The sequence below is a fragment of the Ascidiella aspersa genome, chromosome 1 (assembly GCF_963924565.1).
Source record: "Ascidiella aspersa chromosome 1, kaAscAspe10.2, whole genome shotgun sequence".
NCBI lineage: Eukaryota > Metazoa > Chordata > Ascidiacea > Phlebobranchia > Ascidiidae > Ascidiella > Ascidiella aspersa.
The window spans coordinates 18,047,492-18,331,205 of NC_139447.1; the positions used below are offsets into that span (position 1 = coordinate 18,047,492).

Consider the following 283,714-nt stretch of genomic DNA (forward strand, 5'->3'; position numbering starts at 1 on the left):
AAAAGTCGTTGTGAGCTGCGCTCACAAATAAATAGACATAATTGAAGGACCGAATTGCAGCAGAGTTAAAGTCGGCGGAAATTACAACTGCGATCTCACAAATGCGGTTTACGCAATCACATGCGTAAAATCTCCCCAAACAATCTATATTGGAGAAACTGGTTGAACCATCAGGAAGCGCATAAATGAGCACAAAAGTGACATAAGGCATGGACAAACCTGTTGGTGAACATTTCAACCAAGGATTACACAAAATAATTAAAGACCTTTGAGTGGTATGTTTTTGCTTAGTGATGTTTGTACTACATTTTCATTTTGTCTTACAAACATGTTTATGGTAATCCAGGCGTATGGCTGCTGGGCTTAAAACGAATTTTATGGCTAGTTAAAATGCATAGAAGGCTTTACGTCTTATATCCAATATAATTTCAAACCGACTATATTATGGGTTTGCTGGGTAAAAACTTGTGAAGCCTAAAATGAAAGCTCCTTTCTATTATTGACTGCACCGCAGTTGCCTCCTTGTTATTATTTTTCTTTTAGTAGGCCCACTGCATACGCCTACAAAACCCTAGGAATGTTTTGGTGTCATTCCGGGTTCCTAAAATTTTCCCTGTTAAGCAGCCCCTATAGTTACAAAAAAATTAACCATCTTCAGAATGTTGACACCAAATAAAGTGGTAATAATATTACTAACACTTTTATTTTTTCTCAATAAATTCTAAATTTGTAGTAGGCTGATGTTAATAGCCTAATTATTATGAAATTTTACTAGCCTATATAAAATACAACTTTCATGAAATTAGCTTAGGGCCTCGGCTACTCCCTATAAATCTTCTCAAGGACTAGGCTACTAGGAATTCACTAACCTCAGGTTAGGTAGGAATCACTATTAGAATAGACGATAGTAATGAGAAAACATACAAATCATTTTATATATCATTTTTATACATTTTATATACAATCATTTATATATATAGGCAGTCCTCATCATACAAAAAGCACCTCATTTACATGGGGACGCCCTGTCGCACCTTACGCATTCATCATCACCATATAAAGAATTGCTAGCTAGTTATGACTACAAGGTAAATAAACAAAATAACTTGTATATGTAATCCTGGTAAGCTACCCATATATTATACTAGAAAAGTAATTTTGTAGAACTTCAACCAAAACTTCATAACATATAAATAAAAAAGAAAACTAAAAATCACCAGTAATTTAGGATCTTAGGACTGTTTATTAATAATAAATAAACAGTCTTAAGATCTTTGCATACGAAAACAAGAATCTTTCTTTTACATTTTATTGTTCGCGGGAGATCCTTACTTTTCTAAAGTGTTTCAGCTCACCCCTAATTTATTTTGATTGCTAGGCTATGTTGTTGGTTGTTGTGCTAAAATGATGGCTACCACAGGGTGCTTTAAATAATAGGCATGGTCGTTAAAGTTACCTGGGCTTTACAGAGCGCGTTACCTGATCTTTACAGAGAGAGACACAGGCAGGGGCGCCCGCAGAAAAATTTCCAGGGGGGGTAATCAGGGACGTAACCAGAAAATCAAAAAGGGGGTCCTGAATTTTCAGCTTAGGGAATTCCCCTTTTTCGTCTGACGTTAATGAATAAAGACGTCACAAAACAGTGACAGTATGACGTCATAGAATGGTGATTGCAAGACGTGATAAAAAAAACTAATCAGAAACAGCCAAATACGTACAGGAAAAGCGAGCACGTGCGTCGTAGACAATCCTGTCAGGCGCCAGCTGTGGAACCACGGTGTTCAATCGTTAACTTCAGGCAAAAAAAAACAAATCAAGAGCGTGAAATATGTGTGATTAATTATGGTAGAATCACACATAATTCGACTATCAGCAGCGCAGTTTTCAAGTTCCATAAACGGAACTAGCGCTAAATTACAAGCACGCCTTTCACCATCTGCAATACTAAACGAAGATCGTTTTTCCCGAGGGTTATTATGCCACGATAAGCGCAACATCTGCGCCGAGCTGTGTGCCAAGTCAGCTAAATTACAAAAGCTGCGGTTGAGGGGAAATAACTTGTGCCCATTGCACACTTAGCACGTGGTCTTAGAGTATGCTTAAAGAGCATAACTTTGCGTTAACTATCATTACATAAAAATGGAGACTTTAAAACGCGCACGGTAGTCACCATTATACCTCCTTTTAAGAATCTGCTTCAGTTAAACAAATCCCGATGTTACAGCAACATCGGATATTAGCGCAGAGACCGAACAGCGAGGAACATACTGCGTATAACTCGACGTTTTTGGTTTCGCATTAGATTAAGAAGCGTGACCCAATTACTTAAAAAGCACGCCGCTTCGAACAGTTTGTTAAACCACGACAAAAACGATAATATCACTTACAAAAAGGGGGTAAGAACTCTCGCCCCCCTGGATACGCCCGGGCAATGAATAATGGATAATATTTTTAACCTTTATAAGTTATCATATTACACTTATAAATAATACTAATAATCGCATTTTGAAATTCCAGGGGGGGGGGGGGGGCAAGTGCCCCCCTCCGTGCGGGCGCCCATGGCCACAGGCCTAGTACATACACTATATCGAGTTTTGTAAAAAAGAATATAAAAACATGAACCACAAACCAGGTTCAACACGACGGTCTTTGACGTAACCTAACAATACCCCATATGCTGAACATCCATGGAACACGAATGGACTATTTTGGATAGCTGCCGTTCATGTAATTTTTTTATTAGACATTTAAGCCGAGCAGTAGATTGCTGCTGATCAACGGTTAGGTGATGAATGGCCTAATGCGGTCACGCCACTCTGCTCAAGCTTGCTGATTGAGCAATGAAAGTAATTTTGCTCAGCTGTGGATAGAAATGTGAATATCACTGTTCGATACCCGGTAAAATTAACTTTAAGCAAGCAACGCGTTTATTTTATGCGAACCCCTTTATTTAAACTAATTTAAAGACAACTACTATTTTGCATTTATATTGTCCATCGTTAAAATAACTTATAAAATATCATATAGGCCTACCTAGTTTTTGTGGTCAGCGTATAGGTTTGGATGATGTCAGGGTTTGTGTTATTACATTAAATTACGCTTTTAAGTGAGCGACAACATATAAAACAGATGTAGGCTTGTGTTGTTGTTCTTGGATGCTGAAGCTCAAAGGCCGGACTAATTTACTGTTCGATTCAAAAAAAAGTCTCCTCGTAGTTACCATTTCTGTTACGAACAAATATCAGGACGGGACATTTTTGTGGCACAGAGCTTTATATAATGAAATTTGATTGGCAATCACCAAATCAGGTAAATAAAAATTAAGTCTATACGCAACTGGCAAACGTAGATAAAATCAACCAACGGTGAATATAAATACACATAACAATCATAATATGGGGTGACTTAAAACAAAGAAAATGATTGAAAAATTATTGACAATAAAAGTATTAAAATACCTTTTAACAAACAACCTCGGTATAATATACCTGTATAGCGTATCTCCAACCACATAAAAACAAATATTAATTTATAAAAGTAGTTTTTTTATGTCTGTAGTTTTAGCATTTTATCTTAGTTGACAAGAATTGAAATACCGCAGTGATATACCATTGAAACATGCCTGTTGCTACGCTTAGAGTCAAAAACAAAAGATCATCAAAAAACAACAACAAAAAGAATTTGATATTAAAACAGAATTTATACTGCCAATTGGATACTGAAGTAAGACGCAAAATTTAACTAAATTGATTAGCTGTTAAACTTCAACGTATTTATTTCATCTTTCTGTAAAGCCAGTTTGTCGTTCATCATCGCAAGGTGTTCACTCATCAAGCTTAATTGTTCTTCATAATTTCTCTGAATGACTGCAAGTTCATCCTACATAATAAACAAATTTGCTGATTCGAAGTTTGGTAAAGCTGGATAAAATTAATTCCTAATGTTGATAACAAAACAAATCAGTCGCCAAGTTTAATCTAATTCATCCAGTGTTTTGATTATTTCATCACAAAGCATGTTTTGGACATTTCTGTTGAAACCACACATTTCACTATATAGCAATTTATTTTGTAATCTGGTTTGTACAGTCTCTGTAAACTTTGGTTTGAATATCGCAGGGTTTCTCAACGTGGGCGCTCCGTGTCCGTGTACATTAGGGAGCGTTCACAATATTTTTGACATCTGAAAGATTATTATTCTTGTAAAACACGATATAAGCTACAGCTTTGATTTTACACCACATTCCAAATAAACATTTTTACCTGCATCAAATCTTAATATAAAATGTAGTGTTGAGGCATGTATTTAGGATCCAGGCTTGCAATTAAATAATAAAAAATGAGCAACTGTGAACATTAAGATACTGAATTCTTGATTTCTGGGCAATAATAAATAATTTTAGCGAAAGGTTGCGTAATCTCACTGGTTTGTGACTACAGAGTAGGTGCCAAAACGCTGTTACAGCTGTTTTTGTGTTGAATTGCATTAAATGGGGGTATAGTAATTACAATTCTTAGATAATTGAGTGTATTTAACCAATTGGTTGCAAATAATGGTAAACTATATAACTGTTTTAAAACCAATAATTACAAAGGTAGCTTACAATATTTTAATTAAGCTGAGTTTGTTATAATTTGTAATTTGAAATTACAGAAAAACACAAAAAGGTTTAGTTTAAATTATACAACTTAGGTCAAGGGCCTTAAACTCAAAGCCATGCGAATTAACCCGCAATACACCAGTATAGGGTGTTTCAAAATTTTCATCCCTTAGGCTTAGGGCTACGATATTAATGCTAGTTAGTGTTTGTTTAATTTGTTACGTCACAAATCAACTAGTGCTAGAAAACAAACAACTATAGTCGAGTTTAAAATTGCCTTCATTTGATTAAAATTGGAAAAGTGGGTTAACTTTCATAGTTTATTCAGTTTATCTTAGCAAAATAAAACATGACATGTTGTGCACCACGCCTTTTGAATGAAAAGATTTACACAATGTGCAGTCACAAATGTGTTGTGTCCCTGACAGAGGAGGTGTTGTGTCTCTGACGATAAGAATCAAAATAGTATTATACTACCTGTTAATAGATGATTCCTATGTAGATATTGTTGCTTTACACGTCTTATTGTGTATTTCCATAGTAATCCAATAGGAGGAGTAGTTTTTTTTTTCAGTGTAAATATAATCACGATAACCGAGATATAAGCGGTCTGTACGAACAATGTGTAGAAACTTTTCATAAGATGACGTCACAAAGTTACGTAACTAAATATAAACTTGGCATAATAAGGAAGACTCTTAATTTGTAAACGCAAGGGAGAGTAAAAAGTATTATTCAGTTTGTAGACAAAATCAATGCGTTTTTTGAGAAGTACAAATGCAGATTTTAAGGAGAAAAACTGACTTATATTTCAAATCATATTTTACGCAACTTGATTAAAATAATCTATGACTTGCAAGATTTTTTTCGGTTTTCAAGTGAGGGAACAATGCGTTGACCTGAAAATCGACTCCAGCAAGCCAGTGTGAATGTACCTTTGAAACAGTTTTAAATGTGAAATCTAAGAAACGCAACATTCTTGAAGTTGACCACAATATTCCGCGTGCACGTTCATCAATACCAAATAATTATATCAAAGTGCCAACCCATCTGTCGTAAATGCCCATCCCTCTTTTCATCGTTACACTTCATAGATAAAAAAATGCTCATGCAACCTATATTGCTGTAGGTTCTGTACGTATCAAGGGTTGCCATTTCATCTGCTGTGGTGTTCGTAATATAATGAAAGTAGCTCAGAGACATAAAGCCATAACAAGGTTTCGGTAAACATTTTGAGAATAATAATTAAAAATAATGTATTTAAACGTGTAAAAGTTTAAACCTGTGAAAAGTTAAGAATTAAACAAATGAACGTTTACGCGAACTGGTTAGTGATTTAGTGATGTGAGATTACATTAAGTGAATAAACCTGTCATTTAAAACGAAAACGATGGTGTTATTACAAACTCCACTGGTCTGTCCAGTATTTTTTCATAATGCCCTCTTAACTTTTTCAAGTAGTCTGTATAGGTATAATGGATTTCAAGATGTTTTACAAAACCAACGATTTCACCTTTATTTAGTAAATTGGTAACATGTGCCAGATCTGTAGGTTTACAGTAAATCATTTCAAATACTCGCATGGCTATTGCGTATTGACAATTTTTCACAAATAAGGTTCTCAATAAAATCTGTCAACAACTATGAGTGTCGCAAGGCCCAAGCATTAAGGTTTGATCCTTGTATTATCTACTTGCAATTACAAATATTGTCATATATAGCAATTCAACAGCTAAAACAGTATAATTTAGGATGCGCGGTTTACCAAAGCTCTCTGTCTACAGCAGCGCTTCTCAACCGGTGCACCGCGGCGCACTGGTGGGCCATGGAAGGCTGCCAGGTGCGCAGCGAGCAAATGAATAACTAATTTAATATATAAAACATGTATTTTTACTTTTCTTTCAAGCTTAGCTCATTGATTCCGCAGTACTTTCAAGTCGAAAACACAATAAGACCTACAAAGCAACAACATCTAAATAAGATAATCTATATCCTAATACCATAGTACTAAGACCACCGACATAATAACGCCACCACGACAGAATAAGATCTAAAATAGTCTAGATAAGACCTAAACAATAAACATGTCAAATTAAGCCCAAAATTAATTCGGAGTAAGACTTAATTAGACAAAACTACGCCCAAGACTGTAGGGAAAGGGTATGGAATGATTGGGGGACACCTGTTTGGCATTTGGGCGCCGCTGTTTTGGCCCCGGATTTGTTGCCCCCGTTTGGGGTTATGGGCGGGTAGTTGGTGGTGCTAGGAATTGGGTTAGGGTTGAAAATATTCGGGGAGTTAGTGATAGTTATGGATGGTGTTTGGGGTTAGATAAAAGGTTATATAGGCCTTATTTTGGCCATTCAGGTCTGATTTCGATTTCGTCATTATTACGACTATTAAGTTTTAGTCTTGTGTACGCCCTATTCCTAACTGTCTTTTATTCCGAAGTTGAAGTTGTTCTTATTTTGATCTCAAGGCTAGAGTCTCTTTTAAGATATGCAACTAAAGCCTATATAATAAAAAATTGCAAGCAATTTAGAAATAGAAGTACACCTCAAAAATTTCGCGCTCGCTTCGCTCGCAAAGTGCGCCGCCTCGTTTTCAAATGTCTCTAGGTGCGCCCCCAAGTAAAAAAGGTTAGAAACACTGGCCTACAGTGACGGCTGTTATATGCAAACTTAAAGACTTCTTCATAAAAAAAACTTAGCAAAATCCTAAACAAATAAATGAACTATTTTAAAATTGCACTCACGACTATACACCAGCGGAAAGGGTGCAGTATTTTATTTTTTTTTGCATACACCCGTGTGGCCGTGTTTTAAGCTTTCAAAGAATTTAAGATATTTAATAAATATGTTTCAACATATATTCCTATTAGAGTTTTGTATTGGTTAATTAACTGGAAGGTGTCCACAAAGGGGTTTTACCTGATTGCGGTGGCATAAACACTATTTTACTCTTAGGGACAAAATGGTTTTGCACCGGGGTCTTTTCGGTCAAATGTTAATGACGTCAGAGTTTGACGTGATTGTTGCCAGTAGTTTTTTTTACCTAAACCATGTAATCTTTAGAAATAATGACATTGGTACATTAAATCAGGCTTAAAAGGATATTTTGTAAAATAATAGATTTGGCAAAATAGTTACACGTAAAGGCTGATTCTACGTGGCATGTCATTTTTCTATAAAACTAGTCGTATTTATAAAATAATATTCTGGTTATACTTACATTTAACTGAGAAACAGTCTGAACAGATTTATCTAACTCGTGTTGTAGTGAAGAGTTCTTCAATTGTAAAATAGCCCGATGCTTATGAAGAGAACGACACTTAAACAAATACAAATTAGTGTTAGAATGTGTATACAAACGATTTGCGAAGCCTACTTCTATTCTATAAGAAAAAATATTCACTTTAACTTGTTTCTGTTTCTTAATCCCTGGATAGTTAGGTTAAATGACTAAACATAAGTTTTTCGGTTAACGTGTTTGGGACAAACACAATTTTTGTTATTACTTTTATTGGGCGTATTTAAACATTCAGAGATTGGTCACAATAATGTGACTTTGATATTTTTTAAATGTGTTATTTAGGTATTTCTAAAGAAAAATTTTGGGTCCTTATTCGAATCCAATTTTGCCGCTCATATCAGTTAATTGGAAACGCTATCATTTTTTTGTTTTACCGTACGTAAGTGGCAAGTTTGGATAAAGGCCTGTAGCACTGGCAACACATCTATAGACATAGTGCTTGCGTTAAATGTAGCCAGGCAGTGCGACGTAGGCGATTTTCGGGCGACCAATCACTTTGCGATAACCTTCGCTGTATCATTAAGGGTCAATCAAGTGTTACTGGGCGAGCGACCAACTAACATGTAATGCCTGGTGTCGAAATTTCGTCTAATGTGTTAGGTTACAAAAAGTGTCATTTCATCGTATAACGTGCTGGGCTGCTGGTCTTAGACAAAAATTCCCTACGGGGTTACTCAAGGTCAACTTTAGGTCAATATTCAGCGAGTTGACGTACTGAAGATGTCATTGTGTTCTATTCCCCTTATTTTATGTAGTTACTAGATTAAATACCCATCGTTTTCCAGGTTAAATAGATTTTCTAACCGATAAAGGACTAATCTATAGTAGTATCTGCTATGTAAATGAATTACATCCATGTAATACGCGCCATAATTTGCGAAACCAACCTGAGATTTGCGTAGTTAAAGAAAATGAAACAATCCAATATGCTGTGAGGTCTTCGTCACTATTGCTTATTACGTTATTCTCGAGTATTTTTAATAAAAAGGTGGTAACGCAAACAGCCTTCAACATATACTGCCCTTAAAATTATCTACATAGCGATCACAGTCTAACATAATTTCAGAGTAAATTTTAAGCCACATTATAGGCTATACTAGACGAAATACCCGGCGTTGCCCAGGATAAATAGGCGTTGCCCGGTTAAATAGGATATTTAATAATAATATGTAGCCTTTTGCAATAAGCGCGACTCTTATATGTGCATGCGGGCAATGCCCCGATTTTGCGTGGTTAAAAATGTATAAAGCCATCAAGCTGTTAATAGTTGATCACCATCGCATATTATGGTGTACCATTTCCGTGTAAGTGAATGTGTAGTTTAACATGTAACCGAAAGTAATGTTCCGTATTGTGTATAAATTGGGTCGAGTAAATACTTTTCTCATTAAAGTAGGATTCGGCCTTTGTAAAAGCAGCATCAATATTAGGCCACAAATATTGGCATAACAAATGCGTATTCCCCGGGTCAAATCATTCTCGAATATAGGTTAAACAAAATGCAAGATTCCATCAAGCTGTGCCTCTTAATACCTATATTACATATTATGTCGTATACCCTGCGTCAATTATCCCTTTACTGTTGACCGCCTATTGTGCCTGAAAGGGTTTAATTTAATGCTTTTCCACAATAAGATTATCTTCTTACAAGGATGCGGCCTGTGTGGAAGCGGCATGTAATCGACTGGCGTGCTATAAAAAATTGATGAAGCCGCATGTTACAGCCGATGGTTTAAGAAATATTGCGACAATTTAATATGCAATCAAAGTGCAATGTTGTGTGTTGTTTCTGTAATAGTGAAAACCAGTGACATGTATCGATCCAGAATTACTAACAAACATACAACTTTGAAGTTGTAACAGCAATTTGTTCAGATTTGCGCGATATTCAAGGAAATACTTAAACCCGGCACAAAACTGCGTAATACGTACGTAAAAAACAATGAAAATAAAAATTGTTTAGCCGTGACCGGTTTGCGACGACGCTCGCTTAAGATGCACGACTTTATCTCATAAAAAGAGAGAAATTGTTTTCTGTGTGGAAGCACATGGCTTTCTTTCTATTTTATCCTATCGCCTCGCAGTACAAGCGTCGTTGCACTCTCCAAAGCAAATTTACAACGTTTAGGCCAAACATATGCATTATTTTGTCCCTCGATTCATTTTTAAGTACCTACGTTTAATTTATCTGGTAGCTACGTTGAATCTATCTCACAGTTGTTCCTAACAGTGGTTGCCTAACCATATGGTGAACGAACATACGTGAGGTTATACGCCAAGTGGCCTGGCGTGAACTTTTCATTGAGCTAGTGCTCCCACGCTCCCAGCGTATATAAGCACAGTGACATAACAGTAGCGGGCGAGCCTTCAAACTATTTAACAAAAATAGGATAAACATAACCATTTTAAAGGTAAAGCCAGAAAAAATAGCAATATTGATTTACAGAATCCCAACATAAATATAACGAATTTGACAACTCATCTATATATGTGGCTGTCACTATTTAAGATACAATACATGACTAACCTCACTTTCGTAATGTATAGACTTAGCTTCAGCAGCTTGAATTTTCTTTCCACCTTCTGAAATACGTGTTGCCATATGTTGTTTGATAAGCTCTTCAGTTGATTGAAAATTCTAAAAAATAAACTGGGAATACTGAAATAGGTATACTCCTTATCTGAAACTTGCAAAGTCACTAGAGTGAGCATACAGTTATAAAATATATATATATTCTTAATTTTTATATTGGGATTAAGGCTGAAATGATAATAATAAGATAGAATAAGATGTTGCACGAAGGCTCTTGAGGTTATGTGATCAAAATGATTTTGTAAGAGCCCCTCAATAAATAGTGAAATTATGCGACGCTACAGTTTCGGCAAAGAAAAAAATAGATCTAAACATTCAGAAAGCTATTTATTTCCGCAAATTCCGTCAAGCAGAAAAAGCTTTTCATCAAACATAGACAACTCAGTTGATTATATGCCAATAGTTATTTCAATTTATTAAGTGATAACAATTAAGGTCAAGAAGTGAAAGAAACAACAAGTAAAGAACACGTTTGTAGTTTAAATCTTAGTTTAAACATTACCAGGTTTGTAAAAATCTCTTTTCAAAACATTTTACGTACCAGTTGATTTTCCTGGGAAATGCTGTGTTTGGACTCTCCCAACTAAAACAAAAACTACATTTTAGATCAAACTGGAACTGCCAGTAATGCTGAAGTATATCAATACTTTTTCGTATATTGGTAAACTTTAAATAAAAAACACAAAAAAGCAGTTTAATTGCCTTTGGGATGTAATACAGTTGGATCTAATCTCTTTTCTTGATTCGCCTGTTTTAAACACAAATTAACCATATACATTTGAAACCCAAAATAAATCTTGTATTTTCTACTTGTATTCAAGTGAGCAACAAGTCTAACCAACCTTCTCAGCATTCATGTAACCCCCTTTTAATTACTACTTATTAGCAATAAGAAAGGTTTAAATTTGTGGCCAATTTTAAGGAATTGCCCAAAGATTCAAAAAGATGACAGAGCATATCTCTTTTAATAAATGGCAAAGTTTGACCGCCGGACTATTGTCGCGATATGTTTGTCCCGTCGGTCGCGGGTATGCCATCTAACAAAAGGAGCATGTAGGACACAGTGCGCTCGCTTCTCCACAGGCGCGCACGCGACATATCGTAAAACTCTTAACGTATTCGCGCAAAAATTATATTTAAGAACTTCTTGATGTCTGTTACCGCGTAAAATTTAGGTAAACTTCGCAAAATTTAGCATTTAATGCGGCGGTTTTAATACCAAACAATTTTCAGCTTCAAACGAGATTTTTGGACGCCACATGGTACCAGTAATATTTGAATGTCACGCAATGCGAACAATGGCTGCTGCAATTTAAGGTTATACGTTTGTGAGTGGTTCCCTATCGATATATGTGACGGGTTTTCGTAACGTGAAAGATGTAAAGCGATTTCAGGCACAATCAGTGAGAAATAGTCACAAATTCTGCATAAGAATTTAGGCTGCATGTTTCCACGACCGACGAAAAGCAAACAAATTCCACCTATTTTTATCGTCCACCTATTTTATACACTATACGGAACATTACCTTTCGGTTACATACAAAATTGCAACAAGTAATAAATCGTCGGACATATTGTGGGTCCAAATAAGCGGTAAAAAGCATAGGGACGACCAGCCGCCAGTGTGATTGCTGTTTTACTATTATCATCTATCCGATCATTGCGATATACCAAAAATACACCTAATATGAAATTTGTTTTATCGAAGGTGTAACCTCTACTCTACGTAGTGCAACGATTGGAGAAGTAATATGTTTTACCACTTAACACCCTATTTTTGCACTCTAGTCAGGATATTACGCTATTTGTAACATGATTTTTACACCCGATCCGTCAGAAATTAGTGCAGTTCTCAGCAAAAAAGGTCTACTACAATTAGTGCATCCAAATGATCAAAGAGTCTGACTTTTTTAGACTTTGAGGTGTTGGATAATGCACTAATTTAACTTAACAAATCTGCATAAGAAGATTAAGTTTAATAATACTTGACCCACCCTAACCCAAACGCTAACCAGCACCCTAACCCAAATAATGTGCGTTGATTTAATAATTACATAAACGCTTTAGGTCCCAATAGAGCAATTGGTGACGTAACAATCCTATATATCCTGGACGAGAAATTACATTACGCCAACCCGAGTTTGGGCTTTTTCCCCAGTGTTCAAATAATTACTACATTAACGCACATTTATTGGGTTTAGGGTTCGGGTTAGCGTTTGGGTTAGGGTGAGTCAAGTGGTATTAATTCTATCTCACACTTTTTGCTATCTTTTGTGAATTTTCAGCGATTATTTTCAATTTATCTACGCCGGGAGCTTACCTAAAGGTCCAATTGGAGCATTGTCCAAGACCTAGGGTCTAAAAGTCTGACATTATAAAAACCGCGGCTTGAATCACCGCTATTCGTAAGCGGCTTGAATCACCGCTATTCGTAAGACGAGTATAGTAGAATGAATGCGAAACGATCAAAGCGCACTATTCGGCGTTAGGTCACGCTTCAGTGGACAACGGTCACGTGTATAGTGACGTCAAAGTAGGCTAAATGCTACACTATTCATTCATATTTACCATAGTGAATAGCATAGCCTGAAATAAAAGGCAATGAACTAAAATTGAAAAAACACTAATGGTCAAAACAGTATTATGAATAAACAAGCTAACATTAGCATGGAAATAATTAAACAGACCCAAGCCACAAGGGCAGTATAATGGCATCACCCTTAACCAAATTCTCACCAATGAACTGTCCATGGGTAGAAGAGATGCTGAAATAGAACGCTGTCGGGAATCATTGGAAAAATCTTCTGAAACCTTAAAAATATATATATTTCCATTTGATGAATTCATGTTCAAATTTCAAGAGATCTTTAAAGAGCAAGAATCGTTATTTATGCGCTTAAATTTAGGATGGGTTATGTAATTCACAAACCCTCTTTGCAAAACGTTTCTTAGCAACGTCCTTAAAGATATAAATCAACATTTCATTCCTATTTCAACTAGATTTTCACAGACTAAGGCGACAATACGAAAAAAACACATTCCACAAAAGTGGTTTATTAACTTGGCTATAGGTATGCAAATAACATTTTTTTAAGTGAGTAAACAATTTGCGGGACAGGGTTTCATAATTTGAAGTTACTAGTATATTAAAGGCTTTTCTTTGGCCCCAGCTTATTGAGCATACAGTCCAACTATGAAGCCAACATAAAAATAGCACTTCAAGAGAATGCCGGATAAATTTTCCATATTTTCAAATTAGAAAAAATAATCACAGAAAACTTCATCATTATGCTAAAAAGGAACCAAATTAAATCAAACATTAACTAGACATGTATTTTAGATTAGGTTTAGATTTATGTTGATAAAACAATACTTAACAGTTTTATCAAACTTCATTTGAAGCAATTGTGTTTCCAGTTGCCAATATTCTTTTTCTTGTTCCAAATTATTCATCTTTTTTGCAGTGACTTCAAGCTATAATATATCCAGTTTTTATTTACACTTCATTCCATATCAAATGAACAGAAACAATGAGAAATGTAACCACCCATTTTAATTTAAAAACAACAAAAACAACATAGATTTGTACAACCAACCAAATCATAATAACTAGTATGATGCAAATCATGACAACTAGAATATTGTTCATATTCTGGAAATGTTTGAGATAGCGAATGTCTTTATTAAAATATCCCTACACATATATCATTGGCAAAACCTGGATTCAAATTAGAAAACAAAAACTAACACAAGGAGATATACAGTCCATAGACACATAGAGAATAATAAACAATTCCACATTATAAAGGATCTTTAAGTTTTGAACTTTTGGTGGTTAAAAACTATGCACCAGCACATACAAGAGTTAACATTTATCATTTCAAAAAGTTTGATAGTAATAATGCAAAATCTTGATTTGTGATCCATAGCACGGCACCTTTGCAAATTTTCTCAAAACGCAAACATTATGACAGTATATATAAATGACACAATTGTTTTTGATGTAGGTAATAAAACTAGTGAAAAAACATTGGAATAGCCTTGTGCATAGCTTGTAAAAGCTGTGGCGGGTTGGATAAATTACATTTGCTGCTGGATCTGGCCAGTGGCCCATAGGAGGCCCATGTCTAAACCGACCAGCCCTGCACAAGTAACCTTACAAAAAGGCTGTATCAAAATATTTGAATTAAATTAACACATAATTTTTTTCCTGAAATAGGTTTTGTACAATTTAACACGTTCACGGCGATGCAACCCATCAGTGGGTCATGCATAAAATTTATCTAACTGCGTTGTGACCCACCGGTGGGTCGTACAAAAAAATTACTGTTTTTTCACGTTCACGGCAATGCAATGTTAATTGCGCCTCAAATAGTTTTGAGGGTTTATAATCTGGTACTCATAAAGTTAAACTTTAAAACTTAACATATTCTGCTTTCTTCTTTAAAATTTATGTTTATTATGTTAATTGAGTTTATTGGTTCAAAACTGAAAGCGGGTCCTATTTTTTCGCTATAAAATAGTGTGACATTAATTTTATTGAAGTTCTCTACGCCTACCTAGCGACAGTAATATCTAGCAATATATCTCCCTTGTGTAATGTTCATCAATATGCTTTTGATGTACACCAAATCGCTAGTAAACCATAGAAATAATACCACGAATCCCTTGTTTGTTTACAGGAGTGAACAACCCAACAATCGGGTGGTTTTATGGCATATTAATACAAAAAGTTGATTTATAAGAAAACTGTTGGTTGAACTGAATTAAAATTTAAATAAAAAAAAATAAATTTTAAAAATATTGAAAACCGTAAAACAAATAAACCAAAGTGTAATATATAATATTACAAAAATTAACCTAGTAAATAACCCTATTTATAATGACCCAATTATTTAACCACCCATGAAAATAAGGCCCTGAAAAATACCCCTTGACAAAATATACGACAACCGCAACCCCACAAAACGATGCAGGATTCATTTTGCCACGAAACAGAAATTACTCACAAAATATTACTTCTGATCTATCACACAAGCAAATAGTTAAGCTTTACTCTATAAGTTGCTTAAAATTAAGCGAGCCACCCCACCGGCGTACAAACGATTAAACTGTCTGAAAGAACTCCTTAAAGTGAAGAAAACATGTCAACGAAATATGGCGAGAAAGCTCTGGCGGCAGCTAGCGGTATAGAAAGGTAAAGGTGATCTCACCACAAGAATGCAACGAAAATTTGGGATCGCAGCGAACATGTTAATACTAATTTCTTAGATTTAAAACCATGGGTTACATGGCCTTGCAAATTGACATGGATTGATCCTCTTATAATTTTACCATGACCTTATTATGGTGAAACATAATCTATATAGCAAAGAGTATATATATAAATAACTAGGTTACACCAGGAGTTAATTTTGACAATGGTAGTTTATATCAATTTATATTGATGTTTTTCACCTGGTTAAACAAATCATCTTTGCTTTTACTTGAAAAGGAATATTCATTTTGAAGAGCATCTTTATAAGGAATGTACGGAGGGGAAGTAGGAAGGATTACAGATGTCAAATATTCTGACGATTGTATTGTTGCGTTGGCAGAGCTTACACCAGATGTTGCATTGCCAGGCAACACTAATCAATAAGAAAAAATTAAATAACAGATAAGGAGATAAAAGACACAATAAATATATTAAAAATATAAATTTGAATCTTGGCATACCAAAACAGAAGTGTTTACAAAAAATCCTGCAAGGAAAAAAGTGGTTGGGATAAAAGCACATCCTTAGAACTGATTATCATTTAAGTAAGCTGAACCAGGTGGCATAGCTCAATCAGTTGTAGAATGATGAATGTAGCTTTTGGTTCAAGAAAGACAATAATTTTTTATCACAACCATAATAAATTAGCAAAACATGAAAGAACTAGACAGGGTGTGCGGTTTTTGTATATTTTGCTAGGGGGTTATAGCGCGGTTCTACTATATTATACCAGGGGGGGTATAGCGCAGTTCCACTATACTTTACCAGGGTGTTATTCCTTGGTTATTCTATATTCTTTCAACGGGTCTTATTTGTCAGTGTCCATATACTCCCAATGTTGTGCTTCCGGTTTCGGTGCTTCAGCAGGCAAAAGCGGATGTGGCCCGAAGTTGCGTGTTATAGGTTGGACATGGTGCACTTTTACAAGATTGATTGCCAGTGGTCTTAATATAAATTTGGCTACGAAGCAAACCTATAACTTGTCTTTATAATTGAAAAATATTTGACAATTTTTTCTTGCACCCCTATACGCCTCTAATTGGGGACAAAAATCAATAGTGTGATGTGTTCGATTTAGTTCTTTACAGCTATTTACTCTAATCTAGCGGCAGAAAACCTTCAATACAGAATTTGTTCATATCGCTTGCCTTATTCTGGCCGCGAAGCGGCTGGCTCCCTGCTGTGCTTTTTTTGTCCAGCGCGTGCAACATCCATTGTGCAAAGTGTCTCGTTTTAGTGAATTAACTTATTGCTCTTACAAAACAACATATTTTACCGCCGCAAGTCTAAATAAAAAATCTGCCAGGCAGTGTACACCACTTTGTTTGCAATTTTTTTTCCATCAAAAAATCACTTTAATTTCTATATTTTTGGTTAATTATTTTCCCCCATGGGTTAATTATTTTGAGTTGAAGGTCAAAATTTTGCTGTGAGGCAACCTATAATTTGTCTTTATAATTGAAAACTATTTAACAATGTTTTCTTTAGTTTTTTAGACACCTCTAAACACAAAAATGGCCGAATTTTAATTTTGCCACCCTAAAATACTCCCCTATTTTCAAGAGGTAAAATGTTTATTTTAACATCAGCTTTAAATGGTTCTCTAACATTTGTGAAATTTTCAGATTTTTATGTCATTTCCTTCTAGTGTAAATATATCATTAAAATTTCCTAAAGTGTTGTGCATTTTGACCCCCCGGATAAACAGTTCAGGGCTAATGTTGAAAATTTTGTTACTTAGCATTGTATATGTCATGTATCCATCATCCATAAATATATCAGATTTTTTTTACTTTTTTTCATCTCTGAAAAGTGCCGAAAACCAAAATTAACAAAAAATGACAGTTTTACCCCCCTAAAAACCACCCCTTAGAACCTAGGCAATTTTTTTTTATATTAGAAACAACTTTGGGAGGGTATTTAACAGTTGTGAAAATTTCATGTTCCAACTATGTTTTTTTCCTTGTCAAAAGTGAGCCATAAAAAATTGACTGAAAAATAAAAAATAATAATAACTAGACAGGGTGTGCGGTTTTTGTATATTTTGCTAGGGGGTGTATAGCGCGGTTCTACTATATTATACCAGGGGGGGTATAGCGCAGTTCCACTATACTTTACCAGGGTGTTATTCCTTGGTTATTCTATATTCTTTCAACGGGTCTTATTTGTCAGTGTCCATATACTCCCAATGTTGTGCTTCCAGTTTCGGTGCTTTAGCAGGCAAAAGCGGATGTGGCCCGAAGTTGCGTGTTATAGGTTGGACATGGTGCACTTTTACAAGATTGATTGCCAGTGGTCTTAATATAAATTTGGCTGCGAAGCAAACCTATAACTTGTCTTTATAATTGAAAGATATTTGACAATTTTTTCTTGCACCCCTATACGCCTCTAATTGGGGACAAAAATCAATAGTGTGATGTGTTCGATTTAGTTCTTTACAGCTATCTACTCTAATCTAGCGGCAGAAAACCTGCAATACAGAATTTGTTCATATCGCTTGCCTTATTCTGGCCGCGAAGCGGCTGGCTCCCTGCTGTGCTTTTTTTGTCCAGCGCGTGCAACATCCATTGTGCAAAGTGTCTCGTCTTAGTGAATTAACTTATTGCTCTTACAAAACAACATATTTTACCGCCGCAAGTCTAAATAAAAAATCTGCCAGGCAGTGTACACCACTTTGTTTGCAATTTTTTTTCCTTAAAAAAATCACTTTAATTTCTATATTTTTGGTTAATTATTTTCCCCCATGGTTTAATTATTTTGAGTTGAAGGTTAAAATTTTGCTGTGAAGCAACCTATAATTTGTCTTTATAATTGAAAACTATTTAACAATGTTTTCTTTAGTTTTTTAGACACCTCTAAACACAAAAACGGCCGAATTTTAATTTTGCTCCCCTAAAATACTCCCCTATTTTCAAGAGGTAAAATGTTTATTTTAACTTCAGCTTTAAATGGGTCTCTAACATTTGTGAAATTTTCAGATTTTTATGTCATTTCCTTCTAGTGTAAATATATCCTTGAAATTTCCTAAAGTGTTGTGCATTTTGACCCCCCGGATAAACAGTTCAGGTCTAATGTCCAAAATTTTGTTACTTAGCATTGTATATGTAATGTATCCATCATCCATAAATATATCAGATTTTTTTTACATTTTTTCATCTCTGAAAAGTGCCGAAAACCAAAATTAACAAAAAATGACAGTTTTACACCCCTAAAAACCACCCCTTACAACCTAGGCAATTTTTTTTTATATTAGAAACAACTTTGGGAGGGTATTTAACAGTTGTGAAAATTTCATGTTCCAACTATGTTTTTTTCCTTGTCAAAAGTGAGCCATAAAAAATTGACTGAAAAAAAAAAATAATAATTCGGACAAAAACAACATGTGTCCAAAAAAAAATTTTTTTTTTCGGGCCACATAACTAGACAGGGTGTGCGGTTTTTGTATATTTTGCTAGGGGGTTATAGCGCGGTTCTACTATATTATACCAGGGGGGGTATAGCACAGTTCCACTATACTTTACCAGGGTGTTATTCCTTGGTTATTCTATATTCTTTCAACGGGTCTTATTTGTCAGTGTCCATATACTCCCAATGTTGTGCTTCCAGTTTCGGTGCTTTAGCAGGCAAAAGCGGATGTGGCCCGAAGTTGCGTGTTATAGGTTGGACATGGTGCACTTTTACAAGATTGATTGCCAGTGGTCTTAATATAAATTTGGCTGCGAAGCAAACCTATAACTTGTCTTTATAATTGAAAAATATTTGACAATTTTTTCTTGCACCCCTATACGCCTCTAATTGGGGACAAAAATCAATAGTGTGATGTGTTTGATTTAGTTCTTTACAGCTATCTACTCTAATCTGGCGGCAGAAACCTTTAATACAGAATTTGTTCATATCGCTTGCCTTATTCTGGCCGCGAAGCGGCTGGCTCCCTGCTGTGCTTTTTTTGTCCAGCGCGTGCAACATCCATTGTGCAAAGTGTCTCGTCTTAGTGAATTAACTTATTGCTCTTACAAAACAACATATTTTACCGCCGCAAGTCTAAATAAAAAATCTGCCAGGCAGTGTACACCACTTTGTTTGCAATTTTTTTTCCATCCAAAAATCACTTTAATTTCTATATTTTTGGTTAATTATTTTCCCCCATGGGTTAATTATTTTGAGTTGAAGGTCAAAATTTTGCTGTGAAGCAACCTATAATTTGTCTTTATAATTGAAAACTATTTAACAATGTTTTCTTTAGTTTTTTAGACACCTCTAAACACAAAAATGGCCGAATTTTAATTTTGCCCCCCTAAAATACTCCCCTATTTTCAAGAGGTAAAATGTTTATTTTAACATCAGCTTTAAATGGTTCTCTAACATTTGTGAAATTTTCAGATTTTTATGTCATTTCCTTTTAGTGTAAATATATCATTGAAATTTCCTAAAGTGTTGTGTATTTTGACCCCCCGGATAAAAAGTTCAGGGGTAAGGTTTAAAATTTTGTTACTAAGCATTGTATATGTCATGTATCCATCATCCATAAATATATCAGATTATTTTTACATTTTTTCATCTCTGAAAAGTGCCGAAAACCAAAATTAACAAAAAATGACAGTTTTACCCCCCTAAAAACCACCCCTTAGAACCTAGGCAATTTTTTTTTATATTAGAAACAACTTTGGGAGGGTATTTAACAGTTGTGAAAATTTCATGTTCCAACTATGTTTTTTTCCTTGTCAAAAGTGAGCCATAAAAAATTGACTGAAAAATAAAAAATAAACTAGACAGGGTGTGCGGTTTTTGTATATTTTGCTAGGGGGTTATAGCGCGGTTCTACTATATTATACCAGGGGGGGTATAGCGCAGTTTCACTATACTTTACCAGGGTGTTATTCCTTGGTTATTCTATATTCTTTCAACGGGTCTTATTTGTCAGTGTCCATATACTCCCAATGTTGTGCTTCCAGTTTCGGTGCTTTAGCAGGCAAAAGCGGATGTGGCCCGAAGTTGCGTGTTATTGGTTGGACATGGTGCACTTTTACAAGATTGATTGCCAGTGGTCTTAATATAAATTTGGCTGCGAAGCAAACCTATAACTTGTCTTTATAATTGAAAAATATTTGACAATTTTTTCTTGCATCCCTATACGCCTCTAATTGGGGACAAAAATCAATAGTGTGATGTGTTCGATTTAGTTCTTTACAGCTATCTACTCTAATCTAGCGGCAGAAAACCTTCAATACAGAATTTCTTCATATCGCTTGCCTTATTCTGGCCGCGAAGCGGCTGGCTCCCTGCTGTGCTTTTTTTGTCCAGCGCGTGCAACATCCATTGTGCAAAGTGTCTCGTCTTAGTGAATTAACTTATTGCTCTTACAAAACAACATATTTTACCGCCGCAAGTTTAAATAAAAAATCTGCCAGGCAGTGTACACCACTTTGTTTGCAATTTTTTTTTCAACAAAAAATCACTTTAATTTCTATATTTTTGGTTAATTATTTTCCCCCATGGGTTAATTATTTTGAGTTGAAGGTCAAAATTTTGCTGTGAAGCAACCTATAATTTGTCTTTATAATTGAAAACTATTTAACAATGTTTTCTTTAGTTTTTCAGACACCTCTAAACACAAAAATGGCCGAATTTTAATTTTGCCACCCTAAAATAATCCCTTATTTTCAAAAGGTAAAATGTTTATTTTAACATCAGCTTTAAATGGTTCTCTAACATTTGTGAAATTTTCAGATTTTTATGTCATTTCCTTCTAGTGTAAATATATCATTGAAATTTCCTAAAGTGTTGTGCATTTTGACCCCCCGGATAAACAGTTCAGGGCTAATGTTTAAAATTTTGTTACTTAGCATTGTATATGTCATGTATCCATCATCCATAAATATATCAGATTTTTTTTACATTTTTTCATCTCTGAAAAGTGCCGAAAACCAAAATTAACAAAAAATGACAGTTTTACCCCCCTAAAAACCACCCCTTAGAACCTAGGCAATTTTTTTTATATTAGAAACAACTTTGGGAGGGTATTTAACAGTTGTGAAAATTTCATGTTCCAACTATGTTTTTTTCCTTGTCAAAAGTGAGCCATAAAAAATTGACAAAAAAAAAAATAATTCGGATAAAAACAACATGTGTCCAAAAAAAATTTTTTTTTTCGGGCCACATAATTCGGACAAAAACAACATGTGTCCAAAAAAAAATTTTTTAAATTTTTTTTTTCGGGCCACATAATAATTACAAAATATACTTTTAAAGCTTGTATATCAGGTAAGCCAACAAGTCAGAGAGCTTCATATCCAACTTAAACATATTGTGGTAACCACCACGATTCACACCATACAAAAGCAAATTAAAGTTGATTTAGATTAGTTATACTGTACACTACAAACTGTAGAATGTATTAAATCTACATGTGGCTAGCGAGCTGCAGTTTGATCCAATTCGCTCACGTATTGTGTTGCTTGAACAAAATGATTCTAAATTATATATGTAGCTTTGTTCACTGTAGCTTATTCAACTCCAAAAGAGTCTGTTTTACCCAGTGGTAAGTGAGATTTGTGTTTATACATAAAATTAGATATAGGGTGACAATAAATGGAAGATCCTACTGTAAAGTTTATAAAACTAAGAACTGTGAATATTAAGGTGATATTTATGGGGGTTATTGTAATAATCATGATTGTACAATAGAGATAGACCAATATATATTGGTTTATTGATAATGTTAGCCAATATTTTGCTTCTCCTCTGTGCAATATTACAATGTATCCGTAAATTTTGGCCAATATTCTAGTTGATTCTTATGAAAATATGATAGTTTAGGTACATGAACTAAAATCTTATTTCAATTTCCTTTTAATTACTTTAAATTTTAAATATATTACTGTATATAAAAAATCGGGAATCGATCCTAAAAAATAATAGCGTTATAGTCTCTATTATAGAGTGGGTGCCAATGGTGGATAGCTGTTATACATTAATATTGCATAGAGGCAAATTAAACATTAAAATCAATAATTGGCATGTTTTAAGAATAAACTTCAGGTGATAAACGTTTGACTGCATTTGGGCAACTAATTTTGATTTCCTGTAATCATAACTGATCATTAACACAGGCCTTGTATCGGAAAGAAAATATATTTTAGCCAATTTAAACAACACAAATTTAAATTAAATTTTGTCCTTCATGGAAATCTTGGCTTTTTGTATGTATTGTTGATGTTTGCTTCAATCTAACAAATGTATTTCTTAGTGTGTTTTCATGTATGGTATGCCATTTATTTAATGCCTGTCTGAATATTTTATTGGCAACGGCATCATTCATCTTCTGTAATTTAACTTGTTTTTTTTTCTGTTGTGAAAAAGGTTGAACACCTGCTTCATTATATTATAACATTTTAGGTATGGTTGGCTTAATGCTACAGTCTGCTATGCAGTTCAGTTTTGTTCATAGACAATGATTTCATTTTGAATCTCACTAAATATTTACCATGTATGGCAGAGCTACTCAACTATTTTTTAGCAAATCCAGTTACAAAAGTTAGAAATTTGCTTAAGTCTGTTATAACTCTCATGAAATAATTTACAGTCATACAAATGTAATACAGTATCACTATATACAAACTCCAGTAAAGCAGTATTAGCAAAATCAATAAGCGAATTGAGAAACTCTGGCCTAATATATGTACGTAGTGTATGTTAGTACGTAAAGTTTCACAGAGATTGTATTTTAAACACAAATCATCTTTTTACACATATTACCTGTGTTTTCTGAGAAAAATCCAGAAAGTATTGCAGTTGAGTTTGATAATGTTAAAAGAGCTGATAGTAAGAGCTCGTTTGATGAATGAAGAATATTTAGGCCTGAAGTTAATGGAAGTTGACACTCCAAGGATATCTTAGTATTAAAAATGATTGCTAATTCTGAAAAACAAAAAAATATGAATCACATTATTTTATAAAGAAAAACTATAAAAACTTAAGTTCAATATAAACATAATTTAAATATTTTCTACTTTTTTGAAAAATTCTTTGAAAATTACATAAATTATGAGTTAAACTTAGCACTTAAGTAGAAGATTCTAAACATTAATAATGCTAAAAGTAGTTTTATTTGTAGACTTTTGTGGGTATTTACTAAGTAACATGAGTGAAAGTTGTTTACTAAAAAAATTACTCTTTAACTGATGTTTTTCATCCACTGGATTAAACAACCATGTCTTAAAAGATAAGTTTTATTTCAAATGTTATATGCCAGCAAGTTGTAAAGGAGAACAAGGAGTGTTTGGATGTTGGAAAGAGACTTCGTTGTGTGTTATTCATTAGGAACAAACATACAATTAATAATTTTAATGAAATATGTTCAAATATTTGAGGAAAATATTGTTAAGCATGTCTGAAATGTTACGATTGTTAGCCTGATTTTAATAATCTAGTAAAAGCATTGTGGGATTACATGAATCAATGTAAGAAAAGAAGTTTAGTAAGTCCATAATTAATATAACACAACAATTTATTTTTCATACTAGTCATAACAAGTTCCCACATGATTCCTGAATGAAATGAATTCTAACTTAAATGTGATGACGTTTTTATTGTTAAATAAATCTACAGATTGTGCAATATCAGAAAGCTAAACAGAAAAGTCATATTTTAACTGAGGTGGAAGTTTAACGAATAGTGCAACATTTTGAAGAGAAATACCATTTTCCACATGTATATACATACTAATTGTATATATATATATACATACAAGTGTATTTTGTCACTTTGAGTTTTATTTACACCTAGTCAATTTGTTTGTTTTCAAAACCAAATGCTTTACTTTATATATAAAGGTGATAGGCTTCATTGATGTTTCACACACTGCAGTTAGTGCGCCTTTTGAATAAAAAAGATTATACCAATTGCAAGAGTTTAGACTTCTTTGTATTACAAGCATTTGTTGATCACAAATACTGGTATGTAAATTTGCAAGCAACAGTTTTTTATATTGTAAACAGAGTTTAATTCAATTATTAAGTTTACAAACGTAAGCATTGCATTGCCAGGAAGCAAACATAATGTATGACTTTTCAGGAACTCTTACATTGTTAAAGCAGTTGTACAATTTACCAGTAGAAAGGAATTTAACATTTTTTGCAAAATTTATAAATTGTTAAACTGTCAACATACTTTTTATGCTTTAAGTACCTGTAAATATTGATTGTGTGACGGTGATATTATCCATCTGAATCATGGCATAATCATCCATTCCACACAGCTCTACAAACTTTTTTCATCTTGTAAATTTTATTTTTTATTTTAATTATGCTATGATTCAGATGGATGGTATCACTGAAAAAGATATATTGCGTTAAATTGATGGCCGAACACAACAAAATAAAATAATCTGCATGAAGAGTTGAAAAATCAGGATGGTTCAAATTTGCTGAGAAAATGTTAATACTGTAGCGACACTACACCGACCCGGATTTATCGAAGCATTATGTTTGCCTTTTTCTTATTTTTCTTGTGCCTTTTTATCACTGGTTCTAGTGTGTTCTTTTTGATTCGGCGCACCTGGAATAAAGACTTGCTATAGCCTTATTGGTGACCCCCAAACTCTTACAAACGATATAACGGAGTGTTGCTCTTCCAGCAGAATATATAATAGATTGACGTTTCGACGTTCTATACATAGCATAGCACGTCAAAACGTCAATCTTTTATATATTCTGCTGGAAGAGCAACACTCCTTTATATATTATGCCTGGCAACAATAGCTTATCTTACAAACGATATTCGTAAGAAGCAAAATGGAGCACGCAAATGATGAAGTGTTACAACAAAACACTGTTTCGCTTAAGCTACCAATATTATGTCCAGTTACAAAAGAGCAGCAAAACGGATCAACATGCCAGAACTCGGCGACCACAAGCCATCCACATTAATGGATGATAAGTTTGCTTGGAAGTCACACAAAATATTTTCTTTTTGATTACACGTTTTAGCAAATGCCTTTCGCCTGCTCTTAGGCGCTGATTCCCTCAGAGTGCACTCGGTGTCGCAGAAATTGACTTGCTTGGGCATCACATTAGCAAGAATGGAACAGCACCACTTCATCAAAAGGTAGAAATCATCAAGCAATTTCCTGTACCATCTACCATCAAAGGACTGCAAGAATTTGCGGGAATGATCCAGTTTTATCATCGCTTTATACCGTCTGCGGCCAGCGTTATGAAACCAATTCATGAAGCTCTGGCTGGAAAACCCAAAACACTCGTTTGGACAGCTGCAGTTCAATCGGCATTTTCCGCAGCCAAACACGCTCTCGCCAATGCTTGTTTGTTAACCCATCCTCAGTAAAATGCGCGCACAGCACTAACAGTGGATGCTTCGGATAAAGCTATTGGTGGAAACCGTTAGCATTTTTCAGTCGTTATTACGGCCACCAGAAACAAGGTACAGCACGTTCGACAGGGAGCTACTTGCCCTTCACCTGCCTGTCCGACATTTTCGGTACTTTTTAGAAGGGCGTAGGTTTACAGCATTTACCAACCACAAATCTTTAACCTTTGCATTTGCAAAAGCATCGGATCCGCGGACATCTTTCTGTAATTGCTGAGTTTATGTGGCTGATGCAATTTTCCGCTTGTTGTCCATAAATCTTCGTCAAGATTATTTACTTGACATCGATTATGCATCTTTAGCAGCGGCACAACAATGTCCGGAAGTCGCTTCGGTGTTCCTGCGGACATTTCTTTAGATCGTGGCACCCAGTTCACTTCACAACTATGGTCAAGTATGATTAACACACTTGGTGTGAAAATTCATCGCACCACTTCTTATCATCCTCAGGCAAATGGACTGGTCAAGAGATTCCATCGTCATCTCAAGTCTGCGTTAATGGCTCGCCTAAACGGACTCAACTGGGTTGATCAACTTCCATGGGTGCTACTGGGCATACGGACCGCTCCAAAGGAGGACCTTCACACGTCGCTGGCACAACTGGTATATGGCACCCCACTCACTGTTCCGGGAGATTTACTAGGTGTACTATCTGCACCAAACTCAGCGCCTTGCAGCTATTCAGAGGCAGTACGTCACTTGAAGCCAACACCCATGTCACGATATACGGTTCCACAGACATCCGTGCCTGCAACATTACTAAATACCGATTATGATTTATTCGCAAGGACACACATCGCCCTACCCTTACACCGCCATACACAGGCCCGTACGGAGTGTTGGAACGAGGTGACAAAACATACACCGTACAGATTGGGCAAAGAGAGGAATGCATCTCCGTAGATCGACAGCCAGCTCAAGTGGGCGATTCCCAGCCGTAGCAACCCCACCGCGACGTAGAAGGCTGTCAGCGCGTAAAGCACGAGTTACGCAGATGCACACACACCCTTGTCGCATCACACGTCCACCTGAGCGATATGTACCTTAACTCGCTTCTGGGGGGAGCTGTGTAGCGACACTACACTGACCAGAATTTATCTTATTTTTCTTGTGCCTTTTTTTCGCCGGTTCTAGTGTGTTCTTTTTGATTCGGCACACCTGGAATAAAGACTTGCCATTGCCTTAATACCATACTATATCCTAGAACAGACATAACCAAACTACAGCCCATGGAAGAGATTGGGCATGCCAGTCTAATTCATTTGGCCCCCTGCAGGGGCTGCATATGTCCCTAATAACCTCCAAATACTGTTATAGTTGATTTATCAAGCGAAATGGTGAACTAAATGACAAAATCATAAAGCTGACTATACAAATTTACATAAATTACTGACGATTCCAAATTTGCATAATTAAGATACACTTTTAGCAGTAAAAGCAATAAAGAAAAGAAAGCAGTAAAGAAAGCAATTATGCAATGTTTCTGTTGCAAATAAAATGCTATTATTTTCTACACTAAAAAAAAACAAAATAACAAACAAAAGAAACAAATATCATTAGGGTTCTGTTCATAAATGTTTTTTTCTTCAGTAAATGCTGCACTTAACTGTATTATTGTTTAGAGGTTTACATTTAGATAACAAATGCAAAAGAATATAATAAGATAACTCTAGACAAATTTTAGGATTTCTAGTAACTACTAAGGTTAATCAGTCAGAAAAACATTATTTTATTTTACCTTTGAAGATTAAGTGAAGTTCAGTGCATGTGGCTGACAACTTGGAAATAGCAAAACCAATTACTGCTTTATTTTTTGCACCTAAAAAAATGAATTTTTCTTGTCATGTTAACGTTAACCTTCACAAACCCCAGAAAACCATTATCTTTGTTCACTTTAATTGTGTCAAATTAGTGCAAGTTTTTAATTTCATGAAGCCAAGTTTGGCTTATTTTCTTGTTGTTGAACCTTAGTTTTATCAATGCAACAAGTCAATTTTAGAATACCAGTTAGATAAAAAAACATATTCATCACACAAAAAACTTTTTCTCGTTATAATATTTAAAAAAATAATGGTTATCTTTAGTAATATTTAAAGAAAATACCAAGGTACGAATAGTAGGTTAAATCCGGAATTTTGAAACCTACACTATTTTTATTGATTTTAGAGGGTTTAATTATAACACACTCCTTGGTGTCAAAACAATGTATTTTTTAATAAAAATATTATTTTAAATGATCAAAATTCTGAACAATGGCGATTTGCAGCCATGAATAAAGATTTGCAAGAAGAAAATATATAAAAACAATAACAGGTATTTGACACAAGTTAGTTTTTTGCTTTTTTGGTCCAAATAGTGAATGCCATTCTCTTTAAAAATTGTGTCCATAATAATGTTTTTCAAAACACCATTGTGTTTTAGTTGTTGTTTACAAACTTGATTTATAAAGCAGTCTACCACTACGCTGCAAAGAATATGCCGTTACTATACCCAGTAATGGGTTAGTGATATTGCACAATTAGCTGTTTATACTGGAAATTGACCTTAAACTTATCTCATAGCAAACTTCGTTAAAAGCCACTCTTCTGCATAGCTATTTCTTATTTTGTTTATACAACGCTTTATTATTACCAGTATGAACTGGTATTTAAATATAATTCAGCAAAATGAATATTAACTTTAGGTGATAACAGGAATTCCCTATGGAGCCTTTAATAAAAAAATATACAATAAAGGAAAAGACAAATAATATTTTTTTATCAATCTGGAAATGGTTGCAATTATCATTAGTTAATAATTATGTAAAAATTAAAATTATGTGCTGTGTCAGATAATATCAGTTTACTCCTCAATGTTACCAATTACAAAAATACATTTAGCAAAAAATTTGATGTTTCTTGTTGTAATATAATAATATCTCATTATGAAAACAAATGCTGATAAGTTTTAGTCAAAATCAACAATTTTAACAACTTTTATCTTTCAACCAAAAATCTAAAATTTAATTGCCTTGTATGACAAAACTTATACTTAACAAATAAAATAAATCATTTTTGTAATATTTTAGCCAAATGAGAACTTTATATTACCGGAAATCAACTTGATGTAGGATTCAAATTTCTTTATAGCAGGTAATAAGTGTAAGGATTGTTGAAAGTAATTAAAGTTTTTTTCTTGTAGACTTGGAGCACAAACACATAAAGCACATTCTTCTGATAAACTATAACAACACATTTATGCAAATAATGATTTGTTTCAACACATAACTTACAAACAAAACCCACAATACTAATGTATGATAAATAATATATAATAAATAAGATATGTATAAAAAAACTTGTGAAATTGTGAATAAAAACTTGTGAATTGTTCTCCTGGCTGACAATAACATTATAGCAAAAACAAAGAGTACAAATTTTTCATTTTTTTGAGAATGTATTTAAATACCATTATATACTGGTTAACTCAGTGATCGGCAAACTGTGGGCCGCGGCCCAAATGTGGGCCGCAGAGCCATTTTTAGTGGGCCGCGAGTTACTTTTGAATAGCTTAGTGTTATCATGTAGTTGTGGGCCGGCTGAGAGCCGTATGTTCATTTCTGTATTTTAAGAGTTCATGTGGCTAAGAATTATATTTCCTAGCGTTGTTCAGCCCCGCTTGCCAAATCGGGCCGGAGAGTGCCTGTTTAACTGTATTTTTTGCCACAGTTAACTATATGTATGAGCAAAATTTTTCACGCTTCGCAGGGATATTCTTGGTTTTGAACTACCGCTATGTTTTACATTATCGTATGGCAGTGATTTCGGCATCAAAGCGTCGTGTAATATTTCACCTTTACTTGGTGTCAACAGTCTAACGCTGTGTAAACTTTTAGACTCTCTGCAAATTGTAATTTCTACCAAAATATATGTAGTTAAATATAATTTTCTATTCAACTTTGCAATATGGCTATTGTATCATGAGTGGCATTTATCCAAATTTTAAAACAAGATTAACGTAATGGATGTATTTTGTGTGTTTCGTGCGAACGTTTTACGTAATTGCGGGTGACGCCATTCAGCTGTGGAGATGATATAGTGGTAAACTTTTTCGCGCGATAAACTTGCTTGAGTTGCACAATACCACACCGGTTGGTTGGAGAACAAGTTTCCCAAATTACTTGAACTACGATGTTACTTTTGAAGTCAAATGCAAGGATTTTTATGTACGTTTATGTTAAGTTTTATACTTAAAGCGACATTCTACAATTTCTTGCATCGTGTGTCTCATAACTGTACAGTTCAATTTCTGTTAAATTATACTATAAATGCCGTTATTTCAAGCAATATTAGAATTTTTTAAGTGCCATACGCCTCATGTATCCTTTTAATTGAAGTTTTGCCAATGTAAATCTAATGAACCCACTTCTTTTTGCTAAATTAAACTGGATTTTAGCCTCATATTTGCCAACGAGTTCGTTCGAGAAAAACAAGTGTTTCTAACTTTGTGACGCCATTCTAATGCCTTAAACTTCTGACACCGTTTCCGTAGAGGTTTTACGTAGTGGGCCTTCAATAGCTCCGAAAAGAGTATTTTGGGCCGCGACGAAAAAAGTTTGCCGACCACTGGGTTAACTGGTAAAAATTAATCAATACTATTTTCATTGTTTCCTCAGATATACCAGTGATACATTCCCTGGCGAAATATAAATGTAAATATATTTTTTTAACATCTATATAAAATGTATGAATTTAATTACTAGAATTGCTAGACTATACTGATGCCTTTATAAATAACATGAAAAATTTACAACAAATGGTATATATATTAGTAAATTTTAAATATTTAGTTTTTACTTTTAGAAAAAAGAAACATTACATTTTATTTTATTTTAATATTATACTCCAAAAAGGTTGGCTTAACAGCACTAAAATTAAAGTTAACCTAGGTAAGATACATTGACAGAATAGTTACAAAATGAAATACTAACAATAATTTAATTGGTTCAAATAATGATACATATCATCAAATATAAACACAATAAACTAAACTAAGTACCTTTTGATATAATAAGGAAACATTTTTGCAAAATGTGAGTGAAACGCTGAAATTTGTGACAACTGAAAGCCTGTCAAACTTAAACAATTTCTAGGGAGATCTTGAAGGGATAACATCAAAGATGTAAAAATTCCGTCAGAGTCATTAAGGTGATGAGTCAACTGTATTGAAACAAGAGACCTATTATTATGTACTAAACATTATTTAATCCAGGGGTAGTCACCTCCCCATTTTTAATTTTGTTTTAGAAAAAAACATTTAATTCTTACACAAATGGGAAAATCTGAATAAAAATTGCTTTAAATGATTCTTTGTAAATATTTTTGACACACTTTTTACTCTTGTCAGGCTAATAATAGTTTTGAGTTGAACCATGTTTACCACTCTTGTTAAGCACATGAAAAATGATATGTTTTTCCAACCAACATTTATAGTTGTGACTAGGGATGTTCAAAGTAGAATCCCAAGGTATTCTAGAATAATAGGTTTCGAATCTAGAATAACGAATCCAGAATAGCGAATCCTAGTATATTTTTATTGAATTATCTAACCTTGGTTTTGTTTGGGGAAGGGATTAATCTTAATCTACCCCACAGGGCCCACAATCACAGCAATAAATCGCCCAAACAATTTTGTAACATGTGTACATTATAATTAAAAAACTCTCTCATATGTTTAACATTCTTAACAACTGTCATCTGAAGCCGTTCTGTAAACTGTAATATGTCAACTGTCCAGGTTGTGTCCAAAACTTATATTTTTGCCAATAGTGAGAAAATGCAACACTCCACACAGAAGTCTTAAGCAATTCGGTCCTGATTTTGAAAGCATTGTTAAGTCTTATTGCTTCTTTTTTGACTAACATGATCTGTTATGCAGTCAAATGATGTACTGCAAAGAATACAAAGTTATTATTGACATAACGAATTCTCGACAATTACGTTGTGCATAACTGCATAACTTCCCTGAATATTGGCCTAAAGTTGACCTGAAGTAACCCCATAGCGCATTTTGTGGACGGCCAGCACGTTTTGCAACGCTATGTTACTTTTGCAACTTAACGCATTTAGGGAAATTGCGAACTCCACACCTGACATTACACGTTAGCCGCTCGCCCAATAACGCTTGATTGACACTTAATTATTAGACGAACGTTATCGCGAGACGCGGTAATTGGTCGCCCGAAAAAACGCTGACTCTGCATTACGAGGTTACATTAAAGCAAGCACTATAAATTGGTCGCTGCGGCGACAGGCCAACTTACCACAAGCGTTTGTGCAATTAGGCGCAACAATCCGCGGTAAAACATTAAATTATATCGGTTCCAATTACCCGAAATAAATGGCAGAATTGGATTCGAATCCCATCTGGATTCGAATCCAAGGATTCGATATTCTACTTTGAGCATCCCTAGTTGTGACCAACATTTATAGTTGTATTTAATCAAGTTTAAATGAAGCAAGAGTTGCTCAAACATTTGGCCCACCATAGTTGACCATTTTATGATATTATTACATTGTTACCATTTTAGTAGCGGAAGTATTTTGCTGTTGAATGGAATCCACTGGGTATACTTTACTTCTCTCTTTCAAATACTTATGAAAATTAAAAAAAGCATCAAATAAATCCAATAGCAAAGCCATGAACTGTTTTGACAATGTTTCATGTTTTTTCTAAACACAAAACTTAGTTTCATAATTCAGTTTACATTAAACAGCAGTTAGAAAAAAGAGAAACATTGTACCTGTGATCTTTTATCAAATGGCAAAACCTTTAGCATGTCATGGTGTTGTGATACCACATCATTAAAAACGGCAGAGCTTTTGAAGCATCTTTCATATTTTTCAATCAAGGTTTTCAAAGTTTTGTTCTGAATTGATACTTCTTGCAACCTAAAGTATAGTTTTCTTTTTTTAAATTAGGTACTTGATGGTTTCACAGCTCTTTGGGGGTTCCTACAAGTGTTCATATAAAAACAATATGTTAAACATCGTGTTATAAAATTTTTCGACATAGATTTTTAAAATTTTCCTGGTAATGTAGGGTGTTTTTTTAATGTTCTATAAAAAGCAAATGTATTTGTTCAAGAAATATATTTGCAATTGTTCAAGAAAATGATAGGTTTCATTTAAGAAATGTTAAGCCAATCAAAACAAAAATTGTTAGCTGCTAAATAACTGCAACAAATCAATTTTCTGAGTGGCTAGGACAGGAGAATTTCTGCCAAGAAATGGTTAATGTGTATAGCAACACCACAATCAGTTGCCTGTTTTGAAGTTATTTAGCGCTGCTGTAAAATGTATAGCCATATCAATTACTAGCTCCTTAGAAAAAATAAAACAAACTGAAGACATCTAGTCAGGGCGGTATAAGCGCTGTGCGATTGTTAACGCTCAACAAAAAGCCACACATTGACAAACACATGGGCAAAACTTTAATCCCACACATCACAAGGAGTGGGGCAAAAATTTAATGCTATATCAATATTTTTTATGAAAATTTTTTTTTATACAGTATAACACTTTTTTGTGACCATATTTCAAGTAAATTGTATTCCCAAGACAGTTTTGCTGCTAGTCACACACAAATTTATCACCTTTCTCTGCTGCATGCCCTTTTGCTTTGTTGTTAAATGTAGTTAGCTTACAGCAACAAACAGACACTTCAAGACTTCCCATTACCTTGCGGCTCAGAATAAAACTTAACTTAATTGTGCTGTAGCTTTCTAATATCAAGGCAACCCAACTAAGGAAGTTGAGGATTTTAATTTACCAAGAAAAGCAGATTGATGATCAAGATGGTCCTCTTTGACTATTGTTACAGACTTGTAACATACAAATTAGTAAGTTGGCCTTATAAATATTTGAGGTCGTATTTTTTTTTCAAAGTTAGATTAGCATAGCAGAGTATGATTTGCTTGCTACATGTACCATGAAAATTTATGTTAATTATTACTACATTGACTCACAGAGAACAATTAGAAGGTCACCCTTTTTAGGTGTTCAGATTTTTCACTGCAGCTCCATGACTCAAACTGTCACAGAAAACATAAATCTGTTAATAATTTGTGAATGTCATAATGCAATTATTTTTCGGCTAAAAAAGGTTAAAATTCCGTCAAAATAAGTCTCAATTGTTTATCAAATGCACTTTAGTGGTGTTGTGAAGGTTGTATTGCATGTATTGTCTTTGTTGCATACTAGTTTGTAGTTTAACCCAGGGAAGGGGCATATCCAGAAAATCAAAAGGGGCGGTCTCGCATTTTCATCTTAAGGAATTCCCCTTGTTTCCGTCTGACATAAATAAATAATGACAGCATAAAAAATATTCAAACACAGCTAATTAACGTCCAGCTAAAGCAAATTCGCAAAGCGAACATGTGCGTCCAAACCGCTTAGTGTGCAATCGTTACCTTCATACGAAAAACTAAACCAAGACGGTAAAATATGTGTGATTTATTTTGGTACAATGATGTTTTAACTATCAGCTGCGCAGTTTTCAAGTTTCATGTATGGGACTAGCTAAATTATAACACCTTTCGCTACTTGCAATACTAAACAAAGAATCTTTTTTCCGGGTATTATTATGTTATGATTAGCGTAATATTTCCGCCGAACAGTGTGCCAAGTCAGCTAAAATACAAATTGCTGTTGAGAGAAAACAAGTTGTGCCAATTACACACTTAACACAAGGTCTTTTTCATTTACATTAGGCCATGCAAAAGACGAAAAACAGCGTTTTGCGTTTTTATTTTGTTTTTACATTATTTCAAAATGTGTAATCCAATTACAAATTAAAAACACTGCCGCTTCCAACAGTTTGGTAAACTCTGACATAAACCATAAACGACAATATCACAAAATGGCGGGGGGTTGAACCCCCAAACCCTCCAAAAAGTAAGCAAAATCCAAAATTAAACCGCTAAATTTCAGTTATAGGTATTAAAAAAATATATAAGCAGTAGACTTTTCTACTGAACGACTTGCATAGCTAACAGCATAAGTCCTATTAATGACACTGATCTTCTTCATACTTTTTATGTAATTTATATAACTACAAGTTTTAAATTATACCTAATGTGACACCAACTATCATATTACGTTTGAACCTGGGTCATCTATGATAACGGTTTTACTTTTAAAATGTCTTATTATTTTATGCAGATTGGCCTATATCATAAAGCAAAATAAGTATTTTAAAACATATGATTTTTACAGTGTATTGTACAATATACTTTAAAGTAATTAAGAATAAAATTTATTTGTATTGTCTTCACTAATTTAAACAAGCTAAATATTTTAATCCAATTAGGAATAAAAATGTGATCAAGTTTCAGAAAAAGATTTGTGTTTATTAAAAGGATGTGTTTCTGGAACCAAGACAACGAAAATGAGTCAAGAAGTTTTACATACTTTACTTTTAAATTTTCCTAAAACGAAAAGTATAATTCTGCACTATAACATAGGACACATATTTGGGCAACTTTAAGGCTTGAGACACATTTTGTGAAACATTTTTTCAAAAAATCTAATTATTAAAGGAATCTCAATGATACATTTTAGATTAGGCTAAAGACGAATGCACAGTTTGAAAAAACAACCTCATATTTAGGCAAAGCAAGATTTACATCCTTAGTTTAATATAAAAATTGGCCAACAAATTAATGTTGAAAGCATAATTAATTTAAGTGCCTGCTTCAGAGATGGTCCCAAGATTTTCTAATACAATTTGGAACATGGGTAAACATCATCTATGTATTAAACTGTTTGCGCTCTTGTGCGGGTTAGCTTTATATAAGTTAGGCACATAGATGGTATACCACAAATAGCAATTTAGAGGCTACAGTTGGATAAAAAATATTATCATGCCAAATCTAACATGGTGCTACTTAAAAAAAAACTGTTAAATAAATAATATATGCAGCCAGGCTTGATATGGCTATTTAGTCTAGTAGTAGTAGTAGTATATATATAAACCTGTTAAAATTGTCTTCTTGGCTTTTATTTATTTTAGTCGTTGACAATTCCAATTTATCTTTAAGGCATTGCTCTTCTTCTTTAAATTGTTCAGTAATCTGAACAAAAAAAACATGTTTATCTGTATTAAACTAGCAATTGGGCTGTGGCTAATATAATTTGATCAGTCAATGAAATCAAGAAGGTCCCAAAATATAATAAACTTTTGTAGCTTTATCAGTTAATTAGCAGTTAGTACTTAAATGAAATACATGCCAGACTTTAATATTTATTTTATGTTCTGTAAAAATACTTTAGTAGTCACTAATGCCAAAGCTTAAAAAAGTCGACAAATAATTAAAAAAACCTGACATCTTACGGAATAAGACTACCTTTAAAGCAAGTATTGACACTGACAAAAATTGTCAGACATGCAAAAGTTAGCAGAAATAGGTAAAGTTATGGGCCTAAAGCTTGCTAAAGTGGGTTAATGAACAGCAAGTGATTGAGCACGAGTAGAAACATGACCTAAATAAGTGATTCTCAAACTTATATGCACTGTCGTACCTTACAGTAATTCATACATCATGTCACTTACCCCATTTGTCGATTTAAAAAAATAAAACTAACACAAAAGATATAAAGTATAAAACAAATATTCAATTAAATAGCATGCTAAATAGATTGAATCCTTAGTTACAGCAGATAAAAATATAGTTGTAATCTGGTACATTTCCTCCCGTGAGTCCGCCATGGGTCACAGTAAATGGTGTTAGTTAAATAAGATGAATCAGCTGGGTAATGGACAACCTTTTCTTTATATTTGGAGTTATCTTGGTTAGGTATAATCGCAAATTATCCATTTCCTAATGGAAAGGTGATTTCTTTGTTTTGATAGCAATGTCATTACGACTAAAAATCTTTCATGGCCACAATATTTTTCACAGATTTTGTACTTGGGTTAACATACATAGTCTGGACCACCGCCTCCTTTCCAATGTAGGCAAGAGGCAATATTATGGCTGTATTACCCAAAACATTTTTCACGGTTCACAAATCTTATTTGATTTTCTGGGTTGCTTGTAGGAACCTTTAGACCCTAAGCCAGTGTTTCTCAACCTTTTTTACTTGGGGGCGAACCTTGAAACATATGAAAACCTGGCGGCGCACCTTGCGAGCACGAAATTTTTGAGGTGTACCGGTATTTGTTTTAAATTGGTGTCAATTTTCATAATATAGGCTTTTCAATTGCAAATCTTTAAAAGATCTCCAGCCTTGAGACCAAAATTGGAACAACATCAACTTTGGGAAATAATACAGTAAGGATAAGGCGTAATGACGAAATCGGAATCAGACCTAAATGGCAAAAATAAGGCCTATACCACCTTTTATCTAACCCCAAACCCCACCCATAACTATCACACATTCTCGGATAATTTCAACCCTAACCCAATTGAAGCCAAAACAGGAGCAACAAATCCGGGGCCAAAATAGCGGCGCCCAAATGGTGACAACAAGCGGCCAATCCCAGACAAGTGGCCCCCAAACATCCCATACCCTTTCCCTACAGTCTTAGCGTTATTTTGTCTATTTTAGTCTTATTCAGAACAATTTGGGACTTATTTTGACATGTTTAGGCCTTATCTAGACTATTTTAGATCTTATTCTGTCGTGATTACTGCGAATTTGGCGTTATTATGTCGGTGGTCTTAATACTATGGTATTGTAGATTGTCTAATTAAGATATTGCTACTTTGTAGGTCTTACTACGTTTTCTACTTGGAAGTACTGTGAAATCAATGAGCTAAGCTTAATGGGAGAGTAAAATATATATATATATATGTTAAACATATTAATTTTTCTTCGTTTTGCTCGCGGCGCACCTGGTAGCCTTCCACGGCGCACCGGTTGAGAAGCGCTGCCCTAAGCCTTCATGCATACCGTAGAACTATCAAACATAAAAGTTGTCACTATAGTAGTCTATCCAAAAGTATCTTCTTGCACTTTGCATGAATACTTACTGGGTTTTAAGTATGACATCGGGACTCGGGTGTATATATCAATCCTAAATAATTTATACCAAAAAAAGGAAAACAGAAAAATTTATGTCATTTTCTGTAAGTTACAGCCTCCTCTTTATGACCATGGACTCCATGAACTGAAACATTTTCAAAAATACAATGTCTGCGAAGTTAAATATTTATATACAAAAATATGTGAAAGTCTGTCAATTGACAGGGTAAAAAGGTTTTGTTACAGCAGTGGTTCTCAACCATTTTTTAACCGTGACACCTTTTTACTGCTGTCAAATAGTCGCGGACCCCTAACATTTTTCTGGTGTATTATCTGCTTTTGGTTCTTTTTAATTATTTAGTATATCTGCCTAGTGTTAAGTAGAAGTCAGTCTTGAAATGCGCGGATGTGTTTTTGACAATGTTAGACGTATGTCATCGTTGCCAACGATAGCATAAACTGAGTATAGGCTACATGTGAACTGTTGTAAGATTCAAGCAAAACCACAAAGGTTGTAAAAGAGATCCAAAAACAACTTTATAAAAAAGTTGAAAAAAAAAAAAAAAAAAAAAAAAAAAAAAAAAGTTGTTTTTGGATCTCTTTTACAACCTTTGTGGTTTTGCTTGAATCTTACGATATGGAGAAGAGATCAACAACTAGCAATGTTGGAGCAGGCTTAGATCCCAAAATTAACAAAAATAGTAATAATATTATTATTATTTCATCAATGAACTGTTGTAACGCTGCCTTACATTTTACCATCTATTTGTGTTACATCACAATGGAAGTGTTACGTCACATTCAAAGGGATTTACAATATGTTACAATGTAATTTGTCACTTACCGTTACCAAGATTGTGATGCATGTTACCCAGCCTTAATTAATTTAATAAAGGTATATTTTGAAGTTTTTGCGGACCCCCTGAAAACATTTTGCGGACCCCCAGGGGTCCGTGGACCCCCGGTTGAGAACCACTGTGTTACAGTGTTGGACTTTAGAACGGTTAAGGAATTATGCTCATTCCCCATGCTTTAAGAAAGATGTGGATACGTTGTGTTTACCAGACAAATTGCACGATTTGATCTTGGGAACACACCAGGAGCCATGGACCCTAACAAACCATATTCAATGTGGAACCCAAATGTTGCGGAGCAAAGACAATCACCAAAAGCACAGAGAGACACAAACCTTTAAAAGTGTCAAATTTTAAGTGGTTGTGTTATTGACAAGATGAATTACAGGCTAGACAAATTTTTGTGCTTTGCGCCAATCAACACCCTCTAAAATGAAGGCATGGTCGTATTAAACTATGTAAATCTATTTTTTACACTTCATGTTTTGTAGTGTAACTTGAATATGTTATGTTATGACTAGGGTGATTTGACTATTTTTTACCTAAAAAATTAAAATTTGGCATAAAAGACTTTTAAACAAACTTTTGATGTAACAGGAATACATTGATTAAAGTAACCAATGTTTTAAGGGCTGCATAAGGGTCTTGATGTTGTCAGTTGCTTGTTAAGAGCTTTTTAGTTTGTACATTAAAACAAACAGCTATAAAAATGCATCTTTTAAGAAAGAAGACGCAAGTAAACGCATATTATGGAAAATAGGAAATGGGATAATTGCAAATCAAAAAAAGAAACAGCGAATACTATTTATTATATTTGTATTATTCTTACAGTAATATGATTGTCCATTCTTGCAGTAATCTGGTTCTTTATAAAATAAGTTTGTTGACCCTTGGGCTAAACTAAATTGTAGTTAACAACAAAGACAACACATATGAGGCAAGACAACATTTGCCAATACAACTAAACTTTATTGGTAAACGACTTTTGATGTACCATATTTGCATAAGCATATTGGCCTATTTTGTTCACAATGGAACTTTATTTTTATTATTTCCTTTAGAACTGTGTTTTGACACATAAATGAACTGCTCTAAAGTTCAAAGGTTCTAGGCATAGTTAGAAATAGGGCGGCATAAACTGAGGTCATGATTTTTTTCTAAAGGTCTACACATAAATAAATAACCCTTTATACATAAATTGAATGTATGGAATTTTTGGTCGTTTGATAGTTTAGAACAGTTGTCGACAGCCCAAAATGCTTTTTCAAAAGCTATTGAAGGCCCACTATAATCTTAAAAAACCTGTTGTTCTTAAGCGAAATCTCGAATATTGAGCACAGTCTAATCGCACAAAAAATGCGTTTATTTATTTTAAATGTGCAAAACAACAATTAACATGACACGTAATGCTTGAGGCACATAAAAGACATTTGAATATTGCTCAAAACAGGCTGGCAGAATCTTGCCAGCCTTCTGGTGACACACATTTTTGGCCTAAATTCTTCGGTTTTTGGTCGCGCCCCTAAACTTAAATAATGTGTTCGTTTAAGGCAGTGTTTATTAACCTTTTTTACTTGGGGGCGCACCTAGAGGCATATAAAAACGTGGCGGCGCACTTTGGGAGCGAAGCATGCGCGAAATTTTTGAGATGTAACGGTATTTGTTTAAAATTGCTTGAATTTTTCATAATATAGGTTTTATAGTTGCATATCTTTAAAGAGACTCCAGACTTGAGACCAAAATTGGAACAACATCAACTTCGGAATAAAAGACAGTTAACAGGGTTGTTCCTAAGCAAAAATTTACACTCGCCAGCCTGGCGAGCGGCTATCAATCAGCACTCGCCCGGACGAAATAACACTCGCCAAATTTGTTGGCACGCCGTCTGCAAATTTTCGTCCTAGCGCGGTCATATCACGGGTTATCGTTAACCTGTCTCATAGTTTCTATACGAAAACATTAGTTTTTATAAAAGTCTGGTCGTTTATGTCCATGCGTGGATAAACAAATTAATGACCCATAAAGCAGTTTATGCTTAAAACAATGTTTTTTGCCGAAGTATTTTTAACAATCTTTCGTGAAAAAATTAATACTGACAATTTAGTAGCCACGGCCTGCTTGTTTTCCATTTTTCTAAAACTTCTTGCGCTCTCATTTTTTCGTATTCTGGTTTTTCTGTGCTTAAGGGACGTTTCACCACAGGTTGCTTCGCACCACTAACAAAACGCCACATTTCGCCTAACACTATCTATAGTTATTGGTTGAACAGCAAATAATGGCAAAATAATTGTAAATTTACAACTAAACCATTCATTCGTAAAACATGCACCAGAGGTTCTGTGCTGCGCGACGCCAGTTGGTCGTTTCACTTTTTCCAGGGGCGTACGCAATGGCTTTGATTCGTATATTAACATAGGTGCGATATAAAATATTTACAGACAGTTATATTTTAGGCTTTGGCTTGGTTGACCGACGTCCGACATGAACTAACTTCAGCAATTGCTTATAATTTTCGTATACAAACAATTCAATAAATGCAGTAGGCTAAAGTAAAAATCTTATCGCTGGGTACATCGCAAGTTCAATAAACTTTTTCAAAGGCGCCAACGACTGGGTTAAACATTAAAAAATTAACAAACATTTAAGTTAAACAAAAAACCTCATAACTATTTACTACTGCAGCAACGTCTTTTGATTGTTTGCCGGTAAACGATTTTTTAAAACGGGACAAAGAGTCTTTATTACGGGCTTCGAACATGACTTCGATTAACCTTATTATTTGTGTAGTGTTGAATGTATTTGCGCCTTAGTGTTTAAGGAAATAACTGGCGCTAAGAGATATTTTGCTTCAGTGGTGTTTAGCACAAATCGCCCTACACTAACTAATTAAATTCCCCGCCGAAGTCACTCGCCAGTCGGGCGAGTGGGTTTCAATCAGCACTCGCCCGGAGCGATTTGCACTCGCATTGGCGAGCGGGCGAGTGCTTAAGCCCAACCCTGGTTAAGAATAAGGCTTAGCCTAAATAGGATTAATGCCTACTAATAGTCGTAATAATGACGAAATTGGAACCAGACCAAAACGGTTAAAATAAGGCCTATACATTTTATCTAACCCCAAACCCCAAACCCCACCCATAACTATCACTAACTTCCCTAATATTTTCAACCCTAACCCAATTGCTAACACCACCAACTACCCGCCTAAGCCAAAACAGGGGCAAAAAATCCGAGGCCAAAATAGCGGCGCCCAAATGTCGTCAGCAAACGGCCAATGCCAAACAAGTGTCCCCCAATCATTCCATACCCTTTCCCTACAGTTTTAGGCATTATTTTGTCCATTTAAATCTTATTGAGATTAATTTTGGGCTTAATTCGACATGTTTAGGTCTTATCTAGACTATTTTAGATTTTATTTTGTTGTGGTTATTACTGCGAATTTGGCATTCTTATGTCGGTGGTCCTAATACTACGGTATTATAGATTATCTGATTTAGATAATGCTGCCTTGTAGGTCTTATTATGTTTTCTACTTGGAAGTACTGTGAAATAAATGAGCTAAGCTTAATGGGAAAGTAAAAAATATATAGATGTACATCTATTATTTGTTCTTTTTGCTCGTCATAAAATTTGGTGGTTTTGGTGCGCCATAAAAGGCTGCCAAGTGCGCTGCGGCGCTCTGTTTGAGAACCACTAGTCTTAAGGAATGTATGAACCTAACCATGTTTTGGCAATAAACCAGGGTATTAATAAGCAAATTATACAACAAAACGTTGCGCCTAAGGCGCAACATTTTTTGTGACATTAAGTTTATAACAAATACATAAGGGGCATGTGAAGGTACAACCTGGGGTCTTGGGGTGCACATGTCTGCTTTTCTTACTCTTTAACTATTACATAGATAAGCTGTTTCAGGCAAACTTGCGTAAAAACATGCAGCTCAAAACCAGATTAAAAACACACAAAAAAAAATTCTTTGAATAAATTAGGATAATTAGGACCAATTTATATTGCTCGAAATAATGATATAATAAAACTTAATAGAAATTGGCACAGTCACAGTGTAACATGGCACATTGCAACATAGTATGCATATTTCCTTTGGGACAGATAGAGCAAACTCGGGCTGAAATTTGCGCGAAGCGTGAAATTTTTTTGCGTTTTTGTGTTTAAAACAACCAAAGATATATACCAGGGGTGTTCAAATGATTTCTGCCATGATCCGCCACAGTCAAACCTGACAACATGATGATCCACCAAATGCGAATAGTAAACATATTAGACACGCTTTAATTTTTATGGTGCTTTATTTATGTAAATGTAGCCTACAACATATTGATAACTTTGTAAGAGTCAAAAGTGAAGTGTGCTACAGCACCAAGATTGTTTCAGTGAGAAAAATGATGAGTTGGTTTAGACCAGGGGTCGGCAACCTTTTTCTAGTCGCGGGCCAACACCAAACTCGGAAAGCACAAAAATTTAACTGAGAATTGTGTTATTAAAATGTTAGAACAACTTTTAATCAGGCGGACCTCGGATCTTTTTTTTTCACTTAAAATTTCACATTTAAGGAGGCAGTAAGTGTTGGTGCACAGCGCGAAAAAGGGCGTTTGTTTGGTTTAAAATTCGAGCCCAAACATTGTCATCCATACTCCCAATTAAAAGTGTAATAAAACTACTTTAAAGAAACGCGATAACTTTAATAGTTAATCTTGTTTAGTGTTTGTTAACCTTTCTAAATCAGGCACGTGGCGCATTTTTTACGTATACCGGCATTTCTTTTAAATTTGTTGCAAGTTTTTATTACATTGCCGAAAATAAAAAATGTTAAAAAATATATGTCCAATATTTTTGAATACGTTTTCCGTTAACGGCAACGAAGCGCTTATATAGTTCAAAAGACAGTATCAAAACGTAAACAAGTTGGACGCAGCAAGACCATTGGCGCGAAGCGCTAAAATTTTTCGCACTTACGTTTTTTTTTAGTTAAAATAGTCAAAAAGTATTTGAAATGGACTTGTATCTAGTTTGTCAAAGAGGCGGCAGACCGAATGAATTACATTGGCGGGGCGCATCCGGCCCGTGGGTTGCCGACCCCTGTTTTATACTTCAGGTCTTAATAGCATCGAATTGGGGCTTTCTGTCGCTAACGGATATCCTCAAACGCTCACAAAGATTAGCATTTGGGAGTCTCGTTCTATGCTTGAAATTTTACAAAATTCATTAACACTGACAATAGGTATTCACATAAGACACTGTAGAAAGTTTATGTTTTCAAGACTACATTAGAAGATCCGCACAAAAGGTTGAAAAGATCCGGAACCAGATCGCGATCCGCCATTTGAACATGACCGATATATACTTTAGGCCTTAGGTGGGAGAAGCATAGCCTGGAAGGCTAAATCCCTAATATGCCGATGCGAATGTTATACCTGTACATTTAACAGGAATGGGGAATGTAACTCAATATACAGAAATTCAACCCAATATAGGAGTACTTGGCCCTTGCCAATCAAAGTAAAACTGCAAACACATAACAACTCTATTATCAAAATTGTGTACTTTTTGAAATAATAAACAGTCTATATGCCTTACACTGGCGTTTTCTCACTTAACACCGTGCTTCACACTACTGCAACGTTTTTTAAAATGGCACAACAAAATTAATATCTGCCAAATGTAGTGTGTATATGTTATACGACACCCCTAAAATTTTTTTTTTGTTTATTACTTTAATTTTTTTTTTTTGCACCAATTTCTTCGGTTTTCTAGCTGATTCTTCGGCCGACATAGTCACCAAGTCGCCAGCATTCTGCCATACTGGCTCAAAATAACCGAATTTATAATATAATTTAACAGAAATTTGGCTTTGTGTAGTTTACAGGTCACATGCTAAAATAGGAAAAAGTACAATTTGGGCGGTACATCTCCTGGTGGCCCAATGATGCAAAAATGAGTCTAAATAAATGTACGGCTATTATACGGCCACAATTACATGATAAAACTGAAATTTTAAAAATTAGCACGCGGCCAACTAAAATAGTCTAAAACAGTGGTTCCCAACACGTTTTTCAGGCGACCCATTTTGAAAAAAAAAAGAATTTTGTATAATCTTGCGACCCAAGCAAATACAAGATTGCGTTGGAAACAAACTGCACTACAAAAGCAGTTACTTTTTCGGAAAATAATATGTTTATTAAATCACCAATGAGATAGTTGTGCTCCCTTGCTCTCAGTGAGTTTTTGAAGTCGAGGCGTAATTTTGTTTGAGCATATAGAGTCACGCATGTCAGCTTAACTTCCAGCCGGCTTTGCAGTTCAGTTTTCATATTTTTTTGTGAAAAGATACAATATGCCTGAAAAACAAGCGACCCCCCAAAATAATCAAGCAACCCAACTTTGGGTTGTGACCCATGTGTTGGGAACCACTGGTCTAAAAGGCCCACTTTGGGGTTGAGGCCCACAGTTTGCCAACCACTGGTTTAGAATAGCTTTGAACTTGTATATCATTTATCTAAATAACAAAATTATTTTACAAGGTTATAGGGCCGTATCAATTTATTAGCATGATACCACTTACTTTAGCATGATTTTTCTCTAGGTTAGAAAGCGTTTTGGAGAGCAGATGTTTCTCCTCTTTTAAAGTCTCCAGCTCATTTCTCTGGTTTTCTTCTAATTGTCTGTTTTTTCGTTCAGCTTCAAATATCTGAATTTAAAATCATAAAATTATTAGCAAATGCGTTTAAATTATAGTCTTATGATTTAAAAAATTACCTTATTAAACTGTTAATAAATGCTATATGTTTTTCCCCAGAACTATATGTGTTGTTTCTTTAATCTATGTAACTGCCAACAACAATTTTTCAGCATAAAACAAAATCTTTGCCATTAATATCAAGCAATTATCGCTACTCGATTTTCAAACGGGGTAGATTTTAATGATTGTTTGTTTAAAGTATTTCTAATAAATTTTATCTTTGTCTTTTCACCAGACAATATTTATTTATATATTGCTGTAAGGGGACAACAATGTATAAATTTGAGAACCAGTGGTGTATACTAAGATACTAAGTACTTGACAGACATTTTTGACCTAAAATGCTATTGCAAGGCCCCACACATATTTTGGTTGGAATTTATGAGAAAATGTCTGTGTTTCAGAGGGGGCTGGGCCCAGGGAAGGTTGACAAGCAATAAATGACATTCCAATGAAGACAAAAGTTCTGCAAAGAATATTGTGGTCCCAGAAGATTTTCAGCCATGACGCTATTGCTATGAAAATAAATAAATCGCTTTTCAATTTGTGAGGTTGGCACTACACCAATACATGCCCAATTGCAAACACTTCAGCTGGGATGCCAATTGACATTAAGCTGGATGACTTATGGAAAGTCTGTTGATTGTTTAAAATTTAGTAAAAGCATGCAATGAGTAAGAGCTGATCCAATTCAATTTTTTTAGTTAAATCTGAGAAGCTTTGAAGATTATTAATAACTAATCTGTGACCACTTAGGCCCCGATTCTTCTATAGATAATTTGGCCCAAAACAATAAAAATATTACAACATTATTCAGAACATAGTTTGGTTGTATGTTATTTCAACTGGAAGTTTTAAACTTTCAATCACCATTCCTTTGCTTAGTTAAATTTAATAAACCACAATCTGTAAATAATACTTATACCAACTGATAATCATCGGTGTTAAGTATGCATTTGTTTAAACAGTGTTTCAAAGAGTTAGAAGAATTTTATTTTACCAATGGTTTTCTAGAACTAGTTTTAAAAATAAGGAATGAAAAGATTTATGGGTATACGTTTATGGTAACTAAGTATAAATGGACCTACTTGTTGATGAAGCATTTCATTTTCTTTGATTTTGTTTTCCAAATCTTCATCTAAAGCGATTGCAGAATGTTTGAAAGGAGCAACCTAAAATATTTAAACTAGTTGACACAAACTAAATATTTTCATAAATGATTTAAAACTGTCTCTCAACCAAGTTGAGGTTGTAGAAAATGGTAAATTGGCAGTTTATCGATTCAAGTGTTTCTTAACTTCTTAAAGCACACAACCTCCTAATAATATGTTCTTTAAGCTTTTCTAAAACCTTAAAAAGCAAAATAATTGCACAAAATAAATTGATTAAACTTAAAATATCCTGATGAGCCAGTAAAACTTGGGTGAAAAAGCTTACATTATTGAAATCCACAATAATGTGGCCATAAATAAAAAAAGGATTTGCTGGAATCAGGCAATATTAGGACTGAAACTTAAAAATTGCACAAAGCGCAGAATTTCTTCGTATTTATAAAAATTAATTAGTAAATTTAATAGTTGAAGGACAAATGCCTCCTGCTATCAAAACCAGCACTATTTTGCATTCAATTGGTAGCATTCAGGGGCATGTATCCAGAAATCTAAAAATGAAAAAAAATATATACAAAAACTGCCAATAGGCAGTGAAAGCAAACACCATGCCAGGCACTAGCACACTTTAAACCTAAACCAAGAATATGAAATATGTGTGATTGATTTTGGTACATTTATAACTCCACTACCAGTAGTGCAGTTTCCTAAGTTCCATGTACGACCTACGCTAAATTACAACCAAACCTTTCGCCACCTGCAATACAAAACCAATAAATTCTCCCCAGGTGTTGTTACATTTCTGTTTCCTTGAAGAAGGCGATTTGAATATTTCTCATTGTGTTGTTGCTAGCACTTTTTCTATCATTTTTTCTATAAGTTTTTTCCTTTGTGTGTTTTCCATATATTGTACTACAAGCGTTCGGTGTCATTCACCCTCAAGAAGACGATTCGAATAAAAAGGGGTTAGTTAGCTTCAAAGGGTTAGTTAGCTTCTTTTACAATACAATTACCAGAGGATCTGTTTTTGATTATCAATATAATGCTGGGTAGCAACAGTTTATATATTCTTGTTTCATTGTAAAATTACAGAATAAACTAATCTATTCTTTGTCGAACAGACACTTGTCGATCAGCCAACCTGAACGAACAGACAAAGGTATCAAAAAAAAATATATTCAGCGTTTTCTATCAACCCAGGTGTATACAAAAAACAAAATACACCACTGGTGGCACTTATAGCACTGGTGGCACTTATATAAATACACCACTGGTGGCACTTATACCTTTTGCTTGGATGTTTGAAAACCTTCAATTTCAGATTGTAATATTTTCACTCTATGAAGCATTTGTTCATTACGGAAATTACAGCTGTCCACTTCTTGTTCCAGCTGACGAATTCTTTTATCGCGTTTATGTAATTCATCCTAAAAAATAAAAATATAAACACAAATGAAAAGCCATTTAAGAATGTTTCCAATATACAAAAGATTAATGGAAGATTAGTGATTAGTATAATAGAGAATAAAATACCTACATACGCATAATCACACATGCACATTTTATGACAAGGATTGTATATCAAAGATAACAAGAATTCCTCCAAATAAGAGTTATACAGATACAACATCATTCGTTTTATTATGCAAATCCTATTTTGCATTTTATCAAAAAAGTTATTCTCACTTACTGGATTATATAATTTTATGAGCACCACATTGGGTGCATTGTCTGAAGACTTTGGACGACCAAACAATAAACTGACTTGTCAACTTCTGCCCCAAAATCTAGCCTGGAAAATCCTGGCTCATACGAAACAACAACTTACTGGATCATGAAAAATCCTTGCTGTGATTATTTAACATAAATGGCAAGTCACCATGTGTGCTTGCATTTTGGTAAAAAAATTACTCCGCAAGATAGTTTCACTTTTTTAATTTTTCGAATGTTTAGTTGTTGTGTCTGTCCTCATTGAGGAATCATGTGGTTTCAGGCAGTTTGTCGAAAAGTTATGTTCAGTTTTAGGCCTAAGAAAATTCTACTAGTCTTTACTCTGCATACAAATTAATACAGTGCTTTTCTAGAAAAAAAGTAAATCTTCTACGAATCACTGCTTTGTTAAATATTTTCATAATTTTTTTCTGCTTCAGCAATAGCCCTATGCCATCTGCCATAAACTTAGCATTACACAGAATGTAGTTGATTTGGAAACTCCTTCAATTTATATTGTGTAAGAGGTGAGACATTGCATCACTTTACTCTGGCTGCTACTCCAAAACAATAAAAAATGTTTTTACAGTTAAAATACCAGTTACCAATTCAGTAATACCTGTTTTCTTAATTAATATTTTTTTCCTGGCACCACCCTTAATTTTGTTGTGGATTTCTCCTTTTTAAAAGGATGCAGCAGAGCGTTGTGATATACAGTTCAATAAGCTCTGGAGTAAGTAATTGAAATAAAACAATACATGTAACTCATAACAATAAAAAGTTTTAAAACATACATACAATTTTTAAAAAAACTTGAAACTAAGTAATGTTTTTTGAAAGGTGTTTTGCACCTCCTTACAACTATTCACTTCGCCCAGCTAAACAATCCCTGGTCTAGTGGCACAGCAACATAATAACACTTTGCATCACCAGCAGGTAATCACTTCTAACTCTTATTTTAACTAACTCGCTGCTTTAGGTTCAAAACATGTTGTTGTTTTTTATTAAGTTTATTGGAGAATTTATACAACTGAACCTTAAATAGTCAGATACACACTATTGCATGGGGGAATGCTTAATACAGCTTGTCTATCTAGGACGTGTCTTATCGCAGTTCTTACGAAAAGACAAACTATTTCATTTATTTGGTTTTGTTTTCACATATAATTTTTTTTTTGACAAAAGATTTTATGTAAACAATAAACAATATATTTTAAAGAAAGCATATTTCAATTACCTGCAGGTGCATTGACTTTTCCTTTGCATCAACAACACCCCTTCTAAGAACTTGATTCTGAGCCTTTAGCTACAAAAATAAATATAAAAATATTTAGAGAAATCTACTAACACAGAAATAGTTTAATCCTTCCTAGGGATCAGTTGTATTATATTAGAAGGGTTACTGCATATGTTCAATATACTGGAAGGCTTTAGGATGGATTACCAATATCAGTTGGCGGGTCAAGAAACGACTATATAGTTGGCGGGTCAAGAAACGACTATATTTAGCTGGTCAAGAAACGACTATAGCGCTGAGGATAATCAGTCTGGACCAAGTAACTCAACCATGGAATATACATTAATAGTGTAATATGTGGAATTAGTACTTTCAATCAACATAATGCTTATGAATTAATGTACGAATATACTTTGGATTATTTAAAAAACACACTAAACAAATTGGATTAAAAAACATAAAAATATTCTGATAAAAAGTTGTTGGCTGGGTGTTGCTGTCAGGTTAATAGACAGGATATTAGATGTCAATTTAGCTTGCTCAGGGTGCTTTGTTTACCCCTAGCATCACATTGAGTGCTTGGGATATAAAAATAACAATGATAAATCTATAAGTAAAATAGTGTATGTAGTTCTGTTGATGGGTCTGATTTAGGACTTGACTTGCGCATAAATTCAAAAGCAAAATTTTGGGTACAGTCTTTTAATTTATCTTTAGCTACAGTACAGTGGCACAGAACTGCAACTTTGTCTCACCTGATATCAAGAACGCTTGTCAGCAATCCTAAAAGCCCAATACTTTTTATATGGTTGCCACTCACCCACTTATTTTACCAAACATTTTTGCGGTTGCCATAGATCTATTCAAGTCCTAAAACCGCTAAATACTTACTAAGTCCACCAAATATGTTTGCATACAAGATTTCCTATCTTTCAACCTTAGTTTTAAGAGGTAGCTTAATGTATTTCGATTTGTTTGGCTAGCGCATCAACTTGATCATTCTTATAAATAAAATCTTAGACCGTTCTTATAAATAAAAAGTACCATTGTCAGTACTGGTTTATTCAAAGCTTTCCTCGTACAGAAGAATAAAATTTATGGAAGCTGTGAATATTATTGGTCAGCGCTGTTACACAACACATTATTTTTAAACTGAAACACAGTAATCCAAGAGATAGTTTAATGTGTTCCAAATGTGACATTGACTTACTTACCTTCATAAATAAAATATAAATGTATGTGGGAACGAAGTAGTTTCTTGATAAAAATTATGTTGTGTATTTCTTTAGTAAGTAAAAGGCAGAAAAGCTGTGCACCAGCTTTGACAAAATTAAGCACCAAAAACTATGCAAACCAATAGTTTATTTCAGTGTGGCAGAATGCTGGCAATCAGTCAGAAAATCAAAGAAATTGGTGTATATAAAATACATTTTTTTAAGATCCATTTCACAAAAAAACCTTGTTGCTGTTTTCACACATATTCAATCTAATACACTTTTTAAGCTCGAATAGGAAGGAACACTCCACACTACAGTTGGTGTGAGTTGATTTAATGTGCCATTCTAAAAAAAGTAACTGGATTGGGAAGCACGTTGTTTAGTGGGAGCAAAGGCAGTGCTAGGCAGATAGATTGATAATGATTTTAAAAAGTAATCAAGCGCTTAATTACTCCTATATAAACCTAAATAAGCAAGCAGGCCATGTTTCTCCACTTAAATAAACTATCTTTTTTGGTCAGTTTTTAAACATGTAAATGCAAAGATTTTTACAGTTGACAAAAACTTTGTTTGTGATTTCCTATGTTCCTGTCTCACAAAAAGTGTTGCACAAATCTAATCAGCAAAAAAGCCCAATGCATGCTACGTTGCGCTGTGTGAATCAGAACCTTGGCCAACAATTTCCATTAAATTGGACTATAAATACCTTTATTTAAGGCACTATATAAAATCTAACAAAATAAATGTCTTTCTTCGTGCTTCGCGCATTGACTAGTTTTAAGATGCATGTTTGCACAAATAAGACAAGGGCAAGATCTGCCAGCCTGGTTCATTTATATATACACGTTAAAATTTGTCAAAATCGTTCAGAAAATTAACAAAAACTGTAGTGAGCTTTTAGAAATTATCGTAGTTTGAGATATGATAAAAATTGAGTTTCGAATATCATCCAAAACCATTTTAACAGTATTATCTTCGTTTGAGCAACATAAAAAATTTATAGCCTTCTTAAGGGCCTAAAATAGAATGCGCTTAATCATTTTTTAATATAATACGAAAACAAAACAGAATAAATGTTATTGTCAACATAATAAAAAATAATTAAAAAACATGCACTTACTTAGCAAATAATTTGAAGGTGCACATAACATAAATTCAAATACTTTTGAAAAACTTTTGGAAAAACATGGTGTTTTTTAAAGATTTTTCAATGCACAAATCAATTCAAAGACTTTTAAACATTTAAATAACTCTGTATTGGCTGTGACTTTTTTCGGTGGTGATTTGCATTTATCCTATTTCCTAGTTCTATAATATGCTAGATTTTTGTTATTTTTTGAAATTATTTTTATCTTGTATGTCAACTATAGTGTTTGCTTAACAATTCTATAAAATAACTGACAACATGTTTTTCTTTGGTATTTTTATTGCTGTTTGTCGCTTTAATATGCCAAAAATTTCAATTAGGCATTTTCACAAGATTTGCCAACAACAGAAAAAATAACTGATTGCTGTTCCACCGGTCGCCAGTAAAACCAAGTGGCGAACCATTGAGTTAAAAAAGTGATTGCACTACTTACCTTAGAATACTCTAGTGCAAGTTTTTGATACTTTTCAGAAAGATCTGACATATTTGAGTGATTTTAATAATATTAAGTTCAAAAGAAACATTTTCTAAAAACAAAAAAGAGGATGTAACCGATGGGTTAAGAACATATAGTAAATTACTAAAAGTTATGTAATAGGATATAAAAATGACTTTATAGCTATGAAATTGATGCTCGTTTAACACATAGGCTTGTTTAACACAAGTCTAACTGCATACTATTTTTTTTAGGTTTGCAGGTTGGTTTAAATGAGAAACACCTAAAGTTAAAAAGAAAGTTATGTTATTATTCCACTATAAAAATGATTAAACAATTATGATTGACATAGCAAGAAACAACCTTGGAATAAGGTACTTGCACATTATCTTTATACATTCTATCAAAAGTTTGTGTCAATATTCTATACAGCAGTGATCGCAAATACCTGTCTTGTAGGCCACATGTACTATAAGAAAAAATAATGAATTTTCTTTTTTACTAACTCATTCGTTTCAGTTTTAGGCCAACAACATATCTTTAGAAATGAACTAAAACCTAATATTTAGGTGTTTTATTTACTGTGTTTCTTTGCTTGTTGACCTTTTAACATTTTTAATCATCTTGTGCAAGTGTCAAAACCTAGGCCCAAGGTCACATGGGTCCAAATAAATTATGTGTCCCACTAAATACTGCTTAATATAGCGATGGCCAAACATTTTTACTTTGCTCAAAAGGTAGGCAAACTTCAGAGGGCTTGGAAGCATTGGTTCCTCTAAAGCTCTATTCCGCTTTCTGGAAATATTTATCTTACATTCTTTCTGTATGACTAGAGGCTGGCGCCGTGTGGGCTTTTTACAAAACACAATTTATGTGAAGCTATCTAGTTATGAAACTTTTGCATATTACACAAAATTTATGGCTTTTGCAATCATTGTTTCTTAAATTACATCAGCACAAATTTAAAAATTGGATCAACAATTTTATGCTTCGTTACTTTTACATAGTTTTATGTGCAGCCTTACAGCTTTTAGGTCAATGGTCCTAATAATTTGCTCCAAAATCATTGTGATATACATAGTATATTTGTGAGAATGTGATTTTTGATGTGACCAATGGCCAAAGGGTCAAGTCTCTTTCTAAAGTGAAAACTTTTCCAGTTTTAACGTTATGAATGCAATTTTATTTCGTGTTTCACATGATTAGACTTAACTGTAGTTGCTTATTTTTGCGCAAGTTCGATGGCAATCTTTGGCAATCTTTGGCAATCTTTGACCATCCAGATTTACTACCTTTGACTACCCAGATCTGTATTGCGGTCCAAGTTAATCTACATGGTAAACTAGAGCTGAGGAAAGCATAATTTATTTTTAATTTCAATTGTTTTAAGCGTGCTTAAGGCTCGCTTGCTCAAGCTCCAATCTACTGGGAAAAAGTTACACTTTGTAACGTTTTTAAGCTTTGCTGGACTGTAATCAAAGCGTGAAACAAACTTTGCTGTATGTCGGTTGGTACCACAAAATAATTTAAAAAACTTTCATGGAACAATTCTTTATTATATAACTATTTTTGAAGCATTTAAAATTTCAAAGATTTTTCCCTAGCTCTCTGCAGTTGTTTTTTTTTCAATTTTTATGTTGGACAATTAATCTTTAGAGTTAGACAACATAGTATTTGAAATTCCTGAATTGGTTGTTGGTAGTTTTGATTTAGTAATTGGTCATTAAGTTTCAAATTTGAAGACATCACTACACAATGAAAAGTGACAAAACTTTAAAATGTATTAATACGCTGCCTTTTGCAACTTCACATACAACTATTGTTTATACCAGGGTGGTCCAAACCCAGGACCCATCATTGTTCGTGACAGCCCGCGAAGCACTGTTCAATTATTGTAATCGTACAGTTGATGGTTTAATCCAGGGGTGTCCAACTCAAACATGCTGACGTGCCAATTTTTATCTTATAACTTCTTCCCGTGCCAAAGTTTAACAGCTATTGTTTTTTTCTAATATTAAAAGCGCATTAAAACAGCATAATGTTATAATATTAGAAGTAATTGTTTGTTGTTGTACAGTAATTGCTGGGATTGTTTTGTATTGTAAATAAACAATGAAAATGGGCTGTAGAACAAATTTAGCTTTTTTGACAATTGGCTGTTTGGCTGTATTTTGGGGGGCTTGCATGCCATTTTTTATTAGGTTGCATGCCACATTTGGCATGCGTGCCTTATGTTTGACACCCCTGGTTTAATCAAAGAAACAAAAATGATTAACGATCAGCCAGCATACTGCAAATGTTTGCTTATGATTAAATTTTTTTCCGGTTTCAACATAAATAAACCAGTTTACTATCTCTCATCAAATTCGTGTCCAAGGGGTGACAAGAACACCTAAGTTTTGATATGCGTTGGACCAGTTTGAAAGTCTGAGTACGTCCGATATGCAACTTTCTAAAATGGCTGTTTTGCAAACCTTAATAATTATATATTTGCATTTAGTAAGTTATATTAGCGCTTTGTTTTCAGTCTTTTTAATATAAACCTAACATAAAAAGCCCTATATAAATTACTATTTTTGCCACAGTAAATAAACAATAAAATATATCGCGTTTCTGAAAATTAATATTGTTTTCACTATGACTAAAGGCTAACGCCCTGACCCTTTCATGATGACATTTCAGTTTAATTAATCTAGTTAAAACATTCTACACTTATAACCTAAATTATAAGTTTAATCAAATGCGCTTCACGCGCACCATTTTGTCAGTCTCCTAATAATTATCATTCAATTTCATTTGCGTACAAATTCGACAATAGCAGAAAGTTTCTACAGCTTATGTGTCTTTTGACGTTACTTTTTGACGATGCTTTGTGGAGTCATCTTTAAACATTTTATGCAAAATTTTACAGATCTTTGGTTAACTATGTTAGATGATAGTGTGTAGGTCATACCCTGTTGCTTGCAAGGTTTTAATTTAAACAGTATATCATTAAATTGATTATAGCAAATACAATAATATTGAGGCAAGATACCTGCCATAATAAAAATGTCAAAATACTGCTTTGCGGGTGATTGCCAACAGTTGTGGCCATCCTGGGAAAAGTATAGATCTATTCAGTGTAAAAAATATGATGTACAGCAATTGAAACATTCAATCGACTTTTAATTTACTACCCTACTTTAGAACTATGTTTCTAGTAGTATTAAAAACCAGCTACGTAATACTTTAGGTCAGCTAGCAACAAGACTTTGCTAAACAAACAATTTTGACTAAACAAAACTGGCTGAACACAGTCAAAGTACAAATGCAATTTCACCCTAGCTCGCCTCAACATGCATCGCTTAGCTTTAGTGTAAACAGGCCTTCAGACAGTGGTGGGATTCAAATTTTTGCCAGCCGGTTCTATAACAAAAGTCATAATTTTCAGCCGGTTCTGTTACAAAAAGTCATATTTTTCAGCAGTCATCTCATGACTTGTATTATGATGCAACAATTCGATTTTCAGACAAACAATCACAAAAGAAAAGTACTACAATTATAAAATAAACACAATGTATAACTGTTGCGTGCGAAATTGACCATTGCACTTTTTAAAAAGAAACACGTGAGCTACTTGGATGTCAAAAATCTGTGAACGGATAAGATGCAAAAATCTATTGACAGTAACCACTAACCAGTAATGTTAACCAAACTTGGAGTAATACCTAATAATCATAGTACCTTATAAATCAGGGGTGGGCAGCTTCTTCAGTCAGCTGGCCTGATATGGGAAAATGAAGTACTTGTCGGACATATAATCGAACTGCCAAAGCGGCTAATGTTGTACTCTTTCAGCATGGCAACACTTTCATTGCACAGCAAAGTGTTTCCTATAAGGTGCGCAACTGCGCAATTGCGCAGCCACACCAGACAGTCTAGCCATAAGACCGAAATTAGAACAACATCAACGTCGGTATAAAGCACAGTTCAGAATAAGACCAAAATAGGACTAATACCTGATAGTCTTAATATCGTCAAAATTGAAATAAGATATATGTCGGAAATAAGACCTAAATGGCCAGAATCAGGTCTACACAATGTTTTAACTAACCCCAAAACAAGTAGATAGGTAATTTCCCCCAATCATTTTATATCTAACCCCTACAATTCCCCCACTAACTCCATACAGAGGGAAACAATCTGGTGCCAAAACAACAGCGCCCTTACAGTGCTGGTCAAACTAGGGCGACCAGCAAGCGTCTACATCAAAACAGCTGATGCCAGACCAACGTATGTTGATTGTTCCATTCCCTTTCCTTATAGTTCTGGCGTTACTTTGGCCATTTTAAGCCCTAATCCGATGAATTTAGAACTTATTCCGACAGGTTTAGCTTTGTACTGAATATTACTGCGTATTTTACTTCATTATGTCGTTGGTCTAAATACTACGGTTTCATACACTTTTCTGCGTTAGAGATTGTTGCTATTTAGGTCTTATTGTGTGTTCTCATGCTATCCGGTTCGCTGATCTCATACAATTTCGTGAGACGGTTCTATAGAACCAGTGCGAACCGGCTGAATCCCACCACTGCCTTCAGAGCAAATTAAGTTTGGACCTTACTGCCTGTGAACTGTGCAGTCCTCCACAAATGCTGGAAAATATGCTACAACATAAAATAATGTTTATGAAGCTTTTTCAAATTTCTGAATTGGTACCACACTTAACAGCAGGCTACGAAATATTTATATTGCATTTCGGACTTAGGTACACTTTTATTGAAACTTGAAAGGAGGGAGCTTAGCTCAGTGGTTCTCAACCTTTTTTATCTTACGGACCGGTAAAATTTCAAAACAAATGTTGCGGACCGGTGGACCTTCAAAAATCAAAATCAACCCAAAACGCAAATATGACAAAAGTATGCGACTTAAAAGCAAAGAATGGAAACTTAAATTCAATGAGCAATTTGCTGCTGTCTCTTTGATATCATACGTGGTATACATGGTTCTATTAAAGTTTTTCACATACAACTGATCCTAAAATTTAAGACTTAACGATATGTAGCCTACTTTTAAACAGTTGGACACAACACAACACTTGCATTGTGTCTTACGATAAAGTCCAAAGTAGACCATTAACTCTATGTTACGTCACAATGTTGCAAATTACGAAGCTGGCGAAGTTCTAAATTTGATGGACAAGCCTTCAGCATCTTGCATTTTGTAGTTGAGATTTAAGATTGTAATATATTTGGCGGACCGGCAGGAGAACCACTGACTTAGCCACTGTAGGGTTTTCCCCCTTTCAACTAAGGGAGATTATTAGGTATTCCCCTTTTTAAATCTTAGTTTGTTTCAGTCATAGAATAAATAATGCGATTCTTAGTATTATTCGTAGGTGTAATATGTATTACTAATGAAAGTTAAAAATATTATACACTATGCATTGCCCCCAGTGGCGTATGCAGAGGGTTTGGGTTTCTTACCAGACTGTTCGAAAGCGGCGTCCTTTATAATTCGTTTTTTGTCTTATGTTTGGTCGACCGTAAACGCCGGATAGTTTTGCTCTTTCGTTATTCGTTTAGATTTAGGTTGACTGATTAGCAAGTTTGTATTTGACAATTTACAACGCCAAGTCAAACGTTCTTTTTTTCTTGCTATAAACTTCGAGTTTGACGCAGTTAATGTTCCTCGCTGTTCGCTCTCTGCTCTAATATCCGTTGTTGGTGTAACATCGGCATTTTTTTTAAAGCAGATAAAAGAGATTCTTAAAAGGAGGTATATTGGTGACTGTCGTGCGCGTTTCAAAGTCTCCATTTTTATGCATAGATACTATTAGATCAGCGGTTCCCAAACTTTTCTAAAAATTTTGCCTGGCGGACCCGTTGCAATTATTTTGATATTTCGCGGCCTTATAAAAAAAATTAACTAGTGCAGTCAAACAAAGTTTCGTTTTTCGTTTGGTGTGGCATGAAATGTTTAAAGATAATGTCACAAAGTAATATCGAAAGACAGTTACGCTCCAGAAACTTGCTTCTGTCGTCGAATTTGTGCGCAAATAAAATCGAATGTTATGAGACTGGGGAAAGTGGTGTGCGCGAAGCGCGAAAAATTTGCGTATTTGACAAAAATTTTAATTAGAAGACTGCATTTTATGTAAGTTTTATAAACAAATAGATGGTGTAGCAATGGGCTCTCCAATAGCCCCGATGATGGCAGACGTTATGATATACAGAAGGCAATCGACAAGACCAAGCCGGATCACAGGCCTGAGGTACTTTGTCGTTACGTTGACGACATGTTTTTGGTGTTTTCTAATGCTAAATCTCTGAATGTGTTTTTTGACTGCATTAACTCCATTCACCCCTGTCTATCCTTCACTAAGGAGCTAGAACACAACAACACTATCAGTTTTCTAGACGTTTTAGTGGAAAATACCAGTGGAATAGCCCGAACATCGACATTTAGAAAACCAACGCACACAGGTCTCTACACTAAATGGTGTAGCTTTGCACCTCGACTTTACAAACGTAATTTGTTTTTTTCTTTGTTACAAAGGGCTTACAGGATCGCTAACTCCTACAAGGTTATCTAGATGGACATCAACAAGATCAAGCGAATGTTACTACGTAACGGATATCCGTTGGAGTTTCTCGACAAGTGCATCGAGCAGTTTTTTAATAACAAACACCGACTCAAAAAAACACCTTCAACACAGTGCAAGGACAACCCATTACGCTATATATTGATGCGGCTACCATACTTAGGCCCAGCCTCACATCATATACGTCGTGAATTACATAGGTTTGTACTCCGCTCTACTGGTGGCAAAGTTGCGTTTCGGGTAATTCACGACACAACTAAGATGACGAAATGCTTTGCAATCAAGGATGGCCAAGAAGATTTACAGCGATCTAGTGTCGTGTACAAATTAAGTTGTTCATGCGGTGCTTCTTACATTGGCCAAACCCGACGGAACCTGTTAACGAGGGTCAAAGAACATAGGGTCGATGAGAAATCAGAGGTTTGCAGGCATCTTCTGCAAAATTCCGATCACAAGGTTGATTTTGGCAAACCCGAAGTTCTCGGTTTGGCTTCAGACGTTTTTAGATTGCGGCTACTCGAGTCGCTATCTATCCAAGACTGCAGCCCCGAACTGAACGTTGACACCTTATCAACACCGCTGTACCTGTTTAACACCTGAAGGTGCTAAATAATGGCCCAACTTTTGAAACTCAGACCGATAAGAATTGCGCCCCATCTCTTATAAGTGATGCTTAATGTTCTTCTCAGTCACATCAACTGAAGATGATACAAGCTCGTATCGAAACGTCTTAATCAAGATGCTGTCGATCTACTCGACCTTTTTGGCTTTGCAATTTATTATCAAGCTACATTACAGATCCGTGCATAGTGTACCACCCATCTACTATTAGATAGGTAACGCAAAATTATGCTCTTTAAGCATATTCTAAGACCACGTGATAAGTGTGCAATTGACACAACTTATTTTTTCTCAAACCTAGCTTGTAATTTAGCTGACTTGGCACACAGCTCGGCGCAAATGTTGCACTAATCGTGGCATAATAACACCTGGGAAAAACGATCTTCGTTTAGTATTAAAGGTGATGAAAGGCGTGCTTGTAATTTAGCGCCAAGTCCCGTTTATAGAACATAGGAAACTACGCTGCTGAGCCGAATTATGATTCTACATTTCTACCACAATTAATCACACATAGTTCACGGTCTTGTTTTTTTTTCGCCTGAGGTTAACGATTGCACACTAAGTTGTTTCTCAGCTGGCGCCTGGCAGGATTGCCGACGACGCACGTGTTCGCTTTGCGTCTTAAAAGTTCGCTTTTGCTTGGACGTTAATTAGCTTTTGCGTTAGTTTTTTTATGACGTCTTGCAATCACCATTTTATGACGTCATACGGTAACTGTTTTATGACGTCATTATTTATTACCGTTAGACGGAAAATAGGGGAATTCCTTAAGTTGCAAATGCAGGACCCGCTTTTTGATTTTCTGGATACGCCCCTGATTGCCCCCTCGGAAAACTTTCTGCGGTTGCCTCTGTGTATAGGTATGGATATTTTGAAATGTGATTTCACAATTTATGCCGTAACAACAAGCAGGTAACCTTATTATGAAAAATCTGATGTTTTGCAAACTTGTCTCCAGCAAAAATCATTTTTTAGGTTTAAGTAGTTATTACGAGCAATAGCGCATTCGTCTCATAAAAAGATTGTACATATAGCAGCCACTTCTTCATATTGTGTTTACACAGAGAATTTTTGTTTTAATCGATGTGTCGTAACGGAAAATTTTCAGTAAAAAAGCTATGGCCTAAATTCTTTGCAATCCTTTCAATGTTTGCGTTACTCCTTGCAGCCAATGTGCAAACGATAAACGGAAAGATTTCGGTAAAATTCCGTTACGTAGATTTCTTGCAACCACATTCTAATGTTTGCGATATCCTTGCAGCGAATTTGCAAAAATTCAAATTGCTGACACCAATTTTTATGCGTCAAGGCATTTATATCCGTTTAATGTGAGCGCTTTGTTTTGAAATTCGCCTTATTGTCAACAATGCGGTATTTTTTAGAATCGAACGCCAGTTACGTCGCAATGTAGATCGAAGCGCTTTTGTTCAAGCCATATTGGGACAAAAATATTGTTTCCGTCTATAAGAGTCGAGAGAAAAAGGTTTAGACCACGCCTTGTTGTCACGTGATTTATTATTGAAAATCGTAAGAATATCTACGTCAATATTTCCTGTGCATTTTAGAAATATTTTCGCCAATAAGTATAGTCGCACAATCGAATAAAAACCAGTATCACCCAGTACTGCCTAGTGCAGGGAGAAAATACTGAGACAGCAAAATTGATTGTTCATGTATCTGAACTAAAGGAAAGAATTGGACCTGTCTGGCCTCACGAAGACAGGCCATCTCAAATCTTGTAGGAGTGCGGTCGATTCATCTTGGCAATTATATAAATGAAGACTCATTAATCCGACATACCCCCACATACATTGCTCGATAAAAGGGCATTTTAAGATGATTTTGACAAACTAAAATGGTGGTTTATTATTTATGTTGAAAAAAATGATGCGTTATTGTCACTATATAGTGTGGTTATACAAACGATAATATGTATTTAAAGCTCTAGGTATACCCGGAGACTGTGAGCCAAAAAAGTGCCAGCCAAAAAGGATTAAACATTGCTAGAATATTAAAGCTTATCATCAAAATATTTTCTCTTTAAAAGAAGACTAAGCCGTAAGGCATGAGTGAAAACTGCAGGTCCATTAAATTGAAATACTAAAACTTTAAAGTTAGGCATTGGTTGAAAAAGCCAATTAACAAAAACGTTGAGGTTTTGTAAGAGCTCAATTTGGTAATTTGAGTTTTGATAAATTAGCAACACCAACTTATCTCCCGATATAATAACTTAACACGGCGATTGTTATGTAATAGTGTTATTTTCTCTCATGAAACAAGAAGTGTTAGAAAAACATTGGCTGTACACGAGTAAAGTCAACTATATATGTGCGTAGCAACTAATCATGTAGCTTGTTGTCGTTACATAAATTGGATGGGATGGAGTCTGTAATATCTTGGTATCAACGAAGGGTAAGTAAAATTTACATTGCATTTTCACAGTTTCTTGTTTTACTTTGAAGCAAATAGTGCCTAATTCAGTGGTTGCGATGGTCTGACTCTGACTTTTTCGATGATTTGGCTGAAAGCTGTGATCGAGGCCAAAGCCTAATGACTTCTTATACAATGTGTTTACCCACGCAATACTTAGCAGAGTTCGCGAAATATTGCGTTTATTGCAGTAAGCATTTGTTTTTTCGATGAGGATTTTTCTCACGTTTGACGCAGTTTAGCACCGGGATTACGTATTTGCTTAAACATGACGCTATCAAGCAAGTCTAAGCAATTGCTGCTGCAACCTAAAGTTTTACGTTTGGGAGTTATTCTCAATTGACAAACGTAACGGGTTTTCGTTACTGAAAAGATAGTGTGTTGTGCGCTATAGTTAACCGACATGGCGTTTAAAAAATATGTTTCCATTATTTATGTCTTTAACTAAGATCTTACGAATAACCGGTAAATATTCTATTTCACCTGGGTAACGCAGGGTATTTCGTCTAGTGTTTGTATAAAAAGACAGAAACTAATATTAACAAGATGCATCTGTAGCAGGGGTGGGCAATTATTTTTAACCGCGGCCCGGATGAGAACCTTAAAATGTTGTGGCGGTCCAGGTCAAAAATAGGATTTTAAATAAACGCAATGTGACGTCATACTCTGACGCTATAAATTGGCTTGCCATTTTTTAGAAACGTAAATCCGGGACGCATATTAAAAACTGCAAATAAATTTAATGTAGGCTTAATATAAAAAAATTAATGCAACTAATTAACTTAACGGGGTTGCGGTTGTTTTATATTTTGTCAGGGGGTATTTTTCAGGGCCCTATTTTTAGGGTGGTATGTCTAAGTAATTTAAATTGTAACCTAAAGTAATGTTCTATATTGTGAATAAAAAGAGTCGGGTAAATACCTTTACAATTAAAGTAGGATGCGGCCCGCGTGAAAGCAGCAACAATTTTAGGCCTACATGTTGGCAAAGGCGCTGTGTCCATAACAAATTCGTATTCCTCGGACCAAATCATTCTTAAGCATAGGTTAAACAAAATGTAAGATTCCGTCAAGTTGGCCTTTTAAAACTATTACATATTATGTTGTGCTCTTCGTCATTTGCTTGAGCCGCGTGTTATTGCCGATGATTTAAAAAGGTAATTTACCATGTTACTAAAAAGTCCTTTCTTGAGTGTTAAAGTGTGTAAACTTTAAAAGTGGTAAACATTTTAATTTTTTTCTAAATAAAACATTATAATTTCTCTAATCGTTAATTGTTCTACAGCATGTGTGTTGGTCGTTCCATGACTATTTTGTTTTTGCTTATTGTGCCTGAAATAGGTTAACTAAATACTTCCCCACAAATGGAGTCACATTCTTTATTAGTCTGTGTGAAAGCAGCATTTAATCGGATGGCGTGTTATAAATTATCGCATTTATCTGCGTGACTGTGAAACATCTAATTGTTCGTCTTCGCAAACTAAAACTTTACAATTTGTTGAAACAAAACTGCAAATAATGTGTGCTTATTTGAAATGAAACGACTAAATACCCAACGGCTAAGCACGTCAAACATCTTTCACGTAACGAAAACCAGTAACATATATCAATAGGGAACCACTGACTAACGTGAAACCATTAATTGTATAGCAGCCATTGTTCGAGTTGCGTGATATTCAGCAAATACCACACTGTGTCCAACGTAAGTAAAATCTCGTTTGAAACCGAAAATTGGTTACGATTAAACCGCCGCTTTAAATGCGAAATTTTACGAACTCTACCTAATTTTTGCGCGGTAACAGACATCAAGAAGTTTTTAAATAATATAAGTCTTAAGTTGGAAACATTAAAACTTATTTCTATTGAGGCAATCAGTATGTTATGACTTTAATTTACTTTGTAATGCTAAAAACCCGCGACATTTATCGATCCAGAATTACTAACGAACGTTAAACTTTAAGTTGTAACAGCAATTGTTTAGACTTGCGTAATATTCAAGCAAATAATACCTGCACCAAACTGCGCCATACGTGAAAAAAACCGTTAAAAAAAATATTGCTTAACGGTGACCGGTTTGCGACAACGCTCGCTTACCTTCCTCAAAAAGATAGCTCCCAGCACCCGCCGGATAATATCCATTAGTTTTTGTTACTCACCACACACAAAAAAGAAACTAGCCCTAGCAACCTCACCCCCAGAAAAATAACTCTTTACACCCGCTGGAAAAATAATTAGGTTATGTTAAAAAAGGTTGCTTGACAGCCTAACCAACCAAAAATGAAAAGTAAAAAGTATTACTTAGTTTGAAGAAAGAATTGCTAAATGGCTAACTTGAGAGTTTTTACATTTTTTTTGTTGTAAATCTCAAATTGAAAAATCCGGGACAAATTGGTTAACCGGGCGGGACACCGGGACAAGGCCTAAAAACCGGGACTGTCCCGGCTAAACCGGGACGTATGGCAAGCCTAGCTATAAATCAAATAAACCAGAGGTTCCCAACGTGGGCAGTACCGCCACCTTGTGGGCGTTGGTTTACAAGGGGGGTTTCTCATTTGGGGGGCGCTGAACGCACACAAGGGGGCGTTACATAACGGTACTTTTCGCAAAATTTTATAAAAAGTTCACATAAAATTGCACAGCACTGTAGGTAACATTTAAGCTCATATGGCAACTTTCGTTGTGCGAACTTGTAGTAGTTTTCCGCCAATTGGTAACTTCTGGCGTAACAATTGGCTTTCTTATGTAAAGTTATTGGTTGTTGTTGCGTTTCAGCGTTTTATACGCGGCAAAATGTTTGTATATTTAAAGCAGGGGTTGCCAACCTACGGCCCGCCGCCTCTTTGACAGCTAGACACGAGTCCATTTCAAATACTTTTAGACTATTTTAACCACGTACGTGCAAAACATTTTCGCGCTTTGCGCGAATCATCTTTCTGCGTCCGGTTTGTTTACCGTTTAATGCTGTCTTTTGAGCTAGATCAGCGCAAGAAATGCCGGTATACCCCCCAAAAATTGCGCTCGCTTCGCTCGCCAGGTGCGTCCGCACTTAAGGTTAAAAAACACTGAGCTAGATTAAACTATTAAGGTTATCGCGTTTTCTCGTAGTTTCATTACACTTTTCATTAGTAGTATGGATGACGACCGCCTGGACTCGAATTTCAAAGCAAACAAACGTTTTATTTTGCGCTTCGCGCCAACGCAAATTTTGTTAAAGAATACTGTTGTACGCTAAAAACAATTCTTATAAACGTGCTTAAAAACACTACAAAGCTAAATAAGATCGTTAGTTAAGTTCAGTTACGTTAAGTTAGGGTTAGTTAATTAAAGTCCAATGTCAAGTCACTTCGAAAAAAGCTTAAACCAAAGTCAGTTCGTTTTCAACAAATAGCAAGTCTGGTCCAAGTGCAAATCAAGTCGGTTGCATCAACAACAAAAATACAAAACAATGCAAAATTTTCATTTAATAGAAAATGAGATATCAAAATTAGATAGGAAAAAATTATTTAGTAAAGACATTTGCTAAATTGACTTGAATAAATAAACATGTTGTTTCATGACAGATCTTGTAATTTCCTGTAGCGTATGGTTGTTAAATTGCACTAAACTTCTAAAATGGAATAAGAACTTTACTCTGCAAATACAATTTTTTTAGCATTTTCGGTTTTACTATGTTTTCGTCCGTGTATTTTTGTTATAAATCAGACTATAAATTTTGTTATTCGAGCAGTATGCAAATCTCTTTTTATGTTCCTTATAGTACGCCTAAAATCAAAAGTTTTGCCATTTTTTTGCGTTTTACGCGATTAAATTGGATTTCAGCTGCATAGCCTATTTGAGCACGATCCCGAAAACACCAGGTATTCTAAGATCGAATATTGATTACGTCATCTTACGACGTAAATTTGGAATGTCATGCCCCAAAATTTGTCACTTAGTTTCAGTATGTTACCTATGTAATTGTTTTCTTTTTGTTTGTTGCGGCCCTTGTACAAATTTGAGTAGTGCAGGTCTGGTTTATAACATGCAAAAACCAAAAATTATAAAATAAGATTTTTCTTGATATGTTTGTTTTTCTGTAATGTTGTAATGTCTAGCTTTTTACATCGGTTTACCTTGAATAAAACGGGTAAAATACTGGGATTCAATTCAACATAGGGTGTATACAGACAAAAAAGGTTGAAGAGAACTTGGTAGGCTATTTCATTCAAATCTTGTTTTTGTGTTTGGTAAACCATCTAACTAAAACAAATTTGTATAAGATTGGCAATTATGATTTACAACTATGGGAAAAGGCAGTTGAAATTCAAGAAATAAGAAGCAGACGTTTTTCTAAATCTGATAAAAGATCGTCGATGCCTAAACCCGAATTAATAGACTTGGATTTAGTTAAAGGTATGTATTGCTTTTGCCCTAACAAACTACTGGATTTATTTCTAAAAATCTTAATGTTATAGTGCAGTCCGTTTACGTTTCGAGCGATCTAAAAACAAAGCTCTCTTCCAATTTAAAACTTAGAAAAGTTTAGAAAGAAAACTACTGTTACATTATGCATGTCGTAAAAACGCCAGGTTTAGATTTTGCAGGCGCTACATTTTTAGAATTAAAATACGAATAAATGGTATTTATCCAAATTACTTGAAAAGCAGGTTGTTGGGGCCATTGACCGAACAGCAGTATCTTCTTCATTTGTATGGCTGCACGTAAATCACGTACAAAATTGTGCAAGGCGCGAATAAGGCATACAAAGCGTTTATCTTGTAAAATTTAGCCATTTGCAAAGACGTGATCGTACAAAGTTTAAAAAAAATTAACCAATTGGAAGAAAATGTATTTTTTAAAGATTTGAACTACGAGCGGTGCTAGCCAGGGGCGGATTCAGGGAGGCAACAGACCATCCTACTCCAATATATGTTTTCACTAATTTACTACCATTCATAACATTTTACTGCGTGTAATTAAAATTTCTTAGTGTTTCGCGACTGAACCGCTTTTGATACGTATTTGTCTGTTTTAATGCAATCCACTTGGTCAAAGGCGCTATAAACTCAACATTCTATAGTTTGCACGGCGTATTCTAGCATAAAATTTGTACCTCTAAACTGTTCAGAATAGCTAGAAAATAAAATAAAAAGATCGCGCAAAGCGCGACATTCAAATTTTACATTGTTTAGGGGCCATGGCCTGCTGGTGAACCTGATTAAAAATGCTTTCTTAGCAGAATGCACAGTGCCTATCAGTAGTATGCATCGCGCCTTTGAGCTGATAAGACCATGAAATAAGCTCGCACAAGACGCAAGGCGTTTTTTGCCTTTATTGGTTATCTAATGACCTAAAAGTCACGGTTTTCAAATGACTGACTTGACTTGACTTAAATCATTTACACAAATATCTTTGACAATTAAGGTGATTTAATGAAATATATTAAGAAAAATTGGGTCATTTAAGCTGTTATTTTGCTAAATGACTAGGTTGAAATTTAAATCATATTGCAAATAACTTGACTGGGACTTATGTCGCTTTAAAATAATTTTTTATACAACACTGGTATTTATATTGTAAAAGAAAAAAAAGTATAGTTTAGGTGTTGGTAATATATAGTAAAACTTACAGATATATATATATATATATATATATATAGAAATATATATATTAAAACTTATTATTATGCCTTGCCAAAACAAATTGTTTTTTATTGCAAACGAGTTAATATGCTAACGAGTAAATGTGCTATCTTTTACGAAAAGTTAACTAGGCCTATATTGAAATATATGAATACATTTACTTCGGAATGTAGGCAGGCCCTACCATAGTACCAACGACATAATGCACAATGAAATCTACAACAAAATAAGACATAAACCCGTCGGAATAATTTACAAACCAATAGAAATAAAGCCGAATGGCATAAGCCATAAAGGTTATACAAAACTGTAGAGATAAGGCATGACCGTTAGTTCTAGCATCGCCGTTTGTGCGTTGTGGTTTGAAATTCGCTATTTGGACGTCGCTGTTTGGGCACCGGACTGTTTAGAGTTAGGGATGGGTTATAGTCAGGAGAGGATCTAAGAATTTTGTTAAGGGTAAAACATGGAAATCTTTGTAAATGACGTCACAAAGTTACGTCCCTACGTGACGTGACGTCATGCTACAATTAACGCTTACTTAGAAACTTCCCGTTTCCGCTCACACTTGTTCGTAAATTTGCAACTGAAACGTGTTTTTTTAGCTGCTATATTTTTTCATTTGTTTTCCTTTATGGGTCGAAAATTGACCTGGCTATAGTCGTAGCATATCGGTAATGATCTGACAAGTATTACCTTGAGGTGATCTAACGATGAAATAGGAACATTTTTGTTCCAGGCACAACATTCAGCAAAAACAAGCCCCAGCACAGTGTTTGGTCTGTTGTATGGATAGCATTTCGCAGAATTATGTTATTGCCATTTTGCTATCATTGGTGGATGTTGCAAACAAGCAGGAGGATGAGCTTTTTTCTCATTATGTTATACACAAACCAGTGCTTTGTTTTTGTTGCATATTACATTACAAACGCAGAGCAAACTATGGTAAGTAGAATGAGCTCAAAAGCAGTGCTTCAAATTTGTTCGTAATAAGTTGATTATCCCCAAAGGAGTAGTTCAATAATGATATGGGATGCTGGTTGCACAGTGTCTTAAGCAGCAGTAGGTAAAAGTTTACTGTTATAAATGAAATCAATTTTTTTACACTGCAGAGTATCTGAAGGTAAATTGACAATGCGCATATTAATTAAGTTTTTCATCTGTTTTTTATTGTTATTTTCACCGATTTCTTTAACTTCGTTCTGTAAGTAAATTGTGATTAATAATAACACTGGTCAACAGCAAAATTTAAACGGAGATTGAGGAATTGATTCCTAATGTGCTTTCGGCACTGATTCTGAAAATGCCCTCATTTTTTTTCTAGCACATCAGGGTTTTGAAATATTCGCATTTTAATTTGTTCAATGTGTAGCTGTATTATTAACATAGGCAAATTGCGCACTGTGACATAGTCCAACTATAATGTTACTCACACACCGTTTTATCTGTTTTTTGCTGATATCTTAAAAAAAAACATAGAAAAGATCTTTTATCAACGATTTTTTTAATAAAGTAGTTAATTTCTGGATGTAAAAACAGCATCCGAGCTGAGTATACATGTTGTTTAAACAACTTCTGGTCGCACTATAGCAGAAAAAATCAAAATGAATAAATTTTAGGTAATGTCAAATTTTAATCAGTAATGTTGTTACATATAATTTTCAAATTTTAGTAACCAACGACAAGCAATGAATCACTACAGATATCATTAGGTTGGACGATTGCACGTAAGCTGTTAGATTAGGCAAGAAAACCTATACCACATAATGCCCCAAACACATAATGCTCCGCCTCACTTCCTCCTCATAAAAGTCATGAATTCTCCCTGATGAAGTTAAAGATTGAATGGAGTTAACAAGAACAAAGCGAAAGCCAGACAGATTTAAGCAGCCTTACGGTAGGTGCATGTTTTTTTTTCAAACGAAAAGTCAGAACTGCTTGTATTAGGATTAAAATAAAACCACTTGCTTGAGGTTGATGTAGTATAAATACAAAACGGAAATAAAACTCAGTCAACCTACAGTAGATGGTCCTTTTTGCCACAACAGCCGTGCTACAAAGTGCATTACTAAGAGACTATAAGCCTATAGGAGAACCGTGGCTGATATCACAAACGTTACGCCTCTTAGAAAATTTTCTTGCTCGAGGAATAGAAAAATGGAGCTCCGTGTTTAACGTTTCTCTACAAAAAGTTTTCACTAGTAAGCTAAGCAAAACGAAATGAATCTTAATGGAACAAAATATTAGTAAAATATCAAAGGATGCACATTGTACAAATGTTGAATTACGCGCTTGGCTAGCATTTGGTGACTATGTGCTAACTTTTAGGAAAATGCCAATTGCATTATTTTCCGTTCGGTGTTGATGATCTGCTTAGCTTAGCATATAAATAGGTTATGTATGTCCCTTAAAGTGCATTTTCTGCACACCTAGTTGATGTTTTTCCAGAAAACCTAGGTTCAGTTAGTGACAAAAAAAATTGACATTTTAAGCAATAAAACCCCATCCCCAAGGATTTTAAAAGGGGGAAATACATAAGAGTTCTATGGTGATGACTTGAGTTATGTGCAGGGCTGCGGAGTCGGAGTCGGACTCGGGACTCGACGGAGTCGGTTTGTTTTGCCGGAGTCGGACTCGGGACTCGGGTAAGACCGCGTAAAACTACCCGAGTCCCGAGTCCGACGTGCGCATGCGCAGTATCAAATTTTAAAACTGTTAAGGCGGCAAAATGTAAGTTGTAAAAGTGTAATAGCAAATGTGAAATATTTTTAAACCATGTAATGCGGGTGGATCAATTATGACACCAATATAAGTGGATTACAGAAAATCCACCTTAATTTAGTTGCGTAAATGAGTAAAATACAGGCTGTAGATGGACTCGGGACTCAACAAAATCTTATATTTGGCCGGAGTCGGACTCAGGATTCGGGAGTCGGACTCGGGTGTATTTTTTTGGCCGAAGTCGGACTCGGGTTGTTTTTAACCGACTCCGCAGCCCTGGTTATGTGTAAAAAAAAGTTTTATGTCAGACGCTTAAAAGAGCCATTTATTACAGCTGTGCGTTGTTTTAATGCGTATTTTCGAAAAATTTATTTTTTTTAAAAAAAAATGTGATGTGCTAGAAGTTTTAAAAATGTGATGTGCTAGAAAAAAACTAAAGGTATATTCTAAATCAGTGCGAAAAATACATGTAAGATGAAATACTCACAATTTCGTTTAGAAAAAAAAGTGAAAATTTGTTGACCAGTGTAATCATTTCCATGGGTTCTTTTACCACCTCTTATTGGAACCTGCTTACCAGACCCATGGAATGAGTTTCTGTCGCCATCATAAAGTAATCTATAGCTTCCATTTTGAATAAAACGCTCAGTTTTGTTTCTGTTCTATGACACAACTAAGCAAAACATTGATTTTATGTTAGCATATCGGACATCCCTTAATATGATTTGGTTTTCGCGTGAATATCTAAAGTCCATTCCATTAAAAGATAACCGATGTACTTGTTTGTTTCAGAACATTCCGAGAAGCGAAATAATATTTCCCTTTGTATTGATGTATGTAGTCGGACTTACTCACTGCCAGGTTGCTTCAACTAATTTCCGCTCTTCCACTATTTCATCGGAGGACAGTATCAATAAGAAAAGGTTATACTTACTTAGTTCGATGATTGTAATTTAATATTATTGTTTAGTTACAGAATTAATTAAAAACTAGGAACAATGAATAAAAGCACAAAATTGTAAACATATAATTCGTTTGAACTGCGATGCAGTAATAGGCTGAGTTTAGACAGATGTTCGATGTTTGTAGGACTTTGTCGTCTGTTTTGCTGGAACCGGCTCAGAGTTGCAACTACAAAAAAATGTTGTTTTTTGTAAAGAAAACTGCCAAAAATAAAGCTCAAGGTTGGTTTCCGTATGTTTCATTAAATAACTTTAAGATTTCGAACCCTATTGATAGCATTTAAAACCCTTTTTCCTTATTTTTGGTGCAACCCGGTTTAGATGTGTCAGCCTAAATGTATCTTTCTTTGGTATAGTCTAAATTAGACCGTGGTACTTATAAAACCTATAAGGAGTCATAAATCCAGCAGTGTTTCTAACCATGTTATTTTTGCAAACCCATTTGATCTTTTAACAGGTGGCGTGCATAATGATTTCAGAATCACAAGCTAAAGGCAAAATCTACCAGCTCTTTATTCACAACCACCCAGTTTTACAGTTTATCATTTCTGTTGACTTATTTCGCTTATACGTACAACTTTTTAGTCCGATTTATTTTAAATCGGAGTGTAGTATTTGTCCTAAATAGGACAACATTTCTGTTGGCAAATTAACTTTTTGTCCCGATTTAGGTTCAGTTTGACAGTATTTTAATCGGAGAGTAATGCTGGCTGATTTAGGTTAAATTAGAATACAATATGTCCCCTTACAACAGTGCTTGTCAACCTTTTTCGGAATGGTACGGCCTTTTTACGTTTACTCAAAACCTATATACTCCAGTCCGCGCAATACACTGAATCTGTAGTAATCCTAATCCTAATCGGAATAAGGATGAGCAATGCTGCAAGTATAGGAAATCCGTAGCATATCTTTATACAAATACAAAATTTTATGAATCATTTAATGCGAGCGTTACTGTTAAATTTTTTCAGTCAGTTGTGCGAACCGAGTAGCCTTGTTTTGAGTGCTCCTCTCATATAAACATCCCTGGTAGAATTTATTTTTTGGTTTGAATTTCAACAAGAGCAGAAAATCTTTGCTTGCAAAGGTATGTCGTGGGCAAGCGAACAAGAATGCAAATCGCTTTTTTACTAAGATTTTGGTATTTGGAATACTGAGAAGCGATACCCAAAATCCACCCGATCTGTTAGAAATTAGTGCGGTTCTAAGGAAAAAGGTTTACGACGATTAGGGCATCCAAGAGAAAAGTCTTCTAGACTTTGAGGTCGTGGCAATGTACCATATTTTGCTCTAGTGCAGCGTTTCCCAACCGGTGCGCCAAGGAAGGGTGCCAGGTGCGCCGCGAGCAGAAGGAAAATAATAATTTAATATGTAAAACATATATTTTTACTTTTCTATTAGGCTTAGCTCATTGATTCCACAGTACTTTCAAGTAGAAAACGAAAGAATACCTATACAAAGCAACAATATCTAAGTCAGATATTCCATAATACCATATAACTAAGACCACCGACATAATAACGCCAAATTCGCATCAATGACCACGACAGAATAAGATCTAAAATAGTCTAGATAAGACCTAAACATGTCGAATTAAGCTCAAAATTAATCAGAATATTAAGACAAAATTACCCGCAGGACTGTAGCGCAAGGGTATGGGATGATTGGGGGACACATGTTTGGCATTGGCCGTTTGCTGTCGCCATTTGGGCGCCGCTGTTTGGCCCCGGATTTTTTGTCTCTGTTTGGGCTTATAGGCGGGAGTTGGTGTTAGTTATGGGTGGTGTTTGTGGTTAGATAAAAGGTTGCATTGGCCTTATTTTGGCCCTTTAGGTCTGATTTCGATTTCGTCATTATTACGACTATTAGGTTTTAGTCTTGTCCTTATTCCTAACTGTCTTTTATTCCGAAGTTGATGTTGTTCTTATTTTGGTCTCAAGGCTAGAGTCTCTTTTAAGATACCGGTATGCAACAATAAAGCCTATAGAATAAAAAATAAAATAAACAAGCAATTTAAGAGAAATAGAGGTACACCTTAAAATAGGAGGAGTAGTTTTTTTTTTCAGTTTAAATATAATCACGATAACCGAGATATAAGCGGTCTGTACCAACAATGTGTAGAAACTTTTCATAGATGACGTCATAAAATTACGTAACTAAATATAAACTTGGCATAATAAGGAAGACTTTTAATTTGTAAACGCAAGGGAGAGTAAAAAGTATTCTTCAGTTTTTTGAGAAATACAAATGCAGATTTAAGGAGAAAAACTTATATTTCAAAATCATTTTTACGCAACTTGATTAAAATAATCTATGACTTGCAAGATTTTTTTTCGGTTTTCAAGTGAGAGAACAATGCGTTGACCTGCAAAACGACTCCAGCTGTCAAGCCTGTGTGAATGTACCTTTGAAACAGTTTTAAATGTAAAATCTAAGAAACGCAACATTCTTGAAGGTGACCACAGTATTCCCCGTGCACGTTCATCAATACCAAATAATTATATCAAAGTTCCAACCCATCTGCCGTAATTGCCCATCCCTCTTTTCATAGTTACACTTCATAGATAAAAAAATGCTCATGCAACCTATATTGCTGTAGGTTAGGTCTGTATGTATCAAGGGTTGCCATTTCCTTTGCTGTGGTGTTCGTAATATAATGAAAGTAGCTCAGAGACATAAAGCCATAGCAGGATTTCGGTAAACATTTTGAGAATATTATTTAAAAATAATGTATTTAAACGTGTTAAAGTTTAAGCCTGTGAAAAGTTAAGAATTAAAAAAAATGAACGTTTACGCGAACTGGTTAGTGATTTAGTGATGTGAGATTACATTAAGTGAATAAACCTGTAATTTAAACCGAAAACGATGGTGTTATTACGAACTCCACTGGTCGGTTCAGTGTTTTTTCATAATGCCCTCTTAACTTTTTCAAGTGTCTGTATAGGTATAATGGATTTCAAAGCTGTTTTACAAAACCAACGATTTCACCTTTATTTAGTAAATTCGTAACATGTGCCAGATCTGTAGGTTTACAGTAAATCATTTCAAATACTCGCATGGCTATTGCGTATTGACAATTTTTCACAAATAAGGTTCTCATTAAAATCTGTAAACAACCATGAGTTTCGCGAGGCACAAGCATTGGTTTGTTCCTTGTATTATCTACTTGCAATTACAAATATTGTCATATATAGCAATTCAACAGCTAAAACAGTATAATTTAGGATGCGCGGTTTACCAGAGCTCTTTGTCTACAGCAGCGCTTCTCAACCGGTGCGCCGTGCGCCATGGAAGGCTGCCAGGTGCGCCGCGAGCAAATGGAAAAACTTATTTAATATATAAAACATGTATTTTTACTTTTCTTTCAAGCTTAGCTCATTGATTCCGCAGTACTTTTAAGTAGAAAACACAATAAGACCTACAAAGCAACAACATCTAAATCAGATAATCTATAGCCTAATGCCATATTACTAAGACCACTGGCATAATAACGCCAAATTCGCAGTAATTACCACGACAGAATAAGATCTAAAATAGTCTAGATAAGACCTAAACAATAAACATGTCAAATTAAGCCCAAAATTAATCGGAGTAAGACTTAAATAGACAAAACTACGCCCAAGACTGTAGGGAAAGGTTATGGAATGATTGGGGGTCACCTGTTTGGCATTAGCCGTTTGCTGTCGGCATTTTGGCGCCGCTGTTTTGGTTCCGGATTTGTTGCCCCCGTTCGGGGTTATGGGCGGGTAGTTGGTGGTGCTAGGAATTGGGTTAAAAAAGGTTGCAAATATTCGGGGAGTTAGTTATAGTTATGGATGGCGTTTGGGGTTACATAAAAGGCTATATTAGGCCTTATTTTGGCCCTTTAGGTCTGATTTCGATTTCGTCATTATTACGACTATTAGGTTTTTGTCTTGTCCTTATTCCTAACTGTCTTTTATTCCGAAGTTGACGTTGTTCTTATTTTGGTCTCAAGGCTGGAGTCTCTTTAAAGATATGGATCTAAAAACCTATATTATAAAATTGCAAGCAATTTAAGAGAAATAGAGGTACATCTCAAAAAATTGTATCCTGTACCTGTTTGTTGCTGAAGTGTCATAAGGAGTTTTTTTCTATCTACGTTTCGTTATGGCAACACTGATTTCAAATAAAATCGGTATGTCTGGCGCGTTCAATAAACCGATAACAGACGCTGTTAATAAGACATCACACGAACACTATTTATCAAAAATGTTACACTATTTATCAAAAATGTCCGGCATTAAAGTTATTTTGGAATGCCATTCCGATTTAATTTTGAGTCACAAATACACTTTCCGGTGTAATTTAAAGGGACAAATTATTATATGGTCTGAAAATTCATTTTCGGGACATTTTCATAAATTTTACATTTTGTTACCACAGTAATCTGTAACCAAATTGCAATATTGTGTTTATTTGAAATGGAGCGACTAAACACCCAACGGCAAGCACGTCAAACATCTTTTACGGAACGAAAACCCTTCACATGCATCGATAGGGAACGAATCACAAACATTCACAAACGTAAAACCTAAAGATGTACTCAAGCAGATACGTAATCCCGGTACCATACTGCATCCAACGTAGGCTCAAGTAAAATCTCGTTAAAAATGAAAATTGATTACTATTAAAACCGCCGCATTAAATGCGATATTTTGCGAACTCTACCTAAATTTTGCGCAGTACCAGACATCAAGAAGTTCTTAAATATAAAAGTCATAAGTAGGACACATTAAAATTTATTTTTATTAAGGCAATACACTTCATTTGAATTTATGTCCACACAAGTAATTGCGCTTTAAAAACGTTTTGCGCGGTTGCGTTTCACGAGAGTTTCACGATATGTCGCGCGTGCGCTCATGGAGTAGCGAGCGCACTTGGACGTCGCTGCTCTTTTTGTTAGGCGACGTTGCTTTGTCTGTCTCTTTAAGATCACATGCCAGCGACCGAACGGGCGAACATAGCTTTGCCATTTATTATAAGAGTTTGTACAGGGCTACAGGCTTGGACAACCGTGGCTCGCGAGCCACATGCAATTTTTTAAGTAGGCCTATATATAGTAACTTTTCACTGCACATTACAACTTGCCAAGTCGTCGCCAATGTGGCTCTTCGCATTTAACAAAGTACGTTTAAGGAGGAAAAAAGTCTCTTGGTCTTTTACTGGGTAAACAAAATACTGTAGCCTAAAGTGTGTTCGACAGAGCATAATTTAGGATGCAAAAATGTTGCTTTGTCGACGAATGAAGAAAAGGTTTAAAACGCCCTCATGGAGCGGACGTTGGGATTAGTGGTTTGGGTAGTCGTGCATGTATTTCACATTCTTTCCATCTTTGGCGATAAACAAACATATTTGTCAAGTTTTATTAAATTAACTCGATAATATTGCGTAACAAGGGATAATTATGTATTTTGCAGACTCGGAATTTTGTGTGATCTCCTTAAATCGGGGGGTTTTGTAAGTTACTGAAACGAAAATTGGGTCTCAAAAACAAAAAAGGTTTGGGACCACAGATCTGCACAAATTATTTACAAATTTAAATGTTAGGTTTGGCCACGTATGGACGATTGGACGGCTTATAAAATACAACGTATCGGCTTTCATTTAGCGTCGTTTTTGTTCCCAATCGGCAAAATTAGACATTGTGCGCTCATGACGTTACATTCATTGAAATCCTTAAGTTAAATTTGTACATTTAATGGTAAACTAATTTGACCCCCTCCCCCCCAAAAAAAAATTATAAAATTAAAAAGGACATATTTTATAATAGTGTTATATTAACGTCTGTATTAGATAAAACAATGTTTCTAAAGGCATCTTCGAATTGGAGCATTATATATATTACAACTTATCCATTAATTTATATACACGTGTATCCCCTGACCAAGGACCTCGTAAAAAATATGTTGTCAAAATTGTAATTCAAATAAGTTTTTTTTTTTGTAAAAATGTAAAAAAATGTATGTAAAGAGACAATTAAGACGTATGCACAAATTATCCAAAACAACCGCAAGTGAAGAAAATTTGTTGTTATTTGCGAACGTTTTTTAAAGTTTTTTATTTCTTATGTTATAATTGTGCGGCTTTGTATTATTTCTGAAAGCTGTCAATGCGCCTTGAAGCAGTACTGCGAAACTTTTTGTACTTGCGGTACATTAAGGAGGTTTTAAATTTGCGGGGCACACTTAAAATGCAGACGTTTTTATTCCCCTAAAAATATAAAATTTTGCGGTTTTACGGTTTCGCTGAAAAGTCTCTTCCAAATTATTGGTACCTTGCGTTGGTCACCCTTACTATGGCGGATCAGGAAGCATCGAGGAATATGTGTTAACGAAATGAAAAGGTTTTGTCATCAACTTTTCTTCCCTCCTTGGAAAAAATCTCCCCCAAATTTAAAGTTCCTTCCTTTGAGAATAACTGATCTAGATTAATTTACAAAACTCAAATAACAATAGAGGGTGGCATGTTTGAACAAAAACTGCGAAATCACTTGTGTGTTTTCCTAACACTTTAATATTTGTACTATTTCAGACGATAACGACAAATCTGTAGAATATGCTAGTGATTTTCATGTATCGGATGATTCCTGTGAAAGCGGATTGTTCCATCCATCACTCAAAACAGTAAGACAAGTATATTATTGTTTTAAAGTTTGCAGTGCTTACCAACAGCTGAAAGTGTTTATACTGAGGTTTGTTTTGAGTCACTCAGTCGACTACTCACGACTTGCTGTTATTTTAGCCTGCACATTCCCGTTTCTAAGCCTTTGAAAGGAAAATTGATGACCCATTACATTGCAGTCGAATATTGTGTTACCAATAGTTTAACAAACAAAAAAGTAAGCCTACCAAATTTTTGAACGGCAATTGGTTCAAATTACCAACCGTTCTAATTACCTGATTTTTGACTTGCTGCACTTGGGTCAACCAACTGTTTTGAGCCACAACAAGGTCCAATCGTAAACTAAATAAATAATAAATATGATATCAACTATATTCACTTGAATATTTTAAGATTGTTTTTGCAACTTCTATCGGGGAAAAAAGTGAGAATTTTAAAAAGCCCCCCAAACGTGAATGACCCTTGTAACGTGTTACACGCCACGTTAAGGATTGCATTATTTAGGCTTCGGCTTACGTTTTGTAAGACGCATACGTAAGCCGTTATCGTTGGTAAAAAAAGAACAGCTGTTAAACAGAGGACAACATTTTGGATTTTAACGTTATATTGCTGAGAGCCGCGCAGAAAAAGTCAATTAATTGTTTAAACATCCTCATCGTTTGATTAAATAAGAATAATAAGCAGTTCTATACCTTGCACATTTTGAGTACAAAGTAACATGTTTAGCAGATCGCTGCTAAGACTTTGGGGAACCACAGGGGGCCGCAGGTTTAACGCCCCTGACTGAGATTGTTATAGTGTTTCTTCCTAAAATAAAATAGTGTTGAGTACACTATGCCCGGATCTGTAATGTAGCTTGATAAAACAAAACAGTATAGACTTTCTTGTCTCAGTCAAAATCAGTCACAATCAAAGATTCTATTTGAATAAGAGACTGATGATGCCGTGATTGGCGAAATATATTTCTCTTTTATAAACTAGAACCTATAGTGACTGATTTTGACTGAGACAAGAAAGTCTATACTGTTTTGCTACCATTCGAAGTCATTGTCGTCACTAACGTGCATTAGGGCGAGGAGATATCTTCTTTTTCAAATATTCGGTTTGCAGTAGCTTGATAATAAATTTATTGACTAAAAAATAAGAGATTCTGATCGAAAAACTAAAATCAATTGACCTAAAATTACATTTTTCGACAAAATTATGACATAAAAAGAATTCATTGATTTAAGAAACGCATTGCACTAAAGTATAGGACTGTATTAGTGTCTAAATCAGTGGTTCCCAACCATTTATGACTTACAGCACCCTCGAGAAGTAATGAATAAATTGCCAAAGGGTCATTAAGTGTCAATTCACCAGGCCATGCAACCCATGGTTCACATTGTAAAGATTGTTATTAGGTAAAAAAAAGTCCAAAATAATTGCCCTCGGCGTTACAAGCAGGAAAAACGCGAGCGCTCACGGCCTACTTTTAATCAAAGCCATTAAGCAAATGTGGCCTCAATCACCAATACGTGAAGTACTTGTACCATCGCTGTGCAAGTTTACTGAAGCCGCATGTTATAGCCGATGATTTTAAGAAAATGATTGTGGCAATTTAATATGTAACCAAATTGTATTGTTGTGTGTTGTTTTCGAAGTGGATCGACTAATTACTTAGCTATAGCGTGCTACACTTGGCAAAACACGTCACACATCTCATACGTAACGTGAACACGTCATATATAAATAAGCATTGTCCGAGACTTCAAGGTCTAAAGTCAGAATTTTCTGCCTTAGGATGCCCTGATTGTCGTAGACCTTTTTGCCTAGAAATGCACTAATTTCTAACGGATCGGGTGATAGATCGATTGGGGATTACCAACAAACGTAAAACCCTACCTCTAGGGGTAGCCTACTTTGAGAATTCAGTTTCAACTCGCGTTTATGAAGTGCCAGCATTGCAAAGCGGTGGGTATTTATTTGAAATAAATGGTTCATTGGCAAAAAAAAAACGTTTGAGAATTACTAAACTTAAAAATATTTGCTTCTATTTTTAGTTATTGTCGTCATTTTCTTGCACGGGCATAAATATTTTTTTATAAACATTTAGTTTGTTACATGCTTTGTTTTTTTGTATAAGTATATTTTCGTATTTTTTTTTATATTTAATCTAAACACAAAACATGACCGAACTACAAGTTACGTCAATAAATATTATATAAAGTTGTAAACTTTCTAAAAAATACCTCTTGAACGTAGGTGTTTACCTCTTAAACGCAGGTTTACAAAAGGCGAACGGTCATATTTATAAAAATATTTAGACTCATATACCCAGGTGTTTAATATTTCCACGTTAAAATTACTTAAAGCTTTCTGTATGCTTCATTCCTAAAAAAACGTTTTCGTCTTAGCCTTGTATAGTGGGTGCGAAAACATATTAATCTACATACCCTTTCAATAAACACATATGTGTGTTGAACTCCCAAACTTGATTTGGCACAAGCTATACGCGATTGAATATATACAAACCGAAAAGTGTTTTGATCGTTCCTTTTCACATTTCGTATTTTTTATTAGGTGTCGTTGCTTCAGAAAAGAATCTAATCTAAACAGTGTACAAAAAATCACGTTTTTTCATAAACCTTGTTCACAGCAGCATCTAGATTCTAGATGAAAAGAGCAAAAGACTTTCAAAACGTTTTTTTTTGTCCGCACAAGTATTAGTTCACAATAAAGTTCAATTTTTTTGGTCTAAAAATACTTTTTGTCACCCTTAGTATAATTTCTTAGTTTGAGAATAACTTCCAGTTTATAATTAGCATTTCGAAATTTTGAAATCCATAATTCGAAGCATTTCGAACTTTGAATCCCATAAGGAATGTGGTGGATAAGGTCATCTTAACGTACTCGATATAATGTTTTTCCTTGAATTTGTTACAGTTTTGGCCTTTTTCCGTTTTAAACCAACAAAAAAATATATTGTTTTGCAATTTGTATTACAAGGTGTTTTTTAGATTCGATGTTTTAAATGAGTTCAAGACTACTTTGTTATCATACTTTATACAGTACTAACTATCACACCCTACAAATAGCCTATGCTTATGAAACTAGAGAAAGTACTGCCATTGATTCACCTGTCCTCCTTTTTCATGTTTAATGAGTTTTTTTTGTAAACTAAAGTTCTTTCATTGCAGATATCAATTTCTGCGATTTTACCTGGACATCAATTTTCTTTTTCCGACGGTTCTCAAATAAATGTGCGTATATGGGAAAATGGCAAATGGCAAAAGTGCAATACAACATTGCTTGGAATAGGAAGCATGATTCTGAAAAAAGTGCGTTTTAAAGTATCTTCGCGTTTAATTGTTTTTGTTAATGTGAGTTAAGTTTTTTTCTAACAGGTAAATGCAACTCTAGCAAATTTTAGTCAAATAAACGAATATTGCTGGTTAGCGTTCCTATTTGTTTTCACGATATCTTCTTTCCCACTTCTATATCGACTTTTAAACAACCAGGTAATATTATTTTAAGTTATTTATAATGATGTTATTTGGATCCCTTGAGTATATTAATAGTTTTTAAGTGCTGTGCTCACGATTTGTCTTATAATGTAATTGGCCTCATGCTGTCTTTTTTGGCCACATAAATATGCGACCGGATTAATATCTCGAATATTTTTTTTAGAATTGAATACGTAACGTTTTTTTAGTTATGTTGGTGCGGCCCGCTGACATACTCAAATTATTTCGTGCGGCTTCAGTACGAGTTATGACTTGCAAAAAATCTTAAAATATTAACGGGCTTTCGCGTCAATGGCACATTATTATTGCTACATTTTTATGTTTAGTTTGGCAAGTTTTCTTTATCACTGTTAACTTTTTTTATACTAAACCTTGCAAATATTGTATGCATATCAAACAATAAGTACAGCATAAACAAACCGGCGTTCTCTTACATTTTTTTTAAAAAGAGCGAAAACCATTTTTTGGGGCTATATCTTTAAAATAAATTAAAACACTTTTTCAGGAAAATTATTCGTTTTTCTTGACTGAAACATTTGAGTTGTCTGTTCCTGACGAAAAACATGTGCTGTGTTTGTTGATTTTGATGTCGACAGTATTTCTTCGCATATCTTTCAGTACAATGTTGTTTATTATGCTTTGTGCTGCACAGCAAACCTATCAACGGGTAAGTAAACGTAGTAAAATAAAACAAGAATTTTCGTAAAGCTTCTAAAATGTGCTCAGAGATACTTGTATGCTAAGTATTTTTCCTATTTGACCTCAAGCAGGCGTGCAAAGAAAAACAATATACCACATTTCAGGCTAAACAAGGTGGGTATAAAAATATGATAGCTTAATTTTGAAAACTGTTTTTCTACACAACCACGTGTTTTAAGATTCATAACATCAAAATTTGGTTGTCTTTGCGATCATATCTTAAAAGAATAGGGCCTCAAAGATCTGTTGACGTTATCGTTTCATCGGGTTTTTTTTGCTCGGTGTCTTTGCTTTGTTTTACAACTTTTCAGGTAAGTAAAGTTAAGGAGTATATACTGTGTAATATTATACGCATTATAGATACGTGATTGAAATTAACTTGTCTATAACAGTCACCAAGCATAAATGGTCTAAATCTAGAAATTTGACGCTAATTTACCACAACACCGTCCGTAGACCAGAAATGACATATCATGACCATAATACCAAATTGTTAGTAAGTCAGTTTTTTTCTTTAGATATAAATTATAGAAAATCGAAATTTAAAAAAAGAAACCTTTTTGATTTGATCTCATAGAGTATCTTTTAATATTTTTGCTAAATATTTTTTTGAGTTTTGTGTGTTCGTAATTAATGCAAAATTTCGTTATGGTATCTTAAACAGTTATACTGAAATTGTGCGCCACGACGCTCAGTTGCTCTGTTTTTTTTAGCGCAACCACCATACATAAGATAATATTCTCTGATAAAGTATGACATACTCAATCTATAGTAAGGTCGTTTTTATTGATATATTCTGTATTTTAAGTATACATATGAAATCTGCTCAGCGTTGTACACGTTCGCTGCGATCCCGAATTTTCGTTGTTTTCTTGTGGTGCGATTACCTTTAACTTTCTGTACCGCTAGCTGCCGCCAGAGCTTTCCCGCCAAATTTCGTCGACGCTTTAAGTTTAAGGAGTTCTTCTAGAAAGACAGTTTAATCGTTTGTACACCAGTGGGACAAATCGCGTTAAACACAAACTATATTGTAGCCAGTGCGATTTGACCCACCGGTGGCTCGCACAATTTGAAGCAATTTATAGAGTAAAGCTCAACTATTTGCTTGTGTGTTAGATCGTAGGTAATATATTGTGAGTAATTTTTGTTTTAATTGTTGCAAAATGAATCCTGCATCGTTTTATGGGGTTGCGGTTGTCGTATATTTTGTCAGGGGGTATTTTTTAGGGCCTTATTTTCATGGGTGGTTCAATAATTGGGTCATTATAAATAGAGTTATTTACCAGGTTAATTTTTGTAATATTATATATTACACTTTGGTTTATTTGTTTTACGGTTTTTAATATTTTTTCAATTTATTTTTTTAACCCCCTTCACAAAAATGCACCCCCAACCCTTGGGCCTAAACCACAAAAATCTATTTTACAACCTTTCGATAATTTTTTAATCTAAATTCTATTAAGTACAGCCAACAATTTTTTATAAATCAACTTTTTGTATTAATTCGCCATAAAACCACTCGATTGTTGGGTTGTTCAACCCTGAAAAACAAACAAGGGATTCGTAGTATTATTTTTATGGTTTACTAGTGATTTGGTTAACATCAATAGCATATTGACGAACATTACAAACAGGAGATATATTGCTAGATATTACTGTCGCTAGGTAGGTGTAGAGAGCTTCAAATAACTTTACATCACACTATTTTATTAAGAAGAAGCCGAATATGTTAAGTTTTTTTAAGTTCACTTACGTAACTAAAATATCGCGGATTTCAGCAATCAACTTAAAGGAGTGTCGTATAATTCATTCACTCACAATACATGGTTGGAAAATATTCCACCATATGCTATTTCACCTTTACAATTTCCAGTTGGCGGCAATGTCAGTTTAAAATTTGGTACTGCACATGCGCTCGTCAGACTCGGGTAGTTTTACGTGGTCTTACGAGTCCCGAGTCCGACTCCAGCAAAACAAACCGACTCCTCGAGTCCCGAGTCCGCAGCCCTGATGAGAACTATTTCACCTTTCACAATGGTTGACAGGGATGATACATTTATTTTTCAACACTTTAAACTTTTCTGCGGCCGAAGTACAAACAAGTTCAATCAACCAACATTTTTTCCAGCCTCGCACCCTCTCGTTAATTTGTATGTTCTCCGGCAATTGCGCACACAAGACGTATTAGGTGGTGGCGTACTGCAACAATGCTGGTGTTTTTGGTACCTGTCAACATTTCTAGCCGTCATGTTTGACCATTGGAAATAAATAATAACGCTTGATAGAGATACTTTTTAAACTTTTTCAGAATGTAGTTTTTAAGCAGTTTTTCTCAACCTAAATTCGGTCGCTGACTGAAGTAGTTTTATACGGTTTGACAATTGGTTCTCAGCAAGATTTTTCCAAATTTTACGAAAATGGCGAAAGCAATACGAAGACATGACCCAAATTGATTAAAATTGACTTTAATAATACCTTATTTTTTCTTTGTTTACTTTAGGGTTGCAAAAAGGTGTGTAGATAATTGAATCACCAAAGTGAAGATAATTGGGTAGCCAAAACTTCGCTGTTATTCTTACATTTAGTATTCGGTTGGATGCGACAACAGGTGGAAAAGCACTGGTTTAAGGCATATAGTTCACCGATCACAAACCTTTAACTTTCGCGTTTGTAAGAAAATCAGATTCAAGGTTTGCGCGGTAGGCCTAACCACGTCCAGTCGCGCGGGCCGCATGAGGAACATGAAATGTTGTGGCGGGCCGGGACAAAAATAGAATCTCAAAAACACGCAATAAAACGTCATACTGTTACGCTATAAAACAAGTAAGCTAAAGAATTTGTTATTAGTACGTTATGAGTGGTGCGCGAATGTACAACAGAAGTCGAATGTTGCGCGAAAAAATGCGGCTATTTTTTGTTAAATACTAAACAACTTAGATTACAAGGGGGACGTGCATGTCTACATTGTTGGAAATATTTGATTTATCAAGTTCTGTTAGCATTGACCCAAAAGCTCAAGGTTAAAATACGTAAAAACATCGTATAAAAATGTTTTTTTGCTTATTTAGGCTTTAAGTTGCCGATGTGTTACTTATCGTACAATGGGCATATTGCAAAGACGGTATAAATCGGTAGAAGCACAAAGCATGGCATTACCTATTAGGTTGAAAAATGTGAATCGGGATTTTTCAGAGATTGGAAAAAGGCCGGTATAGGCTAGCTTACTATTTTAAGTATATTTTTGACGTAATATCCTGGTTTCGATCGTACAAAGATCAATTTATAACTATTCTGAAAGGCTAATTTGATCAACTTTTGTTTTAGAAACCGCCACAATGCAGAGAACGCATTGTGTTTGTATATGCTATGAAATGCATAAAACATACGACAAAGAAAAAAGGGATTCGCGCGAAACTTGAGTCCACAAAACAGGATTAAATTAGAGTTTGGTTGAGTTATGACTAGATCAGTCCCAGAAAAGAGTGCATTCCAGTTTTACCTTTTTTTCTAGCGGGCGAAAATGTTTACGTTTGCTTTCGTTTAAATTAGTGAAACTTTCATTTGAACCAGTGGTGTATACGATACAACCAAGTATGTATAAACTCGCCCTTGTTTTTACTTAGCTGAGTAATTAAAAAAAAAAATAAGCCGTGTTGTAGCCTTTTAGAAACGGTGACTCAAATTGATGTTTCTTGAAGATGTGATGACCAAAACGGTCTCTTAAAATATAGCCTATACTTCTGTCGCTTTATTATACTAAACTATTTTAACGCGCGTTACGCGATTCTTATACGTGGTTTTTGTGAGGCAATATACAGCTATTCGGTATATGGCCATGTCAACGTGCATGAACATTTCGAACTGGTAGATAATTTCGCCTTTGGCGCAGTCAATATGTCTTCAGACGTCAATATGTCTTCAGATTTCTATGTTTTAGCGCACGCGTTCTAACAGCCACATTATATGTAAGTTACATGTTTTAAGACCCCTTATTAATTTTGGTTAAATTAAATATTTTGCTCACTTAAGTCATTCAATCATATGACTTGGGATGAAGTTAAGTGTCGTCATTTACCACTTTTTTTATAAAATTAATTTAATAATCTAAATTTTTGCGCCTAAAACAAAATAGCTTAATTGTGCTATATTTCGGATTTTTTAGTTAAATTATTTCTCATATACAAACAAGTTTATCAATTTTGCTGGTTTAACGTTTAATTTGTTTAGGCTATCAATGGCATAACTTGAAGTTGACTTGCTCTTAATGACTTGACTTAGGCAATTGATGACTTGGACCGGGACTCGACGTTAGTTTTTTTAAGTACTTGACTTAATTAGACTTCAGTTATTTTACAAATGACTTGACTGGGACTTGAGTTATTTTCTACACTGAAAAACGCATTATAAAACTTTGTGTTGGAAATTGAATTTAAAAGCAACAGCTCGTGGAATGAAAATAGTAAAAAAGAGAGTTTGTCGCCAAAGCTTCGCTGTTATAGGGTACTAACTCTTTCTTTTTACCAAAACGCCGGGTTGTTTTCACCACTGATATATACCTGAGCGTATTATGTGCTTTTTTTATTATTTCATATTTTTCTATCGCCAGTTTTAGTTTGAATCTTTTGATGCGGCGCAGGTTGAAATAAAGATTTTTCAAAGGCCTTTGTTATTTATTTAAAAAAAAACTTACACTGAATCATTTTAGGGGAAACAAGCTTCTAAGCATTAACGACTTATCCTTTTTGCTGACGTTTCACGTACTAGCCGATCCCAACAAATTTTAATTAACAATTACACAAACAATTCTAAGTAATACCAAGCGCAACAAAAAAAACCTGCTGTAACTAGTTAAAAAAAATGTTGATAATTTTTAGTTGATGAATTCTCAAGATATTTTTGTATCATCACTTTTGTATTGGGACTGTCTAGCGTGTTTTCTTGCATTTGCCATATTTCTTTTGCATTTCATAACCGTTGGAGCAAAAATAAACAAAAAGTATACAAGTACATCAATTATTTTGACGGAACAAATAAACTTATATTTCCAGGTATGTAGCCTAATTATAAACAATTTGTCACAAAAGAGTTAGCATTTTCGTGTTAAGTTATTTTGAGTGCTTAATTTTTTTGTTTTAAGATGGATAAAAAACCTCATAAAAAAGAGAAGCTTCACAGAGTTAACGGTATTTTGTCTAACACTGCAAAGTTAATAAAGGTAGTTTGTTTCATATCAGTATAACAAGATGGAGTTAAACGCTAAATCCTTTAAGATAATCGTTAGTACCTATAAGTAAAGTAAAATACATATAGGCCTACATGGCAAATTAATAGGGATGGGGGGTGGGCAATTTCTTGCGTGGATGCAAACGTGGTTCTGGTTGATTATACGTGGTGAAACAAATATTTCATAAAGATTGTTTGATTTTAGGAAATTGAAACGCCATACAACATATACGGACTCACTATGAATCCCTTATTGTACAACATAACAAGAGTTGTTGTTTTATCAGCGTTTTCCGGAGTTGTCAGTGAAATGCTCGGATTTAAACTAAAGGCAAGGCAATTACTGTTTATGTTATTTGTTGACACCGTTTTTTAATAATATCAATCTGTTTAAGTAAAAGTTTTAATACATAAAACGGCAGTTGTATTTGCAATATTTTAAAGAATTCTAACAAGTGGGGAGAGGTGAGGCAAAACAGACCCCAAGGGATAAATCCATTTTGCTGAGTTTTATAAAATACATTTTGATGGTAGGGTACCGTCCGAAAGGTCTAACTGTAGGTTACATCTATGCTAAAAGTAACAACTAAAAAAGCAACCTTCTAAATAAATTAACCTTTTTTGTTGACTGTTTCAAGTGGCAAAATAGACCCCACTAATAAAAGCTAATTTAATTGCTTTGTTGTTTGGAAATGCCGGATCGAGGATTTTTTTGTTTAGAGGCGTGTAAAAACTTAAAAAGAAAATATCAAAAATATTGTCACATGTTGCGCCATAAGGCGACGTCATAATTCCAGTAATTGTAGACATGGTGCCTTGCAGGCTACATTTTTTTTATATAAGTAGACCAAAGCATAGGCTACTGGAAAAACAAAATAGCACGATGCGTAAGTAGCAGAAACTGCCTTATATTTTTTTTATACCAAACTCATTAGTATTTAAACAAATACCACTCGGCCTTTTTTTGCAGGAGATCTTGTTAAAATTTATGATTGACTGGCATTTATGTCAAACTGATCTAAACATAAAAGGGCGCTATATTCAGAAGATGTGACAATATTTTCCCCACTGCAATTTCGCTTTAGTAGTTCTGCTGGATCAAGATCAATGTATATTCGTACTATGTATAGGTCTAATAACCCTATGGTAACTACTATTAGATCTAGAACAGGGGTGCAAAATCTTCGGCCGTTCACAGTAAATATTGGGCACATGTTTGAGAAAACAAGAGTGTTGGCGGCCGTACGTGATTACAAACTTTTTGTTCACTTTATGCAAAAATTAGACTTCGGAAACTACTCTAAATTTTATGTTATATGCTAGGAAGATATATGTCTCCATTTGCCGGTTGTCCGGGCACCCAAGATCAGTGTGGAGTAGTGATGCAAATAACATTGGAAAATATTAACATAATTTATTTTAATAAAAAAATCAATAAAAAGGTAATATAATAGCTGCGTTGGATTGCAAATCATTGCTCAAATTAACTCGTGCAATAAACTGGTATTTGATCGGCACCGACACCACCTTAGTATCGGCTGCAATCCGATATTATCCCAACCCTAATTTGGTTGTAGTTAATTAAGTATATAAAAAGTAAAAGTTTTTATACTTTGTTTGGCTATTCACTTAAATAGATCAATGATAGTTTATGACGCGTGCAGACTTCCTGGCCAGATAAATAAGATTTCGCAATATGTTTTGCCCATTTTAAGCCTTTTACCTTTTATATGTGTCCACAGCTTTGCGCAACAGTGATTCCCTACAAAATGCAAATTCTAACAAATATCTAGTTAACGCAATGTTTGCTGTTTGAACAAACTTTTATCGTCTTCGCACCTATCCAAATTATGAAACAAGATAAACACAACGTATACCTTTTTCGATTTTTGCAAACTTTTACGTCATTTCGGTGCAGCCATTTAGTTATGCAGTTAATATAGTAATAATATTTTCCTAAGCTTAATGCATCAAATCTCCTAAAAAAACTCTTGGCATCTTCAACCAACTTATTTACCTCATTCGAGAACAGCATGTTACTTAAAAATATATAAATTATATAATTTTTTTTTTTTTTGGGGGGGGGCATAGGATGTTGTAGTTAAGAACTGAGTAAAATACTGCGCCTATTTTGTTTTAAGCAATATTTAATGTGAATGTATTTCTTTAAGCAGATTTATGTTTAGAATTGACTTTCAATTATCTATATAATTGCAAAACTCTAAAATGCAAAATCCGATAAAGCTTCACTATAGCACTCATCATCTTGTGCAGCCCTTTATTATTGGGGCGCCAGGCTACAAAAATCTCGCAAAAGGGGCGCTGGGGGAAAAATGGTTAAGACCCAGTGGTCTAGTTTAACCAAAATTGCACTTTGTAGAGTTAATTAGTCCCATGACAAAGTTTGCATAACGCCTTTGGGAGACGGGGATGGGTGCGGAAAAATGTGCGTACATTTTAAAGGGCCTAAAAAATGTAAAAACAGTGCGCACATTTTTGAAGACACTTTAAAATGTGGACACATTCTAAAACAATGTGCGCACATTTCTAAGGCATTTTAACATTTTTGCGCACAATGTGCAAAAAAAATCTCCTGTTGGGTGTTTGGGATAAATAGACTTCCTAAAGGGGCCCAAACCATTGTAAAAATGGCTAGAAGTTCGCGCGAAACGCGAATAATCTTTGAATTCAGATAGTAAAACCCTACAAAAAGCCGACCTGACAAATTTGCATGGCTCTAAACCGGGTTAAAATCAGGGAGTCAAACCATTTAGCTTTTCCGGTTCAAGCTCGGTTCGGGTTAACATATTTTTGTAAAACCGGTTTAGTTCCGGTTTTCGTTCAAAGCGGCTTAAACATTTATTTTTGAAATTATTTCAAAACCGGTTTATAAAGTTCTTGCGTTAACCTAAAACTATGGAACCTTTTATTGTTTATTATAATAAAATTTAATTATATTTTTTTCTTCATGAAGTGTTCACAAAGAAGGCAATTGCTAGTTTTATTCCAGGGGTCATCAAACTTTTGTTAGCCACCCGGGACCGTGGCTTGGCAATTGTAAAGTTTAGAGAATGCGGGCAGGATATGCAATTTTGATTAACCTTATATTCCGTTATTATTATAAAACAATAAGGAAAGGCAATACAAATATTTCAAATTTTTTCATTATATTAAAATTTCACAAAAATTTAGGTTAGTTTTGGCATCGGACAAATGTTAGTATCATTTGAAAAATCCCGATCGCGGAATGTGCATGCAGTATATTTTCCCGCTCTTGTATAGCATTTTTTTACCGGAGGTATTCGGAATTATCTCTAGAGTTAACTTTCAATAACTCTCTAACAAGTACTTTTGTAACAGAATATCCCTATTGCAAAGACGTTATTTATTCACAAAAAAAAAAACATAAAAAACATCAATACCCAGATTAATTTGGCAGATATTGCATCATTTTGTTGAAAGGTTATGAAATGGTGTAAGAAAAACACATTCTGAGATCATATTTCGTCCTTTATCTAAAATAATCTACCTAACATTGATATTATATACATATTGATAAAATGAAAAGGATACCTCCTACTTACAAGTTCTTTTAAAGTTCCGTCATGCTAGGACAGGGATCGCCGGGATCGGCAACCTATTCAGCCGGCGTCTCCTTTAGAACATGGCCATTCCCAATATTTTTTTTAGGTATAACTATGCATAAAATGCATATTGTTCGCACGTTACGCGAGCATCACGTACGTTTATACATTTGGGGTGTTTGCATTTTGATTCTGTCATAGGGTTAAAAGTAACCACTGGACTCTAGACAATGCTATCAGGCCAAGTTGCATCTTTTTTTACCAAGATTAAAACAACATATATCCTACAGTATAAAACAGCCAACTACCTTTTTTAGCTTGGGCAATGTACCTTTATTATGTCTTAAAGGCTCTACCGTACTATAAACGTTTTTATGATATAGGCTACTAAACCTAATTTGTACTAGTTGGCATTCCGCCTAAGTCATAAAAACCTCGAAACATAGAGGGTGGGTTGATTCGGTTGCCGCCATACAATCTTGCGTACCGGTATATAAAGATCAGGGGCGCCCGCAGAAAATTTTCCAGGAGGGCAATATGAATATATAGGGAAGGTGGGGCAAAACGAATTCCTCACTTCTCTCGTGAACGAATATTACCAGCGTTAACAATTTTTACTTAACAGTGACTATCGTCGAAAAAACGTTTTTCGACAAAAATCAGGCCGATTGACTTTTAGACAGGCCAGGGAGGGGTGAACGTGTTTGGGGGATGTTAGTATAAGGATAGTAGGCCTACAGGAAAATTATATAAGACATTTTGCAAAAGGAATAAAATTACTTAATATAGGCCTATCTTTATTTTATGTCTAAATCAATTTTGCAGGAAGGCCAAACAATCATAAATTTTAACAAGATCATAGAAAAGATCGATTGAAAATTGTTTTAATACGTAGAAAAATATTAGGTAGTTTATGTACGCCCTATTTATAACTATATAAAGCGCCATGTATACCATTACTTGAGTTATGACGTTACTTTCTGACGCAACTAGTGAAAATATATATTTATGCGCTCTTTAAACAAAAATCAAAAAAAAAATTATGCGCTCCTTAAACAAAAATCCTTCATCCGGCCATTTTACACAATAAGAAAATTAAATTATCTTTTATTGGTGGGGTCCGTTTTGCCTCGTGCAAAAATCGACAAAAAAGCTTATTTATTCAGAACGTATGCTTCTTTAATTTTTTGGCATAGAATTAACTTACCACAAGACCTTTTGGTTGCTACCCTACTGATCAAAACACTTTTTGTAAAACTCGGAAAATAACATTTATCCCTTAAGGGGTCCGTTTTGCCCCGCCTTGCCCTACCATTTTAAAAAAATGAGTTATTGGGACATAGATCCGTCCTTGGAAATAATGTATTTATATTTATTACAACCAAACACATAAAAAGTCGCCCAGGTATGTATTTTAAGAAAAATGAATCGCGGGCCGGATAAAGTTGCTTGGCGGGCCAGGTCTGCCTTAAGGGGTTCGTTTTGCCCCGCCTTTACCTGCACATAAATTAAACTAAATATTACAATTATAAACAATAAGAATAATCGCATTTTGAAATTCCAGGGGGGGGTATCCCCTCGTGGGGGCGCCCATGATAAAGATGACTGGTCTTTTCTACATAGCTGTGGAATAACCGTAGGACTAATCTAATTTGTAGTGTGCTTAGTATAATAGGCCTATGCTTCTCAAACCGTGTATCTCGAAAGATTACTCATAGGCATATAGGTTAGCATGCAAGACTTAAATAAACTATCCTTCGGGAAACTGATAATATTGTGGAAAGTACACCTTGACAAAATATACAACAACCACAACACGGCCATTTAACAATTGTTTTCAGGTTTGGAAAATTAAAGCTTGATGAAGTATGAAACAATCTGGACTGCTGAAATTTGCTGCAATAAACGTTAAAAGTGAATCAGATGCAGTGTTTTAATGACTTATGTAGGTTGAACTGAAGAAACTTGACTTCGAAATTGAATGAAATGACCTGATTTAATACAGTAGTTTAAATTTAGACTTTAGAATATGACTTGACTTAAAATGCCTTGGATTGGACTTGGTAAGTAAAACTGGGACTGAAGTTGTTTTCAAGCAATATAAAATGCTTTGGCCATTTATTAGTCTGCTTCTTATACCGCAACATTAAAACGCCTACATAACTCTTGATAAGGCCTCAGTCGAATCCCGCATGGCCCCTTTTATACTTTCCTCTGAAGATAGCAATGGCGAAGCTGTGTACAAATGCTATTGTTATGTTTTAGCGATGGATACGCATGTCTGCTAAACAGAAGTAGAAAATAATGTTCGCCTAATGTTACATTCAACTGTTTTTTGTGTATAGCAGTTCGATGTTTCAGGGTTAAAGAGCCAATAAAATGTCACTCAAATGTATGTTAAATACTTTCCCAGTCTACCTAGGCTAAATAACCCTTCAATTAAAAATGCCAAGGGCTGGTATGACCGAAGAATATGCTCTTTCTGGCATTCAGTGACTTTTTAACACAATAATATAAAGTAATAAAAAAGTATGATATTTATTGGCAAACATTTTACAGGTGAAAACATTTATAAAAAAACACAAATATTTACAATACACAATTTTGATATGTATAACCTTTCGAGATTAGGAATACTTCATATCTTTGGAATGCACAAATAAATGGAATTTTGAGATATTACATAAACCGTTAAATATACTATGCAATGGCTAAAAATATCACCAACAATTTGGTGTGTACACACATGCATATGTACAACATTTTTTTGCTGGTCTCACAATGTCCCATTTTTTGTGTAACTTGCCACTGCACCTCTAATTCAATTGGGCTTAAAATATTTAATTAAATTAAGTGTTTATTTTTAACCACTGGTTAAATGAAAAGAATACAAAAGACCATTTATATGAACAGTTAATTTATAATGTTGTCAAAAATTTACAGTGAAGTGCACAGCAAGTTGCCAATGGCGTGGTGGATATTCAAGAGTGAAAGAGTAGATACATGATAATAAACAAGAAACATATAATCTGGCAGTGAAAAGGTCTAAAAACATTTTTAAAGACATGCTCCAAATATATGTTTGTTAGAACAGAAATTTAAATTACAATGTCTTATAGATACTGTTTTGCTGCTTTCAACTTAACAGAAATTTAGTTGTCCAAAACATCAATAGCCACCTAAACATAGTACAATTTGCGAACAAAAATATAATATTTTAAGCATAAAAATCAACAAAAATCGTAATAACTAAGAGTTACACAATCAAAACCTGGAAGTCAAAGAAATAAAAAAATTTATAGTTAGTGACATCCCACCTTTGCAAAAAAGAAAACATGACCACATATAAAGTGCAAGTCTTAAAAACAATGCTTTTGCTGCCAATCTGTTTCTTGTTTATTATCAGGGAAAAAGGCAGTTAACATAATAAAAAATAGTTTTAAAATCCAAGTTAAGAACTTGAATGCAAGTGCACTATCAGAACGTATTATCCCTATAATATTGATCAATAGATCATTCATAAATGTTATCACAAAAATGTGATTCCTGGGAAAATGTCTTAGTCGCATTTACAATAAAGGACTAAACAAAATCACATTAAGCAGTATCTTAAATATATGGTTTATCTTTAAACAAAATAATATAGCCAAAGTTGTCATGCATTCAGTTAAATTGTTTGGCTGTAATATGCCATACATGTCCATAAACAATATAGATATTTAAGGAAATGTTTATGCAAAATGATACATCTACACATTACCAAATACTTTTGTTCCCCATTACACACAAAAAACATGAAACTCTTCAACAGACTTTTTCCTCACACCAGGATTTATGGCAATAGAGTAATTAAAAAAACTTGTGAGACAGCTTAATTCAATGCAGAACTGACTGCTATATTAAATACTGTTTACAAGACAACTTTGGTTGTAATATTAGTGTTAAGGATGCCATATGAAGGCAGGAAAAAGAAGACTGGTGATTTTTAAAATTCCATACAACTACCTTTCAAAGCCTTTACTTGGTGTTGTATATCTAATATCAACATTATAGTAATGATGTAAAATATTGAGTTAGGCTACAGTGCTGTCTGATTTTGCCAACTATATACAGGTTAGAGTTGGTCATTAATCTCCATGTCAAAACAAAAAACATAACATCTTCAAAACAACTTCATAGTTTTAGTAAAACAGGAAGGCATAACGAAGCATGACAACTTAACACCAGAAAAATATTTTAGTGTCTGTAAAATTTTTAACTCTTAACATTAGGGTAATTAAATAATAAATATACACATAAAATGTACTATTTAGAAATGGTGCAACTACTCTTGTCAAAATGCTTGCTTTAACTTTTCAGTATTTATCATAATATTTTAAATGTGTTACCAAAGTGTTAGTAAGGTTGATTCAGGTCAACTCTTTCGTCAGACAACACATTTTCTTACATTGCACCATCCCATACTAGTTGTAGTAGCTTTTGAAAAACAGAAAAAATAAACAAACTTAAACAAAAAACAAGCATGGTATGAAGGTATTTTCCCTAGAAAAGTATTTTTTTTTGCAAAAAGTGGTATAAATTGATTTGTTAACTTGCCTACTGTGTTTTTACACTTATAATTGAAAGATATCTTTCTAATTTTACAATTAGTAAGTTACAGTAGAATTTCGTAACTGAATGTTTAAAAAAACTATACATTATTTTGTGTATGTAAATTTGCATCATTGTGCTGAATTTGTACCATGTCAGAGTTTTTGCATCCTACAGTCATCGACTGTGGTACAAGTGATTCTTTTTCAGTACTTTGTTGTGATATTTCCTGAATACTGGTAAATTCTTTTCTTTTTGGTATCTTGTCAGGATTTTGTTTCTCGCATAACTTTAAATTGATTTCCTGAACACCTGACCACAATACAATACTATTTCAGTAAAAGCAATATTCAGAGACACACAAGTGATCAGTCAGTGTAACTGTTGTTCAGTGTTTATATAAAAATATTATTATTAAAAAGGAAAATACATTTTGATTTCGACATTTGTGGAAAGCACCCTGGCAACTAAAAAATTGAAGCATCATTAATATATGTCGGCAACTAAAGTTAAACAATAAAAATTAGCATGTTAAATTCTTCAATGTACCCAATAGCAGTAAAATAAAAAAACAGCTCACTTTGTGTCAACCCTTGACAGGCAGCATAAATTAATTACTATCTGGTATTGTTTTATTCCTTACCAGTTGATTTTGTACGGTTTTGTACACTTAGCAAAGCCATTGCATTGCAAGTTTCATCATCATGTCTTTTCCTCAACCATTCAGTGTAAGATAAATCAATATTAGTTTCCTCCAAACATTTCCAGTGTTTCACTGTAATATTTAAATGAAAAGTGATCTATGTAAATTTATATAATTGAGCTCATATCTATGTCCGGACGTTCACATTTGATTTTATTTCTAATTTATGGTTTCTGCCTGATTTCCTTTTAGTGTCGCATAAAAATGTGTTTTATAAATTTTGAAAATAATCAAACCACATTTAGGGGCTCAGGAAACACCCAAAGTTACCTTGCTAACTTTGCTAAAATCAAGGCCTTTCCCTAACAGGATACTTTCAGATTTTGTTAACATGGAAACCTTTAATGTCTATACTAAACAAGGGTAACAAGGGTAAATAAAGCATTACTAAACTCTTTTCTTTTTCATGTTAAATCATATTCCTGAAACCCTAAACCCCTATTTCCTCATTTTGATGGGTGTGATTTAAACAGGGGAAAGAGAAGTTTTTTTGGAAAATCCAAGTTCAATCGCCGTCGAGATTCAACAGCCTGCAGCAAGCTGTCCTGTTGTTGAGAATCGTCAGATAATTAACAGCATTTTCAGTGCTTAATTTTACCCCTCTTTTTGTGGCCTCCAGGAATGTGGGCGAACCAAGGGCTTAATCTGGTATAACTGTTTACTTTATGATGAAAAACTGGAATGTCTTTGAAAAAGTTTTCCGCTTTTGCAGCTGCAAGAAGTGGTAATTGCTGCCTTCTTGTCGTTAATCATTTCTTGATGAATACTTTAACAAGATGCCTCAAAGGAAGCTCAAAGGAAGCCTTCATGACTTTTTTTGCATTAAATATAACAGTTTTAAGACAAAATAGAATATGGAACAATGCTAAAAAGTCATTATACCTTGTTAGTTTTTCCAGAAAAAGAGTATTTTACCACATAACTTCTGAACACAATAACATTTTTTGACAATACACAACTTGCCCAAACCACCTTGCACTGTGTGCTGTTGATGATGGGATACCTAACTTTGTGTTGTGGCACCTAGTATAGACAAGTGTTTTCCAGTCCGTTCTTTGTAGTATCCTCTTGAAGAGAGTATGGTTTTATCAGCTTGTTGGCAACTTGGTGTACTTGGTGTTTTTTCGTCGTTTTTCTTCACTGTATATATACCTCTGCAAGGTTACAAGTTTATATGCCCTGATGAAGATTACCTGGGTAGGTTATCGAAACGTCGGTACAGAATAAATTATTGTCGGAAGAACCCTCTTTATAATTAATATAATGCCTGGCAGCAACAGTATATTCATTGGTGTAACCAGGTTGTTCAGAAGCAATTATTGCAAGAGCCTCTATGTTTCCAAGGCGATTTCAAATCACCTCTTCATCCCGAAGAATTGCAATATCATGGTTCGGTGAATTTGCTGAAACCTCACTCAAAATGTTTTGTGATATTTTAAATCTGTTTGCAAGCCTAAGCCTACGAGTTGTTGATTTAGACCAGAGGTTCTTAACTGGGGGGCACCAACCAATTACATTTTATTGGTTTCATGTTGCATTTTTTGCTAATAATTTAACTACCTTTAACATTAAATATAAATCGCTGTTTATATTTATTGATATGTTGCCTGGTGGAGCTAACTCTACCTTTAACATTGTTTACTATCTTTTCAAAATTTCTCGTTTTTTGGGGGGAGGGTACATTTGCTACTTATTATGGCCGTTTGTGCTGTGATTAGTAAGAACAGTGTGATATGGTCAATGGAGACTTTTGGTAACACATTTAGGATTGCACATCCTATCCGAAACTGTGTTTTTGCTAACTTTAACAACAGAGCTGCGCGAGCTTTGCGCAAACCTGTCGTTCATCAATCACAATTGGTTAGCACAGAAGAACTCGGAATTTTTGCGATAAATTATATGTTATTTCCTGTATAGTCATTGGAGCTTGTCATCACACCTTTTGAAACACGTTTTAGGCAATGTTTACTTTTGGGCTAGGGGCAACTTTTTTTACATCTTTTTTGTGCAGCCTTAAAACTGTGGAGTCAATGTCCTCACAACATCTTGATGAAACTCAATATATCGAACACAGGCAATTTTTTTGTGTGCCCAATGCGCCAGGTATTAAACTTTACCCAAAACCAAATAAATATTTTTTTTCACATTCCGCTCGATTATGAGTCAACTTTTGTATTTTCATGTTGTTTTCACTGATATGTAATAAAAAAATACTGCTTTTAGTATGATAACTAGACGAAATACCCGGCGTTGCCCAGGTTAAAAAGAATAGGGTAACACTAATTTACGGAATGATGAATGGTCGGAACGCTCACAGTATTATTACTAAAAATATAATAACACTTGACCCACCTTCACCCAAACGCTAACCCCCACACTAAATCAAATATTGTGCGTTGGTTTAATAATTGTTTTAACGGGGTAACACTTAAATTAGTGAGCGTTCCGACCATTCCGACCATTTATCATTCCGTAAATTAGTATTACCCAAAAGAATATTACCGGTTATTCGTAAGATCTTCGTAAATGACATAAATAATGCAAACATATTTTTTTTAAATGTCATAACAAATTTGCTTGCCTAAACGTTTGAACTGAGTGTCGTTTGAACTGAACTTGGACTATCTTTTACTTAAACTCTGCCTAACACAAAAACTTCGAAATATGCCTATATTAAATTAACTAACGCTGGGGCTTGGCCCTGGGATACATGCTTAAACACAATCTTAGTAACATTGTACCATGTTGAAATTTGCATTGTAACATTTTGTGAATCGCATCGAGTGTGACGTAACACTGTGATGCAACACATTGTAAACAGAAAGTGAACATTTCAACAGTTTTCCAACAGTGAGGTTTGAACTCACGACTAATTTACGGAATGATGAATGGCCGGTACGCTCACAGTATTATTATTAAAGATAATAACACTTGACCCACCCTCACCCAAACGCTAACCACCACCCTAACCCAAATATTGTGCGTTGGTTTAATAATTGTTTTAACGGGGTAACACTTAAATTAGTGAGCGTTTTTTTAAATGTCATAACAAATTTGCTTATGCCTAAACGTTTGAACGGAGTGTCACTACATAGAAATTTCAAATCATGTGATGTGAAGTCGGTTAACTATAGCGCACAACACTTGGCTAAGCATGCAATACATCTTTTAAGTAACGAAAACCTGTGACGTTTGTCAATTGAGAATAACCCTCGAACGTAAAACTTTAGGTTGCAGCAGCAATTGCTTAGACTTGATTAAAAGCGTCATGTTTAAGCAAATACGTAATCCCGGTGCTAAACTGCTTTAAGCGCAGAAAAATCCTCATTGAAAAAACAAATGCTTACTGTTAACTACTGTTATAAACGCAATATTTCGCAAACTCTGCTAAGTATTGCGTGGGTAAACACGTTGTAAGGAGTCATTAGGCTTTGGCCTCAATCACTATCGCTAACAAACGGCTTAAAAATAAAAATTCAATTCTTCGTAAATTTGCGAACTCTACCTAAATTTTTCGCGTAAACAGGCATCAATAAGTTCCTAAACATAATAGTCTTAGTTGGAAACATTACAATTTTACTTTATGAAGGAAATGTACTTATAGTTTTATTTTTTTATTTCCCGGCAGGTAAATTAAACTTGGACTATATTCTACTTACTGCGACAACAAACGCGATATTTTGCAAACTTTGCCAAAATTTGGCATTGTTAAACTTAAGTCTTTATTTGGAACGTTGCACACGTTTGTTACCGGGGGTCCACAAAAACTTCTCAATATACCTATATTAAATTAACTAACGCTGGGGCTTGGGATACATGCTTAAACACAATCTTGGTAACATTGTATCATGTTGAAAATCGCATTGAGTGTGACACATTTCGATTGTGATGTAACACAAATATATTGTAAAATGACTTGGCGAACATCTTGCCACATTAGTTGAAAACATTAAAATTTTGCTTTACTAAGGAAATATACTTACTTTTATTTTTTTATTTCCCGGCAGGTAATTGCGCTTAAAAAAAAGTGTTGCGCGGATACCTTAAACTTGGACTATCTTTTACTTAAACTCTACTTCTAAATATACCTATATTAAACTAACTAACGCTGGGGCATGGCCCTGGGATACATGCTTAAACACAATCTTGGTAACATTGTACCATGTTGAAAATTACATTGTAACATTTTATGAATCGCATCGAGTGTGACGTAACACTGTTATGCAACACATTGTAAACAGAAAGTGAACATTTCAACAGTTTTCCACTAGTGAGGTTTGAACTCACGACCATTGGTTCACGAAACCAGTTCTCTACCACTGAGCTAAAGCGGTGCAACATTAAATTGCTCGAAATTCATATTATAATCATCACCTCCTGTGCGAACATCTTACATCTCACAAACTTTCTCTTTTATTATGTAAATTATTTAATATCTTAGGAGGACGCAAGGCATAGGCAATTACCAAAGGGGGCGCGGTAGAAAAAAGGTTTATAATTTTACCAGCCGCTGGATCGCTCGTGAGGTGTCTGCCATTGTTTGTCAAGGCATGGATTAGCCTGTTTGTGGGTAGTGGGTTATCTAAAGTGCATCACCCTATTTGTATTGGTTGGTTTGTGGCATGCTTGTGTTTTCACCAGGCCATTGGATAAACAAAAAACATACTATGTGTTGTGGAATCGGGTTCACTCATAAACTTGATGGTCTTGTGCACAAGTGCTTTTCAGGGTGGTACTTGCTTATTCGAAATAACGACACACTTTTGAATGACAATGGATAGCATTTTTTTTGCAGTACAGTAAACACTTGTTTAGCTTCTGATTTCTGTCTTTATTGAATTTGAGAATAAACATAGCGCAATATAAGTAATTGCAACTTGGATTACAGGTTAGAGTTTTCACTTAGTTGTTGGACCAATTGCAAGGGCTGGTGTGTGTACTGTACAAGTTCTTCAGTAAATGTAAAAGTGTGTACTGTTCCAGAAAAGGTTGAAAAGCACTGCCGTAGGCTACCTATGATTGATAACGGGAACTCAATAGTAAGCCTACACTGTTAAAATAATAGTCTTGAAACTTTCTTCCTGGTTGCTGATGTTTAAACATTCACTGTTAACAACATTCACTAATATCTACAGATATTTTTTTATGGCAATTAATTGACATTCTCGTAATAGTGATTGGTATGTAATCGTCGTCTTCGCGACCCCCAGAGAAAAGGCAAACGACCCACACGGGGGTCGCAACCCCCAGGTTGAAAACCACTGGTATAGAGCATAGGCAATATGTTTTAAATTGCTTTGAATAAATACTTTCATATGCCACTCCAGTAAGCAAGAAGTTCAGTTTGTCGCGAATTTGCACCATTAGGCATTGTTGGCCCAACAACAAAGATTACTAAATTCAGAAAAAGTTGGAAATACATTAAAAGACAGGCAAATTAGTAAACGAAAGTGATTCATAAGCGAAATAAAAAGGGAAAAGTAGAAATATTGAGTAAAATATTAAAAAATATTTTAGTGGATGATAAAAACAAAAGCATTTTTTTCGGAAAAAACTTTTCCAAATACACGTAATGACGTAGGAGAGTGTGACGAAAGTGCGTTCAGTGATAGGAATGATCCAGATTATGCACCAACTAGGCCTAGTATTTCACTGCACAGCTTTGGCAACATTTTCATTTTTCCCCACTTTCCAATATTTATAGCCTCGAATTCCTGATGTTGCGAATTCGCGACAAACACATTTTAAAAGTTTTTTTGTTTTCTTTAAGTTAGGGCCAAACCAGTGTAAAGAGGCAAAAACATTTTTTTTAGCTTATACAAACAAATTCAGGCAACAAAGGGTTAAAGTGGTTATTGTAAATGCAATTAATTCGCATCGCCGTTCCAACCACATAAGTCCTTTGCTAATTATAATTGAACTGGTAAATACTCTATTTAACCTGCCGGCAATGCCGGGTATTTCATCTACTATTTTCTAAAAGAGCAATGAATTTACACTAGCAAATTACAGCTTCATATAATTTGTGTTTGTGACATAATAAACAACTTAAACAAGCTATACATGCTGACTTAGAGCCCAAACTTATTTATAGCTAACAAAGCACAGGTATCAAATAGCTTTCGCATAATTTGCAGGTTTTACATTTAATTGCCTCTTTGCACTATCTGTGCGATGTTTTTATTTATTTGAAAACATTGCCTGTACAATCCTAATATTTGTATATTATTCGATTAGGGGGGGTCACGAGTTTCTAAACATTATGTCAAGGGGGCGCGACCAAAAAAGTTAAAAAAATTCTGCTTTAGATGCTACATATAATGCATACACTTACTTTGTATGGCAAGAACGTCTTTCATACATTTAACTGTATTTGGAGATGGACGCTTAGTTAGGGCACTTTCAGATAAAACAGAACCCAGGTCATGCCCCAACAAAGCTCTCACACACAGTTCTGTGCAATCACATAATGCATTAATTTCGAAGCCACCTTCAAGTGCCATTACAACCTTCCCTTCAGCAAGCTGCAGCATCTGTTCCGTCAAAAACGCAAAACCTAAAAGAGAACTGTCTTTGTAATCATATATTTGACAAGTTAACATATAATACTTACAATTGGGTGATAACTTAAAGCCTCCCAGTGCTGGTGAATGACCGTCGGCTGCTGAAAATCCAGATGAAACAAACACAAAGTCCGGCTGAAATTGCTGAGCAATAGGTATAACAATGCATCTAAATACTGCTATATAGTCAGCATCACCCAACGGAGGATTAAGGCTATCAGAAAAGCCAATGTTAACATTAAAACCTTGACCTTCATCAGCTCCAACCTAAAAGCATTAAAATGACATCAGTATACTATGCCTGGCAGCAATAGCTTATAATGTTAGCACTCATCTATCGTTTACCTTCTTTTATTTACTACTATATTTTCGCTTCACTGATTAACAATTCAGTTTAGTGATTTTGAATGTTATTCATTTAGTGTATTTATTCAAAAACTTTTGTTTTTAATCAGACAGTGGGGTCTTTCAATCCTCTGTTATGCTACTTGGTCAATATAATGTATAAAACACACATAACACAAATATTGAAGATATAGAACATATATAACACAAATACAAGATAAATCAGGTAAAAATTAATCCAAAAAACAAAAGTATCCATGATAACTTACAAAAGGCTAGGTACAAGATAAATCAGGTAAAAATTAATCCAAAAAACAAAAGTATCCATGATAACTTACAAAAGGCTAGTGAGCTGCTATTTGGTATCAGTAATGTATACAGAGTATTTTATTCCTCTGTCTTTTTTGCACCATTTACTTGTAGTCATTATGAAGTAGCCAATTAAAATTGGTATACCTTAGGCACTGTCACAAACTAGTTCGGGACAGGATCCTTGAACTAACTGCTAAGAATATGGCTTGACTATACATTCTCGAACAAGACAGTTATTGGACACCACAACAGTCAGTATAAAGCAGGATATAACTTGTCTCTATAATCACAGGGTTGCAAGCTGAGCTGAAAATTTGTATGATCCGCTTAGTATCCACACAACGAATGCCGATGCTATATCATGCAATACAAAACAACCAAAACTGCGCACAAAGAAACAATGCAGCGCTCAGAATGGAGGCTGCACAAGTCACAAAAAGCCTTATCCCCCGGGGAAACCGAGTCGGCAGGTAGCCAATCTGAAACAGCAGTTCCTGGGACAAACGCATCACTCAATAGTTTATTACAAAAGGGCTGTAATAATTAAATTTCTAAAAGGCAACCACAAACCACTAACTAAAAAAAGTATGACATCAGATTTTAAACTCAAAACAAGTGTTTTTACTTTATTTTTTGGTTGCAATTTTTTTAACAGAAAACATTCAGATTTTTTCCCTACAGTATCGGGGTTGATATTGAATTAAAATTTGCACACAGCAGTAGGGTGAGTGTGAACCAATCATCACTTTCCTAAATGAAATACCACTTGCCCAAAATGTATGTGTGTCGTCTGCAAATAGTTAGACCAATGATTAAACCTGCCTATTAATTTCTGTACTTTGAACTATTTATCAATACTTTGAACTATTTATCAATTCCTAAATTTATAGTTATTAAAAACACTCTGGACAAGGTAATAAAGTTTAATTTTTTTGTGACAGTATGAGTCATAGAGCTACAGTGACAAAAGTCAACAGAGGCAGCTATAAACTTATACGTCATTAGACCATAAGTAATTTGTTAAAATAAAATTCAAAAATGCCCCTTGCATGCAGCAGGCAAATCATACTCAGATTTCCAAAAATAAAATATACCAACTGGGTGATGTATAATCTTTTTCTGCTGCTAAATAGCTATATATTTGAGAAAAATAAAGAAATAATCCTTACATATTGGGAAATAATTACACTGTTCAAAAGCAAATTTTAAACAGAGATGTGATAAATTGATTCTTAAAGTGACTTCGGCGCTGATCTTGAAACTGCCCTGATTTTTTTATAACATCAGGTTTTTGAGATATTTCCATTTTAATTTTTTCAATGTTTTGCTGTATTGATAAATAATATAGGCACATTTCGCAGGTAACATTATTCAACATTGATACCATTCTATCTGGTTTTACTGACATATTTTTTGCAAAGCAATTATGTAAAGACAAAAACATTGTCATTACAAAACCGGACAAGGGAAAAGGAGTAGTATTTATGGACATAAAGCTATAGTAATAAAATGTTAGGTTATAAATGACCAAAAGAGGTTTAAAAAATGTCATACCGATAACAACATAATAAATCTGATCAAATTCCAAACTTTTACGGTATATGAAGCACCATAATGCACAGAAGAAGATTTGCATTCAACAAACATCAACAACACCTTTAAATTTATTTCAATAATTTGTGACATATGTTTCAAAGGTAATAAGGTCATAGCAGCCTTTTATGTCACAAGTCTGTTCACTAACATTCCAGTCAATCTGGTTATTGAGATAATTTTTGGACAAGACCACCCGGAAGTTCTATGTAGGTATGTTAACGACCTTCACGTTTTTTCACCACTGTCAATGCTATCCATCCTAATATTAAGTATTAAGTTAACCAAGGAGTTGGAAACAATCAACAGACTGTACTATTTAGATGTATTTTTACAGTATGGTAGTCGAGGTTTACTTACAAAAGTTTTCCGTAAACCGACTCACTTGGGTACGTATGCCAAGTGGTCCAGTTTTATCCCCTTTACCTACAAACGGAATTTAGCTAACATTCTTTAAACCAAGGCATATGACATTGCCAGCTCATATAAAATCATGCATAAGTTTGCCACAATAAAGAACACTGAGTTTGCCACAATAAAGAACATGTTGTTGGGCAGTGGATATCCAAGTACATTAATAGACCGTGCGATTTTGCAACTCCTTAATAATTCCACATAAGATGACAACTTAAAAATTTTATACAACGAAGCATAAAAGACAAAGCTAAGTTAATTTCGCTTCTACCTTGGCATCTTTTAATCATGCAGCTCACCTTTCTCATTAAAAACATAAATTATCATGTACGTTTTTTGTAGCTTACCAACATTTCCTTTAATTAGGAAAAATTCAGGAAATATTGGTTCACAGGACTTTAGGACCGTGTTGTAATGACTTAAGTCAATGACTTGACTTAAGTGCACTTAAGTCACTGTTTTCAAACGACTTGACTTGACTTGACTTAAGTCATTTGGGAAAAATGACTTGACTTGACTTAAGTCTTTCGGACAAATTACTTGACTTGACTTAAGTCATTTGGACAAATGACTTGGGTTAAAATAAAGCGTTTTTTTCAAATATTTTTTTTATAAAATTGAGCTATTTATCCAAATTTTAGCACATAAAACAAATTGCTTGCTATATGTTGCGTTTTTTCTTATTTTTTAGTTCAGTTATTGCTCATAATCATAGAAATTTAAAAATTTGAATAGTTTAAAATTTTATTTTTTAACAAGGACATGACTTAAAATTGACTTGCTCTAATTATAACTTGACTGGGACTTGACTTGTTATTTATTCAAAAACACTTGACTTGGACTTAAGTTGTTTTACAAATGACTTGACTGGGACTTAAGTCAATTTAAAATGACTTGTTTACAACACTGCTTTAGGAATACAATTTTTGGGTTTACCAAACTGTTTTTTGCGGACTCCTGGTTTATGTATATCATAAAAATTGTAAATTACCTCTTGCAATGCTCCTGTTCCAGGAAAAAAATTGCCACCATCATATCGATGTACAGACACCACTAGTACTGAAGGATCAGAATAAAAAATATTTTGAGTGCCATTACAGTGGTGGACATCCCAGTCAACAATCAAGATTTTTTTATAAATTGTTGGAAAGCAACTTTGTAGTTTTCGAGCAGCTACAGCAACAGAATTAAAATAGCAAAATGCCCTGTAAATGAAAAACTGTCAATGTGCAAACCATATGAAGAAATCATACCAGTCAACAACAATTACTTAAGTTTAATTAGAGTTCATGAAATAGTAATTTGATTTATAAAAGATTAAAATAATCTGGAACCTGTTAAAAATATTTTTTATTAAATCGAACTTGCAATAGAAGCCACAAAGTGGGCTACAGGGCTACCCATGGTCAACTTGAGGCCAATATTCACCAAGTTTACGCACAGCATAATTGTTAAGTAATAGTAACACATTACTGGCGGTAGTAACTTTTTATTTTTTTCAGCATATTATTTGATAGGACATTACTGGATGATGTTTGTAGTAAAGTAAAACTAAAACACAACGATACCTTATAAAACGAACTGAATTTGTGAAGAGTTTGTCGCGTTGCATTTTCACTTACTATATGGGCAAAAATTTAAGTTGTAGCAACAACCTGTTTTTTGTTTTATGTTTTATGTTTATGTAGTTATGCATCACAATTTAGACAACTATTTTAACTTGCACTTTTGATTTTTAATTGATATACTAGGATTGAATACTCTGGATTTTTTATTCTTAAGATTCAAAACTTATTATTCTAGAATAATTCTGGATTCTACTTTAAACACCCCCAGTGGCAACCCTGATAGAATAAGAAATGGCAAGCATATTTTTGTGGCCAAAACTTTTTAAAATATGATTGACAAAAAAATTATTGAAATTGGTTCATGATTTCGTATTTCAACGTGCTTAAAGTTTAGCTCTCAATTCTGTAACATTCAGGAGATCCCCTGATCGCAGTAGGCCGTAGCGATATCAAGCAATATTGCTTGCTTTCGTACCACTTTTAAAGGTTACGTAGCAAATGATCGGAAGCAGTAGGGTTGTGTTTTGACAGTTGTTCAAACTTTTTCTTTACTTTTGACATAAATAAACCTTTTAACAATCTTACTAAGGTAAAAACTACTGTGTCATTTTAGAAACATAGGCGATCATTGCCCCTGTTTTGTATAGTTATATAAAAACAAAAAAAAGATGTACAAATTAATTTAATAAACATTCTTATCTTACTTACATTGCAAGGTTTTTTTGAGCATGGTGACCAGGCGGCCGTACCACTGCAAAACCATTTTTTAGTTTCTTCTGTGCAACATGCATGGCCAAGTCTACTGTGCATCCAACTGCCATTCTTGCTGTAAATAACAATGCTTTCTTAATTACAATATTACTAAACTGTTATGGAAAATATTATCTACCTGCATTGATAGTTTCTAATTCATTCCAAACAGTATCAACATCTATTCCATTGTCAACACCAACACCACCACAAGGTAAAACAATAAATTTACTTCCAAGGTCTAAAACAAAAATGTTATGCAAAAATAAACATCGAAGTTTTATGAATCATATCATTAGATTTATATATTTTAATTTAGTTGAATTGCTTTCTACATCCTATTGCGAATGTAAGATTCTCCATTTATTTCATTATAACTTCAAAATCTAAAAACGAAGTGTTGTCAATCCATAAAAATGTCTAATAAATTGCTTGCCATTTTCCAATGAAGGTTTTAAAAATGGACCAAATTTTACATGCCTATTTCAGGGAGAATAAAAATATGTCATGCAGCTCCATTTTGGCCTCATCAAGCATTGCTTTCAACTAGAATTGACAGCATTATTTTGCATGCCTAACATGATTAGGGATGTTCAATGTAGCATATCAACTCCTTAGATATCAATGTAAATTGGATTTGCATCCTTTTCTGCTGTTTATATTGGTAATTGGATCAATATACTCTTTATGATTTACCTTGGATGGTTGCACCAATTGTATATACACTAGAGGCAAGTTTGGATGAAACCCTGTCGCTATGACAACACATTTACAGTGTTTGGTTTAAATGCAGCCACGTAGTGCGGCGTCAGCATTTTCTGGAGTGATCACAATTACTTTGTGATAACATTCGTCTAATCATTAAGTGTCAATTGAGTGTTATTGTGCGAACTTCTAATGTAGTGTTTCCCAACCTTTTTTATACCAGTGCCCCCTTTGGGCTCCATATTATTTCATATGGCCCCTCTCCCATCTTGCTTCACTAGTACGCTATTACATATATGCCTGTAGTACCTAAATAGATAGTTGGCTTTTAATCGTTGTCTAACATTGGACTTCAAAAAATACATAAAAATGAAGAAACATGTTGTTTTCAAACAAACCGGTGTGGTATTATGCAACTAAAGCAAGTTTATTGCGCAAAATGCAAAAAAATGCGTCTATTGGTTTTAGTTGGGGAATCGTTTATCTCAGGCGTGTACTTAATGCACAAAAGATTAACACTATTTTCATCCCCTAAATGGCGGTACCCACACTTACTAAAAAGTTTGCACAAAATGCTAAAATGTATATATTACGTTTATCTTGTAGTTAAATTTGTATAAACGTTACTCGTGACACAATAGCCATATTTCAAAGTTGAATAGGAAAAAATACAATAACTAGATATATTTGGTAGAAATTGCATTTTGCAGAGTCTTAAGTTCACACAACGTTAGGCTGTTGACAATGGACACCATGAAGAGGTGAAATATTCCACAGCGCCTTGATCCCGGAAACACTGCCAAGCCTTAGTGTAAACGTACTATTAAACCCAAAATACATGCGCGTAGCGCGAAAAAAAAGTGTTTTGTTACGTTTTTATGTAGTTACCATTTTGGAACATAATTGATGAGCTGTAGTAAGATGTAAAAAGAATATCAAAGCCCGGAAGTAGGTATCATTTTGAATGTTGCGAATAACTCTTTATTCATTTTGAACATAGTGAGAAGGTACTGATTTTAAGTGTATATATACTGATTAGGCAGGCGTGCATTAAAACATCAACAAGCAGAGGGACGATTGGAGAACACATTGTGATGCCGTAGATCAGTGTGTAAATTTTTTGCCAAAATTGAAACCATCTTTCAGCTTGTTATTCTTGCGTAAACGATAAAGAAACCCTTAAAAACGTCAATGCTTGGAAAGATTGTTGTCTTTTTAGTGGTGACAAACTTGCTTGAGTCGTTTAAAATGGAATTAATCTTTTTATTGTAATCACGGCTGTCGAAAATACCGACACCATTTCCTTTGTCTGGCTTGCAGATGGTGATGGCCTTGTTCAGACTAAGATTATGTAGGGCCGTTCTATGTTCATTGGTAATGTCCATCTAAGTATGGCGCCTTTCATGGAAGAAGGAAGATTTCTATTTGCTATATAAATTCATAGCATATGTTTGCAGTCCATTTTCTTGCAAATCCAAGCATCAGCCTTAATTGTTGGTAAAAGTTCTCAAATTCCATTTGTATGTGGGTGTAATTTGAATGTTCAAAAATTAATCTTTTATTGAGTACAGTTCTTTTAACAGACGTTAAGTTCTTCTTGGATAGATTAATTATGACTGCAGGTTGTTTGTCTACAAAATTGGTGACAAGTCCAAGATTTATTAGTTTCTTATTGTGGATAGTTCTGGTGAAGTCAACTTGTTCGTGATAACGAACAGTTAAGAATCTGTTGACGTAGACACGTTATGACAAGTCCAAGATTTATTAGTTTCTTATTGTGGATAGTTCTGGTGAAGTCAACTTGTTCGTGATAACGAACAGTTAAGAATCTGTTGACGTAGACACGTTATAAAGCCATCTGTTGGTCAAGAATTAGACAAATATTTTGCTCTCGGTGCAAGAGTATGCCTATTTGTCTATGGTGTACTTTAATCTCATTGGTCAGTAAGTTCTTTTGGAAGGTTGCTGTTTTTTTAAAGTGTGGCAGTTGTTTAGAATGTCAAACATTTGAAAGATTTCTTTTGTTACAGTTATTTATACATAGAGTTGCCTTATTTATTTACAGTTAGTTATACATACAGGGTTGCCAAAAATACTTTGAAAAACTTTTTAAAAGGCGATTAGTAGGTTCTTAAAAACCTAAAATTGGATCACTCAACGTTTTTTTGGTAAACCTAAAAAACATAAAAGTATAAATGCCATGGTCACCACAATAAAAAAATTATTAACCGCTCTCAGAAACACATAACTTTACTGGGCACAAAATAAATACCAAAACTTTTGGAAAAACATAATGATTTTTTTACTTCTAATCTATAAGTCAGTTTAAGGGGGTGTCCAACAAGCGGCACGCGTGCCAAATGTGGCACAGGACCTAATAAAAAATGGCACTCAAGCCCTCCCCAAAAAATACTAAAATTGTTATTCAGCCAATTGTCAGAAAATACTAAGTTTGGTATACAGCCAATCAACATTGTTTGTTCACAATATAAAACAATCGCGGCAATCACGACAACCAACAATTACTTTTGATATGGTAACAGTATACTGTGTGGAGGCTAGCATTCACATAATATTATATAGCTTGGTGTGAAGAAACAAAAGTCAGCTCACCGAGAGACACTTTGATGCAGCGATGCGCATTTCTACTAGACAGTTTTTTTTAAGTTTTAATAGACGTTCTTATTTTTGGTAAAAAAGCGCTTTTATGATTAAAAAGAATTGGTTCGGTTACGAAACTTTGGCACGGGAAGGCACGCCGGCATGTTTGAGTTGGACACCCCTGCTATAGGGTAATTATTTCCCCACGCTACTCCAATTAAATTGAAGTTAAACAGTTATTTAAAATATACTGGGAATATTCTGGATTAGTTATTCTAGATGTGAAACCTAATATTCTAGAATCCCAGGGGATTTTACTTTGAAGATTTCTAAATATGATTAAAGCAAATAAACACCAATTACAGTTTTATAAACAATTTGTTTAAACAACAACAGACAGCAAGTTTCTATATAAAAATTTACTGACATGATAAACCTAACAACTGTTTTTTTTTTCAACAAATGTGTTATGTGACTTTTTAGCAGAAGATAAAATGCAATGGAGACCAATGATAACATTTTAAATTGTAATGAAGTACATACAGAAGAAAGTAAACACTATTACAGATTTGGATAACACCTCATTAATAAATAACGCTCTAATGCGTGGCTTATCAAACCACTTGGTACACTAACAGAGGAATTTTGTTTAAAAATTCTGTATTGACTGCTTGAGGCTTTCACACATAAAAAGATATGTATATAGATTTGTTATATTATGTATTTTTATTGAGACTTACTTAAAGAAGAGATTGGACTAAAAAAATATTTTTAAAGCTGAATAAATATCACTAAAGCGTAGACAAGATCAAAGTGAACTGCAAAAAAGTTTGGATTAATAAAGAAGGGGTGGTTTATGTATTTAAGGGTATGAAAAACGGAATCAAAGTAGGAGGTGTCTTAGTTGTGTTTTAAATTTAATAAGTTTTAGCAAATCATTTGTTTATTATGTTACATATTTAGAAATTGTGCTACTCCTGAAAAAATCTTTAAATCACACCTCAAACAATATCCAGGTATAGTGTTGTTTTTTGCAAGTGTCTTGTTATTTTGCAAGAAAATTGTTGTCTTTAGGTTTGTAAGGAAGTTACATTAAAAATGGGAACCAACCAAACAAAAAAAGCTTTTTAATTGAATCAGACACAATTTATAACCTTAATATGAACAACATTCAAAGCTTTCTTCACCAGTGCAGCAATACATACCTAACTCTTTTCTTGCTAAGGATGTGGTTCCATATCTTAAAGTATGTTCTTGTGTATGAACAAGTTGCAATTCATCAGTTGTTGCTTTACGAGGCTCTATTTGTTCACATTGACCAATTTCATTGGGACCATCTGATACAAATCCAGCAGATAATATCCTTTTCCAAATAGCTTCTAACCGCCCAGGGTGTTCAATATGGTTGTCCCCACAAGCACATCCATGCTTTAACATTACATGACTATATGCAATACCAGTTGTAAATTTGTAAATCTAAAAATAAAAAGTGTACACTTTTCTGGTTATCATGTGTTAACTCAATTTATAAATTTAATACATCTGGGAATAAAATAATTTATTCGAAAAAGTGCAGACATGGTTTAGTAGATTAAATTATAAATATTTAATATTAGCCATGAATGTATGTTTCTTGAGAGTTGCAAAGAGTGTCAAGTGGCTCTACATAATCACCAGTTTAACCTTGAAATGGATAGGCATCTAACTGGAAATGGAAATCTACAGTAACATTTAAAACAAATAGTTTTAAACACTTATTGTTCAACAAGACAGGTTTACAATATAACCAAGTCAAATCAGCAATATATTTTTTCAATTATTGCATGCTCACTCGGGTTGTTTAAATTTGTAAGTTTTTCCCATGGAATTAACCTTAAAAATAGGTAAGCACTTACGGTTCTCTGGTTTGAAACCAGTGTTTTGAATGCACCCAAATAAGGGCAAAGTTCTAAAAATTTGGAATTAGTTGCACAGAACAAAAACTGAGGGTATGTTTACATGTCGCAAGTAACCACAAGGGGAAAGATGGCGCTACCTCTTAAGCTAGACAGGCCGCGATACTCCTAAATAGAAAGCAATTTGTTTTCTCCAACATAGAAAAAACAACTCTTTTTATCAAAAGCGAGAGTGATAGCAATACTCTTAAAGTGGTCACAGCTGTTTAACAATGTAAGGCAGAGCTCATAAAACGTTGTGTTAAATATACACATGTGAGCGGTAAAGGTGTAATGCCACAAAATCTTAATGTTTAGGCTTGCCAAAGCAGTTTTAAATGGCAAAACCATATCTGCAAGATTTCTGCTAACGTCACCCTAGCTGATGAATTGTCACTTTCCATCAGTTAACACAGAAATATTGTTGCCAAGAAACGATTGTTACTTAAGCAGAAGTTACATCAGTGGTTCTCAACCTTTTATTGCTTGCGGCACCACTCAGAAATAATAAATGGATTGTGACATCTCTACAAGATTTTTTCTGTAGGTAAATCACTAGAATATCACAATAAACGGAACTGAAACATCAACACTACACAACGTAGGAAGTTATAATTGGATTTAGTCCACTCTAATCGTTCACAAAAGCCAGATTATTTAAGATTCTCAAATATCTCTCGGCACCCTTGAGCATTACAAATGGCACCCTAGGTTGCCGCAGTACCCCTTTTGAGAACCACTGAGTTATATGTTAGATCAGGGTTGGACAATTATTTTTAACTGCGGGTCGCACAAGAAACTTAAAATGCTGTGTCGGGCCAGGTCAAAAATAAGATCTCATATACATGCAATATGGCATCATACTCTGACTTGATAAACAAATAACCTTCAGAACGAACCTGTTTTTTTATTACGTTTGAAGTTGTTTTAAAATTTGCAATTTAAGTCTAATTTTGAAAAGTTGTCGCGTGAAGCGTGAAATAATTGCAACTATATTTGTTTTAAAATGCCTACTTTAAATTAGATTTATAGGGGGACATGACGCATTGAACACAAAAAAAAACTATAGACCACATATTTAGTTGATATATTGGCATTTGTCAAGCTGTGGGGCGCATTGACCCAAAAGTTAAGATTAAAATACATAAAAATTTCTCACAAAAAACTTACAATGTTTTTTTTGCTTTTTGAGGCTTTAAGTTACTGATTTGTTACTTGCAGTACAACGGCCAAATTGCAATAAATTGGGTATATTAACTAAATTAGGCTGACAACATGTAAATCAGTATGTTTCAGAGTTTAGAAAACGGCTGGTATTTAGTTCATAATTTAAAGACGGAATACGTTCAACCGAAGCGCAAAAAAGATATAAATATTAGGATAAGTTTGTTAAACTTTCGTTGGAGAGAGCACCGTAATGCGCTTTTTATCTGTTAAGATGCCAAAAAATTGCGTGGCACTTAGGAGAAAGACAGAAGGGATTGGCGCGAAGCGCGAAAATAATTTCCATTTTAGTATTTATAACAGGCTAAGAGTTTTGCGGGAAAGAGTCTGGAAAGATTGTTTAAGATACCGTACAACCAAACGTGTAAAAACTCGCCCTTGTTTTTGCTTATATGCATTTTAACAAAAATAAGCTGCAGGCGAATTAAATCGCATGGTGGGCCCCTTCCCGCCCGCAGGCCGTATGTTGCCCAGGTCTGTGTTAGATTGTCACAATCATTTTTTTAAATCACCGCTTTATGCTGTTTCGGAAAACTTACACAATCATGGTAAAACATAATATGGTATAGTTATCCTATGACCCAAGCTTCATGGCTTCAAGTCTTTTTTACAAACGTTTCCGCAAGGACTGTATTTTCATAGCGATTAATTTTCATAGCGAAAAGTCACAGCTTGATAGGATGACAAGAGACTTTTGCTACTTTACAAATATTTTTGCTTAGCCTATAGCTAAATGTTTCTTTTGGTATCCCAAAAAGGGATTGATAGATTAACACTATAAAGAATATGTAAAGCTATCTTTAACATTTATTTTGGGATACATACTTTCACAAACATTTCATTAAATGGCGATAAAAGTGGATTTTTTAATTTCAGGTAGATTCTGCAAGTTAAAGTAGTCAATGGAATGGTAATTATTTTGAATCGGTCCAAGTAATTTTTCATCATGCCAAGCTTTTTAGCTTTAAACTGGAAAATGCCCAATCCCTATACCAGCGACCAGCGTGGTCCAACTTCTTTTCATCCCAAAAAACACAATTTTTTTTATCTTGCGGTCCAATGTTTTTAAATAGTGATTCTAGGCTTATTGCTGGCAAAATATAGCCTATGACAGTGGTTCTTGACCTTTTTTCAGCCGCGTCCCCCTTTGGTAATTTTCATATGCCTTTTGCCCCCCTACGAAAAGCAATTCAGCATTTTCTATTAAATATCACTAAGACAGCTCGAAAATCGTGAAGTTTGTTGTCGGTCGCGTGTCGCGCGAAAAAAATTGAGTTTAATTGGTTGAATTGGCGCTAAACTATAAATTTAGGAGGCTTTTCGCATTGGGCACACAACAAATTGCTCGTGCTCGACACATTGATTTAAACAGTACGTTTTCTTGTTTGTGACGACACACAATACAACAGCCATTTTGCAAAAAAACATTATAATTTCGCGCAAAAAAGTTTGAGTCCCCCTGTTGCTAGCCTGTTATCATATATAAAATATGGATAAAAAATAGTTTGAATGGGGGATGACTTTCATCGTTTATCTATAGGTTAAAAAAATTGTAATTAAATAGGGCCGTTATACATTCAATGATATGAAAACATGCAATGGCACTCAAAGAGACTTTGGGCTAAAACACAGTCAAGAAAAGTATAAAACATAAGATACGCGCGAAGCACGAAATTTTTTTGCAGTTTCCATGTTTAGCATGGCAAAAACGGAGTTTGTAGCCTACAGCGCTGTAGGAGTGGTGTACAAAACAAACGAAACCTTTAAAATCATTGCAAAAAATTAAAAAATTAACTTCGATCTCGCGCCCCCTAAAAATTGCTTGGCACCCCCCTAGGGAGGTGCGCCCACCAGGTTAAGCGCTGGCCTATGGCATATATACTAACTTTTAAATCTACACCTTTGTTCAGCTATGGTAGTTATGAAATCACAAAGGGTCATTTACAAAGTTTTTTTTGTCCATTACAATAACAAAGAAACAAAAATTGAAGTGATATTGCTACATTGCAGCAAAGTTGACTACCAGTTCGCGGGCCAAAAAAGCGGAACTCACGGGCCAGGGCCTGCAGTTGGACCACACTGCCCTATACAACCTGGCAACGCTCTAGTGATATACATTACTAAACATTTAAGTTATACAAAAACGAATATTTTATGACTCACATTGATCCTAATTATGTCATCAAACTATTAATGTAAATAAATGTATGCATAAGGTAAAAAACATGTGCAGCAAATCTAATATCCATGGCAAGCAAGATACTACCCCTGATTTAGAGAATACTTTTAATGCAGTTCCTAGTGTACATAAAAAAGAATAACTAAAGCAACATACCTTTGGAACGGAAGGTATTTTTAAAAAGGAAGTTGCTGGAGAGCTTTGTGTCCTGACCAATGACCTACGACCAGTCTTGCTTGTAATATGATCTCGAGGAGACACTGGCTTATATTTGGTAGATGCTGCATTCTAACATTGAAAAAATATAAATAAAAAAAAGTTTCATATTTTTTACAAACAGTCTTACAACAAAATTCTTTTCAAAGTGTGTAGGAAGCTCTGTTGCATCGGATAAAGTTTTTAGCATCTTTGTTTCCTGATCTTGATTATTTAAATACAAAAGCGGAGCAAACAATGATTTATTTAGAACAGTGTGTGTTGCACTTGCTTCTTTTGGTTTAGAAGAGAATAAATCATTTTGAGACCTGTAAAAAATAAGAATTAGATTTAAGACATGTTGCATTACAAAGAATAATTGAGGGTAGAGCAACGTTTTATTAAATATGTTGATTAGTATTTATACAGCGATCCATTTTTATAGAAGAAATACTCAATTTGGTTGGTAATTTTTTTCTTGTTGGTTCTGCAGATAGAAAAGTATGAAAAGTGAAGAATAATTAAAACATAGCAATTCCAACAAATGTTTTAATCCGGCACCTTAAATATTTTGTTAATGTACAAACTCTTTTTAGGATTGCCAATTTAATATAAAATATTTTTAGGACTGGCACCTTAAATTGGATCATAATCAAAATGCAGGTTAAACAGAAAGCAATGGTTTAACAGTTTTGGAGGATGTCTTTGAGCCACAAGCCATACACATTTCACAGGGTTGGAATTTTTATAATTTTGTTTGAAAAAGTTTGGAGTTATAACAAAAATAATTTTAGTTAGCGAAGACCCCCCTTTTCGTAAGTGACAATATCGTTTTTTGTTCGTTTTTCTCAGCGTTTAAACTCACCGTCCTAAGCGGTGTGTTTTTTAGTGTAATTGGGTCATGCGTCTTAACCTAATGCGAAACCAAAATCAAAGGCAAAACGCCGTTTTTCGTTTCTTGTTTGGTCGACCGTTAATGCAGGATATTTTTTCTCTCGCATTTCCTTATTCGTTCAGGTTGGCTGATTAGCAAGTGTGTGTTCGACAATTAACAACAATAAATCAAGCGGTCTCCGCCTTTTTCTCGCTTATAACGTCAAGTTAGGCGGTGTTGATGTTTCTCGCAGTTTTCCATTTCACATACTTTTCGACTATTTTAACTACGTAAGCGCGAAAATTTTTGCGCTTCGCGCAAATGACTTAACTATGTCTGTTTTGTTTACATTTTAATGCTGTCTTTTGAACAGCGCTGCCTTACCGTTGCGCCGTGGAGGGCTGCCAAGTGCGTCGCGAAGAAATAAAAAACGTATTCAAAAATATTGGACATATTTTTTTATTTTTTAGTTTCGGCAATGTAATAAAACTTGCAATAATATTAAAAGAAATGCTGTTATATAAAAAAAAATCGCGCTCGCTTAGCCCGCCAGGTGTGCCCTCTCTTAAAAAGGTTAACAACACTGATTTTAGAACTATTTAAGTGGCGTTTTTATGTTGTGCTAGTCGAATAATACCAGGGAAAACGATCTTCATTTAGTATTGCAGGTGGCGAAAGACGTGCTTGTAATTTAGCGTGGTCCCGAACATGGATCTACCAAAATCAATCACATATATTTCATGGTCTTGTTTTCGATTTACTCCTGAAGTTAACGATTGCACACTAAGCGGTATTATTTATGACGTTATCACAATCGCTATTTTATGACGTCATTAACGTCAGACGAAAAATCGGGGAATTCCCCAAGTTAAAAATTCCCCCCTTTTTAAATTTCTGGATACGCCCCTGATTAAGCACACAAACAATGCACATTGCTTGTGCCCGGTATATTACCTTTTGTCAAGATTATTATTTGTTCGCTGTTGAGAATTTTAGCTAAAATTTATCTACAAATTAGGGCAAAAGAAAGTTGTAAAACGAAAGGTTGGTGCAAGGAGCCAAAAAAATTAGCAGTTACTAGTAGCCGCACCTAGCTGAGATAAAACTAATTAGGGCAGTTTTTTGTCCGTATGTAGCTCAAAAAACTAAATGGGACATTGTTTTGTCTGTATGTATATCCCAGAGAAAACTATTTTGGGAAATTTTTGTTTGACGTAGCTCAGAATAAAACTAATTTTGGTACTTTTTTAAAACTATTTTTGGTACTTTTTTTTCCTTATGCAGCTTTAAAAAAACTAATTTGGGCCTTTTATTGAAATTTTGGTGAAGTAAAAATGGGGACACTTATGGCATTATATTTAATAAACCTTTCAAAATAGTGATCGTGTGTGATACATCAAAATAAGGGTTTTTTTGAAAACTGTAAAGGGGGTCACGACAACAAAAAGGTTGGGAACCAATGGGCTATATAGCTCAGTCATTGCAAATGTCATATCAAGTGATGTGTTTTAAGCATGCAATCTTATATTGTAAAACAGCATGTAATCTTATATTGTAAAACAATTTGACCAAGTTATCAATACAGGCGCTGGTTGCATCTATGCTGTTTGCCACTGTTTGTGTCTTAAATGGGTTTAACAATTATACTTCCCCACAATAAGAGTAACACCTTATAAGGATTTAGCCCATGTGGAAGTGGCATTTGAGCAATTTGCATGATTTTGAAACAAAATACACAATTCTGATTCCGAATAGAATAATTTTAAACTATTTTCAGATTTACTTTAGTTACAATAAACACATGTTTGCAAATTTATATTGCAATTAATTATTGTTTTTCTGACTATATCTTTTAGGAAAACATAATAAACCTTTTCAGAAAAAATCTACAACAAAGCCAACTGAAGCCCGACAAACATACATTGTCTGACAGTAGGACTGTTAGCCTGCCGGGCCAAAAAACAACGACAAAAATAAATCAGATTGGAATGTCGGAGGCAACCAACCTTTAGGGTTTACCACCATTTTGGCTACTAGGGCATAATTATTTATGTCCTCGATTTTTTATTAGTCTTTTACTTCTGTACAGAAGAAATACCTATTGCCAATTATAGTTATGATGAATTATACTCATTTTGTTACCTTTAGAAATTTATGTTTCCACTGTTAACATTTAAAATTGTAAAAAAAAACAGACAATCTAAAAAAGGTGCACATATTCCAGGTTTGTTTTTGAAAACTTAAAAGGCTTTTAACCATAATGGTAGTATAGTTACCTAAGGAATATTCGTAATGCATGTTGTGCTAATATAATATTTCTTGCTTACAGCTTGTGACATAACTATTTATACTTAGTATGTAATGTTTGGAACACTCATCAACCTATAATTATTTTGAAAAAATAGTCAACGAATGTTGTAGAAGCACAGGTTTTAAAAGGATTTTTAATAATACAAATTTAAGACAATCAAAGACACATCATGTTTCAAAGACTTGTGGCAACCCTGTATTGCTTTCGTTGTGTTTTTAAGTGGCTTCAATTCCATTATATTTTTTACTATTTTAACAAATCAATTGGTTAGTTTTCCAAACTCATAAATGGTCCTGCTGTTGGAAGCCAGGTAATTGACACAAAGTAATTTAGCTACTAAATGGCCATCAATTCTTTTTACTGAATCTTTTGATTTCACATTTTAACATTTTGGCTACATTTTTAGATGCTTACTATTCCAGGGTATATTTCACAGTTCAAAACTCTGTACTTTACCAATACTTTATGATGTACACGAGATACAAAATGAAAAGTACAAATTGGAGATTGGCCAATATAAATTACTTAGACTTTATATATATATATATATATATATATATAATATTATATATACCTGGGGTATGACAATCATGATGCTACACTGTTAGTGCACGATGCTACACACTTAACTAAACAGCTGTTAAGTTAGTCAGCCATGAAACTGAAAATAAATCTTTAAAAAAAACTATTTTTTTTAAGGCATAACTAAATTATTTTTATAGTAAAATATCTGCAAAAAATTATTTCCAAAATTACTAATACCAACATCGCTATTAGCATAAATTCATCCAATAATATCTGTAAACCAATACATCATTCCATCACTAGTACAGCTAACAGCACCTCCATAAAATGTCATTTTCTCTTTTTGTGGAATCTTTTTCAGGGGAATTTAGCTCTCTATTGCGCTTTTTTTGTTGTTGTAGCATTCTTTGGTGTTTCTTCTGGAAAACAAATTATAACTCAGTATCTATTTTAAGCCCCCAAAAATATAGATACATTGTAATGCCTGTGACAAGACAAGTACAACAGACAGCTTAAAATATGGCAGTTTTAATTGCTAAGAAACCAAAAAATAAATAATACTTTTTTCTACTTGAATACCACTAGAATAATTGGTGGGTCACAAGAGACATCATAAAACAAGCTTTATTTTTGAATAATAAAGCATAACTAAAGACAATAATGAGGACAAATAATGTTTAAAAACATTCGCTAGGGCATAATGTTGAAAAACAAAAAGCCTAATTCTCCTTGCAGACCCTCTGAAACTGCTGTACGGAGCCCAGTTGGTCCGCGGACCCTAGTTTGGGAACCGCTGCTCCAGAATATAATTACCATTAAAGCCTTTTGTTGTTCTATTTTACATCAACATTTGTGATCAAAATTCAAAGGTTGGCGAAGCAGAAAGGAAATGACAAAAATTATGTAAACCTGTCAACAAAAAAAATTGCAAAAATATGTTGTGGTTAGGGATGTTCAAAGAATCCTTGGATTCGAATCCAGATGGGATTCGAATCGAATTCTGTCGTTTATTTCGGGTAATTGGAACCGATATAATTTAATGATTTGCCGCCGATTATTGCGCCTAATTGTACAAACGCGTGTGGTAAGTTGGCCTGTCGCTGCGGTGACCAATTTATAGTGCTTGCTTTAAACGTTGCCTCGTAGTGCAGTGTCAGCGTTTTTTCGGGCGACCAATTACCGCGTCTCGCGATAACGTTCTTCTTATAATTAAGTGTCAATCAAGCATTATTGGGCGAGCGACTAACGTGTAATGTCTGGTGTGGAGTTCGCAATTGCCCTAAATGCGTTTACTTGCAAAAGTAATATTACGTTGTAAAACGTGCTGGCCGTCTACAAAATGTGCTATAGGGTTACTTAAGGTCAACTTTAGGCCAATATTCAGCGAGGTTATGCAGTTATGCACAGCGTAATTGTCAAGAATTCGTTATGTCAATAGTAACTTTGTATTCTTTGCAGTACATTATTTGACTGCATAACAGATCATGTTAGTCAAAAAAGAAGCACTAAAACCCAACAATGCTTTAAAAAACAGGACCGAATTGCTTAAGACTTCTGTGTGCAGTGTTTCATTGTACTCACTATGGGCAAAAATATAAGTTTTGGCAATAACCTGGACAGTTGACATAATACAGTTTACAGAACTGCTTCAAATGACAGTTGTTAAGAATGTTAAACATATGGGAGATTTTTCTTATAATCTACACATGTTAGCAAATTGTTTGGGCGATTTATTGCTGTGATTGTAGGCCCTGTGGGGTAGATTAAGATGAATCCCTTCCCCAAACAAAACCAAGGATAAATAATTTAATAAAAATATACTAGGATTCGCTATTCTGGATTCGTTATTCTAGATTCGAAACCTATTATTCTAGAATACCTTGGGATTCTACTTTGAACATCCCTAGTTGTGGTTGCTGTGGATTAATTTGTGGAAAGTGTAAGCTGTGTTAAAGTTGAATGTGTGAATTGCGCTGAATGCCGCTAATTTATTTGTGTGGTTTTAGCTATCTGTACAAAGCGACAAAGTTTTTTATCTTAAGCTAAAGCGACAAAAAATAAAAAAAAATTGACATTTTTCTCCTCGAGTGTCTTTCTCTATTCCTTCAGGTTTGCTAATCTGCAATGTATATTCAACATATCAGTAAGTGAAATAGTTTAATTGGTTCACAAAAATAACTTTGCAATTAAATAGGAGTCAATGTACACAAAATGATAGACAACACAATTGCAGGGCTTTCAACGCAACCTGCATAAAATTCTGCGAGGTATTGTAGTTGGTTTTCTGTCTCACGCCCACAATGACTTACATTCAAACAATACAAGTTTTACTCTCATTATGTGCATTTGCCAACAACTTAACGAGTTTAAACTTACTCTATATTTGACAAAGAATCATGTGGCTGGTCGCAGAAGCCTTTTTAACCTGATTTCCAATTATATTTTTAGGCACTGAAAAATATGATTATTCTATGGGCCATAAATCGTCTCGCATAAATGTGTTTCAACATCACATTGATCGGCCCTTCTACTACCTGTAGAAGTAAATCTCATCCTGCACAGCCTTCTTTAAATATTGCGATTGCAATTGTGTCGGTGGCCATTTGTACAGTCGATATGAAATCACAGGAAACTAATTGAAGGCCTTTGGAAAGATTCAAAACCTTTAATAAAACTACTTAATCCATTGTTCTTGTAGTATTTCAATTTAGCAGCCTTTTCTTCTACGACATAGTCACTGCAAATTTCATTTCACCCAGCGCATGCAATTTAGATGACATTAGTTCCACAAACACAGTGACTGATTAGCGCTTTTGCAGTCACCCTTGCTTTATACCAGTGGTTCTCAAACTATGGGTCGCGCAGGGTAAAAAAATGGGTCGCTCTATAGTGATTCAATCCTGCGCAACCGAACTTTTTTATTTGATTTTTCAAATACTAAGTTAATCATGACTGAATTATTGCATCATAAGCTTTTCACGTGGCTTCAACTCTGTAGCCTGGATTATTGCATCATAAGTGATTTTCTAAACGTTTTGATGGCAGCCAGCTGCAGTATAGCGATAGCCAACTACAGTAGCTGCTAAGACTGTGTAAGCTTTTAGTCACCAAACAAGCCACGTTGCATTTGTTTGTAATCATCATTGTTTCTACATCTGGTTGTCTGTGTCGTTTTCTATTTCATGCATATCAGAAAAAATACATTTTTTGATGTTTGAGGCTTGGGTCGTGAGATGCTCATAAAACTCCGATTTGGGTCGCGCTCAAAAAACTTTGAGACCACTGCTTTATACAGACGTTTGAGCCTATGACAACCTGATTGGGGAAGGGGGTATTGCTTGATATCCTAACATATGAAGATGCAAGAACTAGGTTCAAACAATGACCAGAGCAATGGCAATACACTGTGGTCGGATATCTTAGAAGCATCCTGGCCTGAGCTCAATTGAATTTTCCAGCTATGTTGCTCGTACCATCATACTTGGCCCCGTAGCATGTTGCAGTACAATCAAAATGATGTTAAAGTATGCAGAACTGTGTTGGAAATGCATTGCCCTGTCAAGCTTTTTACTTGAATGAACCCAAGAAACATTAATATTTATGGTTCTGCGTCTCTTACAGATGGCAAGTTGTTCAGAGCAAGAAATATTTATACTTTTATCTTCTAGGACAATAGAACTTTATTCTATTAACCATAATTTGCTGTATTAACTATTATTTTCCTGTAGTTTTGTTCTGGATTATGGCACTAGCGTCTAGTGTACATCTCATTTATCAAAAATGTCTCTAAATATTTTTTTAGGATTTCCACATTGGAAATGACTTTAGGTCTCAATGCAGATTTTAAATTTAAATGGCTTTCGGCAGTGCTATACTGGTCAATATTATTTAATGGCCATTTATGTACTCTCACTGCAACATTTTGCCTGAAGTCCACACAAGATAAAAGTAGCAATCAAGCCAGGGGCGGCACAATTTATGGTTGCTTTTTTCTGGTCACAAGCTAGTTATGTTATTTATGTGATTAATAGGTATTGTGTAGTGATTCGAAAAAAAAAAACAATCTGGACTTTTCTGGTCACAATAGTACAACTATTTAGACCAGAAGTTGTTTGTTGCGGCTTGCGGGTATGCATAATACATCAATTACATAATTTTTCAGTGAAATACCTGTAAGATGTGATGTTGCAGCTGTGAAGAAACAGTAGTAGGAGCAGAACGAGTGCGACTAAGTGTCTTATGAGGCCTTAATTGATGTGACCTAATTGGGCCAGGATGTGAGGAACCTTTTCCAACTTCATCATCTTACATAAAAAACAAATACAGAAAAATGTGTCAGGCACAAACTTGTTAACAAATGTTAAAAATCAAGATAAAGATGCAATTTTAATTCAACTAAATTGGAATAGAGTATTAGTCATTAAAAATTGTTTAAGCGAAATTGCAAATATTTCACTTCTTCAATGAAGAAAAGCGATTGTGTAAAGTTGGTAGAAGAAATGTAATTACCAGAGTACCTGTTTTATTAATATTATGCCTGGTAACAACAGTTTATGTATCAGGTATCCAATTTGTCATAATGTATGTGCTTGCATGCATAATATTTTATACATAGAAAGTATGTCCACATTTTCTAAAGGGTTAATTGTGCTTGAATAGAAACAGTCTTCTATAGACTATTAACAGGTATTGTTTTTTACAGTAGTACAATTTTAAAATATTCTTAAACAAAAAATGTTTAAAATAGTTTTTGTCATAAAAAATCTTTCCATTAACTTAAGCCTCTGTAGTAATATATTGACAATTTAACTGTGAAACACATTAAATCCCATTTAACGAATAAACCCTAATAATCTACATTTACCAAAGATTAGCGATTCTGTAAAGAATTCCTTCTGCAACGGTGAAAATCTTGCATGCTCAATTTCTTTTAACTGACCTGAAGTTTTAAAACATATTCACTTTAAAAACATACAACATCAACATAAAAAAGGAAAATTGTTTAATAGTAATACATTAGTATTTTTTCTATGCACTAATGCAGGTACACTAATATAAATTTGAATAATGACAAAAAAATACTTTTGATAAGTTCACCTAAACATGCTGGCCATGAACTAGCTTGTGGCGATGAATTGTGTGCATCAGATGAAGAATACAACCAATCAGGGGTATTTCTGGCATACACTACACCATCCTAAACAAAAAAACAGCTAAAGCTAGACAGGGTTGCACATAGATTTTCTAAATATATTTTACAATAATAGTTGCTTTGCCTTCTAGAAAAATTCTACTTACTTAACCAAAAATCTTATTTTGCTTTGTAGTGTCTTTAAGCCTGTTTAGAGGGATTTTAGCCTAAGTCCTTTAAATATAAACATAAAGCAGCTATATTTAAATGCTGTTTTGGGTGTGTTTAAACTCAAACATTGCAATTTTTTAGCCATACAGTTATTCAAGTCAATTGTGCAGCCATACAACTGTTGGGTCAATATTTAATTGACCTAATTGCTCTTGTGATTTGTCAAAATCATCTTGATAACGATATTATATCAAGCAAAAAAAATATTTCCAGATAAAAATTTCTGATTCAGCTAGCTATTTAACACAAGTTTGGCCGACAACATAAGCTTATCTAAAGGGTTACATGGTAAAGGCCTAACTTTTCAAGCTGAAAATCAATATGCAAAGTGCCCATATTAGTAAATATTAAAGTGTCAAAATGGACTCTATGGAAGACCTTTTTGGGCTCTCTTTCATCTCCCAATGTCGATCAATATTAAGGCCATTTTTCGGGGGCTATTAATTTTCAATAACCATTTAGACACAACATCTGTCTTTCCTTTGTCATAAAAATTAAACAAGGTTTTAAAAGGGAACATTTATAATGGTGTGTATATATATGTAGTTCTAAAAAAAAAAAAAATTAGTGTGTTTACTTACAAGGAGAAATGGAAATGTATTTATGTGCTCAAGACTAAGTAATGTTTTCGTCAAAAATCCTCATGTACCCAAATAAACAGGTTAAAAAAGGAAAAAGTCGGACTATTTACCCTGTACAATGTGTTTGGTCAATTCCTTGTTGTAGTTGCGCAAGAGTGTATTGTGGCCATTTAACAAAATAATTGTCCTTTAATTGTTGAAGTTAACATACTTTGGGATTAATAAATTAGGACCTTCAGATGGTCCAAAAACCACAACCAACTTGTGGATGTCAATCAGCACTCGCCTGAAGCAAAATGCACTTGCCTTGGCAAATGGGCGAGTGCATATTCCCAACCCTAAACCTATAACTAGGGCCATTTTTATTGTGACCTAAAAAAATTTTAACGAAATTGCTGATTTGTAGAGGCCACAGTTTTTCCTTGAATTAATGCCAGTTAGCCAAACATAATATTTTGCCGATTTCAGACCCAAACGTAATATTTTGTCTAAAAGTCAAGGTGTTTTATGGATTATAAAAAGTGTGTCGTGTTTTTGGCGATAGATTTAGCTTGCTTAGGCATTTTTGTATTACAGAATATCAGTAGGCTATTCCTAAAATCCAAACTTCTGATATTCAAAAAGACCACGTTTATGAAGAGGAAGTGTTTTATAAGAATAATTTAAATACGTAACAATGAATAAAAAAATGGACAATTTGGGATAAAACTTACTGCTGATCCAAGTGGGCATTGTGACATAATCCTGCTTTTATGGGTTAATATGGTTTAATTGTGTCACGGTTTCTGATTTACAATGCTTCCATGATGATTTTTACAAAAATTACTTTCAAGAAACACAAAAACTTTATCAAAAACCATAATTTGTCAAATTTTGACTTTATTGTAAATTTTACTTTATTCTGACCTATAAACTTCTTAAAAACAGTTCCCTAGGTGCTGCAAACAACTTTATTCTTTGATTCGTGGACAGACGAGGTCCTTCAAAAAATTTGACTTTATTGACTTTTGCGGGCCCTACCTATAACCAATATGGATGACAGCTTCATGATGTCTTAAGACACATAATCCAGTGAGTTTTTGGAGGTACTGTCACTTTTATTTATCACGAGTCAACAACAAAACCTTCAGTAGTAACTTGTTTCATATTTTTTACCTAGTTTATGGTTCTGCGTCTAGCCTCTCTGCGAATATTTCATGTTTCGTCTAACGTTTTTTTAACAAACATAGTTAGCCGAAAATTACGTGTCTTCCTTCAAATTGCAGATGAAAATTTAGTTTCATTTTTCTTTCACCATCAATCTCTAATTTTATTTACATTTTTTGACCCACAAAAAATAGCCTAACCTTTGTAGACCCTGCATTCAAATATCACCACCAATCACAACAAAGCACCTTCCTTCAAAAAAGTTAACTGTTTTTTTTTTTGCCAACCTGTCATAAAACAAAAGTGGGCAAAAATATTCATATAAAAGAGTGGTTAGCAATATACAAGGCCTTTAGAAATTTTCCAAGAATACCTTCACAAAAATTCCCATGATATCCATTAGACACCTTACCCTTAATATTAACAAAATAGCAAAACACACACAAAAAGCCCACTGCTGAGTAATATTTACACTATAACAAAAATACAACCACAAGGGTCTAGAAAACATACTTTATATTAAATATAGTAACCAAATAAATGAGTAGTTTCAACCTGTGGACCCAGAGACTTTAGTTATAGAATTATAGCCTTAATTATATGGGCCGAAAATTTATTTTCGGGACATATCTTGTTTTTGCCGCTATTCTTTTTTGGTTTCCTATGGTTTCCTATGGTTTGTTTCAGACCGAGTTTTGTCCGAAGCTTTATAGAAAAAGTAGACATCGTAGAACCTTCAAATTTTCAGACATGGCGTAGAGTGGTATAAAGGTGCTTTGTAAAAGTTTATGAGGCTGCACTCCCAGGGGCCTTTGCTTGGGGGGTAAAAACCTGAAATATTGCGTTTTAGCACTTTGTAGCTAACGACAGCCATCTAGCAGCAGAAAAACTTTCATACAGAATTCGCTCATATTCGCTTGCTTTGTCCAGCTCGCGTCGCGACGAGGCGGCTGCTGGCATCCCTGCTGCGCCCTATTGTCCCGCGCGTGCAACATTTGTGTTGGAAGTGGCTTGCCTAGTAAAACTATGCACATGCGACTTGCCTTTCATAAAGAGGCCTCTCTAAGTAAAAAAACCTATTGCTCTTACAACACAAAATATTTTACCACCGCAAATTTAAATGCGAATCCTACAGGCAGTGTACACATCTCTGTTAGCACATGTTGTAATTGTTGCACCATTCAAACATATCAACACCAGGTCTAAGCAAATATAATTATACAAGGGCCGCAACAACAAAAAGCTTAAGTTTAACGCATTCTTAACGACGACGTTACAAAGCTACGTCATAACATGGCGTCATAAATAAATAAATCTTGCGTTTATTGGATTTAAATTGGCAAAACTTTCAATATAAAACGTGGCTTATTAGGCACATAAACGTGTTTGCATATTGCTCAAAACTACAGATTTAAACTCTGTTTCAACAGTGATTGCTCAGACCAAGGCATGGTAAAAATTTACACAGTAAAAGTTGGAAAAAGTATAGCAAACCATAGACGTTAAATCATTTAGAGAGAATGAAAATATTGACTTTTTAAACATGCTAGCTGACCAAAATGTAATAACATGGCCGTAAGCATTATCTACGTAAATTTTTATTGATCAAATGTATGTTTCGATCATTTGCCAAAATCTACGCCATATTTGAACCCCCTTCGCTTCAAAGCCATAAGTTATTATATTATTATACACAACTTATAATTGTGTGTAGATATGTTGGATTGGAGTAACATACAGAACAGGTGCAAATAGCAAATATTCTCCAAATACGATGTTACCAATATTCTCCAAATCGTATTTCATCGTATTGTCGCGGTAATACACAAAGAGGTAAGGCCGTGAATAAAGTTTCACCCACCGTACAATTAACGGAGGGAAGCATTGCGAGTAGGGATGTTCAAGGCAGAATATCGGCGACACATTTATAATGCTTGCTTTCAATGCGGCGTTAGTTTTTTTTGGGCGACCAATTACTTCGCGATAATCTTCGCCTAATAATTAAGTGTCAATAGGGTGTATTTACCGCCGAAAATTTAAATGCGAAATCTTGAGGCATCTACGCCTCTCTGTTAGCACCTGTTGCGCATCTTGCTCCAACCAGCATACCAACATCAGGCCTAAACATCTAGAAAAACTTTCGATTTAATAGTTTGCGTATTGAGCACATAATAGTGTTTTTCATATTGTTTGAAACTACAGATTTAAAGCCTGTTTTAACAGTGATTGCTCGGCCCAAGCCATGGTAAAAATTACCGAGTAAAAGTTTGCAAAAGTATAGCAAACCATAGGCGTTAAATCATTTTTAGTCTTTAATAATAATATTTGCTTTTCAAACACGTAAGCTGGTCAAAATTTAATAAAATGACCATACGCATTATCTACGTAAATTCTATTTATCAAATATATGTTTCGATCATTCCCCAAATTCTACGCCATATTGAACCCCTTTCCCATCAAAGGCATAAGTTAAGTGGGGAAGTTTTCGGCCCATATCTGTTTTTGCTTGCAGAAACAAGTTAAGGAAAATAAAAAACAAAATATATAATATAAAGTACACAATACAAAATATTAAAAAAATAAAAATAAAAAAAAATAAAATGAAGTAAAAATTGAAAATAAACACTAAGCCTTGAAAATATACCCCCTGACAAAATATACAACAACCGCACCCCCGCTATGGCATGTTTCAGACCGATTTTTGTCCAGAGCATTATAGAAAAAGTGAACATCGTAGAACTTTCAAATTTTCAGACATGGCGTAGAGTGGTATGAAGGTGCTGTGTAGAGGTTTATGAGGCTGCACCCCTAGGCACCTCCAATTGGGGGACAAAAAACAAAAGTGTTATGTCATCGTTTTAGTTCATAACAGCTATCTTCTACTATCTAGCGGCAGAAAAACTTCAATACAGAATGCTTTCATATCACTTGCTTTATTCAGCTCGCGTCGCGACGAGGCGGCTGCTGGTATCCCTGCTGCGCCCTATTGTCCCGCGCGTGCAACATTTGTGTTGGAAGTGGCTTGCCTAGTAAAACTATGCACATGCGACTTGCCTTTCATAAAGAGGCCTCTCTAAGTAAAAAAACCTATTGCTCTTACAACACAAAATATTTTACCACCGCAAATTTAAATGCGAATCCTACAGGCAGTGTACACATCTCTGTTAGCACCTGTTGTAATGGTTGCACCATTCAAACATATCAACACCAGGTCTAAACAAATATAATAATACAAGGGCCGCAACAACAAAAAGCTTAAGTTTAACGCATTCTTAACGACGACGTTACAAAGCTACGTCATAACATGGCGTCATAAATAAATAAATCTTGCGTTTATTGGATTTAAATTGGCAAAACTTTCAATATAAAACGTGGCTTATTAGGCACATAAACGTGTTTGCATATTGCTCAAAACTACAGATTTAAACTCTGTTTCAACAGTGATTGCTCAGACCAAGGCATGGTAAAAATTTACACAGTAAAAGTTGGAAAAAGTATAGCAAACCATAGACGTTAAATCATTTAGAGAGAATGAAAATATTGACTTTTTAAACATGATAGCTGACCAAAATGTAATAACATGGCCGTAAGCATTATCTACGTAAATTTTTATTGATCAAATGTATGTTTCGATCATTTGCCAAAATCTACGCCATATTTGAACCCCGCGCCTTCGCTTCAAAGCCATAAGTTATTATATTATTATACACAACTTATAATTGTGTGTAGATATGTTGGATTGGAGTAACATACAGAACAGGTGCAAATAGCAAATATTCTCCAAATACGATGTTTCCAATATTCTCCAAATCGTATTTCATCGTATTGTCGCGGTAATACACAAAGAGGTAAGGCCGTGAATAAAGTTTCACCCACCGTACAATTAACGGAGGGAAGCATTTCGAGTAGGGATGTTCAAGGCAGAATATCGGCGACACATTTATAACGCTTGCTTTAAATGTGGCGTCAGCATTTTTTCGGGCGACCAATTACTTCGCGATAAGCTTCGCCTAAGTGTCAAATAGGGTGTATTTACCGCCGCAAATTTAAATGCGAAATCTTGAGGCAGTCTACGCCTCTGTGTTAGCACCTGTTTTGCATCTTGCTCCAACCAGCATACCAACATCAGGCCTAAACATATCTAGCAAAACTTTCGATTTAATAGTTTGCGTATTAGGCACATAATAGTGTTTTTCATATTGTTTGAAACGACAGATTTAAAGCCTGTTTTAACAGTGATTGCTCGGAGCAAGCTATGGTAAAAAATTACCTAGTGAAAGTTTGCAAAAGTATAGCAAACCATAGGCGTTAAACCATTTTTAGTCTTTAAGAGAATGATAATATTTGATTTTCAAACACGTAAGCTGGTCAAAATTTAATAAAATAGCCATATGCATTATCTAAGTAAATTCTATTTATCAAATATATGTTTCGATCATTCCCCAAATTCTACGCCATATCTGAACCCCTTTCGCATCAAAGGAATATTTTTAGTGGGGAAGTTTTCGGCCCATATCTGTTTTTGCTTCAGAAACAAGTTAAGGAAAATGACAAACAAAATGTATAATATAAAGTTCCCAATACAAAATATTAAAAAAAAAAAAATTTAAATAAAGTAAAAATTAAAAATAAACACTAAGCCCTGAAAATATACCCCCTGACAAAATATACAACAGACGCACCCCCGTCTAGTTTAGTTTGATATTAGCAAGTTCATGGCTGTAGATTTGGCATTTGTTTCACATCCGTGGGTGAGCATTCATTTCAACCTATAGGGTTCAAGTCCCCTAATAAACAGTTCTGACTAATAAATGAATTCCCTCATCAAGCAGTATTGACTGATAAATATAAGTGGAGAATTATATGGGCCGTTAAATCTTTTGGGTTTCTTTGGTATGTTTCCGACCAATTTTTGTATACAATGTAGAACTTGGTATAGAATGGTATTAAGGTGCATATAACAGGTTTATGAGTCTGTACCCCTAGGAGCCTTTGATTGGATGACAAAAACCTAAAATTGCCATAAATGCGTGGCTTACCTAAAATCCACAAAGTGAATGCTGTTTCCCGAAGCCACCAAATTGATTTTGGTGCCGCTTCAATAATACAGGGTTGGGCTTAAGCACTCGCCCGCTCGCCAATGCGAGTGCAAATCGCTCCGGGCGAGTGCTGATTGACACCCACTCGCCCGACTGGTGAGTGGCTTCAGCGTGAAACTTAATTAGTTGGTGTAGGACAACTTGTGTTAAGCACCACTAATAAGCGAAATATTACTTAGCGCCAGTTATTTCCTTAAACACTAAGACGCAAATACCTTCAACACTACACAAATAATAAGGTTGATCGAAGTCACGTTCGAAGCTCGTAATAAAGACTCTTTGTCCCGTTTAAAAAAGTCGTTTACCGGCAAACAACCAAAGACGTCATTGCTGCAGTGGTGAAAACAGTTATGAGGTTTATTGCTTAACTTGAACGTTGTTACAGTTTAACCCGGTCATTGACGCCTTTGGAAAAGTTTATTGGACGTACCCAGCGATAAAAAATTTACTTTTCTGTATTTATTGAAGAAAATTATAAGCAGTTGCTCTAGTTTTAGGTAACAATAAGTTCGAAGCAAATGTCTTATAATATTATTTGCAAGCATTGTTTTTAAAATGTTTTGAGGGACTGAAACGGACCACTGAACACTACGGTATTTAAAAATATCGCATACTTGTGCTACAGCTGATAATTAGTAATTAGTCTACGTAAGTAGGTTGTTGCGATCTTTTAAAGTTCATAGCGGTCAGCCAAGCCAAAGCTTAAAAAATAACTGTCTTTAAATATTTTATATCGTAATTAAGTTTAGATACGAATCGAAACCATTGCGGACGCCCTTGGAAAATAGAAACGACCCACTATAGGGCGTCGCGCCGCACAGGTCGCGCTGCAGGGTTCGGCAACCTTTTTCTAGTCGCGGGCCAAAACAAAACTTGAAAAGGTCTCTGCGGGCCGCACAAATTGATAACTAAGAATGGTGTTCTTAAAATGTTAGAAAAAATGCGAATCAGGCAGGCCTCGTAGATTTTTTGCACTTAAAAACGTGTTTAATTACATTTACAAAGGCATTAAAGTTATGGCGCAAAGAGAGTGCGAAGTGTAATAAAACTACTTTGAGGGAACGCGATAACATTTTTTTTTGGTGTACCTATATTTCTTTTAAATTTTTTGCGAGTTTTTATTACATTGCCGAAAAAATAAAAATGTTAAAAAATATATATCCAATATTTTGTGCGACGCACTTGTCAGCCTTCCACGGCGCAACGGTAAAGAATCGTTGATCTAGTTGAAAAGGCAGCATCAAAATGTAAACAAAGTGGACGTGTGATGAACATTCGTGCAAAGCGCGAAAATTTTTCGCAATTACGTAGTTAAAATAGTCAAAAAGCATTTAAAATAGAATCGTGTCTAATTTGTCAAAGAGGCGGCGGGCCGGATGAATTACATTCGCGGGCCGTAGGTTGCCCACCCCTGCTCTAGTGAATGTGGTTGTTAACTTTGCGAAAATTATTTTGTCATTTTTTTGCTTTTGAACCAGTAACTATAGTGTTAGGCGAAATTTGGCGTTTTGTTTGTGGTGCGAAGCAACCTGCGATGAAACATCCTGCAAGCACATAAAAACAAAATACGAAAAAATAGAGCACGAGGAATTGTCAGTGTTATTTTTTTCACTAAAGTTTGTAAAAAATATTTCGGCTAAAAATCATTGTTTTAAGCGTAAACTGCTTTATGGGTCATTCATTTGTTCATACATGCATAAAACTGAACGACCAGACTTTTATAAAAATAAATGTTTACGCCGGGTTGGAAAGTACCCGCTCGGTCGAGCTCATAGCCGCGCATTTTATGTAAAATGCGGTCAGTCGCGAAAAATCGCTCAAACGCGCAAAACTTTCGTCGCGCTAACGGTTTTCAGTATAGTATTCCATTTTCAGTTAAGCAAATTTTACAGATAACTTTATTACAGCCAAGCTGCAAAATTGTCTCTCCCGCGCAAAATCTAAAGTTTCCAATCTCTGATGTTTACGTATATAAAAGACAGGTTAACGATAACCCAAGAAATGATCGCGCTAGGACGGAAATTTGCAGACGACGTGCCAACCAATTTGGCGAGTGTTATTTCGTCCGGGCGAGTGCTGATTGATAGCCGCTCTCCAAGCTGGCGAGTGTAAATTTTTGCTTAGGAACAACCCTGTAATAGCACAAGAATCAGACTATAGAAAAAGATTATTTTGGGAATCGTGGAACATTCATAAGAAGGATAACACCATGAACATCAAAACTGACATAATTCTCTCTGCATGCTACAAGCACCTGCTTAAGGACTAGAGGCAATCGCTAATTATCCCTAATTATTTTCTTATCGTTTCATTGCTCGCATTTATTTCTGCTGGTTTCCTTTTGTGCTTTCCATTTATTGTACTTTTCCATTTATTTGTATAAGCGTTCAGTGTCATTCACCCTGACGAAGCGGCTTGCATAGGTTGCCGAAACGTTGGTATAGAATTAAAATTACCAGAGGAGCTGTTTTTGATTTATATTACCATGCCTAGTAGCAACAGTTTATATACTGGTGGACTAGTATTCAAAGACAAATATTGGGCCCTTAGAATTGAGTCCTATTTTGTGTTTATATCAGGTAATTGGAACCGCTTTATTTTGTTGCACCTAATTGCATATTCACAAGTTTGGTTTGAGGTCTGCAGCTGTATGTAAAGAGTAGGTTGTGTTTATTACACACACTATATAGGCAAAAAATAAATTTTGGCCTAGTGTTCATATCATGTTTTTATGTATGTTTTGTAACACAATTTTTGCTGTACAGCTTCAAAAGTCTAATATTTAAATTTTTAACCATTGTTAATTTTATCAAATTACTTTCCTATTATAAAAATGAAAACTGGACTTTAGTTTTTCCAAATTAGTTAAAATTAGAATTAGAGTTAATGATTATAATGAATTTAACAAAATAAAAAATAAACAATAATCCACAATCAATTTAGTTTGAATCATAATTTATTTATAAGACTGTGAATAACAAATATTCCTGTGCTAATATTGGTGAAAGCCTATAATTTCTTACTGTAAAATTCACCTACAGGTCAGTCTGGCTAAAGATAAATTAATATAAATTATTGGTTCCTAAGACTGATTCAAAAATGCAGTTGGATTAAGTAGCATTTTCCGTAAATCCAAATTAAAATAGAACTAGGATAGAGCACAAAAGCTATTCACAAATTAGATAATAAAATTGTACACCCTAAAATAAACCATGCTTAAATTGCTTAATAAGTAGTTTGAGTTTACAAAGGAATGGTTAACAAAATTTTAGGCAAAAATAGTTTGTTTTTTTTTATTATCATAATTGCCCCTTTTTTGTTTGCAAAAAACAACGAACAACAAAAAAAAAACTAATATAGTAAAAGAAACCTAATATAGTAAAAGAACCTAATATAGTAAAAGAACCTAATATAGTAAAAGAAAACTTTCGAATCTGTACTTACATTTTGCTTCTGAGAAAGTGCTAGTGATATATTTGGAAGAGATGGGGACGAATAAAGGTCACAAGGGCCATCTGCATCAGATAAACATGTATCTGTGAGTCCAATCTGTAACATAATTGAACTGGTAAAATAAAATAACTGATGCAAAAAAAAAACAGCAAAAAGTTCTAATACAGGTTTCTTACATCTGGTTGGACTGATGAAGACCTTGCATCTTTAAAAGAACAAGCTATCTTAGATCCAGATTCTGGTAAATTTTGTCCAGCGATGTCAGAACCTTCAATATTGTTTATTATTTTGTAGTAACTAGACTCAAAAACTTGTTAATTATCTATAAACCATTTTTATTGTAACATACCTGAATCTAAAGACATTTTTTTCTTAATGCGATTAGCAAGATCAGCCTTAATTTCACTTCTTCTAGTTAATAAAGGAGAGCTCCGCTGATCTGCTGATAACTTCTGTTTCAGTCGTGATTTGACTTTCAAATTTGGTTCAGAAGCTGAACAAATTACATAAATTAACATATAAATCTAAACACTTATGAAGACTGTCAAAAAATTTAGAATTTATATCAAAAGGACTCATATAATTTTGCATAGCTATTGCGTAAATGCCAAAACAAACATGTTTACAATAGACATGCCATTTTACTGTTCAAACTTACAGCAATTGGTGTTTTTAATAGGTCTTTATCATTTAATGATATTTTAAATAAGTAAATAGACAGACAAGGACAATTATTTGCAAAATATCCCCTGTCAAACCAAAACCTATAAAACAAGTTGTTATTTGACAACTCTGAGGTGTTCACCATTTTTGTCCAATTTGTCATTCTTTTCTGAAGTTGGTATTGTCATGTAAAGTGCTGTGACATCATTTTGCAGTTGACGCCACTAACCATCTTTTGTTTGGTTTTCACTTCATTAGTCGGACCATACCATTAAAAAATGGTATTTACAGTATTTTGAGTAAAACCGAGTGCATATCATACTAGGTCTCAGTGACTCCAATTCTATTATAGTGTTAGCCTTTTCCTAAAAAATAATTAGTAAAATGTCATGTCCAGAATGTATAACAATAAATTTTATATCTTGAATCCAACTGCATTCGATAATCTCCAAGATAACAAGGTGGTATCTTTCTATTTTTTTACAACTTAAACAGTTTTTGATGTGTCATTCATGGTGAGAACCTTCAAAGCACCAATTTTTAGAGTATTTTTTTATGCAAGCTAGCCAGGGGCGTAGCATGTGGGGGGTGGGATTTCTAGACACCCCACTTTGAAGTCTCAGTACACAATGATCACAAAACTAAAACCTTGACTGCTGCAATGTTACATCGGAAACATTGCACATGACATGGAAAACACGTCAGTGATTAGCGCCACGACTGCCTAATCAGCACTCATTATCATTGTTTCATTTAGGGGCTCCTTGTCACCGACTTAAGTTATCATAAACAGGCTTGATAACGTAAAGATGCTTATTGGTAAAACAAACAGACTTCTCAACGACGTAAAAAATAAGCGTGTAAGCTACAGCAATGAGCATTTTAAACGAAATTAATTTATCCTTCTCTATTTTATTGTTATGAATTCCTGTACAATATCATCCACGGACGATGTACGTTAATTAATTAGGCCGGTCATGTGTTCTTAGCCGCAGGCTTGTTTATTGAACCTTTTTATTAGCCTCAATCTCGAAAAGGTGTGCTCGGCCATCACAGTTGTAACAGGCAGAGTCATGCACGCTTCAAACAATGGGCAAAAAAAAATTACAAATATCACCAAATTTGTTGATAAGCAACGTTAATTTTGCTGACAACAAGGGATGTTCAAAGTCGAATATCGAATCCTGGTATTTGAATTCAAATGTGGTTCATATTCAATTCTGCTGTTAATTTAGGGTAATTGGAACCGATATTATTTTAAGTTTTATCTTGCGCCTAATTGTACATATGCAATTGGCAAGTTTTGATAAGGCCTGTCGCTTCGGCGACACATTTGTAGTGCTTGCTTTAAATCAGTGGTTCTCAACCATCGGTCCGCGGACTGGTGCCGGTCCGCATCAACTTTCCTGCCAGTCCACCAAATGGATTACAATTTTATATATAAATTGCAAAATGCAAGATTTTGAAGGCTTGTCCATCAAATGTTGCAGCTAGGGTTGGATTATCCGGATAACGGTTAACCGGTTAGCCGCAGTTTTTTTTTCTATCTAACTACGCTACTCGTAAAATGCACGAGTGAAATTTGCTATCACCTCACAAAGAAAGCATAATGAATGATTCTTTTAATAGAAGACTGCATTCTCATGGCAAGGTAAAGTCTCTGAAGTGTCAGTTGAAAAGCTTTGACTACAACCTAGTTTGAAGTGACTAAATTTAAGAGATGGAATTTAACTGTTTCAAAAGTGATAATCCAGTCTGGGGCTACTTTCTACGATCAAGAAATGCTGAGAGGGCAAAATGTGGAACCTGTGAAAACACGATTTCTTAGAAAGGTGGGTCAAACGGTACGACTTCCTGGTTTAAAACATAAGATTGTTCTTGACACAAAGAAAGCAAAACAGCAAGTTTCTTTGGAAAACACAAACAAATGTTCCGCAGGTACTAGCACAATTGAAAACTATTTTAAGCCAACCAAAGAGTCGCTGGAGAGGGTTGTTGCAGAGCTAGCAGCTGTGGACAGAATTTCTTTCAACACCATAGCTACTAGTAAGCAACTGAGACGAGCATTTTTAGCAAGAGGATACAAGCTACCACAAACGGTGCAAAATGTCACAAGTATTATCATGACATTTTTCCAAACATTGAAAAGCGATACAAAGGAAATGATTGAAATAAAAAAGAGACTGGAAAATTCTGTTCTGTCACTCTTGATGAATATACAAGCACAAGAAGCAGAAGATACATGAACTTAAACCTTCACTATGATCCAGACCCCGTTAATTTAGGAATGGTAAGAATCAAAGGTTCTCTTCCAGCTGAAAGAGTAGCGAATTTGGTGGAAGAAAGATTGCAGGAGTTTGGCCTCAAGATGGAAGACATTTTTGCAGCTACGACAGATGGAGCTAGTTTGATGAAGAGTTGTGGAAGAATGATTTGTTGTGTCAAACAGCTCTGTTTTGCGCATGGTTATCATTTAGCAGTAACTGACTTCTTGTGTGCAAGGCAAAATCTCTTTTGAAGGATTAGAGAATGAAAGGGAAAATAGTAATACTGGATCGGATTCAGAATTTTCTTTGGAAGAGGAGATGGAAGAAGCTGATGAAGCTGCTGTAGATCTTGTAGAGACTGAAACAACCGGTGTAGAACTTCAACGGTTTGTTGGGGAAGTGATAAGGAAGGTAAGAACAGTGGTGAAGATGTTTCGCAAAAGTCCTCTTAAGAACGGAATTCTGCAAAAGCATATCCAAGCACAATTGAATACAGAGCTGAAGTTAATTCTAGATTCAAAGACCAGATGGAACAGTCTTTTAGCGATGATTAAAACATTTGTAAGAGCAGAAAAATGTATCAGAATGGCTCTTGTTGAGATTGGAACTTCTATCACCATTACGGACGCAGAAATTAAAATTCTCCATGATCTGATTGATGTCCTTGAACCAGTTAAACATGCTGTAGATCAGTGGTTCTCAACCTTTTGGTTCTAGCGACCCCCTTTAAGTTTTCGATAACTTGCGCGACCCCAAAATTATAGTGTATGATAAATAAACCTGAGTAAATAAAAAACACATTTTAAAATTGGCAAAATTCGAATGGGAAAAAATCTAGTTTAGGATTGTATCAAAATTAGACTAAAATGTGCTATGCGCAACAAGTTAAAGTTACGGTTTGAGCCAGGGTTGCCAGAGATTGACATTTTAGGTCAAATAATATTTAGCATGAACCTATTGCGAGACTAAAGGTAATCAATGGAGGTAACTGTTCATGGTGAGCAGCCAAAATTTTGTACAAATTTACAAAACGGTTAGTCGTTAACAGCAGTGCAATAATAAAGCTGTCTGTAAATTTTATTTCTCTTTGCCAAAACGGCAAGACCAAAATTTTATTACCGGTATTCTGTGGATGTTTTGGAAAAGGCTATTTAAAATGTTATGATACCGCTGAAAGGTAGAAATACTTTGCCTGTAACCTATTGTAAACCTAGCACAAATTTTATTGTTACTTGGTCTAAATTTCAATTTGGAACTAAAGCACCTATACTACACCTGACGCTTTAGTACTGCAGAAAATTATTGTACAAATACGCATCAAAATTGCGAACAATTTTTCAATTAACGTTGTTAAAGTTGGCATAAACAAAGTTTGTAGGCCTCGTGAGCCCGTGGTTTTACTTCATCCCACAATGTTTCAAATAAATTCGGCCATATTAGGACAGAAAGCTTACTATCCTAATGATTTGCAAGCCGTCGGATACAGCAGTTAAATTAGGACAATTTATTGTTTTTGGTTCAAATTTTAGGCCTTCTGGCAATCCTGGTTTGAGCGTCCATTCATTTTTATTAGACATCGTTTGGCTAAAGCTAATCTTGATTCATTAATTGAAAGGTGTAATGGTGACGTCATAAACGCGACAGGTTCACTGCAGCAAAAGCCGCACAAAGACAAATGTTAGACAGTTCTTTTGCTCCTTCTATACTGCTAAACTGTTAGTTCATATTGCCTAATTCTTATCATTATTTCCTTAATGAAATTGTGCATGGCGAGCCTCCCCAGACAGCCCTTTGCGACCCCCTTAGGGGTCACGACCCCCAGGTTGAGAACCACTGCTGTAGATGGACTTTGCAGAAGGGACGCTACACTTCTAACCGCTGAGCGGATTCACAAATTTGTGCTTAAAACTCTTTCTAATTCTAATTCTGCGTACTCAGCATCTCTTAAGCCTAATCTTGAGGTAAGAATCAAGGAAAGGAGAAATGCATGTCTTGTTCATCTAGTTGAATATTTGCATGATCCCAATTTTCTGATGGAGAACAAGCTTGATACATTTGGCGAATACGGAAACAGAAACAAGATGCATGCTCTTGCAGCAACCCTAATGCAAAAATTGATTGCAGTAGCAAAGCCTGGTCCTGGAGAAGACAGCCAGTTGATATCACTCGCTTCTACTTCGGTATATAAAGGATCATCACGTGAATCTCTCAAGGAGGAATTAGAGCAAGCTATCATGTCGGCATTAATTCCTGTATCAGCTACTCGTCCTTCCAGTACTCCAAACCTAAACAGAAGAATGGTCCAAATGGAATGTGAAGTCTTTGAAGCTTCTGGGAAACGACCTGCCAACCTTCAGACTCTCTCTGAAGCGCTGCTTACTATTCAGCCTACTTCTGTGGAAGCAGAAAGAGCATTCAGTAAAACTGTGTAATGATTTTATTCAATAAAACTGTGTAATGATTTTACAATCCATTTTTCATGCAAACCTCATGAAATTGATTGTCTCACTTAGCAGTTATTATCCGGTTAACCGGTTAGATAAATTCCAAATATACGGATATATCCGTTATCCGGATAGTAATAATTATTGATATCCGAACTAACCCTATTTGCAGCATTGTGACGTAACATACAGTAATTGGTCTACTTTAGAGTTTATTGTACGTCACAAGGCTGCACAAGGGAAGTATTGTGCCCAGGGTCGTATCCAGAAATCCAAAAAGGGGGGAGGGGTTACGAATTTTCAACTTAGGGAATTCATCGTTTTTCCATCTGATGGTAATGACGTCATAAAATAGTGACGGGTATGACATCATAAAATTGTAATTGGAATTACGTCATAAATAAATAAAAAATAACCAAAACCCATTAATGTCTAGCAAAAGTGAAACTTTAGACGCAAAGCAAACATGTGCGTCGTTGACAATCCTGCCGCCAGCTGCAAAACCGCTTTGTATGCAATCGTTAACTTTAAGCGAGAAACTAAACCAAGACCGTGAAATATGTGTAATTGATTTTGGTAGATCCATGTACGGGAGTACGATAAATTGCAAGCACGTCTCTCGCCACCTGCAATACTGAACGAAGGTCGTTTTCCCGGGTGTTATTCGATTAGCGCAACATCTGTGCCGGGCTGTGTGCCAAGTCAGCTAAAATACAAGCATGTCTTGCAGAAACACCAACATCGGATATTAGCACAGACAGCGAACAGCGAGGGACATCAGCTACGCCAAACTCAACGTTTTTAGCGAGAAAAAACGAAAACCGCTTAATATATTGTTTTAATTGTCAAACACACTTGCTGATCAGCCAACTCGAATGAATAACAATAGAGAAAAAATCTGCGGTTATGGTCGACCAGGCAAGAAACGAAAAACGGAGTTTTGGGTTTGATTTTGGTTTCGCATTAGCTTAAGACGCGTGACCCAATTACATTAAAAAAATATTAGCGCTTAGGACTGTGAGTAAAACCCTGACAGAAACAAACAAAAAACTAGACGGGGGTGCGGTTGTTGTATATTTTGTCAGGGGATATATTTTCAGGGCTTAGTGTTTATTTTCAATTTTTACTTTATTTTAATTTTTTTTTTTTTTAATTTTTTTTTAAATATTTTGTATTGTGTACTTTATATTATATATTTTGTTTTTCATTTTCCTTAACTTGTTTCTGCAAGCAAAAACAGATATGGGCCGAAAACTTCCCCACTTAAAATATGCCTTTTATGCGAAAGGGGTTCAAATATGGCGTAGAATTTGGGAAATGATCGAAACATATATTTGATAAATAGAATTTACTTAGATAATGCATATGGCTATTTTATTCAATTTTGACCAGCTTACGTGTTTGAAAATGAAATATTATCATTTCTTAAAGACTAAAAATGGTTTAACGCCTATGGTTTGCTATACTTTTGCAAACTTTCACTAGGTAATTTTTTACCATAGCTTGGTCCGAGCAATCACTGTTAAAACAGGCTTTAAATCTGTCGTTTCAAACAATATGACAAACACTATTACGTGCCTAATACGCAAACTATTAAATCGAAAGTTTTGCTAGATAAGTTTAGGCCTGATGTTGGTATGCTGGTTGGAGCAAGATGCACAACAGGTGCTAACAGAGAGGCGTAGACTGCCTTAAGATTTCGCATTTAAACTTGCGGCGGTAAATACACCCTATTGACACTTAATTATTAGGCGAAGCTTATCGCGAAGTAATTGGTCGCCCCAAAAAATGCTGACGCCGCATTTAAAGCAAGCATTATAAATGTGTCGCCGATATTCTGCCTTGAACATCCCTACTCGAAATGCTTCCCTCCGTTAATTGTACGGTGGGTGAAACTTTATTCACGGCCTTACCTCTTTGTGTATTACCGCGACAATACGATGAAATACGATTTGGAGAATATTGGAAACATCGTATTTGGGGAATATTTGCTATTTGTACCTGTTCTGTATGTTACTCCAATCCAACATATCTACACACAATTATAAGTTGTGTATAATAATATAATAACTTATGGCTTTGAAGCGAAGGGGGTTCAAATATGGCGTAGATTTTGGCAAATGATCGAAACATACATTTGATCAATAAAAATTTACGTAGATAATGCTTACGGCCATGTTATTACATTTTGGTCAGCTAGCATGTTTAAAAAGTCAATATTTTCATTCTCTCTAAATGATTTAACGTCTATGGTTTGCTATACTTTTTCCAACTTTTACTGTGTAAATTTTTACCATGCCTTGGTCTGAGCAATCACTGTTGAAACAGAGTTTAAATCTGTAGTTTTGAGCAATATGCAAACACGTTTATGTGCCTAATAAGCCACGTTTTATATTGAAAGTTTTGCCAATTTAAATCCAATAAACGCAAGATTTATTTATTTATGACGCCATGTTATGACGTAGCTTTGTAACGTCGTCGTTAAGAATGCGTTAAACTTAAGCTTTTTGTTGTTGCGGCCCTTGTATAATTATATTTGCTTAGACCTGGTGTTGATATGTTTGAATGGTGCAACAATTACAACATGTGCTAACAGAGATGTGTACACTGCCTGTAGGATTCGCATTTAAATTTGCGGTGGTAAAATATTTTGTGTTGTAAGAGCAATAGGTTTTTTTACTTAGAGAGGCCTCTTTATGAAAGGCAAGTCGCATGTGCATAGTTTTACTAGGCAAGCCACTTCCAACACAAATGTTGCACGCGCGGGACAATAGGGCGCAGCAGGGATGCCAGCAGCCGCCTCGTCGCGACGCGAGCTGGACAAAGCAAGCGAATATGAACGAATTCTGTATGAAAGTTTTTCTGCTGCTAGATGGCTGTCGTTAGCTACAAAGTGCTAAAACGCAATATTTCAGGTTTTTACCCCCCAAGCAAAGGCCCCTGGGAGTGCAGCCTCATAAACTTTTACAAAGCACCTACATACCACTCTACGCCATGTCTGAAAATTTGAAGGTTCTACGATGTCTACTTTTTCTATAAAGCTTCGGACAAAAGTCGGTCTGAAACAAACCATAGGAAACCATAGGAAACCAAAAAAGAATAACGGCAAAAACAAGATATGTCCCGAAAATAAATTTTCGGCCCATATAATGAGAATATCACTAATGAAAAGGAGGGGGGGTCCGGATAACCAACCTCCCCTGGATACGCCACTGATTGTGCCCATCTGTTTTAAAGTAGGCTACAACTCTTTTAAGGCTTAAACTTCTAGATGAGTTGTATGTAAAAAAAACTTCAATGAAACCAGTATAAGACCTACAATATGATATTGTCGTTTTGTAACAGTGTTTTTATGTGTTGATGAGGTTACTAACCCCAGCGCAACCTTGGTTGGTAAACCTGAAGGCAAAGGTCAGGCACCATTTAGTCTACCTTATTCCTTCCATCAAGGTTATACCTCTCAAAAGCATAAACTCCTGTTTACAGTGCCAGTGCGGTGTAAGAGGAAACAAGCTCTCCTACCACATACAAGGTGGTACCAGTGAGGAGAGCCAAACAAATGTAGGTTTAAGAATTGTATGCATTGAAAATTTGCATTCAGCAGGAATACCCTTTTTAATTTGGGTGATTAAAAATGCATCAAACAATGCTAAAAAATATATTTTGACTGGCATTTGCTTTAATGAAACAATCATGTTCATGACATCGCCTTTTTTAATCTATGTCTGTAGCAAAGCATCATTCCAATAGTCTTGACTAATAGCAATATGACCAGTGGCCATTTTTATATTTTTTGAAACTTTATATGTGGTGTACAGTTTATGTGTGGTGTACAGATATAAGTTCATAAAATGTAATTTGGTGATGTCTTTAAATAACACTGGGGAACACAATTTTTGTTGACTTCGATCTAACAATCGTTTTTGACTAACATTTGGACGCTGAATCCAAAAATGACATCAGTTTTTGTCTATCACGTCAAGTTTTTGAGCTAGGCACTCACCACTTTTTTCAGAAAAATACAACGTTTAAGACATCTGCGTTCTTTGTATAAAATGCTGTAAGACCTACAAGCAACCGAAAGTAACTCAATTGTTTTCAAATAAACATTTGTACAGCTTTATTCTGTTCCTTAAACGGATATTGCTTCTGCAGGACAAATAAAATGCGAGTTTAAGGCAAAAATTACGCTTGTAGGGGTAGCTTTTCCTGGCATATTTGAGCTGTGGGCAGTCTCGCGTTATACTCCAGCAATAGTCAGCCAGCATATGCAAGTCCCATCTTCCCTGATATGTTTCCTCCATAACATTCAGATCTTGGTGAAATCTTTCTCCTTGCTCATCGCTGACCGCACCAAGGTTTCGGGATGGGTATGCAACAAAATGCATCTTGATGCTCCCGTTGCAACCGAGTTCTTTGTACCTTTACAGTCCCTTCTGAACAATTTCGATATAATCTCTGCCAGTGTATTCCCACGAAATCCCTTGATAATGATTTCAAATGACAACCGCGCATTTTCTTTTTGGACATTGAACCACTGAAATGTTCATCTTTGATGAGTTGCCGAATTTGTGAACCATCAAATACACCAGCCTTAATTTTTTGTGTTGCCAGACCAGGAAAAGCCAAAACGAGGTAATTGAAACAGTTGCTTTCTCAGTCGACAATGCTTTAACGAATTGTTTCATTGGTCCAAGCTTTATGTGCATCTCTGTCAACAAGTGGCTCATGTAGAATGATGGGTCCAGGTTTAAGGTCAGATCTGTGAGGCCAGTTCTTCTCCACACAGTGCTAATCTCGAGATCTATTGTCGCACATACACAAATACCAGGGGAACTTTGTGTATCCATGTTGCTGACCAAGAAGATTTTAAGGTCAACACATATCATCCAATTGTGCTTTATTGCAACAATTCAAGGAATCTTTTTATGTTTCCGTATTCTTTACGAAGACTAACTGAATGGGCAATTTAATTGCTCATTAGCTTCGATTTTATTGTTGTTATTTGCTTCTGCTTTCTGTTCTCGATTCCATATTGACATATTTCTTAAATCAAGTAATTACATTCCAAGCTTCTATAAAACTACAGCGAGGTAACACATATTGTGATTCAGCGCATTTAACAAGCTTTTTAAACGTGTATCGACCTAAATCGATGTCAGTGCCTTTTTTCCTTAATAATTCAGTTGACCCTTCTTGTATATGACTTACTATATGATTAGCTTGTGCATTCCTATTACGTATGCAAAAGCAATACGGCTAAATTCGTGAAAAGTAGCTTATTGTGGATGTATGCTGTAGAGCAAAAACTTGATGTGATAGAAGAAAACTGGCGGCAGTTTTGAAATCAGCACACCGGAATTACCCTAAATCAAGTGCAAAATCAGAGTCAACAAATTTTTTTTTGCGAAAATGTTCCTCAGTGTAATGGATTCAAACCAGAAAACAACTCCTGGATGCTAACATTGATGGAATGAAAGTCAAGAACAAAAGAAAGTTGTACAATAACTGACCTGTTTTTCTTAGAGGAAAGTCATCATAACTCTGAATGACAGATGAATACGAATTGGATGTGTCTCTACTCTCTCTGCTTTCATCAAGTGACGGGGTCCATCGCAAGGACTTTGATCTGAAAGAATAAATAACATACATGACATCATAGCATTTCTTTTGTGTAAAAGTTTTAACGCTTGGCAATTAAACAATATTCATCATGTAGTCCTAATTTTGTAAGAAATACAAATTTATATAGGTTGGGAAATATAAAAACTTGATTTCATTTTCTACTCATTTGGTCAGAATAGTCTTTCAATAAACAAATAAACAACAGCCATAAGGTTGGAACAAAGGCAATAGCTCTGATTTTTTAGTTTGGGGTTCCACTAAGATTCCTTCTTGTAGTTTAGCTTGGCGTTTGCCAGAAAACTTTTTGCAGAGAAAAGAAATTCATTAGAATTGCACTTCCCATCGCTCTAACAAAATTATTCATCAAACCAAGTTTGATAGAATGAGGTGGCAAATTAATTTTTCTCAGGATCTACTAGAGCAGGGTTATATATAATAATAAATTTCTAAGTATCTACGAGAGATCACCAAACTTTTTACAAAAAGGACCGGATAACTATAAGACCTGAACATCATGGTCGGATAACCGAAAGGTTAGAAGAAGGGGCTGGATAACTGTAAGAAATATTGATCGATGTCCGAGAAAAATTTATCAAACTTTATTGAATTCAATAATTATCGTCATAAAATAATTTTTACCACAATTTCGACATTTCTATTATAACTACAGCTTTGAGCGGAGTAAATTACTTTGAAACTGCTACAGAATACTTGATTAATCAAGCCTCTTAAAAAAATATGTTTTCGACAAGAGATCTAACTTCTACAACAAAATGACATTTTCCTCTTATTACAGCTCTGAACAGTGCAAACTACAGGTCCGAACAGCGCAAACTACTTTAAAACTGCGACCATGATACTTTAATGCAGGGGTAGCCAACTTCACCTGCTCGTCATTACAGTAGCTTTCGCACACAAGTGGAACATTAAAATGACCAATTGTTGTCTGGACAAGCCTATAAAAGCGTTCTTTGACATAACAAATTAACCTCCAACGCTGGCTTGGAATGCAATTGACACTCAAAATGAATTAAGGTACAACTGCTTTAATGGATAAAATCCAATTATAAAAATTGGTCCAACTTCGTAAATAGTTACATGTTTGTACCATAAATTGTCCAAGGCCAGCACTTTATCCAAACTTACCACTTGCCAGGGGGTGTTCAAATCAAACATGCCGGCGTGCTAATTTTTATCTTATAACTTCTTTCCGTGCCAAAGTTTAGTAGCTATAATTTTGAATATTAAAAGCGCTTTTTAACAAGTAATAAAAACGTATATTTGCACATGAAAAACATTTCTTTATTTATTCAAGCAAACCATTCATATTTGACCAAAAGCTTAAATAGGCTAATTATGTGAATGCTAACCTCCATTACAGTATAATTTTTATAGCCTTATATCAGAAGTAATTGCAAGGCTCTATAACACCCCTGAATTAGGCGCAACCATTGCTGGTAAAACGTTAAATTATATCGACGTAGATGGTCGTTTTTGCTACAACAGCCGTGCTACCAACTGCATTACTAAGATACTAAGTAGATGGTCCTTCCAACTGCATTACTAAGATACTATCAGACAGTGGTTCATAAACTTTTTTGAGGGAGACCCAAATCTGAGTTTTATGAACATCTTACGACCCAAGCCTCAAATTAAAATAAAAAGATATTTTTTCTGATATGCATTTAATAGAAAAAGACACAGACAACCAGATGTAGTAGCCTACACAGTTCAATGAAACAATGATTTATTACAAACAAATGATCAATTTTAACTTTTAACAAAACTACCTGCAACTAATGACCTAGTTGAAAAAACAAACCTATAGCTATGATCGAAAGAAATGAACCAATAGCTCAAACGAGTTTCTGCTCAGGAACTGCGAATAAATATTACGCAATATTCTGTATTCTAATCAAAGTTTATCAGTGACTATAAATAAACGGTAGTCTAACAGAATTCTGAGGTATATTTTGTGTGTGATACGAGCTAGCAGAAAAATCTTATAAAGTAACTGTGCGGCTACCGCTTACACTGCAGTCTTAGCCGCTAATGTAGCTGACTGCCATCATCAAAACGGTCAGAAAACTACTTATGATGCAATAATCTAGGTTGCCACTTGAAATGATTATGATGCAATAATTTAGTCATGATTGAATTGAAAATACTTAAAAAAAATGTCTTGCTCTAGGAATAGAAAAGTGGAGTTCTATGTTAAGAATTTCACTACTAAAAGTTTTTACTATAAGTTAAGCAAAATGAAAGTAATCGTACTGGGACAAAATTAGTAAGTAAAATTCCAAAGGATGCACATGGTAAAAAAGTGGATTTAAGCGCTTGGCTTGCATTTAGTGACTGTGTGCTAACTTTTTAGGAAATGCAAATTCTAAGCACATTGTTTAATGGGGAAAAGCAGTTCTAGGCATATACATTGTTTATTATTTTACAAGGTACTCAATTTTGTTGATAGAAAGGTGATTTGTTCGACTATTTGTGTGTTTTACTTTGGTAGTGCTCTGTACTCTAATAACAATCGTCACATTTTAAATTAAATAGACAAGTCATTTGTATGGGCGACGGGCGTATACATGGGGTACCAGGCCATGCACTCCACCTAACTGGGTGGAAATTTCCCAATAGGAGGAGGTTTATAGGGGGAATCTGGGATTGGTGTAAGAAATCGCAATTATGTGAATGATTTAACGTCAGTTTTTGTATTGATGGTGGAAAAAAGTTTTTTTCTAATAAATACTTTATTAGGACCAGCACCCTTTTCCTCTTAGATTTCATACATGTGCCATTTCATTTGCCTGGTGCCTAATAGAGGACTGCATTCAAAGCAAGGGCGAATCAATGAAAAACTTGGGTGGTGGTCCAACTAAGAAGTGAAGTGGATTCGTCCAAAATAATTTTAAAAACATTATTAACTGTTTCGAAAAAGATTTCACGGTAAGGTTTCCAATTAAAACGATTATTAGACACGGTTTGATTCATTCTATACAGGGCCTGAAAAGCTTAAATTTTAAGGAGGCTTTAATCTATGCGTATTACCATATTTGCAGGTGCTGTTTTCTAACGGGAAATTTATAAAAGTCTACAGGATGACATAAGGTTGAGAACCACTGCCCTAATCTATATTTTTTGTCTGTTTTAATTAGGTAAATGTAAAAATGTTTGTACCAACGCAAACTTTAAACCAGTTTTGCCATGTATGTGTTTCTGTTTTAAGCAAATCTATTCACCCCAAAGGCGCTGAAGACATGTGCACCCGCATGTTGTACTTTCACACCAGTATGTTGTATTTCGCCTTTGGTTCCACTCCTTGAATCTCCATGCTTAAACGCGACAAGGTTTATACATTCTTTAGGCGAAGACAGCTTTAGGCACAAGAATGAAAAAAACTAGGAATTTGGGTCAAAAATGCTTGTCACCAGAAGGCTGGCAAGATTCTGCCAGGATGCTCTCCTATATGGCATTGTTGATCATAGTCAAGCTATGCTAAAGATCCATGCATATGAACCCAAGATAATAGATCCTCCAAAGCAATAGGCTATTTATGCTTCAGGGTTGGGCTTAAGCACTCGCCCGCTCGCCAATGCGAGTACAAATCGCTCCGGGCGAGTGCTGAATGACACCCACTCGCCCGACTGGCTAAATTCTTTCACCGGCAAACAATCAAAGACGTCATTGCTGCAGTGGCAACTGGTAAATAGTTGAGGTTTATTGTTTAACTTAAACGTTGTTAATTTTTAAATGTTTAACCCGATCGTTCACGCCTTTCGAAAAGTTTATTGGACTTGTGATGTATCCAGCGGTAAGAATGTAACTTTACTGCATTTATTGAATTGTTCGTATAAAAAAATTATCACCAATCGCTGCAGTTTTTGGTAACAAAAAGTTCTAATAATATTTGTAAGTAGTGTTTTTTTACGATGTTTAGAGGCACCGAAAAGGCTAACTGAACCCTACGGTATTTTGAAATACCATCAACTTGTGAAACTATAGCTGAGAATTAGCAATTAGTCTAAGTAAGTATATTGTTGCGATCTCTTAAAGTTTACAGCCGTCAAACAAGCCAAAGCTTAAAATATAACTGCCGGTAAAGTATTTATATCGCAATTATTTATGTTTAGATACGAATCGAAACCATTGTGGACGCCCTTGGAAAATTAATACGACCAACTATAAGACGTAAAATCATTTAGTCATATTTGCTTGCTGTTTTAACCAGTAACTATAGTGTTAAGAAAGCGCCAGGATTTTCATAAAATGGAAAACAGGCAAGCCGTGGTGGCTATTAAATTGTCAGAATTATTTTTTCACTAAAGATTGTAAAAAATATTTTTGCTAAAAGCATTGTTTTAAGCGTAAACTGCTTTATGGGTCATTAATTTATTCATCCATACATGTAAATAAACGACCAGACTCATATATAAAATAATGTTGATGTATAGAAACTATAAAACAGGTTAACGAAAAAACAAGAAATGGCCCCGTTAGTACGTAAATTTGCAGACGACATGCCAACAAATTTGGCGAGTGTTATTTTGTCTGGGCGAGTGCCGATTGATAGCCGCTCGCCAACCTGGCGAGTGGAAATTTTTGCATAGGAACAACCCTGTGCTTATTCTTTTAATGAACACAAATGTGACAACATTATGTGACACTTAAAATGGATTCATCTTGAATTGTTTTACTTGAAAAAAAAAGTTTATTGATTGTAACTGTAAGGTACTGCAATAAATTTATTATAATCATAACACAACAAACTTTATAACACAAAATGTTTTAATTAGAAATCATTCTAATTAGAATCCTACCTTTCTGTCATGAGGTTGGAGAAATTGTCCATTACTTTGATTTTTTGTCGATCGATTACAAACTTTTGTAAATGTTTTTTTACTGCATTGGAAGCCACTGCACCTAAAAACATTTCAAAAAAAAAAATATAATGCTTTGCTTAAATATTGGCGACTTGCTGGTGCTGTTGCAGAAAAGTGAGACAGTATACATATTATCATATTTTATTCTTTGCACCTGTGCCTATATTTCAAGCTTGAATTGCTGAAAAATAAATATTTTCAATCTGAGATACTAATTAAATCATTGTTCTGCTTGATTGATTTCATAAACTATGCTGAAAACATTATATAATAATCAACTAGTACCAGTGTTCCCTCTAATTTTATACCGCATGCGCAAGTGCCAAAAAGTTTGCACAAGAGCCGAAAAATCACTTTAAGGTCGGTGGCTGATCTAGTGGCACCACTGCTTTCTTAAGGCCATCCTTTTTAATAACCATTTATATAATATCACTTCTCTCTTTCCCCTAACGTCAAGAGAATTATATGGGCCGAAAATTTATTTTCGGGACATATCTTGTTTTTGCCGTTATTATATGGGCCGAAAATTTATTTTCGGGACATATCTTGTTATTGCCGTTGTTTTTTTTGGTTTCATATGGTTTGCTATGGTTTGCTATGGTTTGCTATGGCATGTTTCAGACCGATTTTTGTCCAGAGCATTATAGAAAAAGTAGACATCATAGAACCTTCAAATTTTCAGACATGGCGTAGAGTGGTATGTAGGTGCTTTGTAAAAGTTTATAAGGCTGCACCCCCAGGGGGCTTTGCTTGGGGGGTAAAAACCTAAAATATTGCGTTTTAGCACTTTGTAGCTAACGACTGCCATCTAGCAGCAGAAAAACTTTCATACAGAATTCGTTCATATTCGCTTGCTTTGTCCAGCTTGTGAAGTGACGAAGCGACTGACCGCCTGCTGTGCTTTATTGTCCCGCGCGTGAGACTTTCATTGTGCGAAGTGGCACGTCCTAAACTGGACTCGTGCGACTTGCATTTTAAAACGAGGCTTCTCTTTAGTAAAATTACTTAATGCTCTTAAGAAACAACTTATTTTACGGCCGCAAATTTAAATGCGAAATCTGGTGGCAACTCTAATCCTACATATCAACACCAGGCCTACACAACTTAAAATTGTGTGTTGATATGTTGGATTGGAGTAACATACTATACAGGTGCAAATAGCAAATATTCTCCAAATACGATTTTTCCAATATTCTCCAATTCGTATTTCATCGTATTGTCGCGGTAATACACAAAGAGGTAGGCCGTGAATAAAGTTTCACCCACCGTACAATTAACGGAGGGAAGCATTGCGAGTAGAGATGTTTAAAGCAGAATATCGGCGACTCATTTATAATGCTTGCTTTCAATGCGGCGTTAGTTTTTTTTCGGGCGACCAATTACTTCGCGATAATCTTCGCCTAATAATTAAGTGTCAATAGGGTGTATTTACCGCCGCAAGTTTAAATGCGAAATCTTAAGGCAGTCTACGCCTCTCTGTTAGCACCTGTCGTGCATCTTGCTCCAATCCAACATATCAACACGAGGCCTACACAACTTAAAATTGTGTGTTGATATGTTGGATTGGAGTAACATAATATACAGGTGCAAATAGCAAATATTCTCCAAATACGATTTTTTCAAATATTCTTCAAATCGTATTTCATCGTATTGTCGCGGTAATACAAAAAGAGGTAAGGCCGTGAATAAAGTTTCACCCACCGTACAATTAACGCAGGGAAGCATTTCGAGTAGATGTTCAAGGCAGAATATCGGCGACACATTTATAATGCTTGCTTTAAATGCGGCGTCAGCATTTTTTGGGGCGACCAATTACTTTGCGATAAGCTTCGCCTAATAATTAAGTGTCAATAGGGTGTATTTACTGCCGCAAGTTTAAATGCGAAATCTTAAGGCAGTCTACGCCTCTCTGTTAGCACCTGTCGTGCATCTTGCTCCAACCAGCATACTACCAACATCAGGCCTAAACATCTAGCAAAACTTTCGATTTAATAGTTTGCGTATTGAGAACATAATAGGGTTTTTCATATTGTTTAAAACTACACATTTAAAGCCTGTTTTAACAGTGATTGCTCGGCCCAAGCCATGGTAAAAAATTACCGAGTAAAAGTTTGCAAAAGTATAGCAAACCATAGGCGTTAAACCATTTTTAGTCTTTAAGAGAATAATAATATTTGCTTTTCAAACACGTAAGCTGGTCAAAATTTAATAAAATGACCATACGCATTATCTACGTAAATTCTATTTATCAAATATATGTTTCGATCATTCCCCAAATTCTACGCCATATTTGAACCCCTTTCGCATCAAAGGCATAAGTTAAGTGGGGAAGTTTTCGGCCCATATCTGTTTTTGCTTGCAGAAACAAGTTAAGGAAAATAAAAAACAAAATATATAATATAAAGTACACAATACAAAATATTTAAAAAAAAAAAAAAAAAAAAATTTAAATGTAAATTGAAAATTAAGTAAAAATTTAAAATAAACACTAAGCCCTGAAAATATACCCCCTGACAAAATATACAACAACCGCACCCCCGTCTAGTTATTATTGTTATTGGTCTAACTGGAAAACTCTTGCCAGTTGTAAATAAGTATTTCCCAAATAAAATAAAAAAACATGATAAACATCTTAAAATTAAGTACAAAGATGGAACAGGAAAACAAACCTAAATGCATATCTCTTTGTTAAAGAGATAATGAGCCTTGATGGGGTTTTTGATGACTGCCTTCCTATTGGGCGCAATTTTTGTTGGTATAGTTAGCTCGAAAAACTAATTTGACCCCTTTTTGTTCATACTAAGTTGAATAAAAAATAATTTAAACAGATTTTAGTTTGTAACTAGCTGGAGTGTAGAGAAATTTGGAAAGTTCAGTAAAGTAAAAATTAGCTACTAATGGTATTATTTGTCATCATGTGGGCTACACTAGACGATTGGCGATCAAAATTTATAAACAAAATTGGCAAGTGCTCTAAATTTTAAGGTCTTACGCATAATGTACTTGGCATGATTGTTTATAGTCATATCTCCAGGTATAAAAGTATATGAGTAAAATAAATCTGTCATTTTTCTCAGAAACACTTTCTACACAATTCAAAAACAAATTTAACACGGTCGTTACGACCCCGAATTTTCGGTGTTTTCTTGTGGTGTGATTACCTTTCATTTTCTGTACAGCTAGCTGCCGGCAGAGATTTCCCGTCAAAATTTGTCGACATGTTTATTTGCTTTAAGAAGTTCTTTCAGACAGTTTAATCGTTTATACACCGGTGGGTCACAACGCGTTAAACACAAACTGTATTGTAGCCAACGCGATTTGACCAACCGGTGGCTCGCATCATTTTAAGCAACTTATAGAGTTAAGCTTAACTATTTGCTTGTGTGATAGATCTTAGGTAATATATATACTGTGAGCAATTTCTGTTTTACTTGTTGCAAAACGAATTCTGCATCGTTTTATGGGGTTACGGTTGTCATATATTTTGTTAGGGGGTATTATTTTTTTTTTTTTTTCTTATTTTTATGGGTGGTTCAATAATTGTGTCATTATAAATAGGGTTATTTACCAGGTTAATTTTTGTAATATTATATATTACACTTTGGTTTATTTGTTTTACGGTTTTCAATATTTTTTAAATTTAATTTTTTAAAGTCCCTTCAAAAAAATGCACCCCTAACCCTTGGACCCAAACCACAAAAACTACAACCTTCTTGATCTTTTTTTATCAACTTTTTGTATTAATTTGCCATAAAACCCCCTGATTGTTGGGTTGTTCACCCCTGAAAAACAAACAAGGGATTCATAGTAATATTTTTATGGTTTACTAGCGATAAAAAAACAAAACAAAAACGGAGATATACTGCTAGATATTACTGTCGCTAAGTAGGCGTAGAGAGCTTCAAATAACTTCATACTATTTTATAGCAAAAAAATATGACCCGCTCATAATTTTGAACCAATAAACCAAATTAACATAATAAACATAAATTTTAAAGAAGAAAGCCGAATATTTTAAGTTTTGAAGTTTAACTTTGAGAACCAGATTATAAACTCTCAAAATTATTTGAGGCGCAATTAACATCCCATCACCATGAACGTGAAAAAAACAGTAATGTTTTTTGTACGACCCACCGGTGGGTCACAATGCAGTAGCTAAATTTTATGCATAACCCACTGATGATTCGCATCGCCGTGAACATGTGTTAGGAATCTGAAACCATGGGTTTACATGGCCTGGTAGGTAAGTTGACATGAAATGACCCTGGCAGATGTTTTAGAAATCCAGAATGGCAACTTTCCGCAGGCCAGATATAATATAGGGTTACTAAAAGGCAGGGGTTCCCAACCTTTTTACGATTCTCTGTAGTGTTACGTGTACCACTTTAGCAGAAAAATAATTTAATTGAATCATATTTTTATCTATTTTTAGCTTACAACTAGCATTGTTCAACGCTATTTGTAGCTTAAGGCTTTAGCTATAAAACAGCAGATTATATCTATCAAGAGCAATCATTTGGCATAATTAATGCCCACAGTCTCACAGCATTGTACACTTTACAAAGCAACTGTGCTCCTTGTCAACAATTGACATGGCCTGTATTTTGAAGATCGCATTTTTGTGAAAAAAACGGATGCTCCTCGCCAACACCTTCGCGTACCACTAGTACCACAGGTTGGAAACCCCTGCTATAAGGCAAAAAAAAACTGTTGTCCAAGGAAAATAAGAATAGCAAATTTCGCATGAAAAGCAACAGTTTTGTAAGGACACAACCAAATAGGAAATTTTCCATTGTGTGGACATTATCATAAAAAAAATTATCGGTAATACATACTAGAACATTGTAAAATGAATAGTTTATTTTTTATAAAAAACTAACTTTTTTTTTCCTTGTTTTGAATGGAAAATACAAGATCATTGCTGCCTTCAAGTTGTTGGTGGGGTGGAATCTGCTGTTGTTCGCGCTGATGAGCCAATACCATCTGGTTTAAGAGCAAAAATTTCTAGTGTTTACTTAGAACTACACTTGATTTTTATAATGTTTCTATAACTTGAATTTTCTATGACCTCAAGTGTGCAAAGGCCCAAATCCAAAAATATAATTTTTGCTGTCTGTAATATTCAGTCTAACAACAATTTCCATACAAGTAAGGCAAAGCTGAAACTCTGTTTGTGGTGAAATTCACTCATAAAATTGTCCATCATAGATGCTCGGACAACACTACAGATGTTTTTTGCTCTGAACAACTGACCATATGTATTAGATGTGTAACTATTAATAATATCAACAAACTAACACTTCAAAACGACTTTCTAGGGTTCATTTAATTGAAAAGCATCCTATTTATTTTACTGCAATACAGAATTAGCAATTAGTAAACAAATGAAATAGTTGCGGTTCAAAATTTCTTGTTGGTCACCAAAGCAATACCTTAGCGTTGCCATGCAACATAGCGAAAAAACAACAACACAGCGAAGCTATCATTAAGTCACCAAATGATATTTTGCGCTTTTTGGTTATAGCTTCCACATGTGGCCACTCCGAAGTGCCATCGCTAAATTAAAAAATTAACATCCTATATGGCAATTGTTTGTTACGAAAGCCATCAATTTGTTTTCTTATTTTGGTTCAATAGACAAATGTTACAAATTTCTGTACGGACCCCAGTTGATCCGCAGACCCCAGTTTGGGAACTGCTGGTTAGAAGCAAACATAAACAACAAAACAATTGTAAATATGTGAAAAAGCTTTGCAAAATGATAATGCACAGTTTAAACGACAAGCATTTATATATAAGCAACACTGAAATATAGGCATTAAAGGCATTTTCCTTTAAAATAAAATAAGCCAACTTACACATAGAGATGTTACAACATAAGAAACAGTGAATATGACTACAGATTAATTACTGGATCAGCATTGTCACTGCGCTGTGTTTAGGCAGTTAAACGTATAGGCCTGTTGTTTACAATCATGTCACTTTGGCAAAAACCATTATCAAAGGTAGGGATATTCCAAGTAGAATATTGAATCCTTGAATCCAGATGGGATTCGAATCCAATTCTGCGGTTTATTTCGGGTAAATGGAACCGATATAATTTAATGTTTTACTGCCGGTTGTCACGCCTAATTGTACAAACGCATGTGGTAAGTTTAGATAAAGGCCTGTCGCTGCCGCTACACATTTATAGTTCTTGCTTTAAATGTAAACTTGTAGTGCAGTGTCAGCATTTTTGCAGGCAACCAATTAGTTTGCGTCTCGCAATAAACTTCGCCTGATAATTAAGTGTCAATCAAGCATTATTGGGCGAGCGACTAACGTTAATGTCAGGTGAGGAGTTTGCAATTTCCCTAAATGCGTTAAGATGCAAAAGTAACATTACATTGTAAAACGCGCTGGCCGTCGACAAAATGCGCTATAGGGTTACTTAAGGTCAACTTTAACAATAAAAATGGTACATAACTTATATGCTGGTTTAAATATTATTACTTGTCAACACATTGTTATGTATTTAGACTTCTCAGGTTTTTCATGGTTTAAAATCATTTCAATTTCAATTTATGAAGATTTGGTATAAAAATTTGACTTTTTATAAAATAAATTAAGTGGAAAATAACTTTTATGGTAAAAAAATGCAACTGGAAAACAATAAGAAACCGAGAATTATCCATATTTAATGATAATTTGCAAGTCATGTTCACAATAATAAGAAAAAAATAAAGTTTTGTTTCTGCTAGCTTTTATTGTTAATGCAAGTTTGACCATCATCTCATATTACCTTTAAATGTTCTTGTAACTGGTGTTGATGCTGCTGCTGAAGAGTATTTGTTTGGTAATGGAATTGAGCCAACAGTACCTATGAATCATAAAAAAGTTATAACTGACCTTCATAGTTACAGAATAAATATAGCATAGCATCATAAATCCTGTAATAAAAGTGTGTATTCAGTTCTTTTTGGGAAAATGTTTGCTGCCTTTTTAGGAATGTTTGCTGCTGTTCCTAATTCAGTATGTAGAAACTAAAGGGCAGGTAGAAAATCATTTTGTGATAAAAGGCACTTGCTGAGGAAAATTAAGCTCTTACGACAAGCTTGATGACAGATCAGAGTGATTGCCTGGCACAATACCTTTACAATAGTGTGTATTAGAAGAAGTGGCGTATCCAAGGGGGGTTTTGGGGGTTCGGACCAATAAAAACTTGCAAGAAATTTAAAAGACTAACTCTTAAAGTTATCGCGTTTCTTCGAAGTAGTTTTATATGTCGCGCTAATCGAAAAACACACGGGAAAAACGATCTTTGTTAAGTATTGCAGGTGGCGAGAGACGATGAGATGTGCTTGTAATGTAGCGTAGTCCCATACATGGATCTACCAAAATCAATCACATATATTTCACGGTCTTGTTTTCGTTTTTCTCCTGATGTTAACGATTGCACGCTAAGCGCTTTCGCAGCTGGCGCCTGGCAGGAGTGTGGATGACGCATGTCGCACGTGTTCGCTTTGTGTCTAAAAGTTCGCTTTTGCTGGACGTTAATTGGCTGTTTCTGATGATTTTTTTTTCTTATTTATGACATCATTACTCGTCATAGGAAAATCAGGAAATTCCCTAAGTTCAAAATTGGGGAATTCCCTACGTTGAAAATTCAAGACCCCCCACTTTTTGGATTTCTGGATACGACCCTGCTTTTTTTAGCGAAAAAATAGAACCCAGTTAAATAAACATAAATTTTGAAAAAGAAAGCCGAATATGTTAAGTTTTATTTAGTTTAACTTAATGAGTACCAGATTATAAACCCTCAAAACTGTTGAAGGCGCAATTAACATCACATCGCCGTGAAAGTAAAAAAAAAACAGTAATTTTTTTCGTACGACCCACTGGTGGGTCACAACGCAGTAGCTAAATTTTACGTATGACCCACTGGTGGCATAGCAGTGACTGTTAAAAAAAAGTATAAATACATCTTAGACTTTTCATATTTTTAGACATGGCATAGACTTGTATGTAGGTGCGCATAATAGGCTTATGAGTCCACACACCTAGGGTCTTTTTTGGGGGGCCAAAAAACCTAAAATAATGTCATGTCATGCAATAATGTCTGCTAAACACTTTTTACTTTTCAGTTTTAATTGGGAGGGCTGTCAACTGAATGTTTTTATTTTTCTGAGGATGGGGTTGCTGCGGTTTAGTTTCATTTTTGTGTGTGTGGGGAGAGGGGATAAAAAAATTTAATTGATGTTATCTGGCAGGTGCATGGAATATATATTTTTAAGGTAAGTACAATTTTTTTATTTTTTTAGAAGTAACAAAAAAAATGTATAAAGGCGAATGAATTATTTTTACTTTGTATGTTGGGAGATTTTTTTGGTTTTCACCTTGGGGGCCTTAAGTTAGGGAACAAAAATCGCAAAATAAGTGTTGTGTCATCGTACAAGCTCTTTAAGCTCTATACTCCTATTAAGCAGTAGCAAAATTTCATAAACATGACTTGTTCTGCCAAGTAGTGTAGTGAATTTGTATTACAATAAGCACTGAAAACGAATATTATTTTGTTACGTATTTAAATTGTTACTATTACATATTTTTGAAAATTTTAGTCTCATCTGTTTTTGCTTGAAGAAAAAAGATAAGAGAAAGTACAACTTAATATAGACCAGTGGTTTTCAACCAGAGTTCCGCTAGTACAGTCCAGGGGTTCCGCAATTTTTAAATTGTCTAGCTAATTGAGGTGTGTTTATCACACTGGGGTTCCTCGAGCCAGTGGAATTATTGCATTGGAGTTCCTCCAGCCAGTGGAATGTTTCAATAGGGTTCCACTCCAGCAAAAAGGTTAAAAAGCACTGATATAGACCTTAATACCAACAAACCAAAGGGCAATAACATTACAAGAAATAACCTGGTAAATAACCCTATTTATATTGACCCAATTACTTTGACAAACCATCCTTATAAAAGTCCTGTAAAAAAAAAACACCCTGACACAAAAGATAAAACAATTGCGTCTAGTTATATGGGCCGAAAATTTATTTTCAGGACATATCTTGTTTTTGCCGTTATTATAAGGGCCAAAAATTTATTTTCGGACATATCTTGTTTTTGCTCAAATTATATGGGCCGAAAATTTATTTTCGGGACATATCTTGTTTTTGCTCCAATTCTTTTATGGTTTTTTTGGTTTGTTTAAGACCGTTTTTTGTCCAGAGTTTTACAGGAAAACTATAATTTGGAGTGACTTCAAATGTCCATACAAGATGGAGGCATATATGTAGATGAGCCTTTAAGAGTTTAAAAGTCTATTTACCTAGGGGCCTTCAGCTGAGGGTAGGAATTGGAAACAAATTGTGACGTCATCGTAAAATCAGTTTTAGCTCTGTACTCATATCTAGCGGTGGCAATATTTCCTAAAAAAGGATCTGGTTAAAACGACACCAGTTATACCGACTGTCTCGCGTTAATACGCGACAAAGGGGCACTGTTAAAGCAGCGAAACAGATTCCGCCAAAGGATTCTGCTTTGGAAACGCCAGACACAAGTATGTCAATATTTACAGCCGAAACCTAAACATCTTCCCTGCCATGGGCTAAATGCAATTATGAAAACTGTTCATTATGTTTTTATAAGCCTTTAGATTTGTGAATTTTTATATTTATCATTAATGCATTAGGCAAACAACAAATAATCAATTCTTTGAAATGTATCACGTCACTCTGAAAAACACGTACTACGCAGGGGCATATCCAGAAATCCAAAAAGGGGGAATCCCAAATTTTCAACGTAGGGAATTCCCCAATTTTTAACTTAGGGAATTCCCCGTTTTTCGTTCTGACGTTAATGACGTCATAAAAAAGTGACGGATATGACGTCATAAAATAGCGATTGCAATAACATCACAAATTATAAAAAAAAAATCACCAGAAACAGCCATTAAACATCCAGCAAAAGCAAACCTTCAGACGCGAAGCGAACATGTGCGTCGTCCTATTAATAGGGGAAAATAAATTGTTTTTTTTATTTGGTTTGAGGGCAAGGAGGAGAGAGGGTTAAAACAATAAGCATTTTTTTGTGGAAAAAATATTTACATTTACGTCGGAAGGAATGGCAGAGAATTTTCGGCCCATATCTGTTTTTGCTTGCAGAAACAAGTCAAGGAAAAGTTTTGGGATTTGTATATGTCCATCTAAAGTTATTATGCATAGACGTAAGTCGCAAGAAATTTTTCGGCCCATATCTGTTTTTGCTTGCAGAAACAAGTCAAGAGAAAGTAGCCTACAACTTTATATAAACCGTAAATCGAATAAACCGTGTAATTACAAAAATTAACCTAAATAACCTTATTTATAATGACCCAATTATTAAACCATAAAAAAATATCCTCTGACAAAATATAGAACAACCGCAACCCCATCTAGCTTTTTAATGCTTTTATTCTTTTTATGTAGTTATTTAATAACCATTCCCATAAATGGATTCAAATTTTGAATTTTAAAAATTTCTTATGTTTTTAGTAACAATACACATATGTTAGAAAATTTTTTTTGCTGATTAATTGCTGCTTCATAATAAAAGGTGATATTATGTTTACCACTTGTTCAAAAAAGAGAATAGATAGCCTGGTGGGGAAGCCAGCATACCTCAACACTACACAACAGATTCACCTATGTTTTTTTATGCAATCTATTGCATCTCTCTTGTCACTCAATTTCTTGGCTGCTAGTAACAATCAGGTGTGGATTGGGTTTTGCAGATATCTTTATCTTTATAGTTAAACTAAAAAGCACAACCTTTTTAACGTATGCTGCAACCGAAATAATTAGGAATGACTTGAACCATTTTAACTATTTTTTTCTTAATCACATGATTCCGTGTCACATAAGATAATTATCCTATGTGAATTAATAAACATAAAAACTTACCCTTTTATCAATTTCATGTTGTTCTCTTAAACGGTGATATTTTTCTCTATACTGACGGTCATCAAGATCATTTTTAGAATTTGTGGCATTATCATTGCTCATCATTTAAATGCGTATATTACAGCAAATTAAAAAAAGAAACAAAAATGTCTGTATGCATTTCATTAGTTATTCATGTTAAACTCTGTAAATAAAAAATGTAGAAGTAAGAAGGTGAGTAGTAATAGGATCATTACGTTTGCACTGGTTCATACAAATATTGTGCAAGATTGTTGATTCCTTGGAATATATATATACTTTTCTATATGGGAAAATAATTTTAAAATTTAATTCGCAAATTCTAAGCTGCAAATTTAGGTTAAAATAGTATAGTAGACAGCCATAAAAACTACCCATTCAACAGATTAATTGAATGCTAGATTTTGTTGTCGAGGTTTGATTGGCCAACTTTACAACAACTTTTTTTATCCTTTTTCTATGCCTTTTTTTACAATTTTTCGACTATTTGGCTTGTTGAATTTTTCCCACAAAGTTTAAATAGAAAAATTAGAACCAACTTTTTGACATTTAAGTTATTATAATATTTAACTATTTCTGTAGACTAGGGTCAAAAACCTGTAGACAACAAAATTAGGATGGGGTTGTTTGCCTGACATGCTTGGCTATGGATACATTCATTAGTGATTATATAATGTTTTGGGTTAGAGTTAGCTTTAGATTGGAGTGTAGGTATTATTAGATTTCATTTTGAATGTAGCCTTACTGCAGTTAGCTTTTTTGGGCAACCAATTACTTTGCGTCTTGCGATAACTATTGCCTAGTAACTAAATGTCAATCAAGTGTTATTGGACGTGTGACTAAAGTGTAATACCAGGCGCGGAGTTCGCAATTTCGAAACGTTTCCGGTAAAACATGCTAGCCTTGGACAAAATGCGCTACAGGGTTAATTAAGGTCAACTTTAAGCCAATATTCAGAGAGGTTATGCACAGCGTGGAACTATTGGTTATGGCAATAGTAACGTTGTATTCTTTGCCGTGCATTATTCGACTGCATAACAGATCACGTTTGTGAAAAACTGACACAAAATAATGTTGTTTGCTGAACAGTTCATTGTGAACTGTTGCACCAATTGCTGAACAGTTCATTGTGCGTTGCATTCTACTCACTTTGCAAACCTATTAAGTTTTGCAACAACCTAGACATGTTTTGCAGTTTACACAACTTCTCCAAATGACAGCTATTAACAATGTTGAACATTTGGGAGAATATTTTCTATTATAATATACACATGTTAGCAAATTGTTTTGTAATTTAGCGCTGTCTTCCCCAAACAAAAACAAGGTTAAATAATTTAACAAAAAAAAAACAGGATTCCATATTCTGGATTCGTTAATCTAGATTCTAAACCTACAGTTCTAGAATCCCTTGGGATACTACTTTGAACATCCCTATCCCTAGTCATCACGCTTTTGAAAAAGTATTACCGCAATGTTTAATTTTTTCACACAATGCTTGTCAAAATCAGCTCTTTGTTAACCAATATATTGAGCACGAGTAATTTTTTATGTGTCTCCAAGACTAAACGTACCCAAAACCAAATAAACGCAATTTTTTCCTGCTTCACGTGATAAAGAGTTCACTTTTTAATACTCATGCTGTGATTGATATGTAATCCAAAAATACCAATTTTTTAGTATGATTATTGTTTAACATTTAAGGGGGGCCAAGAAACAGGACAATCACCAAAGGGGGCGTGGTAGAAAAACGTTAAGAACCACTGCTTTAGAAGCAAAGCAAACACTTGGATATTTATGCAGACCCTGAACAGCGAGGAACATTAGCTGTGCCCCAGATTGGAAACTTTGGATATTGCGAGGGGGAGATGTTTTGCAGCTGAAAAAATGCGCGGCTGAAAATAAAATTTCGAATTGAACTTGCGCGGCTGAAAATAAACCATCAGGCTACCGAAAGTTGTAAATTGCGAATTTATATTAAACTTACAGCGTTCATAGAATACTTGAATCACTGCGCCAGGTTGGAAAGTTTGGCCTGCGCGGGGGATAAAAAAAGGATAAATCCCCCGCGCAGCAGCACCTTCAGCCGCGGTCACAGCCGCGCATTTTATGGAAAATGTGTTCAGCCGCGCAAATCTGACTCGAGCAAACGCGCAAAACTTCAGACGCGCAAACTTCTGTTATGGAACTAAATTACCTAAAAATGAGTAATACTACTAAAATATAAATACGGGATTTAACAAACTTTACTATTTACGAGAAGTATATTAACATAATAGAAACGTCAGTATGGCTCCTGTAATACTGACGTCACATTTATTCACTCATCACTTGTGTATGACCGAAAATGTGTCACCTTAAATCAGGCCTGCACAACTAAAATGGTGCAAGGGCCACAACAAGCACAATAAAAATTGGCGGACCGCATACTGAAGTTGCATAACATTTTTAAACGCTAGTCTATAAGACGTATATAATATAATGCATCATATAGAATACCTTGTGAAACGCTAAAAACGCACAGTTCGGCGTTTTGGTCACGCATCAGTGGACAACGGTCACGTGTATAGTGACGTCAAATTAGGCAATATCGAGTAATATTGCACATTAAATGCTACACAATCCAACTTTTTAAATATTTAGCTGCGCCCGCACACCAACCAAAAATTGCTCAGTGCTTCAAGCATTCCATGAACACTGTAAACCTGTAAGTTTATTATAGTATCGCAACTTACAACGTTCGGTAGCCTGGTGGTTTATTTTCAGCCGTGCAAGTTCAAGTCGAAATTTTATTTTCAGCCGCGCATTTTTTCAGCTGCAAAACATCTCCCCCGTGCAATATCCAAAGTTTCCAATCTGGTCACTGCGCAATTTTTGGTTGGTGTGCGGGCGCAGTGCGCAGGTAAATATTTAAAAAGTTGGATAGTATAGCATTTAATATGCAAAATTACTCGAAATTGCCTAATTTGACGTCACTAAACATGTGACCGTTGTCCACTGATGCGTGACCAATTCGCCGAACTGTGCGTTTTTAGCGTTTCGCAAGTGATTCTATATGATGCATTATATTATATACGTCTTATAAACTAGCGTTAAAAAATGTTATGCAACTTCAGTATGCGGCCCGCCAATTTTTTTTGTGCTTGATAAGTTTCATACAGAAGTTTGCGCGGCTGAAGTTTTGCGCGTTTGCTCGAGTCAGATTTGCGCGGCTGAACACATTTTCTATAAAATGCGCGGCTGTGACCGTGGCTGAAAGTGCTACTGCGCGGGGATAAATCCCCCGCGCAGGCCAAACTTTCCAACCTGGGCTGTGCCAAGCTAAACGTTTTTTAGCAAGAAAAAAGAAAGGCTTGTTGTCAATTGCCTAAAACACACATTTTGCTGAACAGCCAACCTGAACGAATAACAAAAGTCAAAAGAGAGAAAAATATCCTGCGTTTGGGTTTGCCCAAACAGGAGATGAAAAACGGCAGCTGCGCATATTTATGCTGCAAAATCGTCTCCCCGACGCAAAATCCAAAGTTTCCAATCTGGAAAGATATTGACTAGCTTTCACACAACCATGCTTTTTTATGTTGAAGTCTTATTTTTTGCTATTTAACAGTGAAACCTGAATTTCATATAGAAACTGTAACAAACAAATTAATAAAAACCAATGAATACTGTAAGAATTAAAATATTGAATTATTATGTAAACTACATTTCCACAAAAAATAAAAGCTTTAAATTGTAAAGTCATTAGTCTTAAACACTCATACTATAAAAAGCCCATTTAAACGTCGTTGATCTAGCATCCTAATACTGCGTTCAAGAAATTATTATTAATATTATAATATTAGTTGACCAAAATCCAAATCAGCAACTAACCCAAATAATGTGCGTTGTGGTAGGATTCTAGACCAGCAAACTGCCAATACATGTCTCATGTCTATGCATCTAGTTATGTAAAATCCCCTTCCTTGCTGGCGGATCTGATAATCCAGTCGCAACTGGCCAGTTAATGCATATAACGTATTTATATTGCTCTTCGTCCTTAACTCAAAACCAGTAAAAATCACACATTTACTTTACTGCAATACCTACAGTACCATTGTCATTTCGGCGAAATAATTTTTTTGTAATTTTTAGGATTTTTTTAAACAAAATTTTCGCTGTTTACCACATATTAAATATATTAGGAATTGAAAGATAAAACAAAATCTAAGTAAATTGTTAGCTAAAATAGGACTGGCAATTTATTACCACAAAGTATACACACTGCTAAACAATAAAATACAAACTTAATGATGTGAACAACAGTGCATATTCACCTAATTGAATTTTTTAAGCCTAATATCTTTTAAAGAATTATTGGATAATCAAGATCGAATTTTGAAAACTATCCGAATTAAGGAAGTTTATAAAAATTGCTATATAGCTACTATGGAACACACTAAATAAAATAAGATTGGTCTCTCACTCATCTGATTAAGAAATTTCCAGCGAAATGACTTTTTCGAAGCCTAATATTCGTCAAAAAATGTTGACAATTTACGCGTATAGAGAAGAAATCAAGGGCGATTTTAAAAACTATCCGAACTGAGGAAGTTTATAAAAATCGCTATGCAGCTACAAGAGAACACGCTAAATAAAATAAGATTGGTCTCTCACTCATCTGATTAAGAAATTTCCAGCGAAATGACTTTTTCGAAGCCTAATATTCGTCAAAAAATGTTGACATTTTACGCGTATAGACAAGAAATCAAGCGCGATTTTAAAAACTATCCGAACTGAGTAAGTTTATAAAAATCGCTATGCAGCTACAAGGGAACACAGTAAATACAATAAGATTGGTCTCTCACTCATCTGATTAAGAAATTTCCAGCGAAATGACTTTTTCGAAGCCTAATATTCGTCAAAAAATGTTGACATTTTACGCGTATACAAGAAATCAAGTGCGATTTTGAAAACTATCCGAACTGAGAAAGTTTATAAAAATCGCTATGCAGCTACAAGAGAACACAGTAAATAAAATAAGATTCGTCTCTCACTCATCTGATTAGGAAATTTCCAGCGAAATGACTTTTTTGAAGCCTAATATTCGTCAAAAAATGTTGACATTTTACGCGTATAGAGAAGAAATCAAGGGCGATTTTGAATACTATCCGAACTGAGGAAGTTTATGAAAATCACTATGCAGCTACAAGAGAACACAGTAAATAAAATAAGATTCGTCTCTCACTCATCTGATTAAGAAATTTCCAGCGAAATGACTTTTTCGAAGCATAATATTCGTCAAAATATGGCAGTATTTTTACTCGTATAGTAAAGAAATCAAGGGCGATTTTGAAAATTATCCGAACTGAGAAAGTTTATAAAAATTGCTATGTAGCTACTATGGAACATACTAAATAAAATAAGATTGGTCTCTCACTCATCTGATTAAGAAATTTCCAGCGAAATGACTTTGTCGAAACCTAATATTCGTCAAAAAATGTTGACATTTTAGGCGTATAGAGAAGAAATCAAGGGCGATTTTGAATACTATCCGAACTGAGGAAGTTTATAAAAATTGTTATGTAGCTACTATGGAACATACTAAATAAAATAAGATTGGTCTCTCACTCATCTGATTAAGAAATTTCCAGCGAAATGACTTTTTCGAAGCCTAATATTCGTCAAAAAATGTTGACATTTTACGCGTATAGAGAAGAAATCAAGGGCGATTTTGAATACTATCCGAACTGAGGAAGTTTATAAAAATCGCTATGCAGCTACAAGAGAACACAGTAAATAAAATAAGATTGGTCTCTCACTCATCTAATTAAGAAATTTCCAGCGAAATGACTTTTTCGAAGCATAATATTCGTCAAAATATGGCAGTATTTTTACTCGTATAGTAAAGAAATCAAGGGCGATTTTGAAAACTATCCGAACTGAGAAAGTTTATAAAAATTGCTATGTAGCTACTATGGAACATACTAAATAAAATAAGATTGGTCTCTCACACATCTGATAAAGAAATTTCCAGCGAAATGACTTTTTCGAAGCCTAATATTCGTCAAAAAATGTTGACATTTTAGGCGCATAGAGAAGAAATCAAGGGCGATTTTGAATACTATCCGAACTGAGGAAGTTTATAAAAATTGCTATGTAGCTACTATGGAACATACTAAATAAAATAAGATTGGTCTCTCACTCATCTGATTAAGAAATTTCCAGCGAAATGACTTTTTCGAAGCCTAATATTCGTCAAAAAATGTTGACATTTTACGCGTATAGAGAAGAAATCAAGGGCGATTTTGAATACTATCCGAACTGAGGAAGTTTGTAAAAATTGCTATGTAGCTACTATGGAACATACTAAATAAAATAAGATTGGTCTCCCAATCATCTGATTAAGAAATTTCCAGCGAAATGACTTTTTCGAAGCCTAATATTCGTCAAAAAATGTTGACATTTTAGGCGCATAGAGAAGAATCGATTTTGAATACTATCCGAACTGAGGAAGTTTATAAAAATTGCTATGTAGCTACTGTGGAACATACTAAATAAAATAAGATTGGTCTCTCACTCATCTGATTAAGAAATTTCCAGCGAAATGACTTTTTCGAAGCCTAATATTCGTCAAAAAATGTTGACATTTTACGCGTATAGAGAAGATCAAGGGCGATTTTGAAAACTATCCGAAATTCTGCTTTGATATTTAGATGCTAGCCAATATATTTTTCTTAGTTTGGTGAATTTTCCGAACTTACTTTCGAGAAAAAAATGAATATGTTGTTATTTTGATAGTAAGTTTCAATTTTACATTTTTATTGCCATAAAATTTTTGTATTTTGTGATTCTTCGTATTTAAAAAACGCATATTTCGGTTTTTCATTACGCGACAATGGTCATTGTGTTGTAGAAAACATGCTGGATTCAAATTTATCATTTTTTCTTATTTTGTTTCTTCGTTTAAACGTTTCATTAGTTAACCGTGGTAAAATAGCAGTGTTTACGCTTAGCAGTTTTATCATAGTTAATCTGACTTAATCAAACTGTAGTAAAACACAAGAAGCTGTTTAATAAGTTAAATATTACAGATTTAGAAATTAGTTTCACGTGCTCAAACTAAATTAAAACAGCTACATGTTACCGTAAATTTGTTATATGTTGATGTCAATTTTCAGCATTTTTGGCAGGGTACTTAATTTCGGTAAATTTTTGTATCCAACATTAAATGTCCTATGTGAATATAAAAAAAATGTAGGAAAGGTTTAGTGTTATTACTGCAAGTTTAGGCATTATCCAAACCCACTTTTTATATGGTAGACATAAAACATTAAACTATGGCGTTTGGCCTAATTTGATCAAAGCTGTTTAAAATGCTTTTCATTGAATAAGGTTGATTGAAGTTGATTTATACTGATAAAAAAATTACCACTGCAGGATACTGTTTAAAACGTTTAAATAGATCTTGTTAAGATGTGTGTGACTTGCAAATGCGATTCGCCTAGTACACATAAACAATACCATGTGTCGTACCGGTATAAAAAATATACGTGCCTGTTAACATATTCGAATGGTTGATGTATTACCATCCTTGAGTTTAGCTTTTTTTAAATCACTTTTTCGATGTTTAGAATAATGTTTTTTGCTTTCAGCTTAAGATTTTTGATCTGCTTATTTCCAACTGCGACTTACTGAAAAGCAAAAGTGTGATTATTGGCCTGGGTTGATTGCATCGACTTACATTTTATTGACCTATACAGGTTTAAAACACAGCTTAAGTTTTCATACCTGATTCAGGGAGTGTGGGCTTGTGACTGGCATTTTACTTGTTTATTGCTTGTTCATAAACGAGTTGACGAAAGTTTTTAAGTAAGTTTTACAGAGAGGAAAGAGATGTTTCGACGCAAGGAGAGGGTTCGAGGGTATCGGACGAGGACGAAGAAGTACACTCTCGGTGTGAGCGGGAAGCAGACGGCCTACCTTCGCCCAGAGCCGTCCAGACTGCCTTCGGTGCTTCTGGTGACGGACAGCAATGGCCGGAACATCGTTTATCCGCAGGTAAAATAAACTTAGAAAAGGTTTGTTTTAGACAATTGCATTAATAGGCGAGTTATTAAATCCAAAACGCTTTTGATAATCGCAGTAATATAGAGAGATTAAAAACTTTCGCTCTATACATGTTTTTGGCTAGTATTAAGATGTCTTGGCAAATTAATAACTTCTTCGCACAGTTTAATCATTGTAAAATTTTCAATAAAGGTTTCCCGGCATTACTAGTAAGCATCATAAGCAGTTATAAAATAGGCTAAATTATTGTTGCATTTGTATAAATTGTACAGTTTAACAAGCGTATTTAAAGTTTCGCAACTTTATTAGGCTATCTACATTGAATTTGGATCCGAACCATCACTTACAAGCAGGGAGTCGAACCGGAACCGAACCGGAACTTTATGAACCGGTTTTGGGTCAATTTTATCCGAACCGTAACCGAACCCGAACCGGTTTTTATAAGATTTTAGGGAGCCGAATCGGAACTGAACCGAATAATTTGAAAGTACCTGAACCTTAACCGAACCCGAACCTGTAAATAAAAGCGGTTCGCTCCTGCATGACGTCACAACTTCTATTTTACAGAGTCAAGTTACGCCATATTCGAAATTTTATGAAAAAATATGATTATTGAATGAAAAAACCTTTTATTTTTTATTTTTTAGATATTTCAATAATGAGTTGCTGTTTTTTTAATACATCACGTAACTTAGATTAAATGACTTACAATTCAAACATTATTCTCTACATTTGTCGACCCACATTTTGAGATTTAACGCAAATTATATTGTATCTAAACCGGAACTTTATGAACCGGTTTTGAAATAGCGATGTTCGAACCGGAGCTGAACCGGAACTATTAAATTACTCCGAACCGAAACCGGAACTGAACCGGATTCCGAAAAAATTATTGAACCCGAACCGAACCTGAACCGGTAAAGTCAAACGGTTCGACTCCCTGCTTACAAGTAACCTTTTAAAATATTAATTAAACACATACAAACGTTTTTGTTCAATGCTTAGCTATGACGAAACAGACCAGTATATACTAATTATAATACCGTGTGGATTTCAAAGGCATAAAAACCTCTTCACGTAGAAAAGGCGAAATTCTACTTAATGTAAAAAATTCCAACATCTGCCTAGAATGATAAATAAGCCAATTTATATATATGTATTCGTTTGGTCAGGTATAATGTACTTTTGCTTCCTTTATTGGCATTAATGTACTTTGTTTACTTTACTGGCTTATGTCAATTTACAAGCTTAATTTTAATTGCGCATTTTTAAATGTCCTAATATTAATAATAATGTATATAAACACTGTTTTTCAAAAAGGACTTTTACATACAGACCATATAAACGATATTTTTTTACGAGCAGATATATTTTTTTACAACTCATGAACAATGAAAACATGTAACTTTCATCTTAATGTATTTCAAGGTGGTACGTGCGCGAGCGAGGTGTTCTCTCTGTCTGCGATTTCGATCCCAGGCGGGGAGATCGACCATGGTGCGATCGAGCTGGCTGATGGGACGCGGTTCGAGAACGTGAGCTACATCGTTCTTGCACTTGGCACCAACGACTTCAGGAGGTGGTGGGACAACGACATCGATGCCAAGTGTAAGAACATCATCCATGTATGTCGGGAGTGGTATCCAGGTTCCGAGGTAGCCAGCTTAGAGTCAACCGTAATAGTCCATTTTAGTCGTTTTTATAATCATTCTAAATAACAAAATTTATAAAAAATGATATCATACAGCAATTAGTTTTTTATAAGTTCAATATTTTTATAAACTTCCTCAGTTCGGATAGTTTTCAAAATCGCTCTTGATTTCTTGTCTACGCGTAAGATGTCAACATTTTTTGACGAATATTAGGCTTCAAAAAAGTCATTTCGCTGGAAATTTCTTAATCAGATGAGTGAGAGACGAATCTTATTTTATTTACTGTGTTCTCTTGTAGCTGCATAGTGATTTTCATAAACTTCCTCAGTTCGGATAGTATTCAAAATCGCCCTTGATTTCTTCTCTATACGCGTAAAATGTCAACATTTTTTGACGAATATTAGGCTTCAAAAAAGTCATTTCGCTGGAAATTTCTTAATCAGATGAGTGAGAGACGAATCTTATTTTATTTACTGTGTTCTCTTGTAGCTGCATAGCGATTTTTATAAACTTTCTCAGTTCGGATAGTTTTCAAAATCGCACTTGATTTCTTGTATACGCGTAAAATGTCAACATTTTTTGACGAATATTAGGCTTCGAAAAAGTCATTTCGCTGGAAATTTCTTAATCAGATGAGTGAGAGACCAATCTTATTGTATTTACTGTGTTCCCTTGTAGCTGCATAGCGATTTTTATAAACTTACTCAGTTCGGATAGTTTTCAAAATCGCGCTTGATTTCTTGTCTATACGCGTAAAATGTCAACATTTTTTGACGAATATTAGGCTTCGAAAAAGTCATTTCGCTGGAAATTTCTTAATCAGATGAGTGAGAGACCAATCTTATTTTATTTAGCGTGTTCTCTTGTAGCTGCATAGCGATTTTTATAAACTTCCTCAGTTCGGATAGTGTTTAAAATCGCCCTTGATTTCTTCTCTATACGCGTAAATTGTCAACATTTTTTGACGAATATTAGGCTTCGAAAAAGTCATTTCGCTGGAAATTTCTTAATCAGATGAGTGAGAGACCAATCTTATTTTATTTAGTGTGTTCCATAGTAGCTATATAGCAATTTTTATAAACTTCCTTAATTCGGATAGTTTTCAAAATTCGATCTTGATTATCCAATGATTCTTTAAAAGATATTAGGCTTAAAAAATTCAATTAGGTGAATATGCACTGTTGTTCACATCATTAAGTTTGTATTTTATTGTGTAGCAGTGTTTATACTTTAAGGTAATAAATTGCCAGTCCTTTTTTAGCTAACAATTTACTTAGATTTTGTTTTATCTTTCAATTCCTAATATATTTAATATGTGGTAAACAGCGGAAATTTTTTTTTTTAAATCCTAAAAATTACCAAAAAATTATTTCGCCGAAATGACAATGGTCCTATAAAGCACATATTTATACTGCGTCATGAATTTATTTGCACCATATAGCTATAATGAGTGTTTATATCTAAAATAAATCTGACAATATACACGTTTGTCTGTCGACGCAGTTTTTCAGTTTAGAATTAGTGTGGTCACATTAAAGTTAAAACATTGCAACGGATTCCAATAAATATTAGATTTTGAACAATTTTGTGCTATACGCATGTATCGTTTTTTTTTTGCTTTTTTTTAAAAGTATTTAAGTTTTAGAAAGGTAAAACCCTTTAATCGAAATTATTTTAAATCTCACTTTCGCATACCATATTAAACAAAGTAATTTTTTTCTTTTTTCAATAAGACTATAATTAAAACGAAGGTTCTCATACTGCTTCGCGTGATCGCGACGCTCTGGTCGTCTAGTTTAGTGCGTTGTTTCAATTTTCCAAAGACGTCGAACAATATTTCCGTTTCGCACGCAAACTGAATTTCGGCAATAAAAGTAACTATACCTAGGCCTACACCCCAAATTCATTCGCATTCGCACGCATATTTTGTTATTTTGTACTTTCTTTGGCCAATTTAGAAGGAAATCTTTTCAGCCTAAAGGCGTCACCGCGTCGTTTAACATATTCAGATTTTCTTTGCTGCTGTTCTACACTGTTTTTTTAAGTTAAAATAGATGTTATTTCAACTGTTTTATTGTTATTTTATTAAAATGTTATGCATGCACCCTTTGTATTCTATTGTACAGAATACATCAGAGGCGGATCACCAGTAGACCTACGGTATCTATCTCAGCTATATTTTGTCGCGGGCCAACAAAAGCAATTCGTTTCGTATGGTGGGCCAAGTTGTAATAAAGCAGCTGGAGTCGAACCAAAACCGACCCGGAGCTTTATAAACCGGTTTTAGGTCATTTTTTCCGAACCTTTACCGAACCTGAACCGTTTTATGTAAGATTTTAAGGAGCCGAACCAGAACTGAACCAAATATTTAAATATTTTTTTAAAAACAGGAACCTTAACCGAACCCGAACCTGTAAGTCAACCGATTTTAGACCCACGATATAACATGATTTGATATTTTTATTTAGTGACACGCAGTAGAAACGTTTAGGTATAAGCAAATTTGTTATGACATTTAAAAAAACATGTTTGCATTATTTATGCCACTTACGAAGATCTAACGCTATCCGTAACATTACTTTCGGGTTATATGCTGCGATTACCTAACTTAGCTTCCATAATTATGGGCTATAACATGTTAGTTTGACATGATACAACGCAATGTGCAATAGTAATAAAGAGCCACAGTATGATGGATTGTTTCATTTTGTTTAACCAGATAAAATTCAGGTAGACTTTGTACATTATGATGGTAAATATTCTATTTAACCTGGGCAACGCCAGGTATTTCGTCTAGTATTTAAATGAAACGTGTTTTTTATTTTTTAGATATTTCAATAATGAGTATAGCTGTTTGTTTAATACGCCACGTAACTTGGATTAAATGACTTACAATTCAAAGATTATTCTTTAACGCAACTTATATTACATCCGAACTTATGAACCGGCTTTGAAATAACAATGGTCGAACCGGAGCTAAACCGAAACTTTTAAATTGCTTGAAACCGAAACCGGAACTGAACCGGATTTAAAAAAAAATCCTTAAACCCATCCGAACCTGAACCGGAAAGTCAAACGGTTCGACTCCCTGTAATAAAGTCTCCGGTTTTTTTTGGGACATATGACGCCACATTTACGTCACAATTCAAGTAATCTTAAGAAGCGTCCAGTTCTCCAAAACACTGTTATGCAATTAGGTAAGTGAAGATAAAGTAATTGAAAAAAGGAATTATTTTTTTTAGTTGGTCATACGCTTAACTTAGAAGCTTTGTCTCCACACCTGAATGGCTAAAACAAAAACACGTGAAATATGAACAACGCGCAGAATACTAAGATTGCCTTATCTTGTTTAAAACAAAATTTATTTAATTAAAATTGGCCGAAAAATAAAGTTCATCGACAGCAAATGCATCAAGTGAAAAAACAAACATTTATATGATTTCATCACTGGCTCAAAAAAATAACATACAGCGAGCCAATAAAACGAGACCGTTGGCCACATTAGTCCCGCGGGCGTAAGAATTCTATGGTGTCTGACTTCAAGGATATTTAGGCTGTTTTAAAATCTACCCATTTTGTTTTACTTCGGCATGGTCACAGTTGAATGCACGACAATAAAAACAAGGTCGTCAGTTTGCAAGGTTGTGAGTGAGAATTACAAACGGCTAGTCGCAAACAAAACAACAAGTTTAGCGCATAAGGAAAGAATATTACATACACTCGTTAGATCAGTGGTTCTCAAACTGGGGTCCGCGGTCCTTTTGGGTCCGCGAGACAATTTTCTGAGACCGCGAAGCACCTAACAAAAAAATCAACACGACGCTCCTGAAGAAGAAAAATTTTTGTGCAATAAAATTTCAGGCAACTTACTTTTCCAAACCATGCTCATTAGTTTTTCATTAAGGTTATCGCACGCTTAAAGTTAAATTGTCCATTGTGGCGTCATAGTGTTGCGTTGTGCTAGTGAGAATTACGTTTTTACAGCTTGCTGCGCTGCCACTGTGGGCACGGTTTTAAAACTGTTTGTGATTACTAGACTCAAATAAAGTGATTCGTTAATTAGAGGTTAATATAACTGATAGCAAAGAAGCAAGTGCACCCGTCCCATTGATACAATTAAAAACAACGTGTTATTTTGAGTTTATTTGTGTATATTTTTAAGGACCGTGAGCATTAAAAAATTGCTAGGGGACCGTAGCGTAATTTCTTAACAAAAGTTTGAGAACCACTGCGTTAGATACTAATTCGTGACAGAGGGGCTGGTCTAGAATCCACAAAGTCAAACATTATTTGGGTTAGGATGCGGGTTTGGGTAGGTTTAAATAGTAATACTTGGCCCACCCTCACCCAAATATTGTACATTGCTTTAATAATTATCACAACGCTGTGGTAGGATTTTAGGCCAGCCCCAAATACAGTTTTCATTAGTCATGTTTGGTATATCTCAATCTCGTCACCTTCTTTTGTCCACTCTGCCTTGTAGCTATATAGCGTTGACCAGCACACATAAGCTTAACTTTCCTGCACTTATATTCTGTGTGCCAGGTAAACTGAAGCACTTTACAGTCAAAAACATACTTCGGCAAACCAAACTCAAGTAATTCTTGTTTTTTTTCAATTTTAGGTTTTTAAAAACGAACAAGCAGCAATAGATTGCTACCGCAAGGAGTAGCCTAAGCCGAAAAATTGGTTGGGCGTCAGAGGTTTACTTGAATATTACGTAACAATGCATATCAGTGCAGTTTGTACACACAAGCTGGCTTGAATTTCACGCCATGTAATTACGACGCTGGAACGGATTACTTTTCAATCCGGATTGAACCTTAATCTAATCTGCCCGCGAAAGGTGCATATAAACGGGCTTAATGTACCGGTAGTAAAGTATTATTGTTTGAATAAAACGGGCCCACACCGTATGACAGAATACTGGCGACTTATCAACATTCCTTACAAGAATTGCTAGGTATAAGTGTTTAATATTTTTATACTTTAATCACGGTCGTCGCAATTCAAATAAATATACCAGGATTTGTTTCACCCTTATGGATCACGGAATACTTTTGTTATAAAATTATTTTACGGAACACCAATCAAAAGTTTATAATAATGCGCTAAAAGATTCAAAAAAAAAAAAGTATTCACCATCAGTTTTTGGTAGTGCGATACATAAGCAATGCGCATGTTTGGATGAGCGAAAAATTAATATTCGGGCTGTATTGTTCTTAGTAATTAAGCAGCAACAGTCGAATGGATTACAATCCAATTATTAGCCTACACAACAATAAATTAACTAAATCACGATGAACGTCCATTGTGTTAAACCGGTGATTTCAATGGAATATTATTCAAATAAAATAATTAATTAACCAAATAATCGCTATTTTTCTGAATCCTCTCAGATTGCCAAATAAGGTTTATAGGTCCACATTCGTTAGGCGAACACAGCATTTGACTTCAAGGAACGAAAAAACGACGAATTTGTGTCAAAAATGCTTGTCACAAGAAGGCGGGCTACAGTCGGCCTGGTACAGTCTATTTAGCCTAGGCCTATATTTTTTCTTTTTAACTAACAAAAATTCAATTTACTCTAGGAAGCAAACACAACTTACTTTCTTGACAGAAACTTTTTATGGTATTTCAGCCAGACCAGAATACCGGTACTCAACTCTGGTCTATTGCTTGACCGCTACTTTACAACTGAGGGGATTTGTGCTTAAACAAGACTTGAATATAAGGGGGTAAAATCCAATATATGAAGGAAACATACGTCACCAAGGTTTTCTGGGAAGCGATTAATGCTGAATAGAATATTCAAATTTTATGCTTATTCCAATTTCAAAAGTTTGGTAGTTGGTCCATATTTTGTTACAAGACCCCCCGTATTTAGATGTATTTTTGTCAACGAAAAATCCTTGTTGTCATTGTAAAGCAGGACACACTTCAAACGTTGTTTGGAGATATCAATGTACAAACGCCACTCATTTCAACAGAGGTGAACTAATTGCGGCAAGCAGGCAGTCTATGTTGCTACAGAGCACAAAATTAAATTCTTTGCTACCAACTTCTCAGTATTTTTTCCCTGTTACCGTCTCTGTTATGGAATAAACTAAACAAGCTAACCGTACAATTCCGTCTATGTGTTCAAGGTATAAAGGTAGCAATGTCGTGGCGACCAGGGATCGTTTAACACAATAGTCACTCCCACACTACGCTGCTTTCTCCTTACATTAAGACCAGAAATCTGAAATAAAAGGTTTTAGTGCAACATTTTTTGACGAACAAAATAATTTATCCTCAGCAATTTCCCAGCTTCATGCCAAAGTAAGCTTGGTAACCTCTTTTGGGGACATCGTGCATATGGATGAGCTGCTGCTTTTACCGTTAAATGTAGCACATATGAATAGGCTTGTCATTTTTCAGAAATGTAAACTTAATGTAGACCTAATACAAAATAATTTAATGCAAATAATTACCTTAACCGGGTTGCGGTTGTTTTATATTTTGTCAGGGGGTATTTTCCAGGGCCCTATTTTTAAGGGTGGTTTGTCTAAGTAAGTTAAATTGTAACCGAAAGTAATGTTCCGTATTGTGTGTAAAACGGGTAGAGAAAATACTTTCTCACAGTTAAAGTAGGATGAAGCCCTTGTGAAAGCAGCAACAATATTAAAGCCTAATGTGTGCTTATTTGAAATGAAACGACTAAATACTCAACGGCTAAGCACGTCAAACATCTTTTACGTAACGAAAACCAATGACATATATTGATAGAGAACCACTCACAAACGTAAAACCTTAAGTTGTAGCAGCCATTGTTCGCATTGCGTGGTATTCAAGAAAATACGTAATCCTGATTGATACCATATTGCGTCCAGCGTAAGTTAAATCTCGTTTGAAACTGAAAATTGGTTACTATTAAAACCGCCGCATTAAACGCGATGTTTTGCGAATATTACCTAAATTTTGCGCGGTAACATACTGCAAGAAGTTCTTAAACCTAAAAGTAATTAATTTTAATTAAGGCAATATACCTAATTTGATTTTGATTTCCACGCGGGTAATTGCTATTAAAGTTTTTTTATACAATGCAACAAAGTACGTAACCAAATTGCAATTTCTAAAAAAGAAGGAAATTCAATTCTTCGTCTTGTAAGCTTGAATTACTATCTTTACAGTTTTTTTTTTATACAATGCAATAAACTATGTAACCAAAAAGCAATTTTGGAACCACTCACACACGTAAAACCTTTAAGCAAATGCGTAATCCCTGTACCATATTGCGTCCAACGTAAGTAAAATCTCGTTTGAAACTGAAAGTAAGAAGTTTTTAAACTTAAGTCTCAAGTTGGAAATATTAAAACTGCGTCATACGTGAAAAAATCCTTGACAATAAAAATTTCTTAACGTTGACCGGTTTGCGACGGCGCTCGCTTGCCTTCCTCAAAAAGATATCTCCCAGCACCCGTCGGATAATATATATTTATTTTTTTTTACTCACCACACACAAAAAATGAACTAGCCCCAGCAACCTCACCCCCACAAAAATATTTCTCAACACCCGCTGGAAAATAATTAATTTATGTTAAAAAAAATTGCTTGACAGCCTTACCAACCAAAAAGTATTACTTAGTTTTAAGAAAGAATTGCGTTTTTACATTTTTTAATCTTTTGGGAAACCTCAAACTGAAAAATCCGGGACAAATTGTTTAACCGGGCGGGGCAGCGGGACTGTTCCGGCTAAACCGGGACGTATGGCAAGCCTACATATATATCAAAGCCTTACTTTGTGTATGGGTTGTCAAGACAACGCCAAACGCTACGTTAATGGATGGGTTTGTTATGTATGGGTTGTCAAGACAACGCCAAACGCTACGTCAATGGCATAATTCTGGTTCGATTCTAAATATGGTCGAATAAGTTTCGCTTGGAAAACATCCTAGTTCAGTAAGAGTACCGACTTTTGGCTTTGAGCTGCACAATATTAAACAAAAATAACCAATCTCAACCTATACTTACCCACCAGTATTAACCTCCGCCAAAAACGTTTCCTATTCGCTCTTGACTACTACCTTGCTAGGAACTAGGACCTTACCTCGGCGCCCGCACCCATAGTTGCGACAGATTGTCAGACGACTGGGCTTAATTCGCTTGAGTTTATTGGCCAAAGGAAAGAATCACCGTTGCAATTTTTTTCTCTTACCATATCTAAGTGTTTTTACAAAGTAGGTTTGTAAAAATTGCAGGTATATAGCAATACAGGTAACAATTTTTTCATCTCTTCAGGGCAAAGCTTCATAACGCATATACATCTTACGAGCTTTTTAACAACCTTTTTCTTTATTAATTGTTGTTTAACAGTTCACTGTATCTATTGGCCGTGTTTTGAAACCTACAATAACATTTAAAAATCAAGTAAGCAAATTCAAGTTGAGTTAAGCCTGTGATGTAAATAAGAACATTTTCCTAGGAACGAACGGCAATACCACATCAAGCCACCTCTGTCGAGTGTATAGATTATTTTGCATGGCTTAGTATAAGTAAACTATCAGCGTTATACTCGGGGTAGTTGAAAATTGCATATTTTAACCTTCTGTTTCATTCTGTGTTTACGATTGGTTGCCCCCTTGTACTGCGCAGAACCTCGCAGAACCTCGCATTATGTTGTAATTTGTCGTTTAAACCAAAAACCTTCGGATAACGATACAAAATATTTTTATTAATGAATATTTCAAAATCAGAACTAAATCGAAAAAAACTCGAGCTCAGGAGACACAAAATATCCTTAAACAAATCACACTGTGTTGATCTGTGTAAAATAATCAAACCGTAAACCGATTCCAGGAGACGAAAAAAGTTAAGACCCTTGTTTATTTTCAAAACAATTAACTATTAACTTTTAGGGTGCAATTTTGGTAAGAACTTCGTAAGCAGATTTCTTAGGGTAAAAGTAAAACGTGAAAATTATAGTGCCATTTGAGCGATTCTGCTTTGGCCCGCTGTTTGTTAAGTTTGCTGTTTCGCCGTAAGTGAAATTATACAGGTCGCTATTGTTTAGAAGTTATATCACACTTTGAACGTTAAATCCTAGATTACTATGATAAATTAAACTTTCAAATCAAAACATAATAATAATTACAAGTTTTAAGTGTCTTTCTTAAACTAACACATTTGTACGAAAATTACAGACATAGTCGCTGCGTGTGCCACAGTAAAAAATGTAGGTTGCGCTCATCCAAAAGCTAGATACAGTAGAGTCGATCACTTAAAGTGCACAACGATCGGTCTGACATTAAAATCCATTAACAAAAAAATTAGGCTTAAATCAACCATGGTATTTGAAGTACTATAAGAATTGTAACAATATGGTAAAAAATTCGTACTAAAGTACTTCAACAGCAAAAACTTTTCACATGGCATATGACGTTGACGTCCAACTAAGATTTTACATCTTTCCTCCGATGTATGCAGGATTTTCGATTCTTACAGAAGCCTTTGAGAATATTGGGTTGACACTCTAAAAGAATTAACACATAATACTGATCAAACTACACTACGTTTGAGATTTATTCGAAAGGTTTCAAACTAAAGTTCCTAGGAATATTTTTTTCGTGTTAAAATAGATTTCGGTCTTTGACTTTTAATTACCTGAATCCATTTTTTCTGTTTAGATTCTTCCATAAAACTCTCGTATTCTTGTTTGTCATGCAAAGTTTGATATAGTTTCCAAACAATAAGCGCGATAAGACCAATGAGTACAATACCTCCAACCACAGGCAATACAATTAGAAGCGCATTTACCGGTTGAGGGCAATCTGCAAAATCACGTATTGAGATGAACATGTTATGCTGTTGACATTCCAAGTCTGGCGCTCGTGGGGTGCGGAGCGAAAAATGGCAAGCAGAGCAAGTTACGCTCAGGCAGTGAATAAAAATGCGGCCAGCTTTAAGAGGCCGAATTGCTTAAGTATGAGGACAGTTAATTTATTGAAAAGAGACGAAATTCTAAATCCTATGAAAAGTATCGATTATCCGCTGAAGAAATTAGTTGGGATTGCAGAAATGCGAGGCCAAAACGTCGACATAATTTGCACCAATAGACAAAATGTTTTGGAACTTTACACAAAGCTATGCGCAGCAGAATCAGTAAAATTTGTTAAACTATACGAAAATGACAAGATTAAAATCGCAGTTGGCTGGGTGCCTATCCCTTTCCCCAGTGAACTCATAGCAGAGGAAATATCGGCAAAATATGGAAAAGTTGAAAAGGAGACACACAGGAAGGACAAGGTTGGGTTGCTAACCGGAATGAGAATCTTGACAATGAATTCAACGGACGTGGAAGAAAACCCTTTACCAAGTTATATTAAGATGGCGGACTGTGAATTTTACGGAACATATCATGGGCAAGTGTTGACTTGCAAGTATTGTGACGAGAAAGGTCACAAACAAGCAAACTGTCCCAAACGTCAAAAAGATTTTCCTCGGCTAGTAAAAAGACAACAAGAGCACAAGCAAGCCAAAGCACACGGAGAGACAAACGATAACGCAGATGCCCCCCAATCTAGCGCTGGCGACAACAACGCTGATAACAATCCGCACTCTACAACAGCCGTAAGCAGCATTCTGAACGATGCTGATAAGAACTCCCCGGACTTCAACTCTGAAAACAACGCCAACATCAAGTCAAGCACACCGAAGCTTACCAACAACTGGTCAAGGAAAAGGCTGCAACGAAGCCCAGACGAGCTTCCTAACAGCAAATCTATTAGCCTATGTGCGACCAGAATTTCGCTGACATGCCCTGGCTGCCAAGCTGAAGCTGTGGTTTCGGCTCAGTCGAAAACTTTCGTTTGCTGGAGTTGTTCCAACAAGTATTCCGTAGCAATGAAGTGCTGCACGGACGAGTTATTTCTGGTCGAAGAGGGTAAAGAAACATGTCAATGTCCTTCATGCGAAGGGACATTGAGACGTATGCCGTGCTGCGATGAGCTCCAGCCAGAATACAAGACGAAGGAAGATGTGCTTGAGTGCATACAGTGCGAAAGGTACTCTGTTGTCTGCGTAATTGTTTTACTGTTAACTCGCTACCTAAGGTCACCATGTGTAAAGCGTGTAGTAATACCCATTGCAAGTATAAGATAGTCAACTGTAGTTGCGGGAAAAAGCATTCCTGTCTTATGGGTCACAATAATGCGTTTAGATGTGATTGTGGAGTACGAGTGGGACATTGATATTGGTGTCGAACGCGTTTAAATACTATTTGTATGTCTTTAAATATTATTTCACACAACGTTCGAGGTTTAAACATCCCTATGAAAAGAAAATCGATTTTTAATGTTTTACGTCGTAAAAAGTGTCATTGCCCTTTTGCAGGAAACCCATGGTAGTGCTAAGCACGAAAAGTTATGGGGTATGGAATAGGGAGGGGAAGCGTTTTGGGCGCACGGCACCTCAAGCAGTAGAGGGGTGGCAATACTAATCGACAAAAACTTATCCTATTCCGTCTCAGGCACAAGGGTAGACCAAGAAGGTCGATACTTAATGGTTGAAATTACAATAAATGCAACCCCAATAGTAATTGTTAATGTTTACGCGCCGAATAAGGACGATCCAGAATTTTTCATCAATTTATTCGCCGTACTTGACAGCTTTTCCGATGCTCCAATAATCATGGGAGGGGACTTTAATCTAGTTCTGGACAATGTCCTAGATCAAAATGGAAGTAAAAAACATCGTAACCGAAAAGCAAGAGAAAGTCTTTTGCAATATATGCCACATTACAAACTAACAGATATTTTTCGCCACAAATTTCCAACCGTTAAAAAGTTCTCAAGGCTTCAGAAACTACCAGCGGCATCATCGCGTTTAGATTTCTTTTTAATTGACGGATCTCTCGTCGAAAACGTTAAAAATGTAGACATAGTCCACGGTATAACGTCCGACCATAATATAGCAACTCTAGGGGCTGACATTAACCCAGCACCACGCGGTAGAGGCTACTGGAAATTTAATACATCACTATTAAATGACCAGCGTTACAAGGATAAAATAAGAAAGGTAATCACTTATTATAAAGCAGAAAACCATATAGGCGAAACCGACCCACATGTAAGATGGGTCGCCTTGAAAGCAGTTGTTCGGGGAGAAACTATTAGATATGCGGCCGAACTAAAACGAAGGCTAAATATTAAGCAAATCGATTTGGAAAAACTGATTGGCGAGACGCAAGACGCTATTTTAAAAAACTCTGAAACAGAATTAGGCCCCTTGCACGAAAAATTGTCCAAACTTAAATCGGAACTCGACCAACTAATGCTGCGCCAAACTAAAAGCGCCATAACGCGAAGTAGGGCTCGCTGGGCAGAGGAGGGCGAGAAAAATACAAAATACTTTTTAAATTTGGAAAAAAGACATTGCGAAAAAAAGGGTATTAACAGACTTTTTGTGGATGATAAAATGATAACTGACCAAAACAACATTTTGGACGGTCTAGTTGACTTTTACAAGCAACTCTACAAACAAAACGGAGATCTATTGAACAAAACCTTAATCGCCTCAAAATTAAAAACACTAAATCTCCCGAAAATTAAGGCAGAACAATCAAAACTATTAGAAGCGGAAACAACAGAAGCGGAATTCTTCACTGCTCTCTGCAACATGGGTAAAAATAAATCCCCTGGGCTAGACGGTTTCCCAGCAGAGTTTTAGATCACCTTTTGGTACAATATCAAATGCGTCTATATGGCAGCTTGGCGACATACAGTAAATACAGGTAGGCTATCAGCTTCTCAGTCAGAAGCAGTGGTAACTCTACTTCCAAAAGCTTATAAAGATCATCTTCAACCGGGAAATTTTAGACCGATAACGCTTTTGAATGTAGACTACAAAATTGCTTCAAAAGTATAGTTAACACCAGGATCCGAGGGGTACTAAACGACATTATCTCGCCTGCGCAAAATGGTTTTATTCCAAAACGATACATAGGCACTAATATTCGTCTTTTGTTCGATATCATTGACTGCGCCGACTATTACGATATACCTGGCGCGATACTGTCTTTAGACATGTTCAAGGCCTTTGACACGGTAAACTGGGACTTCATATATACAGCCTTAGCTGCTTTCGGGTTCGGGGACAAGATTATTAAATTGATCGAATGTGGCAGGAAAGATCAATATAGATAATTACTTGTTAGCCTTACATACGAAATGGATCTCTAAACTACTTGACGAAAACGCGGAAGCTGATTGGAAACAAATCGAAGGCCCCTTTATCCAAGGTAACAGATTAGAAGCGCTTCTTAATGGGAACATAGGAACAAACAATGCAATCACAAGGCGTATACTTCCTATGCGAACGTTACGTTGCGCAATAACGGCGTGCAAACAACTCTTGGAAATTATAGATCCAAAGTCAAACGGCCGTCCGCTTTGGCTAAACAAAAAAGTAAAATTCCGCTCAAATGTTTTTTTTATGCCATCACTTATAGATTCCAATATAATTTTTCACCAGGATTTATTGAATAGAAACGGCGAGTATATACAATATGACACATTAGTAAATAAATTTAACTTTACACCTAACAACACAGATTTTGTCCAATTCATAAAATTAATATCGAGTCTCCCAGAAGAATGGGATTCGGGTAGCGCAACAACGTTCCGATCGTATAGAACCCAAACATTAAAATTATTTATCCAGCAGTATAACTCCACCAAATCGGTTTACGAAAAATTACAAACAACAATTCTCTTTCCTCCAAAAGCTCAATTAAAATGGCACTGGACCTTAAATTGCGGGAGTGCACGTCTGCCATGGGAGAAAATTTACCGCAACCTCTACAATTCAACAATCGAAAACAAACTAAGAAGCTTTCAGATAAAGCTTAACTTGGGCGCAATTGTTACAAATGACTCCCTTTATTCGTTTGGTAAAACCGAATCTAACCAATGTACTTTTTGCAAAAAGGCCACGGAAACCCTGTACCACTTGTTTTATTTGTGTCCTGTTACGTGTCTATACTGGGAAAACGTGAGTGCGTGGTTAAGTACTAAACTACGAATATCGTGTATTTTTTCCCGCGATCAATTACTTTTTGGAGTGCACAAAAACGAACCGTGCAAAACATTTGTGAATTGTGTCCTTTTATGCGCGCGATATGTTATTTATCAATGTAAATATGCCGACACTGTCCCGACTATATTACGATTTTTACTGTTGCTATCTTCTGTGCGAACTTCCGAGCGATATTCGGCTTTAAAAAGAGGAAGTATGACAAAACACAAAAGTAAATGGTCGTTAGCTGCTTGAGAGCTTCACTATTTTGATTTGTTTTTCTTGTTCGTTTTTTTCGCTATCTATTTTATTAATAAAAAAAAAGTTCCCACAAACAATTGGTAAATTACCAACAGGTGAATAAATTATAACTTGGTTATGCATAAATATTCTATCAATGAACACATAGAACGTGAAAAAGCCTCTAGCTCCCCAACTATATCGGTCTATCTTGCGAGTTGCGACGACCCAATCCACAAAATTAATTTTGTAAGAGGCCTAGCGCTAGCCTAATAAATGCCAATAACATTTTCCACAGACTTCGACACGATAATTAATATTTTCTTTAACACCCTAGGCAATTAAGAGGCCGCCCAAAGGTTCTTTACAAACATTTTTTATAGGCGTTTAAGTTGATATTGATTAACTTATCTAAACCTCTACTATGAAAACGTATATAAAATGATTCTGCCACTGATTCTGCCACTAATTACTGGTTAACAAAATTTTTACACCAGATACACTAACAACTAATTTTCGGTAATTTAGGTGTGCTAAGCTAAGTATGATTTTTTTAGCTTTTTAGTTTTGTTGACTTTTACGTATGTTTTTAACACTCCAACTTCAGCTATATGCCCAAAATAGCTAAATTTGGTGCATGGCGGTATTTTAAAAACTTGATAGAGAAAATATTAAATCTGTGGCCCAGGATTACCTACTTTCATGAGCTGTATGAATAAAAATAAGTTTAAATTTTTTGTAGACCAGTGAATCTACAAAACGTTGTCAGGCGTTTAGATAAATATTTTAAATTGTGACAATATGATCATTAGGGCGAATATTTTTTGACCAAAAAAATAGGAAATTTTGACCAAAAATTAGGAAATTTTGACAAATTTTGACCTGTTAGAAATACATTGATTTAAATAACCTAGACGTCGTTGAATCACACGATTTTTATACTGTATATTGCTCTAATAAAGATATAATACGGTTAAAATGACTTTGAACTTATATCAAAACTAATTTTTTTTGATAAAATGAAAGATAAATTTCAAAATAACCGAACGACCAATTTCAAAAACCTGACTTTAACTTTTTTTTAATTTTGTAAGATTTTGACCTAACGTGTAAATTTTGACAAAATTTTGACTTTTTTTGACAAGTCAAAAAATATTCGCCCGAATGAACATGCATCTGTGAGTACAAGTTAAGTGTCACAAATACAATTTTTAAACAGTTTTAACACAATTTAAAAAAAATAACAAAATACGAGACGAAATTGATTCTCTAAAAACATTTCTTAAAGTATCTAATTTTAGTAACTATTTACTGTTTGCTAAACCACACAATTTCAGTTTTAAAAAGGATTTAGTTGAAAAAATATTAGTACATTAAAAAAAACGCCATACTATTGGTTTTTACAACACATAAATAAAACGCAGTTTTGTAACAGTGGGTACAATTCGTCATGGGTTAGCGTCCAAAAACATTTTGCTAATTGTAGCTAAAATGGAACAGTTGTTTGCTAGTCTTACCATTTTCCTTATCAATATCTTTGACAAATATAAAATAATCCAAGGAAGTTTGTACCCATTCCACTCTATAACTATACTTGCAACCAGAATCTAGGGTATGCACACATACACTGGAATAGGAAATGTTTCTAAAAATAAATTTCAAAATGTTAAAACTGCAAAATTATTTAACTACCTCAAATACTTGCCTTTCTTCGGATAAACAATTGTTACAATCCTCATCATCACACCCATAGTTACACGAAGGCAGCACTCCAAGCTTGTATTTTAAATTTCTTACGTGGCACGACGCATTGCAAGCCTTTCTTGTATCCTTAAAAATATAAATTGAATTTATTTCACGTTTCCATATTGTGGCCCGTCATTTCGTTTTTAAAGTCTTGTATTGTAAAAACACGAAAAATATCCCACTGAGTAAATGTAAGCTTTTTTCAGTGTAAACAGAACCATGACAAGAATTGCAAAACTAATAAAGTATCCTTTAAAAAAACTAAAAAGTGATGTTAAGGCTATATTTTACTTTCTATCACCCAACCCTTTTACTTGTTTCAAATACTAACCAATTTTAGTTAGCTATTGTCAACTACCATTTATGACTGTTTTATTTTTTACTCTTTGCTCTAGAAACAATTCAATTATGCTTAGTCTGAAATATTTTTGTTTGTACATTAATTTGCATCTTCTTAACACATAAAGTCGGTGCGTTTCTGGTTGAAATACTTACTGAGCTCAATTTTATTTATAGCCATAATTTGTTAGAGTAAAGTTGCCATTAATTTAAAAATAAATGAGTGCAATTAAGAAATACCTGGACAAAACGTTGGGCGTTGTTTACACATTCAGCACATTTCTTTACTTCTTCGCCACCACAAGTAACATCCAAAGTACGACAAAGTGGATGAATACACTTTTCACAAAATACACCAGAATACAACTGTTAATAAAATGTAAACAATAAGAAGTTTGAACCAGATGGTAAACAATACACAGTTCAGTTTACATTTTTGTTAGTGCAATCGCAATGGTCACAATCACAAACGCCATTTCCTGAACAAGTGATACCATTTTTTTGGCATGTCATGTTGTTGCAGGTACATACTCCATTAGGGTTTAAATACCAACCATTTTTGCAATCACACTTTTGGTTTTCATCACAATTGTTGCAGTCACCCTTTTCAATCCCTACAAAGTTGTTAAGATAACAAATCAAAAAATCAGTAAAATATAAAACTGGTTAAATGGAATCAATTTTCTTACCTCCACACAACTTATTATCAAACATCCGACATCCTAAACTTCGGCATTGGCAAAACTCACCAAAATACCCATCATTGCATTGGCATTTCCCACATTCACAAAAACCATTCCCACTGAATATTAAAAAGAAAATTAATTATACATCTGGAAATGTGTATGATGTTTCTATATAAAAATTTCATTTTACATAACAAAAGTAAAGTTTAAATTTATATATTCCTTTTTTTGTATTTAGTTTTATAGTTACTTAATCATACCTGCATAATGTATATGCATCATTTGTCAAAGATAAGGCAATACAAATTTAATAAAAATCTTTGTCTCAATAATTAATATAAGGTAACTGCTGTAGGGATTGCAACGCTACCACTACTTGTAACTTCAAAACTAATTCATCAAAAAAGTAGATACTGCATAGTTCGCATTTAAAAAAAAAAAACTGTCTACGAATCTTTTAAAGAAATGAAGATATCCTAAAATGTATAACACAGTGGTCCATGGAGACCAAGGGTGGAGGCCTGACAAAAACAGATATGGGCTGAAAATTTCTAGCCTTAACATATGGCTCAGATACCAAAGGGGTAGTTGCCAAGAAACGACTGTCGCAGAATATTTCCAAATTTAGGAATTGGTATATAAAAATTTAATAACTTATAATAATATTCTGCCAGAAACAGGGTGTCATAAAAGTAAAACGCTTTGAACACGGAACTTAGGCAGCCATGTTGTCAATGGTTTTGGATTCCCAAAAGATTCACCTTTTAATGTACTGTATGCTAGACGAAATACCGGACTTTGCCCCGGTAAAATAAGCTATTTACTTGTAACAATGATATGCAGCCTTTTGCAATAAGTGCAATATATTACGTGCATTCGTACAATGTCCCAATTTTGCGTGGTTAAAAATGTATAAAGATATCAAGCTGTTGACTGTTGATTACCACCGCATATAATAGTTTATTATTTCCGTGTAAATGAATGAGTAATTTCACATGTAAGCATGTAAAGTAATATTCTGTATTGTGTATAAAATGGGTCAGGTAAATACTTTCTCACAATTAAAGTAGGATGCTGCCCTTGTAAAAGCAGCAACAACATTGTAACCATTCACTAATTCGGTATTGTGTTTAAAAGTGAAAATTGCTAAACCTCTGCACTAAATGCCATATTTCATTTTTATATATAGAATATATATATATAAATATTTATGTAATGTAATAAACAATTTCTATGTTTAAATAAATTAATATTAATTAAAAAAACAGTAGCCACAGACTTGCATAACGGTGTAGAGTCACTTGGTATTCCCGATTTAGAACAGTTTGCTTCCAAAGGGATTTGAGAAGTTGAAGGAGAGCACTGACATTGCTTTCCAAGTCTTCCTCCATGACAGGAGCATATTCCACACTGAAGTAAACAATACCCAAATAAATTATATGCAAGTATCCAAGAAAATTAGTAAATCATCTTATTAAAGAATTCTACATAATAAATTAAAACAGGCAAATTAAACTTTTTTTAGGTTTTACTTTTTTCTGTGCCATATAACATATGTTGTCATGCAAAAGTAACGTTCTATTGAAAACTACACTCACCTTACCTTAAGAGCAGTGGTTGCTTATCTTTTTTGTATTGCGCCCTATATTTGATGTAATTCTCTTGTGCCCCCACCCCCCCTGCCCCTGATATTAAATAAGCAACACGTCAAAAAAATTCTTGTGTTAGTGCATTACATATATATGCTTGGCAACATTAATATGCTAACGCTGATTCTTAATTTATTTTAATTGCTTAAAAAATGTTTATTTGGTTTCAATTAGATAAACTTTAAATTAGATTGGACACACAAAAATTGCACATTGCTCGCACTCAGATGTGTTTTTAAAAGACATGCACAGAGACATATGTAAAAAAAATGTATACAAAACAAGATCAAACAAAGTAAAACAAAATATTTGAGCAAAAAATATTTTTGCAGTTACAGTACAAGGTTCAAGCGGGTAAACAGCAGAGTTTGGAAAGGTGGGGCATGGCCTTATGTCTTAATGAATAATGACATCATAAAATAGTGACTGGAATGACGTCATAACAGAAAACAATCAGACACAGCCAATTAAAGTCAACAAAAGTGGATCTTTAAGACACAAAGCAAACACATGCGTTGAAATCGCTTAGTGTGCAAATGTTAACTTCAGGCGAAAAAATAAACCAAGATGGTAAAATATGCGTGATTAATTTGGGTAGAATCATGTTAAGACTATGAGCAGCGCAGTTTCCTAAGTTTTATGAACGGGACTACGCTAAATTACAGCTTGCCTTTCGCTTTTCATAAGTATTATTAGGCCATGATTAGCGCAGCATTTGCGCCAGGCAGTGTGCTCAGTCAGCTAAAATACAAGATGTGGCTGGGAGAAAATAAGTTGTGTCAATTACACACTAAACATGCAGTCTTAGGATATGCTTATAGAGCAGGGGTCGGCAACCTTTTTCTAGTCGCGGGCTAAAACCAAACTTAAAAAGGTCTCTGCGGGCCGCACAAAATGATAACCAAGAATTGTGTTAATAAAATGTTAGAACAACTGTGAATCAGGCAGGCCTCGGGTATTTTTTGTACTTAAAAACGTGTTTAATTACATTTACAGAGGCATTAAAGTGTTGACGCAAAGCGAGTAACAAGTGTAATAAAACTACTTTGATGAAATTCAATGACATTTAAATTTAATGTACCTCAGTGTGTGTTAACTGTTTCAAGTCAAGGTGCACCTGGCGAGCGTAGAGAGCGCGATTTTTTTGGTATACCGGTATTTATTTTAATTTTTTTTGCCAGTTTTTATTACATTGCCAAAAATAGAAAAATAATAAAACATGTTTATCCAATATTTTTTAATACTTTTTCCCAATTTGCGCTACATACTTGGCAGCGCTGATCTAGTTGAAAAGCCAGCATTAAAACAAACCGTACGTATAATAAACATTCGCGCGAATCCCGAAAATTTTACGCAATTAAGTAGTTAAAATAGTCAATAGACTCGTGTCAAATTTGTCAAAGAGGCGGGGGGCCGGATAAATTACACCGGCGGACCGGATCCGGCACGCGGGCCGCAGGTAGACGACCCCTGTTATAGAGAATAATTTGGCGGTAACTATCATAAAAAGACGATTAACTTTCAACAGTCAGAGTTAGACCACCTTTTAAAAGAATCTATGTTACCAACATCGAATATTAGTGCCGACAGTAAACAGCGAGAAACATAAGTCTTATTCAACATTTTTTAAAATAAATAGAATGCTTGACTTAGCGTTGCCATTTGTCAAATTCACCCTTGCTATTCCGCCAACCTGAACGAATAATGAAAGGCGAAAGAGAAAAACAAGGAGCGTTTATGGTCCACCGAACAAGAGACGATAAACTGCGTTTTGCATTTCATTTTGGTTTCGAATTACCTTAAGATATGTTACCCAATTACCAATTACATTGAAAACATAGCCGCTTCAAGCGGTGAGTTTAACCCTGACTAAAACAAACAAAAACGATAATATCAGCTACGAAAATTGGGAGGCCTGAAGTCTAGATGAGGTGGAACATGTTTTGGTTGATGTATAGAACAAAAATACACAAATCAGTTATGAACACCGTCTATTTTTTCCCATGAAAAAGTAAAAACTTGGGATAGAATAAACAAAACTAAGTAATTCGAATGGGTAAAACAAGTCTACTTTTGGAGTATAGACAGTTTCTACTAATAGTCACCTGTAGATTTCCATAACTGCTGCATAGGGTACTGTTCACAACTGGACTTGCTGTACAATTGCAATCACAAATATACTCTGTAATACAATTTCACCTATTACAAGGCTTTTTTTCTGGTTTACTTATTTGGTTTGATCAGGCATGCTGTAAGTATCACTTATTTACCCAGGATTTATTTTAGTTTTTACAACAAGAAGTGTTTAGTATAATTGCTTGAGTTAATAGTCATTAATAAGTGAATATTCTTAAGAGGCTTCAATGTATTATTTTCTAACATAATTTTTTATAACAAGGTATGTTTAAGTATAGCTACAAAAAAAAACTTTTTGAAAATGAACTGTTTATACAAACCTATGGATATTTCCACCTGATCTTGCAATGAATTTGATGTTACTAAAACCATATCTTCTTTCGAAGGTTCTTGTGGGCAAGATGTTGATAAAAATTCAAATTGAAAAATAACCTAGTTTATAGGGTATATATATTATATAAGAGTTAAGAACCAAAAAAACAGGTAATAACTCACCTCACTTCCTATGTTAATATTAGTACATTCTAAAGAGTTTTCTCTCCAAGTTGAATCTCCTGGGCATAACACGCGGTATGACATGTCTATATTACTTGGTTTAGTTGGACTCGATAGTTGGATTTTGCTTTTTAGAGCCTTAAAAAGATGAGCAACTTTTATTAAAACCAAAAAATTAGGATTTTGTAGACAGTGTCACACAAAAACAAAAACATTAATTTGGTAAGCAATAGCATAGCATACTGCAGTTTAAAACTATTAATGCAAAAAACTAAACTAAATACATGCAGCACCTATTAACCCGGGATTGGACAATTATTTTTTACAAGGGCTCACATGAGAAAACATAAAATGTTGTGATGTAAAATAATGACATAAAATGTTTTAGCCAGGGCTAAAAGAGGTCCTCAAATATACACAGTATGCATTGTAATCGTAGCAATCAAAAAATGTTAATTGATAAGCTTGTAAAATTTGGGCCTGATTAAGGAGTTTTGTTTGAAAAACACTTTTAAAAAGCTCCCAATTACCTCATAATGTGACACTACAAAAACAATTAGGCTCAAGAAACCTGCTATTACGTTGGTAGTTGTGGGCAAATTTAAAGTTAAATTTAAAAAAAGGTGACAATTTCCTATCAGTATTTTTATGATACATAAAAATTAAGTGTAAAAAAACTGAACATAAAATTGACTGTCTTATAAAAATACAGTTGCATCACATTGTAGGATTTCCTGATAACAGAAATAATGTTGCTTGAATCACCCTCCAATTGATCAACAAAGGAGTTATCCAAAAGACTGGGCATATCCTAAGTAAAATTGAAAGTTTTAAGTTGTTCTATATATACAACATAATATAACACAAAACTAACTTTACCTTGTACAATCCCTGAACAGATTCTGTCACTGCAAAAATTATTTGGATTTTAAACTTGTCAAAAGCTTCTCGCAACTGGCCAATTGAAGGGTAATCCATGAACTTGCTTTTGGTATAAATTGCATCAGATTCATATGGAAGAATGCCCTGTGAAATGTATAGTTGTAGAAAACAGATATGCGCAACCAAGGGATTTTTTTATTTGATATAATATTTTTAAAATGGAATTGCCTAAGTTAAAGACATACAATTGTCTTTTGCTAAAATAAAATCGATTGATATTCAGATTTATATTTTAGAACTTTTTGTCTTTGTGTTCCAATATGCCCCAAAATAAAAAATTGGACTGCAACCTTTGGTGCAGGGATTCTTAAACTTTATATTCATCCCTCTTAACCCGTGCACCCTGACATAGCCAACAAAGCACTTTCACTGTTTTGAATAGAATGATTTGCATACAGACCAGAATTTTCCATTTAATTTTAATGGCACAAGCAGTGCAAAGAGGCCCTTAAAATGTAAAACTGTTGAAATATGCCTTTTTTATGTAAATCAGGGTTGCTATTTATAATTTTTTTTTAACAAAGAGACTTTGGCAACTTACTGAAAATATTTTCAGCTTAAAGTAGACAAAACAAAAGACAATAGTAGTATAAACAAAGTTGAATTAAACTAAAAAAAAGTGACGGTTTTCATTTGCTGGAGCGATTTTCTCAAGATTTGGTGGAAATCACGCTGACAGTCAATTTCATTAAATCTAACCAAGTGAAGCATCAGCGGCCTTCTTTTGGGTGCGTCCGAATTTGTAAAGCAAGGGTCTTTAAGTCAAACTTTCCTGAGGGCCAAATGTAGCAATGTAGATAAACTTGCAGGCCGCAATACACTTGATTAATATGTCCAAGATTAGCTTGAAATAGACAGAACTGTTAACCTGTTTATTTTTACTTTGATTCGTTGTATAACATGCTGCTTCAGGTAAGGTAACAATTCCTCAATCTTAAAACGCACTGTGACGATCCGTTTATCAATACAATAAGAAACTGAAAGCATTAAGCTTTTAATCGTAACCAGCATAAAACGAATTAGTCGTTCAGTAGTCAGTACATAACGCAACGATGGGGGTCGATGTAATAAACACTTACAAGAAAAGTAAAAAGCATACAGGTTTGCCACAAAAATATTCGCGCTTACTTTGCTCATCAGGTCTTCAGGTATGCTACAGCGTTGTCAACAAGTATAACTTAAACCGTAATAATTAAGTATTGTGAATAATAATCGTATATCACAGAAGTATAATACTGTTTACTGACAGGCAGCTTAGGTCATTTCTTTGTTATGAATAGATCATCACCTTGTGTTGTCCTTTATCATTTTAGAGCGCCTATTTGCAATTTGTTACTCCGGAACTACCCAAAGCATGAGCATTGTTTCGATGATAATACAGAAACGCTAAATCGGTTTCCTAAGATTGTTATGCTTTGCTGGTGATTATAAGAAGGACGATTATTTCTTGACCTAAAAAACATTGATTTAAACAACATATTGTTGTATGTAAAAGTGTATTAGTGTTTTGGCGTTGTCTACCACACGTTTTTGATGTTTTACTGACTACCGGTCGAACACCAGTCAGCTATTTTTTCGGGTTAATGTAAATTCTAGAACATGATTTGGTTATTTTTTGTTTTTTAAAAAGACTAACACTTATAAAATGCCAAAGAAAAACAAGACATGGATTATTTCGTTTTTGCGCTGAGACAGTATGGCAAAATGCTGGCGACTTGGCAACTATGTTAGCCAAAGAATTAGCCAGAAAACTGAAGAAATTGTTTCCAAAAAAATTATCAAAAAAAATGTTTTTTAATAGTGGGGAAAACAGGCAGTGCTAGGCATATAGGTGTTTATATTTTTAAAAATACCAAATTTCAATCATACAATTGTTACGTGTTTTTAGTTTTACTTTGATTGTCAGCATTAAAGTACTCCTATATAGACATAAAGAGAATCACAATAGTTGTAATTCCAGTTAAATAGACAAGTATGATATTCACATGGGCTGATCCGTAACAGGCCATGCTTCTCCACTTAAATAAACTATATTTTTTGTCTGTTTTAATTATGTTAATGCCAAAAAAACATTGATCAAGTTTTGCTATGTTCCGGTCTCTGTGTTTGGCAAATCTGATTGTCAGCAAAAAAGTACACTGCATACTATGGTATGTTGCGCTGTGTGAATCACAACCTTGGCAAACAATTTCCATTAAATTGGACTATAAATGCCATTATTTCAAGCAATATGCCAATCTCTGTTATGTGCCTAATGTATCACTTGACAATTTCTGCCAATTTAACCAAATAAAAGCTATTTTTCTGGTTTTGTGAATTAAAAATGGTTTTGAGCTGCATGTTTGCACACGAGTTTGCTTTAAAAAAAGCAGATTGTACTTTTCATTCCCTTATGTAAATAGTCTCACAAAAAATTTAGTTCCTTCGGCGCAACTTTTACTTACCCATTTTCCTTTTTAAGCTCCTAAATATGGTGAGGTTCATACATTAGTTACGTGACAACAGCATTTACCTTTAGGGACTGGACCAAAAAAATTAAACAATTAGGGCGAAAAAATGCTTGTCACCAGAAGGCTGGCAAGATTCTGCCAGTCTGATTTCAGATATATCTGATTTCCTTTATTTTTTTAAAATTATTTCCTCTATCTAAAAACCTTGGTGACGGGATTTCATATTTGAAGTCTTTTTTTGTTAGTCATTAACTGTACCAAGGTTTGCTGGAAAGAAGTTGAAGAGTGACATACATAACCCATCCATCTGTAAACCTAAGCAGATCATAAACACCGACCGGAAAATATTGTGATTTTGCATTTTTCTAACAGTTAGCACACAGCCATTAAATGCTAGCCAAGCATGAAATTTTAACATTTAAAAATGTGTAAATGTGCATTCTTTGGTACTTCGCTATAATGTTGGGACACCAAGAAGCCTTTCATTTTGCTCAGCTTTGTATGGAAAACTTATTATGAGGAATGCTAAACTTTAAAAACTCCACTTTCCTATTTCTAATGCGTTATTACTACATCCTTTTCAACCATGTTGTTTTATTGTAATCCTAATAAAAGTAGTTCCGAGTTCTCTTTTGAAACACACACAACTCTTGCAAGGTTGTTTAAATCTGTATCAAAAAAAAATTAGTTTTCAACTTTTGTTTGGTTCTGATGAACCTCATTCACCAAATCTTCAACATCATCAGAGAGAATTCAAGACCTCCATGAGATGGAAATGAAACACGCATTGGAGCATTATTTGGTACAGGTCTTCTTGCTAAACCTAATACTTACTACATGGCAAAAAACATATTTTGACAACACCTTGTTAATTTTTATAAAGTGGGCCTAACAGTTTTAAGAAATGGCATTGAACTATAAAACTGCTGTTTTGTCAATAAAGGGCATTGTTTCCATTATAAAATAATTAATAATAATAAATAAAAAAAAGACTGAATAAACTATTTTGGATTTGTTATTCTAGATTTAAAACCCACTATTTTAAAATATCTAGGTATTCCACTTTGAACTATCCTAACTAAAGTGTTTATGGATTTTTATGATAATTACCTTGCTTAGATGACATTTCATGTCATTTGCTTGTAATATAGCTGCTAATTTGCCATCCATGGCAATGTGAGGAGATGCATCACTTGTAAACAGAATAACATGCAACGCCTTTGTTCGCCATTTTATAAAGTCCTAAAACAAAAAAGTTACTCTATTGTATTTAGAAATGACAAAATGATCTTTGTGTTACATACATTTAAAATAAACATGGGTTTTAATAAACTACCTGACAAACAGCAATCTGCATTAGTGCATCAAAACCACCCTCTGGGGAATCTATATTTCCCGATATACTAGTGGAATTGACAGCCTCAATAAACTTGTTGTCTTCTGAGGTAATTGCAAGTTGATGACGAAATCCAAAAACAGGAGCACAAGATGTATTACCAGTTTTGGAACACGGGTCTAAAAGTCTGAACAAAATATGCACTCTTATTTAACAGATAGTAAGATAGTAAAGTTTAAAAAAGTCCACCAAACTCGATGGTTATTTCCGTCCAAGCATGGCACTCATTCTAGAAACATACCATAATACTATTACAGAGACAAATATTTATAGGTATAAGAACCATATTTATAGGTATAAGAAGTGGTATTCTGATGAATACGCCATTTTTTAAGGTCAATCTTTTTTGCTCATATGTGCCATTAGTAAATAATAAAGATCATATATCCGTAGGAGCACAATTATGGCCAATATTATGGGTAAACCGATATATCTATCTATCTATCACTACTAAACAAATGCCAAATGCATTGACTATGTTAGCTTGCTTACCACACTTGAATTAGGTTGGGCTATTAAGAAATTATTCAAATATTTTTTATAAATGAATCACTACATTGAGAAAAATTCCATAACAATATAACAGTGTCCTTGTTTAGATACATGGTGCTACAAATGTTTTGTAGCCTGGCCATTCTTACCAGTAAGGTTGATCACAAGTTAAGGATTATTTATCGCTATCAATATGTTTTGTCGAATATATATATGTACTCATAAAAAGATAAACAGCACTTATTTTCACACTTTATACCTAATTCGATATTTTCACACTTTATACTTAATTCGAAAAATATCAAGGGTTAACATTTTGCATTTATCCAATTGCCAATGCAAGTGAAATGCTTTGAGTGCTCATTGTAAACCGCTTACCTGCCAGATCAGCCTTATATAAATAAAATATGTTAACATCCTAGTAGACCCAATTCATTGATCTGCAGCAAATGATGTGTAACATCAAGTATTGCTTAAAATGCTAACAATATGTTGTTTTGAGCCACCACAATAATCAATTGGCCAAACGCAAAATAAGGAGTTTGCATATTGACATTACACACGCAACACCGCCATATCGTAGGCCTTATTACAAGTCTAGATGAAGGTACAGAGTTCTGACAAACTTGCCTCCATTTTTTTACAGTTGCGCGGTTAACTTTAATAAACTAAAATAAACATAGTGTTTGAGGTAGCATGTTTTAGCCAAATCTAATAACTATATGTTTAAATAAAGACCATTTGAGTAGCATATATATATATATGGTGCCAACATTCAGTTTCTTTTTACCAGCTGGTTGAAATCTTGTCAATCTCACAACAAACTGACGACATTTAGTTTGTGCAACTGATATTTAGGGTAAGAAAGGAGTAGAAAATTCAGTTAGAATTTATCTGTTTAAGGGTGATTACCAACAAACTTAGGAACACTATACACGGGTCTGTAATGTAGCTTGATAATGAATCTCAAAGCTCAAGTGAATCAACATCATCTTGACAAAGATGTTTCAAAACATACTTGTATCATCATCAGTTAATGTGACTAAAATATATCTAAACCTTACTTATAAAATGTAGAAAGCAATTCTTATAATTCTGGGTTTCTAATCGTCATTAATTAGCATCTTCAGGTGTTGAACAGGTATAGCGGTGTAGTGTCAACGTATATAGTCTGAATGTATTCACTATATTTTCGAGAATGAAAGACACATCCATCCGTCATGTCTCAAGTGATAGCAGTAAAATTTGTCTGGATTTCAGAACTATCTCCGCTACTTAAAGAAAGTGAATCACCTCAGCGAAGAAGATAATTATTTTATACATCCAGTTATTACTTGCACTCCCAGAATGTTCAAACTTCTGAGGATTCACAAACCCCAGTATCAATGAGGCCTATACTAGCATCCATTCCATTGGAAGCTTTTCCCATGCTTGGGTCAAATGCTTATCAAACAGCTTAACCAAATACCACCAGGTTACCCAAACATTCACATCCAGGAAACCTATGCACACAGGTCTGTAAACTGAATGGTGTAGCTTTACACCTCAACTGTATAAACATAATTTGTTTTTTTACCTGTGGCAAAGGGCTTACAGGATCACCAACTTTTATTAAGTAATCCATGTAAACATTAACAAGATCATGCGAATGCTACTACGTAACAGATATCAATTGGCACTTCTCAACAGCTGCATTGAACAGTTCTTTAATATTAAACACAGAGATAACAAAGCACTCAATGCATAGAAAACCCATTACGATATATATTGATGTAGCTACCACATAAGGCCCACCTTTGCACCATTTATGTCTTGAACTTCCCAGGTTCGTACCTCGCTATATTGGTTTCAAAATTGGGTTTTGATTGATTTACAACAGAAATAAAAGAAATCGTTCTAATGAAGGATCACCAAGAAAATTTGCAGCGATACAGTGTTGTATACAATTTAACTTGTTCATGTGGTGTTTCCTACACAGGCCAAACACACAAAAAGCTTTTAACAAGGATAAAAGAACACAAGACTTGGCAGCCATTCGATTCAGTATTACAACCATAAGGTTGATTTTTGCAAACCTGAAGTGCTGTTATCTTTTGGAGAATAAAGCCCTGAATAGAACAGTGAACCTGTACCAACACCACTGTACCCGTTCAACACCTGAAGATGCTAATTAATGCTCTAAACCAGGGGTAGCCAACACATTGATTGCATGGTCAATCGCCACATTTTACCTTGTTGATCAGTTTGAATATGTCTTACGTCATTATAGTAGCTGTGGCACACAAGCGGCACACTAAAATGACCAATTGTTGACTGGACAAGCCTAATAAAGTGTTCTTGTGACTTATTTAACGAACCAGTCAACGAGAGTTTCTAAAAAATATTTCAGTCGATCATAGTCCCATGATGATGATTATGGGTTATTAAATATATTTAGCAAAACAAGGTGAACCTTAGACAAGGAGTTGTTAAACTGGGGTTCCCAAGGGGTAAATGTATGGTGACTACTTTTAGGGGTCCATGAAGGCCTAATTAAAATCGCGGTGTATATTTTGAAGAGTTTAATTTAAAAAATGCTTTGGCGTCATCTCCTTGAAAGTATTTTGCATCCCTGGTATTCCATAACTCCCACCTCTGGTATTCTTCAACGCCCCCTTTGGCTGCTTAAAATAGTAGGAGAGTTACGTTCAAGATAAGGTAAAAGGTTCTTTAGACCTTATTCTAAAAGATTTTGGCATTAGTCCTATTTTGGTTTCATTTCGAACTGTGTTTTATTCCAATTTCATTATAGTTTCTGTCTTATTATGGGAGTATGTTTGAGTTTGTAAATATCAATAAATTGCTAAAAGAACCTAGATTTTATGTTAAATTTTTGCGAAATTTATTGCGATGCGAAAATAAACAGGTTAAACTTAACTAGGATGTTAGTTGTCTAATTTATGGTTTCAGGTTTTTTTACAATAAGCCTAACACATTTAAGTTAATGTTTTAATTTGTTTTGCTATTTGACAGGTTAGGGTCGCTTAAGCTTTAACCTTCTTTCAAAATATTTGGTTTCGGTTTAGCTCCTTGAGTTTTAAAAAAAAACTGCTCAGGTTCGGTTACGGTTTGTGAAACAAGTAAGCACAAAACATGTTCATAAAGATTTGGTTCGGGTTCGTTTGAATCTTACATTTTGATTTGCTTTATCTATTGTTGTGTGTGTCTCTTGCTGGTACAGTTCAGCGGAAATATAAAATTTATACTCATCCAAACAGACGTAATATCACAATATAAAAAGCTTAGAATGAATAAATTGTTATTGTTATTTTTACTTTAAAAAGTATTATTTTCAACTTTTGTTGGTGATGCGCAAAATTCTTTCAATCCATATAGTGTTCCGTGACTTGATAACGTTGAAAAACACTGTGTTAAGAAACTTGCCCGACTGGCAAGTACACAATACAATCAAATTTATAATAGTTTATACAGCTTATAAATAGAAGGTGTGCCTGATTTCGATTAGACTAAAATAAAATAAATTTTTGAAGATTCACGATTGACTTGTTCGGTAATAAAGTCACAGGAACAAACATCAAAAGACACCTTTTTTCTGTGACTTTTGTACTGTAAATGAATGTAAAATAAAACTTAGGTAGAAACTACAATTTGTGAATTATTTATTTTTACAATTTGCAATTTTTGTAAAGCTTATTTTTGCAAAAAAATCTTACTGATCTGGAACAGTGCTCGCGTAGGGCATCATAACTTTATCAACAAAACTTCCAAATCCTAATTGCACATTTTGCGTAATATTTTTGATTCCAGTCACCAAAGAACTCCCAAGTGCCTAAAATAAATTAAATGTCTCAAGTTGCGCTTGATTAAATACAAAGAGGAAAAGTAAGTCAAACCTTCAATTTGTCCAAATCGTCTTTCATAGAGTTAGATAGATCCATAACATAATATAAATCCAGTGGATAATCAACCACCTTTCGGAAAGTTATATTTACTTTCTGTGCTTGTCCTTAACAATCAATAAAACAAAAGTTAGTTATACCAACAATATTTGTAAAATAATTACAATACATAACACATTAAATTCAAACTACAAAACTTGTGATTCAGGTGTTTTTTTTAGTTTGAAAATAGCACTAGATATTTGGGGTAATTAAAGAAAATGTTCCACCACAATTTTTTTTTGTGAGATTAGTGACCATATGTATATGATAATTATTAACTGGGTGAAGGCTGGCAAGTAATTTTGTAAATTGGACTGTTATGTCATTTTTGCATGGCTTCCAAGAAGTTGCTGATAAAGTGCTAACACCAGTCAGGCGTCTGTTCAGTTGCTGTCATACTATTTAGTGCAAAGAAAGTTTAAGTTTTTTATATTGCTGTGTGTGTAGTGCCATTGTGTACTGAGCATAAGAACAACAGCTTAGCTTGTGCAATTCAACAGATTCGTCAATAAGATAAGTTAAGCAAAACTTGGCTTTAAAAAAATGGCTATCTTGAGTAGTGCAAGCATAGGTGCCGATTATGTGCCTGACAATTTAGATACGCAATTAGTTTGCAAATTTTACAGTTGAGAAAACTACAATAAGATAGCATTATATTTGTCATCAGGGGCACTTATTTTGGATTTGCTAATAATAGCGAAACCTTCTTATTTGGTGCTCCATGAGGCAAGAAAAGATTATTTAAAGCAAATACAATATTGATGGCTTCATTTTTTATATTTATCGTTTGGATTATCTCAATCAGCAAGCAGTACTTATAACGTAACTATGAGGCCTATCCAATAAATACGAAAAAAGGTTAAAAACAGTGCTCCAATTTCTGAATTTGTATGCAATCTAGCAATATTACTTGAACTTTCTTTAATTTAAGCCAAAAAAATATAAAAAATGTGGGAGTGTTTATAAAATAGTGTCAAATAAATTACCTGTACGAAGTTTAAGAGAAATTGCCTGTGGTTTTAGTTGTATGACTGTGTCATTATTTAAGATGTCACCAGATGAAAAAGGGCGGTCATCTGTTGGATCTGATGAGCTTTGAGGCTTTTCAATGGAATTACATTTTAACTGGTTTTCCCTGTAATGTTAAAATATATCTTAAAAACATGCAAATTTATAAAAAAAAAAAACTATTTAATTTTTATTTTTATTTGTTAGCTGAAAAAATAGCAATGGTTTTAGAAAGCATTACTATTGCTTTTAGTTTAGGCTACTTAAACATACCATATGCCCACTTTACTACTACTGCACTTCACAGTTTGGATGTTACCAGTTTAAAGTAATATACAGCATTTTTAAACTAGTTCAACACAAAATATAAATTAAGGCATTTCATTATACAAATAAAAAAATGCCGCACATTAGCTTAAATAATTTTAAGTTCAAGAATTACTGCTGTAGTTAAAATGTCACGAAAACAATCACTAATTTTTCAGGCATATGCCAACGTGTGTTTTTCACAGGGTCCCAGAGTTGTGCCCCAGAGTTTTCTGCTAAAATTTACGTCACAAATTGCCGCTTTCATAGTGAATATTGTGACTCTATTGCACAAGGGAATGTCCCGGTACCCCAGCTGTTGGTTTCATTCTAACAATATTGGTCTTTACGGTGGCACAGTAAACTTCATAATTTTTGACCCAAACCACAAAAAAGCACACTGGCATATACTAAACTAGTTAATTGTGATGTATAGTATTGGTTTTGTGGATTTTCTTTGGTTCTTAAAATTGTTACACAGGTTTTCAGTTATTTACATGCTTGAACAATAAAGGGCGTGATCAGTGTTCCCTCTGATGCATCTTGTTTTTTTTTTTTGACATCAGAGAAATACGGAATTTCACGTAACTTGTAAATTCTATAGAACATACTGCCAGACAAAAAAAACAACATTTTTGTGTACTTTTTTCAGAAAGAATGTCATTTTCCCCCAGGCAGAAAAATGATTCTCTTTATTTCGAGTATTGCATTCGCCTAAGATGCGATTTCACTTGGTAGTTTGTTTGGGAAATTAGTCGCCCAATGGACCAGAATTATCGCACTTATTGCAAAGGGATTTTTCTTATGTTGAACACCATTAGGTTTACATATTTAGGTATTAGGATACTTACGCTGAATTCATACTACTAACCTACCCAAAATTAATTTGATAGTGCTAATTTAGGCAGAGTTTATAAAAAATATTGTGTTTGTTGCAGGGGTTTTAAAGGTACATTTATTTCTATCGCTACGCACATACGAAAAAGTGCCCAAAAGAGTGTTATTCGGCTAGATCTAAATAAACCCATTTGGGTGTACTGTGGCTTGAATAAAAGTAGCTTAAATAAAACACATTTGGGCACTTTTTTGTCGGTACATACCTTAGATAAAACAATTTAGGCACTTTTTCAAAATTAAGTGAAGTGAACATAGGGTACATAAGGTATATACTTAATTTAACAATCCATGCAAAATAATGACCTTTTAGGCTCTAGAAGACAACTGATGATTTGATTTTTTTTAAAAACAATATTAAATATTTTTAGTCCTTCACAGTTATATACTTAAAATATGTAAAAAATAATAAAACATGTGCTTAGGGGCAAATTCTGTTCCTTCAAACAGTTATATTTGGTTGTTACAATGCATAGTCAAGTGGGATAAAAAATGATTTTAGCTAACTTGTCTGTTAAACTTTTGTTTTTAGCAACAGAAGTGTAATTTTTCATTCTAATTGAGTTGATGGGTCATTTTTTTCCAATTGCATAAAGGATTTTAAATTATATTATAAAACAAACAAAAAAATTTACAATATCTGTTGTTTTTTTGCCTGATATAGAAGAGGCAAAAAACAATGCTGTGCACATTACGGCCATTTGCAACAACTTATAGAAGGAGGTTTAACTTAAATTCATAGACCAAATATACCCTTCCAAAGCCATAACAACACAAAATTTTCATGAAAACTTACCATGAAAAAACATTTTTTGCGATTGTATTATGCTATCCTGAATTTGCAGCAAATCAAAAACTTTTCAGCATTTAATTTTTCCCTGGTTATTCAAAAGTTTAAAACTGTGGCTTTCCACAGTTAGCACTGGTCAGTAGCGGTATTTCTAGATGGTAGAATAATTCTGTAGTAATTTATACGGAAATAGAATCTAAGATTGTAAGCATGAATGTAAATTTCTGTATTTTACAGGTAGATTTGTCGTCTTTAAGCTAATGGGTAACCTAAATAAATTGCAAAACTCTGTTTTTGTCTTTTTTTAGTCGACCGTAAAATGCAGTATAATTTTTCTCTTTTATTATTTGTTGAGGTTGGCTGAATATAAAGTGTGAATTCGACAATTAACAATGTCAAGTTAAATCGTCTTTCTGTTTTCACCCTTACAAAACTTTGAAGTTAGGTGCAGCTAATGTTCCTCGCTGTTGGCTGTCTGCTCTAATATTCAATATTGGTTAACAACGGATTTTTTTTTAACTGAAGCAGATTCTTAAAAGGTGGTATAATGAAGACTGTCTTGCGAGTTTCAAAGTCACCATTTTTTAGGTTATGATAGTTAACGCAAACTTATTCTCTATAAGCATATTCTAAGACCACATGTTTAGTGTGCAGTTAGCCAATTTATTTCCCCTCAACCGCCGCTTGTATTTTAGCTGACTTGGCACACAGCTCGACGCAGATGTTGCGCTAATTGGCATAAAAACACCCGGAAATATTATCTTTGTTTAGTATTGCAGGTGGCAAAAGGCATGCCTGGAATTTAACGGAAACTGCGCTGCTGATAGATACGATTCTACCAAAATCTATCACACATATTTTACGGTCTTGGTTTAGTTATTTGACTGGCAGGAATAACGCACATGTTCGCATTTGCTGGACGTTAGTTGTTTCTGATTAGAATGTTTTAAAACGTCATTGCAATCCCTATTTTCTGACGTCATTATTCAATAACGTCAGATGGAAAATAGGGAAATTCACTAAGTTGAAAATTCGGGACAACCCCTCTTTGTAACGGTCACACTTCGCGCCTGTTTTGTGGGACCAAAACGGTCCACTGAACAATGCAGTATTTTAAAATATCGCCTACTTGTGTAACTACAGCTGCAGGTTAGCAATTAGTCTAAGAAAGTATGTTGTTGCGATCTCTTAAAGTTCATAGCGGTCAACCAACCCAAAGCTAAAAAAATAATTGTCTGTGATTATTGGAGCTAAACGCCTCAGAAAGTAATGCAAAAAGAATCGCCATCAACATCTTCCGCCGTTGACGCTGATTGCAGCTCGGATAAATACGACAAGGACAGTGATTGTAGAGCAGTGTTTCCCAAATTTTCTAAAAAATTTTCCTTGTGGACCTGTTGTAATTATTTTGATATTTCGCAGCCCTATATAATTCAAAGGTCAGTTGACCAATGTTTCTTGGAGTATACACTAGTGCAGTCACGATTCTTTCTAAAGTAACAACTTTTTAACTAATGCGAACGATTTGCTGATAGCAGGTAGTGCATATTAGTGCCTTATGATGTTACAAGAGACATCATAAAACACGCTATATGATCGAATAATAAAGCATAACTAAAGACAATAACAATGACAGATAATGTTTAAAACATTGACTAATGTTTAAAAACAATTGCTAAAGGCTAATGTTTAAAAACTTAAAGACTAATTCTCATGGCGGACCGTCTGAAACTGTTGTACGGACCCCAGTTTGGGAACCGTTGTTGTAGAGGAATTCAATGCATGGTTTTAAGCATAAACTGCTTTATGACTAATTAATTTGTTCATCCGTGCATGGAAATAAACGATAAGACTTTTATAAAAACAAATGTTATACCACAAGACAGGTTAACGATAACCCAAGAAATGACCACGCTAGGACCGAAATTTGCAGACGGCATGCCAACATTTTTGGCAAGTGTTATTTCATCCGGGAGAGCGTTGATTGATAGCCACTCGCCCAACTGGCGAGGGTAAATTTTTGCTTAGGAACAACCCCGCATTAGCCTAAGACGTGTGACCCAATTACATTAAAAAAAAAAAAAACATTGTTGATCCCTTGATGAAAACAAAAAAAGGATACTATCAAATACAAAAAGTATTTTTTTGCTTGTAGCAGCCCCTGTACCATTTTGGGTTGTGCAGGCCTTTTTTAGGACAATACCAAACAAGAAAGCAAAAAAACAACAAAGTGTAACCAAAACATTAATTTTGGCAAGACATATGTTAATGTTAAGTCCATAAATTTAAAAATATGAAGCAAAATAAAATCCATTGAACCAGAATAGAAGTACTTACGCAAGGGATCTGCATCTAACTTGCTGTGATCCTATGGATGTTGTGTTGTCTTTGCACCAAGTGCAGTCTGGGTGGGCTCTTATGCAAGATCCACAACTTGTTTGAGCATCAGAAGTACTACATACTTGAGTAACCACATCTAAAAACAATTAATATTTTATATACTATATTTTGATTTAAATAAATACCATGCAATTAACTTTTTGTTTGTCTCTTGTACATTGATTCAACCTACTTCTGTTATACATAGTCCAATTAGTATGATGACAGTGTATGACAAATACACAAAATGTCTTCAGAAATAATTACCAAAATCAGTTGGCCTAATTCCCTAATCAATACTATTGTGCAAGCAAGGCCAGGTGCGGAGTTTGCAATTTCCTTAACTGCATTAAGTTGCTAAAGGAACATTCCCTTGCAAAATGTGATGGCCTGGGACAAAATTCTCTAGAGGATTTACAACTAAATTGCTGCATTTCATTGGCCTCTTTTTTGCTGTGAATAATTTCACACATTTTAGTTGCAACTGGTAGAATGAGTACTTTGTCTATGTTAGAAGGTTTCTTACTTTTTTTCTATCAACAAGGAAGCCTCATCAATACGGTTGCATGTTGTGATGTTATTGTGCAATATCAATGTTCTGGTCAATTGCACAATTCACTTACAATGAAATCCCTATTGTTGTCTCAGGCTATCTCCATAAAACTAGTCGGTTCTGAATTAAGTGGTTCAGTTTATGAAGATTTATTGTAAAGAGAACAGGAAGTTTGATAGAGCAGCAACACAGCATTTTTCATACAAAAGTTTACTTTTAACATTGTTATAATGGAGAAGTTTATTACGAAAAAAAGGAAGTCAAGTTGTAATGATCCTTGCAGTAGTGAAAAAATAGCTTTTGGGAGTACATTAGAAAAAAACAAAGAAAGTTGGCTTATATGGCAACAGTTATCTAAATATGGGCTTTATTTGGTGGTGCTGAAGCCCAACCTTTACCAGATTGCCTTACCTGTCATGCAACAGTATCAAATGAAGCTGTGGTGCTAAGTAAATTGTAAAGGCACTTTTAAACAAAACATGGACAACTGTCTAACAAACTGTCAAGCTATTTCAAAATATTTTTGGATGAGCGAAAACCCCAATGTGAGACATTTGCCAAAACGTTTAAAGTAGGGTTGGAATTTTTGCAGTCATCACCTGAATTAGGATCCACTGGAGACAAGAGATTTAATAGTTCGAAATTATAGGTATGCACCCTGACTGCATTCCCTAATTTGTGGCCATGTATGATTTACGCCAAAATTTACAATAATTTCTTGCTAAAGATGGCTTTCTTAGGTGTTTTTTTTTGGGGGGAAGTAAATTTCCTAAATTTGACACTACAAGGAGGTCGGCAGTAATTGCACACAATTCAAGACAAAGTAGAAGCTTTCAAAAGCAGGATGCAATTGTATGAAAGAATGATACAAAAAGGCGACCCAGCATGTTTTTGAATTTAAAAATGGTTTTGCAGTCTGATCCAAATATAAAATGCAACTTTACTCAGGCTATTGCTTGCCATTTGAATGCAATTGTTACCGCTATCCAAAAGTACATTCATGGAATGAAAGGACGACATAAGAACTTGTGGATTAGTAAGCCATTTTTGATCGAAGAATCCGGCATCAGTGATGACGACATGATAGCTAAAATAAAGTTTCTTGGACTACGTGAAGATTCAAATCTCAAAATCAACTTTGCAAGGGAACATATTGGAAACCTTTGGGTTGGCCTTTAAAATAAATACCCAATCCTTTCAAGAAGGACATTAAACTTTCTGACTTAATTTCCTTTAACTTACTGCTGTGAAGTAGGATTTTCTGCAATGGTATCTATCAAAACGAAATATTGAAACAAGCTTGCGATTGACAATGACATGAGATGCTGTCTATCCTCCACTTTGCCTAGATTTGACCACTTGATAGCACAAAAACAGTATTAGCCTTCCCATTGACTTGTTTAGTTTTTTAGCAGGCATTGGAGTGTAAATTATGACGTCATCTTTGTGTTGTTTTACAATTAATTGAGTAAGCTGCAATTTGTTAATTTTTGAGAGGGGTAATTGAATTCCATCATTTTCTTCTCGGGGGTAAAGATATGAAAAAGGTTAAGAACCACTTGGCTTATGGGGAAAAACAGTAGACCCAGATTTAAATGAAGTGCTAAATAAACTTATATTTTCAAGTTACACCACAAGTCCAGATTATTTGTTAAACTTTGCAAGGAAATTAAAGAAAGCTATGAAAATCTTCTGCTACACACAGAGGTAAAATGGTTGTCATGTGGAAAAGCGTTTTTAACGAGTATATGAGCTGAAGGAAGAAATCAATAGATAGAAATCGCTCTTCTGGTGTAAACAAAGTATAAACCAACGTTTCGGCAGCAGATACCAGTTGACCTCATCTGGGTTAATACTTAAAACAAGAATTTGTTAGCCAGCTTAATAAAAATAATATAGACAAAAATAAGAAGGACAATTTTATGATTTCTTTACGATGACAACAGACTCTCCAAATTAGCATATTAGGTAGTTATATTTGACTACCTGAATAAGACAATTTCTAGTATGCAAAGCAAGAGTGAAAATCTGTTATCTTCAACTGATAAAATGAGAGCATTGCAAGAAAAAATAAAAGTGTGGTCACCACTTGCAGAGAAAGGAACTTTTAATGAAAAATGTTCTCTCATTTCTCTCATAACGAATAACAGGGAAGTAGTTCCATTGATTATTTAGCATCTCAAATCTTCCCAAGCCAAAATAAACAAATATTTTGCAACTGTAACAGTACTCACAGTAAACTATGCATGGTTAATTAACCCATTTTTGCTGTAGGAAACCCATTTAACGTTAAATATCAAAGTAGAGAAAGAACTTATTAACATTGGCAATGGCTGCCCAGCGGTATGTAAAAAGTGCGAAAATTTTATAGTCAAAACTTACAAATTTTAATCCCTTCCCGAGGTAAACCGAATTGGCCTCAATCTGATAAAAACCCATCAACTAATTAAAAGGTCCCATTTATAGCTCTGCGGTGATATCGGGCTTGGACCTAGAGTCAGTTCGTTTTAAAACTCACAAGAGTAGCTTACGGGCTTACAAGAGTATCTTAACAGGACCTACACAGAACCTTCTTGATTATCGACTTGGCGTACGCTAACTGGCGCTGATACAATTGTAAGTGACATCTGCTTTATCATAACTCACTCCGCTGTTCTATAGTTTAAAACTCGTCGTTCTTTCAATAATTAATCCTTTTCTAACCAGTAACCACCTTAGTTTATTGTGGTTGGCTCGCGAGTTAGTCATTCAACCTAGGTTTTGGAGTCAAATAGAAAGCGTCGATTAGAAAGCCCTTCTATTTCAATTAACTAACCCGAGTGCCCCGATATTTAATCCGAATTTGTGATAATATAACACTGTAGTTGTAGTACACTACAACAGCTTACGACTTTTTGTGTCGCATGCGCATGCGCACAACAGCCAGTGGAAGCGGTAAAAATGGGAGATGTTTGTTTACGTTTTCATGGGAGATGTTTGTTTACGTTTTTTCCAGTTTGTTTACGTTTTCATGCTGTCTTTGGACTAGATTAGCACTTTTTTACCGTTGCGGACAAACGGAAAACGTATTCAAAAATATTATACATATATTTTAACATTTTTTTATTTTTTTTTAGCAATGTAATGAATACTAGCACGAAATTTATAATAAATGTTAGTATACCCAAAAAAAAATCGCGCTCGCTTCGCTCGCCAGGTGCGCCAGGACTTAAACAGCTTAACAAACACTGAATTACACCATCTATTAAGGTTATCGTGTTAAAGTAGCTTTATTACACTTTTCATTAGTAGTGGTGGATGAAAAAAATCGGAGGTCCGCCTGATTTACAGTTGTTCTAACATTCCAATAACACAATTCTTAACATTTTGTGCGGCCCACAGAGACCTCTATGAGTTTGATTAGTGCCCGTGACAAGAAAAGGTTGCCGACCCCTGATTTAAAGTCTTGGTGCAGAACTTTGAATTTTTCCTGGTAATGACATAACCTGGTGAATTAATGTATCTATAAATTGCTAGTATAGTGAATTTATGTTAGACAACTTAAAATATGACTGACAGCTTATCGAAACGAAAGTGAAGTCAATATGATGTTAGACAACGATTAATATAATACTTTACTGTAAAGCAAGATGAGGGGGGCGATATGAAATAATATTGAGCCCAAGGGGGCACTAGTGTGAAAAAGGTTGGGAAACACTGCTTTAACCAATGAACAATGAGTATCATTGCTTTAACATAATTATAACAAAGTAATAGGTGATTGGTGAATAAACCATTTTTAGGTTTTCCAATATTCGGGTTATTTTCAAATCCTTAGGCAAGGCTACGGGGGACTCATTTAAAGGATTTTAAACAGTGTATTTCTTTAGAATGTTTGGTTTAAAAAGCAATTACATCCTGTGCGAAAACCTGTGGTTTTTAACTTTTTAACTTTTTTCGAGACGGGTTTGCGAACATTTTTTGCACAATATGCGCAACAAAGTGCACGCTAAACTGTGCAAAAAATTTGCACTCATTTCAAAATGGCTAAAAAAAATGTGCCCCTTTTTTCACAACTTAAACTCAAAAATCGGCGCACATTTTTTGCATATTTTCGCGTGCACATTTTGCAAAACAACGCCACGTCCCCTGTTGCTTGTTTCTCCTGTTTGTAGCCTACACTTAAAGAGGGGACACCTTAAACTCAAAAATGGGCGAACATTTTCGCGTACACATTGTGCAAAACAACGCCACGTCCCCTGTTGCTGTTTTCTCCTGTTTGTAGCCTACACTTAAGAAGGGGAGCCTGCGCGAAGAAGAAAACGCCAAAATGTGCTTAAACGTCCGGAATTGTAAGCCTAAGCCTACATGGTATAAACAAATCTTTTTATACATGCCGGAAGTTCTAAACTTGTTTTTCTTCTAAAAAATGTTTTATGATTGTGTATGTTACATAATAAACCAAAATACGCAGTTATACCCACGACAGAATAAGAACTTATCGTCTAAATAAGACATACATCTGTGGGAATAAGTCCTAAATTGTTTGGAATCGGGCCTAAATGGCCAAAATAACACATGAAACTGTAGAAAGAGGTTATCGGACGATCGGGAGCCATGGGTCTGGTATCGAACGTTTTGGTGTCTAATTTTGGGCGCCCTAGTTTGAAGGGCGCCGTTATGGTGCGGCTGTTTTGGCCTCTGATTTTCTGGCCTTGGGGTTTATTCGTGGGTAATAGGCGGGGTTAGAAAGTGGGTTAGGGTTTCAATTATTAGGGGAGTTAATGATGTACTTAGGGGTTGGGTTTGGGGTTACGTAAAATGTTTTATAGGCCTGATTCCGGTCTTTTAGGACTTATTCCGACCGGTTTATGCCTTATTCCGATTTTGACGGTATTACGACTTTTAGGTTCTAGTCCTATGTTGGTCTTATTTCGATCTTATATCTTATTTCGAGGCCACATTATCATGTAACACCGGAAACTGTCTGCGGGCCGCTCAAAATCCTATCGCGAGCCGGACCCGGCCCGCGGGCCGTATGTTGCCCGCCCCTGGTTTAAGTGGAGAAAAAAATTGTTACACAAAATTCAATTGTGTAAAAATGTTGTTAAATAGAGTTTTATCAATTGTCGCAAAACGGTGTTCGGTGGTCGAATGTCTACGGTTCCTATTTGTATTAGTCAAGACCAAGGCATAGTTCACTCTAGCAAATCTCCATAACACGATTGTTAGACGGGCGGTGGTTGCTCCTGCAATTGTTTTGAGAAAAAGTACACGGCGACCTCACTGACCACCTTATGCGACCCTCAAGCTGGGAACCACTGATAAAGTATACTATAGAGCAGTGATTCCGCACATTTTTCTATATTCACATGTCTAGACAAGTTGCTTTAAAATTTGGCAAGAATGTCTGGATTTAGCCTACGCCGTAAGCACGTCATAAATACGACAGGTTTACTGAAGCCAAAGCCATAAAAGCAATTATCGGCCTGTCGGTTAGGCATACTAGGTTGCTCCTTTTACTGTTAAGCTTTTGGCTTATACTGTTGCAGGATAAAGAAATAATTTGAGGAAAATATATATCACATTTTTCTACAAGATTTGTTCTAGAAATTTTATAATAATTTCGAGCATTCTAAAACCATATGTTACATGGTCTGGTGAATTCACATAGGGTGTCCCCGCATTTAAAAAACAAACAAATTGGAGACTTTCCCTTGGCCGGAGGAGCTGGACCCTTTTTACAGTTAATATATAACTCCAAATAGCACAAATTAGTTAAGAAACATTTGTTTTAATTTTTTTCAGACAAAGTGAAAAATAGGGATAATATTGAAATTTTGACAGCACATCACACCAATTATCGGCCAAGGCAGATTGTCGATAATAAACAGACGACGTTGCTAAAAGTAAAATGTTCGAAAAATCAAAGATGAATAGATTAAAATGCCTTGGCTGTATATGTATAGCCTAACCGTTTTTGCACTAATGCAAAAAATTTAAAAGATGTGGGCACGTTTGGAGGCGAAAAATATGTGGACATCTGTACATGCAAAATAAACATAAACACCCCCCAAAATACACAAGACATCAACTTTTAGCGGCACTCATTCTAAAATGTTAGGTGTTGCCTGTGCCACGAAAAACATAACACTAAAAAAGAATAAACGCGTAGATTTATTGTTTGGACAAATATCAAATGCCCTAATCTAAACATTGTGTTAAAAAAGAATCAGGCCCATTGATAAAGAGTCGGTAAATCGATTCGGGAATTTCTTCGCGATAAAAGCAGTTAAGCAGTTTTTGTCCTTTCTGATGCATTTTTTTCTTAAAAAATCTTTACAGTTCATTTTGTTTATTCATACATTTTCAAACAAATAATTAATATACCCTCAGTTCAGTTACCAGTTACTGAAATCACATCCCAGTCCTAGTCGATACTTTGTTATACTACATCAGTTAATTCATTAATTATAACAACTATTGCAAACATGCAAAGTTAAAGCTATAGAGCATGACCGTTTTTTACATATAGGCTATAAAATTAAGTAGAATAGCATAGGCCTTTTGCAACAAACCTTTATAATTTTTACGTATAAAACAACTTGTAAACACCCTAAACGGTAAATAGAAATAGCATACTATCGCTAGTAATACTACAACACAAAACTAAAATACGATAAACAATTACTAACCTTCAGGCGAAACGGTTTGAAGACAAACATAAAAGATTGACAGACAAAATATTATGATCACTGGACAGAAGTTTCCCATAACGGTTACACTTATTATTTTCACTTTAAAAATGGTTAACACGATTAGCTTAAGGTTACAAATAAACTAAATTAGTCTATCATAGTTGCGATACAATACTGACATCGATGACACCTAAAAACTGTTATCATGCATATAACTACTGCGCGTTCTGTCATAAGAGAAACCAGACTTCCTTTTACGTTATTTTAGCAGTATTACGTCATTTCCTGTTCGTCACAGGACAAAGGCATAGCTTAGCACACATGATGTACAACAATGAATTCATAAGCAGTTACAGCAATAAACCAGAAATGCAGATAAAATAAAGTGGACTGTTTCTGCCTCATTAAATTGTTTTTTCAATATGCTTCTATACAAGTTTATAGGCAGAAAAACATGTTTAACCGATGTACAAATAAATGACACCTTTGTCACAATTGGGGCTGTCATATTTGGAAGCCAAAGTGCAGATCTTCGCCTGTGCACGGGCTGTACTGCTTGTTTTACTTTTATAGGCCCCCAATGCTGTCTGATTGCATTTTACTATCCAGGGGCGGATCTACAATTTTACTTTTTGGCTATTTTAACTATGTACATGCAAAATAATTATGCGAATAAAAGTTAATGTTTAAAGTGTTTCTAGCCTCCTTTTATGAAAACTAATCGATGGCGTAATGGGGATGAAAGCAAGTACCTTCACGTGGTCGTCCCCGTAAGTATCAGAGCCTATCAGAGCTAATCTGAGAAACAGCCCTGAGAAACGAAACTTGCTACTTATGCGAAGATATGAAAACGTCAAGTGCTTCAACGTCGAACCACATCCACGAATCCCACACTGCTGCGCCCTTTTCAGGGCGGACAATCGTCAAAGATGAGAGGATGTCGGTTCTCCAGTTGAATGTAGAGGGCCTCACCAACGCTAAGCTGGAAGTAATCACAAGACTGGCGGAAGAACATGATGCAGTCTTGATTCTACTCCAAGAAACCCACTGCGACACAGATGCTAGGCTAAAGATTCAGCAATATCGCCTTGCGGATTATACTACTAGCCGGAAACATGGAATTGCCACATTTGTTAAAAATTGATTTAACTATACACCATCAAAGCAAGATGCCCTAAAGAAAACGACATTGAATGGCATGCTGTTGAAGTACAAGGAACCACTCACGTTAACGTCTACAAGCCGCCACCTGTAGCACTCGAGATAAATTCGCTGCCCATACTCCCTGCCCCTTGCCTGTATGTAGGTGACTTCAATTGTCACCACACGGACTGGGGGTACCAGACCAGCAATCGCGATGGAGAAACCCTTTCCAACTGGGCATCAACTAACAACCTGTCGCTCTTGTATGACCCAAAAGACCCCGACAGTTTTACCTCGGGACGCTGGAGCACTGGAAGCAATCCAGACCTTGCTTTTGCGAGAGTGACTTCTGGACAAAACAGGCAACCCCGCGGGGATTCCGCAATAACTACGTCCCATGCTGGGACCAGGACTGCCAGGACCTGTATAGCCAGTTTAAACGCTCCAGCAATTTGGAAGAAACCAAATCAGCAGCCGATGAACTGGTAAACCACCTAGACCGAAAGCGCCAAGCTCGCTGGATCGAGACAGTAGAGTCCATCGACTTCACACACTCTAGCCGAAAGGCGTGGCTCACCATTAATCGACTCACGGGCCGTGGCAAGGCTGCTCCGGGCAAGTGTCATGTCACAGCAAACGCTATAGCTTCGCGTCTAGTGAAAAATGGTCGCAATGCCAAAATCCACCGGCAATCCAAGACAACTCTGGTAAAGAAAAATCAGAGCTTTGGAGATCACCGACTGCAGACGCAAACCTCTCTAGCGAGTTTACACCCGAAGAAGTCCGCAACGCCCTTCGGAAGCTAAAGTCCGGCAAAGCACCTGGCCCCGATCGCCTCCATCCAGAATTCCTCATACACATGGGGGACTCTGCAATCCATTGGCTTGCAAAGTTCCTCTCGTCGTGCATGAACCGGCTAAAAATTCCAAGGATATGGAGAAGAGCCCTTGTGATAGCCATACCCAAGCCAAACAAGCCAACCGACGATGCGAAGAGCTACCGTCTAATATCCCTGCTAAGCATCCCTTTCAAGATCCTTGAGCGAATCATACACTCACGATTAGAACCTGTCGTTGATCCCCAATTACCATCAGAGCAAGCAGGCTTCAGACGTGGTAGGTGCACATCAGACCAAGTCACCCTCCTGACGCAGGATATTGAAGACGGTTACCAAGCCAACAACAAAACAGGCGCTGTATTCTTAGACCTGACAGCTGCCTATGACACCATATGGTACCAGGGCCTAACCTACAAGCTCCTGAAAACCGTCCCTGACAAACGCATGGTACAGTTTATCATGGAACTGGTATCTAACAGGAGTTTCATTCTCCGTACCAGCGACGGCCAACAAAGTCGTTTAAGGCGGCTAAGAAATGGGGTCCCACAGGGTTCTGTGCTTGCACCGATGCTCTTCAACATATACATGTATGACCTTCCCCAAACCAATGCCCGCAAATACTCATACGCAGATGACATCGCAATACTTACGTCAAGCCGGAGTTGGGAAACTGTCGAAAGTACTCTCATCAAGGATGTCGGCACACTCTCAACATACCTTGAAAAATGGAGACTGGTGCTGAGCGAAACAAAGTCTGTCGCCTCCACCTTCCACTTAAACAACAGGGAAGCCTCCAGGGAGATACGCATCATAAGTAACGGCTTCAACCTTCCCTTTGACCCGTGCCCAACCTACCTTGGAGTCAAACTGGACCGTTCCCTCACGTATCGAAAACACCTGGAGGGTTTGAGGAACAAGGTCTCATCCCGAGCAGCTCTAATTAGAAGACTCGCTGGCACAACATGGGGTTCCAGCAGCAATGTTTTGCGATCTACTGCACTCGCGCTTGTATACGCACCAGCAGAATACTGTGCGGCCGAATGGTCCAGGAGTGCACACACCAAACTACTGGACGTGCCAATAAATAACTGCTTGCGGACCATCACTGGCTGTCTAACAGCGACCCCAGTAAACAACCTCCCAGTGCTAGCAGGGATTGTGCCAACTGACATAAGGCGAAAGGGAGCAACCTTTGCTCAATCGCGCAAGGCACTCTTGTGGCCTGACCATCTACTGCACAGCAAAATCTCAGGCTGTGCGCAGGCAACGCGACTGAAGTCACGACACTCCTTTGTAACCGCAGCACAGTCATTCAAGAAAGCAATCATTGATGGCAAAACTGCGTCAGAAAGGAAGGAGGAAACCTGGGAAGAAGAATGGTCAACAAACAAGACAAAGCTACACGCATCCATCCCCGCGGCTCGCTACCACGCCCCAGAGCTGTCGAGAACAGCGAATGTGAGATGCAACCGCTTATTAACAGGAGTCGGCCGTTTTGCCTCCTCTATGTTTCAATGGGGCCTTGCCCCTTCCCCACTATGTGAGTGCGGAGCCACACAAACGGCAAACCACATCGTGGAAGAATGTCCAAACTTTTCCTGTCCCGGTGGTTGGGCAGCGATATTGGCCGCAAAACCCTCTACCACGCAGTGGCTCACAAGCCACTGCCCAGATATCTAACCAACGCGAAAGAAGAAGATGGCGTAATGCGTCGTCGCACGATTTAACTTTAATATATTGATTGAATCAAACTATACCGGTACATACAAAAGGAGATACAAGCAAACCCACAAAGGAAAATAAATATCCAAAACTACTTTATTCAATAATAGCAGAATACTATATAGTTACGCAAATAGCGTCAGTTCTGCTAATATTCTGCAAACACAACGAAACGCCAAAAAATGTAAATAAAACTATTCACGTACAAAATGCCAAATACCAGAATTACTATACAGTACAGTCCAGGTGTAAACCCATGCTGAAGTAAATAAGGTAAAAGAAAGAACATTTATGAATAAAGGAATCGCAATGACTGATGAAGCAAGCACACCGCCAAGAAATCGCAAAGAAACCAAGGTTACGCAAAAGTATGTCAAGTAAAAAATATTAAAACGGAAGATCAAGGATTCTTAAGAGTAGGTGTAGCTTTAAAGCCGCTAATATTGATCTTTGAACCTCTTTGTACTATATATCATGAACTTTGCTTACAAATATTTTATTTAAAGAATATATTCAAAATAAAAGAGTCAATGCATTTAACAGTCAGTGTGAAGCATGTGAGGTCAGGAAAGTACAACCATCACACGACCCAGAAGCCATTTGCTCCTAGGCTGGTTGTCGTCTGCCACCAGCACGACGTCGCCGGCTTCAAAATTAGTATGTCCCTTCGTCCATTTAGACCTGGCCTCGAGCGTCGGAAGGTACTACCGAGACCATCGCCTCCAAAACTGGTCAGCTAGGTTGTGCACCTGCCGCTAACGGTTGCGATGGTAACAGTCCCTTTCCGTAAACAGTCCGGGTGGCATGTTCGGCGCTTCACGTTGCAGCAGTAGGTGATTATAGGTCCATTTCTGTATCTTTTCGCGCAGAATGCGCTCACCACCAACGAAGTTGGTGCCGTTGATGTGAACGGCCCTGGTGGAAAAACAAGTAAATATACACCCGTACCGCTTAACCTCGCTGCGACCTTTTTTTAACAAAAAAGGGTCCGAAGCAGTTGACACCAACCGCTGAGAACCGTGGCCCTTCTTGCAGTTGCGAATGCTTTGCAAAACCGACGTCGAATCCGTCCAGAACACCGATCGGCATTCGCCTAAATCCAATTCCCTTTTCACAAGTTGGTCCAATTTGACCGCAAAAACGGCCGCAGTTAACTCCAAGCGCGGAATTGGAGTTGTCTTTAGGGGAGCAACCCGAGCTTTACCCATCACAAATGAACAGTGAATTAGTGCTCGGTCGTCTACGAATGTCAGGTATGTCGACGCACCGTGGGCTGCAAACGATGCATCTGCAAAGTGGTGCGATTCTGTGTTCCGCACACTTTGAGGAAAACGTGTGGCAGCACGCATCTAGGAAGAGTGACATCTTCCAGGCCCGGCAATTGATCCAGTCACATCTTCCACGTTCCGGTGTCTTTTTTGGAAAGCTCATCGTCCAAGCTGTTTCCTGCATAGATCCCTCTGCATGATCTTTGCCACCACAAGCACGGGCGCTACAAAGCCAAGAGGGTCATATAACGAACTTACACTGACAGGATTTCTCTTCTATTAAACGCCTTAGGTTGCTTCACATCGACATTGAAACCGAACGCGTCGGGACCAACGTTCCAATGGACTCCGAGGACTCTTTCGCACGAACCACCCAGGTTCAGCTCCTTCGCAGATTTCGCTCGTTCACTTTCATTGATAAACTCGATGACTCGCCGGCTGTTACTAAGCCATTTCGTCAATCGAAACCAGGGAGTCGAACCGGAACCGAACCGGAACTTTATAAACCGGTTTTGGGCCAATTTTTCGTGAACCGTAACCGAACCTGAACCGTTTTTGCAAAACTTTAAGGAGCTGAACCGGAACTGAACCGCATATTTTTAAAGAACCTGAACCTTAACCGAACCCGAACCTGTCAAAAAAGCGGTTCACTCCAGCATGACGTCACAACTCGTATTTTACATAGTTGAGTTATACAATCGTCGAGATTTTTATGAAAAAAATTAACATTTTGTAAATAAAACGTTGCTTTCAATTTAAACTTTAATAATGGACTACTTGTTTTTAATAGGTCACGAAACTTAGATTTATTACGAGTTACAATTTAATAATTATTCTCTATATTTGATGACCAGCATTTTTAGGTTGAACGGAACTATTATTGTATCCGAACCGGAACTTTATAAACCGGTTTTGAAAATAAATATAGTCGAACCGGAGCTGAACCGGCACTTTTTAATTGCTCCGAACCGAAACCGGAACTGAACCGGATTCCGAAAAAATCTTTAAACCCGAACCGAACCTGAACCGGAAAAGTCAAACGGTTCGACTCCATGATCGAAACCCCTTCTCCTCGAGAAGTGTGCGAATGCTTTGCACCATCAGAATAGCCTTCGCTTCTGTTCGCACGGACTTTAGACAGTCGTCGACATAGAAATTTTATTTATTTTCTGTTTCGACTTCCTTCGGAAATTCATTTCGCAGGCCCTCGGCGGCTTGCTTTAAGCAAAAGCTCACGCACGAGAGTGAGGAAGCAGCCCCAAACAAGTGTAGGCCTACTACCATCATGTGAGCAGTAGGCTTCTTCGAAATGTCACCCCCCGGCCACCATAAAAACCGAAGTGCGTGGCAACATGTCGGTTTCACACGTATCTGATGGAACATAGGCTCAGCGTCCGCCACGAGAGCGACCCCTTCCATCCAAAATCTTGAAAGAACGCCGACTGACGAGTTAGTTAGGTCAGGTTCTTGGCGTAGAGCTTCGTTCAGCGACTGTCCACGATACTTGGCGGCACAGTCGAATACCACACGTACTTTATCAGGCTTGTGTGGATTTGTAACAGGGTGATGCGGTAAGTACCACATAACGTCTTCATCGTGTTCCTCTTCAGGGTTCGCCTCGGCATAGCCTTTAGCTATGTAGCCCTCAACGGTATCGGTGTAAGCGCGGCGCAACGCGTCATTACGAACAAAGCGGCGTTCCAATGAGCTTAAACGATTAAGAGCCATGACACGGTTGTTACGCAACGGCTGTCCATCTGGACGCCACGGCAACGGCAGCATGTAATGTCCTTGTTCGAACTTTACTTCTCTCGTCATTTGATCCAAAACATAGCGATCCTCCCGTGACACCGGCATCTCGGTGCAGTTGGGGTCACGGAAGTCGGTCTTCCAGAGTCGTTCCAACTTCTCCTGCAGCAAGTCATCCGCCACACGAGTTAAGTTAACACAGAACGAATCACTAGATCGTATTCCGATGGGTCCTGCCAATGCCCAGCCCAGCGGAACTTTAAAATCAATGGGTTGCTTACACTTGGGAATGACAGATCCTTGATCAGGGAATGACAGATCCTTGGCAGTCTGTCCAACTCTTCTCTTCTTGGAAATTTGTTAGCCGTGATTGGCAGACAGTCAACAGCAAACACTTCGGGAAGTACCACCGTCGCAGCACCGTCAAGCGCGTCTACGGACAAGCTCACTCTTTTATTGTCTCTCCGGCGGCTGTCTCCATTTACCGTCTTAATCGTCATACTGCTATAGGCTCTCCCTGTAATCCAAGCTTATCCGTCAGCTTCTTTTCACACAAAGTGACACCTAAACCAGTATCCAAAACGGTGTATGTGTTCACTGCTTTGCCATTGATACTGACCCGCACCGCAGCCATCATCAAATTTACGGCCTGGCGACCAGATGAAGCATGACAATCTTCTTCTCTCGCCAACACGACCGAGCATACTGTACGTTCCGGCGCTGGACATTTAATAGGAGGATGGTCCTCTTTTCTCGTTTCTGGAGGGTGTAAGCAGGTCGTAATGAGCTCCGTTACAGTCCTTCACGGAACATGCCTTTGGGCTATATAACTTAACAGCGAAATGTCCGTATCGAAAGCAGTTGTCGCACAACCTGCTGCGTCGGACAACGCGCACGCGGTCATTGTACGACCGCCGACCGGATTTGAATTCTTCGCACTCTGTAAGACTATGATTTTTTGATAAGCAGGGGCACAGTCGGTTCGTGGGAAGCTTGGAGGATCCAGCGCGAGCCTCGGCTACAGGCTTTCTCTCCGTCACAATAGCGTGACTTGAGACCATTATTACCTTTACCTTTGACTTTCTTGGCTTCACTCCGATTCTCGTCCAGCATCCGACTAAAGAGTGAGTTCGCGATTCGGTCTTCAGTTTCCACGAAGTCAACGAGATGCTGAAACAAAGGTTCACGACCAGTTTGCTTTACAATCTCGTCAACCCGACGCTTCCAAGCTTCCTGCATCTTGAACGGAAGGCGGCTTGCAACAGCAATCAGCGTAGGATATAGTTGTTCATTTCTGAATGCTCATCAATGTCTGAAAGAGTGAGTGAACAGTCGCGCAGCGATTGCGCTAATTCGCTTAGTCCAGCGACATCATTCGGACGTAACTCCGGACCATGAAATACGCACCTTACACATGCATGCGCAATAATATGCGACTTGCCGTATTGGTCATATAGCACAGTGCTGATAAGCAGGGCTACAATTATAGAAAATCCGTAGTCTTTCAAATAAAAACATTTCATCAGTCATTTAATGAGAGCGTCGCTGTTGAATTTTTTCAGTCAATTGTGTGAACCGAGGCAGTACCCTTGTTTTGAGTGCTCCTATCATAAGCGGATAAACATCCTTGATAGATTTTTTGTTTGCTTCAGTTTCAACAAGAGCAGAATCTTTGCTCGCAAAGGTATGTCATGCCTGTCATGGGCATGCTGTTTGAATAAATTAGGTTCTTCGGCAGTCATGGCATAGATTAAGGCAGTGGTCTCCAACCTGTGGGTCGCGACCCCAAGTGAGGTCGCCTAAAATTGTTGTGGGGTCGCCATAACTCACCGTATTCGTAATGTTTTAGTACAATTTATGTATTCAGTTTTATTTACAATGAGGTCCCATTAATAAACGTGACTAAGTGCATCTTCTACATAAAAATTGCTGTTTTAGCTCTTAAGAGCTGCTATATCAGTTAACGTACATTTGACAAAATTTGTGTTTTTTGATTTAGCGCAGCAAAGGTCGCACCTTTTCTAAAACCACACCAAGCTACATGTACAAAAGTGTGTCAAACGTAGACAGTATAGACGGAGATGTTTAAAATCGTCCCTCATTTGTAACATCATAACAAATGCTGTTGATTTCTACTAAAACATCCGCGTTTGCTGAGGTTGCATTTCACAGGCCAAATTAGAAAGCATATGGAATTACAACACAAACAGGCGAAGAGGCTTATCTCTAAAAACATTTTTTACTTGTCATTATGAATACATTCCCCGGCGAAGTAGGTTCCCGTTCTGCTGCATTCTAGCACTTATTTTAACATTGCCTATAATTGTCTCCAAAATGGGGTCGCAATGTAAACTATGATTACATCTTATTTAAATTGGAGTCGCTTATTTAAAAGATTGGAGACCACTGAATTAAGATAACGTGTCTGCGAGCAGTTTTGAAAGTTCCGATACACTTTTTGAAATTTCAGTGCTGGTTATACATGTGATTGCCTAATTTTGTCACTGGGTACGGCTTAACTGGCCAAGTTAGTTTATTGTTCATCTTTTTAGTCCAATGATTAAGGCTTTTTAACAACTCATAGACTCATTATTACAGTCTATAAAAGTAACAAAAAATTTAATCTTAAAAATGGCATGTCCCAAAAGAAGAGAAAGTACCAGAAAAATTATTTTAATTTTGGATTTACATATCTTATTGAGAATGGTCTTTAAGTTCCACAGTGTGTCTTGTGCGTGGAAACATTTTTAAACAGTACCATGAAACCGGCTCCTTTAAAAAGGCACCTAGCAAATTCTCATCCAATTATGATGAGCCAAAACTGGCGTTTTTTAGTCAAAATTGTCCAGTCTGAAATGAAAAAAATAGACCAAACTGGAATGTTTTGACAACAACTCGTTGCCAAAAACAAGGGAACCCGTCGCTATGATTATACCTGATGTAATTTGTTACTTTCCTTTTTCTAATAGATGAGAACTATTCTATATAATGGGGGGTAAATCTGATATTCATGTTTGTTAAAGGGGTAAAACATACAAAAAAGGTTAAGAACCCCTGCTCTAAAGGTTAACAAGAAAAGGCACAAGAATAATCTTCCTAGTATCAAATACTTCCTTTTTACACGAAAAACAGCAATAAAACTTGCACCACGACAGCCAGGCAAAAAAGCAAGACCGCATGTATCTGAAAGCTAGTTCACAACGGTTTGTAGCGTCATAAGTAATAATTAGTGGATAATTTGGAATTTATCGTAATGCTTATTTTTACCTCGTTTGTTTTCACATAAAACCTGTCTTTTATCGCTATGACGTATTGGAAATTTACCGTTATTTTGCCGCTCGCAAGAACCGTTGCTAACCAAAACATTCCCAGCAAAATGCGCCGTTATGTGATGACACACATTTCCGCTGCCCTAAAAAAGGTTTTTCGTGCTATGACACGTAACCTGTTTCTGTCATGCGAAGTGTAAATATATTTATGTGTTGGCGTTTCGATATACCAGATGGTCGCCAGTTAAATACAGAAAGGTTGTGTTGCTTGCCGGCTTCTAGCTGGTTTGTCCATACCAGCCAACAAAAACTGTGTGGATTTGTAATCAGACTACAGCGATAACCATTGTAAAAGTTGGTGATTGATCGGGGTAAAAGAACATTTAATTGAGACTCATTAATCAAAACCACTTTCTACAGGTTACAGCACCAATGTCTCATAGAATTCCCTTCCAATAAACAAGATTGCTGGTGAAACCTTCCAAGGCATCTTTAAAAAGTATTATATTTCTGATTTTCCCTTGCATCTTCAGATTTAGTTTTTAAAATTGATCATCCTATCAACCAAATAAGCAAGACATCTAATCCATCTATCTATCATCATTCAGCAATGAAACAAATTACAATTTTTTTCTTGTATATAAAAGAATTACGCGATGGTCTGCATCCATGTCAGTGCACAGTTGCCTAAATAATCGGGAGATAAGGGCTCCTCCTTTAACGAAGTTGGCCATTTTAATTGTTTAAACAAAAACTTCACGTAATGGAGCAGGAAGCGTTTTACAAGCCAGCGTATGACGATGAATCATACAGTGAATAGATTTTACATTGAGGCTTTTGCTCTCAAAATAAGCTGGAAATTCTGATTTAGTTAACATAGTTGGGACTTCGGATTCAAAGAAAGACAAAACATTTTTAATGTCAACAGCTTTCGTAGTTGTTTCGAGACAGAAACAAACAAAAAAAGCTCCTCTTTGAATGCGTTTGAATGAACATACTTTACAAATACCTTCAACTGGTAACACGATGCCACATCAGTATATTCATCTAGTTGAATCGAAAATTATCCAATGCAGCAGACTTAATCTCTTGTAAAACTTGGTCTTTTATATTTAAATTCATGTCTTCTATCCTTCTCTGGATTGTAATATTTGATAAGGAAACAACAGCAACTTTTTTCTTGTCTTCACTTCCAAGCGCAAGTTCACCTATTTTTAAAGCACAAGGTTTCATCGAATCTTGACCAATTGTATGTTGCTTTTTATGCCTGGCTATTTGCAAAGCAACATAGTCAGAAGCTTCAGATGCATTTGTGTTTGTTTTATAGTATATGTCCCACTTTTATCTGGTGACTGTCTCTTTTTTTTAAAGCACAAGCTTTACGTTAAAAAAGGCTTCTACTTTTATCCTTATGTAGTGAGTGAACATTTTGTAAAGGCTGATTTACCTTTGTTGGTTTGAAAGAATCATTTGACAGAACTTTATTGCATATTACACTTTGAGGTCTCTCCTCTCCATTTTATTGATGTGTGGGGCTAAACTGATTAAATTTGACGCTGATGCTGGTTTCTGCTAAGATTGAATCCGAGTTCGTTTGTTAAAGGTTGCTTGAAAGTTGCGTGTTCTAACAGCTTAGCCGCAGCAAGGTATAAAAACGGATCTGATTTTATTGTATAACATCAGAACGGCAATCAACTTACAGCATATGGCTTAAGGTCCATGCACAGTACTAACGGTCCAGCATAGTAACTTCAGTCCGTTACATTATTTCAGTTGGTTAGTTTCGTTCGCCTTGTTTGGCTTAATGCCCACAGCTTTTTTACACATCGTCTGGCCATAAAAGCATTTAGCAGAGGCGTGTTAACGGGTAACATCTCCGCGTTACTTGTTATAGACACGGTCAAATGTTTAATGGTGAGAGGTCTGCGGTTTGGCCACGTCAATAAGTTTGTTATAAAACATTAAGTTCGAATAATACCAACAAATAACAATACGTACCCTATAGATGCATGTGAATCTGTGGGTCTCGAGTTTAGTTGTTGAGCTTATAATAGTTTATTCAACAGATGGGCGTTCTAATTGGCGCTTTAGTTTAGACTCCTCTATCAGGTTGCGTATCTAATCGCGAGACAGCCACAAGACGTTCTGGTGATTAGAATTGTATGGGTTTATGAACGAACAACCAGTTTCAAACTATAGATCGGCGAAACGAGTTAGCATATAGCAGATGCCAATTGAAAAATCAACGCTGTTAACAGTAAAAGGCAATAGCTAAGAAGGTTAGCTTTCAAGCGGATTGCGGTCTTAAGTACACAAAATCCAAATGCTGACCGCAGAAAGATAATAGCGGAAATTGCTATTTAGCATGTAACAGTTTGGTGCGAGTTAGCGTTGCTTCGACATAGGCAATAATTCTGTCACATAAGCAGAGATGTCATACAACGTACGGTAAAATACAAAAGCCATTAGTTGATAATAAATCATGCCCTAGGCCTACATAATTATACATTTTCAATATCGGTACATGAATTGTTGTATTTTCTCTTCTTGACACTCATGTTAAGTAAAGGGGTAAAATTACCTTAAACAGTGATAAGAAAATTTTTGCTTTATTGTTGTGATCAGTGGCACAACACTTTGAAGAAATAATGGAGGCTTCACACTTAACAATCCTTAGTTTTATTAGGCTAAGTGAAATTCAAACTGCCCTTGACTAGCCAATTACGAGTGAACCAACACTAAGTATTACTGACACAGTTACTGAACGATACCTAATCAACATGGTATTTAGCGGCCCTGCCTTGACTGAACTCTGCAATTTGTCCTGTCTGATTGCCGTCATTTTCAAGTCCAAAACACTCGCCATTTTTTGAGCTGCAAACCCCTGGCACGCTTGATGATTTTTTAGGGCACGCCAAATTTAACATTTTTTCTAACCGTTCGTATCACGTCACAATGTCCTAAAATTGGCGTAATGTTTACTGCGTTAAATCAGAGTGGTCTATTAAGAGTAAAAGTAAGTACGTGTGTTTTTGTGAGACTGAGAAACCAAGCTAAAAGCAAAACTGATAGTTAACACTAAAAAAGTTATGGGTTGAAAAGCGTCGAAGTATATTCCAAAATAGCGGGCTAAGCATGGGCGCCCGCACGGGAACTTGCCCCCCCCTGGAATTTCAAAATGCGATTATTAGTATTATTTATAAAACTGTTCGAAGCGGCGTGCTTTTAAAGTAATTGGGTCACGCGTCCTAATCTAATGCGAAACCAAAATCGAGTGCAAAACGCCGTTTTTCGTCTTTTGTTTGGTCGACCGTAAACGCTGGAAGTTGTTCTTTTTCGTTATTTGTTTAGGTTGACTGATTAGCAAGTGTGTATTCTACAATTTGTTTTTTTTGCCTGAAGTTACCGTGTTTCGCAGCTGGCGCCTGACAGGATTGTTGACGACGCACGTGGTCGCTTTTGCTGGACGTATTTGGCTGTTTCTGATTAGTTTTTTTATCACGTCTTGCAATCACCATTCTATGACGTCATACTGTCACTGTTTTGTGACGTCATTATTCATTAAGTCAGACGAAAAATAGGGGAATTCCCTAAGTTGAAAATTCAGGACCCCCTTTTTGATTTTCCCCTGATTGCCCCCCCCTGGAAAATTTTCTGCGGGCGCCCCTGGGGCTAAGTATGGTGTTCACTGTTCGCGACAGTTCGTTTTTTTTCAGCAGGGTTAGGGCATCTTTACAGAATTTAACTTCTAAAATTAGATTTAATGGCATCTCTCAAGTTACGTAAATTAGATGTCAGATCACCACAGGCCTGCGGAGTTAGACTTGCGTAAGACTAGGTAAAATTACCCAAGATAGCATATGCATGATCGCATGTTTTCCATGACTCCTACAAGTGGAGTGCTGATATCCTTTGTATTTAAGTTAAAAACAGGCTGTAGAGTCTGAGCCGTACTGGGGAGTCGGGACTCGATGAAATTACACATTTGGCCAGAGTCGGACTCGCGTTGTTTTAACCGATTGCGCAGCCCTGGAAATGTTTGGCACGCGAGTTGTTGATATTTTATAATTATTCATAAACTGGCACACTGCATACGAAAGGTTGCCGACCCCTGATCTAAGTTAAACTAACAAACTCGAACCCAACAGGGTCAGTGTTTTATTGTTGTCCATAGATGGCTAATTCAAATGTTCGTGAATTATTTGAAAACTATGCATTACTTTCTTTAAAGAAAACAGTTTAATTAAAAAAACATTATAGAATTCATCTAAAAAATGCAAGACTATTTATTTTGACATTAATTTATGACATAGACTTATATATATGCTTATATAATGTATATGTTACGTATAATACTAGCGTGTATTGAAACGTTATTATGATGATGTCGATTTAACTATAATTGACATTCATCATTTCATCACGCTAACTTTGTGACGTTATCTCAAAAAAATCATGTTGACCCTGGTCCAAGTGAAGCAAAAAAATTGCAAGGGCTGTTAAAAAAAGTTAAAAACACCTATGCTCATCAGAGATTACGTTCAGGGTGTTATTTAAGCTGATTTTGGAAACAAAATATGAGGATGATTGACATGGACAGATCCAGAAGTTTTGTTTGGATGAGGGACATAAAAAATTTCAGTGATGGCATCACAAAGTTCTGTCTTAAAATTTGTAATCTTAAAAGCGGCTGCTGTCCAAAGGAAACTAGTGTGCTAATATCCAGCTGAAAAACAATTTGTTTATCAGGGTTAAATTTAAAACTTTAAATTTAAATGATGGGTGACATATTGCACACAAAATAGATATAAATGTTGCTAGATACAATGGCATTTTTAGTTTAATTTGGACGAACCTGTTTAAACAGTTTATGATTTTACATGGAGATATATATTAATTCAAACACTGAAAAGTTTGGACACCAGTTTATTATACAATGCAGGGGCGTATTCAGAAAATCTAAAAAGGTGGGTGGGGCAAATTTTCAACTTAGAGAATTGCCCTATTTTTAAATTAGAAGCACGTCTTTCGCCATCTGCAATACTAAACAAAGATCGTTTTTCCGATTGTTATTATGCCACGATTAACGCAACATCTGCGCCGAGCAGTGTGCCAAGTCAGCTAAAATGCAAGCTGCGGTTAAGAGAACTATCATTACATAAAGAAGGCGACTTGGAACAGTTAAAGTTTGAGCATCTTTTAAAGGAATCTGCTACAGTTAAAAAAATGCCATTGTTACACCAACATCGGATGTTAACGGAGACAGCGAACAGCGAGAAACTTTAGCGTAATTTGGCATTTTTAGCGAGATAAAAAAGGAAGAGGGTTAGAATTAGCGCTGTCACTTGTCGAATACACCATTGCTAATCATCTAACCTGAACAAATAACAAAAAAAAATGTTTGTGGTCGACAAAACAAACGACACAAAAAAAGGCGTATTGCGTTTGATTTTGGTTTTGCTTTAGCTTAAGACCAATTACTTTAAAAACATTGCTTGGACAGTGAGTTTAACCGAGACAAAAAGAACAAAAAAACGATAATAGCTTTATGAAAAGGGGGGTACAAACTCCCCGGGATACGCCACTCTTACAAAGTACCTAAATTTTGACCAGCCAGCTATTTATAATGCAAAGTCACACATATACAATGCAACCAATCAGTAGTCGGCGGCATTATTTGCTAAATAATCTTGACGACCAAGATTGGAAATTTGTTTAGAACGTACTGCCTCCAGCTTTGGGCATGTTTTTATTCTGTGCCCCAGGCCTCCACAGTATGAACAACCACGTTCGCCACCTAAGTCAATGGCTTCTTCAGTTGGTACTACTTCATTAATAAATTCAGGAATGGCTTGGTTAGCTTCAATTAAAAGTGCTTTAAGGTCAAGTAAAATTGATTGTTCACAAGACTTATTTATAAAAGTTGTTGCTATTCCAGAGTTGCCTGATCGACCAGTGCGACCAATGCGGTGAACATAATTTTCTATGTCGTCAGGCATGTCATAGTTAATAACGTGTTTAACATCTTCAAAGTCTAAACCTTTCGATGCTATATCTGTAGCAACTAAAACATCTTTTTCTTTTAGACGAAACATATCAACAGCTCTGCTTCTTTCTTCTTGATGTTTTCCACCATGGATTGCAACAGCCTCAACGCCCTTTAGCAGTAAATATTCATGAATATCATCCACATCTTTTTTTTTTTGAGCAAACACAAGAACAGGTGGTGCTGTTTTTTGTAAACAATCTAACAAATGGACCACTTTGGCTTCATCTTTAACATATTCAACATCTTGCTTAACATCAAGGCTAGCAGCCCCAGCACGTCCAACATTTACTGTTATTGGGCATACTAGTGCTGAACGGGCAAAGTTTTGAATCTTTTTTGGCATTGTTGCACTAAACAACAAGGTTTGCCTTTGGCCATTAAAATAAGAAAATATTGTTCTTACATCCTCTTCAAAACCCATGTCAATCATTCTGTCAGCTTCATCAAGACATAAATACCTGCAAACGTGAAGTTTGAGCATTTTTTTTTCAAGCATATCCATAAGTCTTCCAGGCGTTGCAATAACAGCATGACAACCTTTTCGAACAACATCTAAAGTTTCCTTCGCTGGGATACCACCTATACACAAAGCTAATCTTAAAGCTGGTAACCCACCAGCCTCAGCAGCTTTACAGTAGTAAGACATCACATGATATGTCTGGCGTGCTAATTCGCGTGATGGGCACACTATAAGACCATATGGACCTTCACCTTTTATAAACGAAAACTTTTTCTCTTGCTCCAAGCAAAACATTATTAGAGGTAAAACAAAAACCAAGGTTTTACCACTTCCTGTAAACGCAATTCCAATCATATCTCGTCCAGACAGAACCACTGGAATGCCTTGTGTTTGTATTGGAGATGGCATTTTTATACTTTTACGCTTTAAAGCAGATATAATATGTTTAGGAAATTTCATATCCCTAAAAGATCGTATTGGTGGTGGAATATTTTCACCTTCCACATCGATTCGTAAATGAAAGCGGATTTTGTCATTAATATGATCTGGGCGGGAAAGAATAATTTTGGGAGGTGTCCAACCTGTAGTTAATGGGTTTTGGTATTTCACACCCTGTGCCAAATCCTGAACAGATTGCAATGCTCTAGCCTCTGAAACAGACTCTAATATGCGCTGTTCTTCCTTTAACTGAACATCTTTCGCATTTTCTTTGACTGCTTCTGCTTGTTTTTTTAAAGTGCTATGTTGATCAAGTAAGCTTATTGACGAGTTTACAACATCTCCAATATGTTGTACTTCTGGTTTATTAGAAGATGGCAAATTTAGTGGCGTTCCAATGTCAGGTAAGCTTTTGTGTTGAATGCTTTCTTCGTTAGAGTTAACCAAACCTTTGGTCTTTAAAAATTTACTAACTTTAGACAGATTTTCTTTCCGACGTTGCTTTAATGGAACATATGGTACATACTCTTCGGAGTCTGTACTGTCACAATTTTCTTGTTTGTTCATACTTTTTGTTTGTTGTCATCTGTGCAATATATCAAAACAACTTTGTCATATAATATAAATGTTTACTTTCAGAAAATCATTTTAGATTAAATAAGTTCTGCTAAAGTAATTACTTAAAAGGTTATTTTACGGCTTAATATAAACTTGTAACGAATGTTATAATTTATTACTTTCGCATCAATCTAATATAATTAAGATAATTTAGCAACCTAAGTACAATACAATTTGTTTTGGTTAGCTATGTGGTATCTTATATTGTGATATGCTTTCTCTTATGTGATGAGAAATACATACAGTTGCTTAGTGCACCTCACATAAGTAAAGGCATAGCCCAAATTCATATCACTTTACACTACAACCCTTCTTAACTACCAAAGGGAACCAAGTAACTGGAAAGTTCACCGTGTAGTATTTCTAAAAGTAAATAAGTTATCAAGCGAAAATTTTTCACACATTACACCCCAATAACTCGTTTAATAACAAAGATTTTTGTTCAAAATTTCGAGCAATTAGACCATTATTTTTAGAGTAGGATATTATAATTTTTATATGGTTGGATTCGACACCTGCACCCATAACTTATTTAAAAATCATACTTTTTATCAAAAAATATTATAAAAAAATCATGTTATTCGATTAGTCACAATCTGCGACCAGAGTTTATTACAAACTCTTTAGTAGCTTAATACTATTTTTATTACGCAAGAGGTTCTTCAAGTTATATTCAACATTTAGCTTATTAAAAAATAGCTTTAAGATTATTTCTAATGGTATAGTATCCCTTGCAATGAACTAGAAAATGTTCAGTGGTTTCTGGAGTGTGGCAAAAATCGGCGCTCTTTAACTATTGTACGTATAGATTGTAAAAAAAAACAAAAAAAACGAAAAAAAGGTATGGTACCCAAATTATAGTCACTTTAAGATTGCGATCGCTGTGGGTAGGTCAGCACAATATTTTTTATTTTTTCTCAACCAGCTAAGCACCCCCCAGATAAAATTGAGCAAAACGTTAATAAATTTAGCAAGGTGCGACCACTAGCGGATATTATTATTTTAAAACCACAAAATAAAATTAAAAAACACATTACGTGACAGCAAACAACAAGTTGAAGGGAACTTAAAGCTTATTAAACTTATTTCCTGCGTACCCAGAGCATTTTTTTCACGGTGCGACACCTTGTGGAAGGTTTAACTACCCCTCTTGTATAATAAGTTTGCCGCTAGATGGAAACATACACGTGGGGGGTGACTATGGCCAGTCGAGGGTGTGACCCCCCTCTATTAAGTAAAAGCAAAGTTGAGTTGCTCCTGCAAGAGGCCTTTCCCCTAGCGCGCTGTCTTAAGGTGCAATTTGACTCGTAAATAGCCACATTCTGTATAACGGGATTTGCCTTTAAAAGAGCACAGTTTCAGTATTGTACGTAAAGAAGGGACTCCTTCAAAAATTAATTGTGCCTTTTCTGTTGGTCGCATCATGACAATCTTTACTTTGTTGGAAAGAATAATTCTTGTTCTGTGCAACAGTGGTACAGCCAAGCTGATAGCTACAAGGTGCGACACCTGGCGGAAGGTCCAACAAACCCTATCGTAATACATGTTTGCCGCTAGATGGCAGCACAGATATTTTTTCAGTCGAGGGTGTGACCCCTGTAGAGAAACGACGCATGTCTGTTTGTGCTTGTAATTATAGCCTGTTCGCCTGGTAAAGTGTTAAATATTTCACCTAGATACTCATTTCCTTTCGTGGCCGTTCTGGTAAATCTAGCCGACATTCGACTCAGCTAATCTCCATCGCAGTCGCTCTTGTGCTATATAGTGTCACGCTGCTGTTGGATTAAACACTACAGTCAACTGATGCATGCCTTACTTGCGAGACCCGTTTTTACTGCGCTGTAAGCTCTTTTATTGAAAGCGAGCTATGCTAAATTATGTGAATGTACAATAAATCTATAAGCGACCTGACAGTATGCACTTTGAAATGCTATGGCAGTTTGTTTTAGTTTCGATTTAGTGGAGTCAGATAGCACGGTGGTCATGTCTCACCTGTAGAAATATACACCCCCCTCTATTAAGTAAAAGCAAAGTTGAGTTGCACATTCAGTATAACGGGATTTGCCTTTAAATGAGCAAATCTTTACTATTGTACGTAAAGAAGGGTCTCCTTCAAAAATTAATTGTGCCTTTTCTGTTGGTCGCAGCATGACAATCTTTACTTTGTTTAAAAGAAGTATCCTTGTTCTGTTCTACAGTGGTACAGCCAAGATGATAGCTACAAGGTGCGACACCTGGCGGAAGGTCCAACAAACCCTATCGTAATACATGTTTGCCGCTAGATGGCAGCACAGATAATTTTTTCAGTCGAGGGTGTGACCCCCCTCTATTAAGTAAAAGCAAAGTTGAGTTACTACTGCAAGAGGCCTTTCCCCTACGTTTTCCTTTAACTTATTGTTTGGTAATCTGGAAGTTCTGGTTGCTATGACAATACGCAGTGGTAACTGGTGAAACCCATTTATTCAAAATAGGTAACAAAAGAATATTGTAAAATGAAAGCTAAAAATATCAAATTGAATTGAACAGCAAATAGGTTCATATTTACTGTTTTTAAACAAAACAAACTGATAAAAACAAAAAATTTATAAGCTATATAAAAAATTCGTTAGCGTGACATTTAGCTTAAGCGTTACAACATTTTAGGCCATTTTAAAATGTTATGTACATAAATTCTTAAAACATGTATCTTTTTACCATAATGGAAAATAAGACATCAATATGGGTGGTGCGGCACCCATGGAACATGGGGATCAATAAAACACTTAAATATTGCGCTCCTTGTTGACAAACCAAAAAAAAATGGTTGTTGTAATAGGATTTTGTGTACAAAACTTCGTCTAAAAATTCTATAGTGTGCTTTGGGGAATGCTCGATTTATTACAGTTGTTTACTTTTCTAGGTTAAAATGTGGTTGTTAGTTGTTCCATTGGTCCTTGCCTACAACTAATAAAGGAGTTGTTTACTGAATACATAGGGCTGCCGAGTCAAGGTCGGCAGGGCCGGATTAAGGGTATTGTGGGACTAAGGCTATTTACCAGGAAAGGGCCTAATTTTGCAAACGAGGCTACAAAAAGTAGTAAAAATAAATACATGAAAAATTGAAATTATTTAGGATACTGCAAAATAACACAAAAATAATATAAAAAACATGTAATAAATGTAATTAAGGGTCATAGACTCATTGCAGGGACGAGCTGTGGGACCAGTGGGTCACTTTTGACGTTTTTGCATCTGCAGGTTTTTTTATTAACCTCGTAAAATAGGATTTTTAGGTCGTAACGTGAAGCAGCATTTAACTCAAAATGTAAGAATAGAACACCTACTTTCTAATTATTTAACAAATCAGTCGTTTTAAATTAAACTAACTTAGTTAGTCATTGCCAAGCTTGTTTTTGGACTCCGACGAGTTTTTTTTGTGTTCGACTAATGTTTTGACACTACATTAGCCGAGATGATTCCTAGATTTTTATTTTAATAATGTGTTACTATTGTTTGGCAAATACGCTGTGCATAAGCTAGCTCAGGGGCAGCAACCTATTTTTAGTCGCGGGCCAAAACCAAACTCAGAAAGTCCTCCGCGGGCCTCACAAAATGTTAACTAAGAATTGTGTTGTTAAAATGTTAGAACAACTGTAAATCAGGCGGGTCTCGGATCTTTTTTGTACCTAAAGATGTGTTTAATTACGTTTACGGAGGAAGTAAAGTGTTGGCGCAAATTAATATTCGAGTCGAAACCTCGTTATCTATACTACTTATGAAAAATGTGATAAAACTACTTTCAGGAAAGGCAATAACCTTAATAGTTAATCTATTCAGCGTTTGTTAACATTTTTCAAGCGCAGATCTAGTTGAAAAGACAGCATCAAAACGTAAACAAACCGGACATAAAAAGAACATTCGCGCGAACATTTTTCGCACTTACGTATAGTCAAAAAGTAAAAAAATAGACCTATTTGAAATGGACTCGTGTCTAGTTTGTCGATGAGGGGCGGGCCGGATGAATTACATTGGCGGGCCGTAGGTTGCCGACCCATGACCTAGCTGAATATTGGCATAAAAGTTGACATTGAGTAACCCCGTAGCATACCTTGCGCGTTTCACGATGGAATGTTCTTTTGCAAACTCTTTAGGGAAATTGAAAAATCTCTGCACCAGGCATTACAAGTTAGTTGCTTGCCCAACAGCATTTCTGCACCAGGCATTACAAGTTAGTTGCTTGCCCAACAGCATTTGACGGAAACTTAAAGATTAGGCGAAAACTATCGTCAACTAATTGGATGCCCGAAAAAACGCTGACATATGGCTACATATAAAGCAACGCAGTAATGGACAGACCTTTATCCCCCAATCTTGCCACTCGCAAACGTACGATTAGGCGTAAAACTTCCCGAAAAAACGTAATAAAAGGATACAACATTGTACTTTGCACATCCCTACTTACGAGTATAGGCCTAAATGAAAGAACGTGTTAGAAAAATGAGTAACAATACTTTACAAGAAAGGTCATAACTAAAATCACAATATTAAGTTAACAGGCAAATTTTATAAATAAATACACTTGTGTAGTTGGGTTTTGCAAACTACGACCTAGCTAGAGAGTTATGCCCGTGCCCCCCTACTCGTCACCCCTAAAACACTTTTGCACGACCCACAGATTGGGTAGCCCTGATATAAAGAGTATAGTGCTATCTAACGAATAATTTTTTTTTTTTACATTTATCTATTCCTGAAAATAATGGTTAACATTTCGATATTTCTAATCTAGAGAACAAGCGGGTCATTAAAAATTTGCGGTGGGTCACTTCTTGACCCGCGGGACAGTGGTTCGCCATCCCTGCCCTACACGGCCACAAATAAGGTATTGTATAGAACAGGTGTGGGCAATTATTTTTTACCGCGGGCCGATAAACCTAAAATATTGGGGCGGGTAAAAATAGGATATCTAATACACGCAATATGACGTCAAACTCTGACGCTATAAAACAAATAAGCTAATAAACTTTTATTACGTTTAGAGTTGTGCGAAAATGTGCAATTTGAGTTGAATTTAAAGAAATAGCGACAAGACGTCGTGCTAAGCGCCTACTTTTTTAATGTTAACTATAAATTATATTTAGAGGTGGACGTGACGCATAGAGCACAGATAAACAATGTGCTTGATATATTTTCGATAATTAAATTGTTGGGCGCGTTGACCTAAAAGTTAAGGTTTAAATTCTTAAAAATTTCGCACAAATAAGTTACAAAGGTTTTATGCTTTTGATGCTTTAGGTTACCTATGTTGCAAAAATATATAAATCGCGAGACACAAAAAACACAAAGCATGTCATTAAGCCAAGTAGGTTGACAAATTTGAATCGGTACTTCCGAAGCGCAAAAAATATATAAATATTTGGCTAAGTTTGTTAAATTTTCGTTTAAGAGAGTGCCACAGTGCAGAGGACGTTTTTTGTTTGTAAATGCCAAAAAATCGCGCGAAACACACGACAAAGACCGAATAAATTTGTGTAAAGCCCCAAACAATTTGTAAAAAAAGTGCCCGTTTCATGAAAAATGACACATATTGCTTACACAACGTTAAATATTATGCGACGGAAATCATAAAGCAGTGTTGTACGCGCATTTTTTTATAAGAAACTTGGCTCAAGACGAGTGCTTAAAGTTTTTTTACATTTTTGTTTTTTTAACATTTTTGGTACCATTTTAAGCCAATCTAGAGGGCGTGGCCGCAAAAATTTTTCCCGTGGAGTACCCCCGGACCCCCCAATATTTCGGCTCGCTACGCCAGCGTGCGATCTATGTTGCCCTTACCAAAAAAGTCGCCCCCCTTGCCCTGAAATCGCTCCGGCTTCCCTGAATTAATTTTTGAGACCCTTCTTTACGTGCAATATTGAAACTGTGCTCTTTTAAAGGCAAATCCCGTTCCTGTTGGCTATTTACGAGTCAAATTGCACCTTAAGAGAGCGCGCTAGGGGAAAGGCCTCTTGCAGTAGCAACTCAACTTTGCTTTTACTTAATAGAGGGGGGTCACAACCCTCGACTGGCCACAGTCACCCCCCACGTGTATGTTGCCATCTAGCGGCAAACTTATTATACAAGAAGGCTAGTTAAACCTTCCACAAGGTGTCGCACCGTGAAAAAAATTCTCTGGGTACGCAGGAAATAAGTTTAATAAGCTTTAAGTACCCTTGGACTTATTGTTTGTTGTCACGCAATGTGTTTTGAAATTTATTTTGTGGTTTTAAATAATAATATCCGCTAGTGGTCGCACCTTGCTAAATTTATTAACGTTTTGCTCAATTTTATCTTGGGGGCGCTCAGCTGGTTCAGAAAAAGTAAAAAATATGCTGACCTACCCACAGCGATCGCAATCTAAAAGTGACTATAATTTGGGTACCGTACCTTTTTTTCGTTTTTTACGTACAATAGTGAAAGAGCGCCCAAAAATCACACATTCCATTTGGGTGTCATCCAATCCTATACAGATGGTAGTTTAATCTGCTATGGCCTGTACAAATTCTATACATCATTGAAAAATGTTTTTTAGTAGATTTCAATTAATTCCATAGTGTAAATATCCTTAAACCAAAACTTGTATTGTCCTCCAGTTTTTATTGACCTATACTGTTTATTCCATTGGTCAGAACAGTGCTCTTTAATTCGTTTTTTCGTCTCACTTACGGAGAGATTGTACGAGACTGTTTTTAAAATGCAACCATCATTTCGTGGTTGTTGACTGGAACTAGTACCAGTAGTAATTTTTGCAAGGCGATCTGCCATTTCATTCCCAGCCATACCAACATGGCTGGGAACCCAAAGATAATGGATTTGTATAAGAGCCTGTAAATTATTGTTATTTAGATTAATAATTTTATTTATTAGGACATCATTGTGAATATTGTAATTACATGATATGGCTGTCAAAACAGAAAGGGAGTCTGAAATAATCAACTTTTGGCGGCTTGTTGATCGCCACCCAGTAAAGTGCACGTAATATAGGGTAGATACTTAAACGTCCATAGTAGGACTCCAAATCCAAGCGTTTTCAGAACGCTTCCTATTGGCTGAAATTTTATGACGTAATAGATTCTTATTAAGCGCAAATGTACTGTAGTACTTGACGAAAAATAAAAAGTCGTTAAACACGCAAAACCATAAGACGTTACTTAAAACATCGTTTATTGTCGTGTCGGTAAATGGGAGAAAATTAATTGGCTTATGGGTAAATACTTTGACACCGTTTTGAATTTTACGCCGTAAAAGAAGCGCAAAATAACCACACCACTGTTTGTTAAAAAACAAGCGTTAGCAGTATATGTCTCAAAAATTAGTTCAAGTGTGTTTAAACTTGACCAATAATATCCATAGCCAAAACGAGTTGTGTGTGAATGCAGGTATGCTAAGCTAAAACAGGCCATTACAAAAAAATTGCGTACAGTCTGCTTAACTGACCGTACGCAGCAACTATGCTGGGTATACGTACTAAACTTAATAACTTCGTTTTGTTTATTATTTATTAAAATATAGATATTTTTTGTCATGTGCGTTTGAACAACCAACTTAATTGGCAATTTTTTTTTGGCTGCCTTTTACTCTTTTCTAGCTGCCATTTTAGTAACAATAGCCTGCAGTTTCCTGATTGCAAATATCATACAACTTGAATAAATAGGATTGAAAACTTCAGCCTTTACTGTAAAAGTAATGATGATCAAATCTGCAATTGTGTGACAAACTTTGTATTATTTACCAGGCGGCGTGCCACTTTCCTTTAGGTTAGAATTAGTTAATTATGAACTCTAATCTGTTGTGGTGGTCTAAGTAGGCTAAATGAAGCACACAACTTTAAATGAGTTGGAACTATATTAGTGTAAAAAGTCAATTTTACCCACCATTAGTGATTGTTAAACACACCTTAGGATTAGCTATATAAGACTGATTGAATTGATTGTATTTTAAGTTGGCACTTTGGTGCCATATCTAAAACACTTACAATTTTTGTTTCATTTTCTGATTTTCATTAAGATCTTAATTAGCAATTTTTGAGTATGATTAAAGTACAACAAATTAAGAAGGATTTTCTGCTTGTGTACTGTTTCAATCATAGTTACCATTTTTTCTAACGATAATAAATTAAATCAAAAACATCTAGATTTATTATAAAGAAATCTAAAAACTATTTTTGAAAATATTTAATACGCTTGGACATAACGGGTTTTGCCTTAAGCTTTAGATTTGCTGTTTTAAAAAACATTTTACTGAATATGGACCAGTTATGGAAATCTTGATTTATTAACTCACTAATTAATTGTTTTTCAATTAGCAAAAAATTTAAACTTAAGAAATTACTAAAATAATTATCCTTGATATTAAATCTGCCACAATTTTAGATTACACAACATTTTTGTTATAATAATCTAAAGAAACATCTAAAATCTAAATTATATATTTAAGATCCTAAAGTCCCAAATAGTAAATCTCATTTAAAAAAAATGCCTGATTGATAGGAATGGGATGTTCAAAGTAGAATACCAGAGGTATTATTAAATGGTAGTTTCAAATCCAGAATGTTCTAAGTTTTTTAATTGCAAATATTGATTTGTTGGTCCATAACATAAATGACATTAAAGCAATTAGGATTCAAATTGTAAGAATGCACTTACTTTACCGTTTGGTTACGACCTAAACGGGTGAAAACTAAACTATGATGTTCTTGTATATATAATATTTCTTTTGTGTTCTAATGCATTTTATTTCAACTTTCTTAAATTGATAGGCATTTCTATTTATAACTAACTAGGTTTCACATGCTATGAATAGTCTTTTAGATCATCTTCAATGGAGTTGTAAATGTAACAGAAGGGAGCAGGCAATGTGGTATGGTTGTTCCTTAACCCGTTCCCATGGAGCCTTATGTAGCTCAGGTGAAAAAGTGACTGTCCCTGTTGAGCCAAGATCTTGGATGCAAGCCTCATGTCATGGCTAGATGTTGCTTGCATCACAGCCTGAATTACTGAAACTGATTTTAAATGAATTATTTCAAATATTACAGTTTAATTTTAATCATATTAATTGCAAATTTACATAAGCCGGAGAATGTGTATGCAAAGTTTAAAGTCATTTTTATTTAATCTGTGAAGTGTTTTTTGTGATTTTTTCTGTTTTTTTAATACGTAAGCCTCCTTATCTAGTGTTGTCGATTTTTGGTGTAATAAAGAAAGCATGGTCAATGCATATGTTAGGTATGTGCACATTTAAAAACAAATACATTTTTTGTGAAAACAGTTGTTTCTAGAATATATATATCAGGGGTGGCCACATGCGGCTCTTTACCCAGTTGTGTACGGCTCTTCCGTTCAGGCCCGTTACACTACAGCTGCACTGAGCTGCGCTGGGCGTAATTTGCATTTAAATTCTATTGTGGCGAGCGTTTCACGCTTTGCTAAACTCAAGCCCCTTGTAGCAGCTGCAGCTAGCTTAAAAATACGCTTTGGAGCGATTTTCACGCTTTGCTAAACTCAAGCCCCGTGCATCTATAGAAAAACGTTACGTTTGGAGCGATTTTTACGCCCACCGCAGCTGAGCGCAGCTGTAGTGAAAAAAATTCCACGCCCAGCGCAGCTCCGTGCAGCTGAAGTGTAAACGGGCCTTTCATGTTGCAAATATGATTTTTTAGAATGTTTCCATTTCGTTTGGTCAACTTTATGGTGTGGATTATTGCCGGTTCCGAGTTAGTCTGTTTGCCTTAAGGCTGTGGTGGCAGTGGCCATTTTTACGTGTTTAATTAATCGTTTTAAGTAATTAACGAACAACAAAAACATGCGCCCCTTTATTATTTCTTGTCTAATTATCAAAATTGTCATAACGCATCCTTACCAAAAACATCCTGTTGTATATTTATCAAAATTGTAATAATATATCTATTTATCAAAGAGCTTTATGTGTCTAAACTCGAAAATGTAGTGTTGACAATTGCTACTGTGTGCGTTTTTTAGTGAAAACTTCCGGTAAATTGCCAGTGCCTTGCGAAACAGTTCGGCCACTTGTTCACAGATGACAAATAGCAAAAATTGACGCATATCCTTCCTTGTATTGTACTAAAATGTGCGACCTTAAAAATCGCCGCTTTGAGAATTGGCACATTAGCCGCATCTCAAAACAATGATTGAAATTGTGTTTACAGTTAGAGAAGCCGCTTTTCGTGTACTAATATGGACAGATTCTAACTTCCTTGTAGGAGATAAGTTGAGAAAGAAAGGCGATAAGCCAACACCCGTGTGACGAAATTACTATTAGATAATGTAACATTTGCCGTGTCATTGCTGCGTCATAATCTTTTTCTCGCACAGAAAATTTCTCTTCTAAGTTTTGTGTATAAAAAGGATTGCTTACAAAAATAAAATGTCCAGTTCTCAGGATCAATTTACAAGTTGTTCTGCTGTTGAACCAATCCAGTCTTGTCTAGTCAATACAGTGAGCTTGCCGGCATTAGCCGGTTTGCCCATAATAGCCAACACAAACTGTGTGGAATTGTAATCAGACAACAGCAATACTTATTGAAGCAATAGCGAGGTTGATTGCCGAGGCAAATTAGTTTAATGAGACTTGTAATCACACGCATGCCTCAAATTGATGCCCTCCGAGTGACGAACGAACCACCTACAAGCGACCGCCTAAAAAACTATTATGTTTGAAACCTGCAAGAAGCTAGCTGTTGGAAGAATTGATCTCGTCGAAAGATACATCGAAAGACGCTCCATATCGTCAGCAAAGCATTTGCTTGGATTACGGAACACTAAATATAAACAAGCGTTGCCGATAAAGACATCATCACCGTTTGGAATCATGGAAAACGAAACGGAATTATGGATTTCACAATAACTGATTCTGCCTAGTTTATCAGGTGAAAATCTATTATACTTTTAATATATATATGTATAATTATTAAAATACCGACCGAAAGGTCTGTAAATTGTTTTTATGCGACTGTTTATCAAACCATTATGTATCGCATTTTCCAAATTATGTATAGTCTATATCTATGAAGTCTAAGCTTAATCGTCGATCGCACGATCTTTTGATAAATTTTAAAAGAGCTTAATTTATGTGCTTGGAGCTCAAAAGTTTGAAATCAACGCGTTAAACTTGTGAATCACGACTTAATTTTGTTGCGCACGAAATAATTTTGTGTTAAATTTCCGAATTCTTTTAAACGATTGGTACGTTTTGGGTTTTTGTCTGTTTTTCTCTCATCACCCAGCCGCGTTTACACACGAGTTTAAATACCTCGTATCAAAAAGCATAATGATTTATCCACACGTGAAACATTAGCTTTCAAATCACAACTTTAGGAACACCCCATTTCCTGCCTTTTGTTGAAAGCAATAGTGAATAAGCAGCAACTTCAAAGCGTATTTTCTTGTGATGCGTCGTTATTTTGAAACTTACATTGAACGAATTGTGCAAACTAAAATATGCAAATTTTTAAGGAAATGTTGCTCAATGTTAAAAATCAATAGAATTTAATTCCGAACAAATAACTGCCCCTCCTTAATTTTATTTTCATAGTTTCACGTTTTTCACCATTTATAACGGTACTTAAAAGCATAGTAATTCATTCACTTGCAAACTATATGATTCAATTCGTGTAAGTCTTTAAACGCGACTTTAGGAATAAACCCTACTCGCATTTGTAATGTCTTAAATATTTTATGTAAATAATTTCAATGCATCCCTTACTCTAGTGCTCCCAGTGTGCAACCCTCAATTAAAAAAGGCTGAATATGATATCTTCTCCTCCGTGTTACAGACACACACCCAATACAGTAAAGCGTTGCCGTGTGGCCGTGTACAAACCAGATCACCATTTTCTAAAAATCCCAATGGTCACATGCGCATAGTGACGAAAGTTCAAACAACGCACTACTTTTTCGGTGCAAAAACGCACTCTGAAACGACCGACTATGACAACACGCCATCAACTATTGAATGTGACTTTTGGAATAAAAGCTTAAATGCAAATAACATTGGAAAATTACAACCAAACGAGGAAGGTGTGTTTAAAACACATAACCGCCCGAAATACGAATATAAATGGCCGACTAAGACCCACGAAACTATAACCAACGCCGTGTTAACGCGCTCAACAATTCTTTATGACCATCAAAACGATAAATTAATATCGCCCTACCAGGAATTAACGCACTGCAACGTCCGAAGCGGACACTGTGGAGTTAAACCATATCAGTTTCATATGGCAACCCCCTCGCAACTTAAAATGCCCGCAAATAAAATTTGTGCAAAATGCCACATTGTCGTTACATTTCTCCGACAATGGAATGCCTTACCGTTTGGAGATAAAAAGCCTCTCAATATCAATACATCACTGGGCCCCATGTTCAGCAAAATCTCAATGCGTCGATCGCGACGCCATTTGTGGTTTCGGCGATTTCGTCATGATACCATACGACTGCGAACTTCACTCATTCAAGAGTGTATTTCCCCTCGCAGAAACAAGAAATGTACCCAAACTCTTCCTGTCATATTTACAGGAATTACAAGACGATTTTTCAGATACTATAAAATCGCAAGCAAGCCAAATAAACTATATCGAGTGCAAACTTCAACGTCTCATTTCTTTAAGCTTAAAAAATCAAGCTGCGATATTTCCTTCGCAGATACTATCAATACTCACAGGGACACAAAGGTTCGCAACACGAACAGGTGACACCATTTCGGAGATAACTTGTTTCCCCCAAACGTTGCGTTTAAAGCGGTCTCTAGGTTACAGTGGCTATTTTGCCACGAGGCCACTTTTGGAAAAAGTAGGAGGTCGCGACTCTAGCAAACCCCAAAAGCAGGTTTTTCAGTATACCACTGCAGGCTACGCATCAACCATGGTCCTTCAGGTAAACCCCCGACGAACATTAAATAGCCATTGGCTGTCCTGCGCGCATAGAATGTTAACTTTACCAAATAACCATTGTAATTTCTTGGAAATATCTTTTTGAAATTTTTACATTATTTTTAATGGCGTTTACCGTAAGCCTATCATAACAGAAATTTAAAACAAAATTATATGGGCCGAAAATTTATTTTCGGGACATATCTTGTTATATGGGCCGAAAATTTATTTTCGGGACATATCTTGTTTTTGCTGTTATTATATGGGCCGAAAATTTATTTTCGGGACATATCTTGTTTTTGCCGCTATTCTTTTTTGGTTTCCTATGGTATGTTTCAGACCGATTTTTGTCCGAAGCTTTATAGAAAAAGTATACATCGTGGAACCTTCAAATTTTCAGACATGGCGTAGAGTGGTATGTAGGTGCTTTGTAGAAGTTTATGAGGCTGCACCTCCAGGGACCTTTGCTTGGGGGGCAAAAACCTGAAATATTGCGTTTTAGCTCATTCTAGCTAACGAATGGCATCTAGTTCTTTTTTGGTTTCCTATGGTTTCCTATGGTATGTTTCAGACCGAGTTTTGTCCGAAGCTTTATAGAAAAAGTAGACATCGTAGAACCTTCAAATTTTCAGACATGGCGTAGAGTGGTATGTAGGTGCTTTGTAAAAGTTTATGAGGCTGCACTCCCAGGGGCCTTTGCTTGGGGGGTAAAAACCTGAAATATTGCGTTTTAGCACTTTGTAGCTAACGACAGCCATCTAGCAGCAGAAAAACTTTCATACAGAATTCGTTCATATTCGCTTGCTTTGTCCAGCTCGCGTCGCGACGAGGCGGCTGCTGGCATCCCTGCTGCGCCCTATTGTCCCGCGCGTGCAACATTTGTGTTGGAAGTGGCTTGCCTAGTAAAACTATGCACATGCGACTTGCCTTTCATAAAGAGGCCTCTCTAAGTAAAAAAACCTATTGCTCTTACAACACAAAATATTTTACCACCGCAAATTTAAATGCGAATCCTACAGGCAGTGTACACATCTCTGTTAGCACATGTTGTAATTGTTGCACCATTCAAACATATCAACACCAGGTCTAAGCAAATATAATTATACAAGGGCCGCAACAACAAAAAGCTTAAGTTTAACGCATTCTTAACGACGACGTTACAAAGCTACGTCATAACATGGCGTCATAAATAAATAAATCTTGCGTTTATTGGATTTAAATTGGCAAACTTTCAATATAAAACGTGGCTTATTAGGCACATAAACGTGTTTGCATATTGCTCAAAACTACAGATTTAAACTCTGTTTCAACAGTGATTGCTCAGACCAAGGCATGGTAAAAATTTACACAGTAAAAGTTGGAAAAAGTATAGCAAACCATAGACGTTAAATCATTTAGAGAGAATGAAAATATTGACTTTTTAAACATGCTAGCTGACCAAAATGTAATAACATGGCCGTAAGCATTATCTACTTAAATTTTTATTGATCAAATGTATGTTTCGATCATTTGCCAAAATCTACGCCATATTTGAACCCCCTTCGCTTCAAAGCCATAAGTTATTATATTATTATACACAACTTATAATTGTGTGTAGATATGTTGGATTGGAGTAACATGCAGAACAGGTGCAAATAGCAAATATTCTCCAAATACGATGTTTCCAATATTCTCCAAATCGTATTTCATCGTATTGTCGCGGTAATACACAAAGAGGTAAGGCCGTGAATAAAGTTTCACCCACCGTACAATTAACGGAGGGAAGCATTTCGAGTAGGGATGTTCAAGGCAGAATATCGGCGACACATTTATAATGCTTGCTTTAAATGCGGCGTCAGCATTTTTTGGGGCGACCAATTACTTCGCGATAAGCTTCGCCTAATAATTAAGTGTCAATAGGGTGTATTTACCGCCGCAAGTTTAAATGCGAAATCTTAAGGCAGTCTACGCCTCTCTGTTAGCACCTGTTGTGCATCTTGCTCCAACCAGCATACCAACATCAGGCCTAAACTTATCTAGCAAAACTTTCGATTTAATAGTTTGCGTATTAGGCACGTAATAGTGTTTTTCATATTGTTTGAAACGACAGATTTAAAGCCTGTTTTAACAGTGATTGCTCGGACCAAGCTATGGTAAATAATTACCTAGTGAAAGTTTGCAAAAGTATAGCAAACCATAGGCGTTAAACCATTTTTAGTCTTTAAGAGAATGATAATATTTGATTTTTAAACACGTAAGCTGGTCAAAATTTAATAAAATTGCCATATGCATTATCTAAGTAAATTCTATTTATCAAATATATGTTTCGATCATTCCCCAAATTCTACGCCATATTTGAACCACTTTCGCATCAAAGGCATATTTTAAGTGGGGAAGTTTTCGGCCCATATCTGTTTTTGCTTGCAGAAACAAGTTAAGGAAAATGAAAAACAAAATATATAATATAAAGTACACAATACAAAATATCAAAAAAAAAATTAAAAAAAAAAAAATTAAAAGAAAGTAAAAATTGAAAATAAACACTAAGCCCTGAAAATATATCCCCTGACAAAATATACAACAACCGCACCCCCGTCTAGTTCTTTTTTGGTTTCCTATGGTATGTTTCAGACCGACTTTTGTCCGAAGCTTTATAGAAAAAGTATACATCGTAGAACCTTCAAATTTTCAGACATGGCGTAGAGTGGTATGTAGGTGCTTTGCAAAAGTTTATGAGGCTGCACCCCCAGGGGCCTTTGCTTGGGGGGTAAAAACCTGAAATATTGCGTTTTAGCACTTTCTAGCTAACGGCTGCCATCTAGCAGCAGAAAAACTTTCATACAGAATTCGTTCATATTCGCTTGCTTTGTCCAGCTTGTGAAGTGACGAAGCGGCTCACCGCCTGCTGCGCTTTATTGTCCCGCGCGTGAGACTTTCATTGTGCGAAGTTGCACGTCCAACTGGGCTCGTGCGACTTGCATTTTAAAACGAGGCTTCTCTTTAGTAAAATTACTTAATGCTGTTAAGAAACAACTTATTTTACGGCCGCAAATTTAAATGCGAAATCTGGTGGCAACTCTAATCCAACATATCAACACCAGGCCTACAGAACTTAAAATTGTGTGTTGATATGTTGGATTGGAGTAACATACTATACAGGTGCCAAAAGCAAATATTCTCCAAATACGATTTTTTCAAATATTCTCCCAATCGTATTTCATCGTATTGTCGTGGTAATATACAAAGAGGTAAGGCCGTGAATAAAGTTTCACCCACCGTACAATTAACGGAGGGAAGCATTGCGAGTAGAGATGTTCAAGGCAGAATATCGGCGACATATTTATAATGCTAGCTTTAAATGCGGCGTCAGCATTTTTTCGGGCGACCAATAACTTTGCGATAAGCTTCGCCTAATAATCAAGTGTCAATAGGGTGTATTTACCGCCGCAAATTTAAATGCGAAATCTTGAGGCAGTCTACGCTTCTCTGTTAGCACCTGTTGTGCATCTTGCTCCAACCAGCATACCAACATCAGGCCTAAACATCTAGCAAAACTTTCGATTTAATAGTTTGCGTATTGAGCACATAATAGTGTTTTTCATATTGTTTGAAACTACAGATTTAAAGCCTGTTTTAACAACGATTGCTCGGACCAAGCCATGGTAAAAAATTACCGAGAAAAAGTTTGCAAAAGTATAGCAAACCATAGGCGTTAAACCATTTTGAGTCTTTAAGAGAATGATAATATTTGATTTTCAAACACGTAAGCTGGTGAAAATGTAATAAAATGGCCATACGCATTATCTACGTAAATTCTATTTATCAAATATATGTTTCGATCATTCCCCAAAATCTACGCCATATTTGAACCCCTTTTGCATCAAAGGCATAAGTTAAGTGGGGAAGTTTTCGGCCCATATCTGCTTTTGCTTGCAGAAACAAGTTAAGGAAAATGAAAAACAAAATATATAACATAAAAAACACAATACAAAATATTAAAAAAAAATTAAAAAAAAAAAAAAAATTAAAAGAAATTAAAAATTGAAAATAAACACTAAGCCCTGAAAATATACCCCCTGACAAAATATACAACAACCGCACCCCCGTCTAATTATATGGGCCGAAAATTTATTTTCGGGACATATCTTGTTTTTGCTGTTGTTTTTTTTTTGGTTTCATATGGTTTGCTATGGCATGTTTCAGACCGATTTTTGTCCAGAGCATTATAGAAAAAGTGAACATGGTAGAACTTTCAAATTTTCAGACATGGCGTAGGGTGGTATGAAGGTGCTATGTAGAGGTTTATGAGGCTGCACCCCTAGGCACCTCCAATTGGGGGACAAAAAACAAAAGTGTTATGTCATCGTTTTAGTTCATAACAGCTATCTACTACTATCTAGCGGCAGAAAAACTTCAATACAGAATGCTTTTATTCACTTGCTTTATTCAGCTCGCGTCGCGACGAGGCGACTGCTGGCATCCCTGCTGTGCCTCATTGTCCTGCGCGTGCAACGTTAGTTCGAAGTGGCTTGCCTAGTAAAACTAGGCGCATGCGACTTGCCTTTCATAAAGAGGCCTCTCTAAGTAAAAAAACCTATTGCTCTTACAACACAAAATATTTTACCACCGCAAATTTAAATGCGAATCCTTGAGGCAGTGGACACATCTCTGTTAGCACCTGTTGTAATTGTTACACCATTCAAACATATCAACACCAGGCCTAAACAGATATAATTATACAAGGGCCGCAACAACAAAAAGCTTAAGTTTAACGCATTCTTAACGACGACGTTACAAAGCTACGTCATAACATGGCGTCATAAATAAATAAATCTTGCGTTTGTTGGATTTAAATTGGCAAAACTTTCAATATAAAACGTGGCTTATTAGGCACATAAACGTGTTTGCATATTGCTAAAAACTACAGATTTAAACTCTGTTTCAACAGTGATTGCTCAGACCAAGGAATGGTAAAAATTTACCCAGTGAAAGTTGGAAAAAGTATAGGAGGAGGATAATATTTTATTTGGAACGTCAAAAAACAAAAACAAAAACAAAAAACGAGAATCGCCGAAATCACAATGTTTTGAAATATTTGACGTTCCCAGGAGACAGCGAAAGACCGTAAGGTTCATCGAGTCAGCTGTCTCCTGGTTTAGATTCAGTTCGAAAAAACGATAAAATTGGAATGCTAAATTCAAATTACATAATTGACATTACTTGTATTACTTACAATACAATACATAAGACATATACCTTACGTACATTGCATACGTTTCATATATTTTACTCGGTAATTTTTTACCATGGCTTGGTCCGAGCAATCACTGTTAAAACAGGCTTTAAATCTGTAGTTTCAAACAATATGAAAAACACTATTATGTTCTCAATACGCAAACTATTAAATCGAAAGTTTTGCTAGTTGGTTAGGCCTGATATTGGTATGTTGGTTGGAGCAACATGCACAACAGGTGCTAACAGAGAGGGGTACACTGCCTTAAGATTTCGCATTTAAATTTGCGGCGGTAATTACACCCTATTGACACTTCATTATTAGGCGAAGCTTATCGCGAAGTAATTGCTTGCCCGAAAAAACGCTTGCGCCGCATTTAAAGCAAGCATTATGAATATATCGCCGATATTCTGCTTTGAACATTCCTACTCGCAATGTTTCCCTGCATTAATTGTATGGTGGGTGAAACTTTATTCACGGCCTTACCTCTTTGTGTATTACCGCAACAATACGATGAAATACGATTTGGAGAATATTTGAAAAAATCTTATTTGGAGAATATTTGCTATTTGCACCTGTTTCGTATGTTACTCCAATCAAACATATCAACACACAATTTTAAGTTGTGTAGGCCTGCTGTTAATATGTTGGATTGGAGTTGCTACCAGATTTCGCATTTAAATATGCGGCGGTAAAATAAGTTGTTTCTTAAGAGCATTAAGTAATTTTACTAAAGAGAGGCTCTTTTCAAAATGCAAGTCACACGCGCCCAATTTTGGACAAGTCACAATGAAAGTCTCACGCGCGGGACAATAGCGCAGCAGGCGTCTAGCCGCTTCGTCACTTCGCAAGCTAGACAAAGCAAGCGAATATGAACGAATTCTGTATGAAAGTTTTTCTGCTGCTAGATGGCTGTCGTTAGCTACAAAGTGCTAAAACGCAATATTTCAGGTTTTTACCCCCCAAGCAAAGGCCCCTGGAAGTGCAGCCTCATAAACTTTTACAAAGCACCTACATACCACTCTACGCCATGTCTGAAAATTTGAAGGTTCTACGATGTCTACTTTTTCTATAAAGCTTCGGACAAAACTTGGTCTGAAACATACCATAGGAAACCATAGGAAACCATAGGAAACCATAGGAAACCATAGGAAACCATAGGAAACCAAAAAAGAATAACGGCAAAAACAAGATATGTCCCGAAAATAAATTTTCGGCCCATATAATAACGGCAAAAACAAGATATGTCCCGAAAATAAATTTTCGGCCCATATAACTAGACGGGGGGTGCGGTTGTTGTATATTTTGTCAGGGGGTATATTTTGCAGGGCTTAGTGTTTATTTTTATTGTGTTTAAATTTTTTTTTTAAATTGTTTTTTTTTTTTATTATTATTTTTTTCAATTTTTTTTTTTCATATTCATTTTTAAATTTTTATTTTTTATATTTTATTTTATACTTTTTATTTTTTAATATTTTGTATTTTGTATTGTGTATTTTATATTACATATTTCATATTTTGTTTTTCATTTTCCTTAACTTGTTTCTGCAAGCAAAAACAGATATGGTCCGAATACTTACCCACTTTGATGCGAAAGGGGTTCAAATATGGCGTAGTACTTGGGGAATGATCGAAACATATATTTGATAAATAGAATTGACGTAGATAATGTGTATGGCCATTTTATTACATTTTGGCCAGCTTACGTGTTTGAAAAGCAAATATTATCATTCTCCTAAAGACTTAAAATGGTTTAACGCCTATGGTTTGCAATACTTTTGCAAACTTTTACTCGGTAAATTTTTACCATGGCTTGGTCCGAGCAATCACTGTTAAAGGCCTTCAGCAGGTGCTTGTAGCATGCAGAAAGCATCACATCAGTTTTGACGTTCATGGTGTTGCCCTTCTTATGAATATTCCACGATTCAAAAAATAATCTTTTCCTGTAGTCTGATTCTCGTGCTATTATTGAACGTTAAACGTTGGTTAACAATTACACTTACCAGAGGAACTATTTTTTGATTTACATTACCATGCCTGGTAGCAACAGTTTATACACAATTTTAAGTTGTGTAGGCCTGGTGTTGATATGTTGGATTGGAGTTGCCACCAGATTTCGCATTTAAATTTGCGGCGGTAAAGTAAGTTGTTTCTTAAGACCATTAAGTAATTTTACTAAAGAGAAGACTCTTTTTAAAATGCAAGTCGCACGAGCCAAGTTTTGGATCTGCCACTTCGCACAATGAAAGTCTCACGCGCGGGACAATAAAGCGCAGCAGGCGGTGAGTCGCTTCGTCACTTCACAAGCTGGACAAAGCAAGCGAATATGAACGAATTCTGTGTAAAAGTTTTTCTGCTGCTAGATGGCAGTCGTTAGCTACAAAGAGCTAAAACGCAATATTTCAGGTTTTTGCCCCTTAAGCAAAGGCCCCTGGGGGTGCAGCCTCAAAAACCTCGACATTGCACCTTCATACCACTCTACGCCATGTCTGAAAGTTTGAAGGTTCTACGATGTCTACTTTTTCTATAAAGCTTCGGACAAAAGTCGGTCTGAAACATACCATAGGAAACCATAGGAAACCATAGGAAACCAAAAAAGAACTAGACGGGGGTGCGGTTGTTGTATATTTTGTCAGGGGGTATATTTTCAGGGCTTACTGTTTATTTTCAATTTTTACTTTATTTTATTTTGTTTATTTTATTCATTTTTTTTTAATATTTTGTATTGTGTACTTCATATTATATATTTTGTTTTTTTATTTTCCTTAACTTGTTTCTGCAAGCAAAAACAGATATGGGCCGAAAACTTCCCACTTAACTTATGCCTTTGATGCGAAAGGGGTTCAAATATGACGTAGAATTTGGGGAATGATCAAAACATATATTTGATAAATAGAATTTACGTAGATAATGCGTATGGTCATTTTATTAAATTTTGACCAGCTTACGTGTTTGAAAAGCAAATATTATTATTCTCTTAATGACTAAAAATGGTTTAACGCCTATGGTTTGCTATACTTTTGCCAAATTTTACTCGGTAATTTTTTACCAAGGCTTGGGTCGAGCAATCACTGTTAAAACAGGCTTTAAATCTGTAGTTTTAAACAATATGAAAAACACTAATATGTTCTCAATACGCAAACTATTAAATCGAAAGTTTTGCTAGATGTTGGTAGTATGCTGGTTGGAGCAAGATGCACGACAGGGGCTAACAGAGAGGCGTAGACTGCCTTAAGATTTCGCATTTAAACTTGCGGCGGTAAATACACCCTATTGACACTTAATTATTAGGCGAAGATTATCGCGAAGTAATTGGTCGCCCGAAAAAAAACTAACGCCGCATTTAAAGCAAGCATTATAAATGAGTCGCGATATTCTGCTTTGAACATCTCTACTCGCAATGCTTCCCTCCGTTAATTGTACGGTGGGTGAAACTTTATTCACGGCCTTACCTCTTTATGTATTACCGCGACAATACGATGAAATACGATTTGGAGAATATTGGAAAAATCGTATTTGGAAAATATTTGCTATTTACACCTGTATAGTATGTTACTCCAATCCAACATATCAACACACAATTTTAAGTTGTGTAGGCCTGGTGTTGATATGTTGGATTAGAGTTGCCACCAGATTTCGCATTTAAATTTGCAACGGTAAAATAAGTTGTTTCTTAACAGCATTAAGTAATTTGACTAAAGAGAAGCCTCGTTTTAAAATGCAAGTCGCACGAGCCCAGTTGCCACTTCGCACAATGAAAGTCTCACACGCGGGACAATAAAGCACAGCAGGCAGTGAGTCGCTTCGTAACTTCACAAGCTGGACAAAGCAAGCGAATATGAACGAATTCTGTATGAAAGTTTTTCTGCTGCTAGATGGCAGTCGTTAGCTAGAAAGAGCTAAAACGCAATATTTCAGGTTTTTACCCCCCAAGCAAAGGCCCCTGGGGGTGCAGCCTCATAAACTTCTACAAAGCACCTACATACCACTCTACGCCATGTCTGAAAATGTGAAGGTTCTACGATGTCTAATTTTTCTATAAAGCTTCGGACAAAAATCGGTCTGAAACATACCATAGGAAACCATAGGAAACCAAAAAAGAACTAGACGGGGGTGCGGTTGTTGTATATTTTGTCAGGGGATATATTTTCAGGGCTTAGTGTTTATTTTCAATTTTTACTTTATTTTAATTTTTTTTTTTTTTTTTTTTAATATTTTGTATTGTGTACTTTATATTATATATTTTGTTTTTCAGTTTCCTTAACTTGTTTCTGCAAGCAAAAACAGATATGGGCCGAAAACTTCCCCACTTAAAATATGCCTTTGATGCGAAAGGGGTTCAAATATGGCGTAGAATTTGGGGAATGATCGAAACATATATTTGATAAATAGAATTTACTTAGATAATGCATATGGCTATTTTATTAAATTTTGACCAGCTTACGTGTTTGAAAATCAAATATTATCATTCTCTTAAAGACTAAAAATGGTTTAACGCCTATGGTTTGCTATACTTTTGCAAACTTTCACTAGGTAATTTTTTACCATAGCTTGGTCCGAGCAATCACTGTTAAAACAGGCTTTAAATCTGTCGTTTCAAACAATATGAAAAACACTATTACGTGCCTAATACGCAAACTATTAAATCGAAAGTTTTGCTAGATAAGTTTAGGCCTGATGTTGGTATGCTGGTTGGAGCAAGATGCACAACAGGTGCTAACAGAGAGGCGTAGACTGCCTTAAGATTTCGCACTTAAACTTGCGGCGGTAAATACACCCTATTGACACTTAATTATTAGGCGAAGCTTATCGCGAAGTAATTGGTCGCCCCAAAAAATGCTGACGCCGCATTTAAAGCAAGCATTATAAATGTGTCGCCGATATTCTGCCTTGAACATCCCTACTCGAAATGCTTCCCTCCGTTAATTGTACGGTGGGTGAAACTTTATTCACGGCCTTACCTCTTTATGTATTACCGCGACAATACGATGAAATACGATTTGGAGAATATTGGAAACATCGTATTTGGAGAATATTTGCTATTTGCACCTGTTCTGTATGTTACTCCAATCCAACATATCTACACACAATTATAAGTTGTGTATAATAATATAATAACTTATGGCTTTAAAGCGAAGGGGTTGTTCAAATATGGCGTAGATTTTGGCAAATGATCGAAACATACATTTGATCAATAAAAATTTACGTAGATAATGCTTACGGCCATGTTATCACATTTTGGTCAGCTAGCATGTTTAAAAAGTCAATATTTTCATTCTCTCTAAATGATTTAACGTCTATGGTTTGCTATACTTTTTCCAACTTTTACTGTGTACATTTTTACCATGCCTTGGTCTGAGCAATCACTGTTGAAACAGAGTTTAAATCTGTAGTTTTGAGCAATATGCAAACACGTTTATGTGCCTAATAAGCCACGTTTTATATTGAAAGTTTTGCCAATTTAAATCCAATAAACGCAAGATTTATTTATTTATGACGCCATGTTATGACGTAGCTTTGTAACGTCGTCGTTAAGAATGCGTTAAACTTAAGCTTTTTGTTGTTGCGGCCCTTGTATAATTATATTTGCTTAGACCTGGTGTTGATATGTTTGAATGGTGCAACAATTACAACATGTGCTAACAGAGATGTGTACACTGCCTGTAGGATTCGCATTTAAATTTGCGGTGGTAAAATATTTTGTGTTGTAAGAGCAATAGGTTTTTTTACTTAGAGAGGCCTCTTTATGAAAGGCAAGTCGCATGTGCATAGTTTTACTAGGCAAGCCACTTCCAACACAAATGTTGCACGCGCGGGACAATAGGGCGCAGCAGGGATGCCAGCAGCCGCCTCGTCGCGACGCGAGCTGGACAAAGCAAGCGAATATGAACGAATTCTGTATGAAAGTTTTTCTGCTGCTAGATGGCTGTCGTTAGCTACAAAGTGGTAAAACGCAATATTTCAGGTTTTTACCCCCCAAGCAAAGGCCCCTGGGAGTGCAGCCTCATAAACTTTTACAAAGCACCTACATACACTCTACGCCATGTCTGAAAATTTGAAGGTTCTACGATGTCTACTTTTTCTATAAAGCTTCGGACAAAAGTCGGTCTGAAACAAACCATAGGAAACCAAAAAAGAACTAGACGGGGGTGCGGTTGTTGTATATTTTGTCAGGGGGTATATTTTCAGGGCTTAGTGTTTATTTTCAATTTTTACTTTATTTTATTTTTTTTATTTTATTTTATTTTATTTTTTTTTTAATATTTTGTATTGTGTACTTTATATTATATATTTTGTTTTTTTCTTTTCCTTAACTTGTTTCTGCAAGCAAAAACAGATATGGGCCGAAAACCTCCCAACTTAACTTATGCCTTTGATGCGAAAGGGGTTCAAATATGGCGTAGAATTTGGGGAATGATCGAAACATACATTTCATAAATAGAATTTACGTAGATAATGCGTATGGTCATTTTGTTAAATTTTGACCAGCTTTCGTGTTTGAAAAGCAAATATTATTATTCTCTTAAAGACTAAAAATGGTTTAACGCCTATGGTTTGCTATACTTTTGCAAACTTTTACTCGGTAATTTTTTACCATGGCTTGGGCCGAGCAATCACTGTTAAAACAGGCTTTAGATCTGTAGTTTTAAACAATATGAAAAACACTATTATGTTCTCAATACGCAAACTATTAAATCGAAACTTTTGCTAGATGTTTAGGCCTGATGTTGGTAGTATGCTGGTTGGAGCAAGATGCACGACAGGTGCTAACAGAGAGGCGTAGACTGCCTTAAGATTTCGCATTTAAACTTGCGGCGGTAAATACACCTTATTGACACTTAATTATTAGGCGATGATTATCGCGAAGTAATTGGTCGCCCGAAAAAAAAACTAACGCCGCATTGAAAGCAAGCATTATAAATGAGTCGCCGATATTCTGCTTTGAACATCTCTACTCGCAATGCTTCCCTCCGTTAATTGTACGGTGGGTGAAACTTTATTCACGGCCTTACCTCTTTGTGTATTACCGCGACAATACGATGAAATACGATTTGGAGAATATTGGAAAAATCGTATTTGGAGAATATTTGCTATTTGCACCTGTATGGTATGTTACTCCAATCCAACATATCAACACACAATTTTAAGTTGTGTAGGCCTGGTGTTGATATGTTGGATTAGAGTTGCCACCAGATTTCGCATTTAAATTTGCGGCGGTAAAATAAGTTGTTTCTTAACAGCATTAAGTAATTTTACTAAAGAGAAGCCTCGTTTTAAAATGCAAGTCGCACGAGCCCAGTTTAAGACGTGACACTTCGCACAATGAAAGTCTCACGCGCGGGACAATAAAGCCCAGCAGGCGGTAAGTCGCTTCGTCACTTCACAAGCTGGACAAAGCAAGCGAATATGAACGAATTCTGTATGAAAGTTTTTCTGCTGCTAGATGGCAGTTGTTAGCTACAAAGTGCTAAAACGCAATATTTCAGGTTTTTACCCCCCAAGCAAAGGCCCCTGGGGGTGCAGCCTCATAAACTTTTAGAAAGCACCTACATACCACTCTACGCCATGTCTGAAAATTTGAAGGTTCTACGATGTATACTTTTTCTATAAAGCTTCGGACAAAAACCGGTCTGAAACATACCATAGGAAACCAAAAAAGACTAGACGGGGTTGCGGTTGTTGTTTATTTTGTCAGGGGGTATACTTTCAAGGTTTAGTGCTATTTTTTTTTTACTTTTTAATTTTTTTTTTTTTTTTTTTTTTCAATATTTTTGATTGACTTAATTATTTATTTTTATTTTTCAATATTTTTATTTTTTAATATTTTTATTTTTATTTTTTATTTTTTTTATTTAGTTTTTTTTTTTTTTTTTTTTTGATTTTTAATTTTTTTAGTTTTAATTTTTCATTTTTTATGTTTTATTTTTATTTTTATTTTCATTTTTTATTTTTTTATTTAATACTTTTTATTTTTTAATATTTTGTTATGTGTATTTTATATTATATATTTTGTTTTTCATTTTCCTTAACTTGTTTCTGCAAGCAAAAACAGATATGGGCCGAAAAATTCCCCACTTAACTTATGCCTTTGATGCGAAAGGGATTCAAATATGGCGTAGATTTTGGGAAATGATCGAAACATATATTTGATAAATAGAATTTACTTAGATAATGCATATGGCTATTTTATTAAATTTTGACCAGCTTACGTGTTTGAAAATCAAATATTATCATTCTCTTAAAGACTAAAAATGGTTTAACGCCTATGGTTTGCTATACTTTTGCAAACTTTCACTAGGTAATTTTTTACCATAGCTTGGTCCGAGCAATCACTGTTAAAACAGGCTTTAAATCTGTCGTTTCAAACAATATGAAAAACACTATTACGTGCCTAATACGCAAACTATTAAATCGAAAGTTTTGCTAGATAGGTTTAGGCCTGATGTTGGTATGCTGGTTGGAGCAAGATGCACAACAGGTGCTAACAGAGAGGCGTAGACTGCCTTAAGATTTCGCATTTAAACTTGCGGCGGTAAATACACCCTATTGACACTTAATTATTAGGCGAAGCTTATCGCGAAGTAATTGGTCGCCCCAAAAAATGCTGACGCCGCATTTAAAGCAAGCATTATAAATGTGTCGCCGATATTCTGCCTTGAACATCCCTACTCGAAATGCTTCCCTCCGTTAATTGTACGGTGGGTGAAACTTTATTCACGGCCTTACCTCTTTGTGTATTACCGCGACAATACGATGAAATACGATTTGGAGAATATTGGAAACATCGTATTTGGAGAATATTTGCTATTTGCACCTGTTCTGTATGTTACTCCAATCCAACATATCTACACACAATTATAAGTTGTGTATAATAATATAATAACTTATGGCTTTGAAGCGAAGGGGGTTCAAATATGGCGTAGATTTTGGCAAATGATCGAAACATACATTTGATCAATAAAAATTTACGTAGATAATGCTTACGGCCATGTTATTACATTTTGGTCAGCTAGCATGTTTAAAAAGTCAATATTTTCATTCTCTCTAAATGATTTAACGTCTATGGTTTGCTATACTTTTTCCAACTATTACTGTGTAAATTTTTACCATGCCTTGGTCTGAGCAATCACTGTTGAAACAGAGTTTAAATCTGTAGTTTTGAGCAATATGCAAACACGTTTATGTGCCTAATAAGCCACGTTTTATTTTGAAAGTTTTGCCAATTTAAATCCAATAAACGCAAGATTTATTTATTTATGACGCCATGTTATGACGTAGCTTTGTAACGTCGTCGTTAAGAATGCGTTAAACTTAAGCTTTTTGTTGTTGCGGTCCTTGTATAATTATATTTGCTTAGACCTAGTGTTGATATGTTTGAATGGTGCAACAATTACAACATGTGCTAACAGAGATGTGTACACTGCCTGTAGGATTCGCATTTAAATTTGCGGTGGTAAAATATTTTGTGTTGTAAGAGCAATAGGTTTTTTTACTTAGAGAGGCCTCTTTATGAAAGGCAAGTCGCATGTGCATAGTTTTACTAGGCAAGCCACTTCCAACACAAATGTTGCACGCGCGGGACAATAGGGCGCAGCAGGGATGCCAGCAGCCGCCTCGTCGCGACGCGAGCTGGACAAAGCAAGCGAATATGAACGAATTCTGTATGAAAGTTTTTCTGCTGCTAGATGGCTGTCGTTAGCTACAAAGTGCTAAAACGCAATATTTCAGGTTTTTACCCCCCAAGCAAAGGCCCCTGGGAGTGCAGCCTCATAAACTTTTACAAAGCACCTACATACCACTCTACGCCATGTCTGAAAATTTGAAGGTTCTACGATGTCTACTTTTTCTATAAAGCTTCGGACAAAAATCGGTCTGAAACATACCATAGGAAACCAAAAAAGACTAGACGGGGGTGCGGTTGTTGTATATTTTGTCAGGGGATATATTTTCAGGGCTTAATGTTTATTTTCAATTTTTACTTTATTTTCATTTTTTTTTTTTTTTTTTTTTTTTAATATTTTGTATTGTGTACTTTATATTATATATTTTGTTTTTCATTTTCCTTAACTTGTTTCTGCAAGCAAAAACAGATATGGGCCGAAAACTTCCCCACTTAAAATATGCCTTTGATGCGAAAGGGGTTCAAATATGGCGTAGAATTTGGGGAATGATCGAAACATATATTTGATAAATAGAATTTACTTAGATAATGCATATGGCTATTTTATTAAATTTTGACCAGCTTACGTGTTTGAAAATCAAATATTATCATTCTCTTAAAGACTAAAAATGGTTTAACGCCTATGGTTTGCTATACTTTTGCAAACTTTCACTAGTTAATTTTTTACCATAGCTTGGTCCGAGCAATCACTGTTAAAACAGGCTTTAAATCTGTCGTTTCAAACAATATGAAAAACACTATTACGTGCCTAATACGCAAACTATTAAATCGAAAGTTTTGCTAGATAAGTTTAGGCCTGATGTTGGTATGCTGTTGGAGCAAGATGCACAACAGGTGCTAACAGAGAGGCGTAGACTGCCTTAAGATTTCGCATTTAAACTTGCGGCGGTAAATACACCCTATTGACACTTAATTATTAGGCGAAGCTTATCGCGAAGTAATTGGTCGCCCCAAAAAATGCCGACGCCGCATTTAAAGCAAGCATTATAAATGTGTCGCCGATATTCTGCCTTGAACATCCCTACTCGAAATGCTTCCCTCCGTTAATTGTACGGTGGGTGAAACTTTATTCACGGCCTTACCTCTTTGTGTATTACCGCGACAATACGATGAAATACGATTTGGAGAATATTGGAAACATCGTATTTGGAGAATATTTGCTATTTGCACCTGTTCTGTATGTTACTTCAATCCAACATATCTACACACAATTATAAGTTGTGTATAATAATATAATAACTTATGGCTTTGAAGCGAAGGGGGTTCAAATATGGCGTAGATTTTGGCAAATGATCGAAACATACATTTGATCAATAAAAATTTACGTAGATAATGCTTACGGCCATGTTATTACATTTTGGTCAGCTAGCATGTTTAAAAGTCAATATTTTCATTCTCTCTAAATGATTTAACGTCTATGGTTTGCTATACTTTTTCCAACTTTTACTGTGTAAATTTTTACCATGCCTTGGTCTGAGCAATCACTGTTGAAACAGAGTTTAAATCTGTAGTTTTTAGCAATATGCAAACACGTTTATGTGCCTAATAAGCCACGTTTTATATTGAAAGTTTTGCCAATTTAAATCCAATAAACGCAAGATTTATTTATTTATGACGTCATGTTATGACGTAGCTTTGTAACGTCGTCGTTAAGAATGCGTTAAACTTAAGCTTTTTGTTGTTGCGGCCCTTGTATAATTATATTTGCTTAGACCTGGTGTTGATATGTTTGAATGGTGCAACAATTACAACATGTGCTAACAGAGATGTGTACACTGCCTGTAGGATTCGCATTTAAATTTGCGGTGGTAAAATATTTTGTGTTGTAAGAGCAATAGGTTTTTTTACTTAGAGAGGCCTCTTTATGAAAGGCAAGTCGCATGTGCATAGTTTTACTAGGCAAGCCACTTCCAACACAAATGTTGCACGCGCGGGACAATAGGGCGCAGCAGGGATGCCAGCAGCCGCCTCGTCGCGACGCGAGCTGGACAAAGCAAGCGAATATGAACGAATTCTGTATGAAAGTTTTTCTGCGGCTAGATGGCTGTCGTTAGCTACAAAGTGCTAAAACGCAATATTTCAGGTTTTTACCCCCCAAGCAAAGGCCCCTGGGAGTGCAGCCTCATAAACTTTTACAAAGCACCTACATACCACTCTACGCCATGTCTGAAAATTTGAAGGTTCTACGATGTCTACTTTTTCTATAAAGCTTCGGACAAAACTCGGTCTGAAACAAACCATAGGAAACCATAGGAAACCATAGGAAACCAAAAAAGAATAACGGCAAAAACAAGATATGTCCCGAAAATAAATTTTCGGCCCATATAATAACGGCAAAAACAAGATATGTCCCGAAAATAAATTTTCGGCCCATATAAATAGCGGCAAAAACAAGATATGTCCCGAAAATAAATTTTCGGCCCATATAATAACGGCAAAAACAAGATATGTCCCGAAAATAAATTTTCGGCCCATATAACTAGACGGGGGTGCGGTTGTTGTATATTTTGTCAGGGGATATATTTTCAGGGCTTAGTGTTTATTTTCAATTTTTACTTTATATTAATTTTTTTTTTTTTTAATTTTTTTTTTAATATTTTGTATTGTGTACTTTATATTATATATTTTGTTTTTCATTTTCCTTAACTTGTTTCTGCAAGCAAAAACAGATATGGGCCGAAAACTTCCCCACTTAAAATATGCCTTTGATGCGAAAGGGGTTCAAATATGGCGTAGAATTTGGGGAATGATCGAAACATATATTTGATAAATAGAATTTACTTAGATAATGCATATGGCTATTTTATTAACTTTTGACCAGCTTACGTGTTTGAAAATCAAATATTATCATTCTCTTAAAGACTAAAAATGGTTTAACGCCTATGGTTTGCTATACTTTTGCAAACTTTCACTAGGTAATTTTTTACCATAGCTTGGTCCGAGCAATCACTGTTAAAACAGGCTTTAAATCTGTCGTTTCATACAATATGAAAAACACTATTACGTGCCTTATACGCAAACTATTAAATCGAAAGTTTTGCTAGATGTTTAGGCTTGATGTTGGTATGCTGGTTGGAGCAAGATGCACAACAGGTGCTAACAGAGAGGCGTAGACTGCCTTAAGATTTCGCATTTAAACTTGCGGCGGTAAATACACCCTATTGACACTTAATTATTAGGCGAAGCTTATCGCGAAGTAATTGGTCGCCCCACAAAATGCTGACGCCGCATTTAAAGCAAGCATTATAAATGTGTCGCCGATATTCTGCCTTGAACATCCCTACTCGAAATGCTTCCCTCCGTTAATTATACGGTGGGTGAAACTTTATTCACGGCCTTACCTCTTTGTGTATTACCGCGACAATACGATGAAATACGATTTGGAGAATATTGGAAACATCGTATTTGGAGAATATTTGCTATTTGCACCTGTTCTGTATGTTACTCCAATCCAACATATCTACACACAATTATAAGTTGTGTATAATAATATAATAACTTATGGCTTTGAAGCGAAGGGGGTTCAAATATGGCGTAGATTTTGGCAAATGATCGAAACATACATTTGATCAATAAAAATTTACGTAGATAATGCTTACGGCCATGTTATTACATTTTGGTCAGCTAGCATGTTTAAAAAGTCAATATTTTCATTCTCTCTAAATGATTTAACGTCTATGGTTTGCTATACTTTTTCCAACTTTTACTGTGTACATTTTTACCATGCCTTGGTCTGAGCAATCACTGTTGAAACAGAGTTTAAATCTGTAGTTTTGAGCAATATGCAAACACGTTTATGTGCCTAATAAGCCACGTTTTATATTGAAAGTTTTGCCAATTTAAATCCAATAAACGCAAGATTTATTTATTTATGACGCCATGTTATGACGTAGCTTTGTAACGTCGTCGTTAAGAATGCGTTAAACTTAAGCTTTTTGTTGTTGCGGCCCTTGTATAATTATATTTGCTTAGACCTGGTGTTGATATGTTTGAATGGTGCAACAATTACAACATGTGCTAACAGAGATGTGTACACTGCCTGTAGGATTCGCATTTAAATTTGCGGTGGTAAAATATTTTGTGTTGTAAGAGCAATAGGTTTTTTTACTTAGAGAGGCCTCTTTATGAAAGGCAAGTCGCATGTGCATAGTTTTACTAGGCAAGCCACTTCCAACACAAATGTTGCACGCGCGGGACAATAGGGCGCAGCAGGGATGCCAGCAGCCGCCTCGTCGCGACGCGAGCTGGACAAAGCAAGCGAATATGAACGAATTCTGTATGAAAGTTTTTCTGCTGCTAGATGGCTGTCGTTAGCTACAAAGTGCTAAAACGCAATATTTCAGGTTTTTACCCCCCAAGCAAAGGCCCCTGGGAGTGCAGCCTCATAAACTTTTACAAAGCACCTACATACCACTCTACGCCATGTCTGTATATAAATTTTCGGCCCATATATTACCGGTACAGAATTCGTTCATATCGCTTGCTTGGTTCAGCTCGCAAAGCGACAAAGTGGCTGCTGGCATCCTGCTGCGCTTCATTCTCCCGCGCGTGCAACGTTCATTGTGCGAAGTGACTGCATTAGTAAAACTGGGCGTTCAAGCAAAACCACAAAGGTTGTAAAAGAGATCCAAAAACAACTTTATTCAACAAAAGCAGAATACTACAGTTACGCAAAAAGCATCGTCAGTTCTGCTAATATACTACAAACACAACGAAACACCAAAATTATATATAAATTATAAAAAACTGGGCGTGTGCGATTTGCCTTTTAGAAAGCTTCTATCAGTAAAATAGCTTACTACTCTTACAAAACAACATATTTTACTGCTGAAAATTTAAATGCAAAATCGGGTGCAGTGTAGACCTGTAGCGTCATAAGTAATAATTAGTGGATAATTTGGAATTTATTGTACATTGCGTAATTTCAGATGCGTTGCTGTTTTCGTTTCGGCGCTGATGCCACTTTTGAATGCGCCGTTTAGTGATATTTCACATCCGCTAAGCGAAAAGACTCGTGCATGACTCATTTCCGTTACAGATAAAAGTATTCACCTGTGTGAACACGTTGCTATCACAGTTCCCGGCTGCCAAAAAGGCTTCGGGTTATAAAACATTTCCGCTTTTCCGTGTCGCCTTTCTCTTTTCATGCAAATTCTCAACTTGTATATGCGAGAGCGTTATATGAATATACCCCAGTTGGTCGCCAGTCAATAAACAGAACGGCTGTGGCTTGCCGGCTTGCCTGCTTGCACAAAACCAGCCAACAAAAACTTCGTGGACTTGTATTCAGAATCCGACATCTCCATTGTTAGAAGAAAGGTAAATTGATCAAGGCAAAAGACAATTAATGAAATTAAAAATATACACTAATAAACCCTGAAAATATACCCCCCGATAAAATATACAACAACCGCACCCCCGTCTAGTTTAGACATGTTTCTCAACGAATTCTTGGCTGAAAATTACAATATAGTAGAAATTAACATTACCCGAATATAATATTAGTAATCTGTACTTTTAATCGTCACTGGTTTACTTGCAAAATCAGTTTTCTAAATAGTGCTTAAGCGAAAATTGTAATAAAATTCGAACAAAGCTTCGATTCAAAATACTTTCCTCACCGAAACTTTTTTTTTAACTTTCCTACTTTTCCCCTCCAGGCATTGTAACCCGGGAGGTAGCAGGGATTTAAATAGCATGTCGAGTACAAAAGATACAACTATTTAGAGCATGGGTCAGAACCACGCGGCCATTTATGCGGTGAAAGATGTGCTATTACGCCGCATTGCCTATATTCACTTCTGTAAAGTTGTCACAATAACGTTGGAAATTGCGCCAGTCAGGTGTTAATGGAATTGGTCATAATTAGGGCCCGAAAAAGTCAATAAAGTCAAAATTTTTTAAGACCTCGTCTGTCCACGAATCAAAAAATAAAGTTGTTTTCAGCAACTAGGGGCTGTTTTTAAGAAGTTTATAGGTCAAAATAATGTCAAAATTTTCAATAAAGTCAAAATTTGTCAAATTATGGCGTTTGACAAATTTTTTGTGTTTCTTGAGAGTAATTTTTGTGAAAATCGTCGTGGAAGCATTGTAAATCAGGAACTGCGACACAATTAAACCATGATAACCCATAAAAGCAGGAAATATGTCACAATGCTCACTTATGGATCAGCAGTAAGTTTTATCGCAAATTGTCCATTGTTTATTCATTGTTACGTATTTGAATAATTCTTATAAAATACTTCCTCTACATAAACCGGTTCTTTTAGAACAGTGTTTCCCAACCTTTTTGACACTAGTGCCCCCTTGGGCTAAATATTATTTCATATCGCCCCCCTCATCTTGCTTTACAGTAAAGTATCACATTAATCGTTGTCTAACATCATATTGTCTGCACTTGTGTTTCGATAAGCTGTCCGTAATATTTTAGGTTGTCTAACATACATTCACTATAGGAATTTATGGATACATTAATTCACCAGGTTATGTCATTACGAGAAAATATTCAACTTTCTGCACCAATACTATCAGGGGTCGGCAACCTTTTCTTGTCACGGGCACCAATCAAATTCAGAAAGGTCTCTGTGGGCCGCACAAAATGTTAACTAAGAATTGTGTTATTGGAATGTTAGAACAACTGTGAATCAGGCGGACCTCGGATTTTTTTCATCCATACTACTAATGAAAAGTGTAATAAAGCTAGTTTGAGGAAACGCGATAACCTTAGTGTTTATAGATAGTGTAATTCAGTGTTTAAGCTCTTTAAGCCCTGGCGCACCTGGCGAGCGAAGCGAGCGCAATATTTTGGGGGTATACCAACATTTCTTTTAAATTTCGTGCTAGTATTAATTACATTGCCGAAAATAATCAAAAAATGTTAAAAAATATATGTCTAATACTTTTGAATACGTTTTCCTTTTGTCCGCAACCGTAAAAAAGCGCTAATCTATTCCAAAGACAGCATTAAAACGTAAACAAACTGGACGTAGAAAGATCATTGGCGCGAAGCGCGAAAATTTTTTGCCCGTACTAAGTTAAAATCGTCAAAAAGTATTTAAAATGGACTCGTGTCAAGTTGTCAAAGAGGTGGCGGGCCGTAAGTTGGCGACCCCTGCTTTAAATATACAAACATTTTGCCGCGTATAAAACTGTGAAACGCAACAACAACCAACAACTTTACATAAGAAAGTCAATTATTACGTAACAATGGTCGGAAAACTACTACAAGTTCGCAGTACAAAAGTTGCCATTTAAGGTTAAAAGTTACCTACAGTCCTGTTTGTTACTATTTTTATGTGAACTTTTTATAAAATTTAGCCTATAAGTACTTTTATGTAACGCCCCCTTATGTGCATTCAGCGCCCCCCAAATTAGAAACAGACCCAAAACGCCCCCTTGTAACTCGCCAACGCCCACAAGGGGGCGGTACCGCCCACGTTGGGAACCTCTGTTTTAGAAGATCAACAGTTTGGATTTTAGGAATAGCCTACTGACATTCAAAAATACCTAAGCAAGCTTTGCTGTAGTGATTTCTTCAAAGCCGCGTGAAGGAGGGTTACTTTACTCCTTCCCTGTTTAATTTGCTGTTTATCAGAATGTACCATGAGGAGAAAATCGAGGCAAAGTGCCCTTTCCACAAGGACAAAATAACACAAAGCTACCTAAATCTATCGCCAAAAAACACGACCCACTTTTTATAATGGATAAAACACCTTGACTTTTCGACAAAATATTACGTTTGGGTCTGAAATCGACAAAATATTATGTTTGGGTAACTGGTATCAATTCAAGGAAGAACTGTGGCCTCTACAAATAAACAATTTTGGTAGGTCAAAATAAAGTCCAAAAATTTTTTTTAGGTCAAAATAAAAATGGCCCTAGTCATAATGTTCAAACTGATTGTCAAGGTGTAGGCTAGCCTTGTATTAAATAAATTGTTATAGTTTAAAAAGCTAAATTAACATCGCCTTCTGCTTCTAAAATGAGAAAATTCACAGACGAAAGAAAAGTTTTTCAAGATAAGTGAGAGGATTTATATTTGTCACCGCGGCTAGAGATACTAGTAATTGCCCTATTTGCCAGCAAAATATAGCTGTTATGAAGATTATAGCATAAGTGGCACTTTGAAACATGGCACCGCGATAAATACGATGCTTACAAGCCAGGGCAAAGTAAGAGACAAAAAAGTTAAACAACTGAAACCAGCATTTTGCAAACAAAGAAGTTTATTTGCCAAAATTAAACAGTCCACATCGCAAGCAACTCTGAGATTGGTTTCTGCTGACAAGTTGAATCTCAATATCGAGGTCCTTGAAAAACGCTGCCAGTTATAGTCAGGACAAAAAAATAGCCTAAATAATCAGCCTACTTTAATTGTGTTTATCTTTTATTTTGTTCTTGTTGGTTGACATTTCATTGTGAATTGCGGCCCGTGGGCATTTTACACGACCTCATTTGGCCCTCAGAGCAATTTAAGTTTTGAGCATATAAACGCCCCACATGGACCTCCAAAAGGCCGTTCTTAAGGTATGAATTTGGTGGGTTTAGAAAAGGGGGCTGTTGAAAAAAAAACAAATTTTGGTTTCATGTCGAGTACATCGATTAAACCCATTTAAAATGTTGCGCCACATATCAGCAATAAATGGCCATTCTTAAGTGCGGTAAATGTTGCAAAACCCATTTAAGACCACCCTTTATGGGGTCACCATGACACGTTTAAATATAATTTCGAGTACCTTATGAAACTGTGTGGAAATAACCTTTATATTCCCCTTGATGTTTTGGTGCAAAATATATTTAAGAACGGGTCAAATCTAGCACAGGTACCTTCTCATAAATGCCGATAGAGGGCGTTATGTTTATTTTTTATTAATTCAGATTTCACCATAAACTGGAATATGGTTGTTTTTTGCCGTTCTTTCAAAGAAAAATGTTTTAGGAACCATTAAACATACATAACTTTAATGTCACGATAAGGAATGAAATGCCAATGAAGGAGGGTGTCGAATCTTAACAAATACAATAAGAAGAAATCTGTCTGATCAAAATGCCATGATATAACATAATCTTATTTGAACATAACATGGATTCGTTTGACTGGCAACTTGTTTAAAATGTTAATTTTGAATGTTAATTTCAGTATTATTAAATTAATTTGGGTCAATATAGCATTTAACGTCGCTTAGTCCTTTCAATAAAAAGCGCTTAGCTCGAACGGAAGTCACTCCCGAGTTAACCATCCTGAATGGCATTGTGAGAAATTCGTACGTACCGCAGTTCGTAACGAAAACTGTTTTGTGAATGTTCTCCTCAGCAACGGGTATCTGCCAGTACCCCTTCGTAAGATCCGGTTTAGTAAAGTATTTGCTGGTAGAAAGTCTTTGGAAAACCTCTTCGGCTGTTTGCATCGGATCGAACAGGGATATCTTGCTTAACTTCGTATAGGCTGTAGTCGATACAAATTCGATTAGAACCATCTTTTTTCTTCACGAAAACCACGGGCGATGCGTATCCTGAGCGGGATCGTCGTATTATTCCCTGTTGTAACATCTTGTAGATCTCGCGCTTTAATTCGTCCCTCATGTGGTAAGGAACGGTATATGGTTTTTACCACACCGGCTGATCATCCGCGAGCTGTATTCGATGTTGGAGAAAACCAACATTTCCCAGGTAGGCCTAATCGCTAAAAATGTCCGCGTAAGCATTTGTAGCCGCGGCAATGCCTCCCCTTCTGTTTCGCTGTCAACTCTTTTCCAAACTTGTTAGATTGTAGTGACGTCATCATGGTTGTGTTATCTTCACTCACTATCGTACAACCCTGGTGGACCAGTAATGTATCTTCATTGCCAATGGAAGGCATTCTAGAGACATACTTTTTAAGCATGATCGCATGGAAAACACTTTTTTCATTCACATTCAGAACATAATCACATTGTCCTCGTTTATCCACAACGGTGAATAGCCCTTTCCACTGGAGAAGCAACTTGTAATGGTCGGTTGGCAGCAGCAGTAGCGCTTTATCGCCGACTTCCATCCGTCGTGGTTTGGCCTTTTTGTTATAATACCTCTTGTAGGCCTATCTCTCTCTCTTGATCTTTTCTTTGGCCAGCGATAAAGCCGTCGCAATCTTTTTCCTTAGATCGATAACATACTGGTAGCTTGACCCCACTTCCGTATCCGTGTTTGGGTTAGTCCACATTTCCTTTAGTACGGTCATTGGACCGCACCGTCCTCCCGTAAAGTAGTTCAAAGGGTGAAAATCCCGTTGATTCTGCAACTTCGCGATATGCAAACAACAAAGCACCCATAAACAACACAACCTTTTGAGCATTTTCTTTAGAGTCCCGTTAAATTTTTCTACCAACCCGTTACACATAGGGTGATAGGGACTTGTCGGCAGATGCTTATATCATTAGAAGGCGGTTCACTTCTTGCATACACTCCCGAAACAAATTGAGTCCCTAAGTCGCTCAACACTTCGTCAGGAATTCCTAATCGACTGTGTATGTCGGCCAATGCCTCTGCAACGGTTTCATCCGTCATATTCTTTAGCGTTTTTGCCTCCGTGTACCACGTCGCGTAATCCACCAACGTAGGTATGTACCTGTGTTCCTCTTCACTGGGAGGATGAATAGGGCTAATAAGATCCACAACAACTCGTTTAAAATGAACGTCGATATGTTGCGCCGTATGCAGAGGGACCCTCATCTCATTGCCCTTGATCACCGTCCTCTGACAAATGTAACACGATCGATAAAATCGCTTTACGTCGTAACGCATACCAAACCAAAAGAAGTTTCTCCAAATCCTGCCGAGTGTTTTTTTACCCATATGCCCGCCAAAATGAAATCATGCACAACGTTAATAACGCTTTCTTTTAGCTTACTTGGCACGACAAGTTGTTTCATCCTTTCTCCTCTGCTGTGTTTCGGGTGTTGAAACGTACTGTATTGCAGTCCGTCTACCTCCGCAAATTTGGTTACTTATCCCCCCTTAACTACTACGTCCGCTGCCTTCTTTAGTTAAACAATTGACGTGTCTTCTCTCTGTGCCCTTTCGAATTTGACCTTGTCCGTCACAGGCCATTCGTTACAATTTGGCACCACCAGCGGTTTCTCTTTATCTTTCTTATGTCTCTTCTGAAATCGTGTTTGGACAGCATTCGCTTCTTCCCACGATGGATCGGGGTCTTCCTCTCCTCTAGCGCAGACACGACAGAGCTGTTGGCCAGTTTGATGAGGCCTGGCTTGTTAATAATTTGGCCATTTCGGACAAATTTTCTATCAACCAGAACCCCTGTGCAACTGATGTCTCTTAACAGTCACCGTTTTATCGCCAAGTAAACCTTTCGAGACAGGCAAGTTATATCCGTGATCCAACTGTGCAACATTCCTCGGTGCGCATGCGGTCGAGTTTGAGATTTTCATCGGCCTCGGCGGCATTGCGCGCGAATTGCAATCCTTTGCTAGATTCCCTCTCTTATCACATAATAAGCACCTTATCGTGGGTCTGTTGTCGTTATCGTGGGTCAGCATTATACCTCTGACAATTCTTGGCGTTATGTCCGACTTGCTTGCAGCAAGAACAGATCTCGCGCACTTAACATTGACACACGTCCTGGGCCAACTTACGTTGGTGTGTCGCCTGGACCTGCTCAGCAACACTGGTTAGGGACTCCAAGGACTTCGGTGCCTGTTCCTTTAGGTAAGTCGACCACTCTTTAGGACACGACTTTAGAAATTGCTCTTGACGAATAGCTCACTCACATCGCGCCAGTCGAAAGTTGTGCTCGATAACTTTACCCACTTCTGCAGGTAATTCTGCAGACGCAACACCTATCTTTGTATGAGCAAAACATAGCTTAATCGCCTGGCTCCTTAGGTCCAGGGCATTTTGCCTGTAATAAAATTTAGGCCAGGGGTATTTTGCTTTGTAATAAAGTTTTGCTTGTAATAAAATTTGTTGAATGAGTTGCTGTAATGCTTCTAGAAAAATGTTTGTGTCTTGTCGTAACATTGTGGACACTAATTGCTGTTTTTCCATAGCCTCTATAGGTCAGTGTTTCCCAATGGATGCGGTACCGCCCCCCTTTAAGACGTTAAGCAGTTACAAGGAGCATTGTGAATTGTTTCTTGATTTAGGGGGCGTCAAACCAACATTAGGGGCGTTCATAAAATTTAATCGTATCACTAATAATACTATGTAAATCACGCTACAGCTACATCTTTTTAGTTTACAAAACTCGTTGACAAATATTATTATAAAATGTACTGTTTAAGCTTGTATATCGTGGTAACCAACTAGAAAGACACTAAGTGCGTTGTCTCCTTCTTAACGTACTTTTTTTTAACTGCCAAAAGCCACACATAACAATTAGTTTTACTGTGCAGTGACCACTATAGGATTACATAAAAAGCAACATGTGACTCGTGACCAGTGTTTTTTTTAAGGTGTTTTGGGGGACCGAAACGGTCCCCAAAATTTCTCCAGCGGTTTCTCAAATTTTGGGCTTAAAACTAACTTAGCGGTCACCCAAACCAAACCTTAAAAAACCCTGCTCGTGACCCATGGCTATCTAAGCCTGTAGCTCTGCACAATATCGCTTTATAAACGCGTAAAATACATCCAATGCTCGACCTGTCAGAAGGGAGATTAGCGTAGTCGCCCACTCTAACTTATCCCACTTGCAGGTTACAGCAAAGCGTTCGAAGCGTAGCAGATAGCTACCCAACTCCTTGCCGTCGTCAAACTTTGGCAGTTTAGACGCTTTTGCCTTGCTTGTGACTGCTTTCTCGCGCTGACCAGCACTACCCTTTGCGAGTTGAAGTTCCAACCGTTTTAATTCCAACTGGTGTTCCCTGTCTCGCGCCTCGGCTTCCCTTTACTTTTCTGCCGCTTCGGCCTCGGCATTTCTCCACCTTTCTTCATTATCCGACTGTTCCCTGTGTTTGATTCCTATCAAAAATAAACATAGCGCCCTCTATCGGCATTTATGAGATAAAAAATAAAAAAAATTGTCGATGAGTAAAGTGATTTAAAACTTTTCTACTTTTTTGCTAGACATTGACCAAATGTTGAGTCCAAGACAGGATAAGGTATAACGTAATGCTTAATGCAGCTACTCGCAATGGTAAAAGACAATTTTATGTAATTTAGGCATATTGACCTAGGACAGTGTTTTTTTAATCGGATTGTCGCGGTACTACTCTACATAATAATACTTGACCAACCCCAACTCAAACGCTAACCCGTACCCTAACCCAAATAAATAGCTGCAGTAAGCATTACCGGGCGTCAAACCTCTTCCTGCGTTGGATATTTATATATACCTATCCTGCCTAACATTTGATCAAAGTAGTTTCCGGTAACTTCAAACATTATAGTAGGCCTAAAGAATTATAGCAAATAAAAAAGGGGAGAATAAATTTAATAATACCTAACTAGGGATTTTTAAACTAGAAAATGGAATCCTTAGTTGTAATCCAAATTGGACTCGTTTCCATTTTTTCTGTTGCAGAGAGCGAGCATCTTCAATTGTTATTTAACGTGTTTGTTTTGTGTGCGTATTAGAATTCTACTGCAAACCAGACACAACGAAATGCACGCCTTAATTACGGACGAGACGTATTTTACTACGCTGAAGCCTAGGCTGCTATTATTAAAAGCGGACCCCTAAAAGTTTTTTGACCTCGCGTGGACCAAAGTAGGCAAAAAAATGACGTCATAAATGTACGGCACAATACAAATATAGACTTTATAAATCTGCTGATTTCGGTCCAAACATGTGAAAGTGAAATGGATTCTTGATACATTCAATACAAAACCGTTTTATTCTTTATTAAACTGTTTATTTTGATAAGTTTATTACTTCTTAATTATACACTAATATTTCAAGTTTGCCTTCATGGACCCCCTAAAACTAGTTGACAGACCCCCAAGGGGTCTAAGAAACCCTGTCTTAGAGCAAAAGCTCAACACGCGTCAGAAGAAGCAGCCGCGAAAGCTCAATGTGATGCAGAAGAAGAAGTTGCCAGACTACAGCGCGAAGCAGAAGAAGAGGTGCGACGTCTTAAAGAGGAAGCTTTGTTGTCGAAACGCCAATGAAAAGCAACGACAACTTGAACTGGCCGAGGCCGAAACGGACGCCTGAGACGAGAAGTCTTCATATTGTACCCCACCGCCGCCGGATACCTCTCGCGCGCAGATAAACTTTCCGGAACCACAGGTCAGAAAACCGTTGATAGAACGTCTACCAGCAACTGTTACTAACACCACAGTGAGCCCACTTGTAAGTGCAAACTTTGCACGAACTTTATAGCCAACCACATGTAATAACACAGCGTTGTCAAACCGACATAAAAGAGAATACAGGAAAAAGAGCAAACTTTGCGGCCTTTGGTTGGACAAGAAAGCAAACAAGCGACCACAATATTTTGAAGGCGCTTTTTCAATCAAAAAAAGATAGCATGCCTACTAATCGCCCAGTCAAGGTGACGACTCACAACGACGTAACATTATGTTTGGATTTTCATGACCTTGAAAATTGCTCTGACTTCATTCCAAGTCTGGCGCTCGTGGAGTGCGGAGCGAAAAATGGCAAGCAGAGCAAGTTACGCTCAGGCAGTGAATAAAAATGCGGCCAGCTTTAAGAGGCCGAATTGCTTAAGTATGAGGACAGTTAATTTATTGAAAAGAGACGAAATTCTGAATCTTATAAAAAGTATGGATTATCCGCTGAAGAAATTAGTTGGGATTGCAGAAATGCGAGGCCAAAACGTCGAAGGTTGGGTTGCTAGCCGGAATGAGAATTTTGACAATGAATTCAACGGACGTGGAAGAAAACCCTTTACCAAGTTATATAAGGATGGCGGACTGTGAATTTTACGTAACATATCATGGGCAAGTGTTCACTTGCAAGTATTGTGACGAGAAAGGTCACAAACAAGCAAACTGTCCCAAACGTCAAAAAGATTTTCCTCGGCTAGCAAAAAGACAAGAAGAGCCCAAGCAAGCCAAAGCACACGGAGTGACAAACGATAACGCAGTTGCCCCCCAATCTAGCGCTGGCGTCAACAACGCTGATAACAATCCACACTCTACAACAGCCGTAAGCAGCATTCTAAACGATGCTGATAAGAACTCCCCGGACTTCAACTCTGAAAACAACGCCAACATCAAGTCAAGCACACCGAAGCTTACCAACAACTGGTCAAGGAAAAGGCTGCAACGAAGCCCAGACGAGCTTCCTAACAGCAAATCTATTAGCCTATGTGCGACCAGAATTTGGCTGACATGCCCTGGCTGCCAAGCTGAAGCTGTGGTTTCGGCTCAGTCGAAAACTTTCGTTTGCTAGAGTTGTTCCAACAAGTATTCCGTAGCAATGAAGTGCTGCACGGACGAGTTATTTCTGGTCGAAGAGGGTAAAGAAACATGTCAATGTCCTTCATGCGAACGTATGCCGTGCTGCGATGAGCTCCAGCCAGAATACAAGACGAAGGAAGATGTGCTTGAGTGCATACAATGCGAAAGGTACCCTGTTGTCTGTAATTGTTTTACTGTTAACTCGCTACCTAAAGTTACCATGTGTAAAGCGTGTAGTAATACCCATTGCAAGTATAAGATAGTCAACTGTGAGTTGCGGGAAAAAGCATTCCTGTCTTATGGGTCCCAATAAAGCGTTTAGATGTGAATGTGGCATGGAGTACGAATGGGACATAGATATTGGTGTCGAACGCGTTTAAATACTATTTGTATGTCTTTAAATATTGTTTCACACAACGTTCGAGGTTTAAACATTGCTATGAAAAGAAAATCAATTTTTAATTTTTTACGTCGTAAAAAGTGTCACGTTGCCCTTTTGCAGGAAACCCATGGTAGTGGCAAGCACGAAAAGTTATGGGGTATGGAATGGGGAGGGGAAGCGCTTTGGGCTCACGGCACCTCAAGCAGTAGAAGGGTGGCAATACTAATCGACAAAAACTTATCCTATTCCGTCTCAGGCACACCCGTAGACCAAGAAGGTCGATACTTAATGGTTGAAATTACAATAAATGCAACCCCAATAGTAATTGTTAATGTTTACGCGCCGAATAAGGACGATCCAGAATTTTTCATCAATTTATTCGCCGTATACTTGACAGCTTTTCCGATGCCCCAATAATCATGGGAGGGGACTTTAATCTAGTATTGGACAATGTCCTAGATCAAAACGGAAGAAAAAAACATCGTAACCGAAAAGCAAGAGAAAGTCTTTTGCAAAATATGACACATTACAAACTAACAGATATTTTTCGCCAAAAATTTCCAACCGTTAAAAAGTTCTCAAAGCTTCAGAAACTACCAGCGGCATCATCGCGTTTAGATTTCTTTTTAATTGACCGATCTCTCGTCGAAAACGTTAAAAATGTAGACATAGTCCCCGGTATAATGTCCGATCATAATATGGCAACTCTAGGGGCTGACATTAATCCAGCACCACGCGGTAGAGGCTACTGGAAATTTAATACATCACTATTAAATGACCAGCGTTACAAGGAAAAAATAAGAAAGGTAATCACTTTTTATAAAGCAGAAAACCATATAGGCGAAACCGACCCACATGTAAGATGGGACGCCTTGAAAGCAGTTGTTCGGGGAGAAACTATTAGATATGCGGCCGAACTAAAACGAAGGCTAAATATTAAGCAAAACGATTTGGAAAAACTGATTGGGGAGAGTGGGAGACGTAAGACGCTATTTTAAAGAATTCTGAAACAGAATTAGGCCCCTTGCACGAAAAATTGTTCAAACTTAAATCGGAACTTGACCAACTAATGCTGCGCCAAACTAAAAGCGCCGTAACGCGAAGTAGGGCTCTCTGGGCAGAGGAGGGCGAGAAAAATACAAAATACTTCTTAAATTTGGAAAAAAGACATTGCGAGAAAAAGGGTATTAACAGACTTTTTGTAGATGATAAAATAATAACTGACCAAAACATTTTGGACGGCCTAGTTGACTTTTACAAGCAACTCTACAAACAAAACGGAGATCTATTGAACAAAACTTAATCGCCTCAAAATTAAAAACACTAAATCTCCCAAAAATTAAGGCAGAACAATCAAAAATATTAGAAGCGGAAACAACAGAAGCGTAATTCTTCACTGCTCTCTGCAACATGGGTAAAAATAAATCCCCTGGGCTAGACGGTTTTCCAGCAGAGTTTTATATCACCTTTTGGGACAATATCAAATGCGTCTACTCTATATGGCAGCTTGGCGACATACAGTAAATACAGGTAGGCTATCAGCTTCTCAGTCAGAAGCAGTGGTAACTCTTCTTCCAAAAGCTTATAAAGATCATCTTTAACCGGGAAATTTTAGACCGATAACGCTTTTGAATGTAGACTACAAAATTGCTTCAAAAGTAGTTAACACCAGGATCCGAGGGGTACTAAACGACATTATCTCGCCTGCGCAAAATGGTTTATTCCAAAACGATACATAGGCACTAATATTCGTCTTTTGTTCGATATTATTGACTGCGCCGACTATTACGATATACCTGGCGCGATACTGTCTTTAGACATGTTCAAGGCCTTTGACACGGTAAACTGGGACTTCATATATACAGCCTTAGCTGCTTTCGGGTTCGGGGACAAGATTATTAAATTGATCGAATGTTTTTATCAAAATCCTTCGTGCGTAATTGTTAACAACAACTTTTTATCAAAATCGTTTAACGTTGAACGTGGCGTACGCCAGGGAGACCCTCTCTCTCCAACTTTATTTGTCCTGTGCATTGAATGCCTTGCCGCTGCGTTAAAACAGGGCCGCCAAAACGGCATCACAATAAATGGCAAATAATTTAAAGTGTCCCTATTTGCTGACGACACTACAATATTTCTATCGGGTAGTGATCAGGATTTTACAGAAGTCTTTCGGATTATCGACAACTTCGGCGAAATGTCAGGCTGCAAGGTCAACATGTCCAAATCAAACGCCATTTTAATCGGAACAAATCGTGAAAACTGTCACAAACCCATGGAACATAGTGGCCTTCTATGGCCATCAGGTACTATCAAATACTTAGGCGTTTAAATTCCCTTCATACCACTTCTGAAAAAAATTAAAATAGTATCAAATATTTGGTCCGCGAGGGGTCTCTCTCAGGAATGATCAATATAGATAATTACTTGTTAGCCTTACATACAAAATGGATCTCTAAACTACTTGACGAAAACGCGGAAGCTGATTGGAAACAAATTGAAGGCCCCTTTATCCAAGGTAACAGATTAGAAGCGCTTCTTAATGGGAACATAAGAACAATCAATGCAATTACAAGGTGTATCTTCCTATGCGAACGTTACGTTGCGAAATAACGGCGTGCAAACAACTCTTGGAAATTATAGATCCAAAGTCAAACAGCCGTCCGCTTTGGCTAAACAAAAAAGTAAAATTCCGCTCAAATGTTTTTTATGCCATCACTTATAAATTCCAATATAATTTTTCACCAGGATTTATTGAATAGAAACGGCGAGTATCTACAATATGACACATTAGTAAATAAATTTAACTTTACACCTAACAACACAGATTTTGTCCAATTCATAAAATTAATATCGAGTTTCCCAGAAGAATGGGATTCGGGTAGCGCAACAACGTTCCGATCGTATAGAACCCAATCATTAAAATTATTTATCCAGCAGTATAACTCCACCAAATCGGTTTACGAAAAAATACAAACAACAATTCTCTTTCCTCCAAAAGCTGAATTAAAATGGCACTGGACCTTAAATTGTGGGAGTGCACGTCTGCCATGGAAGAAAATTTACCGCAACCTCTACAATTCAACAATCGAAAACAAACTAAGAAGCTTTCAGATAAAGTTTAACTTGGGCGCAATTGTTACAAATGACTCCCTTTATTCGTTTGGTAAAACCGAATCTAACCAATGTACTTTTTGCAAAAAGGCCACGGAAACCCTGTACCACTTGTTTTATTTGTGTCCTGTTACGTGTCTACACTGGGAAAACGTGAGTGCGTGGTTAAGTACTAAACTACGAATATCGTGTATTTTTTCCCGCGACCAATTACTTTTTGGAGTGCACAAAAACGAACCGTGCAAAACATTTGTGAATTGTGTCCTTTTATGCGCGCGATTTGTATTTATCAATGTAAATAAGATCCGACTATGTTACGCTTTTTACTGTTGCTATCTTCTGTGCGAACTTCCGAGCGATATTCGGCTTTAAAACGAGGAAGTATGACGATACACAAAATTAAATGGTCGTTAGCTGCTTGAGAGCTTTACTGTTTTGATTTGTTTTTCTTGTTCGTTTTTTTTTCGCTATTTATTTTATTAATAAAAAAAAAAAAAAAAAAAAAATTCTCTGACTTTAAAAAATGACCTACGTAGAGCGTCGTGGTCTTGTGCGAAACAAGGGATTGTGTCTTAGGTGTCTCAAAGGTGGTCACGTGGCCCACGAGTGCAATGCTGAAGGCAGCTGTAGCGTAAGAGACTGCTCAGCAACACTTCACCACTCTCTATTACACAACCCGAACTACCGGCCAAGAATTGCTGCTAGTTCTGATGAGAGAAAGGCGTGCGCCGAGATACATGAATATAACGCGAACGTAAACGCTTCTAATGTCCCCCTGAATGCCATTCCTGTTGTTGTGCGATGTGGGGACACAATACAGCAATCAATACCTATACGCATTTTTGGACCAAGGTGATCCACGACTACGTTTTGCGAACGTAAACTTGTGGACAAGCTTGGTGCATCCGGCGAGCCCAAACAGATCTTGTTGAATACCTTGATGACGCCACGTCAGTTGGACACCATTGCTATTTCTGTTTCGGTGGAACCGCTAAAGGGCGGAGAACCAATCAACCCCAATAAGGTCGTATAACCAAATTATGCCCGACAATCTAAAAATTGCGAAAAATCGACTTGGCGAACGACGTCTGACGAAAGATAACGCAATACGAACAAAATACGCTGTGCAGATGAACGCTGCCATCGACAAGGTTCATGCTAAAGAGGTGAATAAGAATTGTCTGCAAAGGGTCGCGTCTGGTACATTCCTCACCATGGCGTTTTGAATCCAAACAAGCCAGGAAATTGCGTAACGTTTTTGATTGCCCCGCTTAGTAACGCGGTGTGACCGGTGTGTCGCTGAACCAATCGTTGATGCAGGGGCGCGATCTAGTGAATAGCGTAGTCGGCGTGTTGCTCCGCTTTGGTGAGGAACCAATTGTCCTAGTGGCTGATGGTGAAGCTATGTTTTTCCAAGTTTGTGTTGCTCCGCGCGTTAGCAACTGCTTACGTTTTTATGGTGGCCCGAAGTGGATTTGTCCGTTGAACCAACGCCAACAGAATAAAGGTCTACACCTCTTTTATGCAACTTATTCTCCCAGTTGGGCTGCGTTTTGTTTAAGGCAAGTTGCTGGTGACTTTTGTGTCGAGCCAATCGTTACATCAACTGTTGAAATAATTTTTTACGTGGATGATTGGCCGTACATCCGTTTCTGATGTTTGCGCCGGAACGTCTCTTGTGGCCGGATTGCGGTCCTTGCTAGCTAAAGCCGCATTTCAAATGCTTTATAATGGCCAACTAAAATATGTTCGAACGCCATTCCGACGTCTTACACCACACAGTATGTTTGGTAAAGAAATTCGCTCGTATATGCGACATCCGTATAATTTATGCGATATCCGCTACCAACCCTGATGGATCTTCCGGGTGAACGCCCGAAAAAAATCGGTGTGACAGGATGCAACCCAGGTCAAAAATGCACCCTACTACAATAACATCACCCGATCCGTTAGAAATTAGTGCATTTCTAAACAAAATGGTCTACGAAAATTAGTGCATCCAAAGGATCAAAAAGTCTGACTTTTAGACTTTGAGGTCTTGACAATGCACTAATTTGACTTAACAATTTGCTTAAGAAGATTAAATTTAATAATACTTAACCCATCTAAACCCAAACGCTAACCAGCACCCTAACCCAAATAATGTGCGTTGAATTCATAATTACATAACGCTTTCTTTAGTTTCCAATACCTCAATTTGTGACGTAACAATCCTATATACCATGGACGAGAAACTATCTTATGCCCACCGAGTTTGTTTTTTCCCCAGCATTCAAATAATTATTACATTAACGCACATTATTTGGGTTAGGGTGGGTGAAGTGTTATTAATTCTATCTCACACTTTTGTGAATTTTCACCGAATATTTTCAATTTATCTACGCCGGGAGTTTACCTAAAGGTCCAAATTAGTGCATTGCATGACCTCAAGGTCTAAAAAGCAGACTTTTCTGCCATTGGATTCCCTAATTGTCGTAGACGTTTTTGCTTAGAAATGCACGAATTTCTACATCGGGTGATAACATATAGGAAGGAAATTTTTATATTTTGGTGGTGCAGGTTTAGTACGGTGATAAAAAATTGCCGGGTGCGCTTGTTATACTTTCCACAGTAGCTCATAGCCTATCTATTTATTACAATTAAAGTGCAGGTGTTGGATTGTTAAGCGGATTAGCTAGTTCAGTAATAGTATGCTATTAGGATTTCCGGCGCTGGTCTAAAATCCTTCCAGCTACCACAACGAGCATTATTTGGGAAGGGTGCTGGTTAGCGTTTGGGTAGGTTAAACAATATTATTAAATAGTAATAATTGACCCATCCTCACCAAAACAATGTGCTTTGCTTTAATAATTCTTTTAACGCTGTGCTCTAGATCAGTGGTTCCCAACACGTTTTTAAGGCGACCCATTTTGAAAGAAAAGATAGTTTGGTAGAATCCTGCAACAAGGGATGTTCAAAGTAGAATCCCAAGGTATTCTAGAATAATAGGTTTCGAATCTAGAATAACGAATCCAGAATAGTGAATCCCAGTATATTTTTATTAAATTATTTAACCTCGATTTTGTTTGGGGAAGGGATTTTTTGCTAACATGTGTACATTATAATAAAAAAAATCTCCCATATGTTTAACATTCTTAACAACTGTCATTTGAAGCAGTTGTGTAAACTGTAATATGTCCACTGTCCAGGTTGTTGCCAAAACTTATATGTTTGTCAATTGTGAGTACAATGCAACACCAAACACAGAACTCTTTATCAATTCGGTCCTGTTTTTAAAGCATTGTTGGGTTTTTGTGCTTCTTTTTTTGACTAAAATGATCTGTTATGCAGTCAAATAATGTACTGTAAAGAATAAGTTACTATTGACATAACGAATACTTGACAATTACGCTGTGCATTACTGTATAACCTCGATGAATATTGGCCTAAAGTTGACCTTAAGTAACCCTATAGCGCATTTGGTGGACGGCCAGCACCTCTTACAACGTAATGTTACGTTTGCAACTTAACGCATTTAGGGAAATTGGGAACTCCACACCAGACATTACACGTTAGTCGCTCGCCCAATAATGCTTGATTGACACTTAATTATTAGACG

At 35.6% G+C, this 283,714-nt stretch overlaps 6 protein-coding genes and 1 pseudogene across 7 annotated transcripts; 2 read left to right on the forward strand and 5 right to left on the reverse strand.

The window, feature by feature from the left end:
* Positions 1–3,152: 3,152 nt before the first annotated feature.
* LOC146168139 (protein phosphatase 1 regulatory subunit 21-like) lies at positions 3,153–52,707 on the reverse strand. Of its 2 annotated transcripts, none has more exons than XM_083389294.1 (19): positions 52,612–52,707; positions 49,815–49,883; positions 48,154–48,294; positions 46,847–46,930; positions 45,582–45,707; positions 36,159–36,256; positions 32,927–33,074; positions 32,706–32,855; positions 31,183–31,343; positions 29,235–29,365; positions 27,884–27,964; positions 23,518–23,679; positions 15,963–16,135; positions 13,884–13,979; positions 13,242–13,316; positions 11,047–11,088; positions 10,440–10,550; positions 7,832–7,930; positions 3,153–3,879 (listed from the first exon to the last, which is right to left on the reverse strand). In XM_083389294.1, the coding sequence occupies exons 1-19, from the start codon at positions 52,660–52,662 to the stop codon at positions 3,751–3,753; spliced, it is 2,127 nt and encodes a 708-aa protein (XP_083245420.1). In that variant the 5' UTR covers positions 52,663–52,707; the 3' UTR covers positions 3,153–3,750. The 2 variants fall into 2 exon arrangements, 1 of the variants encoding a protein (XP_083245420.1); XR_014498637.1 differs by having other exon boundaries at positions 3,741–3,879; positions 10,445–10,550.
* A 9,490-nt stretch (positions 52,708–62,197) lies between these two features.
* LOC146168140 (protein PHTF2-like) lies at positions 62,198–93,067 on the forward strand. Its single transcript, XM_083386223.1, is given in 15 exon segments — positions 62,198–62,230; positions 66,507–66,639; positions 68,608–68,813; positions 71,382–71,512; positions 71,679–71,773; positions 78,104–78,195; positions 81,373–81,533; positions 81,606–81,741; positions 82,241–82,366; positions 82,426–82,512; positions 82,578–82,709; positions 87,273–87,446; positions 87,536–87,613; positions 87,827–87,952; positions 93,047–93,067. Coding segments are annotated over 15 exon segments (1,731 nt in total).
* Positions 93,068–93,719: 652 nt separating this feature from the next.
* LOC146168141 (histone deacetylase 5-like) lies at positions 93,720–163,207 on the reverse strand. Its single transcript, XM_083390862.1, has 22 exons — positions 163,028–163,207; positions 158,896–158,973; positions 156,995–157,097; positions 152,052–152,154; positions 147,120–147,235; positions 136,582–136,725; positions 136,409–136,500; positions 136,224–136,328; positions 125,689–125,788; positions 125,456–125,530; positions 124,762–124,895; positions 120,910–121,010; positions 117,033–117,210; positions 116,843–116,974; positions 112,555–112,825; positions 108,183–108,284; positions 108,002–108,119; positions 106,717–106,930; positions 103,112–103,328; positions 102,833–103,054; positions 96,439–96,570; positions 93,720–96,107 (listed from the first exon to the last, which is right to left on the reverse strand). The coding sequence occupies exons 1-22, from the start codon at positions 163,130–163,132 to the stop codon at positions 95,896–95,898; spliced, it is 3,054 nt and encodes a 1,017-aa protein (XP_083246988.1). The 5' UTR covers positions 163,133–163,207; the 3' UTR covers positions 93,720–95,895.
* Positions 163,208–181,200: 17,993 nt separating this feature from the next.
* Positions 181,201–216,078, reverse strand: LOC146168142 (integrin beta-6-like). Its single transcript, XM_083391031.1, has 20 exons — positions 215,909–216,078; positions 208,640–208,778; positions 204,291–204,439; positions 203,257–203,369; positions 203,077–203,192; positions 198,812–198,998; positions 198,586–198,717; positions 194,963–195,109; positions 194,805–194,894; positions 194,084–194,221; positions 193,909–194,020; positions 193,558–193,634; positions 191,083–191,213; positions 189,807–189,919; positions 189,550–189,731; positions 189,358–189,483; positions 188,738–188,862; positions 188,550–188,677; positions 182,383–182,549; positions 181,201–182,251 (listed from the first exon to the last, which is right to left on the reverse strand). Exons 1-20 carry the CDS (start codon positions 215,985–215,987, stop codon positions 182,180–182,182), a joined length of 2,523 nt encoding a protein of 840 aa, XP_083247157.1. The 5' UTR covers positions 215,988–216,078; the 3' UTR covers positions 181,201–182,179.
* LOC146168143 (uncharacterized) lies at positions 182,629–183,879 on the forward strand. The gene has a single exon (XM_083391384.1). The coding sequence runs from the start codon at positions 182,629–182,631 to the stop codon at positions 183,877–183,879; it is 1,251 nt and encodes a 416-aa protein (XP_083247510.1).
* Positions 216,079–223,359: 7,281 nt separating the features above from the next.
* On the reverse strand, positions 223,360–224,154 carry LOC146168144 (uncharacterized; annotated as a pseudogene).
* A 6,655-nt stretch (positions 224,155–230,809) lies between these two features.
* LOC146168145 (putative ATP-dependent RNA helicase DDX41) lies at positions 230,810–233,509 on the reverse strand. The gene has a single exon (XM_083383036.1). The coding sequence runs from the start codon at positions 233,412–233,414 to the stop codon at positions 231,558–231,560; it is 1,857 nt and encodes a 618-aa protein (XP_083239162.1). The 5' UTR covers positions 233,415–233,509; the 3' UTR covers positions 230,810–231,557.
* Between the last annotated feature and the right edge of the window lie 50,205 nt (positions 233,510–283,714).

What these genes read in the sequence shown, in the direction of transcription:
- LOC146168142 (XM_083391031.1), bottom strand. Translation starts at nt 215,987, where the DNA reads ATGGGAAACTTCTGTCCAGTGATCATAATATTTTGTCTGTCAATCTTT. An exon ending in ACGATTTGGACAAATTGAAG is followed by an intron (nt 203,193 to 203,256) that starts GTTTGACTTACT and finishes AATTTATTTTAG; the next exon opens with GCACTTGGGAGTTCTTTGGT. An exon ending in TGATAATAAGTTGTGTGGAG is followed by an intron (nt 189,732 to 189,806) that starts GTAAGAAAATTG and finishes ACAACTTTGTAG; the next exon opens with GGATTGAAAAGGGTGACTGC.
- LOC146168143 (XM_083391384.1), top strand. Translation starts at nt 182,629, where the DNA reads ATGGCAAGCAGAGCAAGTTACGCTCAGGCAGTGAATAAAAATGCGGCC.
- LOC146168139 (XM_083389294.1), bottom strand. Translation starts at nt 52,662, where the DNA reads ATGTCAGATCTTTCTGAAAAGTATCAAAAACTTGCACTAGAGTATTCT. An exon ending in TTTCCTTATTATATCAAAAG is followed by an intron (nt 29,366 to 31,182) that starts GTACTTAGTTTA and finishes GTGTTGTTATAG; the next exon opens with TTTATCAGAAGAATGTGCTT. An exon ending in ATTTTTCTCAGAAAACACAG is followed by an intron (nt 16,136 to 23,517) that starts GTAATATGTGTA and finishes CTTATTGATTAG; the next exon opens with TGTTGCCTGGCAATGCAACA.
- LOC146168141 (XM_083390862.1), bottom strand. Translation starts at nt 163,132, where the DNA reads ATGATGAGCAATGATAATGCCACAAATTCTAAAAATGATCTTGATGAC. An exon ending in AAAAATGTCTTTAGATTCAG is followed by an intron (nt 136,501 to 136,581) that starts GTATGTTACAAT and finishes ACAATATTGAAG; the next exon opens with GTTCTGACATCGCTGGACAA. An exon ending in GAACAGGAGCATTGCAAGAG is followed by an intron (nt 103,329 to 106,716) that starts GTAATTTACAAT and finishes TAATGCTTTTAG; the next exon opens with GTTGGAGCTGATGAAGGTCA.
- LOC146168145 (XM_083383036.1), bottom strand. Translation starts at nt 233,414, where the DNA reads ATGAACAAACAAGAAAATTGTGACAGTACAGACTCCGAAGAGTATGTA.